A 255815-nucleotide genomic window follows, 5' to 3' on the forward strand; every position below is an offset into this window, starting at 1 on the left:
AAGGTGGGGAGGGGGCGTGGAAGGGGGGGCCTCCATGTCTATTTTGCTTGGGGCCCCCAAATTCCTTCAAACGGCCCTGCATCTAAGTGTCGTGTCATAGGAACCCACCGACTCCTGTCTGATGTCACTTGAGAGGAGGTAGAAGACCGAGTCAACCATTCAAGAACTGCTGGGTTGCTGGTCACAACACGACCGCTAGCTGACACCGGGAGCTCAGGCGACTGCTGCTTCCACCCCCCTTCTTCTGCTGCCTGCGACAGAAAAATTTTGGCCACTGCCTGTTCCCTTAGAAGGACCGGTCACCTGTCTGTCAGACATACTGTACTGTAACAGTAACTGTAAGGGTAAAGTAGCAGTAGTGTCAGGCCGCATTTTCACCCCCAAAACAAGATGTACTTATATGTGAGAACCTGAGCACCCTAAAATCTGTAGTATTAAGCCGCAATTTCACCCTAGAATCAAGGATGAATGGATGTACTTATATAGAAAAAAAACTAATAAACACCCCAAAACTTGTAGTATCAAGACTCCAATTTCACCCCAATTATGGATATAATGGATATACTGTACTTCTATATAAAAGAATGTGAACATCCTGAAATCTGTAGTAATAGATCACTTTTAGTAACCCCAATTAGTGCAGCGAGGTGTAATAGAATTGCTCCTATTACCCAGGCTGTACACTCTCCTATTGGTCCCTGCTCTCTCCCTATAGTGTAGATCATGCCTCCCTATCCGTTCCCTACGCTATGAATGATCTTTGCCTGAACTGCTCAATAGTCATATTTTGTGAATAAAGTCTTTCCCAATCACTGTCCCTAGTGCCTGTAACGTCTGTCCCTGCACTAAGTTCACTATAAAATGGCGGAGACCTGGCAGGAGGAGGCTTTTTATAGGGCTGTGACATCACAGGGGCTGTCTATCTGCTGATTGTCTGTCTGCATGGCATCATGGGTGATTCCTCATTCCCGGGCAACACGTGTAGCAGCCATTTTAGAAAAAATATGTTTCGATACCACGAATTTTGATTCGGATCGAATTCCACGTCGTCAAATTCGATACGCTCAAGTCAAGTTCTGAATTCTGTGGACTTCTTATGTGGAAAGAGAAGCTACTGGGCCCCCGAGGCAGGTGTGAATCCAGCCGTCACGCACCCTTTTGTTTCATTATGTCTGATGCAGATGTTTCTATGCAGCCAACAATAGTTACGTCCAAAAAAATCCGGCTTGCATCATCCCCCCCTGCATGCGCCGCAGCAAATTATATATTGAAGTAGTGTAATTAGTGCTGTTAGAAACTTTAGGACGCGTTCCCCGTCATCTGCTTAAATCTCCTGGTTACAATCCTACCACTGGAAGACGTTCATTTAATGCATTTAGCAATTAGGATTAACATATATTAGTATCAAATTAAATCCTACCTACGTCAAAGGTTCGGACGTCGCTATTCCGCTTATTATTACCTCTTTTTGGAGCTCTTTCTCATACAACCATTTCTTCAGCCTGGAAGGAAGGGGGGAGGGGGGGGCCTCTCTGACGTCTTTCCAGGCTGTGGGACACAACAGTCTTGTATCCCGAAATTTTTTTACCAGGGCAGAATCGGACACCGGATGAAAAACGTTCTCACTGTGAGGTAATATGGGCGACATATGCCTGTAAACTAGAATACCGTCCATCACAGACGTATATATCTCCTACAGTAAAGGGTCTAAGAGACACCACTCTGGTTAATAGAGGGGGTCCCAAACAGAGGATCACCCCTCCCCCCACACACACACTTATGGCTATACAGTGGGGAAAATAAGTATTTGATACACTGGTGATTTTGCTAATTTTCCCACCTACAAAGAATGGAGAGTTCTGTAATTCAACTGTGAGAGACAGACTCTAAAAAAATCCAGAAAATCACATTTTATGATTTCTAAATAATTTATTTGCATTTTATTGCATGAAATAAGTACAAACCGGATTCCAAAAAAGTTGGGACACTAAACAAATTGTGAATAAAAACTGAATGCAATGATGTGGAGATGGCAAATGTCAATATTTTATTTGTAATAGAACGTAGATGACAGATCAAACGTTTAATCCGAGTAAATGTATCATTTTAAAGGAAAAATACGTTGATTCCAATTTTCACGGTGTCAACAAATCCCCAAAAAGTTGGGACAAGTAGCAATAAGAGGCTGGAAAAAGTAAATTTGAGCATAACGAAGAACTGGAGGACCAATTAACACTAATTAGGTCAATTGGCAACATGATTGGGTATAAAAAGAGCTTCTCAGAGTGGCAGTGTCTCTCAGAAGCCAAGATGGGTAGAGGATCACCAATTCCCACAATGTTGCGCAGAAAGATAGTGGAGCAATATCAGAAAGGTGTTACCCAGCGAAAAATTGCAAAGACTTTGCATCTATCATCATCAACTGTGCATAACATCATCCGAAGATTCAGAGAATCTGGTACAATCTCTGTGCGTAAGGGTCAAGGCGGTAAATCCATACTGGATGCCCGTGATCTCCGGGCCCTTAAACGACACTGCACCACAAACAGGAATGCTACTGTAAAGGAAATCACAGAATGGGCTCAGGAATACTTCCAGAAACCATTGTCAGTGAACACAATCCACCGTGCCATCCGCTGTTGCCAGCTGAAACTCTACAGTGCAAAGAAGAAGCCATTTCTAAGCAAGATCCACAAGCTCAGGCGTTTTCACTGGGCCAGGGATCATTTAAAATGGAGTGTGGCAAAATGGAAGACTGTTCTGTGGTCAGACGAGTCACGATTCAAAGTTCTTTTTGGGAATCTGGGACGCCATGTCATCCGGACCAAAGAGGACAAGGACAACCCAAGTTGTTATCAACGCTCAGTTCAGAAGCCTGCATCTCTGATGGTATGGGGTTGCATGAGTGCGTGTGGCATGGGCAGCTTGCATGTCTGGAAAGGCACCATCAATGCAGAAAAATATATTCAGGTTCTAGAACAACATATGCTCCCATCCAGACGTCATCTCTTTCAGGGAAGACCCTGCATTTTTCAACAAGATAATGCCAGACCACATTCTGCATCAATCACAACATCATGGCTGCGTAGGAGAAGGATCCGGGTACTGAAATGGCCAGTCTGCAGTCCAGATCTTTCACCTATAGAGAACATTTGGCGCATCATAAAGAGGAAGGTGCAACAAAGAAGGCCCAAGACGATTGAACAGTTAGAGGCCTGTATTAGACAAGAATGGGAGAGCATTCCTATTTCTAAACTTGAGAAACTGGTCTCCTCGGTCCCCAGACGTCTGTTGAGTGTTGTAAGAAGAAGGGGAGATGCCACACAGTGGTGAAAATGGCCTTGTCCCAACTTTTTGGGGATTTGTTGACACCATGAAATTCTGATTCAACATATTTTTCCCTTAAAATGGTACATTTTCTAAGTTTAAACTTTTGTTCCGTGATTTATGTTCTATTCTGAATAAAATATTAGAAGTTGGCACCTCCACATCATTGCATTCAGTTTTTATTCACGATTTGTATAGTGTCCCAACTTTTTTGGAATCCGGTTTGTATTTGATACAATAGAAAAACAGAGTTCTTGAGTGTGCACACACTGCAGCAGGGATTTTGGCCCACTCCTCCATACAGAACTTCTCCAGATCTTTCAGGTTTCAGGGATGTCAATGGGCTACATTGAGTTTCAGCTCCCTCCAAAGATTTTCAATTGGGTTCAGATATGAAGACTGGCTAGGCCACTCCAAGACCTTTAAATGCTTCTTACGAAGCCACTCCTTAGTTGCCTTGGCTGTGTGTTTTGGGTCATTGTCATGCTGGAAGACCCAGTTTCCACCCCATGCTTCACAGTTGGGACGGTGTTTTTGGGGTTGTACTCATCCTTCGTCTTCCTCCAAACACGGCGAGTGGAGTTGATACCAAAAAGTTCTATTTTAGTCTCATCTGACCACATAACCTTCTCCCATGCCTCTTCTGGATCATCCAGATGGTCATTGACGAACTTCAAACGGGCCTGGACATGTGCTTGTGTGAGCAGGGGAACCTTGTGTGCCCTGCAGGATTTTAATCCATGATGGCGTAGTGTGTTACTGACGGTAAGCTTTGAGACTGTGGTCCCAGCTCTCTTCAGGTCGATGACTAGGTCCTCCCATGTAGTTCTTAGCTGATTCCTAAACCTGTCTCAGAATCATCCTTATCCCACAAGGCGAGGTCTTGCATGAAGCCCCAGACCGAGGAAGATTGACAGTCATCTTGTGTTTCTTCCATTTACTAATAATTGCGCCACCAGTTGTTGCCTTCTCACCAAGCTGCTTGCCTATTCTCCTGTAGCCCATCCCAGCCTTGTGCAGGTCTCCAATTTCACCAGTGTATCAAATACTTATTTTCCCCACTGTATGCACTACTAGTATATATGGAAGGGGTCTCCAAAGAGGACATCCCCTTTTATCATACCTCCACTGCATGGCTGAATACCACAGTGCAGCACAAATTACCTCTACTACAGCGCTGAATATCACAGGGCAGCACAAAATACCTCTACTACAGTGCTGAATACCACAGTGCAGCACAAAATACCTCTACTGCAGCGCTAAATACCACAGTGCAGCACAAAATACCTCTACTGCAGCGCTAAATACCACAGGGCAGCACAAATTACCTCTACTACAGCGCTGAATATCACAGGGCAGCACAAAATACCTCTACTGCAGCGCTGAATATCACAGGGCAGCACAGGATAGCACAGGTGCAGCATAGGTGCCAAGGATAATAGTACTCAAGGTTTTGTTGTCACTTGGGGTTGGCAGTGCAGTGGATGGGAAGACAGCACAAGATCTTCCGGGGCACTCTCCGTTGCAGGAAACACCAGCCAGATGTTGGTTGAGGTGCCCTTGATGGTGGTGATGTTTAGGGTGCTTGTGGCTGGGCCCCTGGTTCGTGACGCCAGCACCGTTGGGTGCAAATGTTGAGAGTAGTAGTTGTAAGAATGAGGAGTCAGTAATTGCAAACCAGTTGAACATTTACTGAAGATCAATAGTCTCTGGACAGTTGGTACAGTTCATCAATAAGAAGCGTTTTATATGGCATAAGTGATAAGTTCACTGGTAATCCTATTATCTGGTAGTGGCAAATGTATTTGAGCAATTGTCCTTTTAGGAGTAGACTCTTGGCAAGGATCCTGGTAGAAATCCTATACTTACTTCACAGCACACTGGCACTGAAGATTCTAATAATTGTTTATTTAGGAGTTTTTCTTTATGGGCGTCCCCCTCACGGCAGGCAAACACATCTGCTTCATTATTTGGCTGGAAACTCATCTAGAAACGGTTTTATGTTTTCTCATTACAACCCGGAAGGTTAAGTCAGTGATAATGACAATTTGGCCTAAATTATCTGGTTGTGTCCAGGCACTCTGTAAGCTTCTCCTGGTCACTGGTGCTAATGAGGTCTATAAGCCTTGGTTAGCTGATACCCTCACTAGTCTCCTTGCATCTCGGTGTATGGACTCACTGTCTGGTGCTGGTCTTCTGCAATGATCTTCTCCAGGCTTGATCAGGGCCCAGAGGGAAGTACAGCAGTTACATGGTGGCTTAGGTCAGTCTCTCTCCTCCATGGACTTGCTTCTTCCTCCTCTAACTTCAACAACCTCTATTCTGCACACTCTCTTCTGCTCTTATCTAGACACCCCCCCCCCCCCACTATATATGCTATGTGGTGCCAGCACCACCTAGGGGCGAATGGATGTAATGACATTGCCAGCCAGAAAATAGGAAATACCATACCATGCAAATAAAGATGTTTATACATTAAGATGTTTGAAGTGCCCCATTCTCACACATATGTGGGACACTGCACCCTCACCAATAAATAAACCACATCGTACCTGGAGTTTTTTTTTTTTTTACTATATTTAAGTCCATAATTTGAGCCCTCTTACCCAGTAGTGCCATACTCAGCTGCCTACTCTGCCTACCCCTGCTTTAATCCCAAAATGAGGGGTGCTTTACAGTTAACACACAGAGTAATGACCCTGATTACATATAGAATAACATGCAGGGTTGCCCATATAACTACATATATGGGAGAAGACGGGCGCTGGATGGCCACGGCCACGGCCTAATCATTGAAATATAGAAAAGAAGATTAAAGATCCTGCAACAAAAACCAGCAGATGTATCATTGGCTGCTTTGATCTGAACAGCCTGCCTTATTTACATTACAATCTAATTCCTTTGATACAATGTTGATGTCATTGTGCGGTTGCCATGGTAATCGGTAATTTAGTGATGCAAGCAAAAGAACAATTGATTAAAAATGAATCAGAGTCCACTAAAACTCGGTCTACGAAGAAGAAAAGTTTGTGTGGAAACAATCAGCGCTGAAGAGAATGATTACATGGATGCACCAGAGCGCCCCCAGTCACGTATGATTTATACGTCTTTGATGGATCAAATATGGTTGTCTGCGATTATCCACCCCTTGTTTAGTTATGAAGTCAGAAAGGAGGGATAACATACATAAAGGGGTAGGGGGTGACTATGTCTGAGGAGGTAGAGGTGCATCTCTTGACGCAAACCTCCAATGGGATCTCCAAAGGAACAGTCAGCTCGAGCAGGTTCAACTAGACTTGTAGGACTTGAAGGAACTAAATACGGAGCCATCTATGAAGTCCCTTTTTTATCATTCCATGCGACCTGATTCCGTTTTTGAGCTTTCATGTGGCTAAAACACTTTGCTTTAAATCTGGCTTTTATGCCCCTCCCATATGTGACAGATTGGAGCTAGGTGCTTGAAAATTTCGTCATCTGCAGATCTTAGAGAAACCCGATACTTCTTCGGTTTGCAGAACCTTGCCGCTTGTCCTTCTTGGTGCTGCAGTTCCAGTGTTGAGAAATTTATGTGCACAGCTTATTACTGTGTGAATATATTTATGGGGACATTTATCAAACTGGTGTAAAGTAGAACTCGCTCCTAAAGAGCTCAACACGTTTCGGGGTGTACATAAAAAAAAAACTTCCTCAGGAGCAAAAGATTAAACTTTTTTATGTACACCCCGAAACGTGTTGAGCCCTATTGAATAAAGAAAATGAAGATGAGCCTAGTCTGGATGTGTGTGGATTTCGACCACTGATATATCACAAGCGAACCTGGCCGGGGGATACTGTCTCAGGTATCATAATACCATACCTGTTTGACATTTCCCCAGTGAAGTGAGTAAGAATCAATTAATTTTACATTGCATGTCCATTCAAGAATCGCCATGATTTCTTTAAGTGACCTTGGCCGGGGGGTACTGTTTAAGGCAGATGCATGCCGGTTTGACAGCCCCTCAGTGAAGTGAGTAGGAATGCTCACAGTTTTGATGCTTTTTATAATGCAAATTTGCGACATTTTACTGAGTTTTTATTATTGATGTTTGTGGGGATTAGGCGCTTTTTTGTGTAATTTTAAATTAATTAAGAAGGTCAAAACCATTATAGACCAAAAATCTTACACGTATCTTTTCCTGTGATGACCTAAGCGTTTAGCCTGGTGCTAAAGCTTCTTTTTAGCAGCCTCCCCTATTGTGGTTGTTTGTACTTTTTTTGTACTTTTTTTGTTTTTTCTTTCCAATAATTGAGTAATAGTCCCATCACCGTTGGCGCCCTGTGAGTGGGATACCTTTTGTGCAAAGGTTCTCTAATCTCCTCCTTCTTTTTCCTTTTTTTCTTCTTTTGTCTGTCAGAATAGATTACGCTATGGGGAATCCCGATCTATGCTCCACTGACTATCAGATTGAATACAGAGTGAGGGGAGTATCTGACCATTCACCGTTACTCCTGACATTTTTACCTGGGCTTAGGAGGGCCGGTCACTCAATGAGGATGCATCCCTTCTGGCTTACTCTTTTCTCCTCCAATGATCGTATTCCAGACCAATTGTCAGTATTTTTAGAGATTCGTGATGACAATGTCGATCCTTTGCTGAGGTGGGACACATTGAAGGCTTACTTAAGGGGATGCCTAAAATCTTCCATCTCCTTTGTTAAACAAGCTTCAGCCAGGTTAGAGGAGGAAGTGGCATCTGAATGCTCTAATCTAGAGAGGTTATACACCGATGACCCTACTGACCAGAACAAACAGAATTGGCTTATAAAGGGGTAGCCAATACCTGAACCTCCTGAAGGAGAAGGCCCTGCGCAAGCTATTTTTTACTAGGCAATTTTACTTTGAATTGGGGAACCAATATAGTAAACTATTAGCCCATATAATTCAGCAAAATCAGGCTTCCCCAGCGATACTTAGAATAAGGGATGTAAATGGTGGTCTATTAACAGAACTTGATGCCATCACCTGCAGATTTAGGGGTTACTACCAATCGCTCTATACTGGTAGGGCGGAATACACATTGGATGGCGTTAGGAGTTATTTATCAGAAATAGAGATTCCTAAACTCTCGCAAGAATCGAGGAATTTATTGGAGGCCCAGATAACAGCTAAAGAGATCTCAGACGCTATCTCTACACTTACGAAGGGGCCCGGATCGGCTGCCTGTAGGAAATATATTCCAAATATGCTGCCTCTCTGACCCCACCTCTATTACATATGTACACAGAGTCGTTTTCTCAGGGTAGTTTGCCACCATCTTTGTATGAAGCAACTATTGTGATTTTATTGAAGCCAGGAAAGGATCCTACGGAGGGCGGCTCTTATAGGCCAATATCTCTGCTGAATCTGGATTATAAAATACTGACAAAAATTGTAGCATCTAGACTGGGCAAGGTTGTTAGCCCTTTGATACACCCAGATCAGTCGGGCTTTTTACCTGGTAGATCCACGTCTGACAATATCAGAAGGGTCCAAGTAATTACCCAGATAGGCTTGTCTAAAAAACAGAAATGGCCATTGGCCTCATTAGATGCGGCCAAGGCTTTTGACTCGATAGAGTGGCCGTTTTTACTAGCCACACTGGAACATTTTGGAGTTGGTCCTAATTTTATTAAATGGTTTTCCATTTTATACAAGGAACCAAAATCGAACATTTTGGTGAATGGTACATGTTCAAGCAGTTTTAAACTTGGTAGAGGTACCCGGCAGGGCTGCCCACTTTCCCCCTTGCTCTTTGCCTTAGCTATAGAGCCTCTGGCCATACGTATTAGAGGTGATAGAATTTCCAAGGGTGTGAGTTTGGGACAGGATCTATACGCAAACGACATGGTGCTTTTTATGTCAAAGGTTGAAACCATCAAGTGGGACCAACTATGGGGAACATGTATTGTGAAGAGGGTGGGGTTAAATATTAGATGACCTCTTTAACCATCCTCTGGGACCAACTATGGGGAACATGTATTGTGAAGAGGGTGGGGTTAAATATTAGATGACCTCTTTAACCATCCTCTGGGACCAACTATGGGGAACATGTATTGTGAAGAGGGTGGGGTTAAATATTAGATGACCTCTTTAACCATCCTGTGGGACCAGCTATGGGGACATGTATTGTGAAGAGGGTGGCGTTAAATCTTAGGTGACCCCTTTAACCATTAAGTGGGGTCATACTTTAGTCCTGGTCCAGTTGCATATTCCAATGGATACCAGCAATGGCTAATATGCAGGTCAATGTGTGCCTGACTTCTACCTACCAACACTGAGTCTATTTTAAGCCCTGCTCCTAAAACTCTGACTTTAGGCAACACTTAAATCTTCCAAAGCTATATAAAGGTAGTTGCAATGGCAGCCATATTGGTGTTGAATTTTAGCATTAAATGCTCTTTGATTAACTATTAATTGTTGGGACTTCTGTTTGCTCCATACATCTCGCCAGAGATGGCAGCCAATGACTCAAGTAGACGCTGGATCCTGATGTGCACTTCTTTACTAAGCTGCCCTGGGCAGTCATCCAAGTTCTTACAAGAAAGATGTATCCACCTGTGAAGAAAAAGAACCTCCTTTAATCCTCTAAAACTGTCCAAGAGGAAAGATCCCAGAGTTCTCCTGTGAAAATCCTTTCAATTAAAACCTCAATTACTGCAGGATTGTCTCGGTGGCTGACACCACACACATAGCATGTATGGCCACTCCAGGGACCAGATACACACGTCTCCTGTAACATGTTCCTGGTGGCTGCAGAGAACGGGATTCATTAGCTGCTATATCTGGAAGGACTGATGGGAAGGAAATAGCAGGAATCGCCTTGTCTATGGAAATTCCTAATGAGCTTCAGAAGTGTTGTGTGCATTCAGTCCTTCTCAGAGAAATGTCTGTGTGTAACAAATCCATATTCATATCCATGTGTCAGGATAAAACACAGTCCTCCTGTCCTTTCTTCTCTGTTTCCATCTTTGTCTTATTCAATTGTTTCTATTTTTCTTCCCTTTTCCTTGCATAGCATTTCTTGCATTCCTTTATAGCTCCTTCCTTCTAACCTTAACCTCCTAGTTTCCTTTAGTGTTTTCTCCATTGATTTCTTCTTTCCTCCTTTCTTTACTTACTTCTTCCCTTCTTTCCTTCATTCCATTCTTCATTGCTGCCTCTGCTTTCTTCCTTCCTTCCTACATTCTCTTCCTTGCTTCCTTTCCTTTCTACTCATTCCTTCCTCTCTTTATTTATCACCCTCTCTCTTCCTTCCTACCATATTATGTCTATCCATATTTAATTTCTCTCTCTTTCTCTCTCTCTCTCTTTCCATCATTCCTTCCTTCTTTTATTCCATCCTTTATTCTTTAGATTGTTTTCCTTCTTCCCTTTCTTTCTTCATCCCTTACTTTTCTCTCCTTTCTTCCATCCCTCCTTCCTTCTTTCTATTTCTTCCTCCTCTTTCTTTCTACCTTCTTTCCTTCCTTCCCCTCTACCTCCCTCCTGCTTTCATTCCCCCTTCACTCCCCTTCCCTTCTGTCCTTCCCTCATTCTCTACCTCCCTCCATCTTCCTTCCCTACTTACTCCTTATTTTCATTCATTTTTATATTTTATTTTTTCCTCAATTCATTCCCTCCTATGTTTATTCTTTCCATCCATCTTTCATTCTTGTCTTTCTTTCTCCTCCCTTTCTCCCCTGTTTATTTCTATCATTCCTTGTCTTAATCATTCGCTCTGTTTTCACTTTCCTTCCTACTTTTATTCTTTCTTTCCTTCCCCCTTCCATCCTTCCTTCACTCCCTCCCATCCTTTCCTTCCTTCTCTCTCCACCACTTTCCTTCCCGCCTTCTTTCCCTCCCTCGTTTTTCCTTCCCTTTCTTCCTTTCCTCCTATTTCCTTTCTCCCTCTGTCCTTTTTTTCTTCCTTCCTTCCTTCCTTCCTCTCTTTCTTCTTCCTTCCGCCCTTTCTCCTTGCTTCCTTCCTCTCTCTCTCTCTCTCTCTCTCATTTCTTCCTTCCTTCCTTCCTTCCTCTCTCCTCCTTCCTTTCTCTTTCTGTCCTTCCTTCATCCCTCTCTCCTTCCTTCGTCCCTTCCTCCCTCCCTCTCTCCTTCCTTTCTTCCTCCCTCTCCTTCCTTCCTTCCTTCCTTCCTTCCTCTCTCCTTCCCTCCTCCCTTCCTCCCCTGTCTATTTCTGTCATTCTTTGTCTTAATCATTTGCTTTGTTTTCACTTTCCTTCCTACTTTTATTCTTTCCTTCTTCCCCCCTTCCATCCTTCCTTCACTTCCTTCTATCCTTTCTTTCCTTCCTTCTCTCTCCACCACTTTCCTTCCACCTTCTATCCCTCCCTAATGTTTCCTTCCCTTTCTTCCTCCCCTCCTATTTCCTTGCTCCCTCTGTCCTTCCTTCCTTCCTCCCCCTCTCCTTCCTTCCTTCCTCTCTCCTTTCTTCCTTTCTCTTTCCTCTCTCTCTTTCCTTCCTTCCTCTCCTTCCCTACTTCTTTCCTTCCCTCCTTCCTACTTCCCTCATTCCTTCCTCCTTCTCTCCTTCCTTCCTTCCTTCCTTCCTCCCTCTCTCCTACCTTATTCCCTCTCTCCTTCCTTCCTCCCACTCTCCTTCTTTCCTTCCTCTCTCCTTCAATCCTTCCTCCTTCCCTCATTCCTTCCTCCTCTCCTTCCTTCCTCCCTCTCTCCTACCTTACTCCCTCTCTCCTCCCTTCCTCCCTCTCTCCTTCTTTACTTCCTCTCTCCCTCTCTCCTTCCTTCTTCCCTCTCTCCTTCGCACAAACTCCCGAATCCACCTCATCTATACATTCATGAGGGAGAGGAATAGTTGAGGCCCTGTGACATCACATCCAGAGATCAGACAGGAAACCTGGTAAAGGACATTGACAGAGTGGTTGGGCCACATAATATCAAGAAGTTAAGTATATTGAAAACTTTCTTCTGAAGGTAAGATATGACTATTAAAGGTGGGTTTCTGGGTCCCAATGGGTTCTTAAAAAACACCTTTGAAAGGGCAAACTCTTCTTCACATGAGAATCCTCTGGCATCAGCTGATCGTCACCGATTCAATAGCAGAGATCCCTGGCAGTCAGCAAACATATTTCTCCTAGAGCAGCCACTGCTGGAGAAATGTAGTATTACATGCTGACCATATAGATGAATGGGCTATGACGCTAACACATGGTTCATGCTCAGCCCTCCAGAGCTCTCCACTCAGGTTAATGGGGCCTTGAGAAGAGCCCCCCTCTAAGAGATCTGGGGTATATGAACAGGAGTATACTATAAAGTGTCCAGTTAAAGTAAAACATTTCTTTCTTTTTTTTACATTTTTTATTATTTTTATAGTTATAATTTGACAGAGAATGTCATCAAATCTATTTTTTGTGTTTTTACTGCTCCTCCATCCTGCACCGCTTATTATCAGTCATTACACCATTGACTGTCGGCTCATCCAAGAGATAAAACTCACAAGATACATTTGTTTCCACTTTAAAATGACTTGCGCTTCACGGCACAGAAGGATTATTGTTTCATGTTTCCATTCACATTAAGAGTCACTTCTCATGAATGTAAACTTCAAGGAAAGCTCCTTTAATAATGTAACAAAGAAGCTTCTTTTCATCCTTTACAAAAGAGACCCCATCCTGAATTCTCCCGATAGCGCCACCGCCCAAGGCTGCAATTTAAGCCGCAACGAATAATAATATCACAGCAATACCTTCCGAGGGGATGAAACAAGTGCAAGGTACATGTTCTCATTTTACATTCATGGAAAGTCTCCACCCGACTGGGATTTGAAAAAAGTTTATCCAGCGCCACTCATCTCCTTGTGGCTGAGTCTGGAATTGCAACTAAGCAACATTCAAGTTGCAATACCAGACCCGGCCACATGGAGTAGAGCGGAGCTGTTACTAGAAAGAAATGTGGATTTTCTAACTGACTCCCCATTATAATCTGGAAAGCCTTTTCTCTATGAGTGCATTATAAATAATCACGATTATTACCATGGACCGTGAGCGATGTCCGGAAATGTGATTGACGTAGAGCAGGGATGCTCAACCTGCGGCTCCCCATCTGTTGTAAAACTACAACTCCCACCATGCTCTGCTGTAGGCTGATAGCTGTAGGCTGTTCAGGGATGCTGGGAGTTGTAGTTTCACAACAGCTGGGCATGCACAGGAAGGGAACCAGTGCTTACAGAGCCATGTCTCCTCAATACCCTCACCCTATACAGAGTAGCTATCCAGGTCAGCACTATACACCATGCTTTATATGCCCACTATCCACAACCTCAATGCCAATTCAGCTTTTGGAAAACATAATTTCTAAACGTTGCAGTTTAAATGTAAACAAACGAGTAACTATGTAAATATTTTACCAATTTTGCAGACAATTCGAGCTCGCACAAAGCACTTTGATCTGGTAAGCTTTGGGTGTGAAGGGAGAAGAATACATTTTGCATGATCATTCTTCTTTAAGGGGACGCGCAGTTGGACGGAGATGCTGGAGAGGCTATTTCTAAGTGTCTCAGTTTGTATAAGGGTTGTCAGTGAATTCCCAGGGGGATTATCAGGGGGGGATTTTATATGCCTCTTTCCAGGCTCCCCATCATTGAATTCATGAAAAGCCAATGCTCATGAATGCATGAAATTCTCAGCAGGCTGAATCCTCCAGATCTCTCTGCAACATGTCTGATCCCCCTGGAACCGCTGCTTTAATATTTTATGTAAACAATCACTGGAGACTGGAAGGAAAATTGAGGATCTGATGAGACTCTGAGTTCCCTTCACTCGGAGCAAAGCAGAATGAGCCACCGAAAAATGTGCAGAGAATCTTAAAAGGAGCAAAACGGGAAACAGTCATAAGCTCATTATAATGCCCCTTTGCTGTGCTAATGGGTGCAACTGCAATTATTGCCCCCCGAGTGTCCTTGGTGGTTCCCTAAACACCCTAGTCTAAAAAGTGCCGCACCAGTCCACAGGTTGTATGCGGGATTGCAGCATCATTGAATTCACTGCAATACCACAGTTGGACAGTTGTGGCGCTGTTTTTGGAAGAAGACCATTTCTAATCTGGGAACTTCTTTTTCAGTTCCCATTGACACAGGGAAGTGGATAATTGAATGCTGGGGGTGAACTATTGGGACCCCCCAGTAATCACCAAAATAGAGCCCTGGAGGGAGGTGTGAACTCTGTTCCATTCACTTTTATGGGAGAACGCTGAGCAATGCAGTTGGCAGTCTCCTAGAAGTGAATGGAGCGATGGTCACACATGAGCACCATCAGTTTCTCCTGGTGTGGAGACCTCAACGTAACCAATAATAACATGGCCACCCTTTGAGTGGAATGGGCACCATGCAATACCACATGTCCCCTTATTAGGAGGGTTCCGTCAGTCAAATCTGCTGCATGGTGGGAGCAGTACAGTAGGCAATATGGGAAGGGGGGTAAGAGATTAGAAAAAATATCTTCTCCATAGACAGTGTCTGGTATTGCAGCTTACATGAATAAAGCCGAGCTGCAATACCACACATGGCCTATAAACAAGGGTGGCGCTGTGTCTCCATTTTAATGACATACATTCCCTTTAGTGTAAGTAGTAGACCCTCTCAGAGCCTGATTACAGGGTTTCTATGATTTTAATATGCAAAATAAATCCTGAGTATAAGGTGCAGCGATCGTCGTGTGGAGTGCATTTCATTTATTGTGTGATACAATATGTTTTCCTCCTTGCGCTATTGTTGTTCTGCTATTCTTCCCGATGTATAATCGCTGAGCATTGTGAGGGAACACGTCTTCAGTACAAAGCACGTTCGTCAGACATTTTGAGAATTAGCATTTAAGAGCTAAATATATGTAAAACTGTAGGTGGGAGGCAGCGGTCTAAAACCTATGCCAAGCAATAAGGCATTAAAGTGACTCCATCTAAGCCACTATTGACTCCTATGGCTGGAGGATAGGAAAACTACAATTCTCTTACTTCTTTTTGCTGTAGGTTAGACAATATGGGTTTTTACCAAGAAACCATCAACAAGTAGGTTAGCTGATGATGATGGCCCTTATCACAATCTTAGTACAATAAAATGCACACAGTGATGTCACAGCAAAGAGATAATAAACACAGTGATGTCACAGCAAAGAGATAATAAACACAGTGATGTCACAGCAAAGAGATAATAAACACAGTGATGTCACAGTATAGGGATAATAAACACAGTGATGTCACAGCAAAGAGATAATAAACACAGTGATGTCACAGTACAGGGATAATACACACAGCGATGTCACAGTACAGGGATAATAAACACAGTGATGTCACAGTACAGGGATAATAAACACAGCGATGTCACAGTACAGGGATAATAAACACAGTTATGTCACAGTACAGGGATAATAAACACAGTGATGTCACAGTACAGGGATAATAAACACAGTGACGTCACAGTACAGAGATAATAAACACAGTGATGTCACAGTACAGGGATAATAAACACAGTGATGTCACAGCAAAGAGATAATAAACACAGTGATGTCACAGCAAAGAGATAATAAACACAGTGATGTCACAGCAAAGAGATAATAAACACAGTGATGTCACAGTATAGGGATAATAAACACAGTGATGTCACAGCAAAGAGATAATAAACACAGTGATGTCACAGTACAGGGATAATACACACAGCGATGTCACAGTACAGGGATAATAAACACAGTGATGTCACAGTACAGGGATAATAAACACAGCGATGTCACAGTACAGGGATAATAAACACAGTTATGTCACAGTACAGGGATAATAAACACAGTGATGTCACAGTACAGGGATAATAAACACAGTGACGTCACAGTACAGAGATAATAAACACAGTGATGTCACAGTACAGAGATAATAAACACAGCGATGTCACAGTACAGGGATAATAAACACAGTTATGTCACAGTACAGGGATAATAAACACAGTGATGTCACAGTACAGAGATAATAAACACAGTGATGTCACAGTACAGAGATAATAAACACAGTGATGTCACAGTACAGGTATAATAAACACAGTGATGTCACAGTACAGGGATAATAAACACATTGATGTCACAGTACAGGGATAATAAACACAGTAATGTCACAGTACAGGATAATACACACAGTGATGTAACAGTACAGGGATAATAAACACAGTGATGTCACAGTACAGAGATAATAAACACAGTGATGTCACAGTACAGAGATAATAAACACAGTGATGTCACAGTACAGGGATAATAAACACAGTGATGTCACAGTACAGGGATAATAAACACAGTGATGTCACAGTACAGGGATAATAAACACAGTGATGTCATAGTACAGGGATAATAAACACAGTGATGTCACAGTACAGGGATAATAAACACAGTGATGTCACAGTACAGGGATAATAAACACAGTGATGTCACAGTACAGGGATAATAAACACAGTGATGTCATAGTACAGGGATAAAAAACACAGTGATGTCATAGTACAGGGATAATAAACACAGTGATGTCACAGTACAGGGATAATAAACACAGTGATGTCACAGTACAGGGATAATAAACACAGTGATGTCACAGTACAGAGATAATAAACACAGTGATGTCACAGTACAGGGATAATAAACACAGTGATGTCACAGTACAGAGATAATAAACACAGTGATGTCACAGTACAGGGATAATAAACACAGTGATGTCACAGTACAGGGATAATAAACACAGTGATGTCATAGTACAGGGATAATAAACACAGTGATGTCATAGTACAGGGATAATAAACACAGTGATGTCACAGTACAGTGATAATAAACACAGTGATGTCACAGTACAGAGATAATAAACACAGTGATGTCATAGTACAGGGATAATAAACACAGTGATGTCACAGTACAGTGATAATAAACACAGTGATGTCACAGCAAAGAGATAATAAACACAGTGATGTCATAGTACAGGGATAATAAACACAGTGATGTCACAGTACAGGGATAATAAACACAGTGATATCACAGTACAGGGATAATAAACACAGTGATGTCACAGTACAGGGATAATACACACAGTGATGTCACAGTACAGAGATAATAAACACATTGATGTCACAGTACAGGGATAATAAAAACAGTGATGTCACAGTACAGAGATAATAAGCACAGTGATGTCACAGTACAGAGATAATAAACACAGTGATGTCATAGTGCAGGGATAATAAACACAGTGATGTCACAGTACAGAGATAATAAACACAGCGATGTCACAGTACAGAGATAATAAACACAGCGATGTCACAGTACAGAGATAATAAACACAGTGATGTCACAGTACAGAGATAATAAAAACAATGATGTCACAGTACAGAGATAATAAACACAGTGATGTCACAGTACAGGGATAATAAACACAGTGATGTCACAGTTCAGAGATAATAAACACAGTGATGTCACAGTGCAGAGATAACAAACACAGCGATGTCACAGGACAGAGATAATACACACAGTGATGTCACAGTACAGGGATAATAAACACAGTGATGTCACAGTACAGAGATAATAAACACAGTGATGTCACAGTACAGGGATAATAAACACAGTGATGTCACAGTACACGGATAATAAACACAGTGATGTCACAGTACAGGGATAACAAACACAGTGATGTCACAGTACAGGGATAATAAACACAGTGATGTCACAGTACAGGGATAATAAACACAGCGATGTCACAGTACAGAGATAATAAACACAGTGATGTCACAGTACAGACATAATAAACACAGCGATGTCACAGTGCAGAGATAATAAACACAGTGATGTCACAGTACAAGGATAATAAACACAGTGATGTCACAGTACAGGGATAATAAACACAGTGATGTCACAGTACAGAGATAATAAACACAGTGATGTCACAGTACAGGGATAATAAACACAGTGATGTCACAGTACACGGATAATAAACACAGTGATGTCACAGTACAGGGATAACAAACACAGTGATGTCACAGTACAGGGATAATAAACACAGTGATGTCACAGTACAGGGATAATAAACACAGCGATGTCACAGTACAGAGATAATAAACACAGTGATGTCACAGTACAGACATAATAAACACAGCGATGTCACAGTGCAGAGATAATAAACACAGTGATGTCACAGTACAGAGATAATAAACACAGTGATGTCACAGTACAAGGATAATAAACACAGCGATGTCACAGTACAGGGATAATAAACACAGTGATATCACAGTACAGGGATAATACACACAGTGATGTCACAGTACAGGGATAATAAACACAGTGATGTCACAGTACAGGGATAATAAACACAGCGATGTCACAGTACAGGGATAATACACACAGTGATGTCACAGTACAGAGATAATAAACACAGCGATGTCACAGTACAGGGATAATACACACAGCGATGTCACAGTACAGACATAATAAACATAGTGATGTCACAGTACAGACATAATAAACACAGCGATGTCACAGTGCAGAGATAATAAACACAGTGATGTCACAGTACAGAGATAATACACACAGCGATGTCACAGTACAGGGATAATAAACACAGTGATGTCACAGTACAGAGATAATAAACACAGTGATGTCACAGTACAAGGATAATAAACACAGTGATGTCACAGTACAGGGATAATAAACACAGTGATGTCATAGTACAGAGATAATAAACACAGTGATGTCACAGTACAGAGATAATAAACACAGTGATGTCATAGTACAGAGATAATAAACACAGTGATGTCACAGTACAGAGATAATAAACACAGCGATGTCACAGTACAGAGATAATAAACACAGTGATGTCACAGTACAGGGATAATAAACACAGTGATGTCACAGTACAGGGATAATAAACACAGTGATGTCACAGTACAGGGATAATAAACACAGTGATGTCACAGTACAGAGATAATAAACACAGTGATGTCACAGTACAGAGATAATAAACACAATGATGTCACAGTACAGGAATAATAAACACAGTGATGTCACAGTACAGGGATAATAAACACAGCAATGTCACAGTACAGGGATAATAAACACAGTGATGTCACAGTACAGGGATAATAAACACAGTGATGTCACAGTACAGGGATAATGAACACAGTTATGTCACAGTACAGAGATAATAAACACAATGATGTCACAGTACAGGAATAATAAACACAGTGATGTCACAGTACAGGGATAATAAACACAGCAATGTCACAGTACAGGGATAATAAACACAGTGATGTCACAGTACAGGGATAATAAACACAGTGATGTCATAGTACAGGGATAATAAACACAGTGATGTCACAGTACAGGGATAATAAACACAGTGATGTCACAGTACAGGGATAATGAACACAGTTATGTCACAGTACAGAGATAATAAACACAGTGATGTCACAGTACAGAGATAATAAACACAGTGATGTCACAGTACAGAGATAATAAACACAGTGATGTCACAGTACAGAGATAATAAGCACAGTGATGTCACAGTACAGAGGTAATAAACACAGTGATGTCACAGTACAGGGGTAATAAACACAGTGATGTCACAGTACAGGGATAATAAACACAGTGATGTCACAGTACAAGGATAATAAACACAGTGATGTCACAGTACAGGGATAATAAACACAGTGATGTCACAGTACAGAGATAATAAACACAGTGATGTCACAGTACAGAGATAATAAACACAGTGATGTCACAGTACAGAGATAATAAGCACAGTGATGTCACAGTACAGGGATAATAAACACAGTGATGTCACAGTACAAGGATAATAAACACATTGATGTCACAGTACAGAGATAATAAACACAGTGATGTCACAGTACAGAGATAATAAACACAGTGATGTCACAGTACAGGGATAATAAACACAGTGATGTCACAGTACAGGGATAATAAACACAGTGATGTCACAGTACAAGGATAATAAACACAGTGATGTCACAGTACAGAGATAATAAACACAGTGATGTCACAGTACAGAGATAATAAACACAGTGATGTCACAGTACAGGGATAATAAACACAGTGATGTCACAGTACAGAGATAATAAACACAGTTATGTCACAGTACATGGATAATAAACACAGTGATGTCACAATACAGGGATAATAAACACAGTGATGTCACAGTACAGAGATAATAAACACAGTGATGTCACAGTACAGGGATAATAAACACAGTGATGTCACAGTACAGAGATAATAAACACAGTGATGTCACAGTACAGAGATAATAAACACAGTGATGTCACAGTACAGGGATAATACACACAGTGATGTCACAGTACAGAGATAATAAACACAGTGATGTCACAGTACAGGGATAATAAACACAGTGATGTCACAGTACAGAGATAATAAACACAGTGATGTCACAGTACAGGGATAATACACACAGTGATGTCACAGTACAGAGATAATAAACACAGTGATGTCACAGTACAGAGATAATAAACACAGTGATGTCACAGTACAGGGATAATAAACACAGTGATGTCACAGTACAGAGATAATAAACACAGTGATGTCACAGTACAGGGATAATAAACACAGTGATGTCACAGTACAGAGATAATAAACACAGTTATGTCACAGTACATGGATAATAAACACAGTGATGTCACAATACAGGGATAATAAACACAGTGATGTCACAGTACAGAGATAATAAACACAGTGATGTCACAGTACAGAGATAATAAACACAGTGATGTCACAGTACAAGGATAATAAACACAGTGATGTCACAGTACAGAGATAATAAACACAGTGATGTCACAGTACAGAGATAATAAACACAGTTATGTCACAGTACATGGATAATAAACACAGTGATGTCACAATACAGGGATAATAAACACAGTGATGTCACAGTACAGAGATAATAAACACAGTGATGTCACAGTACAGAGATAATAAACACAGTGATGTCACAGTACAGGGATAATAAACACAGCGATGTCACAGTACAAGGATAATGAACACAGAGATGTCACAGTACAGGGATAATAAACACAGTGATGTCACAGTACAAGGATAATAAACACAGTGATGTCACAGTACAGAGATAATAAACACAGTGATGTCACAGTACAGGGATAATAAACACAGTGATGTCACAGTACAGGGATAATAAACACAGTGATGTCACAGTACAGAGATAGTAAACACAGTGATGTCACAGTACAGAGATAATGAACACAGAGATGTCACAGTACAGGGATAATACACACAGTGATGTCACAGTACAGGGATAATAAACACAGTGATGTCACAGTACAGAGATAATAAACACAGTGATATCACAGTACAGGGATAATACACACAGTGATGTCACAGTACAGGGATAATAAACACAGTGATGTCACAGTACAGGGATAATACACACAGTGATGTCACAGTACAGGATATCAATCTCTATCTACTCTGTAGCTGTATCTGTGCTATTTTACTTACACAGGACAAGATGCAGGGTTCGGCACAGCCGTCCTATGGAGCGGACACTGTGTGTACACAAAACATATGGAGTGTATGACTTGCAGGAACTTGGAGCTCCTTTCACTATGATGATTGGTGGGGGACCTGAGGTTCAGACCCGTATGATTTGTATTGATGGCCTACAACAGCGATCAGCAATCTCTGGTGCTCCAACTGTTCTGAAGCTACAACTCCCAGAATCCTCTGCAGCCATAGAAAAGAATGGGGTCACAGTGCAACTTGCAGGTTACCCCAACCGTGGCCCCAGAATCACAAAAATCTAAGCCTTCTGGTTATTTTATTTGCAAGTGGGTGCAAGGTTGGTTCCCTGTACCCCAATTTCCCACCGCCACCACTTCTCCATAGTATAATGATGTGATAACAAATGGAAGGCTGCCATAGCATGCTGAGAGTTATACCCTCTTGCCCTTTAGAGCCTACTATGCCCGTATGATTTATATCCAGCTCTTTCCTGCCTGGTTAGTATGATTTACTACAGGACTGTCCTCTGCAAAGCTGATTAATGCAAAAACCACTCCACCTACTGACATGTGAACGAATGCTAAGTGCAGCCATTATGGATAGTAGCATCTACCCAAGACACTTAGACGTCAGTTAGTCCTATTGGCTGTGCCCTCCTCATGCCCTCCAACAGATATTCTCTTGCACACTGGTCACATTTGCCTGTCCTATCACTTTCTTCCTCTAGGTGGCGTTATAGGGCTGTTCTTGGCTGCTCAGCATTCACATTGACTCTGCTCCTGTTCAATGGGTCTTGTGTGCATTGTATTTGCAGGCAGCAGAAGGTCTGGAGTTTGGATTTTCAGTGCACAGACGAAGCAAACTCCATATGCCACCCATCTGGATAGCAGGCTCTGCTCTTGAATGATGTGACTCTTTGCATTGGGTTTTATGTTTTTTTTTTAACCTTTTTTTTCCCCTGACTCCCTGCAGCAGCTATGTCAGGAGTGAACAGCTCAACAGTGGACAACCAGCTTGGGAATAAATGCTTGGCCAACGGTGAGGAGCAATTTCAGCACTATGGACAGTTCACTCCCAGTGTCTCCATATTGCTGGCGGTTCTCATGATCCTCATGGTGCTAGCAACCCTCCTGGGCAATGCTCTGGTCATTTTGGCTTTTGTGGTGGATAAAGGGTTAAGGACTCAAGGAAATTTCTTCTTCCTCAACCTGGCCATTGCCGATTTCTTAGTGGGTGAGTATTGGATGTACCATCATGGCATCAACCTGTGGCTGCCCAAGCTGTTGCCAAACTACACCACCCGTCATGCTGGACTTTCTGGGAGTTGTAGTTTCACAACAAGTTGGAGATGATTAAAAAAGGTTAATGGGCAATAGTACTCAGTCTGCCAGGGCTTGATGGGGTGAGCGGTCTGGGGTCCCAAGGGGTCTGTCTACCTCATTCTCCTATGCCCCTACACAGTTGTTCACCCTTCTTGTATGCATAACTACCACCCCAACAGCAAGATGAAGGAATGCTGGGAGTTGTTGTTTTGTTTAGAATTTTCAGCACTGCCATGTAACTCTTATATAGGTATATTCTCAGTGCCTTTCTATGGTCACTGACAGCAGACTGACACCAATTGTGATTTTCATGACCTTGTCCTTACTTGTCTGATCCTCAGGTGGGTTCTGCATCCCTCTCTATATCCCCTATGTCCTGACGGGGCAGTGGACATTTGGGAAAGGATTGTGCAAGTTGTGGCTGGTCATGGACTATCTGCTCTGCACTGCCTCCGTCTTCAACATTGTCCTCATCAGCTACGACAGATTCATCTCAGTCACCAAGGCGGTAAATAAAGCTCTTGTCTTTATTCTATTCCAGCCGTGTAGAAGTCTCCCTGTTGATAGGACAAGCTGAGAGTTACTTGACGTCCCAGCAGGCCACCCATGTACATAGTAAAGGCTTGCTATACAGCTCAGGCTGGACTCATATGGTTAGTTTCTAAAGCTTTAGGTTGCAGAGGCATAAATCCGACCCTGACTGTAGGTTTCGACCCATTTAGGGTCATTTCTCACACTCCATAAAGATGTGCTAGCTTTAAGTAAGTGTCTGTTTTTAGGGTTAGATTCTAGGCAGATTAATTTCTTATTATATCTCTAGCTACATTGTTTCCTGATACAGAGCTCTAAATCCCCCGCATGGACATAGACTCAAATGATAAAATTCTGTCTGCCTGCAGCCACCACTAGGGGGAGCTCAGGAGGGTATACTGTTTTATAGTTGATTTAAATGCGTGTGGCAAGCTCCCCCTAGTGGGAGTAGGAACCCCTTGAAAACCCATTCAACTTAGTGTCAGATGGAGCAGAATATAAACCTTACAAGATTTGTCATACCCCCCCACTCCTCTGAGACTCCACCATTAGCCAGATATGCTTCAGTGAGCTCGATTTCCCATCAATACTGATAGACATTTCACCGCTCGAATGGTTTTCCATCCTTCGTCTAAGAACTCGACACAAACTACAAATACACGTCATTGATATTTTCAGCAGAATGTTTTGTACTCGCAGATTAGAGAATGCAAAGATGGATCTGACAGCTACACACTCTCCATATCAGAGTCTGCAGAGACCCATCAGTGCGGAATGATAGGAGTGATAGTATCAGTTAAGTCAGTCAAGGTCATTCAATTATAATAAAAATTCATTAAAATTTCAAATTTCCCTTAAAGGGGTAGTCCAGGATTTTGATATTGATGGCCTTTCCTCAGGCTAGATCATTAATATCTGACACCTCGCATCCCCACCGACCCTTTTCTAATCTCATTTAATTTGTCAAGGATATAGGAGTTGGCCAACCTCTTTATTCCCAGCTTTTCACTATCTATGTCGCCAGCACCCCTCTATATTCGGTAGGATTAGTTCTAGGACACCGTCAGCGATCAGCCATAGACCACCAATATGGTACATTATCAGTAATAACATGATGAACCCTGGTTAATAAATCATTATTATACATCATCTTCCATTGAGGAGAACATTGTAACATTTTATAGTAAACAAAATGTTGCATGTTGACATTCTACATTGCAAACCTGATACTTGAAGATCCTCGGAGCATGCAACCTATATGGGGCTGGATAGAAGGGTAAAGCAGTGATCTCCCACCTGCGGCTTTCCAGCTGATGCATAACTACAACTCCCAAACGAAGGCTGTTGGGGTTTGCTAGGAGTTTGCAACACCTGGAAAGCGACGGGTTGGAGATCATTAAAGGGGTTGCCTCACTTCAGTAATTGGCATTTACCATGTACAGAAAGTTAATACAAGCCACTTGCTAATGTATTGTGATTGTCCATATTGTTTCCTTCGCCGGCTTGGTTAATTTTTCCATCACATTATCCACGGCTCGTTTCCATGGTTATGACCACCCTGTAATCCAGCAGCGGCGCCCGTGCTTGCACACTATAGGAAAAAGCACCAGCCTCTCTAGTGGCCGGGATCGAGGGAGCTCACATAGGCTAGTGCCTAGTGCCTTTACTTAACGAGGGTTTAAAGGGGCTTTCCAACTTTTTTATATGATGACCTATCCTCTGGATAGGTGATCAGTATGCGATCGGTAGTAGTCCGACACTAGACACCCCCAGAGGATAGGTCATCAGTATAAAAAATGTAGGAACCCCTTTAAAACCCATTCAACTTGGAGTCAGATTGGTCCACTGTGTGGAGCAGAATATAAACCCTACAAGATTTGTCATACCCCCCCACTCCTCTGAGACTCCACCATTAGCCAGATATGCTTCAGTGAGCTCGATTTCCCATCAATACTGATAGACATTTCACCGCTCTAATGGTTTTCCATCCTTCGTCTGAGAACTTGACAAGAGCTACAAATACACGTCATTGATATTTTCAGCAGAATGTTTTGTACTCGCAGATTAGAGAATGCAAAGGTGGATCTGACAGCTACACACTCTCCATATCCGAGTCTGCAGAGACCCATCAGTGCAGAATGATAGGAGTGATTGTATCAGATCATTGCATTTACAGATTTCCCTTAATGGGGTAGTCCAGGATTTTGATATTGATGGCCTGTCCTCAGGCTAGATCTTTAATATCAGATCGTTGGGGGACTGAGACCTCACCTCCAGCTGGAAGTAGGTACAGAAGCTACACAGCGCCATCTACTCTGTAGTGGACCAAGCTGGTAACTGCAGCACTGCTCCCATTCACTTTACTGTGACTACACAATGGATGGATGTGTCGTTTTGGCGCCTACTTCTGGCGGTGGAGCCAATCTGAAACTGCTGATCGGCAATGGTGCAAAGTGTCAGACTCCGCCGATCTATAAGCAATCTTAGGAAAAAAGAGGGAGACCTGTGGGTCCATCCAGAGATGTAATTTTAGACTCCATGGTCCCAATGCAAAAACTGTAATGAGATCCTCAATCTACTCTGAACTATTAAAAAAATGGCATCTTATAATGTTGACGATGGTCCTTGGGCTGCTGGGTCTGGGTGACAGCGCTACCTCTGCAACCCTCAGAGCTACACCCCTGGGTCCACTCAATGTTAGTGCCTGCTATGACTGCTAGCAATGCTCCCCCGTCCCCCATTTCCTCCATATGCACTTATGGGATATCTACAAAAAAGTTGTCTAAAAATGGACATCATTCGTATCGATGACAATACCCATTCATGTCCGTGCGTGTCACAGGTCAGCAGAGAACTGAAGTTATTTGTCTCATTACGGAGTAAAGGAGCAGAACATTTCTCCATTTAGCACGGTATTTATTAAAGCCTTTTAAGCGTCGTGTGAAGTGGTCTTCAGAGGTCACAATGAGCCGCGTCGTTGCATATTGATTAGCGCACTTTTAGCTCTTTTCATGGAAACAATACCTGTTGCACTTCTCTTTACAAATATATCCAAACCTATAATTACATTAACTGGCTCAGTAGAGACACGGCCAATGAGCAATTTGTGCTCCATGCATACCAGGAACATGTAAACCAGCTCGTTACAACCAGTTACATTAAGAACGAAATAGATCCAGAGAAACAAACAGTATTATTAAATGTGTTTTACCACAGCACGCAGCGTCTACGGGGGATTATATTTAAAGTAAATTAGAGCGGAAGAACAAACGCTACAAAAAGACTGGCAACACAAGTGTGCATTTATAATAGTAATGCTGACACAGCGGGAAATTAGCAGAATAACGATGGTACATGCGAAGCTCTGCAAAATCAGATACAGTCAGGTCCATAAATATTGGGACATGGACACAATTCTAACATTTTTGGCTCTATACACCACCACAATGGATTTGAAATGAAACAAACAAGATGTGCTTTACCTGCAGACTGTCAGCTTTAATTTGAGGGGATTTACATCCAAATCAGGTGAACGGTGCAGGAATTACAACAGTTTTCATATGTGCCTCCCACTTGTTAAGGAACCAAAAGTAATAGGACAGAATAATAATCATAAATCAAACTTTCACTTTTTAATACTTGGTTGCAAATCCTTTGCAGTCAATTACAGCCTGAAGTCTGGAACGCATAGACATCACCAGACGCTGGGTTTCATCCCTGGTGATGCTCTGCCAGGCCTCTACTGCAACTGTCTTCAGTTCCTGCTTGTTCTTGGGGCATTTTCCCTTCAGTTTTGTCTTCAGCAAGTGAAATGCATGCTCAATTGGATTCAGGTCAGGTGATTGACTTGGCCATTGCATAACATTCCACTTCTTTCCCTTGAAAAACTCTTTGGTTGCTTTTGCAGTATGCTTTGGGTCATTATCCATCTTGTGGCGAAACCAACCTCGCCACTGGGTTTTGGAGAGGCCTGTTTATCAGCCTCTTGCCTCAGGATTATGGCCCATACTAACTTTTAAACCCCTGAACCTATTCAAGTGAATTTTGGATAGGTTTGTCCCCAAGTTATACTGTTTAAATTGATGTAAGTTATATGTATGGCCAATGTAAACTCACAAAGTTGTAACAATTTATAATAAGTGTAACTTGTCAGCTTGGGAGGAATATGCTGGGTGTGTTTCTATTGTGCCATTGTCCCATTGTGTGTTTAAATGGTGATGTCTGTCCTATTATATCCACATGTGTATTGGTGATTTCTCTTTGTCTTGAGAGATAATTGGATTACGCCTCGGGTGTCTCCAGGGCAGAGAGGAGGAAACCATGATGCATTGTGGGGATGTATTGTCTCTGTGTATCCTACAGTGCTGCATATCTGTCCTATGTCACAGTCTTCATTCTGGTCCCCTAGGGGCGTGTACACCAGATGGGCTTGGTTGTTTTATACCTCCCTGTGGGCGGACCTGTATTTGCAAACAGCTGTAATAAAAACCAGGCTGGGTGTGCCAGCACCTCAGACCACTGCTTGACCCTCAACACGGAGCCTTGTCTCGTTATTGGGGGGATCCGCTGTATGCTGTTAGAGACTGATTGCCAGGAGTGTAAGCTGATTCCTGTTCGTCTGCTAGCAGCTATTCGTGAGGTTCCAGTTTGGAGTGCTACTTTGTATCCAGTTCGGGAGGTTGGTGTCCTGCAGTAGCTGTGCCTGTCTCTCAGAAAAGGGGCACATCGCCTGAACGGATTTTAACCCCTTGTCTGCTGAAACGGTCCGTTACATTGGTGGCAAGCAGCGGGATCGTTCCTACAGCCAGAAGGACAGCTACAGGAGACACCATTTCTTTGGATTTTACAACTTAAGGGCAACGCATGTCTCAGTACAGCGACCCTAAAAGCACCAGGATGGAACCAGCAGTGGAGTACAGATACTCTGTCGAGGAATTTGACCGTATGATGTGGTTGCGGCTGAACTTCTTCGGACCCAATCCAGCTGAGAAATACGTGAAGTTCGTGAGGAGTCTAGTGTTCAAGACCCTACTATACCGGGCAGAAGGTGACGGTCAGCTGCCACGTTGGGTGGACCTCCATCGGAAGTTACAGTTGCAGGGAATTGGGAGCCCAGTCTCCATTCCCCAGCGGCAGTGTGAATTGCAGGGAATTGGGAGCCCAGTCTCCATTCCCCAGCGGCAGTGTGAAGTGCAGGGAGAGGAGAGCAGCGTCCTCCCTCCCCAGCGGCAGGCTGAGTTACAGGGGGAAGAGGTAGTTGTTCCTGCCCCCCAGCAGCAGAGTGATATGCCGGGAAGGCAGTGTGAAGTGCAGGGAGAGGAGAGCAGCGTCCTCCCTTCCCAGCGGCAGGCTGAGTTACAGGGGGCAGAGGTAGTTGTTCCTGCCCCCCAGCAGCAGAGTGATATGCCGGGAAGGCAGTGTGAAATGCAGGGAGAGGAGAGCAGCGTCCTCCCTCCCCAGCGGCTGGCTGAGTTACAGGGGGCAGAGGTAGTTGTTCCTGCCCCCCAGCAGCAGCATGATTTTTTGGGAATTGGGAGCCCAGTCTCCATTCCCCAGCGGCCGAGTGATGTGCCGGGAATTGGGAGCCCAGTCTCCATTCCCCAGCGGCCGTGTGATGTACAGGGAATTGGGAGCCCAGTCTCCATTCCCCAGCGGCCGTGTGATTTATTGGGAATTGGGAGCCCAGTCTCCATTCCCCAGCGGCAGGCGGAGTTACAGGGGGCAGAGACAGTCGGTCCTGTCCCCCAGCGGCAGAGTGTCCAGCAGGGAATAGAGAGCCCAGTCTCCTTTCCCCAGCAGCAGGACACTGTATTGGGAGCGGAGACGGTCGGTCGCCCTCCCTAGTGGCTGGAAGTATGTATAGGAGAGGAGCTCGTTACCCCCTCTCCCCAGCGGCAGCTTAACGCACCAGGGGGAGACAGTAAGCCCCACAACAGTGCAGATGGGACCGTGGTCTCTGCACTTACAGCACAGGGGGTAGAGACAGTCGGTCTCCCCCTCCAACAACCAGACTCTAAGCCAGGGAGCAACACAGAGATCGGGAGTACCAGCTTCCAACATAACCTTGGTGGACTCACTGGACAGAGACAGGCTACCAAATGCAACAGGTCCAGTATTGGGTTGTGGGTGGGCTGCCAGACTAACTCAGGTACCAACCGGCGTGAGGTCAGGTATCTGGTTAGTCTTCCCTGGGGGGGGGAGATGTGTGGCGAAACCAACCTCGCCACTGGGTTTTGGAGAGGCCTGTTTATCAGCCTCTTGCCTCAGGATTATGGCCCATACTAACTTTTAAACCCCTGAACCTATTCAAGTGAATTTTGGATAGGTTTGTCCCCAAGTTATACTGTTTAAATTGATGTAAGTTATATGTATGGCCAAAGTAAACTCACAAAGTTGTAACAATTTATAATAAGTGTAACTTGTCAGCTTGGGAGGAATATGCTGGGTGTGTTTCTATTGTGCCATTGTCCCATTGTGTGTTTAAATGGTGATGTCTGTCCTGTTATATCCACATGTGTATTGGTGATTTCTCTTTGTCTTGAGAGATAATTGGATTACGCCTCGGGTGTCTCCAGGGCAGAGAGGAGGAAACCATGATGCATTGTGGGGATGTATTGTCTCTGTGTATCCTACAGTACTGCATATCTGTCCTATGTCACAGTCTTCATTCTGGTCCCCTAGGGGCGTGTACACCAGATGGGCTTGGTTGTTTTATACCTCCCTGTGGGCGGACCTGTATTTGCAAACAGCTGTAATAAAAACCAGGCTGGGTGTGCCAGCACCTCAGACCACTGCTTGACCCTCAACACGGAGCCTTGTCTAGTTATTGGGGGGATCCGCTGTATGCTGTTAGAGACTGATTGCCAGGAGTGTAAGCTGATTCCTGTTCGTCTGCTAGCAGCTATTCGTGAGGTTCCAGTTTGGAGTGCTACTTTGTATCCAGTTCGGGAGGTTGGTGTCCTGCAGTAGCTGTGCCTGTCTCTCAGAAAAGGGGCACATCGCCTGAACGGATTTTAACCCCTTGTCTGCTGAAACGGTCCGTTACACATCTGCACTGTGAAGCGCCCTCCAATGAGTTCTGAAGCATTTGGCTGAATATGAGCAGATAATATTGCCCGAAACACTTCAGAATTCATCCTGCTGCTTTTGTCAGCAGTCACATCCTCAATAAATACAAGAGAACCAGTTCCATTGGCAGCCATACATGCCTAAGCCATGACACTACCACCACCATGCTTCACTGATGAGGTGGTATGCTTAGGATCGTGAGCAGTTCCTTTCCTTCTCCATACTCTTCTCTTCCCATCACTCTGGTACAAGTTGATCTTGGTCTCATCTGTCCATAGGATGTTGTTCCAGAACTGTGAAGGCTTTTTTAGATGTCGTTTGGCAAACTTTAATCTGGCCTCCTGTTTTTGAGGCTCACCAATGGTTTACATCTTGTGGTGAACCCTCTGTATTCACTCTGGTGAAGTCTTCTCTTGATTGTTGACTTTGACACACATACACCGACCTCCTGGAGAGTGTTCTTGATCTGGCCAACTGTTGTGAAGGGTGTTTTCTTTACCAGGAAAATAATTCTTCTGTCATCCACCACAGTTGTTTTCCGTGGTCTTCCAGGTCTTTTGGTGTTGCTGAGCTCACCGGTGCGTTCCTTCTTTTTAAGAATGTTCCAAACAGTTGTTTTGGCCTAATGTTTTTGCTGTCCCTCTGATGGGTTTGTTGTGTTTTTTCAGCCTAATGATGGCTTGCTTCACTGATAGTGACAGCTCTTTGGTTCTCATCTTGAGAGTTGACAGCAACAGATTCCAAATGCAAATAGCAGACTGGAAATGAACTCTGGACCTTTTATCTGCTCATTGTAATTGGGATAATGAGGGAATAACACACACCTGGCAATGGAACAGCTGAGAAGCCAATTGTCCCATTACTTTTGGTTCCTTAAAAAGAGGGAAGCACATATGCAAACTGTTGTAATTCCTGCACCGTTCACCTGATTTGGATGTAAATACCCTCAAATTAAAGCTGACAGTCTGCAGGTAAAGCACATCTTGTTCGTTTCATTTCAAATGCATTGTGGTGGTGTATAGAGCAAAAAATGTTACAATTGTGTTGATGTCCCAATATTTATGGACCTGACTGTATGTCAGAGATCAGAAACACATAATAGCAGTGAGATTATTATGTGGCCATCTAGGTTATACAAGGACATTGATTTATGAAGGGTTGTCGGTGGAGATTAAGACCATTTACATTTGGGCCAACTACAATAACCTGCTGCCAATTTTGTACAATAATATAACCAATATAATACTGCTCCTATGTACTAGAATATAACTACTATAATACTGCCTTCTATGTACAAGAATATAACTACTATAATACTGCTCCTATGTACAAGAATATAAATACTATAATACTGCCTCCTATGTACAAGAATACAAAATACTATAATACTGCTCCTATGTACAAGAATATAACTACTATAATACTGCTCCTATGTACAAGAATATAACTACTATAATACTGCTCCTATGTACAAGAATATAACTACTATAATACTGCTCCTATGTACAAGAATATAACTGCTATAATACTGCTCCTATGTACAAAAATATAACTACTATAATACTGCCTCCTATGTAAAATAATATAACTACTATAATACTGCTCCTATGTACAAGAATATAACTACTATAATACTGCCTCCTATGTACTATAATATAACTACTATAATACTGCTCCTATGTAAAATAATATAACTACTATAATACTGCTCCTATGTACAAGAATATTACTACTATAATACTGCCTCCTATATACTATAATATAACTACTATAATACTGCTCCTATGTACTATAATATAACTACTATAATACTGCTCCTATGTACAGGAATATAACTACTATAATACTGCTCCTATGTACAAGAATATAACTACTATAATACTGCTCCTATGTACAAGAATATAACTACTATAATACTGCTCCTATTTACAATAATATAACTACTATAATACTGCTCCTATGTACAAGAATATAACTACTATAATACTGCCTCCTATGTACAAGAATATAACTACTATAATACTGCTCCTATGTACTAGAATATAACTACTATAATACTGCTTTCTATGTACAAGAATATAACTACTATAATACTGCTTCTATGTACAAGAATATAACTACTATAATACTGCTTCTATGTACAAGAATATAACTACTATAATACTGCCTCCTATGTACAAGAATATAACTGCTATAATACTGCTTTCTATGTACAAGAATATAACTACTATAATACTGCTTCTATGTACAAGAATATAACTACTATAATACTGCTTCTATGTACAAGAATATAACTACTATAATACTGCCTCTTCTGTACAAGAATATAACTACTATAATACTGCTCCTATGTACAAGAATATAACTACTATAATACTGCTCCTATGTAAAAGAATATAACTACTATAATACTGCCTTCTATGTACAATAATATAATTACTATAATACTGCCTCCTATGTACAATAATATAACTACTATAATACTGTTTCTATGTACAAGAATATAATTACTATAAAGCCTCATACACACGGCCGTTGTGCTGCTGTTCCGTGCATTGGGGACAGCAATTTGCGGTCCACAATGCACGGGCAACATCAATGCGGTGGCCGGGACGGATCGAAACCCATTCAACTTAAATGTGTCCGTGATCCGTCCGCACAACAAAAAAATAAAACATGATGCGGGGAGCACACGGACAGTGCCCGCATATTACAGACCCCTGTTTGCGGGCCGCAATACGGAGACAGCCAGGCAACGGCCGTGTGCATGAGACCTAATACTTATTCTTATATACAAGAATATAACTACTATAATACTGCTCCTATGTACAAGAATATAACTACTATAATACTGCTCCTATGTACAAGAATATAACTACTATAATACTGTTCCTATGTACAAGAATATAACTACTATAATACTGCTCCTATGTACAAGAATATAACTACTATAATACTGCTCCTATGTGCAAGAATATAACTACTATAATACTGCTCCTATGTACAAGAATATAACTACTATAATACTGCCCCTATGTACAAGAATATAACTACTATAATACTGCTCCTATGTACAACAATATAACTACTATAATACTGCTCCTATGTACAAGAATATAACTACTATAATACTGCTCCTATGTACAAGAATATAACTACTATAATACTGCTCCTATGTACAAGAATATAACTACTATAATACTGCTCCTATGTACAAGAATATAACTACTATAATACTGCTCCTATGTACAAGAATATAACTACTATAATACTGCTCCTATGTACAAGAATATAACTACTATAATACTGCCTCCTATATACAAGAATATAACTACTATAATACTGCCTCCTATGTACAAGAATATAACTACTATAATACTGCTCCTATGTACAAGAATATAACTACTATAATACTGCTCCTATGTACAAGAATATAACTACTATAATACTGCTCCTATGTACAAGAATATAACTACTATAATACTGCTTCTATGTACAAGAATATAACTACTATAATACTGCCCCTATGTACAGGAATATAACTGCTATAATACTGCCTCATATGTACAAGAATATAACTACTATAATACTGCTCCTATGTACAAGAATATAACTACTATAATACTGCTCCTATGTACAAGAATATAACTACTATAATACTGCTCCTATGTACAAGAATATAACTACTATAATACGGCTCCTATGTACAAGAATATAACTACTATAATACTGCCTCCTATGTACAAGAATATTACTACTATAATACTGCCTCCTATGCACAAGAATCTAACTACTATAATACTGCCTCCTATGTACAAGAATATAACTACTATAATACTGCTCCTATGTACAAGAGTATAGCCATTACAATGCTGCCTCCTATGTATAAGAATATAACTACTATAATACTGCTCCTATGTACAAGAGTATAGCCATTACAATGCTGCCTCCTATGTATAAGACTATAGCTACTATAATTCTACCTCTTTTGTACAAAATATATCTATACCTATCTGTCTATTGTTATATCTTTTTCCTCTAGAATGCTTTACATTAGTAATGTCTCTGTTTCCATACATTAGGTGTCCTACAGAGCCCAAAAAGGAATGACTAGAAATGCAGTTCTAAAAATGTTGACTGTCTGGGTGGCCGCCTTCCTTCTCTATGGTCCAGCTATCATCAGTTGGGAGTACATAGCAAGAGCCACCATCTTACCCGAAGGAGAATGTTACGTGGAATTTTATTACAACTGGTATTTCCTGATGATCGCCTCGACAGTAGAGTTCTTCACGCCATTTATCAGCGTCACCTATTTCAATCTGAGTATCTACATCAATATAAAGAAGAGGACCATGATGAGGAACGAAGAATTGGCCCAAGGCCAGGAACACTGTGAGATGAGTTTCCAGAGGAAGAAGAAAGAACACCTTATTTTTTTTGTAAAACCAGCTGAAAGGCCTCAAACTGATGCGAAGAAACAGACCACCTGTTTGATATCCTCTGAGACTTGTCCTGCAGGTCAGAGGTCCCAAAGACTCAAGAGCCACACATTGGACCTCAATATAAGCCAGGATCTTCCACCTTTACAAGTCGAAGTTCAGACCAAGAAGCATCAAGACTGTTTTTACAAAACGGTGGAAAATGCTTGTAGTAACGTCAGGACAGACATGGCTAGTAGCATCGCCAATAGGTTTAGACTTTCGAGAGACAAGAGAGTAGCCAAGTCCTTGGCCATTATCGTATGTGTCTTTGGCCTTTGCTGGGCGCCCTACACACTGTTGATGATTATCAGGGCAGCTTGCCATGGACGTTGCGTTCAGCACTACCTCTATGAGATCTCCTTTTGGCTCCTCTGGTTAAATTCTGCCATCAACCCAGTACTTTACCCCCTCTGCCATATGAGTTTCAGGAAAGCCTTCATAAAGCTGCTTTGTCCTGGAAAAGTCAAAATACATCCTCATATTTTTATGTAGATCGGCCAGAGGGATATTGAAACTTCCTCAGACAACCTGATTTTAGGTTCCATAATTCAGACTGGGATAGCCGATCACTGGGATAGCCGAAGCCATCAGTGAAGTATTCCTTACCTGACAAGGGGACGTCACCAGGAATTAAACTCAAGAGAAGGACATATTTTAGGGGATGTTTTTGGACTCCAAGGGCTTTTTGGTTGCAGAGTGGAATCATGGCCTTTTTCGTTTCACATTTGCCATAGAGGACATTACATATTAGCCAACATCTAAATAGCCAAAATCGGGGCATTTAAGTCCCATGTTTGTAATCACCTGTGAACGCCCCCAAAAGAACTCGAAATTGAAAATTTTGGGTAGGGTTTACCTTTTTCCATCCTGTTCCCAGGATTGTCGTGGCAAAATAGGGCTTGTTGTCATCTATGGACACACATGGCTGTTTCAGAGGACATCTACTGTATGGATTAAAACATGAGGGGTGGAGATTATAGAAGAATATAGGGATGTCATCCATCCAATGTTGGTTGTGCTATGGTTGGTTGTCACATGGGCCTCGTTTATCAAAATAATTTAACTGTGTCTTTGGGGTCCAATGCAACCAATCAGAGCTCAACTTCCATTTCTTAAACTGCTTTTAAAAAATGAAAGCTGATTGGTTGCTCTGAACAATAAAGATATTCTGTTAGATTTGAAAATGAGGCAAGAACTAGTCAGATAGATGAGGGAATGAGATTGACATGAGCATAAACGATGCCTCAAACGTTGCTTTAAGGGCATTATATATTCAAGACTAATAAAAAAAAAAACGTTTTCACAATCTGCCTGTGATTACTAATTCAACCCAACTGGATTGACTACTTGTTCTTGATCATCGTTGACTATGTGGAATTTATTGAAGTCACTGGGTAGAAGATCATCAATGTCAATTATGTTTTTCACTTTATGACCAAGTCTAAGTCCAAGATATGACAGGTCTGAAAGGCCCAACACCGAGCTATCCTGTGGGCCAAGGTTCTGACACAGCGGTAAGAGCAGTCAACACAGGGTCCATGAGGTTCAGCAACCTCTGACATGGCTCTTACTGATTGCCTGCCCAAAGCAAATATTAACGTTGGACAGGTACATGGTCATTATAGAAGAAGAGTGGACCAAGATATCCCAGTCCTACACTGGACATGATATAGTAACTACTGGTAGAGTCATTGGGACTTTTGGCCCACTTCATCTAGGATTGTCAATAGAAAAAGATGGTCATTTATAATGGTTCTACATGAATGAATATTAATATTATCTGTAGTAGAATATGTACAATAGAAAAAGATGCACAAAATAATACATCGATGTTGGTCAAAAAGTGAATAAAGAAATTGTACAGTTAGTAATATTTTATACAATGCAACATGCAGTATGAATCAATTTTAAGAGAAAAATGGGTGAAGGACTATGAGCTGCCAAGAAAAGTTGGTAAAGAACATTGTGCACATTTCTGGCTGACTCATAAATACAGCCTCTCTAAAAAACAAGAAAACGAAGCAACCACTGTAATTGCTAGGTTAAATCACATCTACTCACTTTGAGAGGAAATGTACAATAGCATGACATGCTGGCCTTATAAATGAATAGCCATCCATGTAATGGATGGACATGCTGGGTCCACTAAACAAGGAGCCACTCTAGCAAATTGGCATTACATTCTGGCACATCACAAACTGTAGATCCCCTTCTACAATGCCATTATGACCTAACAGGGTACATGGAAACGAACTGTGACAATACTGCCACCTACGTAAACAAATATAACTACTATAATACTGCTCCTGTTTACAAGAATATACCTACTATACACCTCGCTCTACCTGGGCTTGCTGCACTAAGTGGGCTTCTGAATAAGTGGAGTTTAAAGAACCGGAGTTTAAGACAAGGAGCAAGAAACTAAGGTTTGCCAGATTTTCCTTGGGTGTTGTTGGCTTGATTCTAGCTAGTCCGTCAACTACAGCAGACAGGGTCTAAAGCTTAACTCATATTTACTGTTTATCCCCATTTAAACATGTTCTCCATGGACAATGCTACTAAGTGTGTGCCCTGTGCAGTGTGTCCATGCCTTGAAGAGCCTTTCGAGGGTGAATACATTTGCACTAGATTCAATCATGTTGCATATTTGGAAGCCCAGATCTTGGATTTAAATAAGCAGCTTGAAATACTTAGGGGCATTGCAGACCTGGAGAGAGGCTTAGACCTCACTGTGCAGGCACTGGTTGGGGTCAGTGAAATGGAGGTGGGAGGAGGAGGGCAAGATCAGGACTATCTGGTCAGGAGTTGGGTTAATGTAGGAAGAAGGGGTAGAGGGAAAAGTGCCAGGGAGGCTAGTCCTGAGCTGGAACGCCCTAGTAAATATGCCTGTTTGGCTGATATTAGGGATGAAAGCCCAGGGCCAGCAACACTGCAGCAGGGCATTTCTCAGAGCAACCAGGAGGATGCCCCCTGCAGGAAGGATGGAAAAAGGAGTGCAGCAAAGGTCAGACAGATGCTGGTGGTAGGGGACTCTATTATTAGGAGCACAGACAGGGTCATCTGTCGCCAAGACCGTGAATGCCTAACAGAGTGTTGTCTTCCGGGTGCTCGGGTTCGGCATATTGCGGATCGGATTGACAGATTGCTGGGTGGGGCTGGGGAAGACCCGGCAGTCATAGTACACATTCGCACCAATGACAAAGTCAGGGGGAGATGGAAGGTCCTTTAAAATGATTTTAGCGAACTAGGAGAGAAGGTCACTTCCCGGACCTCCAAGGTAGTGTTTTCAGAAATGCTACCAGTGCTACGAGCCTCACCTGAGAGACAACGGGAGCTTAGGGAGTTAAATAAGTGGCTCAGAAGCTGGTGCAGGAAGGAAGGGTTTGGGTTCATGGAGAACTGGGCCGACTTCTCTGTCGGTTACAGGCTCTACAGTAGGGACGGGCTGCACCTTATTGGGGAGGGTGCAACTGCTCTGGGGAAAAAATGGCTGGAGGAGCTTTTAAACTAGGATCTGGTGGAGGGTGGTGGGGGGTCATACTAATAAGGGAGTAGATAATGTAAATAGAGAGTGAGATATAGGAAGGGACAGTGGGGATTTAGTGGGGGCTGGAGTTAGTGAGGAAAGTATGGAGAAGTCTGGGCAGAACTATACACCAGTGAAAAATAGAACTGCTGGTGATAAGAACCTGTTACATACAAACATCAACCAAGGTAACCCAAAAATCCTGGATAATCACTTTACAGGTAATAGTAATTTAAAATGTATTTTCACAAATGCCAGAAGTCTAGCTAAAAAAATGGGGGACCTGGAGACTATGGTACTAGAAGAACACATAGATGTAGTTGGTGTGGCTGAGACATGGTTGGACTCTTCACATGACTGGGCTGTTAATATTGAGGGGTTTACACTATTTAGGAAAGACCGGGTCAATAGAAAAGGTGGTGGTGTGTGCCTGTATGTCAGGAGTGATCGCAAGACAAGTGTGAAAGAGGCAACTGTGGGTGCGGATGGTGAGGATGTGGAAACCGTATGGGTGGAATTTCAAAGGGATATAAACACTGAAAAAATAATACTTGGTGTAATCTATAGACCCCCTAACATCATAGAGGAGATAGAAACACAACTGTATAACCAAATAGAGCGGGCGGCACAGACTGGTACAGTGGTCATAATGGGAGATTTTACCTTCCCAGACATTGACTGGGGTCATGGTTCTGCCTCAACCGCAAAGGGGAGAAGATTCCTCAACTTGCTGCAGGACCACTTTATGGACCAGTTTGTAGAAGCTCCTACTAGGGGCGATGCTCTGTTGGATCTGGTAATTTCTAATGATGCAGAGCTTGTTGGAAATGTTACTGTTCGAGAAACACTAGGTAATAGTGACCACAATATAATTATATTCCCCCTAAACTATAAGAAGCAAACTCTGTCGGGCAGAGCAAAGACACTGAATTTTAAAAAGGCTAATTTCCCTGGGTTGAGGGCAGCATTTCAGGGCATAGACTGGGAGCAGCTACTGTCACATAATAATAGGATAAATGGGAGAGCTTCAAATCCACATTGAGTAATTGCACAAAATTTTTTATTCCTTTAGGTAACAAGTATAAACGGCTAAAATTAAACCACCCGTGGCTTACAGCTACTGTAAAAAGGGCAATAAAAGACAAAAAAGAGCATTTTTAAAATACAAATCTGTGGGGTCAGCCGTAGCGTTTGAAGATTGCAAAGGGCTTAATAAAATCTGTAAAAAGGACATAAAATTAGAAAAATACAAAACGAACAGCAAAACAATTCCCAAAAATTCTTTAAATATATTAATGCTAAAAAACGAAGGTCTGAGCAGAGTTACTAAATGTTTTTTTTAGAAGAGAAAGGAGCTGATATCTGTGGCGCCAGGGTTGTACATCTAGTAATATGCTCAATTGGCTAACTGTAGATAGGGTCCAAGCTAAGTTGAATAAGGTAAATGTGAACAAGGCTCCGGGTCCAGATGGAGTACACCCAAGAGTGCTTAAAGAGCTCTGTTCAGTCATTGCTGTGCCCCTGTTTATAATTTTTAAAGATTCTCTAGGGACTGGTACAGTGCCAAGTGATTGGCGCAAGGCAAATGTGGTGCCCATATTCAAAAAAGGATCAAGGTCCTCCACAGGTAATTATAGACCAGTTAGTTTAACCTCTGTTGGAAAAATGTTTGAAGGACTCTTAAGGGACTATATACAGGAGTATTTGACTGTAAATAATAAGTGATAACCAACATGGGTTTACCAAGGACATAAGTTGTCAGACTAACCTGATTTATTTTTATGAGGAGGTGAGTAGAAGCCTGGACAGAGGGGCGGCTGTGGATGTAGTGAGGTCAGTAGTAGCCTGGACAGAGGGGCGGCTGTGGATGTAGTGTTTCTGGATTTTGCAAAGGCTTTTGATACTGTCCCTCATAGACGTTTAATAGGTAAAGTAAGGTCTATAGGCTTGGAAAGTATAATTTGTAATTGGATTGAAAACTGGTTGAAGGACCGTGTCCAGAGAGTTGTGGTCAATGATTCCTATTTAGACTGGTCCCGAGTTATAAGTGGTGACCCCAAGGTTCAGTACTGGGTCCTCTGTTATTTAATTTATTTATTAATGACATTGAGGACGGGATTAGTAGTAACATTTCTATTTTTGCAGATGACACTAAGCTGTGTAGTACTGTACAGTCTATGGAAGACGTCCATAAACTACAAGCTGACTTGAACACTCAGTGATTGGGCATCAACTTGGCAAATGAGGTTCAATGTGGACAAATGTAAAGTTCTGCATCTTGGTAATCTCTGTTCTTCATATGTCCTAGGAGATGTCACTGGGAGAGTCACTTATAGAGAAGGATTTGGGTGTCCTTGTAGATGGTAGATTAAATAACAGCATACAATGTCAATCAGCTGCTTCTAAGGCCACCAGGATATTGTCATGCATTAAACGAGGCATGGACTCGCGGGGAAGGGATGTAATATTACCACTTTACAAAGCGTTGGTGCGGCCTCATCTGGAATATGTAGTTCAGTTCTGGGCACCAGTCCATAGAAAGGATGCACTGCAGCTGGAAAAGTACAGAGGAGAGCGACTAAACTGATAAGGGGCAGCACGGTGGCTCAGTGGCTCAGTGGTTAGCACTGGTGCCTTGCAGAGCTGGGGTCCTAGGTTTGAATCCAACCAAGGGCAACGTCTGCATGGAGTTTTTATGTTCTCCCCGTGTTTGCGTGGGTTTCCTCCGGGTACTCCAGTTTCCTCCCATATTCCAAAGACATACTGATAGGGACCTTAGATTGTGATCCCCATTGGGGACAGTTGAATACTAATGTCTGTAAAGCGCTGCGGAATATAGTAGCGCTGTATAAGTGCATAAAATAAATAAATAAAGGGCATGGAGGGTCTTAGTTATGAAGAAAGATTAAAATAATTGAATTTATTTAGTCTTGAGAAGAGACGTCTAAGGGGAGACATGATTAAAGGGGTATTCCCATCTTCACCTTCATACTTACCTTCATTGAGCGCAACGTTCACTTCCTGGATTCTTCTCCCGGCCGGGCCGCGCTTGTGCAGAAGACTGAAGATTTTCTCCCGGCCGGGCCGCGCAATGTCCTGAACGCGCACGCCAGCTCTGTACTATACAGGCCAGGAATAAGTCACCATGGTGCATTGCGCGGCCCGGCCGGGAGAAAATCTTCAGTCTTCTGCGCAAGCGCGGCACAGCGGGATTCGACGGGAGAGGTGGCCGTAACCAGGGGAGACGAAAGACAACAGATTTAACAGTGATCACTGTGATGGGAATACCCCTTTAACTATCTATCAATAGTATATATATATATATATATATATATATATATATATATATATAAAGAAGGACGCGTATATGTGTGTATGTATGTATGTATGTTCCGCGTTCACTCAAAAACGCAACCATTGATTTCAACGAAACTTGGTGTACACATCCCTTGCTACCTGGAAAGAAATCTTGTGGAGGTCTCAGCTCTCTAGAACGTACCATTCCTGAGATATTCCCAAAAAATGACCTGCATTAGCATTATCTCCCACCCTCTCACTGATAAATCACAGTGTCGCCGACTGCAAGACTGATCATAGCTTCAACCCTCTATAAGGGAGAACAATTGGCTCCCATACACACAGCTAGTTGGCTGGAGAGATGAACAGCCAACGGTGCCACAGTCTAGGCAGACACTAATGCATGTGTATCAAGGTTGGTTGATTGATAACTTTGCTGTTTGCTAGTCCTTTCGGACAGACACAATTAATACACTCTGAAGGAGGAGACCGCTCATTAAAACAAAAAACTAGCTTTTGGGGGGGGGGGGAGTGCATCTTATAGGGCGAAAAATACAGTAATTGAGAAATTGTCTTCATACTTCAACACATTAAACAATAGCAATGCACGGGTATCTTTTTCAAGGTAAGCCTTTTAACCAATTACAATCTTAATAAAAACACAACACAATTAATATTTTCATGACCCTTCTTAAGATACCCAATGCTGTTTGGTGTTACTCTGCATTTAATACCCTTTGGCATTTTTGTTTACAGAAGTGCCCACCTTTTCTTAATGTAGAAATTAATAGACCGTTTTTTTTTTCTTGAAGGAACACAGGACTTTTCGTCTTTCATGGGGGTGTCTTGTAACTAGGGGATGGGCACAAGGGCTGTCTTTGTGTCTGTGACGTCCACCCTGTCCTCCTCCCTCCCCTCTAAGTCATCTAAGTCCACCCCTTCCAGTCGGACAGTGCGATCCTCCCTCTTTCAGTCAGTCTACTCTTAACTGTTCATGAGGACAGATCTCTGAAGTTATGAAAACATTTAACATATAACACATAACCACAAATCGAAACGAACAAATCCGACAAAACAGACATGAACACATGAAGGGCATATAGGAAACGTTTCATTGACTTAAATTAAAAAATGTAGACCTCAATCAAAACTTTTGGCACCAATAAAAACTAAAAATCTCCCAAGAAAAAATAAAAATCCACAATGCGCATTACAAAAAAAATAATAATATTGCACTCCATCCACATTTTCATTTGTTCATTTCTTGCCGCAGCATCATTTATTCATATTCACACACAGCTCAAAACCATACCCTTATTCCTGGAGTACAGATTGCATGCACTGCTCTGCTGAGCATCCAACAGTCTTTACAACTTTACACATATTCAACACAACTACAACTTAAAGCCACACCTATTCACATTCCACAGAATGATTTTTGACAGTTATACCAGCTACACAGCTTTCTGTGTAAGCTCCTAAAACTTACAGCACAAACAAACAAAGCTTTCCTGGAAACAGATAGACACACCACACCAAAAATTGCTGATAATCTCTGTTGCTGTTCTGCTATTCTTTCCAATGCCTTCTGGTCTTCAATATGTGATAAATCAAAATCTTATAACAAGACAGCATATAAGTTATAATCATAAAACAATTTTTGTTAAAACTGAATCATTTTGTATTGATGGTGCATATATAATAATTTTCTGTTAAGGCTGGATTCACACATTACAATGAGCTGCTTGGGAAAGAAGAAAGAAAATTATTAAATAATCTGAACCTTTTTGTGTCTTGCAAAAAGTATTACACATATCATAGACTCTATTTGTCTTACTCCTCTTACTTCATACCCCCTCCCCCCTCCAATCCAAACTAGTCACTTTTATACCCTTCTTAGCAAAGCAATCAGAATCCAAAATCTCATATCTAAGGAATGTGTATGACTTAAACTATATGTCTCTTAAAGGGGTTGACATACCCTTTTTTTCACCCAGACAGCCCCACCCGATGCGCTCCCGTGCCCTGCGCTAAATCGCGCAGGGCACGGGCTTTTTTGTTTTTTAATAACACACACTGCCGGGCGCTAACTTCCGCCCGGCAGTGTGTTCGGTGACGTCACCGGCTCTGAGGGGGGGTTTAGTCTGCCGTTTTACTGGCTAGGGCAGAGCTAAATCCCGCCCATCAGTGCCGGTGACGTCACCGGGGTTCCTGTCAGCCCCATGGAGAGCCCCGGTACGTCACCGGAACTCCTAAAAATGCCTTTGCCCTGTGCAATTTAGCGCAGGGCAAAGGAGAGCATCGGAGCATGAACTGCTCCGATGCTCATGTCAGGGGGGCTGCCGGGGTGAAAATGGAGGGATGTCCGGGTTCAGCTCTGAACCCGGACAACCTCTTTAAGTCTTCTCTGTTAAGGCTAGGGGATGAAATCAGCACACCACAGCCGTCAGCCCCCTTTCCTGACTCTTTTCTCTCAAGGATCCACCCAGCTTTCCTGAGACTTCAGCAAAGGGATTAAAACAAAGCTGGACAGACTAGGGGGATGGATGAGGCAATAAAATACCACTATCTGTGTGAGTCTACATCTCTTTACAGCGCAGACACAGCAACCCTTGTTGCAAGGTAGGGCATTGTGTCGATCGCGAATATTCTAATCGCTAATTTTTATCGCAAATTTTTATTGCAAATATTAGCACTTCGAGAATTTGCGAATATCTAGAATATAGTGCTATATCTTCATGATCGCGAATATTCAGCATTTCTTTTCATCAATACCCATGATCCCTCACTTCTTCTTGCTTGTGGGCCAATGAGAAGGCTGCAATATCTTTAACTTCAAGAGTAGTGTTGATCGCGAATTTTCATATTGCAAATTTTTCGATTGCTGATTTTTGCATTCAAGAAAATAATGACTGGAGATTATGAATTCTTGAATTTGCTAATATATGACGAATATTCGCCCAAATATTCACGAAATATCGCGAATTTGAATATTGCCCCTGCTGCTCATCCCTGGTAGGGCATTGTTCAAGGATCAACCTTTTTAAACCTTCTTCAAGCTTTTTCAACTTTTCACATATACCAGACAATACTTTATCTTTCTGACCAACATATCTTCTCACACTCTGAACTATTTCAACAGATATATATTTCTAACACCTTCATCTTCTCAGTGCTAGCCATAGATCTATTGGCACACACTAGGTTCAATACTTATTCATTAGCTGACCATCCTTTACTGCTCTAATCTCTAATACTATGGCCACAGGTCTTTCCTACTTGGACACACACATAACATTAGGGTAAACAAAACAAAACGTAAACAGTTCATTTCTGAACATTTAACACAAGTGCCTTTCTGTTTGTAGACACTTGGGCGCTTTCTCTCTTGCTAGTGCCATAAATTAACATCCTGACACCTCTCTGTTTTCTAACTCATCAGAACCCCCCTCAACATCACAGGAGCTCTGATGTCCACAGTCTGCAATCTCTAACTTCACAGAGTCTTACAGATTTTCATTAGAATCTGCTCAGTTCTACAACTTTCAAAAGAACTTTGCTAGATTCGACCAAGCTTACTACAGCTTCACTCACAGCTCGTAGCAGATTTGCACAACACGTGCAACCCAAATAATCCGCCTGCAGATTATTAATTCCCACGAATGCCGGGGTTCCCATTCACAGTGGCAGGTCCAAGCTACCCTATCTCTATGTAACACCCTATCAACTATAAGCATATTCATATTGAAATCCCACCGCTGCCACCATTTGTAACGTAAAGTGAATTCAAAAGATTTGAGAATGAATAAACTTACATAGGCTACATGAATAAATATATTTACTAAGTGATTAAATATATGATAACACAAATAAATCACATACAGAATAGTAAAAAGTAAATAAACATTGTGACGGACTGAACCGTCACTGGGGCTCCTGGAGAAGCCTGAGGGCCAGCCTCCTTCCTACAGACTATGGACCCAGAACTATGGAGACCCCCTCAGACCTTTTGGGGTTACAAGGAACTATGAACCCTGATTTATGTGTGGAATTTATATGCCACATATTTGCTATTTCCCATTAAAGGTGCATGGTGTGGATTCAGCAACACAAAAAGGATTAACTCTGCACTGAGACTCCCACTGATTGTGTTAGGTATGGGATTAAGATAGCTGACTATAAGAGCAGCCGACTCCTAGATGAGTAGATCACAGTATGATACACTCAGGAGATAATCCCATCACATGTGTCTCCTCTCTCCCTATTCATTCATTAAGGAGAGGGGGGGGGAGATGTCTGTTTGCATGTTGTTCATGGTTGATTGCGTTATGTTGTTAGACTTCTTGAACTGTATATATACTGAGTTGATCTTCAATAAAGTAAGTTCCTGTTTTACCCTTTATCATGTTGAGGCTGGTGTTTGGGTAACTGATCGACACTGGGGATTGCTAGACGCTGAAGATTTGCTATACTCCCCTGGCTATAACTGCTAGCTCTTGTAAGAGCTGTTCCTGCTCTCTGGATTTAGGAGAGGTTCACCCACTGGAAGCGGAAGCCCGGTCTTGGGTCCAGCGTGGGTTAAGGACGGTGAGACCCCAACCAAGCTGTTCCTGTTCCTGGTTCCTGTGGTGATTACGGTGTGGAGTGGAGTGCTTAGAGTCCTCAGGAAGCACTAGGAGCATCCATCAACGGAGGTACTCGGTCGGGGTGCCAGGAGATCCGTTACAAACATCACTAGCCTAAATGGGGTGGAGACTCCGTCGATCATGCTATAACCCATGGCTGTCTACCCAGTTATAACACATGACGGACAATTTAGGGTGTACAAGAGAGATAGGGTAAGTCATACGCCTGGTGAAGTCTGCTAAGTGAATGTGTGTCATAATGTTTTAACCTCTTAGCCCCTCCTCCAGTGTGCAGCACGCATGTCTCTGAAATCACTCAGCAATGTGGTCTTATCAGCACAATGGGGGATGGGTACTATCTCTAACCCACTTCATTACAAGGGAAACTTATAAACTATTACACAGAGTATTAAACAGAATTAAAGGGGAGAACCAATCAGCAAAAAAAAAAAAAAACTTACAATACAACAAGAATATAACTACTATAATACTGCCCCTATGTACAGGAATATAACTACTATAATACTGCCTCCTATGTACAAGAATATAACTACTATAATACTGCTCCTATGTACAAGAATATAACTACTATAATACTGCTCCTATGTACAAGAATATAACTACTATAATACTGCTCCTATGTGCAAGAATATAACTACTATAATACTGCTCATATGTACAAGAATATAACTACTATAATACTGCCTCCTATGTACAAGAATATAACTACTCTAATAATGCCCCTATGTACAAGAATATAACTACTATAATACTTCTCCCATGTACCAAAATATAACTACTATAATACTGCTCCTATGTACAAGAATATAACTAGTATAATACTGCTCCCAATGTACAAGAATATAACTACTATAATACTGCCTCCTATATACAAGAATATAACTACTATAATACTGCTCCCAATGTACAAGAATATAACTACTATAATACTGCTCCTATGTACAAGAATATAACTGCTATAATACTGCTCCTATGTGCAAGAATATAACTACTATAATACTGCTCCTGTGTACAAGAATATAACTACTATAATACTGTTCCTATGTACAAGAATATAACTACCATAATACTGCTCCTATGTACAAGAATATAACTACTATAATACTGCCCCTATGTACAAGAATATAACTACTATAATACTGCTCCTATGTACAAGAATATAACTACTATAATACTGCTCCTATGTACAAGAATATAACTACTATAATACTGCTCCTATGTACAAGAATATAACTACTATAATACTGCATCCTATGTACAAGAATATAACTACTATAATACTGCCTCTTATGTACAAGAATATAACTACTATAATACTGCATCCTATGTACAAGAATATAACTACTATAATACTGTTCCTATGTACAAGAATATAACTACTATAATACTGCTCCAATGTACAAGAATATAACTACTATAATACTGCCTCCAATGTACAAGAATATAACTACTATAATACTGCCTCCTATGTACAAGAATATAACTACTATAATACTGCCTCCTATGTACAAGAATATAACTACTATAATACTGCTCCTATGTACAAGAATATAACTACTATAATACTGCTCCTCTGTACAAGAATATAACTACTATAATACTGCATCCTATGTACAAGAATATAACTACCAGGGGCGTGGCCAGCAGCCAAAATGACTGGATGCATGTGAAAGAATCTCCATGGCTGGCACTGCAGAATTGGATAAATCCTATCTAATACATAGCCAATTACAGCTGAACTAGACCCCTGATTGAGCACTGCAGCATACAAAACCCAGCACTGAACAGACTCACCTGGCGGAACGCAAGGAGAGAGCCAGCCGAGAGCCGTGCCGGGAGCCAGGACCTGTAAGCTACGTCGGAGGACTAGGCAGAGGACCTGCGGCACACCCAGATGCACTGGACCTGCTGAGGAACAAAGAAAGGAGATCAGGAGGTAGCGGGCACGATATCTGAGGTGGAGGAGTGGGGACGGGCCACACCTGCAAGCCCCTTAGGTTTCCCGCCAGTCGGCCATCTTAACAGCACCTCCACAATGCTGGGGAAAGGGGAAGAGCTTAGACAGATGCAGGATCCTGCTTCAGCAGAGTTCATAGCACCCCCTGTATTATATAACACAGTCACAATCTCTTGTATAAAAAGACCAAAGAGGTGATTATAGACTGCCTTACAATATAACAAGAGAAGAGCGATTTCTTTTAGAAATTCGATTAGCCGGTTTGCTGCATATTTTGGGAAAAATTTGGTTCGATCTGAATTTTTTCGCAGCGAATTACATAAAAAAAACATCTATTTCCTGGCTGCAGAGAGCCTCTATAGGGGTGTAGAACACTGTGCCTTGCAGTAACACGCATAGGGAGTCTGACCGTAATACCCTGCTCCATTACAAAAGCTGTCACCCTAGAGCAGTGGTCGGCAAGCCGCGGCTCGCGAGCCACATGCGGCTCTTTACACACTTTAATGCGGCTCTTCTGTGTGCCGGGCGCCCGCTCCCCTCCCTCCTCTCGGGGGCGGCGGCCTGCAGCTGTCCTGCCTACATGTGTGCCGTGCGGCGCTCAGGCCAAAGGAGGCGTCACTGACTGTTAGTGGGGCCGCGGCGGAGGGAGGCGAGGAGGCGGAGCTGCTCTGTCTGCTGTGGCCTGTAAAAGCTGCCCCTCCAGGCTGGCAGCAGAAGAACACAGTCACAGAGTAACACTGAGGCACGACTTGTTGGAACTTGGCCGACCCTGCTGGACTCTAGTCTGGACTCTGGAGAAGACACCTTAAGGCAGAGCCAGCTGAGATTGGAGCCAGGACCAGACCGACCCCACTCCAGCCAGACCCCAGTGATATATCAGGTACTGTAAGTGTATTGTAATTGTAACAGAGAGGGGGAGATGGGGGACAAAATGTACAAACATGTCTGTGCCATGGAGCCTGGAGGGGAAGAGAAGAAATGTCTGTGCCACCGACTCCAACATTGTCCCTCATCATGTCACCCCCCCTGATGGTGCAGACTCCAACATTGTCCCCCATTAGGGAGCATAATGGATGGGGGCTGACGGCTGTCATGGGGGGCATGATGGCTGACATGGGAGTAATGATGGATGGGTGCTGACGGCTGACATGGGCATGATGGATGGGGTGCTGACATGGGGGGCTGATGGCTGACTGCTGACATGGGGTGCTGACGGCTGACATAAGGTCATGATGGCAGACATGGGGGGCATGATAGATGGGGGCTGACGGCTGACATGGGCATGATGGATGGAGTGCTGACATGGGGGGCTGATGGCTGACGGCTGACATGGGGTGCTGACGGCTGACATGAGGGCATGATGGCTGACATAGGGGCATGACGGCTGACATGGGGGGGCATGATGGATGGGGGCTGACGGCTGTCACGGGCATGATGGATGGGGTGCTGACGGCTGACATGGGGGGCATGATGGCTGACATGGGGGGCTGATGGCTGACGGCTGACATGGGGGGTAATGATGGATGGGGGCTGACATGGGCATGATGGGGTGCTGACGGCTGACATGGGCATGATGGATGGGGTGCTGACGGCTGACATGGGCATGATGGATGGGGTGCTGACGGCTGACATGGGCATGATGGATGGGGTGCTGACATGGGGGGCTGATGGCTGACGGCTGACATGGGGTGCTGACGGCTGACATAGGGGCATGACGGCTGACATGGGGGGCATGATGGATGGGGGCTGACGGCTGACATGGGCATGATGGATGGGGTGCTGACGGCTGATATGGGGGTCTGACCTGAGGTATAATGGAAAATATTGTTTCTTATTATACTCCTCTAAAACCTATGTGCATCTTATAGGGCGAAAAGTACAGTCCTCAAACCAGATTGAAGCAGATCGAAGATATCAGGACCACACAGAGGAGAAGCCAGCTGCTGCAGACAGAACCAGGACCAGGTGAGCTGCGGGCGGGGCGGGGGGGGGGGTCACCGAGATGTAGCTTCGCTTGTGTTGCCAAAAAATCCTTGCACAGGCTCTGGTCACGTCCACGTGACAGGGCCGGTGCAAAGAGTCCCACAGTACCCGACCTATGTGGATACTTGCATGCAGAATATTCTCAATAAAAACTTATTGAAACTAAAAACAGTGTACCATCCTATGTATTTTCGGTTTTAAAAATGTGGCTCTCAAAATAAATTTCAATCGTGGTTTTGGCGAGATTTGGCTCAGTTGAAAAAAAAGGTTGCCCACAACTGCCCTAGAGCAACCAAAAAATCCTTACCCTTATCACAATACTCACGAGTCAACCGCATTGTATCAGACCATGACATAAAAAAAGAGAGACTTAATGACATGACACAAAAATTCCTTACAAGGGGCTATCCACAATTCTTTCTTGACACAGCATTAACTAACTTGAGAGGAGCCACATCATGGCAAAGTCATAACCAAAAGAGAGTAATAATAATGCATAATGTATCTGGATCATGACAAAGATTATGATGTCAAATTAATAAATGATATGTAATTGCAAAGAAGTTCTTGTGTGCCGTAATCTTCTCTTCTATAATTACGACTACCAAGTCCTTGCTGCCACCAGCCAACCCAGTGTGCGGAGCTCCACCACTGTAAATCTGCATTATACTGTGAGCAACCAGCACTTATTGAAAGCATGACAAATGTCTTTTCTTATGACACGACGACCACTGAAGATATCGTATCAGGAGTGCATCTACCCAATGATTTTTTACATATACCCAGCCACGAATTAAAGATCCGCAACTATGAGAGTGATCGCAGACGACTAATTGGATGGGAACTTCACTGTAGCACTCTTACCGAATATTATAGAAACAACCGTATCCCGAGGGGTTTACGCTCACGTCTGAGACCAACAATGTTTGCTGACAATGCCGAGTTCTGCAAATGTTTTGAAAGTATTTTGAACAAATGTTCATTTGATTTGATTTTACTCACCATAGAGCAACTTCAGAAATCAATTGGAGAACTATACAATAAAATCGAGTTAACAGAAACAACACTAACAATAACAGCACCGGAGGAAGAATGGAAGAAAGCCAAAAAACCGATAAGCAACTAAGTGAATACAAGAAAATCACGGAACAGAACAAGCAACAGAAATTTATTATCGACACAGAGGATTATCGTCTTGACCCGTTCTAGCCGTAATAGCCTGCTCCATTACAAAAGCTGTCACCCTAGAGCAACCAAAAAATCCTTACCCCGATCACAATACTCACGAGTCAACCGCATTGTATCTGACCATGACATAAAAAAAGAGAGACTTAATGACATGACACAAAAATTCCTTACAAGGGGCTATCCACAATTCTTTCTTGACACAGCATTAACTAACTTGGGAGGAGCCACATCATAGCAAAGTCATAACCAAAAGAGAGTAATAACAATGCATAATATATCTGGATCATGACAAAGATTATGATGTCAAATTAAAAAACGATATGTAATTGCAAAGAAGTTCCTGTGTGCCGCAATCTTCTCTTCTACAGAGTGTCTAGGTGACATAGTGTGGAGGTGGTGGCAGCATCAGGAGGCCACAGAGTGGCAAGGTGATAGAGAGTGGAGGTAGGAGCAGCATTGGGAGACCACAGAGTGGCAAGGTGACATAGTGTGGAGGTGGCGGCAGCATCAGGAGGTCACAGAGTGGCACAATGACAGAGTGTGGAGGTGGCGGCAGCATCAGGAGGCCACAGAGTGGCTAGGTGACATAGTGTGGAGGTGGCGGCAGCATCAGGAGGCCACAGAGTGGCAAGGTGACATAGAGTGGAAGTAGGAGCAGCATCAGGAGACCACAGAGTGGCAAGGTGACATAGTGTGGAGGTGGTGGCAGCATCAGGAGGCCACAGAGTGGCAAGGTGACATAGAGTGGAAGTAGGAGCAGCATCAGGAGACCACAGAGTGGCAAGGTGACATAGTGTGGAGGTGGTGGCAGCATCAGGAGGCCACAGAGTGGCAAGGTGACATAGAGTGGAAGTAGGAGCAGCATCAGGAGACCACAGAGTGGCAAGGTGACATAGTGTGGAGGTGGGAGGCAATACCAGTACCCGCTGAAGATAGTGGGTGAAAGAAGGAGCACTTGGCATCAGATGTGTGGCATCAGGCAGGTGGCAGCATCAGAATAGTAGCTGAGGCGGGTATCCAGAAGAAACCGGTCTCTTTTGTCAAAGTGTTGGTGTGGCACCATGGATGATCTAGTCTGATGCATCATGAATTGGTGGGTGGAAATCCTGGCTGATCCATGCCTGATTCATCTTGACAAAGGTCAGTCTCTCCACATTTTGTGTGAATAGGCGAGTTCTCCTTGGGGTAACTATGGCCCCCGCCGCACTAAACTCCCGCTCTGATGCCACACTACTGGCCGGGCAGGACAGGGCAAACTCGGCCAGTTGCGGCCACAAATCCAGTTTGGCTGCCCAGTAGTCCAGCGGATCTTCAATGACGGCTGTCAGGGTGCACTCCAAGTATGCCACCACCTGCTGGTTCAGGTTCTGCTCCAAGTCTAGATACTGCTGCCTATAATAGGACAGTGGAGGTCCTTAGTAAACCACGCGGTGACTATGGAAAATATAGTCTACAAGCATCGGAAATGCCCACAAAAATTTCACAAAGTTTGGGGAGATCGGTGCTCTTCCTCGTTAACACTGCAAAATTCCAATATGTACTCAGCGATTGATGGCCCGAGCCTGGTAGATGTGTAATGGGTTGCCTCTCACTCCCCTTTGGATACTTAGATCTGTTCATTTGCTGATCTGACTTGTATGACTAATCATGTTGTACTCTGTATGTCCTGTACAGCCTGCATTTTTATATGTATAAGATCATCCCCTGCGTGGGAATCTCTACTGCTGTTACATGACTCACACCTGTATTGTTACTCTTTAATAAAACGAGTTTAAAAAATATATATTTCTCCTTTTTCCACTAATACAGGCAAAAAAGGGCTTTAAAACAGATAACTGCACCGTTGAGCGGCAAATATATTTTTTCTTTTTCCACTAATACGCAAAAAAAAGTGCTTTAGAACAGATAAGTGCACGGCTGAGTGGCAAATATATTTTACTTTTGCCACTAATACACGACAACGGCTATTCCTGTGAAACTTATTATGTTAAAGTGTAATGTGCCTAGTCTACCAGCGGGTGGCAGCAGATCTGAGCAGAGATAGTTTTCTGGAGAGGAACCGCCTAGTTTCCTTCCAGCCCCCTTTAGAGAAGGAGGAGTTTAGTTAGTGAGTTCAGAGCAGCCCCTGTATAGGGGGCAGCAGGCTCTCATCCATCCTGGACAAGCCTGCCGGAGTCAGTGTCTAGTCCACCCTCCTTAGGGAGAGGTTGTGTGCTGACTAGCAGAGCACTTCTTGCTCTGCTAGGCCCAGAGGCGCTGCCTCTGAAGTCTACATGGTTGCTTGCCCCCTCCTGGGCTTGCATTGCCTTCATCCAAGCTGAAGCTAGAGCTTGAGGTACTCCAAAGCCAGGACAAGAAGTTCCTAGGATTAAAGTAAGAGACAGCTAAACTAAGTTCCAGCAGAAGAGGAAAATTCCTATTTACTCCAGCTAGCATAGCAGAGCTGAAATTGTTGCAGAGAAGTATTTGCCTGCCAGATTAAGCCAATACCTGCTGATGACCAAGATACCGCTTGGAAACTGTTTGGATTACCGTTTATCCCAAGTAAAGCTGTGTTCAATGTTACTACAAGTCTGGACTCCATTTATTCTACCTTCTTCACCATCCAAGTTATTCACCCCCTTTTGCACTGCTTCGGACCACTTCACGTCTGGGATCCAAGGATATCCAGGTAGGAACACTGTGACACGTGTATATAACATCTACAGAGACATTGTAGGCCACTCTACACCGCTCTGGCAATCCTACATCTGGGTACCAACACTACCATCTACAAAGGGGACTCCATGTCCTTGTTGCTTAACTGCAACTGGCGTCACATTTACTTGCTCTATAAGAGGGACATATTTTGTAGAAACCTCCTAAGGGGCAAGGGATACCCCAGACGCCCTGATAGTACACAAACAGCACGTGCACCCTAATAAGAACGGTTTGCTGGAATTACAGAGCTGTATAATGGCAATTTGTATCAGCAGTCAGTGCAGCGAGGTGTAAGAGGATTGTTCCTATTACCCAGGCTGTAACCTCCCCTACTGAACCCTGTTCTACAGAAATGCTGTGGACTGATTCCTCCCTATCCTTTCCTTACACCTTGAATATTCTTTCCCTGCACTTGTAAATAGTTTTTTTTAGCACAATGACGTTTTTTCTAGCACTGTCCCTAGCGCCTGCAGACGTCTCTCCCTGCACTAAGTACACTGGTAAATGGCAGAATCTAAGGGGCTGTGACATCACAGGGCTGGCTGGCTGCTGATTGGCTGCATGCATGGCATTGTGGGTATCCCGCCTTCCCAGAGTTCCTTGCCCCATGTCCTCACACCTGCAGCAGCCATTTTAGGACAAAATGTGATTCGTTACCACGAAGCGCGAGGTAATTCGCATTCGGTGCAAATCAAATTTTTCCTGAAATTCATAACGAATTCCACTTCGTCAGCTTCGATTCGCTCATGTCTAAATAGAACCAGATCATTGCTTTGCACAAAACAGCACAAGATAACTCCAGGGAGCAAATCCTGAACTTGCCAGCAGATTTACTGTATAAAATACACTACACTTCCAGTGGCGTAACTAGAGTGTTATGGGCCCCAGTGCAAACTTTGGATCGGGCCCCGCCCCCCATTTTTACAAAGAAGCGGCAGATTTTCTTACTAAGGGCTCTTTCCCGTGCGGCTAGTCCGCTGCGAGAAAGAGAGCCAAGCCCCGTTCCGGACAGCAGAGACACGGAGCAGTAACATGATTGATAATGCTCCGTGCCTCTCTGTGACCTTTTACTATAAAATCAGTGAGATAAAGTTGTCACCGTGATTTTGTAGCAAAACGATCATAGAGAGGCAAAGAGCATTATCAATTATGTTACTGCTCCGTGTCTCTGCTGTCCGGAGCGGGGCTTGGCTCTCTTTCTCGCAGCGGATTAGCCACACGGGATCCGCTCGTGTTAAAGAGCCCTAAGCCCAATGCATGGCTACACTCACCCAGTCCTATCAAATATGGTCCTACTTCATCCAGGCATGATGTCCACTGGATCCAGAACAAGGTCTGAAAAGAATAATCACATAAGGAAGGGATGGTGGCTGCCCCTGTGAAATCACCAGCAGGGGGCGCTGTGCTGGCCTGGTAGACTGAGCTATGCCAATGTATAGCAGGGTAATTTAGGACATTTCCCCTAAGTACTACCACACAGTACTAATGTCCACATTGTGGCCCCTCACAGTACTAATACCCACCTTGTGGCCTTTCACAGTAATTAAGCCCACCTTGTGGTCCCTTCACAAAAGTTATGTCCTTCTTGTGGCCCCTCACAGCAGTCTTGCCCACCTTTGTTCCTGTCACAGTAGTTATGCCCAGATATGTGCCCCTCACAGTAGTTATGCCAAATATGTGCCCCCTAACAGTAGTTATGCCAAATATGTGCCCCTCACGGTATTTATGCCAGAAATGTGCCCCTCAAAGTAGTTATGCCCAGATATGTGCCCCTCACAGTAATTATGCCCAGATATGTGCCCGCTCACAGTGGCTATGCCCAGATATGTGCCCCTCACAGTGAATATGGCCAGATATGTGCCCCTCACAGTGAATATGGCCAGATATGTACCCCGTCACAGTAGTTATGACAGAATATGTGCCCCTCACAGTAGTTATGGCCAGATTATGTGCCCCTCACAGTAGTTATGACAGAATATGTGCCCCTCACTGTATTTATGCCAGATATGTGCCCCCTCACGGTATTTATGCCAGATATGTGCCCACCCACAGTAGTTATGCCCAGATATGTGCCCCTCACAGTGGATATGCCCAGATATGTGCCCCTCACAGTAGTTATGACAGAATATGTGCCCCTCACAGTAGTTATGCCAGATTATGTGCCCCTCACAGTAGTTATGCCAGATTATGTGCCCCTCACAGTAGTTATGACAGAATATGTGCCCCTCACAGTAGTTATGACCAGATATGTGCCCCCCTACAGTGGTTATGCCAGATTATGTGCCCCTCACATTAAATATGCCCACCTATGTGCCCCTCACAGTGGTTATGCCAGAATATGTGCCCCCCCCCCTCACAGTATTTATGCCTTCATATGTGCCCTCTCATAGTTATGCCTTTATATGTGCCCCCCTCACAGTAGTTATGGCAGATTAGGTGCCCCCTCAGTAGAGATGCCCACTTTTGTGCCCCCTCACTCTAGTTGTGCCCATCAACCCCCCCCCCCCCCTTCCCCTTTCCCTTCCCCTTTGCCCCCAGTCTGCAGTGTTAGGAAAAGAAAAAAAAAAAAAAACATACTTACCCTCTTCCCTGATGTTGCGCTGCCACACTCACATCGCGCTGCTGGCTGTACTGAAGGCAGTTTCCCGGGCCTTCAGAGCTCCTCCCACAGCCAGCAGCGCGATGTGTGGCCAGCAGAGGGAGCGCTAGAGCTCCTGCTTCACTGATGATCTGGAGACAGCCAGGCAGTGACAAGAACTGCCGGGCCGAGTGTATGTGAGTGAGTGCGCGCGTCCCCCCTCTTCATCCTCCCCCTCTCTGCGCAAACCTCCCCCACCTTGCCTCATATTAAACATGTAATGGAGCGCCCTGACGGGGCCTGGCATTGTCACTGTACTTCATGCTGGGCCTCGTCACAGCGCTTCATTACATGTTAGTACAGCGGGCCCCCTCCCCCCGCCGGGCCCGGTCGCAGTCGCACCCCCTGCGACCGCGATCATTACGCCCCTGTGCACTTCCTAGAACCCTGGAATCGGCTTCTCCTATTGCATACCGGCTACTAACCTGATATAACAATGGGGCCACACAAAACACAGAGGGCCACCGAAAAATTGCTAGACAACCAGATGAAGGTGTGCGGTCACCACTACTGCAGCGGAATGTGCACACCAGGGCAAGCACAGCATCAGAATTGCCGACTCCTATAATTTCCTCTGAGGAAGACCATGAGGAGCCCACCCTTAAACAAGTATCCGCTCAAGTCCTGGAAGCCATTACTGCCTGTAAGACGTCCCTCACAGGGAAATTGGATGAAGTCAAGATTGATCTGGGACTGCTACGCCAAGACCTGCATAACCTGTGGGAAAGAGTCCAACACACAGAAGAGCGTATATCATGCATAGAAGATACTACTGCCACTGTTCTAAGGTCCATATCTGATCTTAATACCAAAGCGGAGCTCTGGAAACAGAAAGCTGATGACCTATAAAATAGGCTCTGCAGAAACAACATCAGAATCATCGCTTTGCCTGAAAGAGCAGAAGGTCGTCTGCCAGATGAGTTTATAGAAAAATGGATGAAAGAACTTTTTCCGGATGCAGATTTCTCCTCAGCATATGCGGTAGGAAGGGCCCACAGAGTACCAGAAAAACCTCCTCCCCCGGGGGCCCCACCCCAGCCCATGCTTGCAAGGTTTTTCAACTGTAAAGATAGGGACAGGATACTGGCCTTAGCCAGAAGACGGCAAGAAATTAAATATGACAACGCCAGAGTGTCCATCTTTCCAGATTTTTCCATGGAATTGCAGAAACAACGCGCCACTTTTATGGCTGTCGAGAGGCTCCTGAGAGAAGCCAATATCCCATACTCCATGGGTTATCCTGCAAAACTCAGAGTGGTGGACAGCGACAGAGCAGTCTTCTTTACCTCTCCTGGAGAAGTCTCTGAATGGCTGGCCTTATGGTGAAGATCTCCAAGACGTTGAGATTCTCGGTATACCCAGGGACTGGTCAACAGATGGTTTATTTGACATGTTCGGATATATTTCACTGCAGTTTTTTGATCACATCTAATTTTACACCAGCTAATGACATAGGCCCTAATATCTATATACAATTACCTAAATGGATAGACCAATACTGTAGATCACCATCGTAGGCAGAAGCATCCTGGTTTTACTGGCCTATAGTCTGGAAAAATCTCTTACTCCAGACTTAACACTACACTTGCATAACGTTAGGGATTCTAGGTTGTTTTTCTGGTTTTATAATAACTATGTTTCATCGGTTAATTACAGTTATTTATGTAGCACTGTCGCATGCTAATACACCCACCGTGCTATGCTCCACTCCTGATAGCACATGTTTACCTTGGAAGCCATGGCTGAGCTAAAAATCTTATCGTGGAATGTGAGGGGACTGGGCAGACCACAAACGAGATCCATGGTAATTGTGTCCCGGATGATGTTGCAGATAGCTGGAACTATGAATAAACGTGCGACTGGCTTGATCCAAAACGAAGAAGCATATAGGTGAGCCCTATAAAACCCTAAGAGCTCTCCCTGACTGCTATGCCCATGCAAGGGTCTCAATGGTAGACGATTGCATGCCCACGTACCTAAGACTGTGTGACACCTGAAAACCCTATAATAGTGAGGGGACATGACTACCGGCTCCCTGCACTTAATACGGATGGAGTCAGGGTCACCTAGAATCAAGTCAGCAAGGAAACACAATACATGAAAAGACTTATCTGAGCAAACAGCAGCAGCAGCCTCTAGCAGTGAACACTTCATCCAGGAAGTAGTATAAACCGCAAAGTGAGGCAGTATGGGAGGGAATATAAAGGGAGACGATTAGTCTAAATAGGTGACACCTGGGAGAAGGAAAGGAGATGACAAAGTGAAACCAAAACAAAGAACGTCATGCAAGAAGTAGAGAAGGACGTCTGCCAGACCTTCTCACAGAACTGGCGGTGACAACTTGCCTTTGTCAGAAACTCAAGCCCACAGATTCTGTGTCTCCAAGAGACACATCTTACTACCAAAGAAACCTTGGGTCTAATGGGCAGCACACTCTTCACGAGGGGTGTCCCTGTTAATACACAAACAACTACGCTGGGAGGTGAAAGACATAGTCACTGATTCAGAAGGCACATATGTCTTTGTTCACTCTCTTATTGACAATGTACAATATGTATTATTAGGCATTTATAATCCACCCTCCGGCTCTATGCAGGTTTTGCACCTAGTAGCTACTTTTGCGGAATACTAGAGTAATCTGCATGGGAGACCTAAACATGATGTTGGACTCCTCTCTAGACCGTTTTTTTTATATGGCGGACCCTACAGGTGCAGGGAGTCCCTCGCGACTCAACAGGTTCTTAACTTAATTTAGATGGCTGGATCAATAGAGAGCTAAATACCCTAGAGATAGGACATACTCCTGCCACAGTGGTGGCCACAATTCTCTAACCCGAATAGACTATATGCTAGGTAACGAGATTGCGATGTTAAATCTTCGCTCTATATTATACTTACCTAGGGGATACCCTAATACGTGGCACTCCCTCAGTAATGTATAGAATGAACATACATCCGTTTTGGCTAAATCTTCTAGGTTCAGCGGATGGGACCTCTTAGCATCTAAACGAGTTCTTGGAAATACATGCAGATGAACCCAATTTAGCCCTGGTATGGGATACCTTAAAGGCATTCCTTCGCGGGTCCCTACACTCCAGTATATCCTATATAAAAAAAGACACTAAACGCTTGGAGATGGAGATGGAATACCAGAGTACTACACTGGAGCAGCAATATATCCATCATCTGACAGACACTAATAGGAATGCTTGGCTCCAAGCGGGCAGACAATACCTAGCAATACTTAAGGACAAAGCGGATAGGAAACTATTCTTTATGAAACAGACAGCAATTGAGCTGGGTAATCAGTCAGCTAAACTACTGGCCCAATTAATCCGCCATAATTCACCCTCTTCAACAATTTTAGCAGTCAGGAACTCGGCAGGACAAGAACTCTGCATGCAAGAAGCAATTCTTCCACTTTTACAAAGACTTATATAGATCCAGCATAACAGCATCTGAAACAGAGATAACCATGTATCTAAAGGACATATCCCTCCCCAAACTTGCTATAGCACAAAGAGTCCAATTGGACCTACCAATTAGCGTGGAAGAAATAAAGCAATTCATATCAGACCTTTTTTTTATTTTTTATTTCCATATCAGACCTTAACAATGGGAAGTCTCCTGGCCCAGATGGTCTCCCAAAAGAAGTACTGTATATGCCAAATATGCAGAGATACTAGCCCCTCAATTGTTATCCACCCTCCACTCAGCCCTTGAACTGGGCTGCCTGCCGGAATCATTCATGGAAGCCATTATTATACTTCTATTCAAACCTTACAAAAATCCTCTGGAGTGTGGCTCCTATAGACCCATAGCATTGCTTAATGTAGACTACAAAATCCTGACCAGAGTTCTGACCACTCGCCTAAATCGGGTAATTCTGTCTTTGGTCCACCAGGACCAGACAGGATTTATGCCAGGGAAGTCCACTACTGAGAATATTAGACGGGTTCAGGTAGTTACACAGATGGGATACTCCTTGAACGAGGATTGGGCTTTGGCTTCACTAGACGCAGCCAAGGCATTTGATTCCATAGAGTGGGCCTATTTGACTAGCTGCCTGACAGGATTTGGGTTTGGCCCACAGTTCCTCAGATGGATTGCTATCCTGTACAGCAGCCTGGTAAGCAGGCTATTGATAAATGGGTAATTATCAGAAAGCTTCCCTCTTTACAAAGGAACGAGACAAGGCTGCCCCCTGTCGCCGCTCTTGTTTGCCCTGGTGGTCGAGACATTGGCAATTAGGATAAGAAGCAAAATAACAATAACTTATACAAAGACAGGTGCCCTCTGCGGTCTTACTAAACCCTCATACTGATGTAAAATTGAGAGATTAGCCAACATATCCTACTGTGGAGGACATGTCTGAGCCTGAGCACCGTGCCAAGGTTTCTCAAGTAGCTCGGGACCTAACACTAAACCTACCTGTGCCGTATGGGCAATACCAGGAGCCAGTGGGTGAATTACAGGAGCGCAAGGTCTGACTCACAGCAAACTCCCAGTTACCTCCAGCATGCAGCCATGCTTACAATGGGAGAAGGGAGAGAGCTCCGAGACCCACCCAAGACTGTTTGATATAGCCCAGGCCTCACATGTGCACCAGAATGCTGCCTGTCGATGGAAATAAAGGCACATTCAGACTAGGAGTTTTTACACCTACATAACTGGAGTAACCATGGGAGAGAGAGAAGTCTGTATAGGATTATATGGAGATGATATGATTCTATATTTATCATCCCCAGACACATCTCTTAGCAATACAGTGGCTCTGATAGACGGGTTTGGGGAGTTCTCGGGCCTACGAATCAACTGGGAGAAATCAGTATACATGCCATTGGGCAAGGCAGACTGGACAGGTCCCTCTCACGTGGAACGACTAAAGGTGGTAGATACATTCAAGTATCTGGGAGTAAATATCACAAAAAAAAATATTCTCAGGTCCTGTCACTTAACATCCATCCCTTAATTGATCATATCAGGAGCAAGATCCAAAACTGGAGGACGTTGCCCATCTCAGTAGCAGGACGCATTAACTTAATTAAAATGATTATTCTTCCCAAGGCTCTGTATGCCCTTCAACACTCCGAGGTGCACATACCCAAATCGGTGTTTAGAGAAATTGATTCCTTGACTAGAGTTTTTATATGGGGCAGATCCCGCGCCAAACTAAGACTAGATACACTAAAAGGCACAAAAACAGAAGAAGGTATGGCTTATTATGTTTATTACCTGGCAGACCAGCTGAGGCTTATCAATACCTGGAATACATCTGGAGACCTACCCACCTCGGAGTATTTTTTAAAGCGCTACCTAAATTGCTACACACTATGGTCACTGTCCCCTAAATTTCAGAAACCACTACTGCCGCTGCATAAATTGGTATAGACGGTCTAAAGGGAAGTCTGTGAAGGTTCTCATTTATCCAGGTCATGGTATATCTGTAAAGAATAAATCAAGGCAACTGGACTTACTGTAGATTTCTTGAAAACGTTTCACTCGTTCTTCCAACGAGCTTTCTCAATTCTGAGTGACTGTACAAGAATTCTCTGGGAATAAATATGTAACTGAATCAACATCTGGTAATTATAGAAGATTATATTATGGTCTGGAGGGAAGCTAAATTATTGACCCAATTTATGGAAATAGTCTCCGACATACCGCTGTGGGCTAACCAATCGTTTCCTCATATGCAGGTGGTTATGGGGGCGGACAGATGGCAGTCGGCAGAGGTCAAAACCCTTGGAGATATATATGACCAGGGAGTGTTAATGACGTTCGAGGCGCTATCTCAGAAATACATTTCCCGTACTCACTTCTTTTCATACTTACAACTTAGATCAGCCATATAGAGTAAATTCCCGAACACCGCCACCACGGTATCTAAGTACCCACTCATAGGAGTCGTTAAAACGAGGATAACTGGGATCATTACATGACAACATTTTTGAGGGAGTCGTTATTTATGGCACGTGCTTTGAGATGGTACAACCCCAATACACCGAACTTGTCCATGTGGATATTACAGATAAATCTGATTCTACCATATATAGTGTTGGTATTTAAACACCGCAATAAACCTCAAAATTTTGACAAGGTTTGGGGCCTGTAATTTGGGTCATCCCACACGACGTAATCAACCTCGAGACTGTGGCAAGCGTTATCAATAGCTCCAGGATCCATGGCTCAGTCAGTTTGTGTTATACAATGTATTATACAGAGTAAAGCCAGTGTCAAAGAGATAAGGGTTCGCAAAGGCGCAGTGGGGGATTGAAGTAACTGGACAAAAAGACTCATTATATCTGTTTGTATTACGATATGCGGCTCTCCAGCTGTTGCAAAAGTACAATTCCCAGCATGCCCAGACTGCCTACAGCTATCAGCCTACAGCAAGGCATGGTGGGAGTTGTAGTTTTACAACATCTGGAGAGCTGCAGATTGCATAAAAGAAAGTAAAAAAAGGCACAGCCACAGAAAAGGCGCCAAACCCCTTATAATCGCTGTCAGAAGTGGGGATAAAGAATAGTAGTGACTTACAGTATATGTAAATATAATTAGAGTATATATTATCACCTAGAGTACAAAGAAAAAAATCAAAATATTTAAAACTTATTTTAAAAAAAAAGTAAACGATTGACTCAGGGTACTTTCACACTAGCGTTTTTCTTTTCCGGCATTGAGTTCCATCCTAGGGGCTCAATACCGGAAAAAAACGGATCGGTTTTACCCTAATGCATTCTGAATGGAGAGCAATCCGTTCAGGATGCATCAGTTCAGTCCCTCTTACATGACACAGGAGAGATGGATCCGGTATTTCAATGCATTTGTCAGACGGATCCGCAATTGTATTCTGTTGCCATTGCTCCATGCCACAGTTTGAGAGTTACCCTTATCCCATCATTCCCATGGATTTAGCCTGGTATAAATACATGGTACTTTGTGCTTGCTTACACTGCCACTGAGGAAGGGGAGCCACCCCGAAACGCGTATGGCTGGAGTGTTTTAGCAAGCATCTACACTATCCGGATACCATATGCCAGCGATATAGTTATTTTCTTCCAAATCCTTCAAATCTACAAGTTGAACGCATCGTGGTACGCATAGTTCCCTATTGGAACGCACCGTGGAACGCACAGCTGATTACCTTACTTCCTATACACGTCGATCACGTGGTCATCACCCGGTCACGTGAGACGCCGCCGGGTCATGTGGGACGCCGCATCACGACTGCGAGACCACACGAGACGCCGTGGTAGGTCCGGGCGGCAAAGCAAGACGTCCAACAGACGCCAATCAGCCGGGTGGTAACGTACCAACTACCTAATACATTATAACATTGTATACCAACTTTATATGGAGCATATCAGCTGAGGATCTGACGTTGCTATAAGGGACACCAACGGAACTTTGCTTTACAGGGATATCTGACAGACCACTCTGCTTTTTACTGGGCTATTAACTATTTGCTTGCACAATTATTGGGACAGTTGTCTTTATTATATGTACCATTTATGTATTTTATTATATTGTAGATCCTATGGTGCCAATCTAATTGATATCCCATTGACATCATATATTATTGATCTTATTGTTATTTTAATTATAATAAATCACATCCATTTTATCTGCTATTGTTGTCCAGAGTACTCAGATAGTTGAGTGCCCCTCCTTCTATTTCTGATATTTATACCTTTGGAGTTGGGTGATTCCCGAGGAGTGCACCATACTCATAGGAGTGTCTCAGGTGAGCCGCTATTGTGTTTACCCAGCTTTCTATGTACAAGAATATAACTACTATAATACTGCTCCTGTATACAAGGATATAACTACTATAATACTGCCTCCTATGTACAAGAATATAACTACTATAATACTGCTTCTATGTACAAGAATATAACTACTATAATACTGCCTCCTATGTACATGAATATAACTACTATAATACTGCTCCTATGTACAAGAATATAACTACTATAATACTGCCTCCTATATACAAGAATATAACTACTATAATACTGCTCCTGTATACAAGGATATAACTACTATAATACTACCTCCTATGTACACGAATATAACTACTATAATACTGCTCCTATGTACGAGAATATAACTACTATAATACTGCCTCCTATGTACAAGAATATAACTACTATAATACTTCCTCCTATGTACAAGAATATAACTACTATAATACTGCCTCCTATGTACAAGAATATAACTACTATAATACTGCTCCTATGTACAAGAATATAACTACTATAATACTGCTCCTATGTACAATAATATAACTACTATAATACTGTTCCTATGTACAAGAATATAACTACTATAATACTGCCTCCTATGTACATGAATATAACTACTATAATACTGCTCCTATGTACAAGAATATAACTACTATAATACTGCCTCCTATATACAAGAATATAACTACTATAATACTGCTCCTGTATACAAGGATATAACTACTATAATACTGCTTCTATGTACAAGAATATAACTACTATAATACTGCCTCCTATGTACAAGAATATAACTACTATAATACTGCTCCTGTATACAAGGATATAACTACTATAATACTGCCTCCTATGTACAAGAATATAACTACTATAATACTGCTTCTATGTACAAGAATATAACTACTATAATACTGCCTCCTATGTACATGAATATAACTACTATAATACTGCTCCTATGTACAAGAATATAACTACTATAATACTGCCTCCTATATACAAGAATATAACTACTATAATACTGCTCCTGTATACAAGGATATAACTACTATAATACTGCTTCTATGTACAAGAATATAACTACTATAATACTGCTCCTATGTACAAGAATATAACTACTATAATACTGCCTCCTATGTACAGTACATGAATATACCTATTTTAATACTGTCTCCTGTGTACAAGAATATAACTACTATAATACTGCCTCCTATGTACAAGAATATAACTACTATAATACTGCTCCTATGTACAAGAATATAACTACTATAATACTGCTCCTATGTACAATAATATAACTACTATAATACTGCTCCTATGTACCAGAATATAACTACTATAATACTGCTCCTATGTACAAGAATATAACTACTATAATACTGCTCCTCTGTACAAGAATATAACTACTATAATACTGCCTCCTATGTACAAGAATATACCTGCTATAATACTGTTCCTATGTACAAGAATATAACTATTATAATACTGCCTCCTATGTACAAGAATATAACTACTATAATACTGCTCCTATGTACAAGAATATAACTACTATAATACTGCTCCTATGTACAAGAATATAACTACTATAATACTGCCTCCTATGTACAAGAATATATCTGCTATAATACTGTTCCTATGTACAAGAATATAACTACTATAATACTGTTCCTATGTACAAGAATATAACTACTATAATACTGCCTCCTATGTACAAGAATATAACTACTATAATACTGCCTCCTGTGTACAAGAATATAACTACTATAATACTGCTCCTATGTACAAGAATATAACTACTATAATACTGCTCCTATGTACAAGACTATAACTACTATAATACTCCCTGCTATGTACAGGAATATAACTACTATAATACTGCTCCTATGTACAAGAATATAACTACTATAATACTGCTGCTATGTACAAGAATATAACTACTATAATACTGCTCCTATGTATAAGAATATAACTACTATATAGCACAAAAAGCTATGGGCCCCATGGATTACATATAGATATGCGAATGGTACACCAACATCTTAAACAATTTTCAACAGACAAACAACTTTGAAAATGTCCCCCCAGACAGGAACGACACATTAGTGAGAATGGAGGGTGCTAAACCTTCTTCCTCCCTTTGGAATCATCAAAGGTTATCTTAACAGCCTCAGACCGTATCTGTCCAGTTCTAAGGACACTCCCCCCCCTTTTTATATGTTTGTTTGACCTACCTACATCAGGTCACACACCAAATGTCAATTAGTTGGTTCTAGATGACCTTGCTCTGAAGACATGCACTTTATATATGTCATATGTATACTATGCACTATACTGTCAAAGTACGCTTTAGACTTGTCTGTAATAACTCTGATTTGTGCATCAATGTATGTAAACATCTCTTTTGATATGCTTTTCAATAAAAAGACAATTGACAAAGAATATAACTACTATAATACTGCCTCCTATGTACATGAATATGACTACTATAATACTGTCTCCTGTGTACAAGAATATAACTACTATAATACTGCCTCCTATGTACAAGAATATAACTACTATAATACTGCTTCCTATGTACAAGAATATAACTACTATAATACTGCCTCCTATGTACAAGAATATACCTACTATAATACTGTTCCTATGTACAAGAATATAACTACTATAATACTGCCTCCTATGTACAAGAATATAACTACTATAATACTGCCTCCTGTGTACAAGAATATAACTACTATAATACTGCCTCCTATGTACAAGAATATATCTACTATAATACTGCTCCTATGTACAAGAATATAACTACTATAATACTGCTCCTATGTACAAGAATATAACTACTATAATACTGCTCCTATGTACAAGAATATAACTACTATAATACTGCCTCCTATGTACAAGAATATAACTACTATAATACTGCTCCTATGTACAAGAATATAACTACTATAATACTGCTCCTAGGTACAAGAATATAACTACTATAATACTGCTCCTATGTACAAGAATATAACTACTATAATACTGCTCCTATGTACAAGAATATAACTACTATAATACTGCCTACTATGTACAAGATTATTACTACTATAATACTGCTTCTATGTACAAGAATATAACTACTATAATACTGCTCCTATGTACAAGAATATAACTACTATAATACTGCACCTATGTACAAGAATATAACTACTATAATACTGCTCCTATGTACAAGAATATAACTACTATAATACTGCCTTCTATGTACAAGAATATAACTACTATAATACTGCTCCTATGTATAAGAATATAACTACTATAATACTGCTCCTATGTACAAGAATATAACTACTATAATACTGCTCCTATGTACAAGAATATAACTACTATAATACTGCTCCTATGTACAAGAATATAACTACTATAATACTGCCTCCCATGTACAAGAATATAACTACTATAATACTGCTCCTATGTACAAGAATACAACTACTATAATACTGCCCCCATGTACAAGAATATAACTACTATGATACTGCCTCCTATGTACAAGAATATAACTGCTATAATACTGCTCCTATGTACAAGAATATAACTACTATAATACTGCACCTATGTACAAGAATATAACTACTATAATACTGCTCCTATGTACAAGAATATAACTACTATAATACTGCCTTCTATGTACAAGAATATAACTACTATAATACTGCTCCTATGTACAAGAATATAACTACTATAATACTGCTCCTATGTATAAGAATATAACTACTATAATACTGCTCCTATGTACAAGAATATAACTACTATAATACTGCTCCTATGTACAAGAATATAACTACTATAATACTGCTCCTATGTACAAGAATATAACTACTATAATACTGCCTCCCATGTACAAGAATATAACTACTATAATACTGCTCCTATGTACAGGAATATAACTACTATAATACTGCTCCTATGTACAAGAATATAACTACTATAATACTGCTCCTATGTACAAGAATATAACTACTATGATACTGCCTCCTATGTACAAGAATATAACTACTATAATACTGCTCCTATGTACAAGAATATAACTGCTATAATACTGCTCCTATGTACAAGAATATAACTACTATAATACTGCTCCTATATACAAGAATATAACTACTATAATACTGCTCCTATGTACAAGAATATAACTACTATAATACTGCTCCTATGTACAAGAATATAACTACTATAATACTGCTCCTATGTACAAGAATATAACTACTATAATACTGCTCCTATGAACAAGAATATAACTACTATAATACTGCCTCCCATGTACAAGAATATAACTACTATAATACTGCTCCTATGTACAAGAATACAACTACTATAATACTGCTCCTATGTACAAGAATATAACTACTATAATACTGCCCCCTATGTACAAGAATATAACTGCTATAATACTGCTCCTATATACAAGAATATAACTGCTATAATACTGCTCCTATATACAAGAATATAACTACTATAATACTGCTCCTATATACAAGAATATAACTACTATAATACTGCCTCTTGTGTATGAAAATATCCATTATAACTACAGAGTCCCCATGCCCTTTTGCAGCTCTGGCATTGTTCCTCCATACAGAGCAGTAGACGCCGGTTATGGTTTTTGTTCTCCTGCTCCTGAATTACCTCCATTACTTGTGCTGTTATGTTACAGCTTCTGTTCGTACATTATGTTTTACATAACATCAGAGTCAAGTATGACACACGTGTAGTCAATATATGAGTGACTTTTATCTGTCTCATGTACACACAGTGCATCACCGGCAGTGAGTGCAGCTATTATTCAAAGGGATATAATGCAATTCCAGGAAAGCTGAGTCATGTTCCGTCAGTGTGCGATATGTTAACCAGCTCTGTTCCGACCTACAGCAGCCATCAGCTATGGAGTTGTCACAGAGTCACCCAGGCTCCTTAGATTTGCATGTCTTCTGTTCTGTCATCTCCTGTGTCTGGAGCTCCTTATCTGTAGACTGAATCAGGTCTATAGTAGTCGGGAAGCTCAAAACTGGGTCCAGCAAGATAAAGATTTTAATTGTAGCAAAATGACAATGTATCAATGCAGAATCCTGATGAAGGCCTCGGTAGAGGTATACAGCAATAACTGGAGGTTCACTTTACTGTCCAGTTTAGGAAACATATGTATGTTCACATACCCCATTAGAGCCCTCTGTCCAGGATCCTGATGTCTTAGACAAAGTGGAGAACAGTTACAGAGAGTCTAAGTCACTCTGGAGGACCTGTGGTGGTGCTGCCGGGAAACTGAACACTTGCTGCCAGGTTTTCCCACAGATTACAGGTGATCGCTGGGGAGGGATGTCACTGGGATCGAAGCAGGTGGAGACTTTGTGATCGGCTTATTGCCTAGGAATCTTTCTTAGAAGTAGGGAATGTCCAAGTGGAGAAGAGCTTGGCCATAGTGGAGGGTCGCGATAAAGAGTGTCTCTCGCTCTGGAGGACCTGTAGACCGGGTCACCTTTCCAGTTTCTGTAATAATGGTATAATGTTCAAGGAAGTTGAGAAGATTGACTATGTGGAAAATACTCAACTGTCAAGCACCAAACCACTGGACACCAGGCACTAATTCAATTAAAGTTTTTTGTTTTGTTAGATTGTTATCCTCTATCCACAGGATAAGGATAACTATTAGATGGGAGCAGGTCCTACTGCTGGGACCCCCACTGATCAAGAGAACAGGGGCCTCGTACCTCCTGCAGCTTCCCTGAAATGAACAGAGCTGCCGGTCGCACATGTGCTGAACTCGGCCATCTCCGGAATTCCCATACAGATGAATGGAGGGGCCATTCACTTCAGTTCAGGGGGGCAGCAGGAGGTGCACAGTCCCCATTCTCGTGATACGTGCAGGTCCCAGCAGTAGGACCCCCACCAATTTAATAGTTATCCCCTATTCTATGGATAGGGGATAACTTAATCTAACTGGAATACCCCTTTAACTACTGGACACCAAGGTATGGTTAAATTAACCACTGGACACCAGGGACTGGTTCAGTTAACCACTGGACACCAAGGACTTGAGCAGGTAACCCCTGGATATTAGGGTTTAGTTCAATTAACCAATAGACATTAGGGATTTGGTCAATTAACTACTGAACCCCAGGGACTAGTTCAGTTAACTACTGGAAAACAGGGACTGTTTCAGTTAATGGCTGGACACCATTTACCAATTCAGGAAACCACTGGACACTAGAGACTAGTTAAATTAACTAATAGACACAAGGGACTAGTTCAATTAACTACTGGACACCAGGGTCTGGTTAAATTAATGACTGGACACCAGGGACTGGTTCAGTTAACCACTGGATACTAGGGTTTTGTTCAGTTAACCACTGGACACCAGGGGCTGATTCAATTAACCACTGGACACCAGGGACTTGAGCAGTTAACCACTGTACATTAGGGTTTTAGTTCAATTAATAATAGACATTAGGGATTTTGTGAATTAACTTCTGTACCCCAGGGACTAGTTCATTTAACCACTGGACAACAGGGACTGTTTCAATCAACCAATGGTCACCAGGGATTTGTTCTGTTAACCACTGAGCATCAGGGTCTAGTACAGTTAAGGCTACTTTCACACTAGCGTTTCCGGTATTGAGTTCCGTCATAGGGGCTCAATACCGGAAAAAACGCTTCAGTTTTGTCCCCATTCATTGTCAATGGGGACAAAACTGAACTGAACAGAACGGAGTTGTCACGGGAAGGGAAGGTAGAAGGAAGTGCACCCCCTAGACTGCCACCCTCAACCCTGTCCCTGCCTACTTGCACCACCCGCCCTAGGTGATGGGGCGCAACTCGGCGACGGTCCCTAACCTCCGTAAGTGCCAGGTAGGGGAGGAAGGAACAGAGAGGGTACCGGACAGCTAGGCAGAGAATGGTACGCAAGATGCAGGCAGACAAATGGACAAGGAAGTGGACAAGAGAGAGGTACCCTGTGAAGGAGAAGGCAAAGGCGGGTCAGCTAGCCGAGGTCAGTCCGAGAGGTCACGTCAATACAAAGGGAAGAGGCAGGTGGCAAATCCAAGAATGAGCCGAGGTCAGAATCTGAGATGTAGCGTCAAAACCAAGGGAGCAGGCAAAGGGAGGTCAGGAAATGGTCAAGGTCAAATTCCAGAGGTCAATCAATAGAGTAGCTAACCATACACACAGCCTAAGAGACTAAAATCACAGGCAACCTGTAGCCAGCAGGCCGCCTGTATCTATAGTGGGGAGTGAAGGTCATGTGACGTGGCCAGCGTCACATGACCGACAGACAGACAAGTCGAGCACCGAGTGATCAGCTCGGCGCTCAAGGCAGACCTAGGAGCAGGGAGCCTCCCAGCTAGCAAAGCCGCCCTGGGAACAAGGCCAAACACAGATCCTCGCTCCCGAAGCTAAGCAGCAGGTCTGCGGCTGATGGGAGACCGAGTGCGCCTTCAGCGCCCCGTTACAGTACCTCCCCTTCCACGAGGGGCCTCTGGACCCAACAATCGCGGAGAGGGCTTCTCAGGGTGTTCCCGGTGAAATTTAGCAATTAACTTGGAGGCATGCATCCTAGACACAGGAACCCAGGACCTCTCTTCAGGTCCAAAACCTTTCCAGTGGACCAGGTATTGAAAGGAATTCCTAACCTTTCTAACATCAATAATTCTAGAGATGATGAATTCCTCCTGACCTTTAACCTCCACAGGTGAGGAAGGTTTTTTGGAAGGAGCCACTGGTGACACATATTTCTTGAGTAACGATTTATGGAACACATTATGTATACGAAGGGAGTCGGGTAGTTTCACTCTAAAAGACACTGGATTAATAACCTCAATAATATTTTATGGTCCTATGAAACGCAGAGAGAATTTCCTAGAACAATGTTTCAAAGAAAGATTTTTAGTCGACAACCACACTTTATCGCCGAGTACAAAATTTACTCCCTTAGAGCGTTTCTTATTGGCCTGTCTATGCTGAATCTCCTGGGCCTTTTCCAGGTTCGCTTGAACCTGTGCCCAGTCTACAGGTAAAAGAATCTGCCTGCGGGTTAAGTGAGAACACAGAAGAATTAGAGCAAAAACGAGGATGAAAACCACCATTACAAAAAAAAAGGAGATACCCCCGTGGATTATTTAACCCGATTGTTGATGGCAAACTCTGCCAACGGGAGGTATCTCACCCACAAGAGCTGATTGTGCGATACATAACACCTTAGAAAAAGCTCCACTGCCTGGTTTAACCGTTCCGTCTGCTCATTAGTCTCTGGATGGAAGGCGGACGAAAAGGATAAAGTAATGTCGCATCTTTGGCAAAAGGCTCTCCAATTTCCAGAGACAAACTGAACGCCCCTATCAGAGACGATATTTTCAGGAACACCATGCAGGCGTACCACGTGTTCAATAAACAAGGATGCTAAGGTTTTCGCATCAGGGAGCTTACTTAAGGGAACAAAGTGCACCATCTTGCTAAAACGGTCAACAACCACCCAAACCACTGACCTCCCCTCAGAGGGGGGCAGGTCAGAGATAAAATCCATGGGAATGGGTAGTGGTTGTAGTTCACCAGCGGGATGTGACCTCTGGGTTTTAGATCTGGCACATACCTCACAAGCCAAAACATAAGATCGCACATCCTTAGATAAAGTGGGCCACCAGAAAGACCTCAACGGTAATTCGACCCAATAGTCAAAAATGAAAATGCTCGGGAACGAACAACTTATCTGAAGGTGTTTGTGGAGGAGCAAGTTGCTGAGCCCGTTGAATCTCCGAGGAAAGATCTGAAGAAATCGCTGCCACAAAGATGCTTGCCGGCAAGATGGGTTCAGGAGGGGTGTCAGGAGGTTGGACGGCATTAAAACTTTGGGACAAGGCATCTGCTTTAATATTTTTACTTCCTGGTCTGAAAGTAACAGAGAAGTTAAAATGAGTAAAAAACAGGGCCCACCTAGCTTGTCTAGGATTAAGGCGTTTGGCCGCCTCAAGAAACACTAAATTCTTATGATCTGTGAGAACAGTAACACAGTGTTTAGCCCCTTCTAAAAAATGTCTCCATTCCTCGAATGCCCACTTAATGGCCAGTAACTAACAGTTTCCAATATCGTAATTTCTCTCCGAAAGGAGAGAACTTGCGAGAAAAGGCACACGGTCTAAAATTTTTGAATTTGGAAGACCCCTGGGAGAGGATGGCCCCCACGCCATCCTCCGAGGCATCCACCTCCACCACAAAAGGTTCCTCTGGATTAGGCTGAACCAAGACTGGGGCCTTTTGAAAACAAGTTTTTAGAGTCTCAAAGGCCTGGCAGGCCTCCAACGACCAGTTGACAAGGTCAGACCCTTTCTTAGTCAAATCAGTAAGGGGTTTGGCAATGACCGAAATTTTCTTTATGAATTTACGATAAAACTTGGAGAATCCTAAAAAGCGTTGAAGTGCCTTTAATGAGGATGATCTTACCCAGTCTTGGATAGCCTGAACCTTACTGGGATCCGTTTTAAATGAATGAGGAGTAAGAATATACCCGAGATAGGAAACTTCAAATACACATTTTTCCAATTTAACAGATAGATGATTCTCTCTGAGGATTTTAAGAACCAATCTGACGTGCGAAACATGGGTCTTCCAATCCGATGAAAAGACAAGAATATCATCAAGATAAACAATCAAAACCTTGCCGATAAGCTCTCTGAAAATGTCGTTCATAAAGTTCTGAAACACAGCTGGGGCATTGCAGAGACCAAATGGTATAACAAGATACTCAAAGTGTTCCTCTGGAGTGTTAAAGGCAGTCTTCCATTCATCACCCTCCTTAATACGAATCAGGTTATAAGCCCCCCTCAGATCGAGTTTAGAAAACCAAGAAGCACCCAAGACCTGGTTGAATAAATCAGGAATCAACGGGATGGAATATTGATTCCTAATAGTGATTTTATTCAAGTTTCTATAATCAATGCAGGGTCTGAGACCACCGTCCTTCTTCTTAACGAAAAATAACCCTGCTCCCAGAGGAGAGGTGGAGGGCCTAATATGCCCCTTTTTAAGACTTTAATGGATATAATCTCTCATGGCACTGCGTTCAGGGCCAGAAACATTGTAAATCCGCCCCTTAGGAAATTTAGACTCAGGAACCAACTCAATGGGGCAGTCATAAGACCTATGGGAGGGAGAATATCTGTCTCAGCAGTGGAAAAACCATCATGAAAGTCAGCAATAAAGTGAGGAATGACATCTAAAGAAACCCCAGCTTGAATTACAGTTAAGCAAGAACTACAGTTGGAACCCCATTTCTCTAACTCGCCCGAACTCCAGTTGATGACCGGGTTATGTTGCTGAAGCCAGGGCATGCCTAGTACTCCCTGAACAGGAAGATTCTCTAGAACAAAAAAGGAACATTTCTCTGAGTGGCAGACCCCAACAGACAGGATTATCTCGGGAGTACAGAGCTTTACAGTGTCCCCCAGCAGGGGGGTAGAGTCGATGGCGACCACCTGACTCGGGGGGGGGGGGGGGGGGCGATTTTAGCATTGGGATCCCTACCCGTTCAACAAATTTGAGATCAATAAAACTAAATTCTGACCCTGAATCCACAAAAGCACTTCCTGACCCCTTTAAGACCCCAAAGGCAATTGAGACAGGCAGCAATAGTTTGCTTCTTACCACCTCCGGGAGTACCTTGTCCTTGGATCCCTCTGACTTGGAAGATCTTCCAGAAGGAGGAGCCTTGGGACACTGACGGACCCAGTGGTCGGAATCGCCACAATAAAAACAAGAGCCCCGGCGACGACGTAGTTCTCTTCGTGTCATTCCGAGCTGCATTGGTTCATCCATCTGAGTCTCCACCTTGGGTTTGATAGGAGAAACCTCAGACCTTGGAAGGCTATAAGGAGAAAACAAATGCTCCTGCTGTCTCTCTCTAATCTGTCTGTCTAGTCTGATGGCTAACATCATGGTTTCCTCTAAGGAGTCAGGACTAGGGTAACAGACCAGCATATCCTTTAACCTCGCTGTCAACCCTGCCCTAAACTGGCATTTAAGGGTTGGTTCGTTCCAACCCGAAGGAACGCACCACTTGCGGAACTGGGTACAATAATCCTCCACAGGACGATCCCCCTGGGTAAGGGCCTTTAGATTAGACTCAGCCACAGACGCTTGGTCAGGCTCATTTTAAAGGACCCCTATGGCCTGAAAAAAGAGGTCAACAGAATTAAGACACGGGGAATCTGATTATCCCAACCCTTTGTTGGTCAGGACCAGAGGAGTGAGGTCGTAGTCGGAAATAGAGCTTGCAACTTTCTTTGAAAGCTAAAAAACTCCTGCGGTCACCCGAGAACCGATCGGGTAATTTAATATGCGGTTCCACCTGAATTGTGGCGGGAGCGAGAACGGGGGGTGTACGGGCGGTCTCCTGTGCCTGTAACCTTTCCCCTAATTCATGCAAAATTTGAGCAAGACCCTGCACATGCTCGGTAAGACTCTGTAGAGGGTCCATGCTAATTAGGCCTGTGATTCTGTCACGGGAAGGGAAGGTAAGGGAAGTGCACCCCCTAGACTGCCACCCTCAACCCTGTCCCTGCCTACTTGCACCACCCGCCCTAGGTGACGGGGCGCAACTGGGCGACGGTCCCTAACCTCTGTAAGTGCCGGGTAGGGGAGGAAGGAACAGAGAGGGTACCGGACAGCTAGGCAGAGAACGGTACGCAAGATGAAGGCAGACAAATGGACAAGGAAGTAGACAAGAGAGAGGTACCCTGTGAAGGAGAAGGCAAAGGCGGGTCAGCTAGCCGAGGTCAGTCCGGGAGGTCACGTCAATACAAAGGGAAGAGGCAGGTGGTAAATCCGAGAACGAGCCGAGGTCAGAATCCGAGATGTAGCGTCAAAACCAAAGGGAGCAGGCAAAGGGAGGTCAGGAAACGGTCAAGGTAAAATTCCAGAGGTCAATCAATAGAGTAGCTAACAATACACACAGCCTAAGAAACTAAAATCACAGGCAACCTGTAGCCAGCAGGCCGCCTGTATTTATAGTGGGGAGTGAGGGTCATGTGACGTGGCCAGCGTCACATGACTGACAGACAGACAAGTCGAGCACCGAGTGATCAGCTCGGCGCTCAAGGCAGACCTAGCAGCAGGGAGCCTCCTAGCTAGCAAAAGCCGCCCTGGGAACAAGGCCAAACACAGATCCTCGTTCCCGAAGCTAAGCAGCAGGTCTGCGGCTGATGGGAGACCGAGTGCGCCTTCGGTGCCCCGTTACAGGAGTGCTCCAAAATGCATTCCGTTCCGCTTAGTTGCGTTCTCATACCGGAGAGCAAACCGCAACATGTTGTAGTTTGCTTTCTGTCCTGGGATGCGGAGCAAGACTGATCAGTCATGACCCCCGAAGCAAGTCAATGGGGACGGATCCGTTTTCTCTGACACAATAGAAAACGGATCCGTCCCCCGTTGACTTTTAATGGAGTTCATGACGGATCTGTCTTGGCTATGTTAAAGATAATACAACCAGATCTGTATAAACAAAAGCGTTTTTGAAGGACCCTGCCGGTGTGAAAGTAGCCTAACTACTAGTCACCAGGAAGAGGTTCAATTAACCACTAGACCAAGGGAACAGGGACTAGTTCAGTCAACCACAGCAGACCAGGAACTGGTTTAATCAACCACTAGACACCAGGGACTGGTTCAATTAACTACTGGAGACCTGGAACTAATGAAGTTAACCATTGGAAACCAAAAACTGGTTCATTTAACCAATGGGCACCAGAGACTAGTTGACGAAAAAAACTAAAATACTGCAAACTGTTGCCTGCGGGACATAGCACCTCTCTGCAGCTGACTCCTCTGCAGCTATTCTAGGTGGGACACCTGCGGAAAAGAAGACTCTTTCTCCTCATACTCCTCAGTTCTAGCCTGGACTGAGGCTCTTCTCACATGCACATTTCCACAGGAATACGTGTGTACCTATTCAGTATTACCGCTCTGCTTCTTCCATACTTATTCTGCTGGGCAGGCTGCTCCCTTGGGCACAGAGTAGCTTCTGCTTCTCTCCTCCAATGTCCAATGGGAGCAAGAGGTCAAAGACTCTGACCCTGGCAAGATGGTAGGTGGTAGCGGGTATATACTTCTCTCCTTAAGCGCTAACATATATGGTGGCATTACCTTTCATGTCATGCATGGGCAGCTCTCCATTCCCAGCCAAGCACAATGGGGCCCCGTTCTTGACAAAGGAGAGGGTCCCAGAAATGGGACCTGCACCTATCAGATGTTTATGGCATAATTGTGTATATGCCATAAGTGTCCCAGATGGGAAGGCCCCTGCAAGATGAGCTTTGCCACCACCTTACAAACCAATGTACACCGGCCTACTGATGTCTCCATTGTAAGATATAATGTTAGAATTTGCAAGCCATAAAAGAGTAGAAAGCAAATACAAAAATGCAACGAATGCAGATCATTTAGGATGGAGACAGATGCTTTGGCACATAGAGAATGCTAGGCTCAGAGTCTGAATCTACTGCTATGTTTCCCAGGGTCAGCAACTATTATACAGCTATATGACATAACTATAAATGTCTCTGTACATAATGCAACATAAGATTAATGATATGTCCTCAATAAAATATAGGAAATTACGTTTTCCAGGACTCATCCGCAGTCAGTGAGTGGGAGCACGCTATTGCTTCTGATAATGAGTGTCCTCTCCAGATGGAGTTTATGAGGAATTGTTATTAAAAGTAGCCACAAAAATTAATTGGAAGTTCGGATCCATCTGTACCAAAATTGTGTCTGGGTTTACCAAATGAAGAGACATTACTGCTTCATAGTAAATGCTCCATGACAGATCAATTTAATCACATTAAACACAAAACAGAAGCAAATGTTCTCCCATGAGAGTCTATCATGACAGCAAATAGCAGCCTTTAAATCTTACTGTCAATATCTACCAAAGTTATCTCATTTGGCTCAGCCAGAACTGAAAAATATAACCACTATGCTGCCGTCCTTCATGGACAAGAATATAACTACTATAATACTGCCCCTATGTACAAGAATAAAACTACTATAATACTGCCTCCTATGTACAAGAATATAACTACTATAATACTGCTCCTATGTACAAGAATATAACTACTATAATACTGCCTCCTATGTACAAGAATATAACTACTATAATACTGCTCCTATGTACAGGAATATAACTACTATAATACTGCTCCTATGTACAAGAATATAACTACTATAATACTGCTCCTATGTACAAGAATATAACTAGTATAATACTGCTCCTATGTACAAGAATATAACTACTATAATACTGCTCCTATGTACAAGAATATAACTACTATAATACTGCACCTATGTACAAGAATATAACAACTATAATACTGCTCCTATATACAAGAATATAACTACTATAATACTGCCTCCTATGTACAAGAATATAACTACTATAATACTGCTCCTATGTACAAGAATATAACTACTATAATACTGCTCCTATGTACAAGAATATAACTAGTATAATACTGCTCCTATGTACAAGAATATACCTACTATAATACTGCTCCCATGTACAAGAATATAACTACTATAATACTGCTCCTATGTACAAGAATATACCTACTATAATACTGCTCCCATGTACAAGACTATAACTACTATAATACTACCTCCTATGTACAAGAATAAAACTACTATAATACTGCCTCCTATGTACAAGAATATAACTACTATAATACTGCTCCTATGTACAAGAATATAACTACTATAATACTGCTCCTATGTACAAGAATATAACTAGTATAATACTGCTCCTATGTACAAGAATATACCTACTATAATACTGCTCCCATGTACAAGAATATAACTACTATAATACTGCTCCTATGTACAAGAATATAACTACTATAATACTGCTCCTATGTACAAGAATATAACTACTATAATACTGCTCCTATGTACAAGAATATAACTACTATAATACTGCTCCTATGTACAAGAATATAACTACTATAATACTCCTCCTATGTACAAGAATTTAACTACAATAATACTGCTCCTATGTACAAGAATATAACTACTATAATACTGCCTCCTATGTACAAGAATATAACTACTATAATACTGCTCCTATATACAAGAATATAACTACTATAATACTGCTCCTATGTACAAGAATATAACTACTATAATACTGCTCCTCTGTACAAGAATATAACTACTATAATACTGCTCCTATGTACAAGAATATAACTACTATAATACTGCTCCTATGTACAAGAATATAACTACTATAATACTGCCTCCTATGTACAAGAATATAACTACTATAATACTGCTCCTATGTACAAGAATATAACTACTATAATACTGCTCCTATGTACAAGAATATAACTACTATAATACTGCCTCCTATGTACAAGAATATAACTACTATAATACTGCTCCTATGTACAAGAATATAACTACTATAATACTGCTCCTATATACAAGAATATAACTACTATAATACTGCTCCTATGTACAAGAATATAACTACTATAATACTGCTCCTATGTACAAGAATATAACTACTATAATACTGCTCCTATGTACAAGAATATAACTACTATAATACTGCCTACTATGTACAAGAATATAACTACTATAATGATCTTTTTATTTGAAAACAGGCAACAAAATATTACAATACACTTACAATAAAATCATAGAAAAGAATAATAATATAAAGTGACATCACTTTGATAATAAACATCACAGCGCATTATACAATTGCTGACACATGGATGTTCCTCCAGTAGACGTTATTGCGGTTATTTTTCATGTCTTTCTTATATATCACCTTCAGACTTTCCAGGGTATTATATAAGATTTTATCACAGGTCAGGAGCTCTCTGTTGATGACCAGGCAGCACCGCGCACACCACAGATGGTACATGGTCACCACATTCACTACATACAGGGAACTTCTGCTGTATTGTCTGACATCTGGGGGGAAGTCTCCATACAAGAGCTGTTTATACAGCTGTCCCACCAGATGCGGTAACTGAAGGGACAGTGACACGGCCTCCCATACCTGGACACTGAACGGACAGTCCAGCAGAAGATGCTCCATAGTCTCCAGTACCTGATGGCATTGCTCTCTAGGGCAGGATCTGTCTGGCACATTTCTACACTTTAGATTTTCCCTGACATACATTTTACCATGAAATGCCAGCCATGACACGTCCTTCATGTGAGCGGGGACTCTGGGGTCCTCCAGGATTTTCACAGCCTGTTTTACATCCAGGTTCGGGGCGTTCCTCAGCTGGATGTGGGCACTAAACTGAGATATCAGCAGGTTCTTATACATCTCTTTCCTACTGAGCTGCTTTACCTCACCATATAAGATTTTCCATTTAATGATCTTACTAATTGCTTGTACCGCATACCAAGAAACGTTATTCTTAATGCGCCCCGAGATCCTCTTAATGGGGTCACCTACCGACCACACAGAGACAAACTGCTGGATCTGGTTCTTAAACAGACGACTCCACGGCTTCACCTCTAAACTCTTACAAAATGAGAAATTCTTCATCAGAAACATGAGGTTAAAGAAGAGCTCTGGGCAGGGCATGGACAGGCCGCCCTCCTTCTGGGGGAGATAGACAATGTTCCTCCTGACTATATTCACCCTATGACCCCACAAGAAGTGGAAGAAGATATTGGTCAGTCTGGTAAGTAACTTATCGGGCACTGGGAACACCACACTGACATAGAGGAATAGCGGGAGCAGGAAGCTTTTCAGCAGGCGGATCTTCTCCTGATAAGTCAGCTTCCAGTGCCTCCAGCACTGCACCTTCTGCTCACACACCGCCAGCTTCTCCTCCCAGTTCACCTTCCCATCATCTACAGTTCCAAACTGAATCCCCAAAATCTTTATTTTGTCCTGCACTGTTCTGAAGGGCACTGAGAAGACCCCACGGTCAACCCCCAGCCACAACGCCTCACTCTTATCCATATTCACAGCAGAATTCGACACTAGAGAGAAAGCTGCTATCTCCTGTTGTAGGGCCACACAGTCCTCACTAGACGAGACCAGAACCGTCACATCGTCCGCATAAGCACAGAACTTTATGTTCACTCTTTTACTCTGTAGGTGACATTCCAACCCCAAAAGATTTCTATTATCCTGCAACTTTCTTAAAAAAGGATCCAGACTGAAGACGTACAATAATGGGCTTAGAGGGCAGCCCTGCCTTACACCAGACATGATCCTAAAGGGCTCTGCCAAGTGACCATTAATCAGAGGCTGGCTTACTGCCTCCTTATAGAGAACCTGCAGCCATTGTACGAAGCGTGCAGGAAGGCCGTACTCCAACAACACCTGGTACAGGTAGTCATGATGAACTCTGTCAAAGGCCTTGCTCTGGTCTAACCCCACCACATATGCTCCTCCACTGTGCTGCCTGATGTATGTCACCGCTTCTCTCACCAGCAGCAATGAGTCCTCTATAGTCCGGCCTTTCACACCACACGTCTGGTTGGAGATGATCAGGTCATCCGCCACCGCACTCAGCCTGTGATACAAGATCTTGGCCAAGACTTTATAATCGGTGTTCAACAAAGACAATGGACGCCAGTTTTTTAAGTCTTTTAGATTTCCTTTCTTTGCCAGGAGAACCAGAACAGATTTATACTGTGACTGTAGAAGTTCCCTGGCAGAGAGGCAATCATTATAGACCTGCGCCAGGTCTGGAGCTAATATATCTCTGAACTCCTTATAGAATTCACTGGTCAGACCATCCAGGCCCGGGCTCTTCTTGGTTTTTAAGGAGTCAATGCTCCTCTTCACCTCCTCCTCAGTTATGGGCTCGGCCAAGCCATCTGCTTGTACATGATCTAGTTTAGGGAGTTTGACGCCTTTCAGGTAAGTTCTGATGCTGTCACCACTTATCTGACGGCCATTAAACAGATTTTTGTAATAATCTCCAATGATCTTGTGGAGTTTACTTTGATCTGACTGCTCCACCCCATGCTCATCTAACAGGCTGGTCATAAGCTTCTTATTAACCCTGTTCTTACAGGCAATATAGGGGTCTGGGTTGTGAACCCCCCAATTATCGAACTGCCCCTCTGCTTTGAGAGACTTGAGGCGGTCATACTGCAGCTCTCGCATCTCCTGCTTTATCTGGCTGACGTACTTACCATCTATCTTCTCACCACTATTGATCTTACCATATAACCTGCTTAACTTCAACCTCAGTGCAGAATACCTCATATACTCCACATTACTATGCCTCCTCGCAGCACGTATCAGAAACTGCTTGATATCACCCTTCATACACTCCCACCACTCCGCTGCGTCATCACACATACACTGGGTGGTCCTCCGGTCATTATAGAAGGTGGTAAAGGCCTCTCTAAACCCTGGATCTTGCAGCACCGAGCTGTTCACCTTCCAGTAGCCCCTACCACAGACCACGGCCCCAGCCAGATCCAGCGTGACACTCACCATACAATGGTCAGAGAACTCTATGGGACTCGTCCTGTAGTCAGAGCTCCTAACTTCACGTTTTATATACACCCGGTCTATTCTACTGGCGTTACCGGCCTTATGGTAAGTGTAGGCTCTATTGGAGCCACGCAAACCATAAGGATCCACTAAATGAGCCTGCTGGACAATATTGTTAAGGAAGTTCTCATCATATCTCAGTTGCTTATGACTACTGGAACGGTCCACATTACAGGAGACACTATTAAAATCCCCACACATTATAAACACCCTGGATGTAAAACAATATGGCTTCATCTGCTGGAATAATTCCCTCCTCTCCTTTCTAGTCTGAGGAGCATAGACATTAATGACTCTATAGTACACAGTGTCCAGTATAAAATCCAGCATCAAGCAGCGGCCCGAACAGATCTCCAGGACTCTCTCCACCTCAACTTCTATCTTATTGAAGAGAATCGCCACACCGTCATTTCTCTCCAGCCCGAAGGACCAGAAAGATGCTCCATGTCTCCAGTCTCTCTTGGCTGCAAACACCTGAGCATTGCTCTTCAAATAAGTCTCCTGTAAGAAGAAGATGTCAGATCTCTCCTGAGACAGACGCTGGTAGATCGCCTGCCGCCTGTTTTTAGTCTTCACACTATTCACATTTATAGAGCTGATTCTCAGCCTCATCCAGGACACTTAGTTTTTCTTATTCTTTTTTTCTCCTTCCACTACTGTGACCTTTAGAACCCCATCTTTTGGTGGACACTGAAGGGTCAGGTTCATCTTCCAGAGGGTCACCATCAGGGTTATGTGAAGAAACATAGTCCATTTCAACCTTTTCTTCGGACTCTTCTTCCCCTAGCGCCCCGTACTGCCCGGTGGTTATGGCCAGCACTGGCGGATCCGGGGTTTTCTTTGCCGTAGTGCTGTTCTTTCTTTTTATAGTCTGAAACCCGTCTTCATCCACAGAGAACCTCCTGAGCTTCCTGAGCCCTGCAGCTGGACCATCAGGCTTTGTAGACATAGAGGGCAGTTCTTTAGGTGGTTTGACAGCTAGTTTACTGGTCACTTTACTCTGCAGGTGAGAATTCTCTTCAGTGGCTGGTACTTGCAGTGCTACAGATGGTACTTTAGCTTCCACAGCAGGATTTCTGGATTTCAAAGTCTTTTCAATAGCTGGTACTTGTGGTTCAGCAGATGTTGGTACTTGTAATGGAGTAGTTTGGCTATCAGTCTCCAACTCTGCCGGTACTTGTAGTGCATCAGCAGGGTCAACACTCTCTACAGCAGGGTCACTAGTACTTTGCATTACTTCAGCAGGACGATTACCAGTTTCTGGGGCTGCATCTGCGCTTGCAGTGACATCCTCCTGACCTTCCTCCATGGCCTCTGAGAAGATCTCAACACTGCCTTTATTATGATCTGCATGCGGACATTCCCGGAACGTATGACCAGATCCTAAACACAGGTTACAGATGACCGGACCTGTACAGTCGTCCTTTGAATGACCAAACTGTCCACAAAATGAGCACTTTATACGGGAGCAGTTGATGGCGAGGTGCCTGCCCCCACATCTGTGACACAGTCGCGGCTGACCGGGGTAGTAGCATATCCTTCTCTCTGAGCCCAGGTAGAAGGAGTGCGGCAGATGTCTGGTCACACCATTGTTCTGCGCTAGTTGTACCATCACGGTGTATCCGCCATTCCAGATGTCCTCCTCATCATAGATTTTTACGGGATGACTCTTCAACATACACTGTCTGCTCAGCCAATGCTCCAGATCTGCCAGCGCCACCACCTCAGACTGGAACAAGATGGTGGCCTTCACTACCTGAGGCTTGGACAGCTGGATCACCTGTAGATGCTCCCAAATTGACTGCTCTTTCGTGTCATTGTATATGTTCCAGAATAAGTAAAGATCATACTGAAGCTTAAAGCTGATGTCATAGATCCTGCTGGAGGGGATATGGATCAGGGCGTACACCTCAGAGGCCTTAAATTTCATAAAGTCCTTCAGAAGAACTTTCCCTATGTACAGTCTGGAGGGGAGGCTATCTTCTGGACCCGTATACTTAATCCGTACAGCGTTCCTTCTCTGAGGTGGAGGGTTAGCCGGCCTTGTAACATTGGAGAACAGTCTCCTGAATTGTGGACGGTCAGCAGGAGGATCAGTGCTGGGCCTCTCCTCTACAGGCTTACTGACTCCAGATTGTCCTGCAGATCCACCTGGGTCTGCTCCAGACTGCTGTGTACCTGTCACTGTGGACGGCTGGGGGTCCTGTGTACTGACCTCCATGTCTGCTCCAGTCTGTGTAGTCGTCTCCTCTGAGAGCTGATCGAGCGGGGTCTCAATCACAGCACTGAGCGGGGTCTTATCCACAGCACTGAGCGGGGTCTCAATCACAGCACTGAGCGGGGTCTCAATCACAGCACTGAGCGGGGTCTCCCCCACAGCACTGAGCGGGGTCTCCCCCACAGCACTGAGCAGGGTCTCCTCCACAGCACTGAGCAGGGTCTCCCCCAGAGCACTGAGCGGGGTCTCCCCCACAGCACTTAGCGGGGTCTCAATCACAATGTCCATACATGAAGCACTCTCCTGCCCACACACAGGATTGCTGTTCTCATTCACTTCAGCAGAGTTACAAGCTGAGTCCACTGCAATTAACTCCTTGTTGGATGGCTCACTTTGCTCCATAGTATTCCCAGCATTTTCAGAGACTGACTGCTCAGACCTCATACATAGTGACCCTGAAAGCAGTGACCCTCCAGGCGCTGCACCCACACATCTCTGAGGGTGTCCTTGCTTCACCATATTATGCACATTGCTGTAATCTTTCTTTTTTATTTCTATGATTTCTTTTATCTTCACATTCTGGGCTCTGGCCTCCCTCTTTTTCTCCATTGCCCAGCTTTCCACTTTAGGTATTGTGTTTTTACCTTTATCTAGTTTATCTTTTAATATATCCAGTTCACGTGTGCAGTCATCCAGGCATTCACACTTCATAAGCTTTTTCTTGGGATCAGCCTCTGTCTTTATCTCATCTCTTAACTTAGAAATGCGCCTTTCCAGTTTAAATAAACTTATCTTTGTCACAGTTGTACTTAATCCAGAAGCACTACAAGTTTCAGTTGACTCACCAGCCACCATTTCCAGATTATCGCTTCCAAGATCTCCATGCTGCAGGCCACACTCCAAGCTCTGGGCTTTCCCAGGATCATCAGCCCAGCTCCCCTCCCCTCCACCTGGGTCAGAAGCCATGCCCCCTCCCTGCAGGGAGCTCAACAGCACACGTCTATCCTCTCCTATGTACAAGAATATAACTACTATAATACTGCTCCCAATGTACAAGAATATAACTACTATAATACTGCTCCTATGTACAAGAATATAACTACTATAATACTGCCCTTATGTACAAGAATATAACTACTATAATACTGCCCCTATGTACAAGAATATAACTACTATAATACTGCTCCTATGTACAAGAATATAACTACTATAATACTGCTCCCAATGTACAAGAATATAACTACTATAATACTGCTCCTATGTACAAGAATATAACTACTATAATACTGCCCTTATGTACAAGAATATAACTACTATAATACTGCCCCTATGTACAAGAATATAACTACTATAATACTGCTCCTATGTACAAGAATATAACTACTATAATACTGCCTCCTATGTACAAGAATATAACTACTATAATACTGCTCCTATGTACAAGAATATAACTACTATAATACTGCTTCCTATGTACAAGAATATAACTACTATAATACTGCCTCCTATGTACAAGAATATAACTACTATAATACTGCCTCCTATGTACAAGAATATAACTACTATAATACTGCTCCTATGTACAAGAATATAACTACTATAATACTGCTCCTATGTACAAGAATATAACTACTATAATACTGATCCTATGTACAAGAATATAACTACTATAATACTGCCTTCTATGTACAAGAATAAAACTACTATAATACTCCTCCTATGTACAAGAATATAACTACTATAATACTGCTCCTATGTACATGTATATAACTACTATAATACTGCTCCTATGTACAAGAATATAACTGCTATAATACTGCCTCCTATGTACAAGAATATAACTACTATAATACTGCCCCCTATGTACAAGAATATAACTACTATAATACTGCCTCCTATGTACAAGAATATAACTACTATAATACTGCTCCTATGTACAAGAATATAACTGCTATAATACTGCTCCTATGTACAAGAATATAACTACTATAATACTGCCTGCTATGTACAAGAATATAACTACTATAATACTGCCCCTATGTACAAGAATATAACTACTATAATACTGCTCCTATGTACAGGAATATAACTACTATAATACTGCCTCCTATGTACAAGAATATAACTACTATAATACTGCCTCCTATGTACAAGAATATAACTACTATAATACTGCTCCTATGTACAGGAATATAACTACTATAATACTGCCCCTATGTACAAGAATATAACTACTATAATACTGCCTCCTATGTACAAGAATATAACTACTATAATACTGCTCCTATGTACAAGAATATAACTACTATAATACTGCTCCTATGTACAAGAATATAACTACTATAATACTGCTCCTATGTACAAGAATAAAACTACTATAATACTCCTCCTATGTACAAGAATATAACTACTATAATACTGCTCCTATGTACATGTATATACAGTGGGGGAAATAATTATTTGACCCCTCACTGATTTTGTAAGTTTGTCCAATGACAAAGAAATGAAAAGTCTCAGAACAGTATCATTTCAATGGTAGGTTTATTGTAACAGTGGCAGATAGCACATCAAAAGGAAAATCGAAAAAATAACTTTAAATAAAAGATAGCAACTGATTTGCATTTCATTGAGTGAAATAAGTATTTGAACCCTCTAACAAAAAAAGACTTAATACTTGGTGGAAAAACCCTTGTTTGCAAGCACACAGGTCAAACGTTTCTTGTAATTGATGACCAAGTTTGCGCACATTTTAGGAGGAATGTTGGTCCACTCCTCTTTGCAGATCATCTCTAAATCCCTAAGGTTTCGAGGCTGTCTCTGTGCAACTCTGAGCTTGAGCTCCCTCCATAGGTTTTCGATTGGATTAAGGTCCGGAGACTGACTAGGCCACTCCATGACCTTAATGTGCTTCTTCTTGAGCCACTCCTTTGTTGCCTTTGCTGTATGTTTTGGGTCATTGTCGTGCTGGAACACCCATCCACGACCCATTTTCAGTTTCCTAGCAGAGGGAAGGAGGTTGTCGCTCAGGATTTCACGATACATGGCTCCGTCCATTTTCCCGTTTATGCGAATAAGTTGTCCTGTGCCCTTAGCAGAAAAACACCCCCAAAGCAAAATGTTTCCACCCCCATGCTTGACGGTGGGGACGGTGTTTTGGGGGTCATAGGCAGCATTTTTCTTCCTCCAAACACAGCGAGTTGAGTTAATGCCAAAGAGCTCTATTTTGGTCTCATCAGACCACAGCACCTTCTCCCAGTCACTCTCTGAATCATTCAGGTGTTCATTGGCAAACTTCAGACAGGCCTGCACATGTGCCTTCCTGAGCAGGGGGACCTTGCGAGCCCTGCAGGATTTTAATCCATTGCGGTGTAATGTGTTTCCAATGGTTTTCTTGGTGACTGTGGTCCCTGCTAATTTGAGGTCATTAACTAACTCCTCCCGTGTAGTTCTAGGATGCTTTTTCACCTTTCTCAGAACCATTGACACCCCACGAGGTGAGATCTTGCGTGGAGCCCCAGAGTGAGGTCGATTGATGGTCATTTTGTGCTCCTTCCATTTTCGAACAATTGCACCAACAGTTGTCACCTTCTCTCCCAGCTTCTTGCTAATGGTTTTGTAGCCCATTCCAGCCTTGTGCAGGTCTACAATTTTGTCTCTGACATCCTTGGACAGCTCTTTGGTCTTTCCCATGTTGGAGAGTTTGGAGTCTGCTTGATTGATTGATTCTGTGGACAGGTGTCTTTTATACAGGTGACTAGTTAAGACAGGTGTCCTTAATGAGGGTGACTAATTGAGTAGAAGTGTCTAACCACTCTGTGGGAGCCAGAACTCTTAATGGTTGGTAGGGGTTCAAATACTTATTTCACTCAATGAAATGCAAATCAGTTGCTATCTTTTATTTAAAGTTATTTTTTCGATTTTCCTTTTGATGTGCTATCTGCCACTGTTACAATAAACCTACCATTGAAATGATACTGTTCTGAGACTTTTCATTTCTTTGTCATTGGACAAACTTACAAAATCAGTGAGGGGTCAAATAATTATTTCCTCCACTGTAACTACTATAATACTACCTCCTATGTACAAGAATATAACTACTATAATACTACCTCCTATGTACAAGAATATAACTACTATAATAATGCCTCCTATGTACAAGAACATGACTACATAATACTTCAATGTTATAGATGAGTATATGGATCTGAACTGGTAGGGAATTTTCACATCTGGCTGGCTTTCCTCTCGTAGCTCATCTGAATGCATGGCACACTGCATTGCTTTAGGAAAGTTGTCATTATTATATATAAACTGTCTCCAATATCCAGAGTCAATACTTTAATACAAGAGAAATCAAGACGTGAAACAGATCACAAGAATGTAACCAAATTGCACAAGTTTAACTTTTATAGTACAATATGAGCAGTGCAAAGTCACAGTGAATATAATGTCGCTCATTGTAATTGCATTTGTGAAGATAAAAGACATTTGGGAGTTGCTCAGTGCACGGTGAACAATACACTGCTTACTCTATTCCATGAATCTGCCCTCCTCCCCATTTTCACATTATCCGCCACAAGGGGAAATTGTATATGCAGGAGTGAATGAATTATGGTTAAGGTCTAGCAATGAATAGATCCTGTGGGTATCATTAGGCAGCAGCATCTTCTCATTTATCAATGCGATGAGGCTGAGAACAATATTGTTCCTATGTCTATAGTTTATATAACTCTGGCACATAAGAGTGAGCTGCTGTTTGCTCAATTACAAGGCTATTTTGTTATAGAAAAACATTGAAAAAATGTAGATATCTCCATAGGATTTATATGACAATATATACTGTATATATTACTGCCCCATGTGCAAAAATATAACTGCTATAATACTGCTCCTGTGTACAAGAATATAACTACTATAATACTGCTCCTATGTACAAGAATATAACTACTATAATACTGCTCCTATGTACAAGAATATAACTACTATAATACTGCTCCTATGTACAAGAATATAACTACTATAATACTGCTCCTATGTACAATAATATAACTACTATAATACTACCTCCTATGTACAAGAATATAACTACTATAATACTGCCTCCTATGTACAAGAATATAACTACTATAATACTGCTCCTATGTACAAGAATATAACTAATATAATACTGCTCCTATGTACAAGAATATAACTACTATAATACTGCTCCTATGTACAAGAATATAACTACTATAACACTGCTCCTATGTACAAGTATATAACTACTATAATACTGCTCCTATGTACAAGAATATAACTACTATAACACTGTTCCTATGTACAAGTATATAACTACTATAATACTGCCTCCTATGTACAAGAATATAAATACTATAATGCTGCCTCCTATGTACAAGAATATAACTAGTATAATACTGCTCCTATGTACAAGAATATAACTACTATAACACTGCTCCTATGTACAAGTATATAACTACTATAATACTGCCTCCTATGTACAAGAATATAACTACTATAATACTGCTCCTATATACAAGAATATAACTACTATAATACTGCTCCTATATACAAGAATATAACTACTATAATACTGCTCCTATGTACAAGAATATAACTACTATAATACTGCTCCTATGTACAAGAATATAACTACTATAATACTGCTCCTATGTACAAGAATATAACTACTATAATACTGCTCCTATATACAAGAATATAACTACTATAATACTGCCTCTTATGTACAAGAATATAACTACTATAATACTGCTCCTATGTACAAGAATATAACTACTATAATACTGCCTCCTATGTACACGAATATAACGACTATAATACTACCTCCTATGTACAAGAATATAACTACTATAATACTGCTCCTATATACAAGAATATAACTACTATAATACTGCCTTCTATGTACAAGAATATAACTACTATAATACTGCTCCTGTGTACAAGAATATAACTACTATAATACTGCTCCTATATACAAGAATATAACTACTATAATACTGCTCCTATATACAAGAATATAACTACTATAATACTGCCTCTTATGTACAAGAATATAACTACTATAATACTGCTCCTATATACAAGAATATAACTACTATAATACTGCCTCCTATATACAAGAATATAACTACTATAATACTGCTCCTATATACAAGAATATAACTACTATAACACTGCCTCTTATGTACAAGAATATAACTACTATAATACTGCTCCTATGTACAAGAATATAACTACTATAATACTGCTCCTATGTACAAGAATATAACTACTATAATACTGCTCCTATATACAAGAATATAACTACTATAATACTGCCTCTTATGTACAAGAATATAACTACTATAATACTGCCTCCTATATACAAGAATATAACTACTATAATACTGCTCCTATATACAAGAATATAACTACTATAACACTGCCTCTTATGTGCAAGAATATAACTACTATAATACTGCTCCTATGTACAAGAATATAACTACTATAATACTGCTCCTATGTACAAGAATATAACTAATATAATACTGCTCCTATGTACAAGAATATAACTACTATAATACTGCCTCCTATGTACAAGAATATAACTACTATAATACTGCTCCTATGTACAAGAATATAACTACTATAATACTGCTCCTATGTGCAAGAATATAACTACTATAATACTGCTCCTATATACAAGAATATAACTACTATAATACTGCCCCCTATGTACAAGAATATATCTACTATAATACTGCTCCTATGTACAAGAATATAACTACTATAATACTGCTCCTATGTACAAGAATATAACTACTATAATACTGCCTCCTATGTACAAGAATATAACTACTATAATACTGCCTCCTATGTACAAGAATATAACTACTATAATACTGCTCCTATGTACAAGAATATAACTACTATAATACTGCCTCCTATGTACAAGAATATAACTACTATAATACTGCTCCTATATACAAGAATATAACTACTATAATACTGCTCCTATGTACAAGAATATAACTACTATAATACTGCTTCTATGTACAAGAATATAACTACTATAATACTGCTCCTATATACAAGAATATAACTACTATAATACTGCTCCTATGTACAAGAATATAACTACTATAATACTGCTACTATGTACTGGAATATAACTACTATAATACTGCTCCTATGTACAAGAATATAACTACTATAATACTGCTCCTATATACAAGAATATAACTACTATAATACTGCTCCTATGTACAAGAATATAACTACTATAACACTTCCTCTTTGGACCAGGAAATAACATTATCAATATTAAACCAATTGCCAGGGTCAAACCAGGTTCAGGATCAAGTACCCAAATTCCTCATTACTCAGCAGAGGGAACATATGGTGTTAGTGAACAATGCAGTACATAAACACTCTGGTATAGCATAAGGGATTTCACAGCTGTGTCTGGTAATTATGTTTTTCATCATGAACCAGATTTCACACTTGGTCTCTGTTCTTACTAATAGATATGACATTTACTGGGCTTTCCACAGTTAGGGTACTTTCACACTTGCGGCAGAGGATTCCGACAGGCAGTTCCGTCGCCGCAATCCGGATGCAAAGTGATGGCATTTGTCAGACGGATCCGGATGCGGATCCGTCTGACAAATGAATGCATTGAAATACCGGATCCGCCTCTCCGGTGTCATCGGGAAAAACGGATCCGGTATTTATTTATTTTTTTGCATTTTTAAAAGGTCTGCACATGCGCAGACCAGAAAACCAGATCCGTTTTGCCGGCACTAATACATTTCAATGGAAATGAATGCCGGATCCGGCATTCCGGCAAGTGTTCAAGATTTTTGGCTGGAGAGAAAACTGCAGCATGCTGCGGTATTTTCTCCGTCCAAAAAACGTAAGAGGGTGTCATTCAAAAAAACAGATTCGGTATTATTAATTTTTTTTTTAAAAGGTCTGCGCATGCGCGGACGGAAAGAACGGATCCGTTTTTCTCCGGAACACTTAATGCCGGATCCGGCACTAATACACTTCAATGTAAATTAATGCCGGATTTGGCTGGAAAGAAAACTGCAGCATGCTGCAGTATTTTCTCCGTCCAAAAAAAGTAAGAGGGACTGAACTGATGCATCCTGAACTTATTGCTCTCCATTCAGAATGCATTAGGATAAAAATTGATCAGTTTTTTTCCGGTATTGAGCTCCTATGACGGATCTCAATACCGGAAGACAAAAACGCTAGTGTGAAAGTACCCTTAGTTATCTTCTGCATCAAGAGGAAGATTCCGGGCTCAGTCTCAGTACTCACCAATGTATATTGGACATTTTCTACAGTCATATCCATCCACAGAACCACAAACTGAATATTCTGCTACAGCTACTTCATATCTCATTTTGCCTTTCTACCACCTTGCCCAGAGGAAGGGTAGCCCTTCAGTAATGGTGTCACCAGGGCCAGTGCTATAATAAGGCAGACCAAGCGGCTTCCTTAGGGCGCAGAGATGGGGGGGGGCCGAAAAAATAAAACTTTATTATATTTTTATAAATTTTTTAAATACCCTGTATTTTTCACCCCTGGGTCTTATGGGGCGAATACTAATGAAGCGCTTCATTAGTACCGGAGGACCTGGAAGCTGTGAAGGATCTGTGCTCACCGTTTCCTGGTCCTCCGCTCGGCTGTCTGCTGTAAAGGGCTGCGCACCATGTGACCTCACTGTGCGCAGCCTTCACAGCTGAAAGCCGAGAACCAGGAAGAAGAGAGAGAGCGCTGGTGGTGAGGAGCGGTGGCATCCAGGAGCAGGAGAGGTAAGTTATTTTATTTTATTTCCAGTGATGGCTCACATGGGGGGGGGCATGATTGATGGCGGGCATGATGGCTGACATGGGGGCATGATGGTTGACATGGGGGCATGATGGCTGACATGGGGGCATGATGGCTGACATGGGGGCATGGTGGCTGACATGGGGGCATGATGGCTGACATGGGGGCATGATGGCTGACATGGGGGCATGATGGCTGACTTGGGGGCATGATGGCTGACATGGGGGCATGATGGCTGACATGGGGGCATGATGGCTGACTTGGGGCATGATGGCTGACTTGGGGCATGATGGCTGACTTGGGGCATGATGGCTGACTTCGGGGCATGATGACTGACATGGGTGCATGATGGCTGACACGGGGGGCTGATGGCTGACATGGGGGGCTGATGGCTGACTTGGGGCATGATGGCTGACTTGGGGCATGATGGCTGACATGGGTGCATGAGGGCTGACATGGGGGCATGATGGCTGACATGGGGGGCTGATGGCTGACATGGGGGGCTGATGGCTGACTTGGGGCATGATGGCTGACTTGGGGCATGATGGCTGACTTCGGGGCATGAGGGCTGACATGGGGGCATGATGGCTGACATGGGGGGCTGATGGCTGACATGGGGGGGCTGATGGCTGACATGGGGGGCTGATGGCTGACATGGGGGGCTGATGGCTGACATGGGGGGCTGATGGCTGACATGGGGGGCTGATCTGAGGCATTGGGGGTCTAATCTGAGGTCTGATTACCATTGGGGGTCTGACCTGAGGTGCAATGGAAAATATTTTTTTCTTATTATCCTCCTCTAAAACCTAGGTGCGTCTTATGGGCCTGTGCGTCTTAGTGGAGAAAAATACGGTCCTCAAACCAGCGATTGTCTGAAGCAGAGAGAAGATACCAGGACCACACAGAGGAGAAGCCAGCTGCTGCAGATGGGACCAGGGCCAGGTGAGCTGGGGGATGGGGCAAAATTTTGCTTCGCTTGTGTTGGCAAAAATCCTTGCAACGGCCCTGGGTGTCACGGGCGTTCCTGTGACAGATGCCAGGAGATCAGTAAGACTCGCAACACGTAGTTTGATCTGATAGGTTTCTTGTGGATCACTTTGTGTCTGTGTTGTTTCTGGTAATAGCCATAGCCTTGCTTCAGGTGTTGCTTATGTGGTCATTTTACCTTCCCTATTTATTGTGGCTTCTCCCACCATGCTGTGCGGTTTATAGCTTCTGTCTTGTTGTGGAGCACTGTGTTTGGATCTTGGCGGAGTTCCTGTGCTTCCATAGCCATTTGAAGTTAAGTGTCTTCCTTACCTGTTGTTTATTTTGTTGGTTATCTTGTGTTGCTCTTTTCCCTGTCATTTGTGTTTAGACCTGAGGGAGACTCCAATTCGCCCTACTGTTTGGAGGAACAGTTTGTCTCTTGTCCTGACATTAGTACCAGGGTCCTACAGGGTGAGTTAGGACTTTAGGTTCTGGTGTATGAACTCACCTACCTTCCGGGTCAGTTCATACTTGCAGTCAGTCAGGACTTTGATTAGGGTTTCTCTAGGAGATGACCTGCTCATTTCTCTAGTTTCCAGGCCTTTTCCCCTCACCCCTTTCTCTCCTACATTCGGTGTAGGTTTCCTTCCCACACCGAAGCGTGACACATGGTTCCCTAGATGTTTATTCAACTGGGAGTTTTTCCTCTCCTGAATGTTGAAGGACAACAGGGGTGCATCATCATCCTCATCAGGGCCATTTTAAGGATACTGTCCTGTTAATGAACGTAACTATTTGAGAATGCAAACATTGTATCTGAGTCTCTTTACAGATCATTAGTGGCCTGAACAGTAGTGTGTACTTGAGTCCACTGAGCAGCCTCCCCAGGGGTAGAGGTTGTTCTAGACGGGATTATACCCATTAGAACCCAACGCATAATGGCACCAGCAGCCTCCATTGACCGATAATGGGATCCATATGTGTTTCATTGTAGTGTTTGACAAGAAAAATAGAGCTCTAATCTTTCCATTACATCTGATGGAGCAGCCAGTAGGGACTGGTGGCATTATGGGCATAGCCTTATCGGACCCTTTCCTTGGGGAACTCTATTGGAACTTTTTGTGACTAGGGTATACCTGGCTGAGAAACACTATTATAGGCAACTTACCTTTCACTGAAAAACCACTCCTCAGCAGGGGACAGTCACTAGTGGCCACACCCTGAGACAAAAAGGTGTTGGCAATAACATCACGGAAAGTTTTGCATAAGGAGTCCTTGTCCTGCAGCACCACATGGCAAAGCACCCGGACCTCAGGGCAACTGTGATTGCGTCAATATCTTGTAGGGCAGTGGAGGGGGTTAATTTCAGTATCCTTGGTGGTCTAGGGCATTGAATGGTTTATTGTCAATATACTTGGTGATGTAGGGCAATGTAGGGATAATTTAAGTATGCATGGGTTTCTAGGACAGTGAAGGGATTAGTGTCAGTATAAGGGCTCAGGCACAAGTCCGCATTTATTTTGCGGCCTGCAAAAAAAAAATCCACAAAAAAAAGGATGACATCAATGTAACGTCCGTGTTGCATCTGTTTTTTTTTTTTTAACAATGCCTATCCTTGTCTGCAAAACGGACAAGAATAGGACATGTTCTATCTTTTGGCAGAACGGACAGGAGGACACATGGAAAAGGAATGCACACGAGTAATTTCCGTTTTTTTTCAAGCCCCATTGAAGTGCATGGTTCCGCATATGGACCTGTAAAAAAAAACGCAACGGAAATGAAAAAAAATATCTTTGTGTGCATGAGCCCTAACTGGTGATCTAGGGCAGTATAGGAGTAGTGTGGTGAAGAGGTGAATGTCAATATACTCCTTAGTCTACATCAGTGAAACCGCTAATGTCAGTACAGCTGGTGGTTTAGGGTAGTAAAGGGGTTATTTTAGGTATAACTGTGGTCTAGGACACTGAGTATATAGCGTGCTCAGCAAAAGGATTAATACAAAGATCCAAGCTGGTCTAAGGCAGTGAAGGGGATAATATGTCAGTACACCTGGTGGTCTAAGGCATTGAAGGGGTTAGTCAGTATAACTGGTGGTGCAGGGCAGTGAAGGGATCAATATCAGTAAATCTGCTTGTCAAGTGCAGTGTAGAGGTAAATGGCAGTATATCTGGTGGTCTGCAAAAAAATATCAAGAGGCGCTCCATAGTGTAGAGAGTGAAACACAAAGCAAGGTGTAGACAGCAGGGTTATGCTCACCGAATAGAGTTGTGAGATGGAACAGGCACAACTCTTTGCATAGCATGTAAGGCGGTCCACTAGCGGAACTGTAGCTCATCTCCGTGTGGTCCCACTGCTGGATCCGGAATGTGGTTTGAAGGATATGTATTTAAAAAAAAAAAAAAAAAAAGGATAATCACAGGACACTGTTTCAAAAGGGTAGATTTGATAAAACTAGTATAAAAATAGTATAACAATAAAAATAGATAAACTACCAATGTATCTATTTTTAATGTTTTATTGTTATCCCATTTTTATACTAGTTTTGTTAAAGCTACTGTTTTGGAACAGCGCCCTGTTATTATCCACCTTTTTATATATCCTTCTAACTAGTGGTTTAGGGCAGTGAAGGGGTTAATGTTCGAATACCTGTTGATGCAGGGCAGTAAAGGGGTTAATTCCAGTATCTCTGCTGTTAGGGCAGTGAAGGGGTTAATGTTCGAATACCTGTTGATGCAGGGCAGTAAAGGGGTTAATTCCAGTATCTCTGCTGTTAGGGCAGTGAATGGGGTTAACAGTCCTTCGGTATAAACACGCAGATGCGCATATATAATCAGTCTTGGTAACTACGGCAACCATCCACTCGGTGCCGGCACTGATATAATTCTGCAGACGGTCTATGTATTTACTTAAGGGCTCATGCACACGACCGTATGTATTTTGCGGTCCGCATAAAATACGGATGACATCCGTGTGCATTCCGTATTCTGCGGAACGGAACAGCTGGCCCTTCATAGAATTGTACTTTCCTTGTCCGTAATGCAGACAATAGTAGGACATGTTCTATTTTTTTGTGAAATGGAAATACGTACATATGGAAACGGTATGCACACGGAGTAACTTCCGTTTTTTTTTTTTGCAGACCCATTGAAGCGAATGGTTCAGCATACAATCCGCATAAAAACAGAACGGACATGGAAAGAAAATACGTTTGTGTGCATGAGCCCTAAAGGGGATGTCCAGGATTAGGAATACAATGGCGGGTGCTCCACCTACAGCCACGCTAGCCATTCCTTATCCTAGCATAGAACCCAATAGGGAAAGTAAATCTAGATGCTAGGATGAAGGCTGATGCATGCTGAAATAGCGGAATAGGACAAAGCCCTGATAACAATAGGCAAATCCTAGGTGTAACCCAGCCGCACAGAACCTGCCATTATACCCGAACATTAGACTTACGGACAATAACATTTTATATTTAATTCACCTTATCATTTTTGTTAATTATTTTATATAGTTATTCTAAAATAAAAGCTATGTTTTATGCAATAAGAGAACCCAGCCCCTACAATTCATATAAATTCTCTCTGGGTAGATTACTTGGGGATATAGATACTCTGATCCCACGACCTGCTAGTTGACATCCTGTATTATACTCCAGAGCTGCACTCACTATTCTGCTGGTGGAGTCACTGTGTACATACATTACATTACATATCCTGTACTGATCCTGAGTTACATCCTGTATTATACTCCAGAGCTGCACTCACTATTCTGCTGGTGGACTCACTGTGTGCATACATTACTTATCCTGTACTGATCCTGAGTTACATCCTGTATTATACTCTAGAGCTGCACTCACTATTCTGCTGGTGCAGTCACTGTGTACATACATTACATTACTTATCCTGTACTGATCCTGAGTTACATCCTGTATTATACTCCAGAGCTGCACTCACTATTCTGCTGGTGGAGTCACTGTGTACATACATTACTTATCCTGTACTGATCCTGAGTTATATCCTGTATTATACTCCAGAGCTGCACTCACTATTCTGCTGGTGCCGTCACTGTGTACATACATTACATTACTTATCCTGTACTGATCCTGAGTTACATCCTGTATTATACTCCAGAGCTGCACTCACTATTCTGCTGGTGCAGTCACTGTGTACATACATTACTAATCCTGTACTGATCCTGAGTTACATCCTGTATTATACTCCAGAGCTGCACTCACTATTCTGCTGGTGCAGTCACTGTGTACATACATTACATTACTTATCCTGTACTGATCCTGAGTTACATCCTGTATTATACTCCAAAGCTGCACTCACTATTCTGCTGGTGCAGTCACTGTGTGCATACATTACATTACTTATCCTGTACTGATCCTGAGTTACATCCTCTATTATACTCCAGAGCTGCACTCACTATTCTGCTGGTGGAGTCACTGTGTACATACATTACATTACTTATCCTGTACTGATCCTGAGTTACATCCTGTATTATACTCCAGAGCTGCACTCCCTATTCTGCTGGTGCAGTCACTGTGTACATACAGTACATTACTAATCCTGTACTGATGCTGAGTTACATCCTGTATTATACTCCAGAGCTGCACTCACTATTCTGCTGGTGCAGTCACTGTGTACATACATTACTTATTCTGTACTGATCCTGAGTTACATCCTGTATTATACTCCAGAGCTGCACTCACTATTCTGCTGGTACAGTCACTGTGTACATACATTACTTATCCTGTACTGATCCTGAGTTACATCCTGTATTATACTCCAGAGCTGCACTCACTATTCTGCTGGTGCAGTCACTGTGTACATACATTACTTATCCTGTACTGATCCTGAGTTACATCCTGTATTATACTGCAGAGCTGCACTCACTATTCTGCTGGTGCAGTCACTGTGTACATACATTACTTATCCTGTACTGATCCTGAGTTATATCCTGTATTATACTCCAGAGCTGCACTCACTATTCTGCTGGTGCAGTCACTGTGTACATACATGACTTATCCTGTACTGATCCTGAGTTATATCCTGTATTAAACTCCAGAGCTGCACTCACTATTCTGCTGGCTGTCATTGGAAACCATCAACAAGCTTGCTATCTGACTGGTCAAAAAAAATCAAAGCAGCATGAACAGCACAATAATACCTGCGGTTTTTGCGGTAATTTTTTTCAGAATCATCTTACAATTTTCTGTCCTCAATGAAGTCAAGGAGGGGGGGGGGGGGGGGGTTTGGTTTTGTAGATGGATGTGAATCTCTGACGCAGAGGAGACTTCCCGCCACCCACAGTTTATGACTCTTACGTATGAATAACAGTGCCTGTAACCTCGCCATTATTCATCTTCTTATATGAAGGACACCATGGGGGAAGCCGCAGGAAAGTGTTTTAACGGAGCCATAATCCCCTCAGGATAAGCGGCGCCTTCTTCCATCAGCTTTATCACAGTATGTGTCAATATAGTCCTTTATCAATGGCACCCAATCACTCCTGCTGAAGAAAAACTACAACTCCCAGCTTGCCCCAAGGCAATAGCCATGGGTCTGCACCTAGATCCTGGCGGACTCTCATGAACATTCAGTGAAGCTGCAGCGTCAAGCCTGACATTTTTACTCTTATTTTTCATTGGCTTTTGCTGTGCTGCATAGTCATTTCTGCATGGAAACCATCAACAAGTAGGCTGCGTCACTAACTCCTTCTATAAGTCATGGGAAGCAAAGGCAGCGGCTCTTAGGAGTTTAAAAACTCACAATGAAATAAAATGGCGATACACAGGGCAGGACGGGCATGCAGGAGGGCAGAAGAAGTACAAAGTCGTGATTTGTAAGGCTGGGTTTACGCGATGTAGTAGTGTGCTGTGCGGCCACTTACTATTTTTTACAGCAGAAACGTAAAAAAAAAAAAAAAGGGCCAGGCCCTCAATTCTAGCTGTGCCCAGGTGACACGCCCCAGTTGGAGACGACTGATAAAAAAAAATGTAATTAATAATTTGATCAGATCAGTCAACAGCAGCTTGTTGATGGCTGCTATGGTTAAAGGGGTTTTCCGAGACTTTAATACGGATGACCTGTCCATCATTATCCTATCGGTGGCGGTCTGACACCCGCAACCCCTGCCGATCAGCTGTGCTCTCTCACCAAGCACAGCGCCGTACATAGTATAGTGGCTGTGCTTGGTATTGCGCTCGGACCCATTCAAATTTATGGGGCACAGCTGCTCCTAGGCCACGTGACCGATGAACGTGTCCTCCCTAGCCTAGGAAATCTGCAAGAAGGCCGCCGCGCTACTGCGAGTGCTGCCATCTCCTCATACAGCTGATCGGTGGGGGTCCTGGGTGTCAGACCACCGATCACATACTGATGACCTATCCAGCTCTGTCCACTTCCAATGCTACGCCCATAGAGTTGATCGGAAAGGGGGGGGGGGGGGGGTGTCGGCAGACATTGATGGCCTATCCTGAGGCTAGACCATCAATATGAAAGTACCGAAAAACCCCTTTAACCCACAGACAGTAGAAAAGAGTGGAGCACAAAGCAAATCACTTTGGATCGTGGATTAAGACATTAGTCACCCTTGTTCAGTTCGCATACACTTCATACCCTCATACATTACACTGACCCATCTTTCTCTACCAATATAAATCTTTCAACCACTTGCTGTCTCTTTCTGTTCTCCTGCTACTAGCTGCAGGGGATATTTCACCAAATCCTGGCCCTCTCTCTGTTGCTAACTTCTCCTCTGCCACACACAGAAACTCCAAAAATCATAATGGTCACTGCACATCCTCCCCAGTCTCTTAACTGCGCACTCTGGAAAGCACGGTCGGGTTGTAACAAACTCCCCTCAATCCATGATCTCTTCCTCTCACACTCTCTGACCTTGCTAGCCCTTACAGAAACCTGGCTTCAACCCTCTGACACTGCTTCCCTATCCTATGGTGGCCTTCACTACTCCCATACCCCCAGACCTGATGACAGTCACGGTGGAGGAGCAGGCATACTACTTTCTCCACAGTGCACCTTTCAGGTCCTTCCCCCTGTACCCTCTCTCACATTCCCCTCTTTTGAGGTTCACACCATTAGACTCTTCCATCTATTCCCCCAGAGAGTTGCAGTTGTCTATCGTCCCCCAGGCTCCAACCACCAATTTCTGGATCACTTTGCAGCTTGGCTTCCTCACTTCCTATCTTTTGAATCACCAACTCTCATTATGGGTGATTTTAATATCCCCATTGATGATCCTATCTCCCCAACAGCAGGTCACTTTCTTTCTTTAACCTCCTCTCTTGGCCTATCAGAACTTACTTCCTCTGCCACGCATGAACAGGGCAATATACTTGATCTAGTCTTCTTCCGTCACTGCTCAGTCTCAAACTTTAGTAACTCATCCTTCCCACTTTCTGACCACAATCTTCTTTCATTTACCATAAAGTCCTCTCACTTTTCTCATGACAATCCTACTTTTCACACTTACAGAAAACTACACACCATTAACTGCCAGCAACTTATTAACACCCTACAACTAGCTCTTACCCCAATCTCTTCCCTCTCCAGTCCAGACCTGGCTGCCAATCATTACAACCAGACCCTCAAAACCACCCTAGATGAATTTGCTCTGATATCAATCCGTCCCTCTTGACACAGAACACGGCAACCCTGGCACACACCTGAAACACGTTTTCTCCAGCGCTGCTCCAGATGTGCAGAACGATTATGGAGAAACTCGTGAATATCAGCAGGCTTCCTCCATTATAAATTTATGCTCAAAACATTAAATTCGGCTCTCAACATTGCCAAACAAAAGTACGTCACCTCTCTCATCTCCTCACTCTCAAATAACCAAGAACGACTCTTTGACACTTTTTATTCCCTTCTAAGCCCTAAAGTTCCTGAACCTGTCTCTGACCTCTGCGTGATGGCATGGCCATCTACTTCAGAGACGAGATTGGCAGTATCCGGCAGGAAATAATCTCCCAGTCCCCAAATAATTTCAATCCTCCTCCCTCCAAATACTCTCTCTCCTCTTTTGACCCTAAAACAGAGGAAGAAGTCTCCAGGCTTCTCTTCTTCTTGACCCACGACCTCTAGCAGTGATCCTAGTCCATCACACCTCCTCCAGTCCCTCTCCACGGCTGCCATCACTCACCTAACTACAATTTTTAACCTCTCTCTCTCTTCTGGTATCTTTCCCTCCTCTTTCAAACACACTATTATTACCCCACTACTAAAGAAACCATCTCTTGACCCGACCTGTGCTGCAAACTACCGACCTGTTTCTAACCTCCCCTTCATCTCTAAACTCCTTGAACGTCTTGTCTACTCTCGCTTAATAAGCTATCTCTCTGCAAACTCTCTTCTTGACCCCTTAGGCCCCTTTCACACGGGCGAGATTTCCGAGCGGGTGCAATGCGTGAGGTGAACGCACTGAATCCGGACTCATTCACTTCTATGGGGCTGTGCACATGAGTGGTGATTTTCACGCATCACTTGTGCGTTGCCTGAAAATCGCAGCATGCTCTATTTTGTGCGTTTTTCACGCAACGCAGGCCCCATAGAAGTGAATGGGGCTGTGTGAAAATCGCAAGCATCCGCGGATGCGGTGCTATTTTCACGCACGGTTGCTAAGAGAAGATCGGGATGGAGACCCGATCATTATTATTTTCCCTTATAACGTGGCTATAAGGGAAAATAATAGCATTCTGAATACAGAATGCATAGTACAATAGCGCTGGAGGGGTTAAAAAAAAAATTAAATTATTTAACTCACCTTAATCCACTTGTTCGCGCAGCCGGCATCTCTTCTGTCTTCTTCTTTGCTGTGCACAGGAAAAGGACCTGTGGTGACGTCACTGCGCTCATCACATGATCCATCACCATGGTAAGAAGATCATGTGATGGACCATGTGATGAGCGCAGTGACGTCATCAAAGGTCCTATTCCTCAAAGAAGACAAGAGAAGTCGGGCTGCGCGAACAAGTGGATTAAGGCGAGTTAATTTTTTATTTTTTAACCCCTCCAGCCCTATTGTACTATGCATTCTGTATTAAGAATGTATTATTTTCCCTTATAACATGGTTATAAGGGAAAATAATAGCAATCTACACAACACCGATCTTAAACCTGAACTTCTGTGAAGAAGTTCGGGTCTGGGTACCAAACATGCCGATTTTTCTCACGTGCGTGCAAAACGCGTTACAATGTTTTGCACTCGCGCGGAAAAATTGCGTATTTTCCCGCGATGCACCCGCATCTTATCCGGGCCAAAAACATGACGCCCCTGTGAAAGAGGCCTTACAATCTCCCTTTCGCCCTCTTCACTCTACAGAAACTGCCCTTACTAAAGTGTCTAACGATCTCCTAACAGCAAAAAGAAATGGTGACTATTCTCTACTGATTCTGCTGGATCTCTCTGCAGCGTCTGATACCGTAGACCATAAACTCCTCCTCACCATGCTCCACTTAATTGGCCTTAAGGACACTGCTCTCTCTTGGTTTTCTTCCTATCTTTTTGGCCGATCCTTTAGTGTATCATTCGCTGGCTCTTCTTCTCCTCCTCTTCCTCTTGATGTTGGCATTCCTTAGGGCTCAGTACTAGGTTCTCTACTCTTCTCCCTCTATACAGACCCCATCGGACAGACTATCAGTAGATTTGGCTCTCGATGCCATCTCTATGCTGATAACACCCAACTATACACTTCATCCCCTGACATCACCCCTGCTTTACTCCAAAACACCAGTAATTGCCTGGCAGCTGTCTCAAAGATCATGTCCTCACTGTATCTAAAACTGAACTTCTTGTCTTTCCCCCATCTACTAACCCACCTAAACTTGATATTCAATTTCGGTCTGCAGCACTATCATAACTCCTGTGCAACATGCCCGTTGTCTTGGTGCCACACTTGACTCCGATCTCTCCTTTGTTCCCCATATTCAATCACTTACATGCTCTTGTCGTCTGCACCTCAAGAATATCGCCAGAATCCGCCCTTTTCTTACAGTGGAAAATAACAAAAACGCTTGTTGTTGCCTTGATTCATTCTCGTCTTGACTACTGCAACGCATTACTAATCGGTCTCCCTCTCACTAAACTCTCCCCCCTTCTGTCTGTTCTAAATGCTGCAGCCAGGCTCATCTATCCATCCAACCGCTACACTGATGCCACTAGTCTGTGCCAGTCACTTCACTGGTTGCCCATCCACCACAGAATACAGTTCAAACTTCTCACCCACACAGCTCTCCACAGTGCTGCACCTCCATACATCTCCTCCCTTATCTCCATCTACCACCCTACTCGTGCTCTCCACAGTGCTGCACCTCCATACATCTCCTCCTCATCTCCATCTACCACCCTACTCGTGCTCTCCACAGTGCTGCACCTCCATACATCTCCTCCCTCATCTCCATCTACCACCCTACTCGTGCTCTCCACAGTGCTGCACCTCCATACATCTCCTCCCTCATCTCCATCTACCACCCTACTCGTGCTCTCCACAGTGCTGCACCTCCATACATCTCCTCCCTCATCTCCATCTACCACCCTACTCGTGCTCTCCACAGTGCTGCACCTCCATACATCTCCTCCCTCATCTCCATCTACCACCCTACTCGTGCTCTCCACAGTGCTGCACCTCCATACATCTCCTCCCTCATCTCCGTCTACCACCCTACTGGTGCTCTCCACAGTGCTGCACCTTCATACATCTCCTCCCTCATCTCCGTCTACCACCCTACTCGTGCTCTCCACAGTGCTGCACCTCCATACATCTCCTCCCTCATCTCCATCTACCACCCTACTCGTACCCTCCACAGTGCTGCACCTCCATACATCTCTTCCCTCATCTCCATCTACCACCCTACTCGTGCTCTCCACAGTGCTGCACCTCCATACATCTCCTCCCTCATCTCCATCTACCACCCTACTCGTGCTCTCCACAGTGCTGCACCTCCATACATCTCCTCCCTCATCTCCATCTACCACCCTACTCGTGCTCTCCACAGTGCTGCACCTCCATACATCTCCTCCCTCATCTCCATCTACCACCCTACTCGTGCTCTCCACAGTGCTGCACCTCCATACATCTCCTCCCTCATCTCCATCTACCACCCTACTCGTGCTCTCCACAGTGCTGCACCTCCATACATCTCCTCCCTCATCTCCATCTACCACCCTACTCGTGCTCTCCACAATGCTGCACCTCCATACATCTCCTCCCTCATCTCCATCTACCACCCTACTCGTGCTCTCCACAATGCTGCACCTCCATACATCTCCATCTACCACCCTACTCGTGCTCTCCACAGTGCTGCACCTCCTCCCTCATCTCCATCTACCACCCTACTCGTGCTCTCCACAGTGCTGCACCTCCATACATCTCCTCCCTCATCTCCATCTACCACCCTACTCCTGCTCTCCACAGTGCTGCACCTCCATACATCTCCTCCCTCATCTCCATCTACCACCCTACTCGTGCTCTCAACAGTGCTGCACCTCCATACATCTCCTCCCTCATCTCCATCTACCACCCTACTCGTGCTCTCCACAGTGCTGCACCTCCATACATCTCCTCCCTCATCTCCGTCTACCACCCTACTGGTGCTCTCCACAGTGCTGCACCTTCATACATCTCCTCCCTCATCTCCGTCTACCACCCTACTCGTGCTCTCCACAGTGCTGCACCTCCATACATCTCCTCCCTCATCTCCATCTACCACCCTACTCGTACCCTCCACAGTGCTGCACCTCCATACATCTCTTCCCTCATCTCCATCTACCACCCTACTCGTGCTCTCCACAGTGCTGCACCTCCATACATCTCCTCCCTCATCTCCATCTACCACCCTACTCGTGCTCTCCACAGTGCTGCACCTCCATACATCTCCTCCCTCATCTCCATCTACCACCCTACTCGTGCTCTCCACAGTGCTGCACCTCCATACATCTCCTCCCTCATCTCCATCTACCACCCTACTCGTGCTCTCCACAGTGCTGCACCTCCATACATCTCCTCCCTCATCTCCATCTACCACCCTACTCGTGCTCTCCACAGTGCTGCACCTCCATACATCTCCTCCCTCATCTCCATCTACCACCCTACTCGTGCTCTCCACAGTGCTGCACCTCCATACATCTCCTCCCTCATCTCCATCTACCACCCTACTCGTGCTCTCCACAGTGCTGCACCTCCATACATCTCCTCCCTCCTCTCCATCTACCACCCTACTCGTGCTCTCCACAATGCTGCACCTCCATACATCTCCTCCCTCATCTCCATCTACCACCCTACTCGTGCTCTCCACAATGCTGCACCTCCATACATCTCCATCTACCACCCTACTCGTGCTCTCCACAGTGCTGCACCTCCTCCCTCATCTCCATCTACCACCCTACTCGTGCTCTCCACAGTGCTGCACCTCCATACATCTCCTCCCTCATCTCCATCTACCACCCTACTCCTGCTCTCCACAGTGCTGCACCTCCATACATCTCCTCCCTCATCTCCATCTACCACCCTACTCGTGCTCTCAACAGTGCTGCACCTCCATACATCTCCTCCCTCATCTCCATCTACGACCCTACTCGTGCTCTCCATAGTGCTGCACCTCCATACATCTCCTCCCTCATCTCCATCTACCACCCTACTCGTGCTCTCCGCTCTGTTAGCGACCTAATAATCTCCATAATACGTACCTCTCACTCCCGTCTACAAGACTTTTCTCGAGCTGCACCTACTCTCTGGAATACTCTGCCCCAGAATACTAGGTCAATCCACAACTTTTCCACCTTCAAACGTGCCTTAAAAACACATCTTTTCAGACAGGCTTATCAAGCTACCTAAACTGACTATTCCCCGACTAAACCTCCCCCCACCAACTCCTCTGGCCTGAACTCCATCCTCTAGTAGTCCCAAACCCGAAGCAGATCGGCCGGCACCACTCCTGTATGTTCAATAATGGCTCAAATCCTACTTATCACAATCAACTACCTTATGTGTCACCACCAATCCCTCATAGACTGTAAGCTCTTGCGAGCAGGGCCCTGACTCCAAGTGTTTCAGTTGCATATTATCCAGTTACTTTTGTTTTGTGCATGAACCCTATGAATTTGTAAAGCGCTGCGGAATATGGTGGCGCTATATAAATAAATTTTATTAGTAATCAATTAAAGAGAAAATCTCAAGGAATCAGCCTGTATGAAGGATGATGCTGCCGCTCGCCTATCCAGATGTGGGCTGAGGAATCATCTGCAGGAGAACCACAGGCAAGTCTTAATATCCTCGCAGGCGACTTGTTCAGTGTAAATTACATCGCCAAGTAATAAGAAGAGATAGGAGACGCGGCACAGATTCAATTTCCTGCGGCTGACCTGAAGCCGGCTCTGCCGTACACCAGCGTGAAAGCTGAGACTTTATTATTCCTCTTTAGAAGTGCTCCAGATGAAAAAAAATTGATTGAGGAGGTCGGAGCGAGCAGAGACATAGGCAAGTAAAATGACCTGAAGGATCTGCTGAAAATGTCAGATCCTTTCCATGGCGTCAATCGCTGGCGTGCCTTGTGCAGATTAGACATAAAAGGGGGCGAGGGGAGAACGCCTTAACTTTGTTCTCAAAGTGTTTGAGACTTTTACAGCATGCGGGACCTTAAAAGGTGTCTTCGGCATACATTAAAAAGGCGAAAACCACTTTTTGATATCTTACTTCTAAACTAAGATATGATCATTGTAAGTTACAGGCCTAAAGCCTGAGGCGGTACTACTGAGATTTTGAGATAGAACACGCGTGCAGATGTGGGTAAACATGGATGTATGGATCCACACAAGTTCTGCAGGACAATACTGCACCTGACAAATCAGTAGAGACAGTTCATTGGAAATTTTTAAGTAGTGCAGCCTCAGGCTTTGGGCCTACAACTTTAAAGTGGCCATATCTCAGCATCGGAGTGAGATACTGAAAAAACTTTTTTTCAGATTTGTAATGGGGCGTGCATCCTAAAACCTCCTAAACTCAGGTCAGAAATAAAGGTTTTACTCCACGTGCAGAACTTGCTAGGCTGTGTCCGATTAACAAAAATCCTCAATTTTAGGCCTCATGCACACGAACGTATTTTCTCTCCGTGTCTGTTCCGTTTTTTTGGGGACTGTATGCAGAACCATTCATTTAAATGGGCCCTCAAAAAAAACGGAAGTTACTCCGTGTGCATTCAGTTTCCGTATGTCCGTATTTCCGTTCTGCAAAAAAATAGAACATGTCCTATTATTGTCCGCATTACGGATAAGGATAGGACTGTTCTATTAGGGGCCAGCTGTACCGTTCCGCAAAATACATACGGTTATGTGCATGAGGCCTTATAGAAAAAAATCCTTCAGACATCCTCGGCTGTCATTAAAGGGACTGTACAAAGTGGCTGCTCTCTTCCAGGAAACAGCACCACGCTCATCCACAGGTTACATGTGGTATTGCGGTTCAATTCTATCAATGTGAATGGGACTGAGCACCGCATATACCCCGTTTTTACAAGAAGGCAGCCATGTTTTTGTTTTTTTACTCTCTGCAACCCCTTTAAATACTCCCCCGCTTCAAGGTCATATTTTTCTGGATGTGGAGCAATATGTCCACCATTGCCGCCACCTTCCCCATCAGTCTAGTTATGCAGTAATGCATCCTCCCTGCTGAAATACTAAGCAAATTTGCCATTCAGGAGCCCGGAGAGGCTGAGTGACCAGCGCTCTGCTGGGCAGCCACATTGGTTGTAACCACAATGCATTAACAGAAGAGAGACGGACTCTCCCCCAATTCGAGACCCTAAGGTCGCCCTGCAGAAAAGGCATCGATGCAATCGGTTAATAGTCATTTTATTTTGCCACGGGTGCAAATCATGAGACTGAATACATTGTGCATACGGCATTTATATCTAAATTTACAAGACTGGTTATACATACACTATATAGACGGTCACAGATGTCGAACGTGGATGATACAGGAGCTCTGCGCACGTCACTGGTCCTCGCTGGACAACACAGAACCCCGCTCACTAAAAGAAAACTTCCTGAATTGTATAAGTCCCCAGGTATGCTCCGAGACGAGCCGAAATGAAAGGGGGCTGCATAAAAAATAAAAATAAAAGGGGCGGGGGGGGGGGGGGGGGGGGGGGGGGGTTGTGTAAAAATGAAACTATCGTACAGTCACCCAGTAAACTCCACGGGGGGGGACAGAGCTGGGATTTAGGAAATATGGCTGCCACACCGATCCAGCAATTAGAGGAACCCGCTTCTCCTTCCTCACTTTCATGCATGCTCATCCAAACCAAATCTACAGACGGAGAGGTATTAGGGGGCGGTGTCCATATTTCCCAAATTCCAGAAAACTCCTTTAAGAAGGGAGTCCTGTCTTAGCAAAATTAGAATCGTCTTCAAACCCTCAAAAAAAAAAAATATTCAATTTTAGCGGTTTGTACTGCAGTTGTATCTGTGTCTGGGTGACGAATATTCCGGGTTCTGCTTCCGAGGTTTAGCAAATACCCCTTGTAATGCAGAAATAGGAGATGGGGCAAATAATGGGATTCGGGAGTCTGGGACAGCTGGGGGACTGTAGTGACCATAATGGCATTCACCCAGCTTTCCAGATACAACCTACATTTCAGCACTCTTTGTACGGAATCTCTGCCCTGAAACATTTTAGTTTAGTTCATCTCTTAATTATCTTTATAATGGTTGGGGACCAATTTTTCTGATACAAAGCTCCAAATCCCCTGCATAGACATAAAGACTGGATAAATTCTGTGGGCCTGCCGTCACCACTAGAGGGAGCTCCGCAGCTTACTGCATACATTATACACTGAGCTCCAGAATAACACAGTCTGTTCTGGTGCACCGCCGTATAGAAAGTCTATGAATCCATACACACACAGTTCACATCTTCTACCCCTCAGCGATCTGTGGGGTCTCAGCATCCGGATCTCAACCAATCGAAACCGGTCTACAGTTTTCTGAACGTTTAGGCGCACTTTAATCTGGCATACAACTTAGAACGCTTGCTCACCCATACACATGCACCCTCAGCTTAGCCAAGCATGCATGTCTTCTCAATATTTAGAGGCGAGCCGCTGTGAGACTCCTCTGGTGGCAACTTATCTCCCTTGAGAATACAAGGATCAGACATGTTGAAATGTAACCCCCCTGCCTCCAGCATCTGTCATGGAAGAAGAGTCAGGCCAACTCTCAAGTACATTAGATGGTCAGCCGGTTCGGTTGTTATATTTCTAGGCCACTCATTGAATTTTTAGTAACTGACATTTTTTTTAAACTACAAAAAATAAAAAAGTGTAGAAAAGCAATCCGTATGCACTGAGCACCCTCTAGTGGTGGCAGCCAGAATGTAATCATGTCGTTACGACTCTGCAGAGCATTTGGAGGTCCGGTATTAGCAAAGCTATTGGATAGACAGGGTGTTAAAAGGTGGGCAATGACTTTAAGATACTGGGGTTCTCCCATATACTGGGGTGAAAGCAGTCAGCAAAAAGGCTGAAAATAGAATGGGGGTCCATAGGATGAGAGCGGTGGGATATCTAGGCAAGCTGCGCACCGCACCTTCATGGTCACCGTCAGAAATGATGTGGATGATCTTTTTAATACTTGGCATTTCCAAAAGGCACAAACTATCACCAAAGGGGAAAAAGAATAACAGAATTTATAGAATAAAAATCGCAGCGGAATAACAGAAAAGGATGGGGGAGGGGGTGACGGACGGGATGAATGGGGTTCACAGAACGAGACCCTCGTAGACGGGACCTTCGGCTTCCGGCGATTCCTTCCGTAGACGTAAATGTTCCAGGGTGTTGTGAAAGTGCTTGTTTATCTGCTCAGTCTCCTCGCTGGCCTCGAGGTTCGGAAGGTCTTCACGGATCTTCTGGATCAGCTGGTTCAGTACCTGAACGGTGACCTGAAAGACAGCGGGGTGGGGTCAACCTACTGTACACGGCAGGACGGATCACAATATACACTCACACGTCACCAGATCTCCTAGAAATGGGTCATTTCCTCCCTCTGGACAGTCTTGCAAACAGTAGTGGTTAGCCTGCAGTCCCCATGCCAGCCTTTCATCCCCCCACATCAGTCCCGATGTCACTGAGCCAGAACTGTGCCAATACCCATGTGCCAAGGCCTGCTCACTGGTCCCCATCCGCCTGTGCCAGCACCAGCCCACCGCATCATACCACGTATCATACTGAAATATCACTGCCTCCATCTGTTTCAGCCTCTATCCTCTAAAATGCATCAAATGCTGCTCCTGAGCCAGTTCCTGCCCCCTTTGTGCAAACCTCTGCTCCTTATCCTCTATCCCCGAATCAGCTTCTTCTAAATGTGCCAACCATTAAACCAACCCGCACTCATCACCCTATTCCAGCCCCTACTCACCTGCCACCATCTCACTGCCAGTCCTGTCCTCCCCAACGTGCCACCTGCTGATCACTGTGAGCTAACCCCTGCCGCCAACGCCTTATGCTAACCAATACTCACCTGCCACCATCTTACCACCAGTCCTCTCCTCCCCAATGCGCCAACCGCTGATCACTCTGAACCACCCCCTACCTCCATCACCCTGTGCCAGCCTCTACTCACCTGCCACCATCTTACCGCCAGTCCTCTCCTCCCCAATGCGCCAACTGCTGATCACTCTGAGCTCACCCCCACCACCCTATGCCATCCCTTGTTCCTCTGCTGCCATCTCACTGCCAATCCTGTCCTCCCCAATGTGCAAACTTCTGCTCACGCTGAGCCAGTTCTTGCCCCCTTTATCCCAGCTCCTGCGCTCACCAATGTGTCAAGCATTGAGCAAACCCCTGTCTTCATTTCCCTATGCCTGCCCCTGCTTACCAGCCTTCTTGTGCCAACCCGTCGAAAGCAATGTGCCAAAAGCTGCACACCCTGAGCCAATTTCTGCCTGCTTTGTGCAAGCCTCAACTGCTTGTTCTCCATCCCTACGTGAAAAACTCCTGCTGCCTAGATTCCATCTTACTGTGCCATCCTGTCCTATTATGTGCCAACTGCTGCACACACTGAGCCCCCTTGTGCCAGCCTGTTCCCTAGCTTCTTACACCCTTGTTTCAGCCCCTTTACTCCCACGTGCCAGTGGCTGCTCACACCGAGTGATCCCCTACATCTCCACAGTAGCCCCCACTGCCCTCTGAATCCCCACCAGCAATGCTGGGGATACAGACAAAAGCTGCATCCAGTTTGGATGTATTTGCACCATGGGAAAACCACTGCCTCTCCCCCCCATAGTGAGCTAGGGTGGAAACAGCATCCCAAATTCTCACAGGACCCCTATTCTACAACGGTGAGGACTTGAGGTGCCACCAACAAGCACAGACTCCAGATGTAGGCACAGATCTACAGCCAGAGATACCAATGTAAAGTGAACTGGCGGAATGTGAGATCTGAGGATTTCCTTGGACAAGACGCCACATCATCAAAGTAATCACCGTACAAGCAGCGAGCAATTATCACCGCAGCAGCAAGGACCACAAATCCCCGGACCTGCAGAAGAGGTTAATGTGCAGCTCCCCTTGGGAGTCATCACCTCCACACCGATCCATAAAACATTACAGAAGAAGGATAATTAAAGGACTCCTCTCCAGATCTGAGGACACTATGCCTCCGTCTCCTACAGCCCCCCTAATCACCAGCATTTCATCCCGAGGAACACACGTCTTCAAAAACATCCTCGAGAGATGATTGGGGCGGAGGAGAGAAGAAAGGCAGGCTTGATGAGAGGTGTTCACGTACCGCTTCATTTTCCTTCTCGTAGAAGTAGATGTATCTGTTGAGAATTTCTATGAAGAGCTGCACTTGAAGGGAGGGATCCATGCACTGATTAGCGATCTTCAGCGCCTTCTTCAGACACTCCATGACCCGTTTGCCGCTGTGAATCTGAAAGGAGACAGAACCAGGGACACACAGTTACTGATGGGGGACTCACTAATAAACATGGAGATTAGGAAAGAAATCCACAAGAGGCTCAGAGAAACTTCACAAAAATAAAATAAAAAACATGGGTGCTGCTAGGTTTAAAGGTGCCCCATAGAATTAAGGTGGAGAGCGAATGCCAAGTCTTAAAGGGGTATTCCAGATAGATGACGTTAGGATAGGCAATAACTATCCAATGGGTGGGAGGCCTAGTGTTGGGACCCTCAGCAATCACCATTCGTGGTCGAGCATGCTCCTTTCATTCTCTATGGGCTCAGCTATTCCCAGCAGTTCCACAGAGATGAATGGAGTGGACATATGCATGCTCGACCAGTCGACTGGTGGGTGATCCAGCAGCCAGACCTCCACTCATCTAATAGTTACCCCCTATCTTGTCATCTAACCAGAATACCCCTTTAAGGTGGCCATTGTTTAAAGACGTAATCAGCTTTGATAAGGCCTGCAGGTAGTCGTCTCACTTCTACTGTGAAGCACACAAATGTCAAATACCCCTTTAAGACTTAACCACTGCCAACCCCCCCATAACTGTCCATGTCCTCTACATAAATCTCACCAAATGCCACCACCTTAAAAGGGGTTATCCAAGACTTCAATAGTGATGGCCGATCCTCAAGATAGGTCATCAATATGCTATTGGTGGGGGTCCGACTCGTGGCACTTACGCCGGCCATCTGTTTGAAGGGGCAGTGGCTTTGTCATACTGTATCGAGCACAGCACCGTACATTGTATGGTGGCTGTGCTTGGTATTGCAGCTCCGTCACAGTCTGAGCTGCACAAAAAGGTCATATGACTGACGGATGTGACATCACGGGCCGAGGAAGAGGTCGGGCCCCTTCCAGCAGCTGATTGACGCGAGTGCCAGAAATCAGAGCCCACCAATCAGAGGTCATAGGTCATCAATATAAGTCCTGGAAAACCTCCTCCAACCTTAAAAGGGGTTTTCCTTTTTTAATGAGCCCCGATAGTGTGTGGTGCCTAATGTAAGAATCATACTCACCTGCTCCCTGCCGCCCCATTCAAAAATGTGGGCAGAACCAGACAATATAGGTGGACCGACCACAGGCATGAGATTGTTAGCAGATGCCACCAACATGGGCTGGTGCTGCCATCACATATCTACAGTCTATGGTCAGAAGTGCGCATGGCCTGATGGCACATGGCTTGGCTCTACCACCCCTCGGGGACCAACCCAGGGTCACCGCCTGGTCAGAGCATCCTGAGAAGCTGAAGAGACACCTCTAATGATGTTCTTGTGTAAGATGTCTGAGGCGCATGATCGCTGCAAAACAACTTTTATTCCCCCGCAGGTCGTATGCAAATGAGGCTTCCTTGCTTCGAGTCTAGGTAAGCGCCCCCCTAACCGTCCCCTCTTTTGTTAGATTGACAGCCTGCAGTGTGGCCGGGATCGCATAAGTCTCTTGCATGCGCACGCTCCTTGGTAAGGCGCGATCCTGTCTCCGGCTGCCGCTGTTAGCCGGGTTTCAGTGGCGAGCGGCGCATGCGCAAGACTTGTGCCATCCCGGCTGCGCTGCAGGCTGTCAATCTAACAAAAGAGGGGACGGTTAGGGGGGTGCTTACCTAGACTCGAAGCAAGGAAGCCTCATTTGCATACGACCTGCGGGGGAATAAAAGTTGCCGGATGTTAACAGCTTTGAGGTACTGCTGGCGGTTTATGATCCATTTTGGTGCTGACAGGTTCCCTTTAAGAGTCTGACGGCAGATATCTCCTTTATAGCGGAGAAACGCGTGGGCCATCTCATACAAGGTGACTGTGTAAAGCTTGGAAGACAAAAAGGATAATGGGGGACATCCCGGGGGTGGAGGAAGGACGACACAAGGACTCCTGGAGTCAAGTGGAGTGTGCACAACCATTAACCCCCGCCGCTCATCTATTGTCCTGCATCCAATGAAATACTCAGGAGACAACGACGATGACTCATGACGGGCGGCGTGCGGCTCAAAGGATTCAAAGAGTCACTCGTTTCTCAGAAATGCGCTCTTGTGGTTGAGGACACAAAGAAGATTACATCTGTCTTCAAGCGCTGAGAGTACCGATACAGCACAGCTCCTTTAATCCGGCACACGTTCTGGACTGTCAAATGTTAGACAGCTGTTAATCAGAATGGAATGCTGTTGACGGACCTGAAATCTGTATACTGAACGTGTAATGTTGTCCTGCCGGGATTGGGTCTCAATGCTCCTTAACTTAAATGACCACTGGCTGTATATACTGTGGATGTCAGGGCCCACCCCCAATGTCAGGGACTGCCGGGGTCCCTGGGGAGAAGAAGACAGAAGCTTTTTTTACAATGTTCTCAGATAAATGAGTAGCGGTGCTGCCTCTATCGATCCAGGCGGTGGGATGCACAAGCAACCACAAGAAACTTTGCAATGTGTCTCATCAGTGAGAAAGGTCCACACACACACACACACACACCTTGCTAATTGCTTTTCACTTAAAAAAATAAATAAAAAAATGCCTTAACCCTGTCCAAGATGGACCAGCTTCACACGAGGATCCTAATATACATGTCAATGCAAGTCTATGGAGAGGGGAGGAATGTTCAAGAGCACACACAGACAAGCAGACTGCTGGAGCTACATGGGCTTTATTCACAACTATACAGGTCAGCCACTCTCTGTAATGTCCTCCATGATCCTGGGGCTGCTTCTGAGCGCATAAGAGAAGGATAGGAAGCAGATTCTCCTCTACTTTCTGTGTGTGGTGGACGGCAGCTAGTCTCCACCCAAACTAGATATTCAGCATGCACAGAGAAAAGGTGCTAAAAAGTGCCAGACACAAGTGATATAATGTTGAAAGTTTAGTGATGTTTTAAGTAGCAAATTCAATGCCTGACCTTATAGGAGGAGACCGAGGGAGAGCAGGGACTGGGCATTTCTAAGAAGCTTGGGTGACTCATAGAATAACTGCAGAGCTCCAACGCGTCTCAGGCAGGGCCTTCAATAGACATGACGAATAGTACAAACTTCTATTTCTTTCACCATCAGAACTCGACAAAGAAAAAGAACTGTACATACTGTAGCAGACAAGGTTTTCTCCTCCATTCTACAGGAGAAATAAGTCGTGATTAAATCAAGGACACGAAGGAGACACGAGCGGACATCTCAATAGTGACAAAGGGGATTCAGCTGTTTCTTCGTTCCTTCCAACGTTCTGTCCCGATACTTGGTCCAGGCAAAGGTTCTGCAGAAAACACCCAACAAGCGACCTTGTTTTTTGGGTGACCTGATCTTTTTTGCGGAGTCACTTGATGGCAGAATATCGCCCTGTGTGCCTGAAAATATGCAAACTGAATGGGGGAGGGTGCAAACGATCGTAATGACGATTGTTCAACCCCTATACATTTTGCATTGGGCAGTGTGAAAGGCCATTTAAAGGAGCGCTGATCAACTTGTATAATCGCTCTTTACTGGCCCGAGCCCGTGCAATGCTCCTACAGCTCTAATATGGGATGGGCCCAGTGTGTCCTGCCCCCCTGAACCCCAAATAGGACTCGTTATGGGGCTATATAAGAACGGGAGACGATCTGGCAGATAAGAGGTGGTTTAAAGGGTTTTCTTATGAAGAAAACCTATCCATTTGCCTTCTTATGTCCTACTTGGGGACCCCCCCCCCCCCCCACCCAACTTTATGAGCCAGAATGGAGAGCTGTCCTGTACAAGTGGCTTCCCCACGCTGACAGACTCAAGCTGTCCGAATGTGTGGCTGGCCGCAGCTTTCTCTGGCACAGCGAGTAGCTTGCAGTGGGCATTGGGTGCCGGCAATGCAGCGGACAGTTGATCGCGGTTGCCACTCCACAACAGTCAGACGACCCCTCTAAATGAGTTGTCCAGGATTAGAAAAACGTGGCTGATAACTTCCAGAGACAGCGCCACGCCTGTCCACGGGTTGCGTCTGTTACTGTAGGTCCGCTTCGTTGAAATGGATGGGACTGTGCTGCAATACCACACACAACCTGTGGACCGGGGTGGCACTATTTTATGGAAGGCGGCAGTCATGATTGTCTAAACTTGCATAAGCCCCTTTACCGGCTGTACAGGCACCTACCAGTTAAACAACCTGCTTTCCTGTTGCAAAACTACATCTCCCAGCATGCCCAGACAGACTATGTATATCAGGGCATGCTGGGAGTTCTACGGCAGCCGGAGAACCTGAGGTTAGAGACCATTATATTAGGACATCTGAATGAAGAGAAAAATAGTGCCTGTATGAAAGAACATCGTCCTAGGTCTCAAGCTCGCGGCCTTTATTTGGCAGTAGAAGCGAGAGGCGGCTTCCGATGTCAGCCTTTTAGGTGTGCCATCGTCTCTGTGAAGAAGTCAGACACTTTCATTAACTAAGTGGCTTCCGAAATATTGGAGACACTTTACAGACAAGAAAGTCTGAAGAGCGACCTGAGCACAGACAAAAGAGCGAGAAGAGCGGCAAAGACAACAAAGAGCGGAGTGCGGCGGGGGCAGTGTGCGGGGGTCCTGGATATAGTTCCGCTCACACTTTTACCGTTAATGGAGTAACAATAACGGCTCTGGATCTGCCCCCTGGGGCACAGGAAGGAAGAGCGAGAACATATTGTCCATCCTGGCCCATTCATCCCTACACCTTAAAGGGGTTATCCGGGAAAAGATATTGATGATTTAGGCTTCTATTACACTAGCAGATAATCTGGCAGTAGGAGCGCTCGTTAGCGATGATCTGGCAGTGTAATACCCGATGAATGAGCAAACACTCGTTCAGGCAAATGTCATCTTTCAGCACGCTTAAAAATCATCGTCTGTCAGCGGCAGATCATTCTGTGCAACCACCGCTGCCGGCAAACAATGAGTCAGTACGGGGACGAGCGATGGCGTAGCGATCCCTGCTCCCCATACTGTGGAGGAGATCGCTGCATGTAATAGCAGCGGTCTCCTCGGCTGACGAGCGGGCGATTCCCTGGAAGGAATGCTTCTCTCCCGGCAATCGCCTGGCTGATCTGTGTGCGTAATATAAGCCTCATCTTCAAGATAGGTCATTAGTATCAGATCTTCTGGGTTGCAACACCCGGGACCCCCCGACAAACAGCTGTTAGAAGAGGCCGTGAGCGCTTGGGTTTCTTTCTAGGCCACTGACGTCACCTGGCCTAGTTACAGCTCAGAACTGCAATACCAAGCACTGCCACTAGACGATGTGCGGCGCTGTCCTTGGAAAGCAGCCGGGAGCCTGCATCACTCACCAGAGCTTCGGCTCCTACAACAAGTTGATCGGGGGGGGGGACCTGTTGTGTATTTGATTACTTACTTGTTACTTAGTTTTTGCTTAGTGACAAGATGGAGTGGGCTACATTTTGGTCAACCCGGTTTTTATTTTCTTTTTAAACGTTTTTTGCGTCCGGCGAGAGAGTGAGCGATCAAGCCGCTATTGTTTACAGCAGGGATCAGCTGTTAGCGCTCCGTAGCTCCGCTGGGTCGTTTACCACACAACAAGACGATATTTCCCGCGAGTTAAGGAGAGAGAGACGCGGGACCCGGGCTGGAAGAGGACGTTGGGATCGGAGGAAAAGGAACAGACCCGCCATCCCTTCCATCATGGGAAATGCGAGATCGCTCCAAAACAAAGCGGATGAACTCGCGGCGCTAACGAAGCATCAGCGCGTCTATAGAGAGTAGTTTACTCATTCTGACTGAGACATGGCTGACGGGATTAATGCCGGACTCTATCTGAAACTAAATCTTTCAAAAACTGAACTTCTTGTGTTCTCTCCATCTACTAACCTACCCTAAACCTGACCTCTCGGTGTGCCACACCGTCATCACTCCGAGGCAGCTCGCCCGCTGTCTCGGGGTGACTTTTGACACGGATCTTTCTTTCACCCCCTATATTCAATCTCTCTCCCGCTCATGCCGCCTGCACCTCAAAAACATCTCTAGAATCCGCCCCTTTATCACTATGGAAACAACAAAAACTTTCATTGTTGCCCTGATCCACTCCCACCTTGATTACTGTAACTCACTAATAATCGGCCTCCCCCTCACCAGACTCTGCCCTCTCCAATCTATTCTTAAAGCGTTTCTATCACTTCGTTTCACCTATTTAGCTTTCAGACACTAGCGATCCGCTAGTGTCTGCTTTATCTAACCATCCTAATATAAGAGCTTATTGTTCTGCCGTTTAGCTAAAAAAATAACTTATATAGATATGCAAATGAGCCTCTAGGTGCTATGGGGGCGTGATTAGCACCTAGAGGCTCCGTCTACCTTAACAAACTGCCGCCGCCCAGCGCGTCCCTCCAGCCCGCCCATCTCCAGCTGAAGCGATCCTCTCCGTGCGCGTCTCTGTTTTGCGCATGCGCAGTGAATGTCTGATCGCTTCCCTGCTCAGACATCTCCACTGCGCCTGTTCCTCGGAGCACTATGACGTCATCGGCGCAGGCGCAGTGGAGATGTCTGAGCAGGGAAGCGATCAGACATTCACTGCGCATGCGCAAAACAGAGACGCGCACGGAGAGGATCGCTTCAGCTGGAGATGGGCGGGCTGGAGGGACGCGCTGGGCGGCGGCAGTTTGTTAAGGTAGACGGAGCCTCTAGGTGCTAATCACGCCCCCATAGCACCTAGAGGCTCATTTGCATATCTATATAAGTTATTTTTTTAGCTAAACGGCAGGACAATAAGCTCTTATATTAGGATGGTTAGATAAAGCAGACACTAGCGGATCGCTAGTGTCTGAAAGCTAAATAGGTGAAACAAAGTGATAGAAACCCTTTAATGCAGCAGCCAGGGTCACCCATCTGTCCGACCGCTACTCTGATGCCTCCGCCCTGTGCAAGTCATTGCACTGGCTACCTGTACACTATAGAGTCCAATGCAAACTGCTCGTCCTCACCCACAAAGCCCTCCACAGTAATGCACCACCTACATCTCCTCCCTCATCTCTGTCTACCACCCTACCCGTGCCCTCCACAGTGCTGCACCACCCTACCCGTGCCCTCCACAGTGCTGCACCACCCTACCCGTGCTCTCCACAGTGCTGCACCACCTACATCTCTTCCCTCATCTCTGTCTACCACCCTACCCGTGCCCTCCACAGTGCTGCACCACCCTACATCTCTTCCCTCATCTCTGTCTACCACCCTACCCGTGCCCTCCACAGTGCTGCACCACCCTACATCTCCTCCCTCATCTCCATCTAGCACCCTACCTGTGCCCTCCACAGTGCTGCACCACCCTACATCTCCTCCCTCATCTCCATCTAGCACCCTACCTGTGCCCTCCACAGGGCTGCACCACCCTACATCTCTGCCCTCATCTCTGTCTACTACCCTACCCGTGCTCTCCACAGTGCTGCACCACCTACATCTCTTCCCTCATCTCTGTCTACCACCCTACCCGTGCCCTCCACAGTGCTGCACCACCCTACCCGTGCTCTCCACAGTGCTGCACCACCCTACATCTCTGCCCTCATCTCTGTCTACTACCCTACCCGTGCCCTCCACAGTGCTGCACCACCCTACATCTCTGCCCTCATCTCTGTCTACCACCCTACCCGTGCCCTCCACAGTGCTGCACCACCTACATCTCCTCCCTCATCTGTCTACCACCCTACCCGTGCTCTCCACAGTGCTGCACCTCCCTACATCTCTTCCCTACATCTGTCTACCACCCTACCCGTGCTCTCCACAGTACTGCACCACCCTACATCTCTTCCCTCATCTCTGTCTACCACCCTACCCGTGCCCTGCACAGTGCTGCACCACCCTACATCTCTTCCCTCATCTCTGTCTACCACCCTACCCGTGCCCTCCACAGTGCTGCACCACCCTACATCTCCTCCCTCATCTCTGTCTACCACCCTACCCGTGCCCTCCACAGTGCTGCACCACCCTACATCTCTTCCCTACATCTGTCTACCACCCTACCCGTGCCCTCCACAGTGCTGCACCACCCTACATCTCCTCCCTCATCTCTGTCTACCACCCTACCCGTGCCCTCCACAGTGCTGCACCACCCTACATCTCTTCCCTACATCTGTCTACCACCCTACCCGTGCTCTCCACAGTACTGCACCACCCTACATCTCTGCCCTCATCTCTGTCTACCACCCTACCCGTGCCCTCCACAGTGCTGCACCTCCATACATCTCTTCCCTCATCTCTGTCTACCACCCTACCTGTGCCCTCCACAGGGCTGCACCACCCTACATCTCAGCTCTCATCTCTGTCTACCACCCTACCCGTGCCCTCCACAGGGCTGCACCACCCTACATCTCTTCCCTCATCTCTGTCTACCACCCTACATCTCTTCCCTCATCTCTGTCTACCACCCTACATCTCTTCCCTCATCTCTGTCTACCACCCTACATCTCTTCCCTTATCTCTGTCTACCACCCTACCCGTGCTCTCCGTTCAGCCAATGACTTACAACTGACTTCCACAAAAATCCGAACCTCTCTCTCCCGGCTCCAAGATTTCTCCCGAGCTGCACCGCTTCTCTGGAATGCCCTACCCCAAGAAATCAGGCTAAATCACAACATGCACAGTTTTGAGCGTTCTTTTCAGGGCGGCCTATCAACTCCCTTCATCTGACCTCCTACAGCCCATTTATCATTCCCTGAAGCGGAGCCTCCACCGCACTTTGTATGTTGGCTGCTGACCGGCTCATGTGGCTCTATATCTGCTCCCCTATTCTCCCAAGATGGCAGGACTATCATACATAACAAGCACTTGTACCTTTTGTGTCACCCCTATCCCCTCATAGATTGTAAGCTCTTGAGAGCAGGGCCCTCATTCCTCTTGTTGTAGTAATCGACTTGTCTGTTGATATGTTATTTATGACTGTTTGTACATTAAACCCCTGAATTGTAAGGCGCCGCGGAATATGTTGGCGCTATAGAAATAAAGATTATTATTATATATACATGGAAGGGTTTCATCTGCTCCGGGCTGACAGAAGCAAAGAGAGCGGTGAGAAGAGGAGGAGGTCTGGCTATGTTTGTGAACGATAGATGGTGTAACTCTAAGCATCTAACTATCAAAGAGACGCTTTGGTGTGAAGACATTGAGCTGTTAGCATGAGACCTCACTATCTGCAGTCTACGTGCCGCCCTCTGCCAATGCTTCAGCTGCCTGTGACATTATTCACACTGTGACCAGCAGACTCCAGACAAAACACCCCCAGGCCCTCTATTTGATCTCTGGAGACTTTAATCACGTGTCCCTGCCTTCCACTCTTCCCACCTTCACCCAGTATGTTAACCGCCACACCAGAGAGAATAGAAGGCTGGACCTACTGTATGCTAATACTAAACAGGCCTACAGCAGCTCACCGCTCCCTCCCCTGGGGGGCTCAGATCTGGTTTATCTTCAGCCTGTGTACAGACCCCTTGTATGCAGAGAAGCAGCTGTGAGGCGCACAGTGAGAAGACGCTCCGAGGAGACTGGAAGACGCTCCGAGGAGACTGGAAGACGCTCCGAGGAGACTGGAAGACGCTCCGAGGAGACTGGAAGACGCTCCGAGGAGACTGGAAGACGCTCCGAGGAGACTGGAAGACGCTCCGAGGAGACTGGAAGACGCTCCGAGGAGACTGGAAGACGCTCCGAGGAGACTGGAAGACGCTCCGAGGAGACTGGAAGACGCTCCGAGGAGACTGGAAGACGCTCCGAGGAGACTGGAAGACGCTCCGAGGAGACTGGAAGACGCTCCGAGGAGACTGGAAGACGCTCCGAGGAGACTGGAAGACGCTCCGAGGAGACTGGAAGACGCTCCGAGGAGACTGGTAGACGCTCCGAGGAGACTGGTAGACGCTCCGAGGAGACTGGAAGACGCTCCGAGGAGACTGGAAGACGCTCCGAGGAGACTGGAAGACGCTCCGAGGAGACTGGAAGACGCTCCGAGGAGACTGGAAGACGCTCCGAGGAGACTGGAAGACGCTCCGAGGAGACTGGAAGACGCTCCGAGGAGACTGGAAGACGCTCCGAGGAGACTGGAAGACGCTCCGAGGAGACTGGAAGACGCTCCGAGGAGACTGGAAGACGCTCCGAGGAGACTGGAAGACGCTCCGAGGAGACTGGAAGACGCTCCGAGGAGACTGGAAGACGCTCCGAGGAGACTGGAAGACGCTCCGAGGAGACTGGAAGACGCTCCGAGGAGACTGGAAGACGCTCCGAGGAGACTGGAAGACGCTCCGAGGAGACTGGAAGACGCTCCGAGGAGACTGGAAGACGCTCCGAGGAGACTGGAAGACGCTCCGAGGAGACTGGAAGACGCTCCGAGGAGACTGGAAGACGCTCCGAGGAGACTGGAAGACGCTCCGAGGAGACTGGAAGACGCTCCGAGGAGACTGGAAGACGCTCCGAGGAGACTGGAAGACGCTCCGAGGAGACTGGAAGACGCTCCGAGGAGACTGGAAGACGCTCCGAGGAGACTGGAAGACGCTCCGAGGAGACTGGAAGACGCTCCGAGGAGACTGGAAGACGCTCCGAGGAGACTGGAAGACGCTCCGAGGAGACTGGAAGACGCTCCGAGGGACTGCACTGTGTGGGATGAGCTCTGTGCTCCTCATGGGGAGGACATCGACAACATTACTGACTGCATCAACTTCTGTGTGGAGAACACCGTGCCAGTCATGAAGGTACAGTGTTTTTCTAATAATAAGCTTTGGATTAACCCAGAAATAAAGGCTCTCCTCAAGGAAAAGAAAAGAGCCTTTCAATCTGGAAACAAGGAGGAGCTTAAAACTGTATAGAGCTGAGAAGGAAGATCAGAGAGGGGTAAACCATCTACAGGAAGAAGATGGAGGACCAGCTGCAGCAGAATGACACACGCGGGGTCTGGAAAAGCCTAAAAACCATCTCAGGTCACAAATTGGGTCAAATCCAGACTGCAGGTGACTTGGAGTGGGTTAATGAATTGAACAAGTTCTTCAATAGGTTTGACCAGATACCCACCCCTCCTCTGACCCAATGCCCCATGCTGCTACAAACACCCCCCCCCCCCCCCCATCTTCTTCCCCCACCACTACCATCACTGCCTGTTCATCTCTTAGAAACCTACCACCACTCTCCCCCTCTACACCAGAGGACTCCATCATTCACCCTCCTCACCACATGCCCACCTTGTCCTTCACCACACTCCAGGTGAGGAAGGAACATCAGAAAATCAAGGTGCGTAAAGCTGCAGGATCAGACGGCATCAGCTCCAGGCTCCTGAAGTGCTGCTCAGACCAACTGTGTGGCATCATGGGTCACATGTTCAACATGAGCCTTAGGCTGGGGAAGACCTCCCGTGTGGTACCAGTGCCAAAGACCTCACACCTGAAAGACCTCAGCAGCTACAGGCCGGTAGCACTGACCTCACACTTGATGAAGACCCTCGAAATGCTGGTTCTCAACCATCTTCGCCCCCTAGTGATGTCTTCATTGGATCCACTGCAGTTTGCCTGGCATCGGGTTTGATGATGCCATCATCTACCTCCTACACTGAGCTCTAACTCCTGGAAGCACTGCGAGGATCATGTTTTTTTATTTCTTCAGTGCTTTTAACACCATCCAACCTGGACTTCTGAGGGACAAGCTGGAGATGGCAGGAGTGGACCACCACATGTCACATTGGATACTTGACTACCACACAGAACGCCCACAGTTTGTTAAATCTCAGGGTTGTGTCTCTGACAAGCTAATCTGCAGTACGGGGGCACCAGAGGGAACTGGTTCTGGCACCGTTCCTCTTCACCCTCTACCCTGCAGACTTCTCCATCAACTCCCCAGGCTGCCACCTACAGAAGTTCTCTGATGACTCTGCCATAGTCGTCCTCATCCCAGGTGAGGACAACTCCGAGTACAGACAGGGGACACATGATTTTGTGGACTGGTGTCAGCGGAACCAGCTCCAGATCAACGCGAGCAAAACCAAGGAGCTGGTGGTGGATTTCCGCAGACACAGGCCTTCTGCTTTGGTTCCGGTGAACATACAGGGAACGGACATTGAGGTGGTGGACTCTTAAAAGTACCTGGGTGTTCACCTGAACAACAAACTGGACTGGAGCCATAACACTGATGCTCTTTTCAAAAAGGGTCAGAGCAGACTCCATCTGTTGAGGAGACTGAGGTCCTTTGGAGTGCAGGGGACGCTCCTAAAGACCTTCTTTGACTCAGTGGTGGCATCAGCCATATTCTATGGTGTGCTTTGTTGGGGGAGCAGCTTATCTGTGGCTGAGAGACAGAGATTAGATAAGCTCATTAAGAAGGCCAGCTCTGTCCTAGGTTGTCCCCTTGATGCAGTGCAGGAGGTGGGTGACAGAAGAACTCTAGCAAAATTAACATCACTGTCAGACAATGTCTCCCACCCCATGCATGAAGCTGTTGTGGAGCTGGAGAGCTGCATCCTAGGTGCGCGAAGGAACGTTATCGGAGGTCCTTCCTCCCAGCAGCGGTTAGGATTTATAACCACCACTGTTCTCAAAAACCCAGTAGTGAATTTTTTAAGTAAATCCTGTGTTATGTTTTTCTTGTATTTTTACTTTTTAATTTCTAATTACTCTTATTTTTGCTCCTGTTGTGAATGTGATTGCTGCTGTTACGCCAAAATTTCCCCACTGAGGGACAATAAAGGGATTTTCTTCTTCTTCTTCTTAATACCATAATCCTGGACAATGCATCAACGTGCAGCAAAATGTTTGCGTGAAAAGGAGTGTAAAGATACACCAAAATTTTCCGACAGCATTAAAAATGTCTCATTCCCTGACAGTAAGCAGAGATCTTGAAAAGGGTGAGGAATTAAAACACAAAGTAGTTTGGACAGTTGCAGAACACTGTAGGCCAGAAGCACTGCTGCAATTTTTGGGGCGTTTCATTAGCAAAAACAAAAAAGGGCTCTTTGTACTTTCCGGCCCTGTGGCCAGCAGGTTCCTCTCCTGAAATACTTTGTGCTGCTTTGGCTTTCTGATCTCACTCTTGTCCTCACATCATGACAATGGCTCTGTCCTCGCTGCCATCACTCGACAAGGCAGGTCGTCGCCTCCTACCAAAATCAGGACACCCCTTCCCTGAAATACTCGGTGCTGCTGTCAACATTTCCCAGCATCATATGATTTACAGATTGGTGCATGCGCTTCAAAACTGAGCAACCTAAACCAAGTTCTCACCTCTTCGCCGTTCTTATCCGTGTTGCGTCCCGACCAGAAGAGATGAGCGGAGGTGCTCACAGCCCGGCACTGATCCGGCTTCTTCAGCAGCTTGGAGGCAGCGAGCGCGCTCTGTGTCCGCAGAGGCTCGTGGTTTTCTTCGCTGAAGCATTTCATCTTCTCAAAGGTCCCAATGATGAGGGTAATGGCCGCCAGCTGCGCCTTGGAGTCGCTGATCTCGTCTTCGTACAGTGAAAACGCCTGTGAAGCAAACATCCACACAGATCAAAAAAATGACCAAGGACTCAAGCGTCACTGCACTGTCTAGCAGGAGTCTAAAATCCACCTACCTACTCATCATAGGCTGCTGATCTATCCCTGAACCATTCTTTACACTGCAGCTCTGCTTGTTCAGACTGACTCAAAAGCGCAAGAAGAGCACTTCTAAACCAAGGCATGTTAGATTCCACAGGGGGTGAAGGTATTAAAGGGACCCATCAGCTCTTCTGACAAGTCCGTTTTAGTGAATGTTTGTATTCCCCACAAAATAGCAATTCTGGACTATCTTGCCTTAGAAGCCCACATTGTGTCATTCCTCTGTTATGCCTCCTGGAAATATATGACTAACTGACAACTGGGTGTCATCTTTTCTCCTGTTCCTACACAGATAGCACTGATCAAAGAGCGGTCAGTTTACTCAAATATTTCCAGTGGGATTAACATAGGACCAGCACAGAGTTACGCCTTATTCACACGGTCAGTGTTTTCCATCAGCGATTTTGAACCAAAATCAGGTACGATGGAAAGATCTGTGCGTTTCGTCGTACACCTGGTTTTAGCTCAATCACTGACCAAATACTGACTGTGTGAATAAAGCCTTAGGCCTGTTTCACATCTGCGTTGAAGCAGATCCGGCAGGGTGTTCTGAGCGGGAACAGCCCGTCAGATCCGTCACTGCTGCTGCGCGCAGCGATATTTGGTTGGGCCACTCTGGTTGCGGCGGGATCTCTGCCGGCCCCGATTACTGAATTCCGGCAGCGCTCGGCGGCGATCGATCCGGCAGGCTGTTCCTGGTTGGATCTGCTTAACGCAGATGTGAAACAAGCCTTAAAGACCGCAAAAATGATGCTCCCATTCTGTGACAGCAAGCAGAGGCCAGCATTTTATGCTAATTAGTTCAACAGATATATTGAAAAACTGCTCAAAAGCTCCACATGGCACTTACCGTCTAAGATAGTATTGTTTGCAAGGTCTTCAAGGGGTTTTCTAAATTTCCATATTGAAGGCCTATGGGGTCATCAATATCGGATGAGTGGGGGTCCGTCTCCTGACACCCCCCTCCCCACCCAATGAGTTGTTTGAAGAGGCCGCGGCGCTGACCCCACTTTTACTGGTCACATGGCGTCAGTCCCATACCAAGCACAGCCACTATACAATGTACGGCTCTCACCAGTGCCAAGTATCGGACCCCCACAGATAAAATGTTGATGACCTAACAAACCTATCAGAAAACTCCTTTTCCAGAACGATGGGAGTCTTGGGGACCGCCTTACAGGAATAAAAAAAAACTAACAAAAAACTGTGGCACAACACCAGCGCTGCAACCCCTTCATCCTCAGGATCTCCGGGACCCCCACCGACGGCACATCCCAGAGATCTGCTCTATCTCTGCAAGATGGAGATGGCACATTGGCGGCCCCCAGTGACAGCCACTAATGTGCGGCTGAACTGAGAAGGAAGGAGGGGGAAGGTCTATAGTGGAGGACATCTTATCCTATTTTCTCATTCACTTGATCAACCTCTGCCATGACCCAGGAATGGAGAAGCAGGAGTCGCTGTTCTGCAGAGGAGCAATTTCCACGGACAGGCCGGCGTAATTGAAAAGCGAGACGGCGGGGTCATCAGCGAAGTGACAGCAAGCAACAAGAAAAAGAATGACAGACGCGGGCGGCTCATTACCTGAGACATAAACTCATAGGCCACCGTCTCGTGGTTTTCAAATCCAATTTCTCCAGCTGCCAAAGCGCCTTGAAGGAACAGTCTTAGGGGCAACTCGGCCAATTCGGCTTTAATCAAGGCGCTGATCGTCTGGTGGGCGAAGGAGAAGATCTTCTGACACTTCTTGTCCCACTTGTCGTCCTGCACAGAGACAAAGTCATTACACGGGGCAAGCACAGCCGAGCCTGTTCAGCAGACGAGGTGGCCACCAATATGGGTCCTACAGGGGTCGCCGCTTGCCTTTCCAGACTTTGAAGTGGTAGGTCTCTTTAGCAATGCAGGGACAAAAAAAGCATGGAGGAAGATCACTGCCTCATTAAAGGGGTTGTCCGGGAGTGGGTCATCGATATCTGATCAGTAGGGGTCCGACACCGCCACCAATCAACTGTTCAAAGAGGCCACGGCGCTTCCTTGAGTACACCAAGCACAGCGCCCTACATCGTATAGTGGCTGTGCTTGGTATTGCAGCTCTGCCCCATTCACTTGAATAGGACGGAGCCGAGCCTAGGCCACTTCAAACAGCTCATGGGCAGGGGCGGGTGCCGATCAGATATTGATAACCTATCTTGAAGATTGGTCATCGATATTTAACCCCGGGAAAATGAAAAAAGTCAACATACAGGACCCTGGGAAAAACGGGCAGCCATATTGTTTTTCGATTTTCAATTCCTTTATGATTATCAAGATTTCTGCTTGCTGTCGGTGAACAGAGTCTGAAATATGAACAGACCTAGCAGCTAGCAGTTACATCCATCCAGTCTAGACAACACGCTGTGAGGGAAATCGGAAGCACAAATCTGAGAGTTTGGTGCAATGTATCAGTGCATGTTACATGCATTGACCTGCAGACAAGATGACACAACTGTAGCAAACCCTCCAATATATAAGGGGAGGTTCACACACAGATTTTGGAGGAGATTTTGAGGCCGATTTTCCTGCAGGTTGTTCAGACAAAGCCAGAAGTAGATCCAGTAAGAAGTCGTCCTTCCTTTATATTTCCTTTCAAATCCACTACTGACTTTGGTTGAAAAGCCTGCAGGAAAATCCGCCTAAAAACCTCCTCCAAAAATGGTGTGTGAACCTACCCTTATAGCTGTAGGGATTTTCAGCTTCTGGAAATTCCCACCCACTGACAACAAGCAGAGATCTTGTAAATGGTGGTGAACTGACAACCAAAGTACCATATTTTTCACTTTATAAGACGCACCCCCCCCTTCCTAAAAGTGTGTGTCTGTGGGGGGAGATGGCTGTGCGTCTTATAAAGCGAATACTAGTGAGCGCTCACTAGTATACATTAGGTGTCGGGAGTGGAGAAGAAGCGCTACAAGCGCTTCCGGTACTCACCCTCCCTGGTCTTATTTGCTGGTGCCGGCGCTGCACTGTCCTGACCCCGTACAGGGACGGGAGAATACAGGGGAGCGCGACTACTGCCGGAGATGAAGAGGAGCCGAGACTCAGGAGAGGTAAGAGGAGGAGTTTTTTATTTTATTCTGATCTGAGGTCTGATGGGGGTCAGAAACAAAGGGCTGATTTGAGGTCTGATGTGATGTCCTGAGGTCATATGGGGGTCTGATGTGATGTCCTGAGGTCATATGGGGGTCTGATGTGATGTCCTGAGGTCTTATGGGGGTCTGATGTGATGTCCTGAGGTCATATGGGGGTCTGATGTGATGTCCTGAGGTTTTATGGGGGTCTGATGTGATGTCCTGAGGTCTTATGGGGGTCTGATGTGATGTCCTGAGGTCTTATGGGGGTCTGATGTGATGTCCTGAGGTCTTATGGGGGTCTGATGTGATGTCCTGATATTTATGGGGGTCTGATGTGATGTCCTGATATTTATGGGGGTCTGATGTGATGTCCTGATATTTATGGGGGTCTGATGTGATGTCCTATTTATGGGGGTCTGATCTGAGGATCTGATATGAGGTCTGATGAAAAATATTTGGGGTGAGTTTTCTCATCGGGTACGTCTTATAAAACGAAAAATACGATATATTAGAAAGTGGCAAAAAAAAGTACGCTTTATTTCCATAAAACTGAACACCGCCTTTAAGTCCAGTAGCAACTTATTAGCTTACAGCAACTTATTATCTACCCACAGGAGAAGTGTCTGATCGCTGGGGTCCCAAGCGGAAATGGGGGTCCAGTGTCCCCCGTTTGAATAGTGTGCTGGTCATGCATAGACACTACTATTCCCTGTCTATAGTCGCTCAGTCAGTCCCACAGACACTGAATGAACCTGCAGTGTGCATGCAGGACCACCACTCTAGGGGACACAGGACCCCCTTCTTGTGATCGTGGGGGTTCTAGTGTTAAAACACTTTTCCTGTTTCTAGGTAATCGATGGCCAGGGGCGGAAGAACCTATAGAAAGATCCGAGCAGCTAGCACTCTACTGTTTCCATAACTCCCACAGCAGTGAATGAGAGCTATGTAAACAGCGTAGCTCCCATTTACTATAATGGGAGTTACGGAAACAGCACACTGCCGGGCGCTCACCCATTTCCGTAACTCCACCCTCCACCCGGGCCAATGCTCACTGTGAATATTCTCATCTTGCACAGGAAAGATGGCACAACCCCTTCAAGGATGCAAGAAGACAATTACTTACTACTTTGGCGTTTTCTTTGTATCTGAAAGCGAGCTGATACGCTGCGAACACCAGTGGCGGTAATGTGTAGCGGATTCTCTGGTTCCCCCCGGCCCCAAAATGCTTTCGAGCCATGTTCAGGATCTGAAAAGAGGCAAATACAGAGACTGGTAAATACAGAGAGCGAAGACCAGTATACGCAGAGGCCGGCTCACACGCAGGCAGAGGCAGTCTCACACGCAGAGGCCGGCGCGCACACGCAGGCAGAGGCCGGCGCGCACACGCAGGCAGAGGCCGGCGGGCACACGCAGGCAGAGGCCGGCGCGCACACGCAGGCAGAGGCCACAAGGACACCAACACAGAACAACCAGCAGCACGTAATGAGGAAGATGATAAAACGGGGGTGAAGAGAGACCCTCTAATTGTGAATGGAAGCTCTAAACAGACTGGTATTACAGCTCATCCTTATTTACTGACACATTTCTAGCAGAGCAGTGGGACTGAGCTGCAATACTAAACACCAGCCATGGGTGGTGCTGTTTTTTTTATGAATCCTGAACAACCCGTTTAAATTACTCCCGGAGAAGGATTCCTAGTGACCATCATAGACGGACAGTTTTCATGTCATGTTGACATCTTGTCGGGTGCAATTACTTAAATAGTTCAAGCCTGTTACTCTGTATCCAACCCTTGGGACCCCCATAATCACAGGTCACGTGTCCCCAAATGAATAGGGCTGCAGGTCAGGCATGCGTGCTGCAACTTATTCTAAATGTAATACCCCTTTAAATCATTGCCAAACAGCTGGAATACAACAGGGCATATACGTGTCTTTGCTGCCCGCAGCAACCAATCACAGCGCAGCTGTCATTTCTTATAGTGCTCTTGAAAAATGAAAGCTGCGTTGTGATTAGTTGCTATGGGTGACCAAGGCAACTACCGGGGCCTGTGCTATCTGTGGCCCTCCGATGCTGGAGAAACTACAACTCTGAGCAGGGCCTGGCAGCCTGAGGACATCAAAGCCTGCTGGGGCTTGTAGTTTCTGCGACCTTCAGCTGTGTGAAACTGTCTTTATTGGCCCATAGCAACCAATCAGAGAGCGGCTTTCATTTCTTATAGAGCTGTTGAAAAAAAAGGAAACTACAGGGCTAGCAGCTCCTGCGGCCTGTGGATCCCCACACATGCAAAACGCACTGTTGCCCATAGCAACCAAGCTCAGCGCAACGGTGCCCAGCGACTGGTTGCTACGGGCAACGCCGGCCATTTTTCTTTTAGATAGTTTTCATAAATCTGCCCCGACTTAAATGCATAGAAAATTATCAGAATTGTCAACGGTTCAGGGAAAATGGAGGGGACTTGTGCAAATTAACCAGCAGTTTCCAGGCAGTCCCGGGGCACGGCCTCATAGACCCGAATTATGTTGAAAACGTTGAATGCCCTTTATTATATATATAGTCAAATCCCTTTAATCCGTGAGAAATGGAACCGGAGAGATACCCTGCATGTCTTCGAAGGTCCATGCACCAGAAACGGAACTCTAACACAAGCCAGGAGCCGGCCCACATTTTGGATGAACTTTTTGATGAATCCATCGGGCCGCTCCCGCCCACCCATTTTTTCAGAAAGCCGACATAAAATGGGCAAAAATTAGCTAATTCTGAATTTAAAAAACTGCGCCTTTCTGGCACCGCGGAGTGGAGGACTTTCATACTTTCCAGATGACAGGATTTCCGCTGCATTATTCCTCAATATTTTTTTTAGATCTGTTCCAACCTACAGCAGCCGCCGAGGGTAATTACAGCCATATAAACGAACCGCCATTGCACCGTGCCCTTCCAGAAAAAGGTCCTTTTTAAAAGCCGGAGTCAGTTCGTACCGAGGACGCCGGCTTATCAATGACCGCAATATACGAGTCTGCTCATTAAGTCACGAAAATGTAAGAAGCAGTCGGCATCAGCTCTGACCATTGTACTAATGACCACCGGGGAACTGGAACTCGTTATATCCCCCCTCCCCCCCAAAAGGTCTCATCGATAGGAAATTATCCTTCATCCGTAGCCGGTGCAGATGTCGGCTGCAGTGCTATCAGTAAGGCGATGTCCTCCATGTAACATATACGCTTAGTGTATACGGTAACCCGAGGCTGTGACAGGCGCCTACTGGGGACATCGGTCACCCATAGGCTACCATGGCACCCATTTAACAGTTACATCATGAGAAGTGCATGAACTATACGTTTAATAGATGCCTGCGATGGATGCCGTTCACTGACATCCGTCACCCGTAGGTGATTTCCACCCCCTTTTTAGTGCCATATACTGGCCAGGCGGAGGCTGAAAGGACCCTTATGGACACGTTTAGCATGTAAATCTGTGCACTGGAAAAGCTCACATACTAAATGGAGATCACAACATGTTTTTTTGGTTGTTTTTGAAGCAGCTCCCTCTGCTCTCTCTACCAGCAGGAAGCACCAGCAGTTAAATTCCATGCAATTTTAATTGTCGAGACTTCAAATGGGGGACATGAAACTTGTGTTTTCCTGGTTGTTTTTACAGGATGTCCCTGTGTATAATGACTATTTGCTAACAACAGCTCCCTCTGCCCTCTCTACCAGCAGGAAGTCCCAGCAGTTGAGCTCCATAAAAACAGGAGACTTCAGAAATGGGAACATGAGACTTGCTTCTTTTGCAGTTTTTGCCTATGTAGAAAATCTATTTATCTGCTAACAGCAGCTCCCTCTGCTTTCTCTACCAGCAGGAAGTCCCAGCAGTTGAGCTCCATAAAAACAATCTAAAAAGCAGGAGACTTCAAAACTGGGAACATAAAAATTTGTGTCTTCCTGGTTATTTTGCAGTATTTCCCCATGTATAAATCAATCTACGGTATTTGCTAACAGCAGCTCCCTCTGCCCTCTCTACCAGCAGGAAGTCCCAGCAGTTGAACGTGTATTCCAATAGGTAAAACATATCCCCTACCCACAGGATATTTATTTTATGCACTTCTATAGCGCTGCTATATTGCGCACCGCTTTACACCCATTAGCATCACGCTGTCCCAATAGGGGATAACTATGAGATCGGTGGGGGTCCTACCGCTAGGATCCCAAACCTATTACGAGAATGGGGGCCCCGTACCCCCGGCATCCCCACTGAAAAGAAAGGAGCGGCTTCTCGGGCATGCGTGTGGCCGTTCCATTCATTTCTATGGGAGTTCCAGATACAGCACTCGCCCATCTCCAGAATTCCCATAGAAATTTATGGAGTCGCATGCTCGACGGGCCACTCTGTTCTTTTCAGGGGGGCTGCAGGGAGTACAGAGCCCTCATTCTCATGATCGTGGGGGTCCCAGCGGTAGGACCCCCACTGATCTGATAGGGGATAACTGTTACCTACAGGAATACCCCTTTAAGCTCCATGCGGTCAATTGAAAAGGTGTAGAATTCAAAAATCCCTTTTGATGCCCATCTTGTAGCTTTTAGCAGAGAACACAGCAAATGTGGCTTGAGTATAAAATCTGCCATATAATGCACCAGGAATCAAGCGCTCTGTAATTTTCTTGGTAAAAAATAAATAAAATCAAAAAGCAAATTTTCCACATAAAAAGGAACTATTGAAAGGTTAATACAAAAATAATGAGACAAACACCCTATAGCGCTACAGCTAAATTTCAGTCTTCTCTGGCATTAAACCCACGTCTACGCATCTTAAGGGGGCGCTAAATGAAGCAATTAAGAATGCAAGAGCGCAGCTCCTGGGGATACTTCACGCATGGATGCATGGGATTCAAAAGGTTTACTTCCATTCAGCCTTCGGAGAGCCAAGATAAAGCACAATCTCCCCAATGGTGAGGCGGATTAATTGTAAGAAGAATAAGGAATTCGGCTGCATGTACAAGACATCCGCGCGCAGCCAACCCCTGTGGTCTTCGATCCAAGAAACTGAGGCGCGCTAATGTAAAGGAGGAGGTAAAAAACAGGAATTCATTACGGCGTGGTCCGAGAGGGGCTTGGAAGCCATGTTGTTTCCCACTTGTTGCCGTTGGTTTAATCCAAGTCAATTAAATAAGTAATGAACGAGATAATGAATCACTTAGCGTTTTCAGAAGAGGCCCCTCCGCTCCCCGGCTGGATTACATACGGGAGGATTGATCTCTGACGAGGTACAAGTCACGGTTTCTTTAGGGAGACGCTGTAAGACGCCACGGCTATCAGCACAGGTAATCATAGCGGCAGTGACAGCTGGAGGCATTTATTGTAAACCACAGATACTGATATCTGATGACACTGCATCATGGTACGACCGCCTACTGTGCCACAGTGCAACTTCCACATGCAACTTCATGTAACCTTTACATACAAATATTGCGTCGTGTGCCATAATGCAACTTGCACATGCGACTTCATGCAACCTTCACATACAAATATTGCGTTGTGTGCCATAATAAAATTTGCACATGTGACTTCCTGCAACCTTCACATGCTATTACAGCAGAATGAACCACAGTGCAACTTGTACATGCAACCTGGTCATTAATAATCCACTTAAAAATTGCACCGCGGCTGCTGCTATATGCAGTTTATTTAGAGAAGAAAACAGCACTACTCACTGGATGTAGTCAAAAAAAATCTGTCCCAATGGTGGCGGTGTTAGGTCCAAGCCCGACGGGCCCCCAGCAGTCCATAGAAGAGAATAATTATCGCAGCACTCTGTCTTCGGTCATATATGGTTTATTCACCAACCGTGCGCCCACGCCCTGAGGCCCCATTCACTTGCTTTTAGGATTTGACAAGATTCTGAACCAAAATCCTTATCAAATCCGGTAACAATCCACCTCCAGTGCAATGAATGGCGCTTCCACAACCTCGCTAACCGGCAAACAAAAATTTCCACTTCCAGATTTCAATCCATGCCGCACAAAAAACAAAGTAAGTGGCACATTACGTCATCCCTTAGTCCCACTGAATAAGATTAATCCCACATCCCCAGAGCAGAAATCCGAGCGCCGAGAATCCTCTGCTAAATACACATTGGCCATAGGCAAGACCTTCATGTCTGAACATGGTTGTAGGATCCGGACAGACTCATTAGCGCACATTTAGGCGCGGACAGTGGTACAGAACAGTGAACACCTGCTCATCGGTTTTCCATTATACAGTACGTGCTGGAATCTCTCCTCCCCCAGGTCGCCGGCTGGACCAGACAGAACGCGGAGTGCATTACATCTTGTCATTTCCTCGGTACGCACAGGACACTTTGGAGAAATTGCTGCTTTTCATGACAAGGACGATCTGTCGGCTGTGTCGGAGGTGGCAGCTAAAAACACCGCCAGCGAAGTAGCATGTCTAAGTAGGAGGTGACAGTCCAAACCTTCCGGCTGCAAGATGAGAGGTGCCGACGTACAGACAGTGACCTCGTTAACACTACAGCCGGGATCCGAGCGCTCAGTCCCGCTTCCTCCGCGACGCTTCTCTCACTTTACATATAACAAGCTGATCAGCAGCGCAAGGAAGTGAATACGAGTTACAAACAGACAAAGCTAAACAGGGTAACAGTATGCAGACACTGGCTCTCTGGAGGTGTGAGACTACAACCCTCAGCAAGCCCTGGCAGCCTGACAACATCAATGCATGCTGGGGGTTTGTAGTTTCTACAGCCTGTGAATCACCTGCAGCGTAAAACTACAACCCTCAACAAGCTCAGGCAGACTGACAACATCAATATATTCTGGAGCTTGTAGTTTCTGAAGTCTGTGACTCACCTGCAGTGTGAAACTACAACCCTCAGCAAGCCCTGGCAGCCTGAGGACATCAATGCATGCTGGGGTTTGTAGTTTCTGAAGCCTGCGCATCTCCAGCGGTTTGAAACTACAACTCTCAATACGGCCTGGCAGCCGGAGGCTCGCTTCACATCTCAGGCAGCAATTCCGGCAAATATGACGAGAATCGGTCGGACAGAAACCGCGGCATGCTGCAGTTTGTGTCTGGCCGATTCCCGGCATTCTCTGCCAGAACTGGCTGCTGAATCACAGGACCGGAAATGTGAAACCAGGCCAAGGACATCAGTATGCGCTGGAAGTAGGGCTGCAGTAAACGATTATTTAAGTAATCAAGTATTCTAGTGATTATTTTTTACGATTAATCGAGTAGAAGAAGAAGAAAATAAATTAATAGACTGTTTTCCTTTATAAAAACTCATCTGACCCCCTGCCATCAGTGCCCAACACCCTTCGTTCCCCCCTGTGTGATCAGCCCAAGTGCTTCAGTTCTCCCCAGTGCCATCAGCTCTTCCTCCTTGTGCCAGCAGCTCTCCCCCCCCCCTTGTGCCAACAGCTCTCCCCCCCCCCCTTGTGCCAGCAGCTCCCCCCGCCCCTTGTGCCAGCAGCTCTCCCCCCCCTTGTGCCAACAGCTCTCCCCCCCCCTTGTGCCAGCAGCTCCCCCCGCCCCTTGTGCCAGCAGCTCCCCCCGCCCCTTGTGCCAGCAGCTCCCGTCCCCTTTGTGCCAGCAGCTCTGCCCCCCCTTGTGCCAGCAGCTCTGCCCCCCCTTGTGCCAGCAGCTCTACCGCCCCTTGTGCCAGCAGCTCTACCCCCCCTTGTGCCAGCAGCTCTCTCCTTTATAAAAACTCATCAGACCCCTTGCCATCAGTGCCCAACACCCTTCATTGCCCCGTGTGATCAGCTCCGTTCCCCCAGTGCCTTCAGCTCTCCCTCACCGCAGTGCCTTTAGCTCTCCCCATCCCAGAGCCAGCAGCTCTACCCCTTTTGCCAGCAGCTCTACCCCTTTTGCCAGCAGCTCCCCCCTCCTTGTGCCAGCAGCTCCCCCCCCCGCCCTTGTGCTTGTGCCAGCAGTTCCCCCCCCTCCCCCCTCCTTGTGCCAGCAGCTCTGCCTCCTTGTGCCAGCAGCTCCCCCCCTGCCCTTGTGCCAGCAGCTCTCTCCCCCCTTTGTGCCAGCAGCTCCCCCCGCCCCTTGTGCCAGCAGCTCCCCCCGCCCCTTGTGCCAGCAGCTCCCCCCGCCCCTTGTGCCAGCAGCTCCCCCCGCCCCTTGTGCCAGCAGCTCCCCCCGCCCCTTGTGCCAGCAGCTCCCCCCGCCCCTTGTGCCAGCAGCTCCCCCCGCCCCTTGTGCCAGCAGCTCCCCCCGCCCCTTGTGCCAGCAGCTCCCCCCGCCCCTTGTGCCAGCAGCTCCCCCCGCCCCTTGTGCCAGCAGCTCCCCCCGCCCCTTGTGCCAGCAGCTCCCCCCGCCCCTTGTGCCAGCAGCTCCCCCCGCCCCTTGTGCCAGCAGCTCCCCCCGCCCCTTGTGCCAGCAGCTCTACCGCCCCTTGTGCCAGCAGCTCTCTCCCCCCCTTGTGCCAGCAGCTCTCTCCCCCCCTTGTGCCAGCAGCTCTCTCCCCCCCTTGTGCCAGCAGCTCTCTCCCCCCCTTGTGCCAGCAGCTCTCTCCCCCCCTTGTGCCAGCAGCTCTCTCCCCCCCTTGTGCCAGCAGCTCTCTCCCCCCCTTGTGCCAGCAGCTCTCCCCCCCCACCTCAGAAACATCATCTCTCCCCCCCCTTGTGCCAGCAGCTCTCTCCCCCCCTTGTGCCAGCAGCTCTCTCCCCCCCTTGTGCCAGCAGCTCTCTTCCCCCCTTGTGCCAGCAGCTCTCTCCCCCCCTTGTGCCAGCAGCTCTCCCCCCCCCTTGTGCCAGCAGCTCTCTCCCCCCCTTGTGCCAGCAGCTCTCTCCCCCCCCTTGTGCCAGCAGCTCTCCCCTCTTGTGAAATCATCTGGCCCCCTGCTCCTCCTGACACCCAGAGTGCACACCGTCATTGGTTGCTATGACGCTGTGCACTCCGTGCGCCCGGCCTTAGTCGCACCAACTTGCCTTTTCAGCAGGGGCGCCGCGATACTCCATCATTCCGTGCTGCTCTGCGTCTGACGTCACGGAGTGCGTACGTCAAGAGGTCAGTGCAGCGCGGGACCATGGATGTGCTGTCCGGATGCCACGGAGCGGGAGTAATAGCAAGCTCCTCACTCCTGCTCCGTGGTCACGTGACACAAACGAATCTTCAATGCAAATAATTTCGAGTAATCGTTTCAGTCCAAGCTGGAAGTTGTAGTTTCTGCGGCCTATGGCTCTGTAGATATTGTGATACTATAACTCCCAACAAACTCTGGCAGCCTGCAGACGATGTGCAGACCACAGTATAACCAGTAATGGCCGCCATCACTCGGCCCATAGGCGATCGATATCACCCAGCTTTTCAGAGACTCTGCACAGCACGCATCTCCGTTATACTCCTCATGCTATGGCTTTGCTTGTGCCGGTATTCACTGCAGCTCTAAAATTTAGTTCAAGACCCAGAAGGATTAGAATGAAATGAACAGCGCTATGGGTCCCATCCAGATAGAAGAATGCTTAAAACGGAGGAGCAAAACATGGACCTGAGGGACGACTGAAAGAAAAGTGGAGGAATACGCCCACCGTCATCTTCAGCGGCTGCAAACTACGGGGGAGGGGAGCACTACATAAAATTACAGCTAAATAATACACAAAAATGGCATCTGCACGGGAAGGGGCTCAGGAACCCGAGGTAAAGGGCGGCCGCTGTGGACAACTTTATTACTGGTGTCACCGGCACGGCGCTGTGATGACTCACACTACGATTCCAGAAAGTGATAAAGGGATATTAAATCTGAATTAATAGGAAGGAGAATCGGGACGGCGGCACAAACGTTTCCTTTCGAGGCTTCCAATATCCTATGGAATGCGACAATGGAAGCAATTATACACATGAAATGCGAGCGCGTCAGAGCTGGAACCGTCCGCAGCCATCTGCCGGATACGCCATCCAAAGCCCGTCACTATAATCAAGTGGAAAATAATACCGTCGCCATCTACCACAATGGTCGCCATTCCAGCCGCAAGAGTCGTCCTGAGTGCCAATTATGCCACGTTACTTTACCCTTCCATAGGGACTATGGGTGACAGTGCCAAAGAAGGAGTAACGTGGGCGTACTGGTGGGTCATTCACGAAACCCACATTCAGAGCTATGAGAATTGTAAGCAACGGGGACCTTAAAATGGCTGAATAGGGTAAGATATTACCCTATTCAGGACATTCTTGACACTTTTTCTCCATCTGTAGTCTGGATATACAGAATAAGAGCGCAGGACACTGCAATTAAATTCATTAACACGGTAAAGGATCGCTGCTGTAGTATAAAACTGTGGGCTGCGAGAGCTCCGCAGCCCACTACATAGGAGGGACCGCGACCATTTTCAATATTTTATATTGTCATTTATATAGGTCTATATGTTCCTATTTTTAATGTATTTTTTATTATAATTACATTGACTACTTTTACAGGTGCGTTTTTAGAGATAATAATAAATACGTAACTTTGACTTCTTTGCGAGCCAACCATTTAGTATATAGCTATGGGATAGTTGCCGGCCGTGCTCTATTCTGGTGAGCTTCCCAATATTTTGCTTTTATTTTATATATATAATATTTTACTTAACATTCCCCATATGTCTACTTCATGTTTGCATCATTTTGTAAATGTCATTTATTTTTTAGATTTTTTTGGAGGCTTCGAATTTTAGAAGCAATTCTTATGTTTTTTGATTTGTTTTTTTTATTTCCAAAACCCACTTTTTAAGGACCAGTTCAGTTCTGAAGTCACTTTGTGGGGCTGACGTAGTAAAAACCACCCATAAATGGCCCCAATTTAGAAACTAAACCCCTCACGTCATTTAAAACTGATTTTACAAACTTTGTTTACCCTTAAGGTGTTCCACAAGAACTAAAAGAAAATGGAAATGAAATTTCAAAATTTCACTTTTTTAGGTAGATTTTCCATTTTAATCCATTTTATTTGTGTAACACATCAAGGGTTTAACCGCGAGGAAAACTCAATATTTATTACCCTGTTTCTGCGCTTTACAGAAACACCCCACACGTGGTGGTAAACTGATGTAAGGGCGCACGGCAGGGCGCAGAAGAAAAGGAGCGCCGTATGGTTTTTGGAAGGCAGATTTACCTGAACTGGTTTTTAGACACCATGTCCAATTTGAAGACTTCCTGATGCACCCCTACAGTAGAAATTCCCAAAAAGTGACCCCTGTTGGATGGGATAAGATGACAGTTTTGTTGATATTATTTTGGGGCAGATATGATTTTTGATCGCTCTGTATTACACTTCTTGTGAGGCAAGGTAATCAAATAATTTCTGTTCTAGTACAGTTTTTATTTTTTGTTTTTTACAATGTTCATCTGACAGGTTAGATCAGGTGCTATTTTTATAGAGCAGGTTGTTACGGACGCGACAATATCAAATATGTCTACTTTTTTTTTTTCCAGTTTTACATAAAGCATTTCTGAAAAAAAAAAAAATCATGTTTTGTGCCTCCATTTTCTGAAAGCCATGATTTTTTTCTTTTTTCTGCCAATCAACTCGTTTTTTGTGGGAAGAGTTGACTTTTTATTGGTACTATTTTTTGATCATTCACCTTAGCGGTTAGGTCATATAATATTTTTATAGAGCAGGTCGTTACAGACGTGGCAATACCCAATATGTCTACTTTTTATTAATTTATTTAAGTTTTACCCAATAAAAGGAAAAAAAAAAATTTTGTTTTTGGGTCTCCATTTTCTGAAAGCTATAATTTTTTTATTTTTGGGTGACTGTCTTATGTAGGAGCTAATTTTTTGAGAAATGAGGGTTTGATTGGAACTATTTTGAGGTACATATGATTTTTGATCACTTGGTAACACTTTTTATAATGTAATGTGACAAAAAAATGCCTTTTTTGGCACAGTTTTTATTCATCTTATTTACGGCGTTCACCTGACGGGGTGGATTGTGTGATATTTTTATAGAACTAGTCGATAGTAGCAACGATACCCAATATGTAATTTTATTTTATTTTTTACAACTTTCTTTCTATGTGTTTATTATAGGAAAGGGACTTTTTTTATTACTTGATACAATTTTTTTTTTTTATGAAGAAAAACACATTTTTTTAACTTTTTGTTCACTTTTTATTTTTGTCCCACTCAGGATAGGTCATCAATATCAGATCGGCTGGGGTTCGACACCCTGCACCCCAGCCGATCAGCTGTTTGAAGAGAAGGCGCGCGCCGTGCCAGCGCTGCCTCCTCTTCATTGTTTACCTGCTCGCCGTTGCATCTGCAGCAGTGAGCAGGTGTAATTACACCCAAGCCGTCCCATTCATTTCAATGGTACAGATCCCTCCTATACAAGTGTATAGAAGCGATCCGTGCCACGCCTTCTCTTCAAACAGCTGATCGGCTGGGGTGCCGGACCCCAGCCGATCTGATATTGATGACCTATCCTGAGGATAGGTCATCAATAAGTATAACTTGGACAACCCCTTTAAGTGCGGCCACCCTTCATTCACGGCTATGGAAGTTCTGAAAATAGCTGAGCGCTGGCTCGGCTTTTTCCGGCAATCCGGAAAGTCCCAGTCATCGCTATGGAGTGCAGGAAACAGCAGAGCATGCTCTGTGCGCCAGTCTCATTGTTGAAAATTGCGCCAGAATTCTGGTGCATTTTGATTAGCCAACCTTCTTTACGTTATAATTCCGCACTATTCGATTGCTGTCGGTGAATGGAAACACTCAAATTTACATTCAGAGGTGGTAATCCTGTACATCACGATCCCCGCTACGAGATGAGAAGACAATAGAATTGTATCCAGTCTTGACAACACTCTGCGAGCGGAACACACCAGCAGCAGCTGCACAAGTCTCCCTGGTAGTAGTTTGCTACAGTGTATCAGTCTGGAGTCCAGGCTGTTTAGCTCACAGAGCATTGTCTAGACTGGAAACAATCATACCTACCTTTCAGCAGAGAGCAGGATTAGTTATGTACAGGATTACTGCCTCTCAATATAAGCAAAAGTGTTCTCATTCACTGACAGCAAACGTGCATACTGTAAATCGTGCAACACAAAGTTTATTAGAAGGTCAAACACATTTTCAAACCCGAAAGTGGAGGAGGGCATAGCAGTGGAGCTATAACCTGATGTCTATGAACTGTATGTACAACATCACAGCAAACAGCCCACCAGGGTAGGGGGGTTTCTATGGGCAGGATCACTTTGACCCCAGATCCGAAAAGTAGTCGTCAAGTCTTCTCCATCTTATACCCTAATAAACAGTGTCCCCTGTAGATGAATTGTGAAACTGCAGCAAGCCTTCACAAGCGGTCAGAGCTCTCTATAAGGCTAAGGCTACATGGCGCCTTGCGGGCGTGCGATATAACATGGCAATGCTGCGCTATGAAAATCGCTGCTAATGATAGTGAATGTGGTCAAGCTGAAATCCAACAGGTTTGGATTTCACAGGATAGAGGATAAGTATCTGATTGGGGGGGGGGTCCAAAAATAGGGGTTCCTTGCCCTTGTGCAAATGGAGCAGTTTGTGGGGAGGAGCGGGTACAGCCTGCCCACTGCTGTTCCATTCATCCTCTATGGGACTGCTGGAGACACCCGAGCGCTGTACTCAGCTACCCCCGGCAGTTTTAGTACGCTTTCCACTGTTTAGTATGTAGGCTGATGGCCGATGTTCCTTACCAGGTACTGCTGATCGGGGTCATCTGACCTCAGAAAGTGAATGAACCTGCCCACGAGCCCCTGCTCATCAGCAAAGTCTTCAGGGTCAGGGTCTTCGGCTGGCTGGTCTGGCTGGTCCTGGATGAGAGTCGATACCAACATCATGATGGCATCCACCTGTCAATAAAGAGCCAAAGCTAAGCAAGGTGTGAAGAAGCCCACAGAGTACAAGAGACAGCGGCAGGAGGAGGCCACAGACACTTACCTGCTCCTGAGAGCCGATCTCGGTGCTGTAATCCAGGGCGCTGCTCAGCACGTAGCAGCTCATGCTCTTCCTGGACTCGTAGTCAAAGTACTCGAAGAGCGGATAAAAATGCTTGAGCTTCAGCACCGTCAGGATGTTGTTGTAAGTGTCCACCGGTATCTTCAGAAGTCGGGTCAGCTCCTTAGAGACGGCGCTGCTTGTGGCGATGCTGAAAGGTAAAACGTATAGCCACTGTTAGCTGCACTGTCTGCGGGCGGCGATTAGTCAGTATTGGGGGTGGCAGCAGGAAGACACTGTGGGGCACCGCGATGGAGAGCTCGTGTTTAGAAGGTGGAGAAGACTATGGAAAAGTGAGGAACATAAGATGTCTATGTGACGAACACTGGAGAGACGAGACGGGGCTGGAAGAAGTCATCATTGTGGTCTGGGCCGAATGAAAAAGATGAGCAGAATCACTTTATGTAATAGGTATGTGGTGCTGTATTCTCCTGTATGTTTGGCAGTGCTGAATGCAATTTAAAAAAGTAACAGTCCTCCACTGTGGGTCCAAATGTGTCGGTCATTTTGACAGGAAGACGCGCTCTGCGTGCTGTGCTATTCTTTCCGTCAAATCTGAAAGAACTGTTGACAGATCGTTTGCTTGAATGTACTCTATTAGTACTTCGAGTAACCAGGGGGTACCTGACAGGGAACGACTGAGAAATGCTGCATTACAATACAGGAACTACTTTCCCTTTGAAAAGCATCACCATATAACGAGACAGGACGGCAGTTCGTTAGAAGATGGTTTCCTAAGCAACACTTTCTTTTGTCCTCTCCCATTATCAATGTAAAATTACGAAAGGATTCGAGAACAGACAGAACGGCTCACAAATAAAATAAAAAGAGAGATCTGACCCTGGGGCACCGCGGCCTTCAGCTCCAGCCGCTGAGAACTAAATATACCAGCTATTTATTCACTTGTTTGTGGCACGAAGAGAGGTCAACGGGTGCCCGTCTGGATAGGACGCAGAATGGGGAGAGCCTAATAAGAGCAGAGCGGCAGCGTACACGACACGGCGCTGCCTGCACAGACCGCACACGGAGGGGGGGGTGAAATAGGTCACGTTCAGAGGTGGTCTTCAGATGCAAGGATTTCATCTACATGCAGTCCCTATTAAGTCAGTGAAAGGATAGATTTTTGTTTTGACCCAGGTGCTGAAAACCCGCGCAGTGGATGGGCTTGTTAAAGGGTTTTCTGATTAAGTCAGGTCGTTATAAATATGGGTGTCATGGTGCAGCATTTCCCAATATTTCCAAGCTAAGTACCCCCTAGTTCCAACGCAGTACACCAAAGGAAGCGACCAGTGATAAAAGTTAACCAATAAGGATATTCTCACGTCGCTGTCCGATTCTGTTCCCTTTCTCAGTCAGCAGTTGATGGAAAGAACGGCGATGATCTTTCTGTCAAAATGGCAGACACAAGATTTGGACCCATGATTGGGGGCTGTTACTTTTAAAACTACGTTCAGCACTACCAAACATACAGGAGAATACAGCACTACACTACATACCTATTACATCTGGTGACATCTCCTCTTGTTCTCTTTCCTCTTCTCCATTTAGTCCAGACCTCCATGACAACTTCTTCCAGCCATGTCTCATCTCAATGCTCACTTTTCCAACATCCTTACCAACTTCTCGACACTGACTCTGCATCCTGGTTCCCCTCAGTGCTATCCTGCCTAATCCACAATGCCCTCCCCAATGTTCCCAAATACTATACTGTAGAACCAGCTAGTCCTCCAGAAAATCCTGTTACCATACAATTAGTGCCCCTTCGATAATTATTGCCACACAGTGATTCTACGGGCGCTGCGTCATGGGTTCATCATCAGCTTCCCAAAGCAATAATGACTGATTAAATGGGGATCCCAGCAGTGGACCACTTCCGTAATTATGCAATGCCTACCTAAACCTGCTGACCTCCTTCAGGGTGCCTCGCCTATGAGCAGCGCTAGGTATCAGACTATTACCGCAGTGCGCATTGAGTCGCCTTCGGACATTTTAAGCAGATTGTCTTAACGCATCGTTAGGGGGAGACGCAATCTGCTAAGAGGTTGCCTGCTTTGAACCCCTGAAGTTCAGGACGATACCATCTGCACATTCACAATGCAGGATTGTGAAGAATGGACTGGAAACAACTGTAACAAAGTCTCTGCTGGGGGTAATTTGTCAATGTGTGTTTTCCCAGCTCTTGTATGCTCCTATTCCCTGACAGCTAGCAGATATGGTGAGGAAAAAAAAACAAAAAACACACAGGCCATTACAAAGCTGCAGAACTTTTCATGACAGCCGCTTGTGGTGTCAGGCTCTTACCGTCTTATTAAGATTTAGCACCACTTCTAATGAGACACTTGGAGGGGATGTCGGGCACTCTCGCCCTATAACAAGCTTTCACATACGCTTCGTTATTCTACTCACTGTTCTAGGTTGAGCTTGTTGAAGATCTCCACCGTCGTCTCCAGCACTTTGTCCACATAATCCACCCGGTCAGGGTAGCACTTCATCGCCAAGTTAATGAGAGACACTTGCAGGGACACAACGTCTTCTGAGGGCATGTCCTGCCGAGACTGCGGGAAGAAGCATCGAGATGAAGACGTAGGACGCAATTACCAACTATTCATATACGGAACGTGTCGCGGTGAAACCTCTTTAACCCCCTGTGGACCGGCTATTGTTGGCCTTCAGGACCACACTTTTTTTTTTGAGATACGGCCCCCAGCCTGGGCACAGGACGAGATACGGCCCCCAGCCTGGGCACAGGACGAGATACGGCCCCCAGCCTGGGCACAGGACGAGATACGGCCCCCAGCCTGGGCACAGGACGGGATACGGCCCCCAGCCTGGGCACAGGACGAGATACGGCCCCCAGCCTGGGCACAGGACGAGATACGGCCCCCAGCCTGGGCACAGGACGAGATACGGCCCCCAGCCTGGGCACAGGACGAGATACGGCCCCCAGCCTGGGCACAGGACGAGATACGGCCCCCAGCCTGGGCACAGGACGAGATACGGCCCCCAGCCGGGGCACAGGACGAGATACGGCCCCCAGCCTGGGCACAGGACGAGATACGGCCCCCAGCCTGGGCACAGGACGAGATACGGCCTCCAGCCTGGGCACAAGACGAGATACGGCCTCCAGCCTGGACACAGGACGAGATACGGCCTCCAGCCTGGACACAGGACGAGATACGGCCTCCAGCCTGGACACAGGACGAGATACGGCCTCCAGCCTGGACACAGGAGACCGAGACCTGGGACCCCCGCTGATCAGCTGTTTGAGAAGGCAGCGGCGCTCCAGCGGCCTTCTTACTGTTTACCGCCGGCCCAGTGGCGTCACGACTAGTATCAACTAGCGCGGGCGGGGCTAAGCTCCATTCAAGTGAACAGAGCTTAGCACCGCCCACGCTAGTTTATACAAGTCGTGACGTCAGTGGGCCGGCGGTAAACAGTGAGAAGGCCGCGGCGCTGCTGGAGCGCCGCTGCCTTCTCAAACAGCTGATCAGTGGGGGTCCCAGGTCTCGGACCCCCGCCGATCAGATGCTGATGATCTATCCAGAGGATAGATCATCAGTTAAAACAAACTGCAGAACCCCTTTAATGATTTGTCCATGGGGGGGTACACACTTGCCTTCAGGTAAAACAATCACAGAAAGATTGTTATTTATTGACAGTGCCACTAAGCCATGTTTTAACCATACATCTGCCATTTAGGGGCGCCAACAGATCCACAATGGCTCTACTTGACTCACCTGTATGACTGTGGCCACCTGCTGTGAGAAAATGTCAAAGAGTTTTATGTCTGATGGGATCCCAGGTCCATCTTCTCGATGTGCGAACAGGGCTAACCTAAAAAAGACAGAAGAGGCACAGCGCCGTGAGGTCCGCAGATGTGGAGGTCGCAGGAGAAAACCTATTATACGGTTGAAGGGTTCTTCAGTTTTAGGTCAACAAGGGTGCCCTCAGATGTAGTATAATCTTCCGCTACAGACAGACGTGCATGTCTTACGTAAGGATTTTGATGCAGATTTGCTTCGGAATTGTTACAATGCAACGAATGAAGATGGAGACCCATGAAGCACAGCCCTCGTATTCCTCACAATCTCCCCACCCTCACCCAACTTCCATTTTGCACCCTCATGGAGAGATCCCACCAAGCGACTCATGCTAGGCAGGCGGCTGTACTCCTACCTGTCGATTAAAGCGATGATTATGTTTTTCACGTTCACATTTTGGTGGAGCTCTGCACAAGAGCGAAGGAAAGGGTTCAGTGTCTGGAGATGAAATTCATCTGGGAAAACCTGAAATGTTGTCAAAAAGGGATGATAAGGGAAGATATACAGGGTTCTGCAACATGACTACTTGTAAGATCCTGGAAGTGAAATGGTCACCTTAAAGGGGTTGTCCGGGTCAGACCCGGACATATCCCCTTCTTCCTGCACTCAGCCCGTCTGACATGAGCATCGGAGCATTTCAAGCACCAATGCTCTCCCTTGTCCTGCAAGGACTTTTTCTGGAGATCCGGTGACGTACCGGGCTCCCCATGGGCATGCTAAGCGGAGGCTTCCTCATAGCAGTGAGCATGGTGACGTCACTGCACTAAAAGGCGGGCTTTAGCACAGCCCTAGCCTGTAAAACAGCTAGGGCAGCACTAGAGCCCGGCCATCAGTGCCGGTGACATCACCGGGAACACTGCTAGGCGGAAGCCTCTGCCTAGCAGTTTAATAATATTAAAGGGAACCCGTCATCAACTTTATGCTGACCTCACTTAGTGTCACTCGTCAGCTAAAAGTCAGTGGTTGCCGAGAACCAGCATCATATACATTGCAGGCCCTGAAAAGAGTCAAATCTACTTGAGAAGAGTCCTGGTTATTATAATCTCCTGCTCTCTCGCCCATCTGCTGATGATTGGCAGTTCTCTCCTAGGGAGAAAACTCGGTAGAAGACTGTCAGTCATCAGCAGGTGGACGGGAAGAGCAGGAGATCATGAATAACCAGGACTCTTCTCAGGTGGATGTGACTCTTTTCCAGGCCAGGTCTGCAATGATTGTGATGTCGGTTTTCTACTTTATTCTGCCGTTAGTATGGGCAGCATAAATTTGATGACAGGTTCCCTTTAACAAACAGCCCTTGTACTGCACAATTCTGCGCAGGGCAAGAGAGAGCATCAGAGTATAAAATGCTCTGATGCTCATGTCAGAGGGGCTGAGCGGAGGATGAAGGGGATATGCCCAGGTTCAGCTCTAAACCCGGACAACCCCTTTAAAGGGGTATTCCGTTTATATCACGTTATCTTCTATCCACAAGGTACTGGGTAACTACTGGATCGGTGGAGAGGTAGGTCGGGAATGCATACAGCCGTTCCATTCATCTCTATGTCAGGGATAGCCGAGTACAAGCACTCACCGATCCCCCGCAGCCCCACAGAGATGGAGAGCGGAAGAACACATGGTTAACCTGTCTCTCCATTCATTTTGGAGATGGGGTCCCCGGTTTTATGAGCAGTGGTGGCTCCAATGGTCAAAACTCACTGGTCTAATACTTACCCTATACCCTATGGATAGGGGATAATACAATCTAACTGGAATACCCCTTTAAGGCTACTTTCACACTGGCGTTTTGGCTTTCCATATGTGAGGTCCGTTCAGGGCTCTCACAAGCGGTTCCAAAACGGATCAGTTTTGCCCTAATGCATTCTGAATGGAAAAGGATCCGCTCAGAATGCATCAGTTTGCCTCCGTTCCGCTCTGGAGGCGGACACAAAAACGCTGCTGACGAAACTGAGGCAAACGGATCCGTTCTCACACACAATGTAAGTCAATGGGGACAGATCCGTTTTCTATGACACAATCTGTCACAATAAAAAACGGATCCGTCCTACATTGACTTTTTAATGCTGTTCAAGACGGATCCGTCTTGGCTATGTTAAAGATAACACAAACGAATCCGTTCTGAATGGATGCAGACGTTTTTTATTATCTGAACGGCTCCGTCTGTGCAGATCCATGACGTTTCCGCACAAAACGTGAGTGTGAAAGTAGCCTAAACTGAGAACAGTAGGTCAGTAAGGTCATCACCTCAGTGCTCACCTGTATGATACATTCCATGAGGTATTCCTGTGCCAGCGCATCTCTGCAGTTCACAACTTGCTCCAGTATCCCAGGGAGCACAATCTGAGCGAGAAAACAGACGCCATTACTGAAGGCCGCCATCTAATCCCTAGCGTCAGACTGCAGACGTGAAGCACGCATTAATCACCTGCTTGTACCGTTCCACATTGACTCCCTCCAGCTGACTGAGTCGGACTAAGTTGGTTCCCACCAGAATACGAAGTTCCTGCCTCTCCCGCTCCCTCTTCTCTTTGTCGCGGCTGTGGCCCTGGTGCTGCATTCGCACCCATAGCTTGTTCATTTCAGCAAAATTCAGCAGTACGAAATCCATGGAGTCGCTGATGTCACCTGTAACTTCCTCGCTGCAAGACAAAGCACATCAGTGTCCTCAAAACGGGTTGAGCTCTGCATTACCTTCTAAGCTCTCCCTGCAGAGCAGCGCTCCTGGTCACTGTCTGTATAGGATAGGGCTCAGCAACAGAGATGAGCGAACTTCTGTTTTAAGTTCGGCGTCTAAAGTTCGGCTTCCGGTTAGCGGAGGATCCCGATATGGATTCCGAATTCAGTTGTGGTCCGTGGTAGCGGAATCAATAATGACCATTATTGATTCCGCTACCACGGACCACAACGGAATTCGGAATCCATATCGGGATCCTCCGCTAACCGGAAGCCGAACTTTAGACGCCAAACTTAAAACAGAAGTTCGCTCATCTCTACTCAGCAACCTTCGCCACTCCAGCTGTTGTAAAAACACAATTCCCAGCATGCTCCATTCATTTATATGAAAGTTCCGAGAGGAGCAGAGCAAGCATGCATGCTGGGAGTTGTAGTTTCACAACAGCTGGAGCGCTGGAGTTTGCCTACCCCTGGTATAGGAAGTGAATGCGGCAGGCTATTACTCCCTGCACAGCCGGGTGACCAGGAGCTAAAACTGTGCAGGAAAAAGCAAGCACTAACACCAGCGATATGTCCCCCCTTAGTCTCAGGATCGGTGGGGGTCCCAGAGGTTGGACCCTCACCAATCATAACATACCATCACTTTATAGGATGGGAAAACCCCTTTAAGAACACAGTTACTGTTATAATTAAGATTCTCATTACTGGACTGGTTCTCCTTCGTCCGGGAGGATATTCCGGGTGCACTGCAGGAGGTAATTACGTAGAAACAGCCCTCTTAGTGGATGCTGGACCCCGCGACACATCTCCACCATATCCTTCAGGATGTCTTTCCTTGACTGGGAAAAGGATTTCACATAGACGACGCCAACGGTGATCAGCAGATAACTGGGAGAGAAAGCACAAGTCAGACTGGAATCTGGATAGTGCAGATCCACCTATAGACGGGGGACCTCAGATGGGTTCTGGGAGCCAAGACACGGGCCGCCAATGCTGAATGACACCCTCAGGCAATGTGATAGGACAGGAAACATGATGGGAGTCATACTCACAGCCTGGGGATTATGTTCCCGGCATACTGGACCAGTTCGTATAGGTCGGCTACTTTCCTGCCTTTGGCAAACTCGTCCGTCAGATACACCTCCAGGTAATGGAGCTCGTCGGAGATGGCCATGTCTGTGGTGGGGCATGTTAAGGTCCTCACATTTCAGGTACAGTACAATTACTTTGGTCAAAAAACTTCTGTTGGATCAGAGACGTGTCAAGGCTCGGACCCCCAAAGACGTTCATCTCAGCACAGGTTTCCTCTGCTGCGCCTCTCGCGGTGGAGAACCTCTCCTTTCCTGAATCGCACAGACAATCCAATGATTTGGACAGCTATGGTGCAATGCTTTATTTCCCCTGTGGGGGTGCTGCAGGTAAACTCAGCTGGCCATGCAAGTATAGGCCAAACCCAATTTTCGCGGGACCGGTCTAACATCTAATGGGCATCGGGGGACCTCCGGACTGAAACAGCGGAGAAAATTGGATTGTGCCCCAAACCTTTTGTTCTCAGAGCTATCTATTCCCCTCTACTCGGTCACAAAACAAATGCCCTCCACCAAGCGGTGCATACAAGTGTATGGAGAGTGTCAAAAGAGACAGCTGTGGTCAAATACTCACCAAGCCAACATATATTCCTCCACACATGCATACTCGGCTTGGCTAAGTGTGCACGTGATCTCCATGAAAAGTTACAGACACTTGTGGTGGTGGCATATCTCCCCTGCTCGATTCTGTCACGATAGGGACACCATGTTGTCAGGGGATAGCTGGTAACGGAAGGCGCCGAGTGCAACAACCTCTTCCTCGGCCATTGGCGTCATATCAATCGCCCACGTGGCCTCTGGGCAGCTCAGTCCCATTCAAAAGAATAAAACTGCAATACCAAGCACAGCCACTACCGATACACGGGCGCTGTGCAGGCATCTCTCACACTGGGGGTATGAAAGATGCAACCCCGACCTCTACAACGAAGCAGAAGCCGCCACATCCTGAGGGCCCCAGGCTACATGGATGAAATAATGTAACACGCCATCACCGACTGATGCCCTGGACGTAACAACTGAAGAAGTGAGGGCGGTTTTGCGGTTTTCAAGCTGATGACCATGATGGACCCAACGGCAATCAAGGCGCACGGCTCGACACCTACAATTACCTGCAAATCAGCAATGAAGAGTTGTCAACAAAGTGTCGCTGCGGGTGGAGAGGGATCTCAGACAAAGCATGGCTGAAAACAAACAAACTGGAAAGAACAGAGAGGAAAGGAAGAGGTTAAAAAGAATATGGAGGGGGAGGGGGTACTCCACCTTCACTCTGATGCAGCCGCCAAACGTAACCCTAGGAGACAAACCAACAAAACACATCTGAGAATAATCTGCAAGGATACAAAGCTCATAGTAACTCTTCGGGGACAGCATGGAGGTGCGGAGTTCTCCCAGCATGTTGGAGGCGTGCTTCAGAGCATCCATCAACTTGTTCTTGTCCTGAGGAAGACACATCGTCATCATATACATGAGAAATACTGACCGCCTGATGTCATAGTAATATGCCGTAAAGAGAGGAGGGGGGTAGCTGGGATTATAGGTAAAGAAGAATTCTATTCTACGGAGGGCAGTATTATAGTAGTTATATTCTTGTACATAGGAGGCAGTATTATAGTAGTTATATTCTTGTACATAGGAGGCAGTATTATAGTAGTTATATTCTTGTACACAGGAGACAGTATTATAGTAGTTATATTCATGTACATAGGAGGCAGTATTATAGTAGTTATATTCTTGTACATAGGAGCAGTATTATAGTAGTTATATTCTTGTACATAGGAGGCAGTATTATAGTAGTTATATTCTTGTACACAGGAGACAGTATTATAGTAGTTATATTCTTGTACATAGGAGGCAGTATTATAGTAGTTATATTCTTGTCAATTATCTTTTTATTGAAAAAGGTCAAGATCAAAAAATATCAAGTTGACATTTCATACATAAAGGTATAAAGATATACAGTATACACCACCTCTGAGGATAGGCACATCCTCTTGTTAGGTCTACAATCCAAATGTGAGCATAACATAAACCACCTGTCTGACATATATATATCCTCATTCTAACCTTTAGTATGTGGTCAGATAGTACCTGTATTACTCTATTGTGATACTACACATTGCATGAGATTTTATAAAGTGCAAGTGCTATTTGTATGATGTCTACAAAGACCCCTGAAATTGAGGCAACCGACCTCAAGAACCTATCTAAACAATAATAACGAAAACAAAACAAAGCAAAACACATCTCTAGTTGTTCATGTATATAGGTCATTCTGTGGCGTTAAGTCAGGTATGCAGTATAACAAGCTCTGTCTGGGTCAATAGACCTTTATTAGACTATTGTTAGTGTTGACGCCCTAAATTGCAACCATGGACTCCACATCTTAGCATGCTTTTCATGAGTTCTAGATTCCCAACTAGCTAGTTCCTCTAGGCGTTGGATGAGATCAACCTTATGTATCCAATGAGAAATGGTAGGGGGTTCAGTGCTGAGCCATCTCTGGGGGATTAGCAGCCTTGCTGCCTGAATTAGTTGGGTGGCAAGGCAACCTCTAGATGGGGAAAATACTTTCGTAGGTAGCCACAAAAGGACCAGGTCGGGTGTTAATGTTATATCAGTATGGAAAATTGATTTCAGAGCATTAGAGATATCATCCCAGAATGGTCTTATCCCTGTGCAATACCATAGAATATGTGAGAGGTTGCCCTCTTCTGAGTTGCACCTCCAACACCGGTCCGTAGAACACAACCCTCTTGAGAACATCTGTTTGGGCGTCATGTACCATTGGGTTAGTACTTTAAAGGAGTGCTCTTGCACCTTGACGCATCTGGAGAAGCCATGTGAATGCGCATATAGCCTAAGGACATCTGTTTCAGAGAAGGTTCTGTTCAACTCAGTCTCCCACGTTTTCAGAAACTGCGGGCGGACATTGGGTCTCGGCATATTCAGTGCCAGATAGAGCAATGAGATTAATCTCTTGTGAGGTGAATTGGAAGAAATAATCTTTTCAAACCAAGTTTGTTCTAGATCCTGAATTTTTTTATCCACTAGGGCCCTACCAACAGATCTAAAATCCGCAACGTCTAAGAAGTTGCAAGACTTTACAGTATTCCTGAGAGTGTGCTCATCTGGTAAGTTGCCTAAGGCATTTTCTAGAAATTCTTTTGTTGTGAAGTCTCTCAGGGAGCCCCACCCAGGAGGAATGTGTGTTGCTGTCGGCCTAACTGAATAGGGGATCAGTTCTGCGGGCATGACTGAAGAGGGATTGCGCAGTAAATCCTGGCCCCTATTGAGTTGCATGACCACCCGACCTGTGCCCCTGAGTAGTATATGTGTATGCAACGAAGTTGAGTTCAAGCCCCATAACGCAGCCCTCTGAGACTGAGATAGCTGAAACAGTTCTAGCTCATTACCGACTGTTGAGCAGCTAGGTACATGGAGCTGCATCCATCTTCTGAGATGAATAGCCTTATAGTAAAGCTGAACATCCGGTAAGGCAAATCCCCCTTGATTCTTCCGTAAAATCAGTCTGGCATGTGAAATCCTAGCACCCTTTCCTCCCCACAGAAAGTTAGAAAATAGTCTGCGTATCTGTGTGAAAAATGAGGAAGGGAGGAGAACAGGTAACATTTGCATGACGTATAGCACTTTAGGCAGTATAAAAGCTTTCAACAAGTTTTTCCTCCCCATCCACGAAGCAAAAGGAATGCGGAGAGAGCCAAGTTGGCTTTGTATCTCTGATAACAGGGGTTTATAATTCAGCTGAAAAATATTCGCTAAGTCTGACGGGATTTTGATACCTAAATAGGAGACATGAGAGGATTGCCAGATAAAAGGTGTCGTGGTTTTAAGGGAGAGAACATCTCTTGAGGAAGCTGATATGTTCATAACTTCAGATTTAGAGTAATTTACCTTATAGTTGGAGATCTTACCATATAAGTCAAACAGAGAGAGGAGATGCGGGAAGGCCTCGACCGGGTTGGAGATCAGCACCAAAAGGTCATCAGCATAGGCGACATTGATGTATTCAATCATGTCATTTTTGGCCCTGACCCCTCTGATATTAGGATTTATCCTGATGGCTTGAAGGAGAGTTTCCATTACCAAGATATAGAGAGCTGGAGATAGGGGACAGCCTTGTCGGGTGCCGTTGTGAATAGGGAACGGAGGCGACAAAGTCCCATTTACTCTAATTTTAGCGCTCGGGTTTGTATACAGGGTCATAATCGCGTCCTGAAATTGTGTTGGAATACCAAAACTGTGTAACGTCCCTTTCATGAAGTTCCAATTCACCCGGTCAAAGGCCTTCTCCGCATCCACGCTCAAACAGACCAGGGGGAGACCTTGTCTTTTTGCCCATTGAATGGCCGTAACTACTCTGCAGGAGTTATGGTTCCCCTCTCTTCCTGGCACAAACCCAGCTTGGTCAGGGTGTATTAGCTTAGGGAGGAACGAGCTGAGGCGAGAAGCCAAGAGCTTAGCCCAGACCTTAATATCAACGTTTAAGAGAGAAATGGGCCTGTAACTCCCGCAGAGTGTAGGGTCCTTCCCAGGCTTAGGCAGAATAGTTACTGTAGCTTCTAGGGATTGACTGTGTAGCTGCCCCCCTGTAAGAAGAGCATTGCACCAATTTGTGAGATGTGGACATAAAATGTCTGCAAATTTTCTGTAATAGCCCACCGGAAATCCATCTGGACCCGGGCACTTTCCTAAGGGCATGGATTTCAGTATCCTCATTACTTCTAAATCAGTGACAGGTACCGTCAATGAATTCCCTTCCTCACTACTAAGCCGGGGTAATTTTAAGCGGTGTAGAAAGTTGGTTATTACTGAGTCCGCAGTTGTGTCTGATTGGGAGGTTTGGTTATCCAACCCGTATAGTTCTTGATAGAATTTTTGAAATTCTTTGGCTATGTCTGCCGTCCTGTGTAATTGTTTACCATCAGTGGACTTGATACTGGAGATATACATAGAGTCTTTCCTCTGCTTAATGAGGGAAGCCATCAGCTTCGTTCCTTTGTCTCCGTGAGAGAAAAAGCGAAATTGAGCATACTGATATGCCCTGGCGTGGCATGCATTGAGGTGATCTTTCAGTTTTGCTCTTAGGAGAAGAAGTTCTTGCTGTGTCCTCAAGGCTTTCGACCTCTTATGTATAGTCTCCAGATCAGCAATCTGTTTAAGAAGAGAATGAAGCAATTGTTGTCTCTCTTTCTTAACTCTACTCCCTAAGGATATTAATTCTCCTCTCATTACTGATTTGTGTGTTTCCCACACAGTCTCTTGAGAGATGCCTGGTGTCAAGTTCTCCCCAAAAAACCACGACAACCCTTGTGACAGTGAATCAACTGCTTCCTTCTTATCTAGCAATGTCTCATTCAGTCTCCACTGTTTATTCTGTGGGGGTAAACTGGCTAAATGTACCACCATGGATACCGGGGCGTGATCCGAAATTGTGATGGGATCTATATCTGCCTGTTCTATCATATCTATACAGGTGTTTGATACTAAAAGATAGTCCAGTCTCTTATAAACATTGTGGGCCGCCGAAAAAAAGGTATAGTCTCTACCATTTGGATGTACCAGGCGCCATGCATCTGTTAACTTTGCCTCTGCTAGACGGGCGTTTATGTGGCCCAGAGTCGTCTGTGTTTGCTGCGTGGAACCATCTGATGTGTCCACGAAGGGGTTCAGAGGCACGTTTAGATCTCCCCCAACCAGGCAAATTCCTTCAGCAAAAATTTTGAACTTTTGTAAGGTTTGGGAAATCCACAACTTTTGTCCCCTATTGGGGCTATACAGACTGGCTAAGGTTATCCGCTGCGTGCCAATGAAGCCCCTCACGAACACATATCTGCCCTCCGGATCTGACTGAGAGTCTGTCATTTTAAAAGGGATTCGCTTAGCGATGGCTATACCCACCCCTCTTTTGGCCTTAACAAATGTGCTAATAAACCAATTATTATAATAACTTTTCTGGAGGGTAGGAATATTTTTGGTTTTAAAATGTAATTCCTGGAAAAAGCAAATATCAGAATGGGATTTTCTCATTAGTCGCAAGACTTGAGATCTTTTTTGGGGAGTGTTGAAGCCCCTAACGTTGAATGAGGTACACTTTAACTTAGACATTGTGCATATCTATAGACAACTGCATAAAGCAGCCTGACCGGCCATTTCACTAGAGATTTCAAGTAACAAAAAACACTAACATAGTGCACAATCCTTTTAAAACCCAGAACTGTGACTAGATAACAGAAGTGAGGGTTAACACATCCGAGCGCACCCCTAAAGAGCAGTGCGGTCAGCGTGTATGCCCCACCATTAGTGTGCTTGCACCAGGGCTGCACAAGTAGTGCCCTGATGTGGTGCATGCAGGGGGAAAAGCACAAGATCTTTAGAGAAGATCCTGGATAGCCAGCTCACCCTGCAGACCTGGTGCAATACAAAATGCATTATATGGTATGTTATAACCCAAATTAAATAGGAGACATAAAATATCATACATGTCAGCTCCAACTGAGCTTGCATGCCTTGTATGGAAGTAATATGTTATATAATATAGAAAAAAGAAAAACATAGAGAAAAAACATAGAACATAGAGCCGGCATTACTTGCAAACCTGCCATGGAAAATTAGGAGAAACTCCTGCCATGAATACCGACACAAAAATTATCATATAACCTTAGAGCTACAGGTGCTCAAGTGTCCCGGGGCCTGGAACCGGTCTTCCTCCTTGATGCAGCTTTATTCCACCTCTGAACTCCCGGTAACTCTGGCAGTGGGATCCCGGTCTCCGCTGAGGGCAGCCATGATGGTATGTCCATAGGTGTGGTCTGGAGCAATCCCCACGCTGCTGCTAGGTCTCCTGGGACTCTAATGGTGCATCTTCTGTCTCCCATGGCGAACGTTAGGCCGAAGGGGAACAGCCACTTGTAAGGGGTTTTGATGTGCCGCAGGTGATCCGTAAGTGGTCGGAGGGCCCTCCGCTTATTCAGCGTTGTTGGCGCCAAATCCTGGAACATGAGGATCTTGGCGTCTTTGTATGTGAGCTCTTTCCGATCCCTTGCTGCCCTTAGTATTGCCGCTGTATCGGTATATTTTAAGAGGCCACACACTATATCCCTAGGATTTTCATTTACTTTTGGTTTCGGCCTAAGCGAACGGTGGATTCGCTCAATTTCTATTTCAGTTGTGTACTCCGGCCCCAAAAGGTCAGCAAAGATGGCGGCCGCTACTTCTGGCAACTCCTCATGCGGTATCAGCTCAGGGAGACCGCGCAGCCGAATATTCTTCCGCCTGCTGCGGTTCTCCTGGTCCTCGATTAGGGAGAAAGCGGAGTCCAGGGAAGCCATACAAGCCGCAGCATTATCCCCCAGAGTGTTGGCATATGTGAGTAAGGCAGCCTGATTGCCTTCCAGCGTCTCCACACGCTGTCCGATTTGTTTAACATCGGATTTAATCTCCTGTAACTCCTGGAGCACAGGAGCGATGGCTGAGGAAAGGGCTTGTTGAAGGAATTTCCTCGATATCGGGGCAGTACCTGGAAGCGGAGCCCCATCATCCAGGTCAGGAATCATCCCTGAAGCTCCTTCTGACTCCTGGGACCAGTCGTCCGGTGTAAGCGGCGCCATCTTGGCCATGCTGCTCCTGCTGCCTGAGGCTTTCTTATTTAGATATTTCTCCATCTCTGGGACCCCTTTATCCAGTTTCGGGGAGTCTGTCTTGTCTTGGGGGATGTATCTGCCGACTTTCCCCATGCCTTGCTGGGTTAAAGTGCGAAATTAACCAGGTTGCAGGGTTGCAGTGAGAGGAGCTCTCCTACATGCGACTGCTCAGGTTGGCAGTCAGACTCCGCCCCCTATAGTAGTTATATTCTTGTACATAGGGGCAGTATTATAGTAGTTATATTCTTGTACATAGGAGGCAGTATTATAGTAGTTATATTCTTGTACATATGAGCAGTATTATAGTAGTTATATTCTTGTACATAGGAGGCAGTATTATAGTAGTTATATTCTTGTACATAGGAGGCAGTATTATAGTAGTTATATTCTTGTACATAGGAGCAGTATTATAGTAGTTATATTCTTGTACATAGGAGCAGTATTATAGTTATATTCTTGTACATAGGAGCAGTATTATAGTAGTTATATTCTTGTACATAGGAGTAGTATTATAGTAGTTATATTCTTGTACATAGGAGCAGTATTATAGTAGTTATATTCTTGTACATAGGAGGCAGTATTATAGTAGTTATATTCTTGTACATAGGAAGCAGTATTATAGTAGTTATATTCTTGTACATAGGAGGCAGTATTATAGTAGTTATATTCTTGTACATAGGAGGCAGTATTATAGTAGTTATATTCCTGTACATAGGAGCAGTATTATAGTAGTTATATTCTTGTACATAGGGGCAGTATTATAGTAGTTATATTCTTGTACATAGGGGGCAGTATTATAGTAGTTATATTCTTGTATATAGGAGCAGTATTATAGTAGTTATATTCTTGTATATAGGAGCAGTATTATAGTAGTTATATTCTTGTACATAGGAGCAGTATTATAGTAGTTATATTCCTGTACATAGGAGCAGTATTATAGTAGTTATATTCTTGTACACAGGAGCAGTATTATAGTAGTTATATTCTTGTACATAGGAGCAGTATTATAGTAGTTATATTCTTGTACATAGGAGCAGTATTATAGTAGTTATATTCTTGTACATAGGAGCAGTATTATAGTAGTTATATTCTTGTATATAGCAGGCAGTATTATTGTAGTTATATTCTTGTACATAGGAGCAGTATTATAGTAGGTATATTCTTGTATATAGGAGCAGTATTATAGTAGTTATATTCTTGTACATAGGAGGCAGTATTATAGTAGTTATATTCTTATACATAGGAGCAGTATTATAGTAGTTATATTCTTGTACATAGGAGGCAGTATTATAGTAGTTATATTCTTGTACATAGCAGGCAGTATTATAGTAGTTATATTCTTGTACATAGGAGGCAGTATTATAGTAGTTATATTCTTGTATATAGGAGCAGTATTATAGTAGTTATATTCTTGTATATAGGAGGCAGTATTATAGTAGTTATATTATTGTACATAGGAGCAATATTATAGTAGTTATATTCTTATACATAGGAGCAGTATTATAGTAGTTATATTCTTGTACATAGGAGGCAGTATTATAGTAGTTATATTCTTGTACATAGGAGGCAGTATTATAGTAGTTATATTCTTGTACATAGGAGCCGTATTATAGTAGTTATATTCTTGTACATAGGAGCAGTATTATAGTAGTTATATTCTTGTACATAGGAGGCAGTATTATAGTAGTTATATTCTTGTACATAGGAGCAGTATTATAGTAGTTATATTCTTGTACATAGGAGGCAGGATTATAGTAGTTATATTCTTGTATATAGCAGGCAGTATTATAGTAGTTATATTCTTGTACATAGGAGGCAGTATTATAGTAGTTATATTCTTGTATATAGCAGGCAGTATTATAGTAGTTATATTCTTGTACATAGGAGGCAGTATTATAGTAGTTATATTCTTGTATATAGGAGCAGTATTATAGTAGTTATATTCTTGTATATAGGAGGCAGTATTATAGTAGTTATATTATTGTACATAGGAGCAATATTATAGTAGTTATATTCTTATACATAGGAGCAGTATTATAGTAGTTATATTCTTGTACATAGGAGGCAGTATTATAGTAGTTATATTCTTGTACATAGGAGGCAGTATTATAGTAGTTATATTCTTGTACATAGGAGCCGTATTATAGTAGTTATATTCTTGTACATAGGAGGCAGTATTATAGTAGTTATATTCTTGTATATAGGAGCAGTATTATAGTAGTTATATTCTTGTACATATGAGCAGTATTATAGTAGTTATATTCTTATACATAGGAGCAGTATTATAGTAGTTATATTCTTGTACATAGGAGGCAGTATTATAGTAGTTATATTCTTGTATATAGCAGGCAGTATTATAGTAGTTATATTCTTGTACATAGGAGGCAGTATTATAGTAGTTATATTCTTGTACATAGGAGGCAGTATTATAGTAGTTATATTCTTGTATATAGCAGGCAGTATTATAGTAGTTATATTCTTGTACATAGGAGGCAGTATTATAGTAGTTATATTCTTGTATATAGGAGCAGTATTATAGTAGTTATATTCTTGTATATAGGAGGCAGTATTATAGTAGTTATATTATTGTACATAGGAGCAATATTATAGTAGTTATATTCTTATACATAGGAGCAGTATTATAGTAGTTATATTCTTGTACATAGGAGGCAGTATTATAGTAGTTATATTCTTGTACATAGGAGGCAGTATTATAGTAGTTATATTCTTGTACATAGGAGGCAGTATTATAGTAGTTATATTCTTGTACATAGGAGCAGTATTATAGTAGTTATATTATTGTACATAGGAGACAGTATTATAGTAGTTATATTCTTGTACATAGGAGGCAGTATTATAGTAGTTATATTCTTGTACATAGGAGGCAGTATTATAGTAGTTATATTCTTGTACATAGGAGCAGTATTATAGTAGTTATATTATTGTACATAGGAGATAGTATTGTAGTTATATTCTTGTACATAGGAGGCAGTATTATAGTAGTTATATTCTTGTACATAGGAGGCAGTATTATAGTAGTTACATTCTTGTACATAGGAGGCAGTATTATAGTAGTTATATTCTTGTACATAGGAGGCAGTATTATAGTAGTTATATTCTTGTACATAGGAGCAGTATTATAGTAGTTATATTATTGTACATAGGAGACAGTATTATAGTAGTTATATTCTTGTACATAGGAGGCAGTATTATAGTAGTTATATTCTTGTACATAGGAGGCAGTATTATAGTAGTTATATTCTTGTACATAGGAGCCGTATTATAGTAGTTATATTTTTGTACACAGGAGGCAGTATTATAGTAGTTATATTCTTGTACATAGGAGCAGTATTATAGTAGTTATATTCTTGTACATAGGAGCAGTATTATAGTAGTTATATTCTTGTACATAGGAGGCAGTATTATAGTAGTTATATTCTTGTACATAGGAGGCAGTATTATAGTAGTTATATTCTTGTACATAGGAGCCGTATTATAGTAGTTATATTCTTGTACATAGGAGGCAGTATTATAGTAGTTATATTCTTGTACATAGGAGACAGTATTATAGTAGTTATATTTTTGTACACAGGAGGCAGTATTATAGTAGTTATATTCTTGTACATAGGAGCAGTATTATAGTAGTTATATTCTTGTACATAGGAGCAGTATTATAGTAGTTATATTCTTGTACATAGGAGGCAGTATTATAGTAGTTATATTCTTGTACATAGGAGGCAGTATTACAGTAGATTTATATTCTTTGTCAAATTTCTTTTTATTGAAAAAGTAGCAGGGTAGAAACAATATCGGAACATTCCAATTTTCACATTTTGTCATACAAGACAAAGGCATCACATTTATAGCGTACTTAACTAGGAGTAAAGCATGCATTCCATTATAATGTGCATTGGATTATGTCGCCATAAGATTTAACATTATGAGTGTTATACAACCGATTTTACGGCTAACTCAGATCCTGTGAAGTTTCTTGCCCCATAGCCTAATTGTATCTTGCGTAGGCAAGCTTTATTAAGAGGTATATACGGCAGCAAACAATAGACTAACTATGTTTTCTGAAGTGAACTATTATTTACTCCTACCGCCAGCATCCGTAGGAGGAGGAAAAGTTCCAACCAGAAAAGGGGGACACAGGGGGGAGGAAAAAGGGGCAACAGTCCCTCAACCTGGACTGGAAGAGAACTGGGGTAATGAGGCCCCCAGAGGTGACCCTCCTGGACACACATGTTTCAAATGCTTTTCATATATGCTTTGTCTATACACGCTCTAACAGCCCTTGTTGAATTGGTGATCATGGATTGAGATTATAATGAGGCAACTGTATAGATTACTTCTATAACATCTTAGCGCACTTGAGGATCTGTACCCTGGTTCCTATATGTCAACCACGGAGACCAGGTTTTAAGATATTTCTCATGCCGTCTGCCCTCCCAACCAGCTAGCTCCTCCATTCTACATATCTGGTCTACTTTCATTTCCCAGTGTGGGAGTGTGGGTGGATCTTTACTGAGCCATTTCTGTGGAATTAGAAGCCTCGCGGCTTGTATTAAATGGGTAGGTAAGCTTGATTTGGATGGAGACAGGCCTGGAGTAGGAAGCCAGAGGAGCACCAATTCTGGCGATAGCTGGACATGTCTATTCATAACTTTGTCTATTACTTCAGATACTCCTTCCCAATACTCGCGTATTTTTGGACAAGACCAAAATATATGTGTTTGCGATCCACTTTCCTCCCCACACCTCCAGCAAAGGTCAGAACTGCTGAGTCCCTTAGTGAATAATTGTTTCGGGGTGTGGTACCACTGAGTTAGTAACTTGTATGAGTGCTCTTGCACTCTCACGCATCTGGAGAATCCATGAGAGTGTGCGTGGATACGCAAAATATCGGTTTCTGAAAAGTCTGTATCTAGTTCTGTGGCCCAAGTTTTTAAATAATGTGGTATCCCAATCGGACTCTGGACATTAAGTGCCAAGTATAGTTTGGATATTAGTTTGTTAGGGGGCGACTCTAAAAGCATCAGCTTCTCAAACCAAGTGGTTTCCGTTTTGCTCTGTCTGTCTTTTAGTAATGGTTTACTAACAGAATTAAGTTCAATGGTATCTAGAAAGTTACAAGATGATAGAACGTTGTTTATAGGGTGTTGGGCATGAAGAGCACTTGATGCCCCATCCAGAAATTCATCTATAGTGTAAGAGTGCATTTTGTTCCATATTGGCGGTACATTATCTGCATTGGGTCTAACTAGGAATGGAGCAAGGTCGGCTGGCATCAATGATGACGGAGCAGGGAGCAGGTTTTTATCCTTATTCAGATATCTAACAACACCCGCTGTGCCTTTGAGCAACACATGTGGGTGTAGTGAAGAGGAGTTCAGGCCCCATAAACCAGCTCTCTGTTTCCTATCAAGTTGTGCGATCTCTAGTTCTTTGCCTAAGATATTAGACCAAGGGGCATGGATATATAGCCACCTCTTCAGGTGTGTGGCTCTATAATATAGCTGCGCATCAGGTAAGGCCATACCTCCTTGAGCTTTCCTTAATATCAGCGTGCGATGTGCCAGTCTCGCTCCCCTCCCCCTCCAAAGGAACGTGCTAAAGAGTCGTCTGATTTGCGTAAAGAAGGAAGAGGGAAGAAAGACAGGCAGCATCTGCATGGCATATAGTAGTCTAGGCATAATAAATGCTTTCAACATGTTCTTCCGACCCATCCACGACACATACGGGATCCTTAGGGTGTGTAACTGCTGTTGGATATCTTTCAGTAATGCAGCATAATTTAGTTGGAATATTTTATCCAATTTATGGGGAATTTTGATACCCAGGTAGGACAGATGAGACGTTTGCCATATAAAGGGAGTGTTAGATTTAAGTAGACTGATCTGATTGGCTGGTGCGGACACATTCATTGCCTCTGACTTTGTGTGATTCACTTTAAAGCTGGACACCTGTCCATACTGCTCGAACAGGGATAACAGACGCGGGAAGGCCTCGACCGGGTTGGACACCATGACCAAGAGGTCATCTGCATATGCTGCATTAAGATGTTCTATGGGGCTATTCTCCAATTTAATACCCTTGATATCTGGGTGCTCCCTAATAGCTTGTAGCAATGTTTCATAGTAGTTATATTCTTGTACATAGGAGCAGTATTATAGCAGTTATATTCTTGTACATAGGAAGCAGTATTATAGTAGCTATATTCTTGTACATAGGAGCAGTATTATAGTAGTTATATTCTAGTACATAGGAAGCAGTATTATAGTAGTTATATTCTTGTACATAGGAGGCAGTATTATAGTAGTTATATTCTTGTACATAGGAGCAGTATTATAGTAGTTATATTCTTGTACATAGGAGGCAGTATTATAGTAGTTATATTCTTGTACATAGGAGGCAGTATTATAGTAGTTATATTGTTGTATGTAGGAGCAGTAGTATAGTAGTTATATTCTTGTACATAGGAGGTAGTATTATAGTAGTTATATTCTTGTACATCGGAGCAGTATTATAGTAGTTATATTCTTGTACATAGGAGCAGTATTATAGTAGTTATATTCCTGTACATAGGAGCAGTATTATAGTAGTTATATTCTTGTACATAGGAGGCAGTATTATAGTAGTTATATTCTTGTACGTAGGAGCAGAATTATAGTAGTTATATTCTTGTACATAGGAGGCAGTATTATAGTAGTTATATTCTTGTACATAGGAGCAGTATTATAGTAGTTATATTCTTGTACATAGGAGCCAGTATTATAGTAGTTATATTCTTGTACATAGGAGGCAGTATTATAGTAGTTATATTCTTGTACATAGGAGGTAGTATTATAGTAGTTATATTCCTGTACATAGAAGCAGTATTATAGTAGTTATATTCTTGTACATAGGGGCAGTATTATAGTAGTTATATTCTTGTACATAGGAGCAGTATTATAGTAGTTATATTCTTGTATATAGGAGCAGTATTATAGTAGTTATATTCTTGTACATAGGAGCAGTATTATAGTAGTTATATTCTTGTACACAGGAGCAGTATTATTTATTACAGCAATTAGGTTCTTGTACACAGGGAGTGTTATTACTGTAGTTATTCTTGAGAATATTTGCTTATTGTTGGCATCATTTGCAGCTGTACTTTCCTTCTAATTACCCGACATATTAAATATATATTCCCGCAATCAGACACTACTGGAATAAACAAAAAGTATTGGGGGGGGGGGGGGGGGAGGTGGGATGTGACAGGTTGGGCTGATCGCCGGCTATATCTCATGGCGGTTAATTTCAGTCTGCCAGCCTAGACGCTGGCACAGTGATTTACATTCATTAGGAGAACAATTTTCGGCGCTGTCCCGTGGGAAATTAGGCAGATGAGGATTGATAAGACAGGCATGGATTTCAGCATGTTTTGTGGTTTAATTCATTGTGCTCTATTAAAATAAATAGGCTCGCCACCGTAACCCTACGTTACTAAAGGTCCGATGGGTTTGCAGAGAAGACCGCTTTCTAACAATACTAGAAAATCTGAACAGCAGGCGCCCGCACAAGGGTCCGCTCATCAATATGCAAAGCTGTTTACAATAAATCTGGAGAATTTATTCTAATCAATGGATCAATGACAGGAAAATAAGCTGCGTCCAACCAAGATGGCACTGGATGTCCAGGAAAAACACTGCGCTTTAAAAAAATAAAAAATGGATGGAATTAGTTCTAAACCTTTTCTGACCATTGAAGAGGGGGTCAAGCTCTACCATACATTCCACAGCTTTGTGGTCAGACCCCACTAACAGGACAACTATCACCAATACATTGTTACGTGTACTGTCCCTTTAAGGGCGGTAGGCAGGTTTTCCTGCTCCTATCAGTTCACTTGTCATACAAAGTTTTACGGCTGCAGCGGGTAATACTGCCGAGGCAGGAAATACAACAGGAATTAGACACGTAAAGGGTCCCGAAGGACTGAATGCTGCAGAAAACCATCAGACATTATGGCAGCGCTTCTCTAAGGAGCCTCCCCGAAACAAATCGTCTCTCCGACACTTCACCGGTGAGAGATCAGTTCTGTCACCGGCGCAAATTTCACAGCAGATGATGGAGGATATCCTCTAGTACGGCCTGGGGCAGCGTGAACTAACGGCATAAAGGACCCAAAAACAGGGTGAGAGGACGATCACCCATCACTCATCTGCACAGAGCGCCTCCTGTGACGTGTACTGTGTGTGGTACCATCGCTGCTCTCGTCTCTGTATGGTCATCTTAGTCAGTCAACACTATGGGCGCTCCACTAACATGCTAGGGTTGCTTGCTGACGGTTTCCAATAACAATAAACAGAATAGTGAGTGCAGCTCTGGAGCATAATATAGGACGAAACTCAGGATCAGTACAGGATAAGTAATGTATGTACACAGTGACTGCACCAGCAGAATAGTGAGTGCAGCTCTGGAGTATAATACAGGATGTAACTCAGGATCAGTACAGGATAAGTAATGTATGTACACAGTGACTGCACCAGCAGAATATTGAGTGCAGCTCTGGAGTATAATATATGATGTAACTCAGGATCAGTACAGGATAAGTAATGTATGTACACAGTGACTGCACCAGCAGAATAGTGAGTGCAGCTCTGGAGTATAATACAGGATGTAACTCAGGATCAGTACAGGATAAGTAATGTATGTACACAGTGACTGCACCAGCAGAATATTGAGTGCAGCTCTGGAGTATAATACAGGATGTAACTCAGGATCAGTACAGGATAAGTAATGTAAGGCATGTACTCAGTGACTGCACCAGCAGAATAGTGAGTGCAGCTCTGGAGTATAATACAGGATGTAACTCAGGATAAGTAATGTAATGTATGTACACAGTGACTGCACCAGCAGAATAGTGAGTGCAGCTCTGGAGTATAATACAGGATGTAACTCAGGATCAGTACAGGATAAGTAATGTAATGTATGTACACAGTGACTGCACCAGCAGAATAGTGAGTGCAGCTCTGGAGTATAATACAGGATGTAGCTCAGGATCAGTACAGGATAAGTAATGTAATGTATGTACACAGTGACTCCACCAGCAGAATAGTGAGTGCAGCTCTGGGGTACAATACAGAAGGTAACTCAGGATCAGTACAGGATAAGTAATGTATGTACACAGTGACTGCACCAGCAGAATAGTGAGTGCAGCTCTGGAGTATAATACAGGATGTAACTCAGGATCAGAACAAGATAAGTAATGTATGTACACAGTGACTGCACCAGCAGAATAGTGAGTGCAGCTCTGGAGTATAATACAGGATGTAGCTCAGGATCAGTACAGGATAAGTAATGTAATGTATGTACACAGTGACTCCACCAGCAGAATAGTGAGTGCAGCTCTGGGGTATAATACAGAAGGTAACTCAGGATCAGTACAGGATAAGTAATGTATGTACACAGTGACTGCACCAGCAGAATAGTGAGTGCAGCTCTGGAGTATAATACAGGATGTAACTCAGGATCAGTACAAGATAAGTAATGTAATGTTCAGGTCAGTGTAATATTGACGCCTCCCACAACCCAAGTGTCGCCTCTTGTATATTCCACTCACCAGACATCTCTTCATCTGGAAGGACTGAACTTTCACTGCTTGGACCGCCTCATCCAAAAGTTTTTCCTGTTCATCCTGAGGGGATTGCTGTGTGGTTGGCTGGAGAGGGGGAAAAAAACAATACAAATAAATAAATAACGGTAATATGTCCTGTGAGGGTATCTGCAACATTATTTGGGGTCTCCTTACCGTACACTTCGGCCTCTAAAGATTGTTGGAATTTTTCATAGACAATTTACCAGGTACAGCACCCCCATCATCTGTGTGCTGCGCCCGGTATTACATCTAGGCTTTACTGTAGTGCATTTAAGCTGCAGTACCTGACACTGCCCATGAAGAAGAGTGGAGCTGTATCCAGGTGAGGTCGTTCCATTGAGGAACTTTGCTCTAGTGATCAGAGGAGGTCAGACCACAGTAATCAAACACCAATGGCCAATCCTAGAGATAGGTCATCAGTTTTTACAACTAAAGAGCCCCTTTAAGCTGGACATAGGTACATTCATTTTAGGATATCCTGCACTTTCAGTGGGATCTGCAAACCCAGTGCTGCAGCATTTTCCTACTAGGGTTTGCAGGAGTTTTTGAAAGATCATGTACCAGACCAGACACCCCCCCTCCATCATCCGCATGCTGTCCTTGGCCAGCCTCAACGAAGTGAAGCTGAACTGCAGTAGCACATGCTGACCAGACACAAAAGTGGCGCAGTTATCTGTCCCTTCGACCCCGTGATTGGTGGAGATCAGACCATACCAATCACACACAGATGGCAAGTCCTAGGAATAGGTCAGCAGATTTGTACCTATGACCTGTTACATGTGCACTCGGCAGCTGAAGGCATCTGTGTTAGTGCCCGGTTCATATGTGCCCGCATGGCTGAGCAATATCAAGTTTTAATATATGCAAATGAGCCTCTAAGAGCAACAGGGGCGTTGCCATTACACCTAGAGGCTCTGCTCTCTCAGCAACTGCTGCACCTTCTGTACTTTGATTGATAGGGCCAGAAATACATGATCACATTTACAACGCCTGGTCTTGTCAATGAAACTGCAGAGGGTGCGGCAGTTGCAGAGAGAGCAGAGCCTCTAGGTGTAAGGGCGACGCCCCAGTTGCTCCTAGAGGCTCATTTGCATATATTAAAACATCCTTTTTCTCAGCAATGTGGGCACATATTAATATGGGACCAACACAGATGTCTTCAGCTGCCAAGTGCACATGTAACAGGTCAGCCAGTGTCATAGGGACAAATCTGCTGACGGATACCCTTTAAAGCTAGCCATAGTTAAATGCCTCAATCACATGTCTGCTGGGTCACTGCCCTCACTGTGCCCAAAAAAACACGTTCTGAATAAGAACAACCACCACAAGGACAAGGAGGTTTATGGCTCGGAGACCTGCCGGCTGAAGATAAATCGGCTCCGGCACTGGCCGCCCCGCCACAGGGAGGCGATTGTCGGGATTCAAAAGAAAATAATAAGATCAACAGTTATAGGTTAGAAATGTACAAAACAACCAAATATTTCTGGAGTTTGGGTAATTATGAATCATTATTCATTACAAGTAACGGTGTGCGCTGCCCGCCACCTGTGACCAGTGTTCCCTGTAAGTTGAGGCCGCGCAGCTTCCTTTATGCCTCTGCTCAGGACCTCTGCAGCCCGGACTTCACGTAATGGTATATGCCTGCTCCGTACTCTGGGGAAGCCCACCCTGGCACTGCACACAATTTTTACTGTGTGCATTGTTATAGTGGGTGGCCAAAGAACTCGGAACAGGCACCCACCATACTGCCCACAGTGCCCTTAACGTCCTGACGTTATCCAGTGTCAGGAAGTTCCTGTGCGGCGCTCCAGGCTGGCCCCGCCTCCTTCCTCATGCGCTGCTGCTACTGGAAGAGCAGTACATGTGCAGCGCGGCAAAAGAGGAGGGGACGGCATCTTCTTAGACCTAGCCCCCCCCCCCCGCCAAAGTGTGGAAGTGGCGTCCGAGATCCCCAAGGGCCAAGCCAAGTAATTGTAAGTTTTCATGTGGTTTATGTTTGTGTCATACACATATAGCATACACTGTGCCACACAATGTAATGTATGTACACAGTGACTCCACCAGCAGAATAGTGAGTGCAGCTCTGGAGTATAATACAGGATGTAACTCAGATTCAGTACAGGATAAGTAATGTATGTACAGTCGTGGCCAAAAGTTTTGAGAATGACACAAATATTAGTTTTCACAAAGTTTGCTGCTAAACTGCTTTTAGATCTTTGTTTCAGTTGTTTCTGTGATGTAGTGAAATATAATTACACGCACTTCATACGTTTCAAAGGCTTTTATCGACAATTACATGACATTTATGCAAAGAGTCAGTATTTGCAGTGTTGGCCCTTCTTTTTCAGGACCTCTGCAATCCGACTGGGCATGCTCTCAATCACCTTCTGGGCCAATTCCTGACTGATAGCAACCCATTCTTTCATAATCACTTCTTGGAGTTTGTCAGAATTAGTGGGTTTTTGTTCTTCCACCCGCCTCTTGAGGATTGACCACAAGTTCTCAATGGGATTAAGATCTGGGGAGTTTCCAGCCCATGGACCCAAAATGTCAACGTTTTGGTCCCCGAGCCACTTAGTTATCACTTTTGCCTTATGACACGGTGCTCCATCGTGCTGGAAAATGCATTGTTCTTCACCAAACTGTTGTTGGATTGTTGGAAGAAGTTGCTGTTGGAGGGTGTTTTGGTGCCATTCTTTATTCATGGCTGTGTTTTTGGGCAAAATTGTGAGTGAGCCCACTCCCTTGGATGAGAAGCCACCCCACACATGAATGGTCTCAGGATGCTTTACTGTTGGCATGACACAGGACTGATGGTAGCGCTCACCTTTTCTTCTCCGGACAAGCCTTTTTCCAGATGCCCCAAACAATCGGAAAGAGGCTTCATCGGAGAATATGACTTTGCCCCAGTCCTCAGCAGTCCATTCACCAGACTTTCTGCAGAAGATCAATCTGTCCCTGATGTTTTTTTTGGAGAGAAGTGGCTTCTTTGCTGCCCTTCTTGACACCAGTCTTCGCCTCACTGTGCGTGCAGATGCGCTCACACCTGCCTGCTGCCATTCCTGAGCAAGCTCTGCGCTGGTGGCACTCCGATCCCGCAGCTGAATCCTCTTTAGGAGACGATCCTGGCGCTTGCTGGACTTTCTTGGACGCCCTGAAGCCTTCTTAACAAGAATTGAACCTCTTTCCTTGAAGTTCTTGATGATCCTATAAATTGTTGATTGAGGTGCAATCTTAGTAGCCACAATCCTTGCCTGTGAAGCCATTTTTATGCAACGCAATGATGGCTGCACGCGTTTCTTTGCAGGTCACCATGGTTAACAATGGAAGAACAATGATTTCAAGTATCACCCTCCTTTTAACATGTCAAGTCTGCCATTTTAACCCAATCAGCCTGACATAATGATCTCTAGCCTTGTGCTCGTCAACATTCTCACCTGAGTTAACAAGACGATTACTGAAATGATCTCAGCAGGTCCTTTAATGACAGCAATGAAATGCAGTGGAAAGGTTTTTTGGGGATTAAGTTAATTTTCATGGTAAAGAAGGACTATGCAATTCATCTGATCACTCTTCATAACATTCTGGAGTATATGCAAATTGCTATTATAAAAACTTAAGCAGCAACTTTTCCAATATTTATGTAATTCTCTAAACTTTTGGCCACGACTGTACACAGTGACTGCACCAGCAGAATAGTGAGTGTAGCTCTGGAGTATAATACAGGATGTAACTCAGGATCTGTACAGGAGAAGTAATGTATGTACACAGTGACTGCACAGTTTATGTAGGTGACAGCTGTATTTACACAGCGATTTGGAGTAGGATTTTGACAGGACTCCTAGGACAGATAGTGGGTGTCATTTCTCAAACTGGTGTAAAGTAGAACTGGCTTAGCTGCCCAAAGCAACCAATCAGATTCCACCTCTCATTTTTTATAGCTCTTTTGGAAAATGAGAGGTGGAATCTGACTGGTTGCTAACTAGGCCAGTTCTACTTTACACCAGTTTGATAAATCTCCCCCATTGAGTCCTAATTCTCCCCCCATGATTACAATCCCTGCCCCAAACCACAGAACCTCCCACCTCTTTGCCCTTCTATTATCTCTAGGTTACTGTTCACTTTAGAAATCTAGTGTTATTTATTAATGCACTAATTGTGATGTGTTTTGGGTCAGGAGATGTGATCTCAGTAGTGCAGCCTCAGGCTTTGGGCCTGCATATTCTACTGTACAGATCTATTCTCAACATTTAAATAGGACGTCTTTAATTTTCACTCACAGGACGTCTTTTACATTCGTTTCCATCCACGTCTGTCAGTCATGTGTTCTTCTCTAGTTAGGTCTAAAGCTACATTCAGTTTTCTGCTCGTTCCTGATCAGTGCACTGCGGGAGTTCATGTGACTGGCGACTCCGCTGTCAGGTCACATGTCTGACAGTTGGTCGGAACTAAACTGCAGTCCGTTTCCAAGGGCAACCAGCAGAATGCAACATATTTGCCAAATGAAAACGTGGAGGAGCACAAAAAGTAGAGTCACCCTTTAAAACAAAACCCTAGTCACCTATCGGGTATTAGGGTAAAGCCGCGTTCAGACCGGGAAGCCATCCTGCATCATCACACCTCTAGCCATGAACCATGTTATGCAATACATTAGTCTATAACATGTAAACTCCCCTAAAAAGTGTAAGCAATGGTATGTTCCAGGGCTACAGTGCATAGAATCATAACACTGGAGGGACACTTCCATTGACTCCTGGGGGGGGTTGAATAAAGTTGCCCACGTCACCTTGCACAGTGTACATGGAGCGGAATAGCATTAAGGCCCCCAGAGCAGCATGCAGTGTATAATACACTGTGTATACTGCTGGGTACATGGTATATAGGGAGTTTATAGACAAGAATTCATATTATTTTCCCCTATAGCAGCAATAGACCCAGAATCTGAATCTCCTCATGGTATCTGCTGTTCTCTATACACATATATCATGTCCTGCACCCCCTGCTGTATGTGGGGGTCCCCTGAAGACAGGCACATGTCAACCCCCAAAAAGTGTAAGCAATGGTACATTCCAGGGCTATAGTGCATAGAATCACAACACTGGAGGGACACTTCCATTGACGGGGGAAGGGGGGGTTGAATAAAGTTTTACACCTTTTACTGGTATATAACAGCATTAAGGCCTCCAGAGCAGCCTGCACTATATAATACACTGTGTATAAGGGTGTGCAGACAAGAATTCATATTATTTTCACCTATAGCAGCAATGGACCCAAAATCTGAATCTCCACATGGTATCTGCTGCCCTCTATACACACTTCTCCCGTACTGTACCCCTTGCTGTATATGGGGGTCCCCCAAAACCGGAACACAGGCACAGGCCATCCAGCCAGACAGCAGCCTGGGCCCAGCACCGCCCAGCAGCATAATTCCCAGTCTATGACAAAACCACCACCCTCTCAGTCCGCAGCACAACGCCCAGCAGCTCCCACTGTCACCCCCCGACCTGTCCCCTCAGCACCTCGAGGGTCAGACACCCCAAAAACTCACCATGATGCCTCAGCTTCTGCTTCCAGTCATGTGACCTTACAGGCACGGCCCCGCCTTCCTCTGAAATACCGGGCTGGTCATTGGCCAGCTTCCGAAGCGAACAGTGCCCTACGCTGATTGGATGCGGCACATATGATGGACAGCGGGTGCAGCCAATCACCGCACAGCAGCCCTGGCCGGCCCTTTAGGCGGGCACCGTCCTGTCAGACGTGAGCTAGTAGGCCGTGCAGAGGGCAGAGGAGTATGTTCAGGATAGGTTACCTCATGGACTGACAGATAACAGCAGGAACAGGACCACTGGCGCCTAATGGGCCCCTGGAAAGCTGAGTTATGACTGAAATGGTTGCCATGACAACTTTTTGACTCTGTGTTGATGCATAAGTAGCCATACATGACATTCAGGGCGCTGGGAAAGCTGGGTGACAACCCCTGTGGGACATGCTGGCCGCGTGGGTTGTCACCCGGCTTCCCCAGAGTTAGATATAAGATATGGTTGAATGAATTGTGCATTACTGTATGAAATTCCTCACCATTTGTGAGACCTGTGCTTGCTGTCAGTGAATGGAGACACCCTTGTGGTCTGAAAACTGCTACAGACCTAATAAGTCTCACCGCTGAGGGTTTGTTACAGTGGTATCCAGCCTGTGACCCCCATACCGTTTACCTGCGCCGATACATTATAGCGAACGATCAGGGCAGGAGCCGCCCACCCGTTTAGCTCACGGAGGACTGACTGGAGACAACAGTAGCAAACCCTCAGCTGTGTGAGATATTTGGTCTGTGGGAAGCAGCAAGCAGAGATCTTGACAACAGGGAGAAGCTGAAACACAAAATACATCAGAAACGTGCAGATGCCACCAAATGTGTAAAAATGCGCCCCCGACACTATACCGCCGCGTGACCGTGTGCCAGAACTTATCACCTAATCGGCGGGAGTCCGACCATTGGGCCCCCACTGATCACGAGAACATTGGAGTAAAGATCACGCATGTCCGCTGCCGTTCTGTTCATCTCAGTGCGCATGCTTGGCTGCTGCTCCGTTCATCTCAGTGCGCATGCTTGGCTGCAGTTCCATTCATCTCAGTGCAGATGGTTGACTGCCGCTCCATTCATCTCACTACAGATGCTTGACTGCCGCTCTGTTCATCTCAGTGCAGATGCTTGGCTGCTGCTCTATTCATCTCAGTGCAGATGGTTGACTGCCTCTCCGTTCATCTCAGTGCGCATGCTTGGATGCTGCTCCGTTCATCTCAGTGCAGATGCTTGACTGCCGCTCCACTCATCACAGTGCAGATGCTTGACTGCCGCTCTGTTCATCTCAGTGCAGATGCTTGACTGCCGCTCCATTCATCTCAGTGCAGATGGTTGACTGCTGCTCCATTCATATCAGTGCAGATGCTTGACTGCCGCTCTGTTCATCTCAGTGCAGATGCTTGACTGCCGCTCCATTCATCTCAGTGCAGATGCTTGACTGCCGCTCCACTCATCACAGTGCAGATGGTTGACTGCTGCTCCATTCATCTCAGTGCAGATGCTTGACTGCCACTCTGTTCATCTCAGTGCAGATGCTTGACTGCCGCTCCATTCATCTCAGTGCAGATGCTTGACTGCCGCTCCACTCATCACAGTGCAGATGCTTGACTGCCGCTCCGTTCATCTCACTACAGATGCTTGACTGCCGCTCCGTTCATCTCACTACAGATGCTTGACTGCCGCTCCGTTTATCTCACTACAGATGCTTGACTGCCGCTCCGTTCATCTCACTACAGATGCTTGACTGCCGCTCCGTTCATCTCACTACAGATGCTTGACTGCCGCTCCGTTCATCTCACTACAGATGCTTGACTGCCGCTCCGTTCATCTCACTACAGATGCTTGACTGCTGCTCCATTCATCTCAGTGCAGATGCTTGACTGCCTCTCCGTTCATCTCAGTGCGCATGCTTGGCTGCTGCTCCGTTCATCTCAGTGCGCATGCTTGGCTGCAGTTTCATTCATCTCAGTGCAGATGGTTGACTGCCGCTCCACTCATCTCACTACAGATGCTTGACTGCCGCTCTGTTCATCTCAGTGCAGATGCTTGACTGCCGCTCTGTTCATCTCAGTGCAGATGCTTGACTGCCGCTCTGTTCATCTCAGTGCAGATGCTTGACTGCTGCTCCATTCATCTCAGTGCAGATGCTTGACTGCCGCTCCACTCATCACAGTGCAGATGGTTGACTGCTGCTCCATTCATCTCAATGTACAGATGCTTGACTGCCGCTCTGTTCATCTCAGTGCAGATGCTTGACTGCCGCTCCATTCATCTCAGTGCAGATGCTTGACTGCCGCTCCACTCATCACAGTGCAGATGCTTGACTGCCGCTCTGTTCATCTCAGTGCAGATGCTTGACTGCTGCTCCATTCATCTCAGTGCAGATGCTTGACTGCCGCTCCACTCATCACAGTGCAGATGGTTGACTGCTGCTCCATTCATCTCAATGTGCAGATGCTTGACTGCCGCTCTGTTCATCTCAGTGCAGATGCTTGACTGCCGCTCCATTCATCTCAGTGCAGATGCTTGACTGCCGCTCCACTCATCACAGTGCAGATGCTTGACTGCCGCTCCGTTCATCTCACTACAGATGCTTGACTGCCGCTCCGTTCATCTCACTACAGATGCTTGACTGCCGCTCCGTTCATCTCACTACAGATGCTTGACTGCCGCTCCGTTCATCTCACTACAGATGCTTGACTGCAGCCCTATTCATCTCAGTGCAGATGCTTGACTGCAGCCCTATTCATCTCAGTGCAGATGCTTGACTGCCGCTCCGTTCATCTCAGTGCAGATGCTTGACTGCCGCTCCGTTCATCTCACTACAGATGCTTGACTGCCGCTCTGTTCATCTCAGTGCAGATGCTTGACTGCCGCTCCGTTCATCTCACTACAGATGCTTGGCTGCCGCTCCGTTCATCTCAGTGCAGATGCTTGACTGTCGCTCCGTTCATCTCAGTGCAGATGCTTGACTGTCGCTCCGTTCATCTCAGTGCAGATGCTTGGCTGCTGCTCCGTTCACTCTGGTGCCCCAGTCTCTGTTATCTATGGAGGTCTCAATAGTCATATCCACACTGATCAGACTCTTATCCCCCATCCTGTGGACAGACAATGGATTCTTATTTTTGTGCATTTTTTTTTTTTTTTTTTACAAATGTGCATGTATTTGGGGGAGGGGGGTTTGTAGCTTTTTTTCGGACACAAGTTTTCAAGCAGGAGCAAAAACAACAATGGGTTTCATCTCAAGGGCGGCGTTTTTTTTTTGCCTAAAAAAAATCACTGCAAAAAAAAACTAAAAAACTGTGCGACACCAGCCTGAGGGTCCCTGCGCTTGTGAATTTGATGCACCTGAACTTAAGTGGTAAAAGCTGCTGCTATAATATGCACTGGGATTTTTACCTGCAGTTTTTGTGGTGTGTTTTTTTTGCACCCAGTGGAGGAGATTTCTCAGTTTTCTGGCCTTAAACCCCAGGTTACGACTTTTTGAACACCATTCACACAAAATGTATTTGCGCTAATGTCGTTGTACTGCCGCCCTCGCCACTTTTCTAAAATAGCGGGAGCGGCCATCCGTTTTTCTGGCGTAAAATGGTGACTGAAATCCACTTCAGCTGCGAACTGCCATAGATTCCATTCCGGGCGCATGAACTGCAGGAGCAGGTACTTAAAGGGGCTTTACAGTGCAAAGGTATTGATGACCCATCCTCAGGACCGGTCATCGCTGGGGGGGTCCGAATCCAGGCCGATCAGCTATTTATGGGGTCACTAGATTTGGTCTGTTAAATTTTATGGAGAGGCTTTAGTATTGATTTAGAGCCAGTCTGGCATTGCTATGGGAGCACTGGATTTGGTTAGTCTATTTGTGGGGCACACCTGACATTGGTCTGGGGCACCCACTTTGGTTTTGTAGGCTTCAGTATTATTCTTATGGGGGGGTACACGGACTTATGGGGCCCTGGACACAATTTAAAAATTGTATTTCCACATAAACCTCCCTGGTAGCAGTAGTGCAGCCTCATTCAGAGGAACCTCCATGTCACCTCTGTCAGCCACAGTCCTCCTGCTGCTGCTGCTCAGTGTATGACTCCTGATTTCCGGTCTCTGCCGTATCACGTGACGGCTTTGGAACGCTCATTTATACTGCGCGCTGGGCATTCTGGGAGCGCACCGCCCTCACTTCCCTTTTCCGAACGCTACCGCACAAGTTTTTATTGGCTGCCTCGCCGACCAATGATGACTTTTTGTGGGCGGGGCTATCAGAGCCCTTTTAAGTGGTGACTGCTCGCTTTTTCCCGCGAAATCTCCAGAGCAATAGAGCATCGCTGATCCGGTCATGGAGTCGGAGACACTGAAGAGACTGGCCCCTAAGCTGGGGATCACCTCCAGCAGGGTCCTGGGGTATGTGTGCATGCTGGGACTTGTAGTTCCGCGCGCATTTGGAGGTGACAGCTGTAGTGATGGTTTTGTGTACTGTATGGGTAGAGTCCTGATGTGTCTATGGCCTTATAAAGGGGCCCTCCACCATTAGGCAGTTTTAATTGCAGTTGATTGTAAGCTATATTTACTCCCTGTTATCAGCTAAGACCGATGCCTGACTGTATCCCAGTATTGAATCAAATGTTTTGTGCACTGGTGTTTATTATACTCTGTGCCATGGGACCAACACAGATGTCTTCAGCTGCCAAGTGCACATGTAACAGGTCAGCCAGTGTCATAGGGACAGATCTGCTGACAGAGGCCCTTTAACCCCTTAAGGACCTCCGCTGTACATGTTCGGCGCTGATGGATGTGACTTTAGAACCAGCGCCGTACATGTATGGCGGGCTGATCGGGTGGGTGCAGGAGCTGCGCCTGCCTGATCAGCGGCACAGGCCCCCGCTGCATAGAAAGCACTGATGGTGTATTAACCCCTTGTATGCTGCGGTCAAAGCTGACTGCGGAGGGTACAGGTGCCCTCCGCATCTCCATTGGGTCCACGCGCTGCATTGGCGGGGACCAGATGGCAGAGAAGGCAAGCCCAGAACCTTCCATAGGAATCAGGGCTTACCTCCTACGGAAGCCTGTGAGATCCAGCCCTTAGGCTGCCTCTCACAGGCAGGCTGTCAGCATAAAAGCTGACAGCTAACACATTACAATACAGGTTGTACTGTAATGCATTGCAGAGGGGATCAGACCCCAGAAGTTGAAGTCCCAGAGTGGGACAAAATAAAAAGTAAAAAAAGTTTCATAAAAAAAAAAAAAAATTCCCATAATAAAATTGTGGGGGGAAAAAAAGAAAACCAGACATATTGGGTATTGCCGTGTCCGTACCGACGGCTCTATAAAAATATTACATGATCCACCCCCCCTTACATGAATGCTGTGCTAAAACAATCCTTTTTTTTTGTCACCTTACATCACAAAAAGTGCAACATCAAGCGATCAAAAAGGCGTATGTCCCCCTAAAATAGTACCAGTCACCTCATCCCGCAAAGTTTGTTTCAAAAATGCATTTATGTAAAACTTTAATAAATAAAAATAAGTAGGCTTATTAGGTATCGCCACATCCGTAAGAACCTGCTGTATAAAAATACCACATGACCTAACCCCTCAGGTGAACACTCAACACGCAGTACCACTCAAACCGTCATCTAATACCGAAAGAAATGAGCCCCTAGATAAGACACATCAGGGGGTCTTCATATGTGGCATGGCAGCTCAAAATTATCCCAGTGAAATCTGCCTTCCAAAAACCGTATGGCGTTTCTTTCCTTCTGCGCCCTGTCGTGTGCCCGTACAGCAGTTTACTTCCACATGTGGGGTGTTTCTGTAAACTACAGAATCAGGGTAATAAATATTGAGTTTTGTTTGGCTGTTAAGGCTATTTTCACACTTGCGTTAGTGTGATCAGGCAGTTCAGTCATCGGAGCTGCCTGCCGGATCCGCCAATCAGTGTGACAACTGACAGCATCTGTAGACTGATCCGGGTGCGGATCCATCTACAAATGCATTTCAAGAACGGATCCGTCTCTCTGCTTGCCATGCGGATGGACGGATCTGTCTTAGTTTTTTTTCACAGTTTTTCCGGTCTGCGCATTTGTTTTGCAATGCCGGATCCGGCACTAATACAATTCAGTGGGAATTAATGCCAAATCTGGCGTTCCGGCGACTGATCAGGCATTTTGGACGGACATAATACCGCACCATGACTGAACGGAAGGTATACTGATGCAAACTGAACGGATTTGTATCCATTCAGAATGCATTGGGATATGCCTGATCAGTTCTTTTCCTACATAGAGCCCTTTTGACGGAACTCTATGCCGGAAAAGAATAACGCTGGTGTGAAAGTAGCCTAACCCTTGCTTTGTTATGGAAAAAAATTGATTAAAATGGAAAATCTGCCAAAAAAGTGAAATTCTGAAATTTTATCTCCATTTTCCTTTAATTCTTGTGTTAACACTTGAGGGTGTAGTTTCTAAAACTACCTTGAGGGTGTAGTTTCTAAAATGGGGCCATTTATCAGTGGTTTCCACTATGTAAGCCTCACAAAGTGACTTCAGACCTGAACTGGTCCTTAGAAATTGGGTTTTGGAAATTTTCTTAAATTTCAAGATTTGCTTTTAAGCCTTCGAACGTCCCAAAAAGTCATTTACAAAATGATCCAAACATGAAGTAGACATATGGGAAATGTAAAGTAATAACTATTTTAGGAGGTATCACTATCTGTTTTAAAAGCAGAGAAATTAATATTTGGAAAACTGCGAATTTTTCCAAATTTTGGGTAAGTTTGGTATTTTTTATAAAGAAAAATGAAATATTTTAACTCAAATTTGCCACTGTCATAAAGTACGATATGTGACGAGAAAACAATCGCAGAACGGCCTGGATAAGTAAAAGCATTTCTAAAGTTATCACCACATAAAGTGACACATGTCTGATTTGCAAAAAATGGCCTGGTCCTTAAGGTGAAAAATGCAGGGTCCTGAAGGGGTTAAAGAGGACCTCTCCCCGCTCCTGACACGTCTGCTTTAATAGCTTCATACATTCTCCATGTAATAATAATTCTGGAGCATCTATTCTTATTGCTCTATGTTGTGCCATTCATTTTATTGTTTCTACTAGAAGTTATGAATGAATTGCTAGCAGTCTGCAGTAAGGGTACAGAGGGGAGGTAACAAGTTGGGGGTGTGTCCCTGCACAGTCTGACAATAACAGCACCGATTGGATAGACTGAGTCTGTGCAGGGACACACCCCCAACTGGTTACCTCCCCCCCCTGTACCCTTACTGCAGGCTGCTAGCAATTCATTCATAACTTCTAGTAGAAATAATAAGGGAACGGCACAACATAGAGCCATAAGAATAGATGCTCCAGAATCATTATTACATGGGGAATGTATAAAGCTATTAAAACAGGCCGGTCAGGAGTGGTGAAAGGTCCTCTTTAAAGGGTGTAATTAAAGTGAACCTCCAGTCCATATCTAACATTTGCTGAGACCTGACACGTGTAGTCGGTATACCTGGTGCCTTCAGTCACTGCCATTCATCATACCTCTATTGGTCCCCCAAATTCTTTTCAAGATGGTTGCCACGGTTTCAGATTTCCAGGATGCACAGTGCTGTAGAAAGATACTGTCCAGGAAGAAACGGCGTACCTCGTAACTTATATATTATATATGGCATCTGTCACCTATAGGTGACTCCACTGTATGGCATCCATTTAGAGGGGCTCTTAAGAATCAGAAAAACATGGCTTCTTTCCTCCAATAACGGCACCCCATGGGTTGTCTGGTATTGCTGCTCATCTCCATTGGAGTCAGTGGAGCAGAGCTACAATACCACGCACAACCTGTGGACAGGGGTGGTGCCATTTTTGGAAGGAAGCGGCCGTGTTTTTCCAATCCTGTACACATCGGGGAGCTTTTCCTGGCATGTATCTGTTACATGGAGGCCATAGACATGATGTGAACAGTCTTAACCTTGAATCTTTTTGGTATTTTAGGAAAGCAGAGGAGTTCCTGCGCCTTTCTCAGGTGAAATGCACCGGACTGTCGGCCCTGACCACAGCGACCAGTAGTGCCGTTATGTGTCTGCAGCTCGCTGCCACCTCATTGAATCATCCTATTGACAAGGTGGGATCACTTAGCTTTATTATATCTGCAGGGATCCCGGCACCCCTGTCCATAAACTGTCTCAGGGATCCACCAAGTTCACCGGAGCTCCCACAGCTTACCATCTAGTTCCTAACCCCCTGGTATCTATGGCTATGGCTCTTGGCCAAAATCTAGGGTGGGAGCCAGAGCAAAGATTGGCGCTTCTCCAGCTTTTGCTGAGGGGTGGCCACTAGTCCCAGACCCTTGCAGGAGCCTTCTCGCCCGGAGGGACTGGAATTGGTTTATGGGGGTTCTTTGGAGAGGACCTGCAATTTGTGTGGCACGTTGCACCGGTGTAGAAAGCCCATGCCTCAGGCTTTTAAAAAAAAAAATACAGGATCAGTCATCAATATTTTCATACATTGTGCAATCTTGTGCAGACAAAAACGCAGCATAATACATTACCAGCAGAGCGGATGACATTTCACGGATCTCATGTACACTTGGCTTTTTAAGTGCCAAGTTTGAAATTCACGACTTGTCAATTCTTTTGTGCGTATTTCATCCTTTCCAATGGCGGCAAAACCGTATCAAATCTGCATTAATTAACACATGGTGATTTAGTGCAGAAACGCATGGAAATGCGTGCGGAATTTCTGTCTTAAAGGGCTTTTTTTTTCATGTTTATGGCATATCTATAGAATAAGTCATAATTGATAGCTGCAGACCCCACACCTATCCCTACTACTAAGGTCCCCGATCCAGCCTTGCGTATAGTTGTATCCATGCTGCGTGAGGTAGCAGAGCTATGGTTTTCTGTAACTGCTGCTGTCCTCATACCGGCGCAGAGTGCTGTGTAGAGAGCACGGTCTGCTGCCACAAGCAATAACTTACCTGCACAAACTGCTGTTTCACCTGATAGATGAGCATTTCGCTCGTTCATCAGGTGATCGGCTGCACCTTTAGACGGGCAGATTATCTGAAACGAGCATGCGTTGGAACCTTGGTCCCTGACAATCGAGCCATTTAACCTCGTCTTAAGTGTAAATTATTATTTTTTCTTTCAAATTTTTCTTTAATTACCTTTTTCAGGACTATCTGATTATATTATCTGGACTAAACAAGAAGGTTTATCTGAGCTGCATGAAGTCATTTGAGTGTCTGCTGGGGGTGGATTCCAAATTGAGCATCCGGGACCTTGCCGTTCAGCACGGCTGCATGGAAGCCATAAACACTGCGTCCAAAATCCTCAACAGGTCAGAAAGTCATTATCCCTGCTTTGGTTGTTGGCTACTAACATTGAGAACAGTAGGATGTATCACCTATCGGATTACTACCTCTGCCCCCTACCATGAATTATAGGGCCACAGCACTAGGTAAAGTGTACACATGTCCCTCCACATCCAGCCAGGTTGTTCATTTCACAATGTAAAGCCTCATTCGCACGTCACTGTTTTGGTCAGTGATTTTGAGCCCAGAACAGGTGCAGATCTTTCCCTTATACCTTATGTCTGTGGAGGATCCAATCCTGGTTTTGGCTCCGAATCATTGATGGAAATCACTGACCAAAGCGTGTGAATGAGGCATAATAGGATCAATGCATTAGAATCAGATCCATCCTGGCTGATTAGTTGAGTTTTACACTACGTTCTTTACAGCGCTATGGAGCGTTTCATTCATTGGATGATTATGCACCCCCTGGCTTGTTGTTGGGCACCTAATGTCTGCCCTGCACTTAGTCCCTTGTCACTATGTGACATACTCTTGCGTCAGTTCTGAGCACACATCAGAGTGGTGACAGGGAGGGGGCACGTTCTGTCACACAGCCTGTGCCACGTAATATGATCATGTGGTGGTGTTGGGTTTCTGTGGTAGCTGCGGGGCCTAATGGAGGCCCCTGGTCTACTGTCCTGGTATAAGGCTGGGTGTAATAGAATTCATGTCGGTTACAGAAATCTTAAAGCGTTTTATGGAACCAATCCTTGTAAATGGATCAATTAAAGGGGTTGTCCGGGGTTCAGAGCTGAACCCGAACATAACCCTTTCTCCCCTCATTCAGAATAAATGAATGGAGCATCTTTATGCTCCGATGCTCCCCCTTGCCCTGTGCTGAATCGTGCATGAAAAATTTTTTTTTTTTAGGTTTTTCAGTTGTTTTTTTTTCCCCATGCCTCCACAACGGCACTTACTGGAGGGTACCCGCCTCTTCCGGGACAGGAAAACAACGAAGATCAACGTATAAAAGCCCCCTCCCCTTTACCAGTTTTCCTGTCGCTCAAAAGGCAGGTGGAGATCGACGGTGCGCAGGGCCTTTGGTAAGTTGTTCCGATTTTTCCGGAGGGCTCCTGCAGGGGGAAGGGTCCCGGAGCATTGCGATACTGCTCCTCCTTCCCCTATGGCATTAGTCCGGCGTGTGCTGGCTGCCCCGGGCTCCCCTCAGCTCTATACCCAAAATCTAGGTGACAGGTTCCCTTTAAGAACATCAGGGCAACAATAAATTTTGGAAGAATCGAAAGAACCTAGGACTAGGGGGGCGGGGGGAGAAGAAACTGGTCTTTTCAGTTCACTCCAATATAAAAAATGTAATCTTGAACGAATGGAAGGATCCAGATCTAGCATGTTCAAAAGGAAGTATCCCTTTGCTGAGGAGGATTCCAGCTCTTGGGATATAGCCCGAAGAGTAGATGCGCCAGTTGCTAAAATTTCTAAAGTCCGCACTCCCCTTTAAAGACTTGGGAATCCTTAAAGATCCTATGGATAAAAAGTGTGAATCCCTGCTTAAGAAGTCTTGGGAATCTTCTATGGCTACATTACGTCCAGGCATCTCGGCTACTTATACAGCGAGAACTGTCTTTATGGCTGACTCAATTAGAGAATGTTCAGTTGGACACTCCAAGAGAGGACATTCTTGCCTCCATCCTGGTCCTGAAACAAGCTTTCAACTTCCTGGAGGATACTTCAGCAGATGTTTTGAAATTATCTGTAAAGACCGCAGCTTGATCAAATGCCTCTCTTAGGGCAATTTGGTTAAGATCATGGAATGGAGATGCGGCATTAAAAAAAAATAGACTTTGTGCCATCCCTTGTGAAGGGGATAGTTTATTTGGGAAGACCCTGGATGATATCCTAGAGAAGGCCTCCGATGAGAAAAAGGGATTCCCTACCGTATCGAGATTCTTCCATCAAAGACGAGATTTTCGCTCCCAGAGACGTCCTGTATTTGATCAGAAAAAGAAGAATCGGGGATCCTCATGGCAATCGTCAAAGCAAGAATAGGGGATTCCTCTTCTCAGATAAGTCTTCCCGTCCAAATACTATACAATGACGCCAGAAGTCCAGTCGGGGGAAGATTAACAAAATTCAACCAGGCCTGGGTACAAATTCATGCATCACCTTGGGTGCTGTCTGTAATATCAGGATACAGGCTGGAGCTATCAAATGTTCCCCCAGACAGGTAGCTGGAAAATTCAAGGTTAAAAAAGGACAAACAAGAAGCTCTAGAGTCGCAGATTGCACTTCTACTTCAGAAAGAGGCAATAGTCCAAGTTCCTCCAGAGGAAGAAAAAAGGGCTTCTATTCTTCAGTCTTTTTGGTAAAGAAACCAGACGAGTCATTTCGATTTGATAATAAATTTGAAGAATTTAAACAAATTCGTAAGATACAAAAAGTTCAAGATGGAAACAGTCAGGTCCACAATCAACCTAATATCCAAAGACTTGGTAATTGCAACAATAGATCTCTCCGATGCTTATTACCTCATTCCAATCCATCGACATTACCAGAAATATTTGCAGTCTGGATTTGGGGGAGGATCAATCATTTCCAATTCCAGGTGCTTCCCTTTGGCCTATCCTCTGCCCAAGGGTATTTACAACAGTTATGGCAGAAATTTCGAGCTTCTTCCATCTATCAGAGTTTTGATTCCATACCTGGACGACTTGTTGATCGCAGCCCCGAGACAGAATCTCTTCTTTCGTAGATATAGACTGTAGTCCAGACATTGTCAGATTTAGGATGGATCATCAATATGAAAGTCAGACCTGGTTCCGGAATATCGGAAGATATTCTTAGGGGTACTTCTAGATTCTCTCATCTAATGTCCTCTTTTCTTCCGGAAAGAAAAAAGGAAGACCTGATCCAAATAATAGCAAGGTTTTAACGTTTATGCAAGACCTCTATAAGAGAGATCATGGTGATTCTGGGAATCATGACTTCCACAATATCAGTGAAATGGGCCCAGGCTCACTCAAACGCTTCAGTCCTTCCTGTTAAGGCCCTGGGACCGAAAACAAATATCTTTACACAAGAAATTGGAGATTCCTTTCCATTTAAGGTGCTCTTTCTCCTGGTGGCTCAGAAAAGAGAACCTTTCCAGAGGCGTGGAATAGCGTCAGTCTGAGCCACTAGTGGTCACGACGGATGCAAGCAGCCAAGGCTGGGGAAAAGCCCTATCCGGCCTGAGAGCTTCAGGCAGTCTGGCAAGCACTAAAAATTTTCGCTCCATCCCTGGTCCAGAGTCATGTAAAGATACTTTCCGACAACTCGACCACGGTTGCTTACGTGAACAAACTGGGGGACAAGAAGTGGTCTCCTCTCGGTGTTGGCAGAAAAGATATTTGTTTGGGCCGAAGCAAACCTAAAATTATTGCGGTCCATATAAAGGAAAGAAAATCTGGCGGACTTCCTGAGCAGAGAAAAGCTGAGACGAGGAGAATGGAGCTTGAACCAGACAGTATTCGACCAGATTTCGGCAGGATGGGGGATGCCGTTAATCGACTTGTTTGCTTCCCTCTTACAAAGACAAGACTCTGCAAGTGGATGCTTCAGCGCACAGATGGCTGAAGGGTCTCCTGTACGCCTTCCCACCCTTCTCTCTAATTTCAAAAGTCCTGACAAAGACGATAGAAGTCCCAGATGATACTAATGGCCCCATACTGGCCGAGAAGGGCGTGGTTTCCGGTACTCAAGTCTCTGGCAGGGGAGAATTATTGGATCCGGATCTTCTACTCCAGGGTCTGGTTCCCCAGCATCCCTCAGCTCCATCCGACATCCTGAAGATTGAGCGTAACATAAGGGACTCCGAAAAAGTGATAGATACTTTAATGCACAGCAGAAAACCAGTTACTTCAAAAATCTATCTAAGGTCCTGGAAAGCCTTCCTGGCCTCATCTAAGACTTCCTGGGACCCGTTCAGGTCCCCAGACCTAGGACTAGTTCTAGATTTTCTCCAATCGGGACTAGACAGAGGTCTTAGAAAAAGCACCTTAAAGGTACAAGTGTCACCATTAAGTGCTTTTATGGGAGAGAAACTGGCTGAAACAGACCTAGTTAGAAGTTTTTTTTTTTTTTTTTTTAAGGGTGCTAGTAGATTACACCCAAATGTCAGATCCTCCGTCCCTCCATGGGATTTAAATCTAGTTCTTTCTGTCCTCTCAGATTCTCCCTTTGAACCCATTCGAGATTTATCTGAGACTTTTGACTAGCAATTACGACCGCTAGAAGGCTTGGAGATTCAGGCCTTCTCTATTCAGCCACCCTACCTTACAATACTGAAAGATAGGATTGTTTTAAGACATTCTCCTGAATTTCTTCCTAAAGTGGTATCTAAATTTCATTGCCATCAAGAAATTTCTCTCCCTTCATTCTGTCCTCGGGCTTCTGAAGAAGAAAAGAGATTCAGTAACCTTGACGTAAGACGTGTTCTTCAGTATCTGGAGATAACAAAGGACTTCAGAAGGACAAATCAGTTATTGGTCCAGTAGCTGGGCACTAACCGGGGTAGAGCAGCTAGCAAGGCTTCCATAGCACGTTGGATTAAGTCCTGTATATCTGTTACAATAAGAGAGAGGACTCCTCCGTCTGGACTGAAAGCCCATTCTACGTGAGCTATGGCTGCCTCTTGGGCAGAGGGGGCCTCTTCCTCTCTTGAAGATCGGCAGTTGACCTTTTTTTTTTTTTTTTTTTTTTTTTCATTTGTATTATGTTACTTAACCTTATTAAATGATGCATCCACTTTGGAGTTCTAGGTTATTAACTGGTGAAGGGGAGGGGGCTTTTATACATTGATCATCTTCGTTGTTTTCTTGTCCCGGAAGAGGCGGGTACCCTCCAGGAAGTGCCGTTATGGAGGCTAAGGGAAAATCCAATTACCGGAAAGAGTAATTTTCATCTTTCTTTAGATCCGGTGACGTACCAGGTCTCTCTATGGGAATGGTAGGCAGAGACCTCTGCCTGGCAGTGATCCCCATGATGACACTAATGGGCAGTCTTTAGCGCTGCTGTAGCTTGTAAAATCGGGGTAGGGTTATAGAACGGTCATCGGTGACGTCACCAGGATCACTGCTAGGCGGGAGCCTCCATGTAGGAGCGAGAATGTAAACAAAATCCCTGCGCAATTCAGGACAAAGTGTGCTGAATGAGGGAAGAAGGGCTTATGCCAGTGTTCAGCTCTGAACCCGGACAACCCCTTTTTAAGTTTGAGAAAAAAATAAAGTCAATTTTTATTTAATTATTTTTAAACAGACAAACTCCTGCATGCAGGATGTTGTTAGTATGCTCTTTTTGATAGAATCTACAACAGAGGCCCAGAACGGAGCCTCCAACACTGAACAAACCCGTAGTATTTGGTGATTGCTGGGGAAAAGATCAAAAGCCAAGCCTGAATTGTAAATTGATTTTTTTTTAAAGTGTTTTTTAATGCAGACTTAAGGAAACGTTGCAAAAGAACACTTAACACTATGTGTTGCTCACACTTTTCTGTTCAGCAGGTCCTCCACTATTGTGGAAATGCCTAAAAACCTCTTTAACCTCTTCAGGGCGCACAGGTACTTAAGGACACAGGGCGTACCTGTGCTCCCTGTGTATTTCTGATCACCACTGCGCGGCGGGTGGTGATTGGAAGCCGGTGCCTGCTCAAATCATTGAGCAGGCACCTCGGCTAAATGCGCGGGGGTCATACCTGCGGTTTGCGGCTTTTACCTATTGCGGTGGCGGAGGTGCCATCGGGTCCCCATGGGGCTGCAGGGGGGGACCCGATGGCATGGAAGGCAGCGCGATGCCTTCCGGTGACGAGCCTGTGAGATCCAGCCCCCTGGATCTCACAGGCTGGAAGCTGTATGAGTAATACACAGTATTATTCATACAGCCAATGCATTCCAATACAGAAGTATTGGAATGCATTGTAAAGGGATTAGACCCTCAAAAGTTCAAGTCCCAAAGTGGGACAAAAAATTAAGTGAAAAAAAAGTTTAAAAAATATAAAGTCTTCCCCGAATAAAGTTAAAAAAAAATTGGTAAATTGGGGGGAGTATACATATTGGGTATCGCCCGGCTCTATAAACATATCACATGACCTAACCCCTCCGATGAACACTGTAAAAAATAAAAACTGTGCTAAATAAAAATAAAAAAATTGTCACCTTACATAACAAAGTACAACAGCAAGCTATCAAAAAGGCATTTGCCCACCAAAATAGTGCCAATCAAACCGTCATCTCATCCCGCAAAAATCATACCCTACCCAAGGTAATCGCCCAAAAACTGAAACTATGGCTCTCAGAATATGGAGACACTAAAACATGATTTATTTTTTGCTTCAAAAATGAAATCATTGTGTAAAACTTACATAAATAAAGTATACATATTGGGTATCGCCACGTCCGTGACAACCTGGTCTATAAAAATACCACATGACCTAACCTGTCAGATGAATGTTGTAAATAACAAAAAATAAAAACGTGCCAAAACAGCTATTTCTTGTTACCTTGCCTCACAAAAAGTGTAATATAGAGCAACCAAAAATCATATGTACCCTAAACTAGTACCAACAAAACTTCCACCCTATCCTGTAGTTTCTAAAATGGTCACATTTTTTTGGGGAGTTTACTCTAGGGGTGCATCAGGGGGGCTTCAAATCGGACATGGGGTAAAAAAAAAAAAACAGTCCAGCAAAATCTGCCTTCCAAAAACAATAGGCATTCCTTTACTTCTGCGCCCTGCCGTGTGCCCATACAGCTGTTTACGACCACATATGGGGTGTTTCTGTAAACTACAGAATCAGGGCCATAAATATTGAGTTTTGTTTGGCTGTTAACCCTTGTTTTGTAAAAGTAAAAAAAATATTAAAATGGAAAATCTGCCAAAAAAGTGAAATTTTGACGTATCTCTATTTTCCATTAATTCTTGCGGAACACCTAAAAGGTTAATAACGTTTGTAAAATCAGTTTTGAATACCTTGAGGGGTGTAGTTTATAGAATGGGGTCATTTTTGGGTGGTTTCTATTATGTAAGCCTCGCAAAGTGACTTCAGACCTGAACTGGTCCCTAAATTGGGTTTTTGAAAATTTCTGAAAAATTTCAAGATTTGCTTCTAAACTTCTAAGCCTTGTAACATCCCCAAAAAATAAAATATCATTGCCAAAATGATCCAAACATGAAGTAGACATATGGGGAATGTAAACTAATAACTATTTTTGGAGGTATTACTATGTATTATAGAAGTAGAGAAATTGAAACTTGGAAATTTGCAATTTTAAAAAAAATTTAGTATTTTTTTCTATAAATAAAAATGTTTTTTTTTTTTTCCCTTCATTTTACCAGTGTCATGAAGTACAATATGTGACAAAAAAACAATCTCAGAACGGCCTGGATAAGTCAAAGTGTTTAAGTTATCACCACTTAAAGTGACACTGGTCAGATTTGCAAAGAATGGCCTGGTCCTTAAGGTGAAATAAGGCTGTGTCCTAAAGGGGTGTTCTGTTTGCTTCGACTTACAGGATAGGGGATAACTATTAGATCGGTGGGGGATCCTGCTGCTGGGACCCCCTCCAATCATGAGAAAGGAGGTCCTGCAGCCCCCCCTGGAATGAACAGATCGGCCGCTCCAGTGTTTTCTAAGGGAGTTCCAGTACAGCACTCCCCCGTCTCAGGAATTCCCATAGAATCGAATGGAGCGGGAGGGGGGGGTACAGTGCCCCCGTTCTTGTGATCGGTGGGGGCCCCAGCGGTAGGACCCCTACTGATCTAATAGTTATCCCCTATCCTGTAGATGACTTCTAACAACCAGAATACCCCTTTAAGTGTTATGAGGCTGTCATTTAAGGTGTTAGAGACTTGGTTCAGCTGGTAAGTCCACGGGGATGCCTTTTGAAAAGCTTTCAGGCTTCTGTAAGATCATGATTCAGCTTGTTCCTTTATTCTACTTCCACTAATGGCCTTTGTCCGGATCGGTTGCTCCTTCTTTGTAGGTATGAGTCCAGCTTGCCTCAGGCTCAGCAGGAAGATCTTGATTTATCCAAACCATTGTTCATCACAGCAGCTCTATATGCGGCGTGCAGGTAGGAGTGCCTCCTATCAAATACACACTGGAATGTGTGATCTGAAAATGGCCTAATGTTTTTATGTTCCACATAATTTAAAAAATTTTTCTATGTCACTATCTTTTAAAAATCCTAAATTCCTACTTTTTTTCTCATTGGCCACTAACTATAAGGGTCCGTTGCAATCCACAAATTAGCCTCTGTTCTTTCAGGTCTGTGGCCACACCACAAAAGATGAGCTGTGTCTTATTCTTTGCCGCATCTTGTGGATCGTGGATGTGGGGTGCACGTGGCCAGTATCTGTGTCTTAAGGCTGTATGTGGCAGATGATTGTCAGGAGGGAAGCGTTCCCTCCCGTCAATTGCCTGCTTGCTAGCGGAGGAGACACTGCTATTACATGCCGGTGGAGGATGGATCGCTATGCCATCGCTCATCCCCATGCTGTATAGTGGTTTGCCGGCGGCAGATCGTTGTTAGACACCACGATCTGCCACGACAAACTATCATATATTTATTTTTTAACATGTCAAAAGGTTTGGATTGCCCAATGAATGAGTTTGCTCGTTCCTCGGCGGCAGTGTTAGACTGCAAGAGGATCGCTAATGAGCGTTAATACGAACACTCGTTGGCGATCACCTGCCAAAAAATCGGCAGGTGTAATGCAGGCTTTACAGTCTGCAAAATGGACACGTCATGTGCATGGACCCTAAGGTCTACACATCACCACAAGTGGCTTCATTGCAGCTGCAGGGTCCAAAGTGAGGGTCGGGAGCGACATTCTTAAGAACCAGATGAAGGTTGGCGATGCCTATAATTAAAATGTCTCATTGCTCCTGCAGATTAAAATGCAATTTGTTTTCTAGTCGATAAAGTACAAATTGTGTCCTAGGTGCCTGAAGCTGAAAGTGGAGAAGAACAAATTGCTGGCCACCTCAGGAGTGAAGAAGAGCATCTTCGAGCGCTTGTGTGTTCAGCTGGAGAAAATTGGAGCACAGATCTGCCGTGAGTTCAGTGTGATTTTTATCCACTTTAGGACGAGTGTTATTGTGGCTTTTGGCGTCAGAACGAGCGGTTCATAGATTAAAGATGAGACTGTAACCCGCCTTGTTTTTTGTTCTGTGATTTTAAGTGTTTTCTGAGATCGTCTTGTTCTTTGCAATCTAGAGGAAAACACAGCAATTACACAGCAGCCAAGGAAAAAGCAGCGAACCTTATTAGAGTGTATAGAACAAAACCAAGGTAAGTGGACAGCGGAGAGTTAATAAGCACTAACTGTGTCACACACTGCCGTCAATATCTCATTAATGGGGTAATGTCCAAAAGGTGCAGGGCCCATCTCCGGGGCCCGCTGTAATCTCCAGAACAAGGCCACATCATGCCTGGCTGGGCATGGTGAGAAAGCCTTGCATGTGTAGTGCTCATCTCTGGTCTCCATTCCCTCCTCCCCCCCTTTCTCAGTGTTGGGGCTCATGCACACAAACGTATTTTCTTTCCGCTTCCTTTCCATTTTTTGGGGGGACCGTATGTGGAACCATTCACTTCAATGGGTCCGCAAAAACAGCGGAAGGTACTCCGTGTGCATTCAATTTCCGTAGTGCATGTCCACAAATCACGGTCTGAGGCCCTACTCAAGTCAATGGGTCCTCAAAAAATACGGCACACATCCGTATTTTGCGGATCCATACTGTAGAAATGATATGCCCAGCCCGTATTGCTCATGTGTTTGGTGATTTTAATAAGTTACTGTTTCCGATCCGCAAAAAACTGATTGCGCACTGAAACCATACGGATATGTTTTCTGGAAGAACGGAAGATGACTTAAATCAGAGGGGGGAAAAAAAACTCAGATACGGAACAACGGATCCGTGAAAAACAGACCGCAAAACAAAAACGGCTGTGTGCATGAGCTCTTGGAGATGGCAACAGGGAGCGGGGAGGAGGTTGTACACGGCACATCACAGTATGGATGGGGGGAGAAGCATCCAAAGAGGACAGATCACGCAGGCTTTAGGAAATTGCACATAAGGCAGTTTACAGGGCGAGCGCAGCAGCATCCTGGACACACAGATCTTACTGGGGGGGGGGGGGGGGGGTCTGAAACCAGGAGCAAGTTGTAAACTAAATATAAGGGGTTCTGAAAATGAATGAAGGAATAAAGATCGCATCTTCTATGTAAGGTAACCCATAACACGTTAGAATCATTTTTATGCAATGTCAAAGGTGTTCATAGCCTTGAAAGGATCGGGGCTCAGATGCCATCCCCCATCGGCAGCCCCTGAAGTGGAGGGGAGCAGACCGTACCCCGACTGATGCTCAGCATTCACTGTTGGGGGAGATCCGAAAATAGCTGAGCAAACGCTCTCTATTTTCAGAAGTCCCAGAGCAGTGAATGGAGAGAGCAGCACACATGCACTGTCACCTCTCCAATTGCCTCTATGGGACTGCTATAGGTTTGAAAGGAGGGTGGCTCTAAATGTATGGTTTTAAAGGGGCCCATTCTGGAGTTAGTTGCAGGTCCTACCTCTGGGACCCACTCCTGCCTGACATTGATGGCTTATCCTAGCTACAGTATATGCCAGGGATGCCCAACCGGCGGCACTCCAGCTGTTGTACAGCTACAACTCCCAACATGCCTTGCTGTAGGCTGTCCGAGCATGCTGGCAGTTGTAGTTTTGCAAAAGCTGGAGGGCTGCAGGTTGGGCATCCTTGGTATATGCCATCCATGTCTGAGATAAGACAACCCCTTTAAAGCCTAAATTAGAACTGCTCTTCAGTGGTTAACGAGGCAATATCCTTGCACACTGTCCTGCATGTGATACTTATAAATGGGGAATCCCTGGATAGTGTTCTCACCTCTGTCTATGTGAACAGCTTCTGATGAGGAAGATGACGAGATCCCACGTAAACAGGCACGTGCCGAGACCGAGGCCGCCCATCAGGAGAAGGACTATGAGGAGTGGAAGAGAAAAATACTGGAAAACGCTGCCAAAGCTGCAAAACCCAAGTAGCCTGCAAGAATAGGGATGGGATGTTCATTGAGTTGATACATTATCATCTTGCTCCTGTGTGGAAGAGGTTAATACAGACATGATGCCTTGACAACGAGGTCAGAAGTTTTTAATCGCTTCTTACAATGACTACATTTCCATCATGCTCCTGTGTATGGTGTGTAGTGTGGAAGTTCTGTGCATAACTGACTCAAACCTTGAGCTTTGTACATGATGGGGGCTTAGACAGCGCACCCCACATCAGAAACCTCATGACTCCCCAATTCGGGCACCTCTTCTGCTGCTGGCCTTGTACATTGTTTTGTAGAGTGTTAATTTTTAACTTAATTGATTTTAGGTTTTGGCGTCTCCATATTTCTGTTGAGGCTGGGCCTCTTGCACACGAACGTTGTGCATCCGTTCCGTGCATTGGGGACCACAATTTGTGGTCTTGAGTGGGTCCGTGATCCGTCGGCACCACAAAAAAAAGTCCCTTTTTTTTTTTTTGCGGTTCGGAGGCACGGACAGAAACACCACAGAAGCACTCTGTAGTGCTCCCATGGGGTTCCGTTCCGTGCTTCCGTTCCGCATCTCTGATTGTGGACCCATTCTGTGATGCGGACTGCACACGAGCTGGTTCTCGTGTATTGCGGACCCACCGTATGCGGGCCACAGGCACGCAACATTCATGTGCAAGAGGCCCTAATTAGAACAACTAAATGATACCAAGTTACTTTTTATGCTTCAATTTCTCACCTTTCTTAAGATATCTGCTTCCTGTCTGAGTGAAAACATTCTTGTTGGTCCCATGTTCATATGCGCCCACATTGCTGAGAAAAATGATGTTTTAGTATATGCAAATGAGCCTCTAGGAGCAACGGGGGCGTTACCATTACACCTAGAGATGCAACTCTCTGTAACTGCTGCTCCCTCTCTGCTTTGACAGGACCAGGCATTGTAAATGTCATCACACCTGGGCCTGTCAAAGAGCCTCTCGGTGTAACAGTTGCTCCTAGCGGCTCATTTGCATATAATAAAACATCATATTTCTCAGCAATGAGGGTACATAGGAACATGGGACCAACACAGATGCCTTCAGCGGCCAAGCGCACATGGAACAGGTCAGCCAGTGTCATAGGGACAAAACTGCCCTTTAATGTCTGCAGTTTTACCTGCAAAATCATATGGAAATAATTTTAAAACTGCTGACAGATGACTTTAAAAAAAAAAAAAAAATTTTATGTTTCTTGTTGGCTCTGGCTGCTGCTCATGTGAGCGCTCCCTGATGCTTCCTGCACAGGTTCTGGATTAGTTTTTCTGTGTGTGAATAACTGCAGCGTAATGCGATTAGACAAATGTGTTGTACACTTTGCTTTTATTTACGGTATTATTATTTTTTACCCTTGCATTTGGAAAGCTGCAGCATGTCAATTGTTTTGGGTTTTTATATATATTTTTTTATTTTCCCCAATACAAAATCTGACAAAACTGCATGAACTCTGCAACAAAAACCACAAGTAAAGCCTCATGCACACGTCCGTGGAACACCGGCCTGGATTTCTTTCTTGGTTGCTATGACGCCGTGCGCTTCCTGCTGCCACCACAGTTCAGTAATACACTGGTATGATCTATGCTAGTGTATTACTAAGCGCACGGCGTCCTAGCAACCAATGACGCCGCGCGCTCCAGCACTCAGAAGAAATCCAGGCCGGTATCACACGGTCCGTGTTCCACGGATGTGTGCATGAGGCTTAACACATGATATTTGAGGCAAAAACACTTTACGGTTTGTAAACCTCTGTGTAGGTAGCTTTAGGGTCTGTTCACATGGAGTTTTTATATATTTTTTTTTGTGCATTTTCCTCATCAGAATTTGCACCATAAACCACGCCAAGCAGCCTGCCATTCACTTCAATGGGAAGCACCCCCAGGGAAGTAGAAAAAAAATGTGCTGTATGATCTGCACCAAAAAAAAAACAATCCAAACGATTTTTATTTTTTGTTGACCCTTTAAAATGGTTCTGCATACGGTCCGCAAAAAAGGAACGGACACAAAGAATGTGTTTGTGTGCATGAGCCTTTATACATATCTCAGGCCACATTGGATACAGAGTGCGCCCAGTAAATGCTGTCTGACCAGTTTCTGCGATCTTATGTACATTTTACTGTCATAGTATTTTTTTATATATTAAATGTTTTATCTTGTTGCTGTTTGTGGTCAAACATTTTACATTTAAAATCGTGTAAAGAATTGTAATAAAACATCAGCTCCTGGTGCTGTGCTCTTAATGTCCTGTCCCTTGTTGTCTTGTATAATGCCAGCAAATCTCTTGATCGGACAGAACCGAATCTGTGTCCCTGTCATCGTGGCGGAGACCTGGTGATTTATCTTGGTCTGATGTAGGAAGAGGACAGCGAAGTTAGAAAAGTCTCTCCCCTTAAAGGAGTGCGGAGCCTAAACTTGTTTTACATGCACTGCAGTCAGCTCGAAGTGCTTCCCTGCCTGTAACCCCATGAAAACAGTGTTTCCTTGCAGAGCTGGGTTTGAATCTGACAAAGGGCAGCATCTCTAAGGGGTTTGCATAGGTTTCCTCTCGGTTCTCTGCTTTCCTCCCATACTCCAAAGACCTAGTAAAAATGTATCCATGCCTCTTTCTACGGAGCACAGCTAAGGGTACTTTCACACTTACGGCAGAGGATTCCAGCAGGCAGTTCCGTCGCCGTAACTGTCAAAACGCATGCAAACTGATGGCATTTGTCAGACGGATCAGGATCCTGATCTGTATGACAAATGCATTGAAACCCTGGATCCGTCTCTCCGGTGTCCTCTGGAAAAACGGATCTGCATTTATTTTATTCACATTTTTTTGCAGTCTGAGCATGTGCAGACCGCAATGCCAGATCCGTTTTGCTGGAATACTTGGGGCCGGACTCTGCATTAATGCATGTCATTGGGCAAAAAAAGCTGGGGGGGGTGGCTGAGCGGCATTATTTTGGCTTGTAAAGAAATGCGTTAAATGTGTTATATTTTTATTTTATTTTTTACTTTTCTTTGCATTTTCAGTTCTTTTTGTTCCTACAGAGGAGCCTATGGGAAAAGGCTGCACATAGAGTATGTTGTAATCTAGGAAAAAAAATATATATTCCAAAGGGACGATAAAACACTAAGAAACAGTCTAAGGCTACTTTCACACTAGCGTTCGGGTGTCCGCTCGTGCGCTCTGTTTGAAGGGGCTCACGAGCGGCCCCGAACGCATCCGTCTGGCCCCAATGCATTCTCAGTGGAGGCGGATCCACTGAGAATGCATCCGCCTGCCAGCGTTCAGCCTCCGCTCCGCTCAGTGAGCGGACACCTGAACGCTGCTTGCAGCGTTCGGGTGTCCGCCTGGCCGTGCGGAGGCGAGCGGATCCGTCCAGACTTACAATGTAAGTCAATGGGGACGGATCCGCTTGAAGATGACACCATATGGCTCAATCTTCAAGCGGATCCGTTCCCCATTGACTTACAATGTAAAGTCTGAACGGATCCGCTCAGACAACTTTCACACTTAGAAAATTTTCTACGTTTTAATGCAGACGGATCCGTTCTGAACGGATGCGAACGTCTGCATTATCGGAGCGGATCCGTCTGATGAAACATCAGACGGATCCGCTCCGAACGCTAGTGTGAAAGTAGCCTTAGCCTCTTGCACACGACCATGGATTCCTGCAGGAGCGCACAGCGTCAATAACAAAAAAAAAAACATTTCATGCATTTCTTTACAAGCTAAAATAATGCTGCTGAGCCCCCCCCCCCCCCCCCCCCCCCCAAAAAAAATAATAATCTGTGCAAAGCACCACGTCTAGTGAGGCTTTTCACATTCCTCCCAACCTGGGATGTATTAAAGGGAAGAAAACATAAGATCTACGATGTCTTCTACTGTAACATTTTATTAATTTACAAAGTACATAATCACCAAGTCTGACAGTTGCACACAGCATGTCCCTTCTCATCGCCAAAGAAATGTCACTAACGTCCCATGACCTAAACAAAGCGCCTCCCTACCTCTGCTACATCACCGTCTGTGCCAGAGTTTTAAGGCGATAGACAAATTGATCAGTGCCTATTTAAATCGCTGTTCACAGCGCTTATGCAAGGGGTGGCACAAATGATGGTTATTACGATCATTCATCCCCTCAGTTTGTGTACTGTCGGCAGCACATATTGGCCCAGATTTACGATGGCATCTGTGCCTAGAATCTATAAAGCGATGTCATTTTGGCGCAACTTGGGTTTCTAAGTTTTCCCCAGTGTACAAAAAAAGTGGGCATGGCCTAGGATGCACCATTATTGCACTACAACTGTGGCATAAAATTCTGTCTCTGAGTAAGCCAACCATGTCATCCCTGCGCCACATTCATCATCCAGTCTGAGCCCCTGTGATAAATCTGGTGCCAGGGTAAGTGTACGCCATCTACAGGCTTAGTAAATCTGCTCCACTGTTTATATGGGGTGACGTGTAGATGCAATCACTCGAGCGGTTTATGGGTTTGATGAGTGATCGCCAACACCCTTAGGCCACCTGCACACGTTGCGGAATACGTGCAGAAAAACCTCAGCATATTCCAGGACCGGCAAAGTGTATAAGATTATACAAATCCCACACTTTGCAGATATTTTCAGTGTGGAAATTGACCTGGATTTTAAAACCTGCTGCATGTCAGTGATGATTGCGGTTTTAGGCCCATTTCACACCAGTTAGTTTTCCGCGGGGGTGCAATGCGTGACGTGAATGCATAGCGCCTGCACTGAATCCTGACCCGTCCATGTCAACTGGTCTGTGTACATCACTTCTGCGTTGCATGAAAATCGCAGCATGTTCTATATATTTAGCGTTTTTCACACAGCCCTGGCCCCATAAAAGTGAATAGGGCTTCAGTGAAAAACGCATTGTATCCGGAAGCAAGTGCGGGTGCGATGCGTTTTTCACTGATGGTTGCTAAGAGATGTTGTTTGTAAACCTTTACTTTTTTTTTTTATCATGCACCTGAAAAACGCATTGCACTTGCGTGGAAAAAATGTAACTGAACGCACTCGCAGGCAAAACTGACTGAAGTTGCTTGCAAAATGGTGCGAGTTTCACTGAACGCATCCGGACCTAGTCTGTCACTTTTGTGTTAGAGGCCTTAGCTGCGGATTTTGCCCCTTTTCAGTGGAAGGATGAGGTCTGTGGCAAATCCGCACCAAAAATCGCTGTCAGACATTGCAGATTTTGGTGCGGATAGGCTGCAGAAACGCGCATAAATCGGCAGGGAAATTCATGCAGATCTTATGTGTTCAGCTGCCAACATCTGCAGGTGTCCTTGGGGTGACTGCACACAATGCGGATCACGTTCAGAAGATCCGCATGAAATCTGCACCAAAAAAAACACACATAAATCCACATTATCACATTTGTGGAGGGTTTTATGTGGATTTGATGCAAATTTTCCGCAGACCTCACTCTTCCATTGAAAAGGGCGAAATCCGCAACTGACAATCCGTTCGGTTCCCCTGAATGGGGCTTACAGAAGTCCATGTGGAACTGATTATCAGTCACAGGAATTTCTGCAACAAAATCTGCAGTGTGTGAAGACGCTCTTAGGCCACCTGCACACGGGTGAACACACAAGATCCGCGCAAACGTCCGTGCAGATTGGTGTGCGTTTCTGCAGCACATCGCACCAAAATCCACAATTTCTAACAGTGGATTTGATGTGGTTTTGCTGCAGATCTCATCCTTCCATTGAAAAGGGTGAAATCCGCAGCTAAAACCGTGGCAGTTTTTAATGCAGTTTTTTTGAGCCAAAGCCAGAAATGGGTTGAAAGGGAATGAGAAATATAAAGGAAGCTCGTATACGTCTCCCTCCCGGATCCACTTCTGGCTTTGGCGGAAAAGAAAACTGGGTGTGACACCATTCTTACATTAAATGGGCCAATTATTGGGAACTGGCATTTGTTCCCAATCCCGGGTCCATGTTAAAGGGCCCTAATTTAGGGATCAAAGTTTAACATTCCAGCTCCTGTTGAAACTACAACTCCCAGCATGCACCCTTACTCAGCTGTTCTTGTAACTCCCATAGAAGTGAAAGGAGAATTCTGGAAGTTGTAGTTTCAGAACAGCCGGAGGTCGCTGCCCTAAGCTGCTGGAAGTTTCCTCACGCTCCTCCTCAAAGAATGACCTGATCGGACATGTTGATCCTTCTCCAGCCCAATCCTTCTCTAGCCCGACATCTGCTTTTAGGTGGAATTTGGGCCCCGCTGAAATCAGTGGATTTGGCCAATGTGTGTTGGGCGAATCACTGAACCTTTGCATCTGGCAGACGGATGTATCCCCAGTATCTAGGCGTAAAGTTAGATACATTGCCCATAGGCTCCCATTCCCAAAAAAATGTGCACCGAATATTATTTTTTGTTTTAGGCAGGACACATGTTGGATGCCTGTAAACACTTCATGGTGTTTGGACAGTACGCCCCAATGTGAGGTGTGAACAGAGCCATAGCGCGATTGTCATACTAATGCAATAAACACAAAATAAAATATTTATTTTTTTGGGTGATCACAATTTATTTCCCTTACAAATGCATGCAGTCTCCTCAATCGCATGCAATGAGTCTCTACGGAGCTTCTAGTTGCTACAAGGTAGTAACCATACTGTGACCGTGTCTACAGGGAGAACCGAGCATTCACAATGTGCAGCTAAGAAACCAGTGCCAATACTGTGAGACGACTATTCCTTTAAGAAACCTTTTAGGAGATGCAAATATTCCATTGGGTCCTTCGTAATGCCCGCTCTTCTGCGCTTCAGACCGCGGCGCTTGGCCATAGTGGGACATGACGTTTGCCGTCCTCACATAGTCCTTTGTGGAAAGCCGAGAAGATGGGACCGGCGTCCGAAGACCTCTGCTCGATGGCTCGTAAACTCTACTTACATATACTATATCCAAAATGACTACATTTGTACTGTGAGGCGCTGATCCCTCATTGTCCTTGTGTTGCTGCAGCTCTCGCAGTATTCAGACGGCTGAATGCCTACGTTCCAGCCGCGGTCCGTCCTCCTCCTAGGAAGGCTTAGGGGTAAGTAGCTGGAACTTCCTGAGACGATTTGCAGCAGCGACCACGTAGAAATGTTTCTGGAGGAGACAAGTCAGACGTAAGAAGTAGACTGCCCTATGGCCCCAGACTGGCATGAGTAACCTCAATGTAGGGTGTCGCGGTGATCTGACAACCGGTCATGACAGGCACTGCGTATGTGTATGGGGGGGGACTGTTTGGCAGGCACTGCGTATGGGGGGGGGGGGGGGGGACTGTCTGGTAGGCACTGTGTATGAGGGGGGGGGGCTGTCTGGTAGGCACTGTGTATGGGGGGGGGGGGGGGGGGGGGACTGTCTGGTAGGCACTGTGTATGAGGGGGGGGGGGCTGTCTGGTAGGCACTGTGTATGGGGGGGGGGGGGGGGGACTGTCTGGCAGGCACTGCGTATGGGGGGGACTGTCTGGCAGGCACTGCGTATGGGGGGGGGGGGGGGGGCTGTCTGGTAGGCACTGTGTATGGGGGGGACTGTCTGGTAGGCACTGTGTATGGGGGGGACTGTCTGGTAGGCACTGTGTATGGGGGGGGACTGTCTGGCAGGCACTGTGTATGTGTGTGGAGGGACTGTCTGGCAGGCACTGCGTATGGGGGGGACGGACTGTCTGGCAGGCACTGCGTATGGGGGGGGGCGGACTGTCTGGCAGGCACTGCGTATGGGGGGGGGGGGGACTGTCTGGTAGGCACTGTGTATGGGGAGGGACTGTCTGGCAGGCACTGCGTATGGGGGGGGACTGTCTGGCAGGCACTGCGTATGGGGGGGACTGTCTGGCAGGCACTGCGTATGGGGGGGACTGTCTGGTAGGCACTGTGTATGGGGGGGGACTGTGGTAGGCACTGCGTATGGGGGGGGGGGGGGGTCTGTCTGGCAGGCACTGCGTATGGGAGGGGGGACTGTCTGGCAGGTACTGCGTATGGGGTGAATACTGAATATGAGGCAGACTAGCAAACACAGTGTGTGGAAGCCCCCGAGCAAGCATTGTGTATGAAGGAGACACTGGTTATGGGGGGGACTCTGGAAGGCACAGTGTGTGGGGATGAGAATAGCAAGCACGGTGTATGAAGGGACTCTCTGGCAAGCACTGGTTATGGGGGACTCTGGCAGGCAGTATAGAATGGTGGACTGTGGCAGGTACTGTGTATTGAAGGACTCTGTGTATGAGAGGACTCCCTAGCAGGGAGTGTGTATGCGTGGACTGTGGTAGGCACTGTGTATGGGGTGACTAGCAGGGAGTGTGTATGCGTGGACTGTGGTAGGCACTGTGTATGGGGTGACTAGCAGGGAGTGTGTATGCGTGGACTGTGGTAGGCACTGTGTATGGGGTGACTAGCAGGGAGTGTGTATGGGGGACTCTGAAAGGCACAGTGTGTGGGGACAAGAATAGCAAACACGGTGTATGAAGGGACTCTCTGGCAGGCAGTGTGTATGGGTAGACTGTGGCAGGTACTGTGTATTGAGGGACTCTCTGAGGGACACCCTAGCAGGGAGTGTGTATGGAGGGAATCTTTGGCATGTCCTGTGTACAAGGGAGACTAGCAAACACTCTTTATGGGGGACTCTGGCAGGCACTGTGTATAGGGGGGACTCTCTAGTAGGCAGTTTGTATGGGGGGTACTCTTTGGCAGGCAATGTGTATGAAAGGAATCCCTAGAAGGAAGTGTGTATGCATGGACTGTGGCAGGCACTGTGTATGGGGTGACTCTCTAGCAGGGAGTGTGTATGGGGGGGACTCTTTGGCATGCCCTATGTATGGAGGAGACTAGCAAACACTCTTTATGGGGGACTCTCTGGAAGGTAGTGTGTATGGGGGGACTCTCTGGCAGGTAGTGTGTATGGGGGGACTCTTTGGCAAGCATTGTGTATAAAATGACTCTGGTAGGCACTGTGTATGAAAGGACTGTATGGTAGGCAGTGTGTATGGGAGGACTGTATGGTAGGCAGTGTGTATGTAAGGACTGTATGGTAGGCAGTGTGTATGGGGAGGACTGTATGGTAGGCAGTGTGTATGGGAGGACTGTATGGTAGGCAGTGTGTATGTAAGGACTGTATGGTAGGCAGTGTGTATGGGGAGGACTGTATGGTAGGCAGTGTGTATAGAAGGACTGTATGGTAGGCAGTGTGTATGGGGAGGACTGTATGGTAGGCAGTGTGTATGGGGAGGACTGTATGGTAGGCAGTGTGTATGGGAGGATTGTATGGTAGGCAGTGTGTATGGGAGGATTGTATGGTAGGCAGTGTGTATGGGAGGACTGTATGGTAGGCAGTGTGTATGGTAGGCAGTGTGTATGGGAGGATTGTATGGTAGGCAGTATGTATGGGGAGGACTGTATGGTAGGCAGTATGTATGGGAGAACTCTGGTAGGTAGTGTGTATGGGGAGGACTGTATGGTAGGCAGTGTGTATGGAAGGACTGTATGGTAGGCAGTGTGTATGGAAGGACTGTATGGTAGGCAGTGTGTATGGGAGGATTGTATGGTAGGCAGTGTGTATGGGAGGATTGTATGGTAGGCAGTGTGTATGGGAGGATTGTATGGTAGGCAGTGTGTATGGGAGGACTGTATGATAGGCAGTGTGTATGGGAGGATTGTATGGTAGGCAGTATGTATGGGAGAACTCTGGTAGGCAGTGTGTATGAAAGGACTGTATGGTAGGCAGTGTGTATGGGAGGACTCTCTGGTAGGCAGTATGTATGGGAGGACTGTATGGTAGGCAGTGTGTATGGGAGGATTGTATGGTAGGCAGTGTGTATGGGAGGATTGTATGGTAGGCAGTGTGTATGGGAGGACTGTATGATAGGCAGTGTGTATGGGAGGACTGTATGGTAGGCAGTGTGTATGGGAGGATTGTATGGTAGGCAGTATGTATGGGAGAACTCTGGTAGGTAGTGTGTATGAAAGGACTGTATGGTAGGCAGTGTGTATGGGAGAACTCTGGTAGGCAGTGTGTATGAAAGGACTGTATGGTAGGCAGTGTGTATGGGAGGACTCTCTGGTAGGCAGTATGTATGGGAGGACTGTATGGTAGGCAGTGTGTATGGGAGGACTGTATGGTAGGCAGTATGTATGGGAGGACTCTCTGGTAGGCAGTGTGTATGGGAGGATTGTATGGTAGGCAGTGTGTATGGGAGGACTCTCTGGTAGGCAGTGTGTATGGGGAGGACTCTCTGGTAGGCAGTGTGTATGGGGAGGACTCTCTGGTAGGCAGTGTGTATGGGGAGGACTCTCTGGTAGGCAGTGTGTATGGGAGGACTCTGGTAGGCAGTGTGTATGAAAGGACTGTATGGTAGGCAGTGTGTATGGGAGGACTCTGGTAGGCAGTATGTATGGGAGAACTCTCTGGTAGGCAGTGTGTATGGGAGGACTCTGGTAGGCAGTGTGTATGAAAGGACTCTCTGGTAGGCAGTGTGTATGGGAGGACTCTCTGGTAGGCAGTGTGTATGGGAGGACTCTCTGGTAGGCAGTGTGTATGGGAGGACTCTGGTAGGCAGTGTGTATGAAAGGACTGTATGGTAGGCAGTGTGTATGGGAGGACTCTGGTAGGCAGTATGTATGGGGAGGACTCTCTGGTAGGCAGTATGTATGGGGAGGACTCTCTGGTAGGCAGTGTGTATGGGGAGGACTCTCTGGTAGGCAGTGTGTATGGGGAGGACTCTCTGGTAGGCAGTGTGTATGAAAGGACTGTATGGTAGGCAGTGTGTATGGGAGGACTCTGGTAGGCAGTATGTATGGGAGAACTCTCTGGTAGGCAGTGTGTATGGGAGGACTCTGGTAGGCAGTGTGTATGAAAGGACTCTCTGGTAGGCAGTGTGTATGGGAGGACTCTCTGGTAGGCAGTGTGTATGGGAGGACTCTCTGGTAGGCAGTGTGTATGGGAGGACTCTGGTAGGCAGTGTGTATGAAAGGACTGTATGGTAGGCAGTGTGTATGGGAGGACTCTGGTAGGCAGTATGTATGGGAGAACTCTCTGGTAGGCAGTATGTATGGGGAGGACTCTCTGGTAGGCAGTGTGTATGGGGAGGACTCTCTGGTAGGCAGTGTGTATGGGGAGGACTCTCTGGTAGGCAGTGTGTATGGGAGGACTGTATGGTAGGCAGTGTGTATGGGAGGACTCTGGTAGGCAGTATGTATGGGAGAACTCTCTGGTAGGCAGTGTGTATGGGAGGACTCTGGTAGGCAGTGTGTATGAAAGGACTCTCTGGTAGGCAGTGTGTATGGGAGGACTCTCTGGTAGGCAGTGTGTATGGGAGGACTCTCTGGTAGGCAGTGTGTATGGGAGGACTCTCTGGTAGGCAGTGTGTATGGGAGGACTCTGGTAGGCAGTGTGTATGAAAGGACTGTATGGTAGGCAGTGTGTATGAAAGGACTCTCTGGTAGGCAGTGTGTATGGGGAGGACTCTGGTAGGCAGTATGTATGGGAGAACTCTCTGGTAGGCAGTGTGTATGGGGAGGACTCTGGTAGGCAGTATGTATGGGAGAACTCTCTGGTAGGCAGTATGTATGGGGAGGACTCTCTGGTAGGCAGTGTGTATGGGAGGACTGTACGGTAGGCAGTGTGTATGGGAGGACTCTGGCATGCACTTTATATAGGGGACAGTTTAAATGTTATTGTGGCCCCCTGTATAAGTACAATCTGGCAATGCCGCCTTTAGTCCCCTCGATCTAGAGGTTGGCGTTTCTCTCTACGACTCTTCCACTGACCTTCCATTTCTTCTGTGCCATGTATCTCTGCAGCAAGACTTGTGACTTAAGGCGCACTTTGTATTTTTTGGCTTTTAGAGGCAGGTTGGCGAGCCACTCGTGCTTCAGGCACTGGCCGGCGCTCAATCTGCAGCTGGAAGACATGATATAGAAACCGTCCTCAATAAATAGACAAAGCCGCTGAGCACTCTTCTCGCTGAATCACTGCGACCTGTCATTCTGCTGACTTCCCGCGGCGGCTCCAGGTGATAAACCAGATACAGAAGCCGTTTTCAGCAAGCACTTAGTCACAGAGTCACCCAGGCCTTATAGCTGTGCAGAGTCTCTGCGGCTTCTCCTCTGATTACAATGCTTGATTTATAGCAGGGATGCCCAACCTGCGGCCCTCCAGCTGTTGCAAAACTACAACTCCCAGCATGCCTGGACAGCCTACAGCTATTAGGGCATACTGGGAGTTGTATTTTTGCAACAGCTGGAGGGCCGCAGGTTGGGCATCCCTGATTTATAGGGAGGGAGTAGCTAGGAAAATCATTTACAGCAGAGGTTGTACATCCCCTTTAAGTAATAGGACTCATTGGCGTTTTACCTCTTTTCTTTCACTAACAATCTGGAAATAAAGTCTTTGGCCTCTTCTGACACGTCAGCAAATGTCTCTGCATCGAAATCCCAGTTACAGTTCACAATGTAGTTCATGGTCTCCGCGTCACTTTCACCCAAAAACGGAGACAGGCCGCTGAGTCTAGAAAAGAATGGGGTATTGAGCGCGGGGAGATAACGGGGAAACCGTGTCAGTAACATTTAAAAGAGGATTGTAAAAACATGGCTGCTTTCCTCGAAAAACAGCACCACCCCTGTCCACAGGTGAGTTATGGTATTACAGCTCAGGTCACATTCACAAGTGTGGAGCAGTTTCTGAAAGGATGCAGCCATGCTCTTCTAGCCCTGAACACTCCCTTTAACTGGCCACCAACCTGCGTCTTTCCAGGTGTTGTGAAACTACAACTCCCAGCATGCACTAACAGTTACACACGTAAACTCCACCTTAAAGGAGTTTTCCCAGAAACACCATATTGGTACCCAATATCAGATCGGTGGGGGGGGGGGTCTGACATCTTGCATCCTACCGATCAGCTCAAGTCAAGGGGAACTGAGCTGCCAGAATGGCCACTATTTGGCATATGTTTAGGTTGGGTATGCGGTTTACTTCCAGAGCTGCACCTGCCGCTAACAGGTAATCCGTGGGAGTGCTGGGTGTTGGACCCCCGCCTATGATTAGGTCATCAACATCAAAACCCCCTTTAGAATAAAAGGGATTGCACACAAAAACAGCGCCACCCTTGCCTATGGGCTGCGTCTGGTATTGCAGCTGGGTGGGTCTCAGCTACACTACACACAAGGCCCATAGAAGAGACTGGTGCTGCAACCATCATAGAAACACACTGTGTTGTCGGTGGCCCCTGACCCGGGCTCAGTTTCGCCCCGCGGTCCCCCGCTTGTCTACAGTGAGAGGTTTGTGAAGAGGATTCAGGAACTCATAAGAATATGTGGCACCCAAGCCAGAACGTGACTCACAGCATGTAGGTAATGACGCCTACGCTCCACATGTCCGTGGGGAAGGACACAAAATCGTAATTTATCACTTCTGGAGCCAAAAACTCTGGTGTCCCGAAATTCACTTTCAGCTTTTCACGTGGCTTGTACCTAAGAAATGACCACAAATGATCAGAGTCATGAATGGCAGCTCCGATTGGCTGCCTGAGGACGAGACAGATTGCAAGCACTCACCTCCTGGCCAGCCCAAAGTCTATGATCTTTATCTGGTTCCCGGTGCGACTGACGCAGAGAATATTCTCCGGCTGCAGGAGGCAAAGAAGGTTCAGTGTCAGGGTGCATAGTCGATGAGATGCCCTTAAAGGGGGTCTCCTATGAAGTATTATTGCAATATACAGTACATGCAATACAAATATTGTATGGCTTTCATATTCCTCCCTAGTAGCGCCCCCTGCTGTTTCTCCTTCTGGTCCACCTCCTCCATTCAGTGGTGGACGCACATGCTCAGTAGCTTCCCTGCTCCCTTCCTCCTCCCAGTGCTGGCGTGAAGCGGCTCAGACACCTTTCACTCATTTATCCCTACTTTTAAACCCGTAGAAGTATATGTCTGTATCTCTCTCTAGACAGCGGAGAAAGAAATTGCATTACACGTCATACTGCTACTAATTAGCGGAATCGCTGGGGCTACGTTTGAGGGACTATTTGGTATGGAGCAGAGTAAGAGCTGACTGCAATGCACTCCTGGGAGATGCAGGTGATGAGCTACTGTCCACCCACAAAAAGAGCTGCAGAGAGGGGAGGAAACAGGCTAAAAAAGAGTTAGTTTCTTTTTGTTTGTTTTTTTAGTTTATTTATTTATTTTTTAATTTGTGGGATAACTTCGTCACACAAGACGGATAGGCTGTGGATTTTCTGCAAAGGACTTGTGTGTGGAAAATCTGCAGTGTATACATTGGCAGCAAAGTGGGCGAGACTTTTAAAAAATCTCAACCACATGTAGGGTCAGACTACAGAGTTTGTAGTCTGTTGCCATGGAAACAATTAAGTGTAAATACCAAACATTAAGAGATTTTTAGTCAGGATTAGATGCATTCTTACTTCATTTTTATTTATTTTAGATGCATTGGAGATATATCAAAAATGACTGCCATGATGGACATGCCCTTTAAATGGGAATGGCAGGAGATTTGTCCCTATGACATCGGCTGACCTGTTACATGTGCATTTGGCAGCTGAAGGCATCTGTGTTGGTCCCATGTTCATATGTGCCCGCATTGCTGAGAAATATGATGTTTTAATATATGCAAATGAGCCTCTAGGTGCAACGGGGGCGTTACCTGTACACCTAGAGGCTCTGCTCTCTCTGCAATTGCCGCTCTCTCTGGACCGAGCAGTGAAATTGTCATCACATCTGGCCCTGTCAATCAAAGTAGACAGGGAGCAGCAGTTGCAGAGAGAGCATAGTCTCTAGGTGTAATGGTAACGCCCCCGTTGCACCTAGAGGCTCATTTGCATATAATAAAACATTACTTTTCTCAGCAATGCGGACACATATGAACGTGGGACCAACACAGATGTCTTCAGCTGCCAAGTGCACATGTAACAGGTCAACCAGTGTCATAGGGACAGATCTGCCGACAGAGGCCCTTTAAGTCATCCTCAGCTAGACACATAGAAAGAGGTTGTAGTGATGACCCCTTTAATGGCGCCCATGTTGTAGCACATTACCTTGAGGTCCAGATGTAGAATGTACTGTTGGTGCACGTAGTAAATCCCTTCGCAGATCTGTTTGGTGAACATGATGGCGTCCAGCTCTGTGAGGTGGTAACTTTCATCCGTGATCCTGTCAAATAATTCTCCTCCGTCCAGACTGAAGGGAAGCAAACACAAAATCTCTTAAAGGGAGGGGACCACCAGTATGGCCACCATCTACTTTTCCTAGACTCCTGGTAAAATGAAAGGGGTTTAAATATTGATAGGATAGGTGATCAATATGTGACGGGTGGGCGGGTCTGAGTCCGGGTGCCAATCAGCTGTTGCGGGACTCAGGCCCCTTCCTCGGCCGGTGATGTCACGTCCATCGGTCACAAGGCCTTTGTGTAGCTCAGTCCTATTCAAGTGAATGGGACTGAATTGCAATACCAAGCACGGCCACTATACAATGTAGGGCGCTGTGCTAGGTATACTATGAAGAGGGCCCTTAAAAAAAATACTGATAAACTATTCCAACTGCATTCAACGGGATGTTAACGGGATTGCTCCCATTCACTGACAGCAAGATCTTGGAAATGGTCAGTAATCGAAACACAAAAGCCTATTATAAAGTTGCAGAACTGCTCAATGCTCTTCATTCCAATAAGGGCTTGTTCACGAGAACGTAAGGGCTCCACGCCCGTGCTGCGGTCCGCAAGGCACGGGCACCGACCGTGGGGCAGCCGCATGCGGATCGCAGACCTATTCCCTTGAATGGGGTTCGCGATCTGTCCGTTACGCAAAGAGATAAAAGTTCTGTTTTTTGGCGGAACGAAACGCCACAGAAGCACTCCGTAGTGTTTCCGCGGGGTTCCGTTCTGCACCGCATCTCCGGATTTGCGGACCCATTCACTTGATGCAGAATGCATACGGCTGGTGACCCGTGTATTGCGGAACCGCCGTATGCGGCACGGGCACGGATTCCTTACGTTCGTGTGAACAAGCCCTAAGTAAGAGGGCGACCCAGCGACTTCTATTACTATTCCTGCAGCAGCATCCCCCCCCGGCTCCATACATACTACTCCATGATTAAGGTCAGGTCGTTCTTGCACTCGAAGGCGTCGTATAACTGGATCAGGTTGACGTGATTTAACTGATTCATCACGTTAATTTCGTTCTTCACCTCGTCCTGCAAGAAAAAAAAAGACAAGACAGGTCACGGCGGCGGCTGTGGCATTTCCCTCCTCCTTGTTCTCCCCATGTAAGAAGATGAAGGGTCTGGTGATCCAGGAGTAAATAAACGGATAATTAGAGGCCGGCAGGCGTCCTCCCGACGAGCGGCGCTGCCAGGCTGCCCTTTACCAGTCCCCCGATCTGAGCCTGCTGCAGGAGCACCGACAGCTTCTCCCGCTAAGAGCCTCATGAATATGCAAATGTATTCCACCCCCCCCCCCCCCCCCCCCCCCCCGCGGTAAAGGGCGCACACCAGGGTTCAAACCACTGAAATCCCCCATTAATGCAAAAATAACACGAAAACTTCAGCCTGGAAGGAAAAGCCTTGTGTTATACTCTAGTCACATCCAAAGCTGCCCTCAGAGTTCTATGTTTTTGCTTCGGGCGTAGGCACCTGTCGGCCATTGACTCACGTTGTAAAAAGCAATTAGTTTAAAAAAAAAAAATACTTTTTTTTTTATTTTTTATTACACTGTGTCCCTCTGTATACATTTGGCGCATGCGCCGGGAGCTTTCCTGACACATGCACTGAATGTGAAATGAAGCGAAATGTGAACAGACCCTTATCGTTAGCTCATATGTCACCGCCGACCCCTGCTGGTATCATGCAACAAAACAAAAAAACAAAAAGTTTGCAAAACAGCATCATATATAACAGGCATGCTCAACCTGCGGCCCTCCAGCTGTTGCAAAACTACAACTCCCAGCATGCCCGAACAGCCTACAGGTATCAGCCTACAGCAGGGCATTGTGGGAGTTGTAGTTTTACAACAGTTGGAGGATGCCTGATTATAAGATGACAGATTTTACCTGCACCGATACACTGTAGCAAACCATCAGGACAAAAGAGAGATTTGCGCTGCTGATGCATTAGGAGTCAGTCTGTAGCAAACCCTTCGGGTGAATTCACACGCAGCAGATTTGCAGCAGAAATTTCCACGACTCTCTCCAACCAAAATGAAATTTCTGCAATAAATCTGCCTGTACATTAGGTTTGTACCGGGTTTTCAGTCTCTGGATGCAAACAGGAATGTCATCATTCACTGACAGCAAGCAGCTGTCATTTAAATAGTGAAGAATTAGATTCAAGGTATATAAGATAAAAACTTTTGTCTGTTGGGTGCACCCGTGGCACCCTACTCACCCTGTCTTTGGGCGCTTTCACCTTGATGATTTTTGCAGCCAGTCGGAGCCCGGATGAAATTTCCACACACTTGTGAACTTGTCCAAAGCGCCCCCTAGGGATCAACATGAAGAGTAAGCATTCCCGCACTGCCCTAGATGTATATTGGATTTTCTACGTCCACCAGATGGCACTATGACAGCAAAAATTTAAAATAAATAAATATATGGCCTATTTTATTAAACTAATAAACAAAAAACAATTCCACTTTATTCTACTTCTTGTGCATGATTAGGGGGGCGGCCATCTTGCCCGAGCTGCTGCTAACAGCTTTCAGACATCTGCTTTACAGCAGCCACAGGAATCCGTAGTCTGGAGATGTTCATTGATTTCTAAAGGGAGAGTGTTGCGGGAATGCTCTGTGCAGAAATCATTGTGCAGGGAGGGGGAGGGGATGAGCTGTCATATCACTCTATTTTCATGGTGGATCCTGTGTTATGTGTTTATATATATATTCATTTGCTTTACTCACTTACTGTATATAGCACTGACATATTTCGCAGACATTATCGTCATGATATGTGTTACCCGTCATTGTAATCCTGCCTGTGATGATAATGAGATGACTGCTGAGAAGTGATCCGTACAGATTAGGAAGTGTGTTTCAGTCTGTGGTACTACCATAACTCCTCGGAAGCATGACTACTGTCTTGGGGTTATGATCTTTTCTTTGTCTGATCGGTAGGAACCCCACTGGTCATGAGAAAGGGGGGTCCAGTGTCTTCCTGTATATATGGATCAGCACTTTACCGCTGCTGCGGCTGCATTCACCTTCGTGGGATGTCCGCTAGAGATCGCCGAGTGCTGTCTTCGTCAGTCCCATAGAGAGTGAATGGAGTTCGGGAGGACACAGGACCCCCTGGTTGCGATCATTGGTGGTCCCAGCGGTCAGACCCCTACTGACTAGACACTTAGCACTATCCTATTGATGGGAGATAAGTTTAAATCTTGGCACAGCCAAGCTGTTTGTATAGCGCCACCTGCTGTTTGCTCACTGAGATGGACACTCATTCTCAGTTACATCCTTCAACTGCCACCAGCTGCAGCAGAAAGGACACGCCCCCAGAGCTGTGATAGGAAGAGCATGGACACACCCCCGAGCTGCAGCGGAAAGGACACGCCCCCTGAGCTGTGATAGGAAGAGCATGGACACGCCCCCTAAGCTGCCGCAGAAAGGACATGCCCCCTGAGCGGTCAGCCTGATATAAATCTAGCAGAGCAAAGAATGGGGAGATCTCTGGATGCATGTGAGGTGCAGGGCTGGTTCCAAGTTTTTTAGAAAAAATTGTCATGTACTATATGATAATAATAAAAAATGTTAATTAATGTAAATAATTTTTATTTTTTACATTAATCATGGGATCACCCTTTTAAGGGCTCATGCACACGAACGTATTTTCTTTCCGTGCCCGTTCCGTTTTTTACGAAACCATTCATTTCAATGGGTCCACAAAAAAAAATGAAGGTACTCCATGTGCATTCCATTTCTGTATGTCCGTATTTCCGTTTCCGGAAAAAAATAGAACATGTCCTATTATTGTCCGCATTACGGACAAGGACGGGACTGTTCTATTAGGGGCCGTCTGTTCCGTTCTGCAAAATACGGAATGCACTCGGACGTCATCTGTATTTTTTGCGGACAACAAAATACATACGGAGATAGATAGATGGTACCCTACTGCATAGATAACCTAAGAAAAGCAATAGAGACATGGTCCTCTTTGGGTGGAGTTGCCCTTTAAAAAGTTCTACAAAAAAAAACAAACCATGTATAAAAATATAAATGAAGCCAGACACAGGAAGGTGGATACAAAATAACATCCCGTCTTATCCTTATTTTTCTGCTGTTAACTGGGGACACATGTAGGACACCGTGGTTAACCCCCACTCTGCCGCAACGGAAAAAGTTACGCAACGGGCGTCCTGTGAGCACGATATGTTTTAAGGCAAGACCTCAGAGATGTTTTGGGAGTTTGTCAAAGTGCTGCTGTTATCGCTGCTTATAAATAGCCCCGGTACATGGTAAACCATTGAAAGACCAGGAGCTTGAATCTCAGCTTTCTCACGCTTTACAATGGATTAGCCGCTCGCCCAGCTGTCGGCTAGCTGCGTAATGCACTGCGCGGTGCTTTCTGTACGCCTTAGTCACATGCCGCGGGTGTAAATACATCCTGACGTACACAGAGGGGGTACGGTCCAGCTGCGGCCTGTAACAGCTGCAGGACTGATTGACTTGGCTTTCCTTAATCCCTGCTACCTGAATCAGAAGGAAATAAACAAGTCTGTGCCCCATCGAGGGGCAGCCTGCAGTACGGCTCCAAGATTCCTGGACAAGTCTCAGCTTAAAGGGCATCTGTCAGCAGTTTTGCACCTATGACACTGGCTGACCTGTTACATGTGCGCTTGGCAGCTGAAGGCATCTGTGTTGGTCCCATGTTCTTATGTGCCCGCATTGCTGAGAAATATGATGTTTTATTATATGCAAATGAGCCTCTAGGAGCAATGGGGGCGTTACTGTTACACCGTTCAGTGTATCTGTCGGGTCCTCAGCACTTTCATATGACAGGGCCAGGTGTGATGAGGATTCAATTCCTGGTCCTGTCAATCAAATTGCAGAGAGAGCAGAGCCTCTAGGTGTAACGGTAACGCCCCCATTGCTCCTAGAGGCTCATTTGCATATATTAAAACATCCTTTTTCTCAGCAATGTGGGCACATAGGAACATGGGACCAACGCAGAGGCCTTCTGTGTGGTGTGGAGAGTCAGTCTGCGGGACAGTAGATAGAACGGTGATCGCACACATCTCCGTGATTTATATATTGATGACCTTTCCTCGGGAGAGGTCATTAATATGAGATCGGGGGCAATCAGCTGTTGGAGGAAACCATGGCGGTCAGAGCTACACTGATGGCCGCGGCCTCCTTGCAGCTTAGGGCTAAATGCGCACCATCAGGATTGCGTGTGGATTTTCCTGCGCGGATTTGCGTGCGGAAAATCCGCACCGTAGGTCATGTACGTTGTATTCTATGAGAATTTTTAAAATGCTCAATGCACACGATGCAGATTTTTTCCCGCACGGATTTTGACCTGCGATGTCAATTTATTATATTTTTTCACTTAGTAAAATCCGCACCAATTGATGCGGGTTGACCGCACAGATTTGCCTGCGAACACCTGCGGATTTCAGTGCGGATTCTCCGCACATGAATCCTGAACGCGTGCGTGTACCCTAACAGCGCCGTGCATTGGATAGTGGCCGTGCTTGGTATTGCAGCTGAGCCCCATTTACTTGAATAGGACTGACCTGTGCCTAGACCGTGTGACCGATGAATGTGACGTCAGTGGCCTAGGAAGAGAGCGCCATGGCCTCTGCGTGCATCTGATCGGCAGGGTTGCAGAGAGTCCGACCCCTTGTATCGTGATGTCGTACAGAAGTAACACTGCTACAGATGGGGAGTTTTCATGTTCAGAAGATGAAGTCTTCGGACAGACGTGTATTAGGGAATTGCTTTCTGTGCAATTCCCTAACGTCTCAGCAGTCGTCGATTTCTGCCCGCCGCTGGTAACTTGTGCGCCACCCGGGGGTTAAACATTCGGCTGGCGCAGGAGAGGATCTGGGTGACATTTACACGGCAACACAAACAACATGTAGGTGTTTTCAAACAGACGGTTTTCGGGATTAAACATCTTAAGAGAAGTCATTTCTGTTTTCTAACTCAATTTCGCTGCCAAATCGTAAATGTCACGGTTAATTAATGCGCCGAGCGGCGAGAAAACTCAGGGGTTTGATTTCAGGAGTATGTCCTGGACCCTAATACACTCGACTCTCATTACTGACCCCAAAATATTAGATGCACCAAACCTTTCCCCAATAAAGCGGCCACTCTGTGACGTGGACCTCCCTTCTGTTTTGCTATGTGTTTTCAGTTCTCTGGATGCAGGCAGCAGTGTAAAGGAGGGAGGTTTTCATTCAGGCTGACGTGGATCTGTCCACTGTAATGCCTATAAAAATACACTTCCAATATATATTTTGGAGCCGTCTGTCTAGTTGTTTTTTTGTTACATGTCTGGACATCTGGAAAAGCTGGAGGACTTAAATATGGCTGCCACAAGACCCGTGACCCCAGACACCACCCCCATCAGTACAGACCCCAAATACCACCCCTATCAGTACAGACCCCAAATACCACCCCCATCAGTACAGACCCCAGACACCACCCCCATCAGTACAGACCCCAAATACCACCCCCATCAGTACAGACCACAAATACCACCCCCATCAGTACAGACCCCAAATACCAACCCCATCAGTACAGATCCCAAAAAAAAAAAACATCAGTAAAGACCCCAAATACCACCCCCTCAGTACAGACCCCAAATAAAACCCCCATTAGTACAGACCCCAAATAAAACCCCCATCAGTACAGACCCCAGACACCACCCCCATCAGTGCAGACCCCAGACACCACCCCCATCAGTGCAGACCCCAGACACCACCCCCATCAGTACAGACCCCAGGCACAACCCCCATCAGTACAGACCCCAGACTTGACCCCCATATGTACAGACTCCAAATACCACCCCCAGACACAACCTACGACCCCCACACCTTAAGAAAACCCAGATAAGACCCCCATCTATATATACCCCAGACGCAACATACTGGGGGTCATATACTAACATTTTTACTCCAGTTGTTGGAGTAAAAAAATGTCGTAAGACCCCTTTTTGCGACTTTTTAAACATTGTTGTGTGGGTGTTTTTATGACTTCCTCACCACTTGGCAGTTGAGAGCGCATGGCAGGGGCCATTGTATGCCTGAAAACAGGAGTAAAAACTTCATCAGTCATGTGGCGGAGTAGTTTTTACTCCAAGTGTCGGACTGTTGGAGCACGCCTTATCATAAATTAGGCAAATCCTCCGGCAATACAAAGACCTGCGTAAATGACGTCTTTGTAAATGACCCCTACTATCTATACAGAACCCTAGAGCACAGACCCATCAATACAGACTCCAGACCAGACCCCCCTATCAGTATAGACTCCAGACCAGACCCCCCTATCAGTATAGACTCCAGACCAGACCCCCTATCAGTATAGACTCCAGACCAGACCCCCTATCAGTATAGACTACAGACCAGACCCCCCCATTAGTATAGACTACAGATCAGACCCCCTATTAGTATAGACTCCAGACCAGACCCTCCTATCAGTATAGACTCAGACCAGACCCTCCTATCAGTATAGACTCCAGACCCCCCCCTCCCAGTATAGACTCCAGACCCCCCCTCCCAGTATAGACTCCAGACCAGACCCTCCTATCAGTATAGACTCCAGACCAGACACTCCTATCAGTATAGACTCCAGACCAGACCCCCCTATCAGTATAGACTCCAGACCAGAGCCCCCTATCAGTATAGACTCCAGACCAGACCCTCCTATCAGTATAGACTCCAGACTAGACTTTCCTATCAGTATAGACTCCAGACCCCCCCCCTCCCAGTATAGACTCTAGACCAGACCCTCCTCCCAGTATAGACTCCAGACCCTCCTATCAGTATAGACTCCAGACCAGACCCTCCTATCAGTATAGACTCCAGACCCCCCCTCCCAGTATAGACTCCAGACCAGACCCTCCTATCAGTATAGACTCCAGACCAGACACTCCTATCAGTATAGACTCCAGACCAGACCCTCCTATCAGTATAGACTCCAGACCAGACCCTCCTATCAGTATAGACTCCAGACCAGACCCCCCTCCCAGTATAGACTCCAGACCAGACCCCCCCCCCTCCCAGTATAGACTCCAGACCAGACCCTCCTATCAGTATAGACTCCAGACCAGACACTCCTATCAGTATAGACTCCAGACCAGACACTCCTATCAGTATAGACTCCAGACCAGACCCTCCTATCAGTATAGACTCCAGACCAGACCCCCCTCCCAGTATAGACTCCAGACCAGACCCCCCTCCCAGTATAGACTCCAGACCAGACCCCCCCCCCCTCCCAGTATAGACTCCAGACCAGACCCTCCTATCAGTATAGACTCCAGACCAGACACTCCTATCAGTATAGACTCCAGACCAGACACTCCTATCAGTATAGACTCCAGACCAGACCCTCCTATCAGTATAGACTCCAGACCAGACCCCCCTCCCAGTATAGACTCCAGACCAGACCCCCCTCCCAGTATAGACTCCAGACCCCCCTCCCAGTATAGACTCCAGACCAGACCCCCCTATCAGTATAGACTCCAGACCAGACCCTCCTAAAAGTATAGACTCCAGACTAGACTTTTCAATCAGTATAGACTCCAGACTAGACTTTCCTATCAGTATAGACTCCAGAGCCCCCTCCCAGTATAGACTCTAGACGAGACCCTCCTCCCAGTATAGACTCCAGACCAGACCCTCCTATCAGTATAGACTCCAGACCAGACCCTCCTATCAGTATAGACTCCAGACCCCCCCCCCCCCTCCCAGTATAGACTCCAGACCAGACCCTCCTATCAGTATAGACTCCAGACCAGACCCTCCTATCAGTATAGACTCCAGACCAGACCCCCCTATCAGTATAGACTCCAGACCAGACCCTCCTAACAGTATAGACTCCAGACTAGACTTTTCAATCAGTATAGACTCCAGACTAGACTTTCCTATCAGTATAGACTCCAGACCCCCCCTCCCAGTATAGACTCTAGACGAGACCCTCCTCCCAGTATAGACTCCAGACCAGACCCTCCTATCAGTATAGACTCCAGACCAGACCCTCCTATCAGTATAGACTCCAGACCCCCCCCCCCCCCTCCTAGTATAGACTCCAGACCAGACCCTCCTATCAGTATAGACTCCAGACCAGACCCCCCTATCAGTATAGACTCCAGACCAGACCCTCCTATCAGTATAGACTCCAGACCCCCCCCTCCCAGTATAGACTCTAGACGAGACCCTCCTCCCAGTATAGACTCCAGACCAGACCCTCCTATCAGTATAGACTCCAGACCAGACCCTCCTATCAGTATAGACTCCAGACCAGACCCTCCTATCAGTATAGACTCCAGACCCCCCCCCCTCCTAGTATAGACTCCAGACCAGACCCTCCTATCAGTATAGACTCCAGACCAGACCCTCCTATCAGTATAGACTCCAGACCAGACCCCCCTATCAGTATAGACTCCAGACCAGACCCTCCTATCAGTATAGACTCCAGACCCCCCCCCTCCTAGTATAGACTCCAGACCAGACCCTCCTATCAGTATAGACTCCAGACCAGACCCTCCTATCAGTATAGACTCCAGACCAGACCCCCCTATCAGTATAGACTCCAGACCAGACCCTCCTATCAGTATAGACTCTAGACCAGACCCTCCCATCCTATGCACAACAAAGTACGTTTCTGCCACCGCAGCTGCCCTATATACAGTGGGATGCGGAAGTTTGGGCAACCTTGTTAATCGTCATGATTTTCCTGTATAAATCGTTGGTTGTTACGATAAAAAATGTCAGTTAAATCTATCATATAGGAGACACACACAGTGATATCTGAGGAGTGAAATGAAGTTTATTGGATTTACAGAAAGTGCTATAATTGTTTATACAGAATTAGGCAGGTGCATACATTTGGGCACTGTGTTGTCATTTTATTGATTCCAAAACCTTTAGAACTAATTATTGGAGCTCAAATTGGCTTGGTAAGGTCAGTGACCCCTGACCTACATACACAGGTGAATCCAATTATGAGAAAGAGTATTTAAGGGGGTCAATTATAAGTTTCCCTCCTCTTTTAATTTTCTCTGAAGAGTAGCAACATGGGGGTCTCAAAACAAAGATTGTTCACCCTCATGGTTTAGGGGAAGGATACAGAAAGCTGTCTCAGAGATTTCAGCTTCTGTTTCCACAGTTAGGAACATATTGAGGAAATGGAAGACCACAGGCTCAGTTCAAGTTAAGGCTCGAAGCGGCAGACCAAGAAAAATCTCGGACAGACAGAAGCGACGAATGGTGAGAAGAGTCAGAGTCAACCCACAGACCAGCACCAAAGACCTACAACATCATCTTGCTGCAGATGGAGTCACTGTGCATCGTTCAACCATTCGGAGCACTTTACACAAGGAGATGCTGTAGGCGAGAGCGATGCAGAGGAAGCCTGTTCTCCGCTTGAGGTCGGCTAAAGCACATTGGGACAAGACAGCTTCATTTTGGAATAAGGTGCTGTGGACTGATGACACTGAAATGGAGTTATTTGGCCATAACAAGGGGCGTTATACATGGAGGAAAAAGAACACAGCATTCCAAGAAAAACACCTGCTACCTACAGTACAATATGGTGGTGGTTCCATCATGCTGTGGGGCTGTGTGGCCAGTGCAGGGACTGGGAATCTTGTCAGAGTTGAGGGACGCATGGATTCCACTCAGTATCAGCAGATTCTGGAGACCAATGTCCAGGAATCAGTGACAAAGCTGAAGCTGCGCCGGGGCTGGATCTTTCAACAAGACAACGACCCTAAACACTGCTCAAAATCCACTAAGGCATTTATACAGAGGAACAAGTACAACGTTCTGGAATGGCCGTCTCAGTCCCCAGACCTGACTATAATGGAAAATCTGTGGTGTGACTTAGAGAGAGCTGTCCATGCTCGGAAGCCATCAAACCTGAAGGAACTAAAGATGTTCTGTAAAGAGGAATGGTCCAAAATACCTTCAACCAGAATCCAGACTCTCATTGGAACCTACAGGAAGCGTTTAGAGGCTGTAATTTCTACAAAAGGAGGATCTACTAAATATTATATCATTTCTTTTTTGTGGAGCCCAAATGTATGTATGCACCTGCCTAATTTTGTTTAAACAATTATAGCACACTTTCTGTAAATCCAATAAACTTCATTTCACTCCTCAGATATCCCTGTGTGTGTCTCCTATATGATAGATTTATCGTAACAACCAACGATTTATACAGGAAAATCATGACGATTAACAAGGTTGCCCAAACTTTTGCATCCCACTGTATCCTAGCAGAGCGGCGCCCACATTACCGCGCTCCGATGTCTGGACGAGCCTGGGGGGGCAGCGCGGTGCCGGAGCAGAGGGCTGGTGTCTGCAGCACTCCCTTCCAGATCTGACAACACTTCCTGAGGTCCACAAGGAGGTATCTCCCATGGAAAGAGAACCATCTCGCTAACGCCGCCTTGTGACTATGACTTGTAAGTAAGATGCAACTATTGAGTAAAACAGACAAGTCAGGAGAGGAGACGAGGGCCCTATGACAGGCGGGTTTGCTTTCTGAGTGTGATTTGTTATGGAGGCCGCTGTAGCGATGCCACTGGTTGCATGCCCCTATGTGAGTGCATGAGCCGCAGCTTACCCTCCCAGGACCTCATGCTGGCACACGGTGTAGCAGGACGATAAGATGGCTTGCTTGATGCTCACTATTCGGTGGTTGAACGGTGCCGGAGGGGGCGGACAGTCATCTGTAAGAAAACGACACGTCTGAAGGTGGACATCACGCAGCTTGCAAATAGGTGAGGACAGGGGCAATGTCATGTCATTATCCCTGTCCTCACTAACATGACCACGTGAGTAAATAGGTCACTGCCACCCATATGTTCAGTCTCCCCCCCCCCCCCTGAAATACTCTGTGCTGCTGCTGGTGCTGGCTCCTTCCATGTGATCGCTCCCTTGTTTCTATTCCCCTCCTCACATCATAACGCTGACCCTGTCACATGTATCCCGGTCCTCACTAATATCAATACATGAATGGACAGGTCAGCACATTACTCTCCTGAAATACTCTGTGCTGCAGAAGGACCCCGCTCCATCCATTCTCAGTCAGTGACCTTCCACTTGCCTCATATCAGGACACTACCCCCGTCACATGGTGCCCTGTCCTCACTAACATCATCATATGCGGGTACAGGTCACTGCCCTACACAAGATCAGCCCATCCCTCTGCTGAAATACTCTGTGCTGCAGAAGGACTCCTGCTCCATCCATTCTTAGTCTGTGACCTCCCACTTGCCTCCATTCCACCATGAAACTTCACCCATCAGGTCAGCACACTCCTCTCCTGAAATACTCTGTGCTGCCCTGGGTGCCAGCTCCTTCCACTTGCTTCCATTTCCCTGCTCACATTCTTACTTTACCCCGTCACTTGCAGTCCTGTTCTCACAAACATCATCACATGACTGGACAGGTCACTGCCACCCATAAGACCAGTACACTGCTGTCCTTAAATACTCTGTGATGCTGTGAGGACCTGCTCCTTCCACATGATTGCAACTTGTGGCCCCTTCATTACATCAAGATAGTGTCCCCATCACATGCAACCATACAATGACTGGACATATCTCTTCCCCAGAAGATTCTCTCCTGAAATACTCTGTGCTGCTGTCACAATATAATGCTGGGTACTGATCTGTAATTGGTCAGCCAAACTGATTGTTACCCAGCTTTGCCAGATCTACCCACCAATTACATGTAGGGAAGAGGCTTCTGGCACTTTGGTGGCATCTCCTGGAGAGCTGGACGCCTGGGCCTGATCCCCCAACTGGGTGGCATCACCGTCCTTCGGGACTCCTTCTTGGTGCTTCATCCCACTTTTCCCTCCTTGGAGGGTTTCTTTAACATCACTTCTTACGTCTTCTCCTCCTTTGTTCTTTGCTGGACTCTCACAGGTCTGAACCTCTGCCGTCTTGGTAGCAGGGGGCAGCGGCTTGCCCTTCCCGGTGACTGCTGCCCCATGAGATGCCAGTTCCTGCCTGCTCTTCTGTTCTGTGTGTGCATTAGTCTTGATTTCTGGGCAGAGGACCTGTTCTTCTTCCACTTGAATTTGAGAAGATTCCCTGAAAAAGACATGTTTTTAATACAATGCTACTGCAGATAGACGGCCTAGAGCTCGCAGAAATGCCCACTTGGGGCATCGTGCCGCAGCTGTTCTTGCTCTTTTTTGCAGGACTATAAGAGTTAAAGGGGGCATCCAGATTAGAAACCCCACTTCCATACACTCTTTTAGAGAATTTGGAGAGCAGGGTCCCCTGTTCAGGATCTTCATTTCTTGGCGTGTCTCACTTTGGAGGACCCTCCTGTCCTGCATTACACAGACAACCCATTGATTTGAATGGACACTATGTAATTCTTAATTTCCCCTGTGGTGGCGCTGCAGGGAAATTGAACACTTACCACCAAGTTTCCTCACAGATTACAGCTGGCCAGGGGTGCCATCAGCTTTATGATCAGCTTATTGTCAAGAAGCCCTTCTAACAATTAGGGACTGTCCAAAACAGAGAAGCCCTTCAAGTAGATTCCTATATGGGGACCAGGGGCAGACTGGGAACTTAAAGGGGTTTTCCAAGATTTAATACTGATGACCTATCCTGATTGGTAGGGTTCCGACGACCGAGACCCTTATAAATCAGCTGTTTGAGAAGGCACCAGTGCCTCATAGAAGTGAATGGGGCTGAGCTGCAATACCAAACACAGCCACTAAACAATGTACGGCGCTGTGTTTGGTGAGCACGGAGAAGGCCACGGCACAAACACAGCTGATCGGCGTGGTTCCCGGGTGTCGGACCCCCACCGATCAGATACTGATGACCTATTCTGAGGAGATGAAAATCTTTGAAAACCCTTTTAAAGAGGTCCTGGGAAAAAAAAACTAAAAGTGGCTCCATGTTAGAGGTGGGCCCAAATTGTCAGAAAGCAGGGCAGCACAAGTAGGAGGGGTCGGCAATATCTTATTGCAGCACAATATACCGCCCCAGCAGAACCAAATACTCCAGTGCAGCACAATATACTGTCCCAATAGCTGTCCCTTTGGGGTGACCATCAGCAGCTTCCACGTTCTGTCCTCCAGTTGTCTTTCATTAAGATATGGAGCAGAGGGCTTAGGAGGTGAGATGATGGCCATGGCACCGAGCCAGTCCTACCTTCAGCATATTGACCCCTATAGAGCCCCTAGTTGGGTGCTCGCCAAGTGGCCAAGGAAAGACGCAAATAATAAAATACCCGAGTGCCATTCCAAGTTGCCGACTCTAGTGCAGACCAGAGGCCTTCTCCAGCCTGAGACACCTTTGTCTCTACACCATTTGTACACTGCCTCATATAGTGGCCCATGAAGGTAAATGATGGGGTAGTAATGAGCTCCCATGCCCTGCTGCAGTATTCAACCGTATCGGGGCATCAGGCCACCAAGAAATTTTACTGTAGAGTCTATGGCCAGTTCGCCTTTGACGGGGACCAAATACATAATACAATCATCTATATGTAGATATCCTACGTAAGGTCAAGTAGAAGTAATGACACCCATCATCTTCCTTCGTGATCTGTAAGACAACAGCCTGACCCATCACATCAAAACATGAAAAAATAGCCCTAAGATTTTGTAGCCTAGAGGCATGGCCACGATTGACCACCGTCCTGATGCTCAATACTTGGTTCTTGTCAGGTCACCTCTAGTCCTAGCAGTTACATCATGGATGACTTGTTGGTTCTTAATGCGTTTCATTAGAAGTAGAACCTGCCCTGTTGTCTGACCTGAGCCATAATCCTAATAAAAACCCAATACAAGTTTTTTCCTTTACCTTGGAAGCTGAATTTCTATACAAGGAAGAGATATCAAGGATACTGGTGTCCTACTGAGGGCACTTTGATCCCCCCCAGGTTCTTCTGGTATCTTATTGTGCTTCTCAAGCTTCTTATCCTGGGAACATTGACTGTGAGGGACACTTGAGTCGACGTGAACACTTTTCTCTTGAGGCTTTTCGCCTGCCACTTTCTGAGCCCATGGTTTGGGTGTAGGAGATGTTTCTGGACATCGGACTGTATCTAGAAGAGGTTGTCCACCCGTGCAGTCAACTTTGTTCTGAGGGCTGCTGCAGTGAGATGTCTTTAGAGGGATCTTATTGTCTCCCAATGGGTTGCTTTGATGGGCACCTGTGGGGAAGACAAAAGGGCATCATGTGTAAATAAATTGGTTTAGTGCAATAAACCGTATAGAGACTGGCAACCAGTGCTGTTCACACACACACAGAGGATTACCTGTTGCGGCCCACTGCATCTCAGCCTGGGAGTCTCTGTTGGGGAGCACATGCTTTGCTTTTGTCTCTTTTTCTTCCGATTTTTCTTTAGCCTTAAAAAAGGACGCAATAGGAACTAGTGATTTTTTTTAATGTAGTTTCTGTACTTATTATATTTTTAATATATCTTTATAGTAGTCAGAGCTCCATTTTCCTGATACAAAGCCCTAAATGCCCTGAAGTGACAAAGAATTATATAATAAAATTCTATAAAAGTCTGGCTACCTGTAGCCACCACTAGGGGGAGCTCACCGCATACAGTTTATCTATTGAACTCCATGATACAACTGTATGCAGTAAGCTTCTAAGCTTACAAATTGCATTTCCATTCCTCACTTGCTTGTTACCAGTAAAGGGAAACATTGTTGCTTCCACGTGTCATGTCATATTGACACAACAGCATGGCTCGTTACAATGTGTCAGTGCTCTCTCATGTAATAAACCCTGCACCTGAGTCTGTTGGACGTGATTAGGATGGCTTATCAGCCAACAGATGTCAAGAAGAATATATCTATTCACTGTCAGCAATCAGAGATTTTACAAAGACCTTTTTCAGAATACAATGTGTAAGCACGTGGAATATAAGGGTCACACTCATGGGCGAACACAGATCTCACAGGGTCCCATAGCAAAACTTATTATGGGCCACCCTGCTCCACCCAATGCGATAATCACTCCCAGGAAATGCAAAACGCAATGCCCCAGATTTCTGACAAAGTTATTTTTTTTAATTTTTTTTAAGTTAAGCAGAAGAAATCTTAATTGAATAAATTCTAAGGCCCCTTTCACACGGGCAAGTTTTCCGCGCAGGTGTAAATGCGTGAAGTGAATGCATTGCACCCGCACTGAATCCCGACCCATTCATTTCTATGGGGCTGTTCACATGAGCGGTGATTTTCACGCATCACTTGTGCGTTGCGTGAAAATCGCAGCATGTTCTATATTCTGCGTTTTTGACGCAACGCAGGCCCCATAGAAGTGAATGGGGTTGCGTGAAAATCGCAAGCATCCGCAAGCAAGTGTGGATGCTGTGCGATTTTCACGCACGGTTGCTAGGAGACGATCGGGATGGAGACCCGGTCATTATTATTTCCCCTTATAACATGGTTATAAGGGAAAATAATAGCATTCTGAATACAGAATGCATAGTAAAATAGCGCTGGAGGGGTTAAAAAATAAATAAAAATAATTTAACTCACCTTAGTCCACTTGATCGCGCTGCCGGCATCTCCTTCTGTCTCCTTCTTTGCTGATTGTAGGAACAGGACCTGTGGTGATGTCACTCCGGTCATCACATGATCCATCACATGATCTTTTACCATGGTGATGGACCATGTGACGACCAGAGTGACGTCACCACAGGTCCTGTTCCTACAATCAGCAAAGAAGAAGACAGAAGAGATGCTGGCAGCGCAATCAATTGGACTAAGGTGAGTTAATTTTTTATTTTTATTTTTTTAACCCCTCCAGCGCTATTGTACTATGCATTCTGTATTCAGAATGCTATTATTTTCCCTTATAACCATGTTATAAGGGGAAATAATACAATCTACAGAACACTGATCCCAAGCCCGAACTTCTGTGAAGAAGTTCGGGTACCAAACATGCCGATTTTTCTCACGCGAGTGCAAAACATTACAATGTTTTGCACTCGCGCGGAAAAATCGCGCGTGTTCCCGCAACGCACCCGCACATTTTCCCGCAACGCCCGTGTGAAAGAGGCCTAAGAAAAAAAGTCGCCCCCACTTTATCCAACTTCTATGTTGGAAAAAGTGGAATAGGTGCTTCATAAATATGGTGCTCATTCTGACAACCAGAGTTCTTTATGTAATTACACCAGACAACTGGCAAAAATACATTGATAAATCGGTTTCTGTTCTAGTACAAAGCTGGCTGGCTGCAGCCACCACTAGGGGGAGCTCAGTGCATCGGAATGTATACAGTTACCATTTACTGGAAGCTAAAATTATCTCTTGCATTAAGCTCCCCCTAGTGGTAGTTGCATGATAACATAGTGTTTTCTTGTCTGGAGGAAGAGTTCAGTGCTGGTCCCTGTAGCAGTTGCCTTGTCTTGCTTCGTTGAAGGTATGCCACTAGTCATCACACTGGTGTTATTTGGGGTACAGAGGGCAGAGTTACTGTACCTGAGAACTGCCTCAGGTCATTTGTCCTAGGTCTTTTGAGTTAATATTGACAAGACCTGAAGGCTATGGGCACCTTTGTAATGATTTTTTATTATTATTCATTTGCTTCCTAGTTACAAACTGAAGCAACTTTCTAAATAGTCTTCATTAAAAATGTCCTACCATTTTGCTTCTGCAGCAGAGTGTGTGTAAGTCCTCCACCCAGCTGCTGAATCTGATATAAATCCACCAGGGCTCTGCTCCTGTATCTGATGGCTCTCTCTGCTCTCAGTGATAGAGATAGCAGCAGGGAGGGGGAGGAGGTAGTACACTGCAGACCAAAGTGTGGAGAGGTGGTAAAGCATCCAAGGAGGGCATATCATGCAGGCTGCAGAGGGAAGGCAACAGCATCCTGGGCACACAGATCCAGCAAGTGCTTTGTTATTTTTGTTTCTGCGGTGGCATGTCTACATGACAAAAGTCTGAAACAGGTTGTAAACTGAAAATCAAGTGCATATTAAAAAAATAAAAAGTCATTTCATCCATGTCAAAGGCATCCATAGCCTTTAATTCCCAATCCGTTCAGGCAGCAGGTGCTGTAAAATCAACATTCTCCATCTGAGGAAATATTGAAGAACCGCGTGGCGCACCAAGGCGCTCAGTGACATTTTAATTTACACTCGCTGCCAGATGCCATCAGACATCTTCACAAGGAACAGGTTCACATTCCTCAGAAGTCTGTCCCTCCTTCTTGTCTTCATCTTGGAGAGTGCGGAGGGTGGAGAACACGGGGAACGCTTTAACATTACCGCTCTCTCTAGAAGGCAGCATTTAAAGCTCATTTCACCGGTGTCCTGGGGAGAGGGGGGCCACCTTCATCTTAGATAACGTTCAGACGCATCGTGGAAAATCTCTTTAAAGCGAGGACTGTCCAGAGGTTGTGTGTGGTATTACAGCTCAGCCCCATTCACTTCAATGGAACTGAGCTGCAATACCAGGCATAACCCATGGGTAGGAGTGGCGCTGTTTTTGGAGTAAAGCAGCCATCCTGGACAACCTCTTTAAGCTTGCATTCCATCATCGATGGAACCTGTAGTTCATAAATACAGTGTCAGGACTACTGTGATGCCTAGGGTATACGGGTGCAGCCATAGATGCGGTTATGGGCAAAATATTTAAATGATTTATCTTTTACACTATTATTTCTAATTTACGTCCTTTCAACCATGGAAATTGGCATCTGGTCCAGAAAATTGCCTTGGAATAGAGGAGATGCTGCACAGCGCGGGGTTAAACTGACCCTCCGATATCCACTAGATGATAATGTCTACTGTCATATGTACGATTATTCTGTTTTGCGCGTGTGCTTCCCACTGAGCTTGTCGAAATCAAGTGGTCCCTGAGCCTCCCCTCAATCACACGAGAAAGGAGAAGGGGCGCTATCGGCTGAGTACCTCATTATTAGGTCACTATGTTGTAATTTTTTAGGAAGACGTGAGAACCGCAAGGCACGAAAAACAACGGCCCTAAAAAGAAGTCATTCACATAGCTTCAAAACTCCTTAAAGGGCCAACGTAGAGGACAAGAAGCTCATGTCAGTCACATATACGGATGTTCCTGGAGGTTCTCAGTACTGGAGATAGGAGATGGTCGACCTCCTGACCGTCATCTCACTGGTGATCGCTCTTAGAATTCCATCCGATTCTCCTAATATATTTAAGACTTAATGGGGTATTCCCATCTTAGACGTTGATGGCATATCTATGGGATGCGTGACAAATGTCTGATAGATGCAGGTCTCAAGCCTTGGACTTGCGCCATCCCCAAAACAGTGCTCCCGCCAACCTCCTTCCCAATGGATGTTGCAGTCTCTCCATTCACTTATATGGGAGTTACAGAGATAGCCAAGCAAGTGCGGATGATTGTGTCCGTGACTCCCATAGAAGTAAATGGAGCGAGCCAAGGACACATGCGGCCAAAGATCCAATTATTCTTCACCCAGACGTGGCAGTCCATGTCTGCCTCACCACGTGGGACAAGATAGTGGGTCCACATTCTGAGGATAGGTGCAGGTTCCAGAGGTGGGAACTGTATCTATCAGACATTTATGGAATATCCTGTAAATAAGCCATAAATTATAAATTGGGAATACCTCTTAATGGTTTAGTAGCCCTTTATGAGGGGAACCAGAATTTGAGCCTTGCCTTTAAAGATATTCCAGACTAAAGGTTTAGTGGCCCAGTGAGGTCAACAGAATTTGGACCTATTTCATTTTAAGGTTTGGTGGCCCCACGAGGTCACTAGAATTAGACTTGTTTCATTGTCAGGTTTGCTGACTCCATTAAGGTCATTAGAATTGGACCCTTCCATTTTAAAGTTTGGTGGCCCCATGAGGTCACTAGAATTGGCCCTTTTCCATATTAAGGTTTGATGGTCTCATGAGGTCACCAGAATTGGACCCTTTCTATATTAAGGTTTGGCGATCCTATGATGTCACAAGAATTGGACCTTTTCCATCTTAATATTTGATGCCCCCATGAGGTCACCAGAATAAGGTTTGATGGTCCCATGAGGTCACTAGAATTGGACCCTTTCTACTGTATATTGAGGTTTCGTGGTCCTATGAGGTCACCAGAATTGGATCCTTTCCATCTTAATATTTGATGCCCCATGATATAACCAGAATAAGGTTTGATGGCCCCATGAGGTCACTAGAATTGGTCCTTTTCCATATTAAGGTTTGATGGCCTCATGAGGTCACCAGAACTGGACCCTTTCCATCTTAAGGTTTGATGGATACATGAGGTCACTAGAATTGTCCCTTTCCATATTAAGGTTTGGTGGTTCCATGAGGTCACCAGATTTAGACCCTTTCCTTATTAAGGTTTGGTGGTCCTATAAGATCACCAGAATTGCACCCTTTCCACATCTTAATATTTGGTGGCCCCATGAGGTCACCAGAATTGGTCCCTTTCCATATTAAGGTTTGGTGGGCCCTTGAGGTCACTAGAATTACATTTTCAGGTTTGGTAGCTTAATAAGGTCACCTAAATTGGACCATTTCTGTTTTAAGATTTGGTGGTCCCATAAGGTCACCAGAATTGACTTTTTCCTTCTTATGACTTTAGAGTTGGTGGCCTTTGCTTTACTGATAACAGGTCAGAACAATTCCAAACTTCTATTCATAGATATTTAAGATTAAAGGTTTAGTGGCCTTAAGAGGTCGCCAGCATTGGAACCTTGCCTTCATAGTTATACAATGCAGCATTAAAAATAAACAAGAAAATAATATAACCAACCTTTTCATCTGTCTCTTTTCTCCAAGGCACTGTACCTTTCAGAATGAAGTCCACAATTTTTGAGTTTCTCAGCGTGTTCCCTACAAACTCCACCACCTTATCAATGGTGGAAACCACTTTTTGAAGACCGTCAAGCTTTTCTTGTTGGATGACAGAATCCATATGCAGCACTTTAAGTAAATAGATTAACTCGTTGAAGCCACCTTGCTCCTTGACTTGCTCGTTACCTTCTCTGGTAGTACCTTGTCCTTCCACCTTCCTTAGATAAGGTCCTTGAGAAATTGATAATCTGTCCATTCCTTTTTCCAGCACGTCCATCGTGTGATGAACTATCTCCAATTTTCCCATGACACTTTCCTGAAAGTTCAAGAGTTTATCCATCTTCTCGTTGAGAAGACTCAGTTTCCGATCCATGGAATTGACTCCTCTGGGAGACTTCACCGGGGATTTTCCGGGCTCTGTAGAACGGTCGAATTTGCTCTCGTACATTTTGGCCAAGCAAGTTGCTATTGAATCCTGTTTGCTCATTTTTCTGTTATGGCTTGGACAAACACTCTTAATCTAGTTGTCCCCTGGTAATCCTTCTCCTAATTTATCATCTACGAGAAGGATTTAGGTTTATACGGCGGTAACTTTAGATGGGCGAATGGGCGTCAAATTCCTTCTGTGCAAACAGATTTAACCGGTGCTATCTGCCCTCGCATTGTGAGGCCTCGAAACAACTGTCTAAACTTGGCCATTGAACTTTTTTTTCGGGGGTCCTTTGACGTCACAGGGACATTTTAAATTCTTTCCTGAGAGGGTGGTGATGGATAAGCACGTTAAGATTCGGCAGGGTTGCTGCCTGACAATGCAAGAGGGGCGACAACGGAGCATCATAACCCAACCTATATCAAACTTTAATAGTAGAGGAACTCGTGGAATAGAAAGTTGTTCGAGGACCAGGAGAACAACCTGAAAGTTTTTGTGTTTTAGTAAGAAGTAAGAACAGTAACAGGTCCACGGCACATTTGGAGAATGACAAAGCTGAAAGATTCGGCTGTGACTTGTGTCTATAAATAGACAACAATGACAAGTATACCCGGCTCATGTATAACCTTCTCTTCGGGAAGGGAATGTGACGAGAGACCCCGCTCTGCTCTCCTACAAATACAAGAGGACAATTAATTTGTTCCTGTTTTTATCACATCTAGTCAACAAGAATTAGGGTTTGGCCAAGTCCTCACATTGATTCACTGATTGCAAAAAAAAAATCAAAAAAAGGAGCTGACCATAGAAATAAATCCAACTGAGCGAGGTGGATTTGAACTTGTTTTTATCCTTTGTATCACGAGAGATAAACGGAGCCAAGTGTGTCTGGTAGCTGATTATCTCCCTCCAGAGATGTAGCTGTACCTTCACATACCAGACATAGAAGATCTGTACCTATGACACTGGCTGACCTGTTACATGTGCGCTTCTTGGCAGCTGAAGGCATCTGTGTTGGTCCTATATTCATGTGTGTTCACATTGCAGAGAAAAATGATGTTTTAATAGATGCAAATGAGATACAAATCTCCTGACAGATGCCCTTTAAGCCGCAATCTGCTGCTGGCAAGATCGGGGTGCAGGGTCTTAGGTATTTACTGGTATTCACACTAAACCAGGGGTCAGAAACCTCCAGCTGTTGTGAAACTAAAAATCCCGCTGAGAGTTGTAGTTTCAGAACAACTATAGTGCCATTGGTTGCTGACCCCCAGGTCCTATACCAATGCAAGTTGGTATGGACTTGCTCAAGGAAGATCCCCAGGTCAGTCCCTAGAATAGTTACAGATGGGTCGTCAGAGCTGGAAAGAAAGACAGGTATGGAGCCAAGGGTCATCACACCAGGTGAGCAGTCAAAATGTGTCAGCCTAGAGAATGAGACAGGAGTGTAGTCAGGAACAGAGTCAAGGGTCACCACCAGGGAAGTAGTCAAGATGCATAAATCCAGAGGATGAGACAGGAGTGTAATAAGGAACAGGGTCAAGGGTCATCACCAGGGAAGTGGTCAAGATGCATAAAGCCAAAGGATAAGACATGAGTGTAGTCAGGAACAGAGTCAAGGGTCACCACCAGGGAAGTAGTCAAGATGCATAAATCCAGAGGATGAGACAGGAGTGTAATAAGGAACAGGGTCAAGGGTCATCACCAGGGAAGTGGTCAAGATGCATAAAGCCAAAGGATAAGACATGAGTGTAGTCAGGAACAGAGTCAAGGGTCACCACCAGGGAAGTAGTCAAGATGCATAAATCCAGAGGATGAGACAGGAGTGTAATAAGGAACAGGGTCAAGGGTCATCACCAGGGAAGTGGTCAAGATGCATAAAGCCAAAGGATAAGACATGAGTGTAGTCAGGAACAGAGTCAAGGGTCATCACCAGGGAAGTAGTCAAGATGCATAAATCCAGAGGATGAGACAGGAGTGTAATAAGGAACAGGGTCAAGGGTCATCACCAGGGAAGTAGTCAAGATACGTAAGGCCAGAGGATGAGACAGGCCAGAGGTGGGAAGAAAGACAGTAATGGAGTCAAGGGTCATCACAAGGAGAGTGGCCAAAACGCGTCAGTCCAGAGGATGAGACCAGAGCATAGTCAGGAACAGAGCCAAGTGTCATCACCAGGAAAGCGGTCAGAGGATGAGACAAAAGTGTAATCAGGAACCGAGCCAAGGGTCATAACCAGGAGTAGAGGAACAGGTACCAGACAGAGAATTCAAGGGGTGATGCAGAGGCAAAATTCAGGAACAAGGCAGAGATCGATCAGTCAGTAACAGGAATAATGGCACAAGGAAGAGAAAGGACAGAGCCAAGAGCATCAACGCTCAGTGCGAGGCAGAATGGTTCCCCAATTTCTGGCACCAGATTCCTTAGAAACGTTGCCACGGCTGTGCAGGAGAGCTGGGCTGAGGAGGAAGATGAGGGTCAGAAGAGGAAGTGTCCAGGGGCCCAGCAATCACACATGGCCACCAGCAGGGACTGCAGCCATTACTGGGGCACAGCACTGGTACCAGCCAAGGTGAGCAACATCAGACCACATCTAATGCTTATGATATCCTCCTGGAAGACACAGCGACCGGTACAATGACGTCTGCAGACAATCCCATACAGTTCCCATTACGCTTTATCCCCGAAATAAAGGCATTTCTCATTCTGCAACTTCATGTCCACCTGAACTGCCCCATGAAAACCTGGGCAGAGTATGGGGGACGGACAGCAGCCCGAGCCTCTGATGTCGGACCACCACAGGCTCCAACAGACAAGGCAGCAGAGCTGGAGTCACTTCTCACAGTTGTGTCCTATACAAGGAGTGGGTCGGAGTACTTGCTCAGAGTACTACTTTAGACTTTGCCAGAGTTGCTGGACAGATCCAGCACCAAAGCCCAGAATTATAAAACAAGTGGACTACCGAGAAACAAACAGGGATCAGCGACCTTCGGCACTCCAGCTGTTCTGAAACTACAACTCCCAGAATTCACCTTTCACTTCTATGGGAGTTACAAGAACAGACAAGTAATAGTGCATGCTGGGAGTTGTAGTTTCACAGCAGCTGGAGTGCCGAAGGTTGCTGATCCCTGGACTACGATGTACAGCTAGCACAGCTCCAGATCACACACTGGGAGGGAATTTAATGTCTCGGAGAACCTGACCCCTCTATCAGCATTGTGACACCCATATGTGTGGAAAGGCTTATCTCCTAGCAAGTAAACATGTTGTCAGCCCCCCAACCAGGCATCTCTGCCGTCCTGTACAAAGTGCACAGAGTATGTCCTATTATTCTTAAATATCGCCCTATGCAGATTATACTGTATAAAGGACATTACTTATATTAGAGCAGGGAGCGGGCGTTTCTTTGAAGCTTGGGTGGGGTTGTCACATCTCTCCTTACTCCCCACCTTAAAGAGGACCTGTCACCTTTAGTAACTACTTGTAATGACAATTCTGGAACTTCCATTCTTATTATTCTGCATTGTACTGTTCCTCTGTTGTTGACAATAGGGGGTTACCAGCTGGGGGGGTCCCTGTCTGACATTCTCCAATCAGTGTTGACAGGGTCAGACTCTGTAGTGCAGTGGTCAGCATCATTTGGCACTACAACTCCCATCATGCCCCAGTTACTTCTATGGGAAAACAGAATGTTAGATATTCTCTGGTCTTTACCCTTTGCAAAGCACTGCAACTCCCAGCGTGCTCCGTTCACTTCTGTGGGGGAACAGTGTTAGATATTCGCTGGTCTTCACCCTATGCTAAGCACTACAACTCCCAGCATGCTCCATTCATTTCTGTGGGGGAACATGAGTGTTAGATCTTCTCTGGTCTTTACCCTATGCTAGACACTACAACTCCCAACATGCTCCATTCACTTTTATGGGAGAAATGAGAAGGGAGTATTAGGTATTCTCTGGTCTTCACCTTATGCAAGGAGTCAGCAACCTCCAGCACTCTGGCTGTTGTGAAACTACAACTCCCAGCATGCTTTGTTCACTACGTGAAAACAGAGTCTTAGGTATACTCTGCTTTGGCCCAGCAACCTCCAGCAGTCCAGCTCTTGTGAAACTATAACTCCCAGCATGCTCCATTCGAGTGATGTCAGTGGTCTGTTTGTGAGGAGTCCATAGGACGAGGAATAAACGGACTGTGATCCGAAGAATTTATTATCTCTTCATCCTTGAAGTCCTGAGATGGAGGGATAATTACTGCGCCGCCACAAAGACTCCTGGACGATTTGATAGACTCCTCCGTCCTATGCATTCGCTCAATCAATTGCATTTCCTTAAGGGGGTACTTCTCTTTATCGCTAGGACATGCCATCACACTATGGTCGTTGGGGGTGTGACCTCTGGGACGCCCTCTGACCCTGAGAATGAAGGGGCATCCAGCTGCACAGGGAGCTATAACCTGCCCTACTCACCTGAATGGAGCCGCGCTGCGGATGCGGAGTCAGCACTGCGGCCCCTTCATTCTCTGGACTGGTTCCAGAGGTCGGACCCCCACCAATTAAGTGATGGCATAACTAGCAACATGCTTTAACCACCAAAATAAAAAAATACCTTCACTTCTAAATCTCGGCACGGAGACTCAGGCCTCCGCCCAGCTCCTTCCAAACTTGAAATGCTCTCAGCTCCAAGTAATAATTCTATATAGTGGTCTATAACAGCATCAGACATTACCGACATAATAGTGCCAAACAGTGCTACAATAATAGCGATATCCACTGCATACATTATATACATAGTAACACAGCTGGTAAAAATACTGCTATACAGTGCATATACAGTACTGCCCAAAAGTTTCGACACACCTTCTCATTCAAAGAGTTTTCTTTATTTTCATGACTATGAAAATTGTAGATTCACACTGAAGGCATCAAAACTATGAATTAACACATGTGGAATTATATACATAACAAACAAGTGTGAAACAACTGAAAATATGTCATATTCTAGGTTCTTCAAAGTAGCCACCATTTGCTTTGATTACTGCTTTGCACACTCTTGGCATTCTCTTGATGAGCTTCAAGAGGTAGTCCCCTGAAATGGTTTTCACTTCACAGGTGTGCCCTGTCAGGTTTAATAAGTGGGATTTCTTGCCTTATAAATGGGGTTGGGACCATCAGTTGCGTTGAGGAGAAGTCAGGTGGATACACAGCTGATAGTCCTACTGAATAGACTGTTAGAATTTGTATTATGGCAAGAAAAAAGCAGCTAAGTAAAGAAAAACTAGTGGCCATCATTACTTTAAGAAATGAAGGTCAGTCAGTCAGCCGAAAAATTGGGAAAACTTTGAAAGTAAGGGCCATTTGACCATGAAGGAGAGTGATGGGGTGCTGCACCAGATGACCTGGCCTCCACAGTCACCGGACCTGAACCCAATCGAGATGGTTTGGGGTGAGCTGGACCGCAGAGTGAAGGCAAAAGGGCCAACAAGTGCTAAGTATCTCTGCGAACTCCTTCAAGACTGTTGGAAGACCATTTCAGGGGACTACCTCTTGAAGCTCATCAAGAGAATGCCAAGAGTGTGCAAAGCAGTAATCAAAGCAAAAGGTGGCTACTTTGAAGAACCTAGAATATGACATATTTTCAGTTGTTTCACACTTGTTTGTTATGTATATAATTCCACATGTGTTAATTCATAGTTTTGATGCCTTCATAGTCATGAAAATAAAAAAAACTCTTTGAATGAGAAGGTGTGTCCAAACTTTTGGTCTGTACTGTATAGTAACACAGCTGGTAATAATACCGCTATACAGTGCATATATAGTAACACAGCTGGTAATAATACTGCTATGCAGTACATAAATAGTAACACAGCTGGTAATAATACTGCTATATAGTGCACATATAGTATATTAACACAGCTGGTAATAATACTGCTATATAGTGCACATATAGTATATTAACACAGCTGGTAATAATACTGCTATACAGTGTATAAATAGAAGCACAGCTGTTAATATTGCTGTACAATTCAGTATATTGGGCAGACTAGATGGGCCAAATGGTTCTTATCTGCCGACACATTCTATGTTTCTACAATGCATACTTCACAACACAGATGGTAATAATACTGCTATACAATGCGTATATAGTAACACAGCTGGTAATAATACTGCTATACAGTGCATATATAGTAACACAGCTGGTAATAATACCGCTATACAGTGCATATATAGTAACACAGCTGGTAATAATACTGCTATGCAGTACATAAATAGTAACACAGCTGGTAATAATACTGCTATATAGTGCACATAGTATATTAACACAGCTGTTAATAATACTGCTATATAGTGCACATATAGTATATTAACACAGCTGGTAATAATACCGATATACAGTACATAAATGGCACAGCTTTTAATAATACAGCTATACACAACACATATAGTAACACAGCTGGTAATAATACTGCTATACAGTGTATAAATAGAAGCACAGCTGTTAATATTGCTGTACAATTCAGTATATTGGGCAGACTAGATGGGCCAAATGGTTCTTATCTGCCGATACATTCTATGTTTCTACAATGCATACTTCACAACACAGATGGTAATAATACCGCTATACAGTGCATAAATAGTAACAGAGATGGTAATAATACCGCTATACAGTGCATAAATAGTAACACAGCTGGTAATAATACTGCTATACAGTGCATATATAGTAACACAGCTGGTAATAATACCGCTATACAGTGCATATATAGTAACACAGCTGGTAATAATACTGCTATGCAGTACATAAATAGTAACACAGCTGGTAATAATACTGCTATATAGTGCACATAGTATATTAACACAGCTGTTAATAATACTGCTATATAGTGCACATATAGTATATTAACACAGCTGGTAATAATACCGATATACAGTACATAAATGGCACAGCTTTTAATAATACAGCTATACACAACACATATAGTAACACAGCTGGTAATAATACCGCTATACAGTGCATAAATAGTAACACAGCTGGTAATAATACTGCTATACAGTACATAAATAGTAACACAGCTGGTAATAATACTGCTATACAGTGCATACATAGTAACACAGCTGGTAATAATACTGCTATACAGTGCATACATAGTAACACAGCTGGTAATAATACTGCTATACAGTGCATATATAGTAACACAGCTGGTAATAATACCGCTATACAGTGCATATATAGTAACACAGCTGGTAATAATACTGCTATGCAGTACATAAATAGTAACACAGCTGGTAATAATACTGCTATATAGTGCACATAGTATATTAACACAGCTGTTAATAATACTGCTATATAGTGCACATATAGTATATTAACACAGCTGGTAATAATACCGATATACAGTACATAAATGGCACAGCTTTTAATAATACAGCTATACACAACACATATAGTAACACAGCTGGTAATAATACCGCTATACAGTGCATAAATAGTAACACAGCTGGTAATAATACTGCTATACAGTACATAAATAGTAACACAGCTGGTAATAATACTGCTATACAGTGCATACATAGTAACACAGCTGGTAATAATACTGCTATACAGTGCATACATAGTAACACAGCTGGTAATAATACTGCTATACAGTGCATATATAGTAACACAGCTGGTAATAATACCGCTATACAGTGCATATATAGTAACACAGCTGGTAATAATACTGCTATACAATGCATACATAGTGGCACAGCTGGTAATATTACAGCTAAACAGTTTACAAATAGTAGCACAACAGTTAATACTGTTATACAGTGCATAAGCAGTAGCACAGCTGGCAATAATACCGCTATATAGTGCATAAGTATAACAGCTGGTAAGAATACCACTATAAAGTACATAAATAGACTGCATAGAGAAGATGCCTTCACAACACGTCTTATAGAAGGAGTTTTCCGGTTTTATAGTGTTATATAATATAATGTTTTAATTCCTTACGGATTCCAAGATCTCTGCTTGCGAGAGTGAATGAAAACATTCAGACCCATCCTTCCTTTTATCTAACAGATATGAGTGATCGGCATATTACGTTAGTCAGCACTGATATAATGTAGCCCCGCACCCATCAATTGGACAGTGGAGATTTCCATTCATTGACAGCAAGCAGGACTCTTGACAATGGCGAGGAGTTGAAACATGTAGTCAATTAAAAAGTTGTCTTACTTTTGATTATACAATAGTTAAGCTTCATTAAACTGGATGGGCCCCTTTAAGTAAGCGTCATTTACCTTCTCCTCCTGGAGGACCCCTTTATAACCGAGGCCAAAGCAGGAGGACCGTGCAATGTATCAGGCTCTTCAAACACAAAATCTCATCATCTGCCCTTGGAATTTAATGATAGCATCTGCTGGGAGTTGTAGTCCAGCCATATCTGCTAAGCTGATTTAAAACGGATAGGTATATGTAGCAGAGTTCAGTTGGTCTGACGTAGCAGAACTGAAGTAGTATCAGCTACTACACACTACAAGATAATCTCAACCACACAGAGCCTGATGACAAGTTCATCTCTGCTACATCTGTGTACAATATAACATCTCACACAGTGTAACGGTGGGATACAATAATTTATCGGCTGGGGTCAGTGTGCCCGAGGCTGGGACTTGTAGTGCTACAACCACACAGACATAGACTGAACTGTTACCGCAAACTTCTTGATGTAATCGGAGACGCTGAATCCCCCCGTGGCCAGCCGGATAGATCTGTGGAGCGGGGAGTCCTGGTACAATGTCCCCATGTTCTCCCTACGGGAACCGACCAAGTAGCCGGAAGATCTCTGCAAATGTTTTAAGATAACAAAAAAATCCACAGAAGCTTCCAGTCTGATTGGATCGGGTGTTTGGAATTTCGTTTTATCAGACTGCGCTCCAGGCGTCGCCACCTTGTCATGGCCTTATCTCCTGCCGGGCGGAATACAGCTTCCTGCAGAGGAGATGCCGTCACTGCGAGCCGGAGAGCAGGAGATGGCGGGACGGACAGAGAAACCTTATAGGGGGCGGCATAGAAAAGAACTTGTGTATACACCGGGGTGGGATATAGTAGGAAGCAAGTGAACAGTCAGGTCTTCAAGAGTGACAAGGGCCAAATTATGATGTCTACGGAGCATCTCCAATATGACCGTTCCTGTGGGCCATTCCCGCTAGGTAGTGGTTAGTACCTACCAAAAGTGGTCCAAGGAAGAACTGTTGCATAAATAGTAACACTACGGGGAATAATACCGCTACACAATGAATAAATAGTAACACTGCTTATAATAATACTGCTATACAGTACATAAATAGCACAGCTGGTAATAAAACTGCTAAATAGTACATAAATAGTAGCACAGCTGGTAATAATACCGCTATACAGTGCATTAATAGTAGCACAGCTGGTAATAATACCGCTATACAGTGCATAACTAGTAGCACAGCTGGTAATAATACCGCTATACTGTGCATAAATAGTAGCACAGCTGGTAATAATACCGCTATACTGTGCATAAATAGTAGCACAGCTGCAAATAATACCGATATACAGTGCATAAAGACAGACAGATGTATGCATTGCATAGAAAACATGCAGCCCCCCTCCTTTCATGGTCAAATAGCCCTTACTTTCATAGTTTTCCCAATTTTTCGGCTGACTGACTGACCTTCATTTCTTAAAGTAATGATGGCCACTCGTTTTTCTTTACTTAGCTGCTTTTTTTCTTGCCATAATACCAATTCTAACAGTCTATTCAGTAGGACTATCAGCTGTGTATCCACCTGACTTCTCCTCAACGCAACTGATGGTCCCAACCCCATTTATAAGGCAAGAAATCCCACTTATTAAACCTGACAGGGCACACCTGTGAAGTGAAGACCATTTCAGGGGACTACCTCTTGAAGCTCATCAAGAGAATGCCAAGAGTGTGCAAAGCAGTAATCAAAGCAAAAGGTGGCTACTTTGAAGAAGCTAGAATATGACATATTTTCAGTTGTTTCACACTTGTTTGCTATGTATATAATTCCACATGTGTTAATTCATAGTTTTGATGCCTTCATAGTCATGAAAATAAAGAAAACTCTTTGAATGAGAAGGTGTGTCCAAACTTTTGGTCTGTACTGTATATAAACTGGTCAATAGTGCAGAATGAGGATGGAGCCACAATGAAGCAACTCGCTTACTCTCTCTTGATGCCCCTCAACTGCAGGCTTTTTTATAATCTGCACCATTTGCCATCAGACACAGAGTTCACTTAATGTAGCAGATTAACAAAACATCAAGATCAGCTATAATGTATCAGATAAGAGTCTGAATACTACACAAGCAGCTAGCCTCAGCCGAAGTGTCACTTGTATACAGTCAGGGATAGAGAACACACTGCCGCTGATTGCTTGTACAGGACAGATAGTACTAAACTGTGATAAATGCTCATCCTTGGCTCCACGCGTTTCCTAACTACTAACATCCTCAGGAGCCCGCTCTCAAACACACAGTTTCATTCATTCATCTCAGAGCAACGAACGCGCTGCGCTCCGGCACTAGTGATATTTAAACCTATTACTCCTTTTTTTGCACTACTTTTTTGTGGAGCGGACAGTCGGATGGCGGATCGCGGACCCCATTCAAGTGAATGGGTCCGCGATCCGCATGCGGCGGCCCCAGGTTTGGGGCCCTTGCGTTGCGGACCACACACGCACGTCGTGTGGATGAGCCCTAAGGCTTGCATATGAATGCATTTATAATTTTGGGTAGACGCCAGGCACATGAATAACACCGCCTAATCCGATTTATAATATAAATCTTTTATAAGTTTTTTTTTATATTATAGAACAAAAGGCGTAATCCAGCCCACACTATGGCAGCAGGATAAGGCGTCACACACTGCTGTTATAATGGACAGAAAACAATCAGGAGTGTGGAAGAGAACAAAACGAATAACAGAGGAACCAGACATTATAAATAATAGGTCGACACTTCCAGCAATATATCCACTACTCCGCTACCTATTCAGAGCTATATTCCACTACATAGAGGGCAGTATTATAGTAGTTACATTCTTGTACATAGGAGGCAGTATTATAGTAGTTATATTCTTGTACATAGGAGCAGTATTATAGTAGTTATATTCCTGTACATAGGAGCAGTATTATAGTAGTTATTTTCTTGTACATAGGAGCAGTATTATAGTAGTTATATTCTTGTACATAGGAGCAGTATTATAGTAGTTGTATTCTTGTACATAGGAGTAGTATTATAGTAGTTATATTCTTGTACATAGGAGTAGTATTATAGTAGTTATATTCTTGTACATAGGAACAGTATTATAGGAGTTATATTCTTGTACATAGGAGCAGTATTATAGTAGTTATATTCTTGTATATAGGAGCAGTATTATAGTAGTTATATTCTTGTACATAGGAGCAGTATTATAGTAATTATATTCTTGTACATAGGAGCAGTATTATAGTAGTTATATTCTTGTACATAGGAGGCAGTATTATAGTAGTTATATTCTTGTACATAGGAGGCAGTATTATAGTAGTTATATTCTTGTACATAGGAGGCAGTATTATAGTAGTTATATTCTTGTACATAGGAGCAGTATTATAGTAGTTATATTCTTGTACATAGGAGCAGTATTATAGTAGTTATATTCTTGTACATAGGAGGCAGTATTATAGTAGTTATATTCTTGTACATAGGAGCAGTATTATAGTAGTTATATTCTTGTACACAGGAGCAGTATTATAGTAGTTATATTCTTGTACACAGGAGCAGTATTATAGTAGTTATATTCTTGTACATAGGAGGCAGTATTATAGTAGTTATATTCCTGTACATAGGAGGCAGTATTATAGTAGTTATATTCTTGTACATAGGAGCAGTATTATAGTAGTTATATTCTTGTACATAGGAGGCAGTATTATAGTAGTTATATTCTTGTACATTGGAGCAGTATTATAGTAGTTATATTCTTGTATATAGGAGCAGTATTATAGTAGTTATATTCTTGTACATAGGAGGCAGTATTATTGTAGTTATATTCTTGTAAATAGGAGCAGTATTATAGTAGTTATATTCTTGTACATAGAAGGCAGTATTATAGTAGTTATATTCTTGTACATAGGAGCAGTATTATAGTAGTTATATTCTTGTACATAGGGGCAGTATTATAGTAGTTATATTCTTGTACATAGGAGGTAGTATTATAGTAGTTATATTCTTGTACATAGGAGCAGTATTATAGTAGTTATATTCTTGTACACAGGAGCAGTATTATAGTAGTTATATTCTTGTACACAGGAGCAGTATTATAGTAGTTATATTCTTGTACACAGGAGCAGTATTATAGTAGTTATATTCTTGTACACAGGAGCAGTATTATATTTGTTATGAATATGGTGCTAGTTTAATTCAAATTAGTCTTTGTCCTTACTGATAGAAGCTATAAGTGTGACATTGTGACATATAACAGATCATGGTCATATTGGGGAAAGTCTTTGTCTCTGTTGTAAGATTTTTAGACTTCATCCAGATGACATGCACAAAGCAGGGCGACAATCATATCCATAGCCTCATTTTAACGTAAAGCCTAATCATTGTTTACTGAAAACCTCTGCAACTACCCGCGTTTGTATCAATTCCTTGCCATTTTCTAAAATCTCTGTTTGCTGTCAGTGCATAGAAACAGCCTGACTTCATAGACAGAATACGTCGTACTCAAAGCAGTTGTTTGAGAAGGACATATCCAGATTGTCAATAGAAGCAATGTTCCCATTCACTGACAGCAAGCTGAGGTATGACAATTAATTAAATATGATTACATAAAAACTGGGAAATAAGCATCTCACCCAACATCTCCTTCGCTTACATTTGGTCTTTGGTACCAGCCATGAAGACATCTAGAGTTTGAGACCAGCATAAATCACAGAGATTTCCAGTAGCGGTCCTTACACTGGGACACAGTGGAGAGAAGTGGGCACCCAGCAGGGAATGCCGCGCGATCTGCTAAACCCAGAATTGATCCTGGATATAACAGTAATCCCAGTGGTGGCACTCGTGGTCCACACCCAACTGTGCATCTCTGGGAGAAGGTCCTGGCTGCCTGCTGCAAAGATTAGTATTAAAGGTCATTCCTTGCAAAGCCCCATCCAAAAGTGTACATCAACTCCATGGCATAAAAATAGCGCCAGTCACCAGCATCTATTAGTACAGGTGAGGTAGAGAGAAGGTCACCATGTGCCAAGGTATCAGAAGGTTATAAGTATGGCTGGACCAATGTTCCCCAACCTGTGGCTCTCCAGCTGTTACAAAACGACAATTCCTATGATGCCCTGAGGACATAATGGGACTTGTAGTTTTTCAACAGCTGTAGAGCCATGGCTTGGGGACGTTCAACGAATGCGAATTTCCTCGCGCTTCGTGGTAACGAATCGCATTTTTCCTAAAATGGCAGCTACACATTTGAGGACATGGGGCAAGGAACTCTGGGAAGGCGGGATCACTCAGAATGACATGCATGCATGCAGCCAATCAGCAGCCAGCCCTGTGATGTCACAGCCCTATAAATACGGCAGCCATTTTAGATTCTGCCATTTTTTTTCAGCGTTCAGAGTGCAGGGACAGGCGTGAGAAGGCGCTAGGGACAGCAATTGTAAAAACTTGATTGTGGAAAAAAAAACTGAAAAAGCTATTTATAAGTGCAGGGAAAGGATAGGGAGGAATCATTTCACAGCATATTAGTGCAGGGAGAGACGTCAGAAGGCGCTAGGGACAGTGATAGGAAAGCGATTTGCAAGTGCAGGGAAAGATTTATTGGGGATCCAAATAGCCATTAGATAGCTCTGTCATTCCAGCTATATGTTCTTGGGCTGCAAGTGCTAGTTTGAAAAGCCTTTAGTGGCTTATATCTGTGGAAAAACAAAAATATATACGCACTTCACGGCTGCATCTTTTTCTAGTGAAAGTGTATAGGGGCGTATTTCAGTACTACAAGAAAAATATATACACACTTCATTGCTGCAGTTATTTCTGGTGAAAGCGTATAGGGGCGTATTTCAGTACTACAAGAAAATATATACGATAAGGGAAAGGATTTTAGCAGCTCTCACCTCTGGTCACCTGCCTGAAGCACGGAAAAGGAAAGTGGCTTGAACCTAGCCACACTTGATAAGTCCAAGAACAATCTTGTGTCTCTCCATGTGACATCTTTGTTGGATTTTATTACAAGCCGAATAAAGAAAACTTTTTATATGCTGAAGCTGGAAGAAAATATATACGCACTGCACTGTTGCAGTTATTTCTGGTGAAAGCGTATAGGGGTGTCTATCAGTACTACAAGAAAAATATCTTCTCAGTTCACTGTTTCACTCTTTGGTATCCTAATGCTGCTGCTGCCATATCCACACTATGTCACCTTGCCACTCTGTGGTATCCTGATGCTGCTGCCATATTCACACTATGTCACCTTGCCACTCTTTGATATCCTCCTGATACTGCCAACTCCATATTCTGTCATTGTGCCACTCGGTGACCTTCTCCTGATGCTGCTGCTGCCCCCACCTCCAGACTCGGTCATTGTGCCACTCGGTGGCCTCCTCATACTGCTGCCAACTTCAGACTCGGTCATTGTGCCACTCAGTGGCCTTCTCCTGATGCTGCTGCCGCCAACTCCAGACTCGGTCATTGTGCCACTCGGTGCTCTGCTCATACTGCCACCAACTCCATACTCAGTCATTGTGCAACTCGGTGGCCTTCTCCTGCTGCTGCCAACTCCATACTCGGTCATTGTGCCACTCGGTGGCCTTCTCCTGCTGCTGCTAACTCCATACTCGGTCATTGTGCCACTCGGTGGCCTTCTCCTGAGGCTGCCAACTCCATACTCGGTGGCCTTCTCCTGATGCTGCTGCTGCCGCCACCTCCAGACTCGGTCATTGTTCCACTCGGTGGCCTTCTCATTCTGCTGCCAACTCCAGACTCGGTCATTGTGCCACTCAGTGGCCTTCTCCTGCTGCTGCCAACTCCATACTCGGTCATTCTGCCACTCGGTGGCCTTCTCCTGATGCTGCCAACTCCATACTCGGTCATTGTGCCACTTGGTGGCCTTCTCCTGATGCTGCTGCTGCCACCACCTCCAGACTTGGTCATTGTGCCACTCGGTGCCCTCCTCATACTGCTGCCAACTCCAGACTCGGTCATTGTGCCGGCATCAGGAGAAGGCCACTGAGTGGCACAATGACCGAGTCTGGAGGTGGCGGCAGCAGCAGCATCAGGAGAAGGCCACCGAGTGGCACAATGACAGAGTATGGAGTTGGCAGCATCAGGAGAAGGCCACTCTGTGCCCTCCTCATACTGTTGCCAACTACATATTTGGTCATTGTGCCACTCGGCCTTCTCCTGATGCTGCCAACTCCATACTCGGTCATTGTGCCACTCGGTGGCCCTCTCCTGCTGCTGCCGCCAACTCCAGATTTGGTCATTGTGCCACTCGGAGCCCTCCTCATACTGCTGCCAACTCCATACTCGGTCATTGTGCCACTCGGTGGCCTCCTCATACTGCTGCCAACTCCAGACTCGGTCATTGTGCCGGCATCAGGAGAAGCCCACCGAGTGGCACAATGACCGAGTCTGGAGGTGGCGGCAGCAGCAGCATCAGGAGAAGGCCACCGAGTGGCACAATGACAGAGTATGGAGTTGGCAGCATCAGGAGAAGGCCACTCTGTGCCCTCCTCATACTGTTGCCAACTACATATTTGGTCATTGTGCCACTCGGCCTTCTCCTGATGCTGCCAACTCCATACTCGGTCATTGTGCCACTCGGTGGCCCTCTCCTGCTGCTGCCGCCAACTCCAGATTTGGTCATTGTGCCACTCGGAGCCCTCCTCATACTGCTGCCAACTCCATACTCGGTCATTGTGCCACTCGGTGGCCTCCTCATACTGCTGCCAACTTCAGACTCAGTCATTGTGCCACTCGGTGGCCTTCTCCTGATGCTGCTGCTGCCAACTCCAGACTCGGTCATTGTGCCACTCGGTGCCCTCCTCATACTGCTACCAACTCCATATTTGGTCATTGTGCCACTCGGTGGCCCCCTCATGCTGCTTCCACCTCACCACTATGTCATAGGTCCACTCTGTGGACTTCTCATGCTGTTCCCACCCTCCCCACTTCATGACTGGTCCACTATTTTGGCTTCCAGCCTGGCTGACATCATCATTCGTTTGACTTTTCTTCTGATCTGTCAGAAGGAAGGGAAAATGAGACGCACAACGGATCCTGTCCGTGTAGCAGCTGTAAGGCCTGTATGGTCCCATCAGAATTGGCTCATGATTTGGTAGCCAAAAGCAGGAGTGGGTACAAAACACAGAAGACATGCAAATATTTCATTCACGTGTCATCTCTGTTTTAGATCCACTCCTGGTTTTTTGGCATTAGCAATTCTGATGGATTACTGACCGAGTGAAGGCGGATGCTCCACAGACAGGATCCATTTTTTGTGGGTTATTGTTCTGACGGATCAGAGGACGGGCAAAATAATCAGTGATGTCAACACAAACTTACTGCTGACCCCCTCTCCACTCTGTCGGGGGGGCTCTACTTGTATAAGCGTTTAATAGAACAGGTTCTGTAGACATCTATGTGGAATCAGCTGCCGACGGTGTAAAAGGAGCGCGCTTCTTCTTGGCGCTAACATCGACCTGTAAGGCTGAGTTCATACTTCAGTTATTTGGTCAGTTTTGGTTCCGTGACTGCCCAAAGTGAAGTGTGGAGAGATTCTCAGAGCAACGCCTGTCATCTGCATGTCATACTGACTCACAGTATTTTTTCACTACCACAGCAGACTCCCTATGCGTGTTACTGCAAGGCACAGTGTTCTACACCAATATAAAGGCCAGAAGTAGCAGTTTTTAACGTAATATGCCGCGAATAAATTCGGATGGAAGCAAATTTTTTTTTTTTAATTTGGCGAACTGGCCGAATCAAATTTTTGAAAAATTCGCTCAACTATAAACTTCAACAATAAACTGATCAGAAAGTGCCCCCATGCCTAGACCCCCAGCGATCAGCCGTTATCTGTGGGAAGGCCTATCAGTAAGGCCCCATTCACACGTCCGCAATTCTGTTCCGCATTTTGCGGAACGGAATTGGGGACCCATTCATTTCTATGGGGCCGCACAATGTGCTGCCCAGATCCGGAATTGCGGACCCGCAATTCCGTTCCCCAAAAAAATAGAACATGTCCTATTCTTGTCCGCAATTGCGGACAAGATTAGGCATTTTCTATTAAGTGGCGGCGATGTGCGGTCCGCAAAATGCGGAACGCACATTGCCGGTGTCCGTGTTTTACGGACGTGTGAATGGACCCCAAGTGTTAATTTTCCTGTGGTGGTGCTGCAGGGAATCTGAAGTATTACACAATGTCCATTCAAATCAATGGGGTTGCCTCTGTAATACAGGACGGGTCCTCCAGATAGAGACGTTCTTTGTATACGTTCTCCACCAAGTAACCAGGATCCTGAAAAAAGAGAACCCGCTACCTTATCAACTTAAAATTTCGTAATAGGGTGTATTAATATGGATTTTCTACACTTGAATGTCCTCTTAAAGTGAAACTACTGTTACAATTTTTTTTTTAGGAAACCTGCCACGTGGTAATGCTAATAGACTCGACAGCATAGAGCACTTCCCTTGTTCTCCCTCAAATCTCAGCATTCACTTGTCACCATTAGGGGGCGATCTGCATACAACTGTCAAATTACTATTGATATAGGAAAAGCTCTCCCTCTAGTGGTGACAACAGGCAGCTATTTTTTTTAGAAGAGTGTGGAATAGAGGAACCATACAGTGCACTACAAAAAAAGAGCCAGGGCCTGATGACTAAGAAAAGGATCCAAATCCTTTTTATTGCTGGATTCTCAGAATATAGAAGGTAACAGTAATTTCCTTTTAATAAACCTAACGTAACCAGTTTTTGAAGATTTTTTTAAGAAACTTTATTTAAAAGGGGTTGTCTATTAACCTCAGTGAACATGCACTGTATGGAACCCAGCGGTCATACCCACAGTGATCAGATCCAGTGGAGTGGTTCCCCTAGTTTCTGCCCCCTGCTGGTGATCATAGTGTTTCTCCTGTTTATCTTGAATTGGTTGAATCGTCTCCAGGTCGATCTAATCTATGGCACATATTGAATCTGACATGTTAAAAGTTTGCAGCGGGATGTATTATACTGTAGCTGGCATAAGCCGCCGGATGGACAGGCCTCGGAGGAAGGCGGCGTGCCGACCAGAGGGAGAGAAAAGCAATGGATTTGATCTACACTGCTCAAAAAAATAAAGGGAACACTTAAACAACACAATGTAACTCCAAGTCAATCACACTTCTGTGAAATCAAACTGTCCACTTAGGAAGCAACACTGAGTGACAATCAATTTCACATGCTGTTGTGCAAATGGGATAGACAACAGGTGGAAATTATAGGCAATTAGCAAGACACCCCTAATAAAGGAGTGGTTCGGCAGGTGGTGACCACAGACCAACTCAGTTCCTATGCTTCCTGGCTGATGTTTTGGTCACTTTTGAATGCTGCCGGTGCTTTCACTCTAGTGGTAGCATGAGACGGAGTCTACAACCCACACAAGTGGCTCAGGTAGTGCAGCTTATCCAGGATGGCACATCAATGCGAGGTTTGCTGTGTCTGTCAGCGTAGTGTCCAGAGCAGGGAGGCGCTACCAGGAGACAGGCCAGTACATCAGGAGACGTAGAGGAGGCCGTAGGAGGGCAACAACCCAGCAGCAGGACCGCTACCTCCGCCTTTGTGCAAGGAGGAACAGGAGGAGCACTGCCAGAGGACTGCAAAATGACTTCAAATGTGCATGTGTCTGCTCAAACGGTCAGAAACAGACTCCATGAGGGTGATATGAGGGCCCGACGTCCACAGGTGGGGGTTGTGCTTACAGCCCAACACCGTGCAGCACGTTTGGCATTTGCCAGAGAACACCAAGATTGGCAAATTCGCCACTGGCGCCCTGTGCTCTTCACAGATGAAAGCAGGTTCACACTGAGCACATGTGACAGACGTGACAGAGTCTGGAGACGCCGTGTAGAACGTTCTGCTGCCTGCAACATCCTCCAGCATGACCGGTTTGGCATTGGGTCAGTAATTGTGTGGGGTGGCATTTCTTTGGAGGGCCGCACAGCCCTCCATGTGCTCGCCAGAGGTAGCCTGACTGCCATTAGGTACCGAGATTAGATCCTCAGACCCCTTCTGAGACCATATGCTGGTGCGGTTGGCCCTGGGTTCCTCCTAATGCAAGACAATGCTAGACCTCATGTGGCTGGAGTGTGTCAGCAGTTCCTGCAAGACGAAGGCATTGATTCTATGGACTGGCCCGCCCGTTCCCCAGACCTGAATCCAATTGAGCACATCTGGGACATCATGTCTCGCTCTATCCACCAACATCACGTTGCACCACAGACTGTCCAGGAGTTGGCAGATGCTTTAGTCCAGGTCAGGGAGGAGATCCCTCAGGAGACCGTCCGCCACCTCATCAGGAGCATGCACAGGCGTTGTAGGGAGGTCATACAGGCACGTGGAGGCCACACACACTACTGAGCCTCATTTTGACTTGTTTTAAGGACATTACATCAAAGTTGGATCAGCCTGTAGTGTGTTTTTCCACTTTAATTTTGAGTGTGACTCCAAATCCAGATTGAGTGTGACTTTCAACCCTCCATGGGTTGAAAAATTTGATTTCCATTTTTTACATTTTGTGTGATATTGTTGTCAGCACATTCAACTATGTAAAGAACAAAGTATTTCAGAAGAATATTTAATTAATTCAAATCTAGGATGTTATTTTTGTGTTCCCTTTATATTTTTGAGCAGTGTATTTACATAGCACAACAATGACATCATTCAGTGCTGACCTTGAATACGTCCTGACAGCAGAGCAAAGAGCTTTCCTGTAACAGCGGCGCCTCCCAGTGGCAGAAGGTGGTAGAGTAGCTGTCGTGCACAACAAACCTCCTGCACTCGGTGTCATAACCAAGGCTAGCTATGGAGACTGTGTTCAGAATTGAAGATATCAGGAGCCAAGCAAGAATCTCCTTCTACAAAGGCTACTAGCAATTGAAAAAGTCTTCAGACCCTTTCACTTTTTGCACATTTTGTTATGTTGCTACTTATGCAAAAATAAAAATAAAAAAAATTTCTTCCATCATTCTGCTCTCAATACCCCATAATGAGAAAGGGAGAACAGAAATTTAGAAATTTTTGCAAACTTACTAAAAAGGAAAAACTAGAATTTTGCATGGACAGACAGTAATTATTCCCACCCTTTGCAATGACAGCTCTGGGGCCTCCTATTTCTCTGCGTCATTTTTGAGATGATTCTACACCTTGACTGGAGTCACCTGTGGTAAATTCATTTGATTGGACACAATTCTGATTTGCCATGTCTATAGAAGGTCTCACAGCTGACAAAGCATCTTAGCAAAAACCAAGCCATGGGGAGGAAAGAACTGCCTGTAGAGCTCAGAGACAGGATTGTGTGGCGGCACAGATCTGGAGAAGGGGACAAAGCATTTCTGCTGCACTGAAAGTTCCCAGGTGCACAGTGGCCTCCATAATTCTTAATTGGAAGAAGTTTGGAGCAACCAGGACCCTTCCTAGAACAGGTTGCCCCTCCAAACTAAGTAATCGGCGAAAGGGCATTGGTAAGAGAGGTGACCAAGAACCCAATGGTCCGTCTGGTTGAGCTCCACAGATCCTGTGTGCCAAAAATAAGCCTCTCCTCAGTAAACGACACATAGAAGCCACCTGGAGTTTACAAAAATGGCAGCTAAAAGACCCTCAGACTGTGAGAAACAAGATTCTCTGGTCTGATGAAGCCACGATTTAACTTTTTGGCCTCAATTCTAAGCGTCGTGTCTGGAGGAAACCAGGCCCTGCTCATTACCTGCCCAATACCATCCCTACAGTGAAGGCTGGTGGTGGCAGCATCATGCTGGGGGGACAGGGAGACTGGTCAGGGTGGAGGGAAAGATGAATATTCTTAATGAAAATCCGATTCAGAGCTCTGGACCTCAGACTGGGCCGAAGGTTCACCTTCCAACCAGACAATGACCCTGGGACAACTCTAAATGTCCAGAGCCCTGACCTGAACCCTGGAGACACCTGAAAATAACCGTCCACCGACGGCCCCCATCCAACCTGACAGAGCTTGAGAGGATCTGCAGAGAAGAATGGCAGAAAATCCCCAAATCCAGGTGTAAACCTTGTGGCATCATCTCCAAAAAGACTGAAGACTGGAATCGCTGCCAAAGGGGCTTCAACTAAAGCTACTTTCACACTGGCGTTTTGGCTTTCCGTTTCTGAGATCCGTTCAGGGCTCTCACGGTCCAAAACGGGTCAGAATGCATCAGTTTGCCTCCGATCTGTCTCCATTCCGCTCTGGAGGCCGCCTGCAGCGTTTTGCTGTCCGCCTGACGAAGCGGAGCCAAACAGATCCGTCCTGGCACACAATGTAAGTCAATGGGGACGGATCCGTTTTCTCTGACACAACAGAAAACGGATTCGTTCCCCATTGACTTTCAATGGAGTTCAAGACGGGTCCGTCATAGCTATAGAAGACATAATACGGATCCGTTCATGACGGGTTCATGCGGTTGTATTATGGTAACGGTAGCGTTTTTGCAGATCCGCAAAAAACGCTAATGTGAAAGTAGCCCAAGTCCTGAATGAAGGGGCTGAAGACTTATGTCAATGCAGAATTTTAGTTTTTCCTTTTCAATAAAGTAACAAAGATTTCACACATTCTGTTCTCACTTTGTCATTAGTTTCTCCTCCGCAAACTAAAAATACTACTGTTTTAAGATCAAATAATTCTCCTACATTTTCTCCACCACCTATAAAGCTAAATATTCATCCATATGCCAGCTTTTCCACAAGTATTTACTGATCTTACGTCAAGACCCTGAGTTTTACAAAGTACCATCCACAGGCTACTAACGCGTTTCTCCAGGTGCCCCCTCCCGTGGTCACATTCTATCCCCGAGTTTACTTTTACTGATGGCAGATCTTAGTCTACGTGGTTAAACAAAAGGGAACTCAACAGAAATCTCTTAATCATGAAACCTATTGGTTATTTCTTTTTAAAAAACATGGCACAAGTAGAAAAACTGGCTTCATTCTTCACTATTAAACCAGGATTTCATTTTTGAAATGTTCAGCAGTCACTTGATTTCATGCCTTAACTGACACACTGGCGCCCTCTCCTGGGGAGAAGAAATAACTTCTGTCTCTTTCATTACTGAGCTGAGATTTGTTCACAGGTTGTAATTTGCTGCTACTGAGCCTACCTGAAAGCAATTGTCGTTTAAAAGTCACATGACTTCATCTGGGCAACTTCATTGGGTCACAGTTTTCCTATATAAATCCACTATTTGTATGTGTTTTTATGATAAGACTAACATTGCTGCTGTCACTCAAAACTTGTGATAAAAACACATCTGTCCTGTTTATATTTAAATATGTTCCAATAAAGTCTACATTTTATTTTAGGACATTAATGCTGGACATTCATCGCTTTTCCAGCAGTATTATAGTAGTTATATTCTTGTACATAGGAGGCAGTATTATAGTAGTTATATTCTTGTACATAGGAGCAGTATTATAGTAGTTATATTCTTGTACATAGGAGGCAGTATTATAGTAGTTATATTCTTGTACATAGGAGGCAGTATTATAGTAGTTATATTCTTGTACATAGGGGCAGTATTATAGTAGTTATATTCTTGTACATAGGAGGCAGTATTATAGTAGTTATATTCTTGTACATAGGAGCAGTATTATAGTAGTTATATTCTTGTACATAGGGGCAGTATTATAGTAGTTATATTCTTGTACATAGGAGTAGTATTATAGTAGTTATATTCTTGTACATAGGAGGCAGTAATATAGTAGTTATATTCTTGTACATAGGAGTAGTATTATAGTAGTTATATTCTTGTACATAGGAGCAGTATTATAGTAGTTATATTCTTGTACATAGGAGGCAGCATTATAGTAGGTATATTCTTGTACATAGGAGCAGTATTATAGTAGTTATATTCTTGTACATAGGAGGCAGTATTATAGTAGTTATATTCTTGTACATAGGGAGCAGTATTATAGTAGTTATATTCCTGTCCATAGACGGCAGTATTATAGTAGTTATATTCTTGTACATAGGAGCAGTATTATAGTAGTTATATTCTTGTACATAGGAGGCAGTATTATAGTAGTTATATTCTTGTACATAGGAGCAGTATTATAGTAGTTATATTCTTGTACATAGGAGCAGTATTATAGTAGTTATATTCTTGTACATAGGAGCAGTATTATAGCAGTTATATTCTTGTACATAGGAGCAGTATTATAGCAGTTATATTCTTGTACATAGGAGCAGTATTATAGTAGTTATATT

The 255815-nt window shown here is 44.9% G+C and overlaps 4 protein-coding genes and 1 long non-coding RNA gene across 7 annotated transcripts in view; 2 read left to right on the plus strand and 3 right to left on the minus strand.

Moving 5' to 3' along the window:
* The window catches only part of LOC120981204, a 17874-nt gene extending 7584 nt beyond the window's left edge, over positions 1 to 10290 (minus strand). Inside the window, exons 1-2 of the long non-coding RNA XR_005774641.1 lie at positions 10281 to 10290; positions 906 to 915 (exon numbers count right to left, since the gene is read on the minus strand). This is a non-coding gene — a long non-coding RNA (uncharacterized LOC120981204). The remainder of the gene's footprint in view (positions 1 to 905; positions 916 to 10280) is intronic.
* Positions 10291 to 22822: 12532 nt separating this feature from the next.
* LOC120980085 (histamine H3 receptor-like) lies at positions 22823 to 35739 on the plus strand. The gene is made up of 3 exons (XM_040408956.1): positions 22823 to 23078; positions 23509 to 23675; positions 34849 to 35739. Exons 1-3 carry the CDS (start codon positions 22823 to 22825, stop codon positions 35737 to 35739), a joined length of 1314 nt encoding a protein of 437 aa, XP_040264890.1.
* A 74622-nt stretch (positions 35740 to 110361) lies between these two features.
* VPS35 (VPS35 retromer complex component) lies at positions 110362 to 175597 on the minus strand. Its single transcript, XM_040409064.1, has 17 exons — positions 175504 to 175597; positions 169920 to 170018; positions 153995 to 154091; positions 152619 to 152742; positions 152272 to 152454; positions 151319 to 151532; positions 151150 to 151233; positions 149252 to 149361; positions 148813 to 148909; positions 147482 to 147630; positions 145019 to 145226; positions 144775 to 144930; positions 132232 to 132354; positions 129583 to 129762; positions 127645 to 127884; positions 114310 to 114453; positions 110362 to 112462 (listed from the first exon to the last, which is right to left on the minus strand). The coding sequence occupies exons 1-17, from the start codon at positions 175504 to 175506 to the stop codon at positions 112283 to 112285; spliced, it is 2391 nt and encodes a 796-aa protein (XP_040264998.1). The 5' UTR covers positions 175507 to 175597; the 3' UTR covers positions 110362 to 112282.
* Positions 175598 to 179743: 4146 nt separating this feature from the next.
* Positions 179744 to 196374, plus strand: ORC6 (origin recognition complex subunit 6). The gene is made up of 7 exons (XM_040409686.1): positions 179744 to 179934; positions 183520 to 183649; positions 184703 to 184866; positions 192856 to 192945; positions 193817 to 193929; positions 194092 to 194166; positions 195799 to 196374. Exons 1-7 carry the CDS (start codon positions 179870 to 179872, stop codon positions 195933 to 195935), a joined length of 774 nt encoding a protein of 257 aa, XP_040265620.1. The 5' UTR covers positions 179744 to 179869; the 3' UTR covers positions 195936 to 196374.
* Positions 196375 to 202487: 6113 nt separating this feature from the next.
* MYLK3 (myosin light chain kinase 3) lies at positions 202488 to 241395 on the minus strand. Of its 3 annotated transcripts, none has more exons than XM_040409945.1 (13): positions 241025 to 241395; positions 226412 to 226502; positions 225955 to 226306; positions 223844 to 224217; positions 222741 to 222846; positions 213341 to 213434; positions 212043 to 212152; positions 211000 to 211141; positions 209506 to 209576; positions 209293 to 209421; positions 208307 to 208459; positions 207721 to 207853; positions 202488 to 203067 (listed from the first exon to the last, which is right to left on the minus strand). In XM_040409945.1, the coding sequence occupies exons 1-13, from the start codon at positions 241115 to 241117 to the stop codon at positions 202996 to 202998; spliced, it is 1920 nt and encodes a 639-aa protein (XP_040265879.1). In that variant the 5' UTR covers positions 241118 to 241395; the 3' UTR covers positions 202488 to 202995. The 3 variants fall into 3 exon arrangements, with proteins under 3 accessions (XP_040265879.1, XP_040265878.1, XP_040265877.1); XM_040409944.1 differs by having other exon boundaries at positions 241019 to 241395; XM_040409943.1 differs by lacking the exon at positions 241025 to 241395 and adding an exon at positions 231872 to 233014.
* Between the last annotated feature and the right edge of the window lie 14420 nt (positions 241396 to 255815).

The sequence above is a fragment of the Bufo bufo genome, chromosome 10 (assembly GCF_905171765.1).
Source record: "Bufo bufo chromosome 10, aBufBuf1.1, whole genome shotgun sequence".
Lineage (NCBI taxonomy): Eukaryota > Metazoa > Chordata > Amphibia > Anura > Bufonidae > Bufo > Bufo bufo.

What these genes read in the sequence shown, in the direction of transcription:
- ORC6 (XM_040409686.1), top strand. Translation starts at nt 179,870, where the DNA reads ATGGAGTCGGAGACACTGAAGAGACTGGCCCCTAAGCTGGGGATCACC. An exon ending in AATTGGAGCACAGATCTGCC is followed by an intron (nt 193,930 to 194,091) that starts GTGAGTTCAGTG and finishes TTTGCAATCTAG; the next exon opens with AGGAAAACACAGCAATTACA. An exon ending in GTGTATAGAACAAAACCAAG is followed by an intron (nt 194,167 to 195,798) that starts GTAAGTGGACAG and finishes CTATGTGAACAG; the next exon opens with CTTCTGATGAGGAAGATGAC.
- VPS35 (XM_040409064.1), bottom strand. An exon ending in ATGTGGAACGGTACAAGCAG is followed by an intron (nt 151,234 to 151,318) that starts GTGATTAATGCG and finishes TTTCTCGCTCAG; the next exon opens with ATTGTGCTCCCTGGGATACT. An exon ending in TCATGGAATGTATCATACAG is followed by an intron (nt 149,362 to 151,149) that starts GTGAGCACTGAG and finishes ACAACATTTCAG; the next exon opens with GTTTTCCCAGATGAATTTCA.
- LOC120980085 (XM_040408956.1), top strand. Translation starts at nt 22,823, where the DNA reads ATGTCAGGAGTGAACAGCTCAACAGTGGACAACCAGCTTGGGAATAAA. An exon ending in CATTGCCGATTTCTTAGTGG is followed by an intron (nt 23,079 to 23,508) that starts GTGAGTATTGGA and finishes TCTGATCCTCAG; the next exon opens with GTGGGTTCTGCATCCCTCTC. An exon ending in TCATCTCAGTCACCAAGGCG is followed by an intron (nt 23,676 to 34,848) that starts GTAAATAAAGCT and finishes TCCATACATTAG; the next exon opens with GTGTCCTACAGAGCCCAAAA.
- MYLK3 (XM_040409943.1), bottom strand. Translation starts at nt 232,399, where the DNA reads ATGAGCAAACAGGATTCAATAGCAACTTGCTTGGCCAAAATGTACGAG. An exon ending in CTCTTCCCTACATGTAATTG is followed by an intron (nt 222,847 to 223,843) that starts GTGGGTAGATCT and finishes GTTTTCTTACAG; the next exon opens with ATGACTGTCCGCCCCCTCCG. An exon ending in GGCGTCATTACCTACATGCT is followed by an intron (nt 208,460 to 209,292) that starts GTGAGTCACGTT and finishes ATTCTTTTCTAG; the next exon opens with ACTCAGCGGCCTGTCTCCGT.